Here is a 206811-nt window from a genome sequence, read left to right as displayed (position 1 = left end):
TCCCTTTCTACTCTTTGAAGATTCTTGAAATATAACAAAATCACTCTACATATTGAGTCCCTCTATGACCCCCCCCCAAAAAAGCATAAGGTTCAGGGCACAATTATTTTCTCCATTATTAGAATATTAAATTTTCCTTTTTAGATTCTTATGTTACTAATGTTTATTTTTTCTGCCTCTTTTGACTCGTGTGTTCCAAATGGCAACTCAGTTCTGGTCTTTTCATCAGGAATACTTGAAGTTGTTTTTCATCGAAGATTCACTTTTTCCCTGGTACAACTATATTGTTTTCTTGGTGGTTGTTTTTCTGCTCTAAGTCTACACACTAATAAGCTCTCTTAAAATGCCAAATCTAAAGACAATTCTGAAACCAAATCCAAGTGACCTTTCTCAGTCCTCACCTTTTTGTGACATCTTGCTGTCTAATGATGTCAATCACCCTTTTCTGCTTGTGGTTGTTCTCCTACTTATCATACATCTGCAAACAGTGGTTGTCCCACAGGGTTCTGCCCTATGTCCACTTCTCTTCTCCACTAATGATTCTCTCATCTACTATTCAGGCCTAACTTCTCAGTTCACCTAGCCTTGCTTTTCCAGATCCCTACTAGACACCATCTGCTGGAACTGGATGCCCTGTAGACATGTCCAAAATCGAATTATCTTCCCTCCAAATTTCCCTGTAACTATCAAGGCAACATCCTTTCACCAGGACCTCAAGTATCACCCTCAATGCATTCTCTTACTCCATACATATCTCACCTGTTGTCAAGGTCTGCTCATTTTATCTTCATCCCTTGTATACATTCCCTTCTCTAATATTGCAAGCCCTCATCACCTTATATCCAAACCAAACTAAAACTCCACTTTCTACATGAAGACTTTCTAAATTCTTAATTCTAGTGCCTTCCTCTATTTTCAACTTATTTGACACTTTGTATCTGATGAATATACTTTGTACATAATTATTTATATCTAGAGAAACATTGACTATCTTTTACTTTTCCTTATATCATAGTATGTAATATACTGTCTGGTATATAGCAGACAAAATTTCTATAATGTTGTATTTCAAGCTCTCTATTTCTTTCAGGAGTTGATTACTAAATCATTTGTGATCCTGGGGTTCTTCAGCACTTCTTTCTGGATGCCTATTTTTTTCCTTTGACTTGAGGCTCCAAATTTTAGTTATAACGTTCCTAGGAGTTTTAATTTTGTATGTTTTTCTCTTAAGGCAATGACTGCTAATTCTATTTCACTTTGCCATTCATTATTCATAATTTCTTGAAATGGCTATCTAGTCCCCTTTGGAGGTTGGGTGCTGTCATAGCTTTTAAGCAGTCTAATGATCAATATTTATTTACCTTACATTTTTAAGGGGTTTTATCTTTTTTTACTATGAAATAGCTTGTATTACTTTGTATTTTTTTCAGTTCTTTGACTTCTTTTAGAATTTGCTTTCTTACAGAGTCATTAGCTTCTATTGGGTCCATTCTAATTTTCAAGGTGTTTATTGATTGGGTAAGTTTATATCTCATGTGCAAAGCTGGTGAACCCCCTTTCCAATTCTTTCTTTCATAGCTCTCATTTTTTCCAATTTTTCCTATATTGCTCATGTATAAAAATATTTGTTTTTAAAATTTTGCTTTTAAAACCTCGCTGTATTTTTTCTTTGAGAATCTATTAGTTTTTTCAAGGCAATGGGGTTAAGTGACCACACGGCTAGATAATCACTAAATGTTTGCGGTCGGATCTGAACCCACATACTCCTGACTCCAAGGCCGGTGCTCTATTCACTGAGCCACCCAGCCGCCCCGAGACTCTATTAGTGAACAAGCACAAGCATTTATCATTAACTATGCTAGGCAATATGCTAAGTATTGGGAATACAAATAAAAGCAGCAAAAGTCCCTTCCCTTAAGGAGTTCACATTCTAATGAGGAAAGACAACACATAAAAGGAAGATAAAAACTAGGAGAAAAGGGAAGGAGGAGAGAGCATGGGGGACATGGAGTCCTATGGAGATTCAAGCTTGGGACTCTCTTAAAATAAAAGTTTGTAGAAGAACCCATCAATCAGAGGGAAAGGCCAGAGGAGATTTCCAAAGTAAGAAGTATTCCAAGACAGAAATATGATTCCATAATGAAAAGATTTCTAAGACAAGATAAAAAGCCAGTGGAAAAGTCCTAAGAGAAAAACAAAGTGAGATGTTTGGAAGCTATTCTGTCCTTGCTTTGTGTCTTGGCATCTGTCACCCCAATAGCTCTCTCTCTCTTTATGGTCAGATTCTTCTTCTGTTTACTCATTTTTCCAGCCTCCTTCCTGATTTCAGAATTTGTTAGAAGCAGCTTCTGTGCATTGGTAGAAAGGGTGTCTGGCCTGTCACAGGATTGATTTCTCATTATTCCAGGATTTCAGGGACAGCGCAGGCTGGGGACCCAAAAAAGTCTGAGCCAGGACAGAGCCAGCTGCCAGTGCCAGCCTGCGCTCTGCAGGTTCCAGACCCACTTCACTAGGTGGGGCTTCGGCAGATGCTGCATATGATGCCCACTGGCTTCTGAACATGCTAGGATGCAGCCCAACAATAGCACTGGCTCTCGACTCCAGATGCCAGCCCGAGATGTCTGCCTTGTCAGGCTGAACCACCAAGCAGCGGTTCTGTAATCTCTCTCTTGGAGAGGCCTCTTCTGGAGAGGGCCAAACCAGTGTCTCTAGACCGTCCATCTCTCTTTTCCACCCTGGGTGAGAAACATGGCTCACTGTTCTCTTGGATTTCCCAACCAGGATTTAGTTTAGTGCATTGTCTAGATCTGTTTGGAAAGGTGTGGAGGGAGGAAGTGAAGAAGCAGCCATGGGCAGAGACTGAAGTGAGAAAAGGAGGAAGACAGAGGAGCGATTTGCTTAGGATGGTGAAATGAAGTCACTCGTGCATGGAGAAGAGTTTGTGCAGAAAACGGTATGAAATCAGGGATTCACTAGAATCTTCTCATTGTGTTCTGGCTATATGGAAATAATCTTTCAGGAAGTGTTTAAAAGTTTTCAAAAGTAAAATTTTAAAATAAGGAAATACTACTTCAATGTCTACTAAAGATGTTGATTTAAAAACCCTGTAATTTCCTTTATAATAATCTTTTTGTTTATGCTCATTGTGAATGCTAAATTAAATATAATACTCCATTTAAAAATTATTCCTCTTTGCCAAAGGAAGGAAAATAAAATTAGTTTTTGTAAACTATAAACATACATTTTCAGATGCTTACTATATTCTTACTGCTATGGGCTAGAGTTCTACCATGTTCTAGAGGTGCCAACATTAATATATGTAACCATTAGTTATAGATGCATGAGAATCTGCACTGAAATTTGAACAGGTAATAAATAGCAACTAGGTTCAGTATAAGATGATTTAACCTAGTTAATCTAAAATCAATAAATTTCCATACAATAAAATAAAATTTATTGCAATAAAATTTAATGCTAGTATCTTTTTCTTAATTTACAAATAATTTGAGACCCAAGTTCTAAAGTAAAAAGTAATCAGTAAAGTCACAGTGTGAACTAGAATAGTCACAGTGTGAATTAGAATAGAGAGAGAGAAAATTCTACCAAGATGAGATATTAGAAGGAACGTGAAGAAAATAAAAATATATTCTCATAAAATATCTGTAATCTGAAAAGCAAGTTTTTTGGTTTGGGTGAGTCAGAAAGGAGAATATTGATAGTGGTTAATGTAATTTTATGGTAGCATCTGAATATGTTACAAAGCCAACAGATGCTTTTATAAATGAGGCAAATGAGGAAAAAAATGTTTCAAAGATTTACCTCTAGCCTTTTGAAATTTTATCTATTTTATGAACAAAGCCACAAAAGGAAATTAAAAATTAGCTTACAAGTTTAACATAAATACATATATATATATGTGTGTGTGTGTGTGTATGTATGCATATATATGTATATGCCTAGTCTTAATCAAGATACAATATTAAAACTCAAAAATATATTTTCTTGCTTGTTCCAGTCTTTTTGCTTAGATAGCATCAACTCAAGTTATATAACATCATAATTTAAATAATGCAGCATTTTTGAGATTTACCATAAATAAAGCAATTTCAATAAACAATTTCTGAAAAGAGGATTCACTTCTAAAAATTTTTTGGCTAAATATTGAGCAAATAAAGACTGACTGGTTTTTAAAGAATTTACTTCAATTATTCCCTGACTTGTTGCTCCTACTCTCCCATCTACACAGAGAAAACACTATTCAGATAAAAAAGATTTATTTTATAATCTTTAAAATAGCTATAGTGGCCAATTTTTATCTTGTGATTATTTTATAATGCTTTATAACTACAAATTAGAACTATGAATTAGTCAAGTAATGAAAGGGAAAAGATAATACCAATGCAGGCACAACCTGCAAATCTCTGATGGACAGTCAATTGATAAGGCTTTGGCTAGGATATACATGTATAGACTATTTCCTTCACATTTATAGTTCATAATCAAGTTCCTGACAGATTCACTTTGACCTGATGGACCCTGCCAAAAGAGAGTGAACCAATTAGAGTCATTCTGAACCAGCAAGGTCCACAGCTCAAACAAGTTCTCTATTCAGTGCCTTTCAGAGTCATCAAAGCAAATTTCTTCAAGCCCCAGTTCCTCATAATGAGATTATTTTCATTATCTTGCTTAGGTCAAAGAGATTGTAAGACATTTGTAAGATGCTGGTGGTACCATGATGCTATAGTAATGTGGGGGAGCCTTAGGTGGCCGGTACCTCTGAGGAAGGTCCACGGAATTTTAAAGGGAGAAGAGAGCTTATAGATCATTTTCTAGTCCCAACATTATCATTACATTACAAATAGGTAAGATTCTACATACAGCCCAAACATTTAAGGATTGAAATTTCTATAATCCACATGCAAAAATTAGTCTTAATAAATAGTCCTACTAACATTTCATGTTGTTATTATTATTCAGTCATGTCCAACTCTTCATTATGCAATTTGGGGTTTTCTTGACAAAGCTACTGAAGGGGTTTACCATTTCCTTCTCCAGTTCATTTTTCAGATGAGGAAACTGAAGTAAAGAGGGTTAAGTGACTTGCCCAGGATCATATAGCTAATAAGTGTCTGAGGTCACATTTGAACTCAATGCTCTAGCCACTGCATCACTGAGCTGCCCCTAATATTTATGTACCTATATTGATTAGACATAGCAAATTGCTATTAAGTGCTTTTAGGAAACTAACTATATTAAATTTGCTCAAGAATACACACAGACACTGTGTGTGTGTGTGTGTGTGTGTGTGTGTGTGTGTGTATATATATGTATATATATATATATATATATATATATATAAATAAACATACATATGGATAGAGTATACATATACCATATATATTCTTTACCAACTGCTGAACACATCCTCCAAAGGAGGAAATAATGAATTAGAACCACAAAAGAGAAGGAGAAATTCCTATTAAGTGTCATCATCTTGACTTACAGAACTATGGGGTACCCCTTCAATCTTAAAAGACACAGGGACACAGAACCTTATATAATGGATGGCACACTTAGGGAACTCATTGATCTAAGCTGATCCAGATTAGATGTGTGACTAAACTCAAAAAATGTATAGAAAAATTGACAGAAGGTAATCCCCAAAATACTAAGAACAGCTAGGCCTGTTTGGGTCCTTCCCTTACCTCATTCCCTAGTCGTGAGGTCATGGCAGGCACTCATCCTGCTTCTAAACATTTATCAGAGGGGCTGCCAACTAGACTCCTAAACTGAATGGATTGTGAGTTCTAATATCCTGGTTAATGGAGATTTTTCATGTTGAGGTATAAAAGCTCAGAGATTTACAATTTTTGACAATGGGATTTTGCCTGAAATAATAATTTTACCTGACTTCCAAAAATAAATCATTTTGAGCCAATTTACTATTTTGATTTGTTCTGTCCATTAAGGTGATCCTTAAAGGTCTAGTAAGGTCCAGTAAGGTAACTCTCCTTACTCCTCTAGAAGCTCTTAATTAATCTGAACTATAGATTATGAAATCTTTTAGTGTGACTTTGTTTAAGTTAGTTAAACTTAAGCTAGGAGTAACTATGTTGTTAGAAGTGACTGAGATGGGGAAGGGGACAACAGGGTCAGGGAATAGAGCCTGACCTGGAACCAGGAAGATGTATGTTCCTAACTTCAAATCTGAGATGCTGTGTAAGCCTGGGAAAGTCACTTAACCCTGTTTGCCTCAGTTTCTTCATCTGTAAAATAAGTCAGAGAAGGAAATGGCAAACTGCTGCAGTATCTCTGCCAAGAACACCCCAAATGAAGGGTCATGAAGAGTGGGACACAACTGAAAAGACTGGATAACAAGAGACAACTCACCATTATGTAATACAAAGTGAAAATAATTTGTAATAGATTTAAGCTTCTGCTATGGCAGTATTTAAAGATTTTTTGAAAATTTTTCTTTAATACTTTCAAATCAAAATATGAAATGACTTTTTGTAAAACTTTTTAATTTCTAAGACATTTTAAAACAGTCACTCAAAAGTATCTCAGAGGAACAAACATGACCAAAAGAGAAAACATCACAGTACAATCTATAAACAAGAATCATTGACTAGGGAATTCGAAAATTTGTAAAGTAACATCACAACAGTGTGATTTTAGTTTAAAAATTTAAAAAGTCAATACTGTAGATGTACTTACATTTTTCAAACAAAACAAAACAAAAAAAGATCATATTACAAGAGTCCTGCCATTATACATGAAATACTGTGCTAACAACAACAACAAAAAAGCCACATACTATTTTGGTCATAGTTACAGTACACTGACACAGGGTAAAAGAGAAAAATGGCTATTTATGGATCACTCACAACAGCAGGTGTCTACATCCCCAAGATCAGCTCTATAAGCACCTTGAATGCAACTCTAGAATCAAAACAATGAAGGACACATCACTCAAATTCAGCTCAAAGGATGCTTGAAGGAAATCTAGGTGAGTTGCTCTCATACTTTGCTCTGAAGAGTTCTGTATGGAGACAAGATCATGAATACAGAATGTCCACTGAGCAGCTAAGATGTCCGATTTGGAGAATAACATGACAGAGCAGTAGAAATTGGTTCAAATGGCTTGAGAAATTTATTAAAAATTGTGAAGAACCAATTAATAATGATCCAACAGTTCCACTGTCTCCTCTCAGTGCTATTTCAGTATCTCTCTCCCACTTATGGGGGCTGATCCAGGAAACCTTTGAGACTAGAACTTTTAACATTCCATTCAATAGATATGGGGCTGCGGGCAGGCATGAAAAAGGAATCATGAGATTTAGAATGATTTCTTATATCAAAGCCTATCTAAATGGAAAGGAAAAACAGATAGGACTGTTAACATTTCAGCTTCTTTGCTATAGCAATACCTCTCCCCTTCCACTAAAAGACAACTGAGAAAAAAAGAAAAACTGGGAGATTCTCAGTAGTTACAAAAATGCTTTTTTGTTATCCTTCCTTTCATGGATCATCAGTGCAAAAAAAAATTAAAGTATGAGGGAGAAGGAAGAGGTCAAATAGATGAGCTTTAAAAACAATGACTCAGAAGCAACATGAAAAACAAATTATCAGAAATATAGTGGTTGTTTTTAAGGATCTATTTAAATCTATTGTGATCATGTAATAAGCTGTGAATCATTTAATGATTTGTGCTCACCATAATCATTATCATCACTTCTGAGAAGCAGTCAATAAATAAAATTAAAATAAGAAAAAATTTTCTTTGCACACTGTTTATCACTTGTCTCTTGGTCATATCAATTTTGCCAATAAATTCTGAAAGCTTAACAAAACAGAAACATTTTCTGAACAGGACAATTTACTTACCACATTTCTGACAGCTAGCCCATACCTAGAACTCTTCCCTCGGGTGTACAATGCAAATCTCAAATGCTTCTAATGACCATATAACAACATCATCTAGGCTTAGTATATTTCCCTCTTAGAGCCTTCATCTGATCTCATCTGTTAAATCCAGTTCAAAAATCCCTTAGGCAGGGACTGTAATCCAGTCTCCTGTACAATGCACTTCACATAAATTATTACTGACAGTGAAATAAGAAAGCAGTAGCGAGGCAGCTGATCTTTATTAATTATCTTAATATTTGTGGTACTATTTCCATTCAAATGGAACTGTTTCAAGAAATTCACTAGTCCTGGATTCTTATGGTATTTAGATTTTTCAAGGCAATGGGTTTAAATGGCTTGCCCAAGGCCACACGGCTAGGTAATTATGAAGTGTCTGAGGTCGGATTTGAACCCAGGTACTCCTGACTCCAAGGCCGCTGCTCTATTCACTGTGCCACCTAGCCGCCCCCTGATGGTATTTAGAAACACTGAGTGTTGTTCATTAAAAAAAAAAAAAACAGAAATGTATATTGTATCTGTGACAGGCTTTGGATCTCTCTCTGAAGGGAAGGGGAAATAGCAGTAGCAGGCTTCATGGAACAGGAGAGTCTTACAAACTTAAAAAGTCATTTTTTTCATCTTCGAGGTCTAAATAAAAGCAAAGTTTTAAATGCCAAATATACATATTCCAGTTTTATAGAAATATAAACACTCACAGACACACACACACACACACACATATACACATACACGTGCGTGTACACACACACGTACACAGATACAACCACTTGCACTCAAAGACTTCCTTAAGTTCAGCAATGTGAAAAACAAACATTTTAGTAACCTTGTCTGAACGCAGACAATCTATTCCCATACACATAGTGCATGTGTGTTTATATAAATTGCATATATATATGAATTGTGTGCAAATGTGTCCATATGATACATTTTACATGCAGAATTCTGGGCATTTTACCCACATATGGTAATGTTGAGTAAGATTTTCTAACTTTTAGTCAGTGGCATTAGAGTCAGCAAAAGCATCTGACAGAAATAGATAATTCAAAAAATTACTACTTAGATCACACTGCACTGCAAAACTTTTCTTATGTTGAGCCTGGTTCTGCATGGATTGTGGATGCCAGATTTAAATTTTTCAGAAGCCTGACATTTAAGTTATTAGTATATGAAATAGTAACTTAAGGACTGAAAACTTCAGTGATCTAAGTGGCTTATTTCATCAAGGACTTAAGATTTTGATCCATTATCAGGCCACTTAAGAACAGGGAAATTATTTTGCCTTACCTAAAGGTCAAGAAAATCACGGACACTTGAAACCTATAAGGTAAAATCAAAATTACATGTGAGATTTCCACACTGGCCACTGTTATGGGAGGTAATGTTGAATAGAACAGACACAATCTTATAAAGCAAATGTGACTACATAATACTTCTTGACCATAGCTTATTCTAATGCAAAACAAGACATTTCTGTGGCTTTCTAACAAACACACTAGGCTCAGGTTTAAGAAGGAAGTTAGTATTTGTCCCTTGGGCTCATCAGCTGATCCACATGGTCTGTAACAATTACCAGAAGCAAAAGCTTCTATTTTAAAACTAAACCTATAGAAAAATTTTAAAAAAGTCATTTTGAAATATTATTCTGGAATGCTAATCACTAGTTCTAATGTAACTTACTTTACAATAACTGACATCCGCAAGCATTTAAAAACTGCATTTTGGGTGAGATCTTCACTTATTTTCAAAAACACCTTCTATTAATAGTCATAGAACTTTTGGTACAGTTTGTGGTAGACTTTAAATGAATCTGTGAAATATCTCAAAACCTGTTTTTAAAGTACATTTTCATATTAGGCAAAGGCAGAAGTTTCCTACATGTGTATTAAAGATGTCACAACCTATTGATGTAACATACACTGTCTGCAGAAAAGGAATTTCATGTCCTTCTCAGGTTCCAGTCTTCAAGAAATCTGTGTAACATGTAAGGACAGAGGAGATCAAAAAGTCAAGACTAGAAAAAGTAGAATCTGAAGTAACTGGTTCTCACAAGTACAGCATGGAAATGACATTTTTACAAGCTGGAGCTCAAAATAGGAACCAAAAATTAGTACAAAAAAATTCTGATGAAAGTGACAGGAATGTCATGAGGTCGGAATTTTCAGTTCTTCTAACTGTAAAAGATAATTGATTGTCTGTCTCACAGTGATTTCTGATGCCCATTTGCAGAAGGTTTGGTTGTTTCTGAGTTTCTTGCATTGTTTGAGAGTTGAAGTTTGTGAAGACCTGTACAGACATTAAAGATGGTGAGAAGGGAAAAAAAAATAATCAACACAAGTTCCCTCTGACAAAATTTCATGAAAAACTGAACACAAATGATTAAAATCATCTTGGGGTTACAGTTATTTCCTGGACAATATATTTGCCTACTTTTCACATAATTCAGGGCTTGAAATAGAATAGAATGACATAGATTCTCCCATTTTCTTTCACCAGGAGAACAAGGAGGTAAAATCAAAAGAGAATGCTATGCTAACAAAATTCCAAACAGTGTAACAGGTATGTTTTATAAAATGTAGCTTGAAGCTAGTTCTCCCAAAGCCTTAACATCAAAAAATTTAGCTGATAAATTAGCTGGTTAACTTCCCTTCCTGATTTCTCAGTGACATATCATCTACAAAAAAAGTTTGGTATGGATTGAAAAGAGAACTGAATTCAGAGACAAAGGCCCTGAATTTGCACCTGACTCTACTTATTAGTTTGTTATTTAGCTTCTTTTACCCTCAAAAATCTACATCTGCAGAATGACGGTAGTGGATGAATTTCAATCAATAAACTGTCCCTGCTCTTCCCTCCAAATCTCACCATATCACTTTTCTGTTCAAAAACCTTCAGCAGCTCCCTATTAAGAGAAAATATCAAGTTCTTCCCAAATTGCCTCCAGTCTACCTATCCAAATGTATGTCACACAAATGCCTTCAATCCACATTCCAACCTATCTGGCCCAGATGCTGCTGCAAGAACAAGGCACCAACCTCTCTCCCCCACACAGCACCCCACTTTGTAGAAGGCCGTTATCATTTCCCTTTCTCCAGTTCCCTGGCCTGGGGTCACACATTTACAGGCTGAACTGTTATGGAGAATGTACATCTCTAGTGGCGGGGGCAGGCCTTTGTTTTTCTTTTCATCCCTAGGACCTAACACTAGGCCAGGCATGCAGATAGTTGATCAAAGTTTGTTGAATTGAAATAAAAAAAACAACAAACTCCTAAGAGAATATGGCACTGCAAAATGAGCATCATCAGGACCCTCCCCTATAAACAGCAATCCTGAGGAATAAAAGTTCATTAAAAAACCTTTTACAGGAGCCTAAGAGAGAATAAACACTAAGGGGTCAAGGTCTTCCTGACTCCAATCTCAGCTCTACCCACTGCATCACCTGGCATTAAGGAAAGAAGAGAGTTCTTGAAAGGCAACCCCTTCCTCTTTAAATAAGTCCCTCCTCTAAATCTGGATACATCAGGTAGAACAAAGTGTTCTGCTAAACCAAAAATTAGGAGAAAGTTGGTCAAATATTCCAATTCATGGCAGAATCTAAAATTTAAAAGTAGTAAAAACGAGGAGCTCAAAGGTATAATTGTAAATGCGTTATAAAAGAATGATAACTGACCTGAATTCAAATTTGAACTCAAGACACTTAATACTTAGCTTGTGTGACCTTGGGCAAGTCACTTAACCCCACCGCTTTGCAAAAAACAAAAACAAAAACAAAAAGTTTGTTCTCTTTCCTGTTGGTGTCCCCAGAATGGGGGCTTAATAAAGGTTTACACTCTGACTATTAAAGTGCTAGATAAATGTCAGTTACTATTATTATTTTATAATACTTTGGGTGTAAGATGTCTTGAGTTTATTTTAAATAAGAATAATAACCTGAAGCTAATATGGAAATGGATATGATTGCTAGATTTGTGTCTTCCACTAAAGTAGATTTCTTTAAAAATAAATTGACAATATTAATAATTTAGTTGATCTCTACATAGTATTTCCTAAGCCTGGCACTAAGTGGTCTATAATTATGTTCTCACAACTCTGGGAGGTAGGTGCTATTATTATATCCATTTTACAGATGAAGAAACTGAGGTAAATTGAAGGTAAGTGACTAGGTCAGGCTCACACAGCTACAAAGTACAAAGCCAGATTTGAATTCATGTCTTCCTGACTCCAGGTCCTTGACAATTTTAATAGTGATTATAAGTGAAATAAAAGAGAATCATCTTTGACCCTAGTGGTAATGAATGCTTATGTTTATGTAGATAATGGTGGTTTAGCTGCCACCACTTTAGACCTTGCCTGTCCCACATCACCTGGGGGTGGGGGTGGGGGATGACCCTGGGTTCTTTAAGGCTATGCCAACAGAGAACAAGCTCTAGCAGGTCCTAGAAACCTGGAAAAAGACAAGAACCATGGAGAGGAAGGAAAGTAGTCAACTTAAGAAACAGCATACTAAGTCAAAGAAAGTATTTTGATTCAATCCTAAGCTTCACAAAAACTTAAGATTTCATAAAAAATTAAATTTATTTAGTTTATAAATGTCATTTATGATGGTACTTAGATTCTACTAAAAACAAAATCACCACACTATAGCACCTGGTCGGATACCTCAATAAGATTTATAGACTGTAATCTCTAGATTACAAAAGACTTAAAATTAAACTAATAGGTCATGATTTAACATAATAAACTCATGCATCCCTTCCCTTCAAACCCCAAATTACCTAAAGCCTTGAAAAGTTCTTCTCGTACAGCAGAGGTGAATTTTCTGACTAGACACAAAGTTGTCACAATAGCAAACAGCAAATTGTAGGATAATACAATGTAGAAATTCCCCAGCCAGTTAAATCTTCCAAAATCTCCAAGAAGATCAAACCTAGTAATTCCTATTAAATAAACAGAAAAAAAGAAAATGACTTCACTAAAATTCAGTATAAATGTTCGCTAGCAACATTTTAAAATTATGATGTAGGACAATATATTTACATTCTGTTTGGTAGCATTTTTTTTCAGATTTATTACTTCTGATTTTCTATTGGGTCTTTTAAGTGGTTTGATGATCAAATTTGTACAATTAAAAAGAGATCTAAAATAATTTACTCTCCCATTAATTTCAGTTATTTACAAAGCAAAAATGGGAAGCACAGGTGCTTAAATCCCATGTCAATCTTGGGTATGGGAACATGAATCTGCCTGGGTCAGTCATCAGTAAAAACTAGGTTTTACCACAACACAAATTCCCCAGGCAGGAGGATACACGTGGAGGATGGAGGATGAGCAACTCAACTACGGAATGGTCAAGAAGAAAGAGGGGAATGAAAATAAGAGGATTGTAAGGGCATCATGAGGACTAATGGAGAAGAGCCAGAGAAACCTGAAAACAGTGCAACTTAGCCTGAGGAACAAAAAGCAAGGCCAAAATGATGACGTTGACCAACTGAACCTATAGCCAGCAATTCAAGAGCAATTTTCATATAGAGAATAATGTATGGACAACTGATCACAAATGAATTTATTTTTCATTAAATCCACTATCATCCACTCTATGCAGATGATATGATGGTTTACTTAAGAGAATCTGAGAAAATCATCTAAAAAAATCCTTGAAACAACTGAATGGACAGAGCCAGCAGCTGGCCACCTCAGGAATCAAGACGTGAGACAGGAGGAAGCATACACTCGAGCTGGGGCAATGTCAGGGAAGAGAATGGGGCATATTCAGGGGAGTTTGCAAAGGTAAAAACCAACAAGTATCAGTGACAGATTGGATATGGAGGGTGAGAAACAGGGAAGGATCCAGGACGGCTCCATTGTCATAGGACTGGCAGTAAGAGGAAAGACCGAAAGGGAATGAGCTGAGTTTTGGACATAATGAGTTTAAGATTTCTATGGAACATTAAGTTCTAGTTGGAGACACAAGAGTGGAGGTCAGCAGATCCGAGAATCATGGCATAAAGATAACTGAATCCATGGGAGCTGAGGCCATCACCGGTGTAGTACAGAGGTAAAAGAGAAGTGGGGCTTTGGCAGAGCCCCAGAGGAAGTTCACTCTCAGCAGGTGTGACCTGGAGAAAGATCCCGCAAAAGAGACTGAAAAAGATCAGTCAGAGAGTTCTTCAGAAAGAAGAACCAGGAGAGAGAAAAAAACAGAGAGAAGAGATCATAAAGGAAAAAAGAATGATAGTGTCACAAGAAGCTGCAAATAGGTTAAGAAAGTGACAATTGAGAAAAGGCCACTAGACTTGAAAATTAAGAGATCACCGGGAACTTTGGAGAGAACAACTTCAGTTGATGTCAGAAGCCATACAGCAGCAAGTTCAGAAACCTGCTACTCACCTCTCATGAGGTAAGGGACTTAAAAGATGTAAAATGAAACAATTTCAGGCAAGAATAATGTAGAAATTTGCTTTACTTGACTATGTGTATATTGATTACAGAGTTTGGTTTTTTAAAATGTATTTGGGAGAGAGGGGAAAGAAAGAGGTCTAGCAACAAGTTTGCCAAAAGAAAAAAACAGAAAAAGAAAAGGGGAGATTGAAGAATATTTTAGATGCACAGAAGTGATCAGAAATAAAACAGAAAAGCAGAAATTTTGGAAATTACATACTGAATTTATTAGATGCTTTTTTTTTAAAAGAGCAAGTTGTACATGGATTCATATTTTGTTGTTCAGTTTTTTCAGTTGTATCTAACTCTTCATGACCTCATTTGGGATATTTTTGACAAAGATAAGAAGTGATAACCTTAAATAGTGTCTAAAATGATGAAAATCTTCAAGGGCTAAAAAACTAAAAGCTTAATTCAAAATTTTTAAAAAAGTAAAATACACTTAAAATCAGTACTCCAAAACCTATACTGCAATAGAAAATTAACATAAATTATGGCATTGCATTTTAAATGAACTTAAGTTAATAGTATAAAACTACACACTTTCTCTTTACAAAAGTGCATGTCTATAAAAGAACAAGAGAAAACCATGATGAATAACAAATCTGAATCAGGAAATGTCTATTTAGCTGCAGTACTTAACCCTAAAGTCAGAGTGACCTCAGAGGGTCTGGCCAACAATAAGATAAACACTCTTCTACTACAGAAACAACAATCATTTCTTCTCCATCTTGCTCAAATACATTGTACATACAATTCCATGAATGACAATCACTCCTCTATTCTAATCTATAAAGAAAGAATATGTAGAATAATACTTTTCATTTAAATAAGATCTTGTTATTTCATCCACAATACAAGAAGTCAACAGAATTTATGTCTGAAACTCACCTGAGTCAACTTTGACTTTCAACAAGCACATTCATGTTCATAACTAGCAAAGAAGTTCAGATATGATCTGCATAGTCTGATACTATAAAATGCTCATTAAAACATGACTAATAAATCATTTCCAGTGCATTACAATTGCAAATAAACTGGTCATAAATTCATTTCCACAATTTGATAAAAAGTTGCCCTCAAATAACTACTTTTCAGAATTTCTGATTTCTGCAAAGAACATACTCCAACCTTTGACAAACCAATTTATAAATCAAAAATTCTTTGGCAAAACTTAGTCATGGACTTACTTTCCTCTGCAAATTTTAAGAATAGTTTAAATATTTAAGTGTTTATGACCTCAAAATTGTTATATCTACTTGTTCTCAAAAATCATTACTCTTATTTTAGCAAGAATATGTCTTTTTAGGAGACATTTAAGGACTTTGCTATTACTAGATTTCTTGTAAGTTTCCCTGCTAATCATTTCATTAGCTGAAAACAAAAACTGGAAGATTCCTATTTTTTTTTTGTAAGTCAAACGGGGTTAAGTGGCTTGCCCAAGGCCACACAGCTAGGTAGTTAAGTGTCTGAGACCAGATTTGAACCCAGGTACTCCTGACTCCAGGGCCGGTGCTTTATCCACTATGCCACCTAGCCGCCCTGAGATTTCTATTTTTGATGGAGTGGGGGGACATGGTGCTTTTAAAACCTACTTTAAACTTTTACTTAATTTGCAATAGAAGAGATTACAATGAGAAATGCAAAATGTTCTCCTATGTCCTCAAGCCATTAAGAATATGAAGAAATGATAAAATTACAAAAATGGTACTTTATTAGGATCAGAAAAATGCAAAATTTCTTTGGAAAAACTTCAAGAAAAGGGGAAAAACTATGAATGAAAGAGGCATAAAATCACCAGGCAATTTCTAAGCAATTTGTTATTTCTCAGGGAAAAAAAAAAAAGAATAAGTAGATCAATGGAACAGTCTAGCTATACTAAACACATGTATCATCAACAAGAGCAGCCCAGTATTTGGCAAATGCTAATTGTTGGGGGGAAGACTCCCTTTGGAAAGTAATTGGCAGAAATCAAGTTTCTAAGTTCCCTTCCCCTCATATTTTCCTGTAGAGCAAGACAGATTGCTATTCTCATTTGAGTGCAGATGGTATCTTCTTTGAGTCAATTCTAACAGAGTAAGGTAAAAGTGATGCCTGTCATTCCCTTCTTTGCCACATCTTCTCCACTGTAAAAAAATTTTCATTTCATACCTCTTTTATTGACATAATTTGCCCCCATTCTACCTCTCTCTTCCCTCTGGCATCCCTCTTTCTCACTCCTTAATTTATTTTTTTTAAAAAATCATCCCATTACAATCAACTCACATCCATGACTTCTATCTATGTATATTCCTTTAAGCTGGTTCTTAGGAGCTGTGAATATCATCTTCCCATGTAAGAGTGGAAACAGTTAAATCTTATTGAATCCATTATGATTTCTCTTTCATGTTTACCTTTTTTATGCTTTTCTTGGATTTTACCCTTGTATTTGAAAGTCAAATTTTCTATTCAATTCCAGTCTTTTCAGGTCTGCTTTAAAGATCTCTATTTCATTAATTATTTATTTTTTTCCTCCTGAAGGATTATTCTCAGTTTTGGTTATTATTCTTAATTGTAATTCCAGTTCCTTTGTCCTCTATGATGAATATCACATGCCAAGTCCTCTAGACCTTTAAGGTAGAAGCTGCTAAATCTTTTTCTTGTTGTTTGTAATACTTTCTCCTTGATCTAGAAGTCTTGAAATTTATCTAGACTATTCCTAAGAGTTTTCATTTCAGAGGGTGATCGAGTGAGTCTTTCAATTTTTATTTTGCCCTCTGAAAGATATCAGGATAGTTTTCTTTGATAATTTCTTGAAATATAATGCCTAGGTTCTTTTTTTGATGATGCTTTTCGGGTACCATGATAATTTTTAAATTATCTCTCCTTGGGCGGCTGCAGGTGGTGTAGTGGATAAAGCACCGGCCTTGGAGTCAGGAGTATCTGGGTTCAAATCAGGTCTCAGACACTTCCTAATTACCTAGCTATGTGGCCTTGGGCAAGCCACTTAATCCCATATGCCTTGCAAAAACCTGAAAAAAAATAAAAAAAAATTATCTCTCCTTGATCTATTTTCCTGGTCAGTTGTTTTTCTAATATTTCCAATTTTCTTTTTTTTCTTATTCTTTTTTATTTTGTTTTATTGTCTCTTGATATTGCATTGAGTTATTAGTTTCCAATTGCTCAATTATAACATTTAATAAATTATTTTCTTGGGGCGGCTAGGTGGCATAGTGGATAGAGCACTGGCCCTGGAGTCAGGAATACCTGAGTTCAAAATCCAGCCTCAGACACTTAATAATTATCTAGCTGTGTGGCCTTGGACGAGCCATTTAACCCCATTTGCCTTGCAAAAACCTAAAAAAAAATAGATTATTTTCTTCAGTGAAATCTTTTTCCATTTGGTCAATTCTGTTTTTAAGGGATTATTTCTTTCAGTGTTTTTCTTGTTCCTCCTTTACCTTTGCCCTTCTTCTCATGATTTTCTTGCATTACTCTCTTATCACAAATTTGCCTCACTCCTCTTTGAATTTTAAAATCATTTTTAAGCTCTTCTAAGAATTCGTTTTAGGCTTTTGACAAATTCACACTTTTCTTTGAAGCTTTGTATATGGCTGTTTTTTATTTAGTTTCTGTCTTCTGGGTTTGTGTCTTATTTTTCCCTCTCATCAGGAACTTTCTATGGTCAGGTTCTTCTTTTGGTGTTTGTTCATTTTTCCAGCCCATTTTTTGATTCTTCACTTTATGTTAAAGTTAGGTTCAGATGTGAAGGGAGCACTATCCCATGCTTCAGGCCTTTCATGCTGCTGCTTTCACAGCTATGGTTTTCTTACAAGTTTTTTGTGCTTCCAGGATGATGTGATTTAAGGAGAGTTGCGGTCACTGCTCTCCTGGCCTGTAAGCTGATCTGTGAGTGACCAGAAGCATTCTTCTGGAATGCATGAATATGTCCCTTAGACCCCCCGCCACCACAAGCTCCTCTTATCTCTCAGACAGCATTGTGTGTGGATGGTGAAGCCGAGTTCTGTACCCAGGCCCAGCAAAAGATCCTCTGAAATCTACATCTGACCAGTTGCCCCAGCCCCTTCCCCTCTATGGGCTGAATGCTCCTGAGGCTCCTGGTGCTGAACTGCCCATAAGACTAGCTGCTGACACAGTAAGCGTGGGCCTAGTCTAGGTTTATGGGACATACCAACCTCCTCCACTGTCCCAGGATGGAAAAGGGTTTCATTCCACCTTTTTTGATTGGTTCTGCTACACCAGAATTCAATTTGATGTGTTATTTTAAGCTTAGGTGATAGCTCCATGTTTAACTGTATTCTAAAGAAAATTCTGCCCAGAGGATAATGGCAAATGAGACAATGATATAAAGACAAAATGCATCAATAAAACATTTTTAAAAAATATTAGTAAGTGAACATATAAGTTTATGCATAGGCTAAATTAGATTTCACCAAAAAGGCTGCATTAAGGTTTCTTTTTAATCGCCAAATCTCTCAAAAATAAGATTCAGTTAATATATGGTACCAGGATCATTTCTCAATTTGGGCATGTATTTTTTGGCGGGGGATAGGCAGAGAAGAGTTTGAGGATGTCAGAACTTCTTATTTTATCAAGGAGGAGTACTCTCAATATGGGACATTTCCCCCTCCAATGAATACTTTTTCATATGCTGGTGGCTTTTTTCTTCTTCATTGGAATGATGTTATTAATAATCTCCTTAATTGGTCTATGCTTTGCCATGACTCCTGACTCTTTTAGCAACCAGTATTCTTGGAGATGTTTCTATCCTTAGAGCACAACCTGTGATATTTGTTATTTCCATAACAACCAATTTTGGTATGAAATTTAGATTTTTCAAGGTCAATGTGAAAGTATTTCTAACTTCAAAAATACAAACATACAATGTAATAATTACCCTAAAACTTTATTTACTCTGATTACTATTCCTTAGGAAAAGCTACATAATTCTTATGAATTTCTTATTATTAATGTTCTGCTTTTTAAGTATCCAATAATGCTATCCTTATCCCTTTCCAATATTTTACTCCTTCCCACTTGAATTCAGAGACTATTCTCAATATGCTTCATATGGAAAATATAAAACAAACTTCTGTCCCCCATTCTTTATAAAATGATTGCTAAAATGTGATATCAATATCTATAAATGGTAATATTTGGTATTTTTTTAAATATAAAAAATGGAGCGGCTAGGTGGTGCAGTGGATAAAGCACCGGCCCTGGAGTCAGGAGTACCTGGGTTCAAATCCAGTCTCAGACATTTAATAATTACCTAGCTGTGTGGCCTTGGGCAAGCCACTTAACCCTGATTGCCTTGCAAAAAAAAAAAAAAAAAAAAATATATATATATATATATATATATATATATGAAATGCTAGTAGTTGTCTAATAATTACCTTATTATCCCCCCCCAAAAAATGAATAAAAATCAGTCTCTTGAATACCATACATTGTAATGGTCAATACAGCTTGTGAGCCTCACAAGAGAAAATGATCAAAATTCCTTAAGTTAGATATCATAAAATTTACTGTAGTATAGATAGAATACTATCTCTCCGCCTATTTCTAAGCACTATCCTAAGCAGAACCCATTTTTTACTTTCTTGACTTATACTCTTGTTTTTGTTGTTGTTGTTGTTGTGTTGTTTTTAGTTTTTTGCAAGGCAAACAGGGTTAAGTGGCTTGCCCAAGGCCACACAGCTAGGTAATTATTACATGTCTGAGACTGGATTTGAACCCAGGTACTCCTGACTCCAAGGGCCGGTGCTTTATCCACTATGCCACCTAGCAGCCCTGACTTACACTCTTGTTAATACAATCAATCAATTCCAATAGGTGGGACCAGGAGAATATATGTTTTAGTTTAAAAGGATATTCACATATCTAAGCTCTGATATGGGGAAGAGGAGAGAAAGGAACCTCAAATTTTATTCACTCTGTGTTACAGTGATCTGAACAATAGAAAGAAGAGGAAAGGGAAGGGAGAAGCTAAGAACCAAGCACATAATGGCCATCATGCAACTCCTATGAGGACTTGAAAATATAACTGGGAGGCTCAGCTACTTGCACAGACAAAAGGTAAATAACCACACTAAAAGACAAAAAGAAGTTCAAAATAAATAGAAGAAAGGTTCACACTTTCTCCTTGGAGAAGTAAATCAAGGAGCTGGTAATTGCCAATTTCATTATGTTCAAATACAATACAAATTTTATTTTATGGGGTACTTGGACCTCTCACTTTGTAGTATATGAAAAGCATACACAAAAAGACTACTGTAAAAATAACTGCAATCATGTGCCAATATGTGTAGCAGTAATTAAAGAAGGGGTGAAAATTAAGAATTTACAAATACACCAAAATCAAATCAATATATAAACTTGATACTTGCTGGCTTCATTGTGAAAATGAACACCAGAGAGGGCTGTAAAGAATACATTGAAAAGAAGGTTTCAGGTCTAAGAAATTAATGAGCTTAAGTTCTTGAAAACTACAATTAAATGACTCACTTCAGTATATCACAAATACTTTAATTCAAGAAGAAAGTTGGAGGGGCGGCTAAGTGGCACAGTGAATAGAGCAACGGCCCTGAAGTCAGTAGTACCTGAGTTCAAATCCAGTCTCAAACACTTAATAATTACCTAGCTGTGTGGCCTTGGGCAAGCCACTTAACCCCATTTGCCTTGCAAAAAAAAAAAACAAACTAAAAAAAAAGTTGGAAAATATTAAAAATGGCAAGTATTAATTATCATCACAATAAAGAATTAGTGACTCTAGAAACAATTGATTATTGACAAGTTTATCATTTCAGAATCAGATGCTTATGTCTAGTCATAATTAGAGCAGAGTTCAAAATATTTAGAAAAAAGATAAAGAGACAACACTATGTGTAATTATAATAGCTCCAAACCATTACTGGTGAAATAAGGGTAAAGTAATACAGTAAAAACTGTTTCATTTTTACCATTTCTTATGACAGTTTAACTCAAAGCAAACTCAAGATCTGTAATTATTTTTGGCAAAAATATCTTAATTTCCGGTTCTGATCTCTACATTTTTACAGTTTGGGGCCTAACAAAATTACTTCCATAGAGACTTTCCAGAGTAATCCTTCTAGAAATTCTTTTCAAGTGAAAAATGCAAGTTATTTCTAAAACAGTCATGATGCAGACAAATTTAAGGATTGCCTTGCTCTCTCCAATCCCACCTTGCTAACTTCTAAAATTGGTTAATATATTATTACTCCATGAGGATAGCATTATTAAATACTAAACAGCAGAACATTAACATTAGCATTAACTGCTAGCCACCAAATCAGTGGTGACTGATCCACTACAAACTGATGCTATCTCATCTCAAAAGGTTCACTGATATTGAATAACAATGCTTTTATTCCTCTCTTAGGATCAGTTTCCAAAATTACTATTTCAAACTTTTTTCTCTCCTCAAATCCCTATTTCACTTTACTTCTCAGTACATGACTTTGACCAGTATTTTACTAAAAAAAGACTGGATTCACATCATTCAAGATTTTGTGATCTCAATTTCTCAATTCTTCTAAAATGTCTGAAACCATCTATTATCTTTTCCTTTCTCTTCTAGTCTAGAGGAAAAGGTAGCCTTCCTCTTTTGTTAAAGGCTTCTAGTTATACCATGGGAAAGGTCTCTAATCTTTCCCCTCAAATTGAGGCTCCTTTTCCAACCCACAAAAAAAGATCTCCAAACAAAGAAAAAATTCTTTGACTCTACTTCCTACTCACACTATCATCTATATAAGTCTCCCATTATTAAAATTCTTCATTGCCAAATTCTTCTTTAAAACTGTTCTTTGCATTTAACTGTTCATTATCTTAAACAATGAACACTGAACACAAAACAAGTTTATATGTATCAACCATCAAACTCTTATTAAGTACCTACTCTGTGTCACTGTGCCTAGTACAAGGGTTAGAAAAAAGAGACAAAACAAAGTCATGGTCCTCAGAGGGACAGATGCAGGTGCAGGTGCAGAGGACAGAATGACCTGAGGGAAGGTGTAAGTGGAAAGGGCTCAGGAGGAAGGAACAAGCATTTATGCAGCACCCACTGTGTAACACACACACACACACACACACACACACACACACACACACACACACACACACACACTGCGCCAAGTGCTTTATCAACCTCTCATCTGACCTCGCAAGGACCCAGCAAGTGAAGGCCTGTATCACCATTTTTACAGATGAGGAAACTGAGGCCAACAGTGCAGACATGATTTGCCCAGTGCCTCACAGCTAATAAGTGTGCAAGGATGGACTTGAACCCACATCTCCCTGACTCTACCCTCAGTGCCATCTACTGCCACTGGCTCGGGAAGGCATCCAGTAAAAGACATGTAAAAGAAGCCAGGAGGGTCAGCAGTTGGACCAGAGGAGGAAGAGTGTTGCGGATGTGGATGAAGCCAGAGAGAGTGTTGGGGCTGTGTTTGTGGACCGCCAGGAGGCAGCATCACTGGATCAGGGAGGAAGGTAAAAGGAGGAGGCTGGCTAGGGGGACTTTGAACACCCAATAGTGTTTTTTATTTGCTCCAGGTTGTAATGGGGAATCAATGCAAACCTCTATCACATACAGAGTGTTTTAGAAATAGCTAATCAATACCTCAGATTTAATGTTTTCCTGTTTTATCTCAGCCTCTGTACTTTGTCCCTTCTCTTCTGTGCAATTTCAATACTATTTCATTAATGTTCTTATCTTTTTCTTCTCCTTTTCTGTTCTTTTTGGCTTCACCATCACCAGCCCTGAGTGACCCCTCCATTTCTCCTTCCCATCCACAAAGTCCTCCCATGAAGCATGTGGATTAGCCATATTTGAAAACATCTGTTTCTGCAAACCTAGTCTACTGCCTCTTGGCCCAGTGATGGGAAGCCTGGCTTATCACTGGTCTTCTGGAATCATGGTTGGTCACTACACTGATCAGAGTTCTTAAGGCTCTCAGAGCTTTTTCTTTTCAATGTTGTAGTCATAATTTTTTCTCCTTTTGCCCCCTTAACTCTGTATTTGATCTCTTAAGTCTTCCCAGGTTTCTCTGAATCCATCTCTTAGAGCAGAAGTGTCCAACAGTCTACTGACCCCCCCTCCAAGCATAACCCAAACCAGATGAAAACATAATTAAGAAATGTTAAAAATAAAACATAGATAATATTAAATTGTTTTTCTAAGTCAATATGTGATCTAGAGGGATGCATTTTTATTTGAGTTTGACACTACTTATAGCACAATAATAATTGCTACATTCATAAACAATTAATGGCCACTCCCATTATCTCCAGATCTTTTCAATGAGAGACAATGGCTTGGTATTGTGGTATAGTGGATAGAATGAAATGCTTGGAGTCGGGAAGACTCATCTTCTTGAGTCCAAATCTGGTCTCAGATACTTATTAGCAGTGGGACCCTGTTTGCCTCGATTTCCTTCACTGTAAAATGATCTGGAGAAGGCAACGGCAAACCACTCCAGTATATCTGGCTTGGAAAGCCCAAATGGGGTCATGAAGTCAGTCACAAATAAAAACAATAGAATTCTATGAGTTTCTTTGAACATATCAGTCCTTTCTCACTTTAATCTCTACCAACCTTCTAAAAAGAAAAGTTCATCCTCATCACTTTTACTTTCTTACCAACCGTTTCTTCCTTAACTGCCATTTGGTTTGTCCCCCCAACCACTCCATGGATGAGGTTCTTTCCAAAAGTCAATGGGACAACAATCAAATACAGCCACTTCCTTAGGCATGTGAGCCCCAGCAATGGAAGCCGTCCAACTACAATTAATTTGGAATAAAGTGAAGCCACCCTCAAATGACTAGGAATAAAAACACACATCAGAAAAAATAAACACTACAAATTGTGTGTACTGCACAGGAATAAGAGGCTCTTGATTCAAACTTGGTTTTTAGCACCCACTAGCTAGAGAGGGTGCGCCAGAAATACCTCTCTGGGTTTCAGTTCCCCATGTCAATCCTCTAATCTAAATGCTAATTCCAAGATGAAGCACTCCCTGACACTACCCAAACCAGCCTGGGAAGCACCCCCCCCACCCTCCCCTAGCATTCCTACCAGCCCTCTCTCCTTGGCACCTAATTCTACAGTCACTTGTCTCCATTCAGATCTTTGTATACATTCCCTTGTAGAACCTAAGCTCTCAGAGAGCAATGTCTGGGCTGTAGCTATATTTATGTCATAAATAACACATAGTACTTGCTCTATACTTGGTTTTTAATAAGTTTGTTTGAATTGTGACAACCAGCCTTAGTGTGCTGCTGATATTTTCTCAGGCACAATTTTATGTCCTTAAATCTGAATAGTCCAGAATTCTTAAGGCTGTCAATTTTTAAAGACCCAGGGCAATTCCTTCTAATACTTACCTTCAGATTCTACACTCAGGAAATATTTTTTAAAAAGTCTAAACAACCATCCAGATACACTCACACACAGATGCGCACATATGTATATACATATATATATACATATATATTTATATATAATATATATAAACATATACCTACCCAAATATATATGTGTAACATAAAATTGTTTTTAGTCATATACCAAGAACAATAAAAATCAGCAAGTGAGAACCTAGATCATACATTAAATTTGTTTAGTGTTAATGTATGCAAACAAGTCAAATACAACTTTTTATGTTATTAGTAATTTTTCATTATGGATCCAAGTAAAATCTTTCTTATCAGTCAAATGTTAGGTTTTCATTTAGCAATTAAATGTTTGGTCACTTTTATTTTCCATTTTAAAAAGTATTTGTGAAAGTGTTATTTCTTCCAGTGTTAGAAAAAAAGAGCTGGAGAAGGAAAGATTTAGAGATACATTTACGAAAGCCCACATAAAGCCCTTTTCTAAAAAGACTGGTTTTTAAACAGACTCCCCTCATAAAGGAAACAAAGGGGAATAATCCACTTTATCTCCCGTAAGAAGATGACAGATTGTATAGGCATTGGATGAGAAATGTGTGGGGCGGTGATTAAAACAAATTTAAGGAGCATTTGGGAAAGTGACAGAATTGTTGTCTAACAGTATATGTACAATATTTAATTGGGTCTTAAATGCAGGAAAATATATCAGAAAAAAACAACAAAGTAATAATTAAACAATCTAGGTATAATTTTTAAAAATGTATTCACATGAATTTTTTTTTACACAATGGAGATTCCCCAACAAATCTCTATTTGATATGATTTAAATTATATATTTCTATTTCTGGGACTCCTTTTTGCCTTTAGCTAAAGGAGATTTTTGAAATAAAGTCTACAAAGTATCCATCAGTATTAAATATCTCTTCTCCTTAAAGCAAAATATAGGATATGTAAACAACCAAAACATGCTTTTTGGTCAGAATTTATTATACCTCAGAAAACTATACCAAAAAAAATACATACCATATTTTAATTTTAGAAAAACTTGGGCAGATGTAATACACTGACAGGAAATTATATTTCAAATTTACTGCGGTAATTTACCAATCAATTAAACAAACAGCAAATGATATAGTTAAAAAAGGTCTAATGTGTGTTTTGAAAAACTGGAGGACTTTCAAAATCTTCAATCTAAATATGTCAACTTATCCAAATCAGCTAAAAATAGCAGGTTTAAAGAGTTCTGACAGACATTTAAAAATAAAGTTTCTTTGTTTTTTTTAACAGACTATAAAATCACAGTTATAATTCATTAGATCTATAATAATACACATATGGTTAACATTTTCCTCACAACTTAATTCTCAACAATGTATTCAACATACTGAAAATATTCAACCAAGAGTATCAGTGTTCCTGAAACTAATACATGTTTGTATAATTCCAATTTACTTTCATGTGAAAAATCTATCACTGAAACATTTTTTCTTTCTTTAAAAAAAAAGTAAAACAAGCTACATGAGTCACTAAGTAAAATTAGTCAAAACTTGCATCGTATAATTCTTGTAATGTATCATTCATTAGCTACTAATATATTTTTAAAGCAAGTACAGAACACTTTGACTTTTGAAGCAAAACTATACCTGCTTTATATATCATTTATCCCATTAAAATACAACTGACATCCTAGTTCCTTTCAGTATTGTTTATAATTTTAAAAGTTATTGTTTTAAAAGGAAAAAAGAGAAAATTAATGTTATTATTTTCTTCACTAAACCTCATGTTAGGTACTAGTTATATTTTATTCTAAAAAATTAGTCTCGCTAGCTGATTTCACAGGGGCAAGTTACACTACACTGATGACTAGGATTTACTGGGAAGAAGCTCTGAAATAGATAACAATTCCATAGCTTTATATTCAGTTGTTAAATACACACTCTACCCCCTGCTCTGGAAACATCATAGCTAGATGAACAAAAATCCTCAATTAAAGTTAAGTACAATATCCACAACTGTCTACATTTTATCTTCTTAAATTCAAATACTCATTTCTAAAGGGTTAATATGTGAATTACTTGATAACTTTCTCTAGTTTGCCTTTCCCATAATGCTAAAACCCAGGATTTTTTTCTTTGAGCCTAGAACCTTGCTTTTTAATACTGTGAAAAGCCTCTATGAATCTGTTTAACGTATTTATTTCTTTTCATCTATTCAGTGGCAGTGGGCATAACATGTAATGCGATGCATGTTGATATTTTGCAAAGCGCCCCATGACTCACTGTACTCTAATGCGCTCTATTAATCCTGTTTGGACAGCTGGGTCCAGGCACTGCTTTAGCTGCATTTTAATTGTCTATCTTTCTTTCCCTTTCTTCTATTTTCTTCTTTTATTTATCTCTATGGCAAACTCTTCAGGAATGTCATTTGTGGGTCTTCAGAAAGTGAGTTTTGTCATTAATTTGTTTTCTCTGTATTAGCGACGGCCCTCAGCACGCACACTTTTTCCTCCATAGAATCCGCTCATATTATCCCCTACGGTTAATCTTCGATTACAGAGCTGAGAAGAATGACACAAGTGCTAAGATGGCGCGGCGTCCCCGATGCCACAAAAGTTGTTTGTGAGGCATACTAACATGAATACTCAAAGGTGGTTTCGAATCACTACACTGTACCTAGTCCACACTTTAGAGAGAAGCACACCCCAGGCAGATGTCAAAACAATGACCTGCCCTCTGCTTAAGAGCCAAGGTAATAGAAAAAAAAGAAAAAAGAAAACCATATTAGCATTTAGAATAGTTCTTTATCATGTTTATACAGAGTTTTAACTTTTTTTATTAAAAGATGAAATTATGCAGAACAATTGTGAGCAAAACCACAAAGTTGACAAAGTCTGGTCAGTTTACATTTTATTCCTGATAGATGAGTTTTACACAAATAATGGAAATTCTTTAAAAGCTAAAACTAAGGCAACTTAATATTGCTATTGGTTTTAAAGTGATCAATTCATCTTAGTCAACTGATGGCATTTCCATGAATTCTCATAAGCTGAGGTAAAGGTTTTTAGAAATGAATCTATTTTAACCAAAGAAAAATTTTATTTAGAAATAGCATTTTGTGAAAGACCTGGGAAGGAAACATTCCATGTTTTGCTTTGGAAAAGATAAGCTGATAAAAAGAAAACCTGTTCAACTATGTGTGCACAGAGGAAAATTTTTCTTTAATTAAAAAGATCATTGAAAATCTCCGTAAATCCAAAAATTAAGACTACTATTAACATGAAAAATCACTGACTAGAATGGTAAAATATATTTTAAAAATATCTATTTCCCTAAATTTTAATGTTTTTTGGATTTACTTTATGATTTCTGATACATTCTTTTGTCACATACATTAAAAAATTCTATATTTTCTTTCCAATAAGAAATCTTTAAGTCTACAGTTTGTTCAGTAGAGGATTTAAAATGTGATATGATCATGATCATATAATTTGATGAGGCAACGCCACTATGTGAAAAATATTTTACCTTTACAAAGTTACTGGTTCTATACCTACTATTCCCAGATCCCTGCAGGCTAAAATATATCTATATAAGAATTGAGTTTAAAGTAAATAAAATAAAGATGCATTTCAGAAAGTGATCAAGTCCCTAAGAGAAAACTTAATAAAAGATCACATGTTAAAGTGTGAGCCAAAGTTCTCCAAAGTGGAATGAATTTTCAGTTAAACATACCCAAGGTTCTTGACATCACAGGGAGTGCAGAACTCAAGACCAAGATTGAAACACAATTTCCAATTATCTGTTTTGAGAAAGAAAATAGAATTGATAGTTACATAGGAGTTGGAAGAAAAAAACTCACTAGTTAAAATTCTGGAAAATTTGTAATCTTATGTTTTATATTTTGTTTGCATATTAATGAAATGTTATAATTCTCAAAGCCAATGAGAAACCCTTTTTTTGGAGCATACATTTAACATTACATCCTGAGTTCCTAAAAAAATAATTCAAAATACTATGTTAAATGCCATCACTTAAGATATAACAGAATATAATTTATGGAACTGACAGTAAACTTTAGGTGTTAATTTGAAAAAAATTTATATATTCACTTGCATGTAATCCATAACAAAAAAATCCAAATAACGCCAAACTTTCTAAATTAATTTCTATTAACTTTCTCATTTCTTTACTAGTGATAAGACATAACAAATATTCAAATATTCACAGGCACAAATCTATCTACATTATAAGAATTGTCCATTTATAACAAGTTTATTATTATTATCATTATCATCTTATCTTTTAAAATAATATATACTTTTAAAATAAATTTTTATATTAGAAAATGTTATTTTTGTCAGTTAAGTCAGCTATTACGCATCTCTTAATAAAGCTCTAACTTGTCTTCCAAAAAGTTCTAGCAAAATAAAAGCATTAATTTTAATCTTTCTCAAAACCCTTTCCAATAATCAAATGAAAACAATGTTATATGACACAGGAAAAAAAATGTGAGTTATAATGTTAATTTTTCTTCTCAATTTGTAGTACTACTTTAATAAAATGTCTGGCCATTTTGTTTGAATCACCATATAAGATTTTGCTTGTTTGAAACCACTGTCAAATTGTAGAAAGTCAAATTAACTTGAGGTTGCAAAAAGTAAATGAACAGAACCCTTTAGTCTTATTTTAATTATTCAAATTTGAAATGCTTTGTCTCTACTACTTGTAGCAACTAAGTTCTTCAGATTTCAAACAAGCTCCTGAAGTACAGTTAGCACAATCAAAGTTACTCATTAGCAATACGTTTTCATTGGGGGGGAAAAAGTCCTTTCACTGGCTTTTCTATAGCTGGTTAACAAGCTCTGCTATTTCAGGCGTTTTACAAGTGAATGGATGCCATCCAAACTAAACAGAGCACATCCTTTTTCCCACTCATTCAGCATTTTGAAAATCTTCCAGTTTGTGTTTGCGCAGCTTACAAACAAATACTGATCACAGTAAATGAGCCATTCAGGGCAATTACTAAATAAAACAGTCAGTATGTCTTGGGTGGCAAAAGGGCGGCTGTGGCCACCTGGGCCTTTACCTTACCTTTGTCATGGTTGTGTCATCCTTCCTGGGAGTGAAGCTCCCAAAAAAGCGGAGGCTGTAGAAGCCGACGACGGAGGACACCATAAGGTAACTGTGAGAATCAAGGAGAAAAACTCTGCAAAGGAATGCAAGTTTCACTTTGGTTCTCAGCAGTCTCCCAAAAGCCTTCAGAACCAAAGGAAAAACAAAACAAAACAAAACAAAACAAAAAACACTTCGAGTGCTTGAGAAGGACTGACCTGGTCTTTTCTCCCCCTTCCCGGGAAAGGGTCTTAATAAACTACCAGGGTCCCGGAATACTTGTTAACATCAGAATTCCTACTTTTAGAAAGGATACAAAATCAAAATTATTTCAAGTGCTGCTCCCACAAAACCAAAAGTAGAAAGGGAAGCATTTCCAATGCCAGGCCCCTAGAGAAAAACAGAAAATAAAAAAAAAGCTTTCAAAATTTCAGTAGTACAGACATTCGGTTTTCTTAAATTTAATAACTTTGATACATATCAGACTATTAAAAATGACAACTACTAATTTTGGAATAGCTAGACTTTCAAGGGCAAAGAAAAGATGACATTTAGAATGTGGCTTCTTTATTTGACTCCTTAAGATTTTGAATTACTTCTAACACAGCATATGTTAACTTATCATGTAAGCTATTCTCACTATTAACATACTTGTAAGAGAGGAAACTGGTTATATTGCTATTCTAGAGGAAACTGGGGTTGGGAAGAGAAATCCCTGAGGGGAAAAGATTATAAAAACTAGAATAATCTCACAAAAATGGAATATATGATCACCCGATGCTGAAATGTGTCTGATTAATGATGCAATTTAAAATGTGAAGCATCATGTACATTTCTTTGTGACAAGAAGAAAAACTCCAAAAGTGAATTGGTATGTCCAATCCCTGTTCTCATACTTTAAAGACAGAAACAACTTGCTATTCCCCAAAGCTTTCTTGGGACACAGATCAAAAGCTAATAAAAAAAAGGATATATCTGACTGCCCTAATTATTTAGAAAATACACTATGAATACCTCAAAGATCTGATGAATTCTTCAATCTTAATCTAGAATTTAAAAGGGGAGGGGCGCTTAGGTCCTTGACAAGAAAAACCCCCCAAAACAAGACCAATATTATAAATAATTTAGAGCAGTCTATCAAAAAGAATTCAACTCAAAAAATGGGGAAAACTACAGAATCAATTCATTCTGCAAACGAGAATTATTTTTTGTGACTAACAAAAAGGACTGATTGTACAAGAAAATTTCTATACCAAGAAATTAACTTATTTGTGAGCTATCAAAAATAGCTCATGGTCTGTTTTTTATTATTATAAGGTGTTTTTTAAAGCACCTAGAAATGAAATTTGAAAGTATAACAATTCTGGGTAATGAATAAAAGAGGGACCATATGAAATTTTAATGCAACAATCATATGGGAGGAGAAAGGAATAAAAGTGTTTGAAACATACGTTTCAATTTAAGATAATAACAGTGTAAAACATTTAAATGTTACATATAGGCAATCAAATATATATCACACTTGTACACAAATACAAAATTCAGATTTAGTTAAGAAGCAAGGAATAATAACCATTGCAAGAACTATGAATAATCCATCAGCTCTCCTCTAATCAATCCAGGGAGGACGAGAAGGAATTTTGGGAAGCTGACTGGGAAAGGAACATTTCATAATTCCCACAGCACAAGTCAATGTCCCTCTCCTGATCAAGCAGCGTCAGTAGCTTCTTCTTGCCTCTAAAACAAAATACAAACCTAATTTTGGCACAGAAAGCTCTTTACACTCTGACTGATGTGTTCCTAGGACCTCTCCCTCATACAGCAGTCCACATCCCACCTTTGGACTGTCCTGCCCTCTCCATCTGAACATGACCTCCTTTTTCTCCACTGCCAATTCCTTTCACAGTGCAGCCTCCTACATGAGGCCCTTCCAGATTTCACCGACTCTACCCCTCTGTATTTACCATTTAGACATTTTCATCTGACTTGCCTCTTTACATATTCCTCTTTCTAATTCTCCCCACCTACAAGGACATAAGGTCCTTAAAGACAGGAGGCATGCTGGGTCATCAGAATCCAGCTTAGGGCCAGGCCCACAGTAGGAACACAATGACTTCTTACTGAGCTGAACTGAATTATGACCAAGTCAAGGAAAAGGCCTGAAGAGGAGTGAGTTTGTTCTTATGACCATTTTTCTTCAGTGATTCACTGGACCCATGACCTTTATGCTGAGGGGACTTTCTCAAATGTTCCTGACCGCTAAGCATCTGTCACTCTCATTAGACAGATGCCTGCCTTCTAGCCCAAAGGTGATGTATCTAGCCCAAATCATGGGGCCATCCTCTGGGCCTCTTAATGTTCGGTAGGGTATCAGTGCAGTCTACAGACTGTCCCCACCTGCAATCCTTCAGGATTTTACTTCTCTCTTTGGTATTCTTTTGGCACTGTTTGCACACATCACTGGTAATGTGCTGAAGATTACATTCTCCATTACATTACATTCTCCACTAACCTACAATTTTAGCTCTTTGTAGATTGATATTCTCTGATTTGCAGGCTAGGAAAAATGGCAGAAAAAAACATATTTATAAAATGGGCCTTTTGTTTTATAGAGAATTCTTAAGTTGTTTAAAAAAAAATTGAGGTATAAATTTCCCAAATGCAACCTAGCTCTCTTCCTCCTACTTAATTCTAGATCCAACTCAATACTTGCTTATAACTTCCATCTAAAACAGCTACTGATGTGTCAACTCAGTCCCTCCATTCAGCAAGCATTCCTTGAGCACATGCTGTGTGTGACATTCACTGGGTACTGTGTTGCTGCCTCTCTCTAAGTGAAGCCTGAGAGAACCAACAGCAAAAAGGTGTTATAATACAAAGAAGACAACACTTACAGGGATGGAGAACTTTTAACAACTAAATTTGTTTTAAAAAAATATTTATTGGGAACCTACTATACTTGAAACATTATGATAAATACTAGGAAATAACAACAAATAGTGTCTGTCCTCAAGAAACTCACATCTTCAATTTGGAACTACTACGCCCAAAGGGCAACAAAAATGTGCATACCCTTTGATTCAGCAATACCACTACTGGGTCTATACCCTGAAAAGATGATGAAAAAGGGTAAAAACATCACTTGTATACAAAAATATTTATAGCAGCCCTGCTTGTGGTGGCAAAGAATTGGAAATCAAGTAAATGTCCTTCAACTGGGGAATGGCTTAGCAAACTGTGGTATATGTATGCCATGGAACACTATTGTTCTATTAGAAAACAGGAGGGACAGGATTTCAGGAAAGCCTGGAAGGATTTGCATGAACTGATGCTGAGTGAGATGAACAGAACCAGAAAAACACTGTACACCCTAACAGCAACATGGGGGTGATGATCAACCTTGAAGGACTCACTCATTCCATCAGCGCAACAATCAGGGATAATTTTGGGCTGTCTGCAAAGGAGAGTGCCATCTGTATCCAGATAAAAGAACCATGGACTTTGAACAAAGACCAAGGGCTATTTCCTTTAATTTAGAAAAAAAAACCTGATTATCTTATTGTCTGATCTTGCTATCTGTTATACTTTATGTTTCTTCCTTAAGGATATGATTTCTCTCTCATCACACTCAATTTGGATCAATGTACAACATGGAAACAATGTAAGGACTGACAAATTGCTTTCTGTGGGGGGGGTGGGGGAGGGAAGTAAGATTAGAGGAAAAACTGAAACTCAAAATAAATAAAATCTTTAATTAAAAAAAGAAAAAAAGAAACTTACATCTTCAAGAAAGGGAACTCATCAATAATGGATATTTTTTAAAAGTTAATGGAAGGTGGCACGTTGCAGTTCCTAGCCGAGGTAAATAAGGAAACTGGCAGAATTAATTTCATCATGTACCCATCATTTCATGGGATATTTAGTCAACTTTACAGCAGTGCTCATAATAAATATTTGTGAAAAGGTCAGCATGAAAACAATAGCAGCTTATATAACAACATATGTTGCAGAAGATGAAGAGGTAGATAAATTATACCAAGAACTAAATAAGACTTTTCAAATTAAATCAACATGTTTTATTCCTTGATGAATTCATTGCAAAGGTTGAAATAGATGACAACTGCGCGCGCACGCGCGTGTGTGTGTGTGTGTGTGTGTGTGTGTGTGTGTGTGTGTGTGTGTGAGAGAGAGAGAGAGAGAGAGAGAGAGAGAGAGAGAGTGAATTTTGGAAAAAAGAATGAGACTTGTAAACTACCCAGTACCTCAAGCTTACAGAAGCAATTGGATGGAGCAGTGAGTAAGGTGCTGGACCTGGAGTCAGAAAGACCAAAGTCCAAGTCTGGTTTCAGACACTTCTCTAGTTCTGGGATCCTGGGTAGGTCACATGCCCTCTCTAAGTTTCCTCATTTGTAAAATGGAGGTGATAATATCACCTACTTCCCAAGTTTGTTGTTAGCATAAGAATAAAATAATATTTATAAAACACTTTTCAAACCTTAAAACACCATATACATGCCTTCTAGTGCATTATTATTATCATTCTTGCTATTATATACTATGAATAAAAAAATCAAGAAATATTGGCTATAGTACAAAATAATATTTAAAATTGAAACAAATTATATATTAGTGGAAAGGAAATGATTCATTATATGTGGACTTCATTCCCAAATCAACTAACTATGTAGTCAGAATTCAATTAGCTATATCCAAGATCAAAATAAATGTAAAATTAGAAAAATAAAAATGAGGAAGATATATGGCCTGCCATTAAACAACTATTTAAAACAACTATTGAAAGTTACCAAAAATGAAAATTGGTCAAATATAGGAAGGACATTTTGGGGGTTCTTTTGGTCTTTTTTATAATGGTTACTGATTTTTTTTTATTAATTAAATCTGTATAATTTATTATTGTCCATGTCCAAAATGTCAGCAAATACCGGACACATTTGCCAAGCAAAGGTATATGCTAAAGCAAAACTTTAGACACTGATTTGTAAAATCTTATAGAGACTGATAATTAAAGATTAATTTATTGCAGAGTTGTAAGCCTGAAACATTTTGGTCTCTAAGAAATTAAAATATCACACAGAGCAATAGAGGGATACATTTTGCATGGGAGCAAGCAGCAATATATAACAATTAAGAAATGAGGAAGAACTAGAAAGTCATCAAGGAAATGAAAGATGGATGATGGGATGATCTCACAGAAAAGTCAAAGGATAACAATTAGACAGTCGACTTGTTCTCACATTAGGAGAAAGTAAGGAAGCCTTCCCCCCCCCACCCCCCACCCCCAGTACACTAGGTAGAATTTACAGGAGGACATGGATAGAGCAGCACAAGATGGGCAGGAATGGATTATAATCTAGATCCTTAGAGAGAATATTGAAATCATTGAGATCATAGGTCCTTCTAAAAGGAGATCTTCAAATAAGCTAAATGTATGAATATATTTAAACTCTCACAGAAAAAAAGTTACTCCCTAAAAAAAGGTACATTCATTTCCCTGAAATAAGTGTGTTTTCCTATTCAGTTTAATAAAAAACAGGAGACTAAACTTTTCCTAAGCATGTCTCCCTTTAAGCTAAATATTTGGATCTTATGAAAATTTAATTTATTTCAACATTTTGAAAGACTGGTATTTTCTTTAAAAAATTAAGTTTTTTAAAATGTTAAGGTAACTTCTAGATTTTATATCTAAATTTAAGCTATATATGTGAGTAAAAATTTTACCTACCATTCTAATAAAAACTAAATTGAAAAAGGAGATGATAATCATCAACACAGTCTTTGAAAGGTTTGGGGGTTTTTGCACAAAGAAAAATATATCAGATTCTTAATAAATTATGTAAAATGTTAAATAAATGAAAACTTTTAGATTTACTATTTGAAATATTCCACGGACAAACACAGGAACATTTGAAAAAGGAAGGGGTAGTGAAGTTTTACTTTACCCTCGATCCCTTTGGCATTGCAGTTTCATCAACCAAGAGGCAAAGAATGTTGCAGGCAACCAGCAGGACTGAAATGGACTGGAAAGAACAAGGAGGATGCTAAATGTGGGTATCACTCTTTAAGAAAGCTCATTTTTATTTTAAGGCAAGACAGTTGATTCTACTGAACTTTCTAACCCACATATAATAATAAATAAAACTTTAGTTAAGCAATATATTAAGCAGAATTCTTTGAGATAGCTGGCAGATATATAGTATATGCATTACAAATGAAGAAACCTGAAGCTCCAAAAGATCTGCTTGTTAAGGAAAACCTCAGCTTCTTTTTCTGGTAACCAAAGGAGGAAAAGGGTCATCTTGTAGATTACATGAGGCTATACCTACACTGTGGGTTTGTGGGATCTTGCTATCAAAGGCTAGTTTGGGGGGGGGGGGTAAGCTGAATAAGCTTAGATACATTCAGACTCAAAGGTGGGAAGACCTTTGGATTGACAAGATTTCTAGACAGTTATACTTTTACTTAAAAGCTAGTTACTACACTTCATTTTAGAGTCAATCTGAAAATAAATAATATTGTGCTTTTCCCAAAATTCTTACCGTTTCAATAAGAAGAAGGACCATGACAGCAGGATATACTAAATTCCGTTCCCATGCTGAAGCCTTTTTTCGTCTCTCTTTTCAAGAAAAGAAAGAAAAAGAAATTTAACAATTCAATTTCATTGTTCTCCTATAATTAATCTTTGAAGTTTAAAATTTTCATGACCATAGGTAAAGAAATTGCTTCAGTTTTCTTCCAGCAAAGTCAGGGACTTAAAAACCAGAGACTTTTTTTCCCCTTTCAACAGAAGACATGTTGGAAGGTTCTTTTAAAACTTATTTTTGAATACAACTATAGTTATTTCCTTTAAAACCACAATTCTATTTTTTTTTCAAAGGCAATGGGGTTAAGTGACTGGCCCCAAGTCATACAGATAGGCTGTCTGTGTCTGAGACCAAATTTGAACCCAGGTCCTCCTGACTCTAGGTCCAGTGCTTCATCCACTGAGCCACCTGGCTGCCTCAAAAACTACGATTCTAAAAGAAGTATACTCTAATGCATGAGTAGATGACCCAAAATTTGCTAGTCATCTGCAACTTTTCCCCTCTCAACTCACATAAACTGACTCTGAGCTATTCTGCTTCTTCTTGACTAAAGAAACTCATTCCTTTTCATGAAGTCTGGCAAGTCAGTTTTTAACCAACTGTAAAAGATGAGCTAACCCATATTACACCTGAAAATATCATTCTTTCACCAAAAACAACTTAGGACAAACCAAACACAATAGCTTTTCAGTTGAATAAATTTTAATCTTACCTTAACAAATTAATAGAAGAGCAATAATTAAGAAAATAGTCCATTCTCATCCCCAAAATATTTTATATCATAATTTCCCTAAAATAGACCCATGAATACAGAGCTTTAATGAAAATCCTTTATTAAAAAACACTTATGGAAAGAAAAGTACTATGTTTCATATAGACGGAGACAGAATTTCAAAGTTACTGGCAAATTATTGGGATATAACTGTGGTTTTTGGATGAATAGTCTCCCCTTTCTACTCCTCCCCACCAAGGAAAACCCCTCAACTAGGGTATTCTAGCAGAGAAAAGGACAATTACAACCTAAGACTTAAGCAAGAATTAAGGAAAAGTGATTTCCTTTATCTGTCTCCTCTGGCCAAAGAAAGGACTTCAGTTCAGTCTAGTCAATAAACATTATGTGCCATATGCTGGGCTAAGTGCTTGGGGATATTAAAAAAACAAAACAAAAAAAAAAGCAAAATATAGTCTCAGCCCTCAAAGTGCTCATAATCCCTTGTGGAAGACAAGAAAATGGAGATGATTTCATCACACCCAATTTGGATCAAAGTAAAGACTGACAGATTGCTTTCCATGGGGGGGGGGGGGGGGGAGTAAGATGGGGGGGAATTGTAAAACTCAAATAATATCTTTAATAAAAATAAATTAAAAAAAAAGAAAATGGAGATGGAGATGGATAAGTAAGTTCCGTGCAGGATAAAGATGAGAATTTTGGGAGGTCAGGAAAGGCTTTTCCTAGGTGGCCTTTTAACTGAGGACATCTGGAGGTGACAGGCAGTCCCCTGGAAATGAGGAAAGTCCCTTTGTACCTGAAGGGAATGGGGAGGGAAGGAATCTGAGGCAGGCTGACCCACCAGTAGGAAGTGATGAGGAATTACAGGATTGTAGGGTATATATTTGAGAGATTTGTGAAAATAAAATCTCCAGGCTTTGGCAACAGGTTAGAATAGAGAGGAGGCTTGTACAAAAATATTTATAGCAGCCCTGTTTCTGGTGGCAAAGAATTGGAAATCAAGTCACTGCCCTTCAATTGGTGAATGGCTTAGCAAACTGTGGTATATGTATGTCATGGAATACTATTGTTCTATTAGAAACCAGAAGGGATGGGATTTCAGGGAAGCCTGGAGGGATTTGCATGAACTGATGCTGAGTGAAATGAGCAGAACCAGAAAAACACTGTACACCCTAACAGCAACATGGGGGTGATGATCAACCTTGAAGGACTCACTCATTCCATCAGTCCAACAATCAGGAACAATTTTGGGCTGTCTGCAAAGGAGAGTGCCATCTGCATCCAGATAAGGAGCTGTGGAGTTTGAACAAAGTGCAAGGACTATTCCCTTTAATTTAGAAAAAAACAGACATGTTATTGTCTGATCTTGTTACCTCTTAGACTTCTTGTCTCTTCTTTAAGGATATGATTTCTCTCTCATCACACCCAATTTGGATCAAGGTACAACATGGAAACAAAGTAAAGACTGACAGAGTGCTTTCCGTGGGGGGGGGGAGGGAAGTAAGAAGTAAGATTGGGGGGAAAATTGTAAAACTCAAATAATATCTTTAATAAAAATAAATTTAAAAAAAGAATGAAGAGGAGGGTTAACAGTAGGGAATTGAATGATTAATATGGATCTATGTTTACCATAGTTATACATATAGCCTATATTAAATTACTTTGTTAGGGGGAGGGGAAGGAGGAGGGAAGGGAGAAAAATGTTCAACCTTATTGAAAATTACCATTACATGCAGTTGAAAAAAATAAATAAGATATTAAAAAAAAAAACAGGGAGTCAAGGATGCCTCCCAGATTACCTGCCTGAGAGACTGAGGGGATAAGGAAGATAGAGGTGGAGAGGAAGGCAAAGGGGAGAAAGGGAGAAAAATCAGTTTTAGTCATACCGAGCTTAAAATGTCTACTGGACATTCAGTTCAAAAAATCTGAAAGGTAGTTGGAGATGTAAGATTGGAGATTAGCTGAGAGATTGGGAGAAGAAAGGTTGATTTGAAAATCAGCAAATAGATCAGTAATTAAATCCATGGGAGCTGAAGAGACCACCAAATTGAGTAGAACACAGAAAAAAAAAGGCCTAGGACAAGACCCTAGACGACACTTGTGGTTAGAAGTTATCTGAAAGAAAATGTAGCAAAGGGAGCAGTCAAATAAATAGGTAGGAAGAGAATGAGCAGAAAATGGTATCCAGAAACAAACCCTTAAGAGAGAAGAAAGGAGGAAGGAGGTGACCAACTGTGTCAAAGGCCACAATAGAGAATTACAAAAAAGAGAACTGAGAAAAGGCCACTGGATTTAGCAACTAATAGATCCTTAGCAACTTTAGAGAGAGCAGTTTTGATGGTATGATGAGGCTGGAGCTCTGGTTGCAAGGAGTCAGGAAGAGAAAGACAGGTGATAAAGTAGAGGCATCTATAAGAGATAGCCCATTCCCAAAAGGTAGAAAAGATACAGATTAGTAAGTAAGGATGGAAGAATCAAGAGAGGGTTTTGAGGATGAGGAAGACATAGAAATGTTTGTTTAGAGCAATGAAATAACTAGTAGTTGGTGAGAGACTGAAAATAAGTAAGAGTAGGGATTACAGAAAGGACAGATTTCTTGTGCAAGTAACATGGTTTGTTCTTGGTAAAGAATAGGACCACCTCTTTGTGTGAGAACAGTGAAAGAGGAGATGAAGGCAGAAGACATCTGAGTGATATATGAGATCATGAAGAATGGAGATGGAGTTCTCAGAGAAAGACTCCAGTTTCTTCAATATCATATAAGTCAAGGTTCTCAACTGAGATTGGAGGGGAAGGGGAACCATGGAAAATCTGAAGACAGATGAAAAAGTTTTGGAAGAGCCACTATGGAGAGCAGAACAGTGACTTAACAAGGGAGGTGTAGAAGGTGAGTGATGAAGCCTTAGTTGAGGTTTCATAACATAAATTTGTAGTGGACCAAGTGAGAAAAGTTGCATGATTTTCTCCATCTTTGTTCATTAAAATATGTATAGGAACAAAGGTAACAAATGGTGGGAGTGATCCAAAGATAAGGCTTGGCAGGGTTCAACCAGTGATATGATAAAGCAACCAGAGATTCAAAAGAGGAGTGTAGAGTTGAAATGGTTCACAAAGGGGGCTAGATGAGAAGAGAGTAACTAGACTAAGGGCAATGACCTGGGGGGAATGGAAATATCAAGAGATTAGAGAATCAGAATAGAGCTTTGAATGAGAAGGCAGGAGAATGGAAAGTCAATAGAAAAGGTCAAATAAAGGGATTACAGAGTTTTTGAGCCTAAAAAATTGAGGTATTTATGGGTGATGACAAGATCAGGGGAATAACCATCTTTTCTATATGGGCAAGGTGGGACTTAAGTAGGTTGAGGTACTGAGCAGTAAAGGTGTTGAACGCATTTCAGTATTAGAGAGCAGGAGTTGAAAAGAAAAAGACTGAGCTACAGGTACATTGAAGTAAACGAGAAAGGAGACAACTATTAGGGATTTGGTCATGTAGAAAATGTGGATTATGGAGCTCAAAAAGGTTCCTGAGTGATAATGGCAGCAGGAAAATCCAGAAGTGGCAATGGGGAGAAAGGAGTCTCAACCTAGGAGTCTAGGGGAATGGGTTAAAGTGCAATCAATACTGGAAAGGGTAGTCAAGGAAGTTGTGTCACTAAGGAGAGTCAGGTCTCAGTAACTGTTAAAAGACAGAAAGAATGAAAGAGGAAAAGATTTAAAATGAAGGTAAGTTGGTTGCATGCAGTACAGGTAATCCAAAGGAAATAGTAAAAAAGGATAAGTAGTGCTTGGTTGAGATTTTGGGGGTGAGAGGGTTAAGGAAAATAGGAATAAGGTACCTGTAATGGGAAAATGGCATCTGGATGGGTTCAGAATTACTGTGATATGTAGGGTTTGACCAAGTATGAATCTTGTGCAATCATTTTTCAGTTATGTACACCTCTTTATGACCCCATTTGGAGTTTTCTTGGCAAAGATATTAAAGTAGTTTGCCATTTCCTCATTCATCTCATTTTACAGAAGAGGAAACCAAGGAAAATGGGAGTAAGTAACTTGCCTCTTAAGGTCACACAGCTAGTAAGTGTCTGAGACCAATTTGAACTCAGGAAGATGAGGCCAGGCCCAGTTCTATCCTTAAAATCACCAAGCTGACCCCAGGGATAAATATGTTAATCATCAAGTAGAAGAGACTGGAGATCAGCCATGAGACTGTGCAGCAAGAAACAGATGGTCAGATAGAAGTCCCCTATTTCTCTTCTCCTATTCCCTCTAAATGGAGATAGGAAACCACAGCTGGAGATGGAATTCCTACTTCCAGACACCTTTCCTCTTCTTCTTTCTCCAGGGTACATACACAGTAGGAAATAGAAGCAGGTGGCATTTTACCTAAGCTTTTCTCAGGGGAGGCAGGGGATCAAGTGAGCTAAGAAGGAGGCAGAAGTCTTGCTGCTCAAAGGGAGAAGTCACCAGTCATGCCTAGCTCCATGAAGCCTTTCCTCTTCCCTCAAGTAAAGCTACCCACAAAAGGAGGTTAAAACCTTGGTGTACATGGTGAAAGAAAAGGTACAAGACAAAAGAAAGAAAAGACCCTAATTAATTCTGACCCTCTAAGAGAAAGGGATTCAAGACTAAAGACCACCCCCTAAGGAAAGAGAAGGTCTTCAATCTGATCCACTCCCAAGCATATGGGAAATTGAGAATTCACCTTTCAAGGCCTCAGAAACTGTTGAAATACTTTTCTAACTTGTCTACATTTAATTAAATATTTCAGACCCCTTTGACTATCTGGAAAAGCTAACCATTTTGGAAAGCAATTTGAAATTATAAGCAAAAAGTTAATAAACTGTGCATGTCCTTTAATCTAGTTATACTCAAAAGAAATCAGAGAAAAAGGAAATGGTTCTATAGGGATATTCATATTTATAGAATCTATTTTATAGTAACAAATAAACAGCTAGATAAAAAAGAGAAGTTCCAAATTAAGGGGATATCTGTGAATCAGGGAAGAGCTGAACAAATTATAGTACTTAATGTAATGGAACACTGGTGTTCAGTAAGAGATGAGGCAATACGTGATTTCAAAGAAGACATAAAAAAGACTTGTATGCTCACTGGTTCTCAATTTCCTCATCTACAGCTAGAGCTTAGATTAGATAAAATCTTAGGAACCTAAATCCTTGCTTTTTTGCTTGTTTTTTTTTAAGCTCAAATAAGTAAAGAATGGATAACTATTCAATAGTTAAAGGCATAAAATCATTAAGAAAATATTTTACTGTTTACCATACCAATTATATAGTCTAACCTGCACACAACTTTAGTGCAGTCATAGAAAATGCAAAAGCCCATAAAGAAATTCCTGCCACCATAATAAAAGTTAAAATAGATGCAAATATAGATCTTTTTCAGAGATTCAGTTCAGCTCCTCAGAACGAAACCATAAAGCCTTGTTCACAGAACCGGTTCCAAAGATAAACAGGGCTCACTGCTTTACTTCAGTTGTTATCTCAGTTGATCCTCACAACAAACCAGTTCTAGACTCTTGGGCTCTAATTTGTAAATTTAAGAGCTAAAGCTACTTTGTTCTCCTGAAAACACTTAATATAGGGAGGGACATGGAGATAAGTTTAGAAGTACAAAGGACATCTTTTCATCTACCTAGATCTTTGAAAACATTCTGATGAATAAAACCAAAGCAAACAAGATTAGAAGAAAAAAAAGCCAATGCAATCAAGATTAGAAGAAATGCAAAAAGTTAAGAAATAATTTTCACAGCTAATGTTTCTGATAAAGGCCTCATTTCAAAAATATATAGAGAACTGAGACAAATTTATAAGAATACATGTCATTCCCTAATTGATAAATGGTCAAAGGATACGAACAGGCAGTTTTCAGATGATGAAGAAATTAAAACTATGGTCACATGAAAAAATGCTTTAAGATACTATTAATTAAAAAATGCAAATTAAAATAACTCTGAGATACACTTCACCTTATCAGATTGGTTAAAATGACAAAAAAAAGAAAGTGATCAATGTTGGGAGCACTCTTGGTGAAGCTGTGAACTGATCCAACCATTCTGGAGAGCAATTTGGAAGTATGCCCAAAAGACAATAAAACCATTACTAGGTCTGTATCCCAAAGAGATCATAAAAGGGGGGGGGGGGGAGACCCACATGTATAAAAACATTTCTAGAAGCTCTTTTTGTGGTGACAAAGAATTGGAAATTGGCAGATACCCATCAATTGGAAAATGATTGAACAAAATATGAATGTGATGAAATACTATTGTTCTTTAAGAAATCACAAGTTGGTGGACTTTAGAAAAGGCAGGAAAGATCTGCATGAAATAAAGTTGAATGAAGTGAGCAGAACCAGGAAAACATTAAAAACATTAAACTGTGCGATGATCATCTATGATGAATTTAACTCTCTTCAACAATACAATGATCAAGGACAATAGAGAAAAAATTATGGAGTCTGAATGTAGACCAAAGCATACTATTTTTACATTTCCAAACTTGTTTTGTATTTTTTTCTTCCTCATGGGTTTTCTTTCCTTTGGTTCTGATTCTTCTTTTACTGATATGGAGACATGTTAAACATGATTGTGTATATATAACCTATATCAGATTGCTCTATATCATGGGAAGGGGGGAGAGAAAGGAGGTAGAAAAAAGTAGAACTTGAAAGCTTAGAAAGTGATGAATGTTGAAAATTATCTTTGCATGTAATTGGAAAAAATAAAATGAAATAACATTCAATAAAAAATAAAAATAATTCTGATGAATACATATACCATTTCTTCTACTATTTCATTTAAAAATGTCAAATATAACTATTTTAATCTTCTAATTTTACCTGAAAGATTAAATGCTTCAGTAATGTTGGTCAAGAAGCAATGCTACAGCACTGAAAATTCACACACAACTTTAACTCAGTGACCTTGAGGACAGGAGCAATTTCATTTTTGTCTTTGCATCCTACAAATCTAGCATGATTCTAAAGTACATGTTTCTTGACTGTCTAAGTTCTGGCTTTGCTCTTGTGACCGTAAGCCATTTTTGTAACCTCTAGGCTTTGACTCCATTATCTGTGAGATGGGCTGAGAGAGGGATTCATGATCCCCCAAAGGAATGATACTAGGGTTCACAGGAAGTCATATAAGGAGGCACTGTTTACTAGTGCTGTCCAAAGGAGATACTACCTACAAGCAACTCCATTAGGATTTGGCCTCAGTGTTTCTTAAACTGAAAGGATCATCAGATTTTGAGAGCATTTCCAAGTCTACAGATAAGGACTTCCAACAAGTGATGATGGAAAAATGATTTCTTTTCCCTACCCACCCTCTCTAATGTTTTCTTACTGTCTTAAGCCCCTTTATCTTGTTTTTTTTTAAGGTTTTTGCAAGGCAGTGGGGTTAAATGGCTTGCCCAAGGCCACACAACTAGGTAATTATTAAGTGTCTGAGGTCTGATTTGAACTCAGGTACTCCTGATTCCAGGGCCAGTGCTCTATCCACTGCACCACCTAGCTGCCCCTAAGCCCCTCTATCTTAATCATACCTTTCATTTATGTGTCTTGTGACATCTGATATTTCTTTTCTTGTCTATTAGAAAATATCTTCTGTGTCAAAGGCATACAAACATATAACATGTGTGTGTGTACAAGTGTGTGCATACAGACTAAAAATCCTTTCCCCAAAAGAGGGCTAATTTGCCCATAAATCCAGAGAGAGTCAAGGGATAAGAATTGGGAAATGTTATCCCACTCTTCTTTGCCAATCAACTGAATAGCATATAACTACCAAGCATGAGAAAGACAAGATGCACATGAAGGCCAAGTCTAATAAAATGAAATCAAGGTAGTTTGGAGAGGGGACACTGGAGCTGGTAGGATCAAGATGATACTAGGGATGAATTTTCAAGAAAACCAGGGCTTGAGATCTAGAGGTAAGGAAAGAATGACCTCTAGTCATGGAGAATAGCCCACATAAAAGACACAGGAGCAGGAGAAGGGATGGCTTGTTTGCAGAGGCCAGGACCTCGAGATTGCAGGGTGAGGAAGACAGGAAAAGTAGGAAGGGACCATGTTGTGAAGAGTTTAAAGCCTAAAAGACATTATAATTAATCCTAGAGGTAACAGAAAACAAATGATCCTAGAAATGGAGGACTTCTGGTGTGAGGTAGAGAGGATAAAGAGATTATTGTACTTGGGAAGACTAAAGAACTGGGAAGAAGAGCTTTTGAGGGGAATATCAATCTCTGTTCCATCCCTTCTAGTCTAAGAGGCAGTGTGGCATATTAGAAAAAGAGCTGGATGCAGAGTAAGACCTGGATTTAAGTCTCTCAGTTTTCCCAGTTGAATGTTAGGACAACTCCTTTACTCTCTCAGTTTCATCAACTGGAAAACAGTAATAATGATTTTACTTATACTTCACAGGGACTGTGTAGTAAATTTAATCTAAAGTAACAAAACATTTTTTACCTCATAACATTTCCCCAGAATATCCTTCTGGGTAATTGACGTCAATACACTTGATCCACATAAATTTTTTGAGAATATTTGTCCTTTTTTATAGTAAATTAAAGAGCACTATGGTTAGCTCCAGATTTCTTGCAAATGAATTATCAAGGCAATTCAAAGACTGTCTTCCCCAAATGTTACCCAGGAAGATTAACACTAGAAGGACAAACTGGGAAGGAGTTGGGTTCAAAATATAAGACAATGAGTACCTAACCATATGTGTAGACAGATATGGGATATTGTACCAACCATTAATTTTTTAAATTCCCTACTTTTCTCTTCAAATTGTTCCCCAACTAAAATCCCATCTTTTACAAAAAGTCTTTCCCAATCCCACCTAATCCCAGTGTCTTTCCTGTTAATTATTTTCCATATATACTATACATAACATGCTTTGCATGTATTTTGGAATTCCCATGCTTGGCACATAGTAAGAGCAAAATAAATACTGACTGATTGGTTAGTTCAATATTCTAAAATAAATTTAAGTCAAACTTTAAGCATTTCCTCTGAGTAGAGGAAACAAATTCCACATTAGGAAAACCACAAGACATACAAAAAGCCTATTTGCTGTGATTTCTACATCTGGTAGTCAATTAACTTTCACACACACATATCATATATCTAAGAGCACATTTGGTTTCATGACCATGTTAATGGTCATATTAACAATTAGAAATATTTCCAGGATGTAATACACAAGTATTAGAGTGGACCTTTTCCTTCCCTCTTCCCAGCCAGCCATTTGGTTGATCTATGCTTAGATAATAAAGCCTGGAGTTCTATGACAATCTCATCTTATTTACAGTCATCTTGGATCTAAAATCCATGATGATAGAGACAAAAATGATCCATCTTGGAGGGTCTGAGAGAAAACAGAAATATTCAAACATTGTTGAGGAAGCTGCAAATTGGTCTAAGCATTCTGGATAACGATTGCAAACTAAGTGACAAATCATTAACTGTTGAGAATCTTTAACCCTATAATGTATGCATATATATTTAACACTACAAAATATGCATAAACGCCATAGAGGTCAAAGACAGAAACAAAGGACACATTTACACCAAAATATTTATAACAAAAACTATAAATAAAGTGGTGACCATCAGTTTAAAAATGACTAAATGAACTGAGTACAGATCAGGAACAAATGTGAAGTATTCAAAAAAATATGGGAAAACATGTATGAACTTTGGCAAAGTGAAGTAAACTGAACCACAAGAACAATATACTAAAAAATTTCTCTAAATGAACACAACACTAAAAGGAATTCAATCTCAAATCACATGAATCAGTCTTGGCCTTTGGAGAAGATGTGTGAAAATACATTTTCGTCTTATCAGGTCAAGAGATTACAAGAAGAGAATGTTACAAACAATACTAATTCAGTTCTCTTACTTAGTTTTGTTTAACTACTTTTCTTCTGTTATATATGAAAGTCCTAGGGTAGGGGTAAGATATTGGGAAATGACTGTTTTGGAAAAAAAAAATCAATAATAAGTTTCAAAAAATAAATAAATATGTCCCATCTCACCTCACCACCCCCAAAGAAAAACCATCTGACATCTTTGGTCAGTGACTGCTTTTAATATTTAATAAAAATTAAAACTTTTTTATATTTTATCAAATATAATATTCTTCAGTAAGATGCATTAACAAGTCAATTTAGTGAAAAAGTTCAATACCTAATTTAGACTTCATTGCCTTCACATTATCAAGTTCTTTTTCCAGTTCCATAGTATTATACTCCACCGATGAAGACAACCCTGTCCAAAGAAATGATATTTTAGAAAAATAGCAAATAAAACAAATAAAAAACTACAATCATACTGTGAAACACTACAAGGCAGGTAGTATTTATATTCTATTAGAATCAATTAAAATATTCCAAATGTTGATAGGTTCTTCCATATTTCGGTTTATAAATATAATTGACACAAATTATTTAAAGTAAAATATACTGATTTTCCTTGAGCACTTTAACATAACTTTTACATACATTATTCTTATTGAGTTGGTATATGTCCAAGAAAATAACTACCTACTAGAGTCTATTTCTATGTACCATTTTTAAAATTCCTTATTTTTATTGTAAGAATATTAAAACTACATACAGTACTTCAGAAAACTTGTAACTAACTCATTAATGAAAAATGACTATTTGTCAATGTTGTTCATAATTATTAAGCAAAATTTTATATGAAACAGAAAACTAGTACACGCAAATGTACTATTTTTAATTAAGAAGTTAATCATACTACTATAAAACTGGATATTTTATCTTTATATGAAAATGTTAATATAGTTACTTCATTACAATATGCCATCACCTGGAACTTTCATAAAGCTCTAATATAACAAATTTTTCGTGGGAAGGCTAAAAGATGAAATCTGAAATTAACTGAAGATCATATGATCTGTATTATTTTAATAATAAAATTATTTTCTTGCATTGTAGTTATTTTCTCTTCTCTCTCTCTCTCTTTTTTTTTTTGCAAGGCAAATGGGGTTAAGTGGCTTGCCCAAGACCACACAGCTAGGTAATTATTAAGTGTCTGAGGCTGGATTTGAACTCCTGATTCCATGGCCGGTGCTCTATCCACTGCCCCACCTAGCCAACCCGCATTGTAGTTGTTTCAAACTTCATTGTAACTCCTTGTCAAGGGAAGAAGTATGCATGGAACTGTAAGAGTTCTAGATTTGAAGTTATAGGAAATAAAGTCAAATTCTATCTCTCCCACTTGTTATTTGTAACACTAGGCAAGTCATTTCACTTTTTTAGGACTCAGTTTCCTCAAGGGTGAAATGAGCAACTAAATAACTTCTAGGGTTATACTCAGCTATGAATTCTATGAATTTGGATTTCTATTATGCTATGTATTTGAGATTAACTAGAAAAATCAGTTACCCAATCATAATGGAAGTGATGATGACCATGAAATTGAAATATAGATTTCATTCCCTATATTTTACAAAGAAAGTCTCCAATTATGATCAAGGAAAACCTAGGGAACATATGTGGCTTTTGAAAGGAATTTGCATTGACCTTATGAATGAATGAATCAATCAAAATACATTTATTTGAAATATATTGCTTTCAAGAAATTATATGAAAACATGCAAATTATTGCTTCACATTTAACTTCACATGTGACTCAAGAGCACATGTCCAGAGTACAGGTATTTGGAAAGGCAAACACAATTTTTTTTCCCTTAGGATAAAAGAGATTATTTTTGAAGCACTAATTTTGTTGGGTATACATGTGCCAGAAACAAAAGAGGCAGTTTGTACATGAAATTAATATAAAAATTTCATGTAACATACTTCTATATTCTCAAGCAAACTATCTTTTTATAAAACAGTCAATTTCTCACAACATGATACCTAACCCTAAAAGCAATATCTTTTTAGTTTTACTTTACTTCCTTTTTTAGAAAAATGATTTTGTTTAGCAGAACTTTGATTAAAAATTGCCAATAGAAATAAATATGGAAAAATGGCAAAATGAATATAAAAAAGAGGCAAATTAGATTTATGCATCATAATTACATTATTTCAAAATACACCTAAAAGTTCAATGTCAGCATTGTCTAGCCAATAAGTCAAATCGGTAGACAAAACCTGTTTGGACTAGTCATGAAAAATTAGAAGGGATTCTCCAAGAAAACCACAAAGCAGCTCATTTAAGGTCAATTTAACGGTATTATTCTGTTTTTCATCCAGCCCCGACATAAGATTTCACTACCTCAAAGGAAACTGTAAGAGTATCTATTTGCATTCCCCCTAGGTGATTGGCAGTTCAACACCAATTAGTTCAAAATTACACTGTTACTAGCGTGCAATAAAAACAACACCTTTCATCTTTCTTACATAGGTAAGAATACCTTCAGAGCCAATAACTTTGATCAAGTAAGTATTTTTGATCCTGCCCCACCCGTCTCTTTGGATTCAGGAAAACTAATAGCTAACAGCAACTTTTCCCAGCTTTATTCTTCAGCTGAAAGACTGATGTGGGTATTGAAAATATTTCTGCTTCCAAGATATTATAATTTCCCAAAGTCCAATATTTCTTCAGTAATGAAAGTATGGTCAACTAATGTTGTTCAGTCATCATACTGTCTATAGAGTAATGTAACTTTTAATTTTACATTATGATTTCCTATTTCAGTTAGTATTTTAAATAACAGGAATCAGTTGGGCACTTGACCATATATAATATAATACTAGTCTAAACAAACAAAAACCAGGGAGAAATGTGTGAGCAACTTTAAACAACCAAATAAGGAGTTCTTAACCTTTAATGTTTTCATGGAACCCTGTGACAGCTATGGTGAATCCAATGAACCCCTTCTCAACATAATATTTTAAAGAAGAAAATACTAATTTTCAATTAACAGTTTGAGAAAATAAAGATGTGGATTTTTTCCCATCCAAGCTCATGTACCCCTTGAAATCTATATGTAGACCCCCATCACAAATCCAAGGAGCACAAGTTAAGAACCCCTGAACAAGATCTGCCTAACAAGGAGCAAACCCTTTAAAACAGAAAAAAGTCTTTTTAACATAACACATTTGGTGTTGCTGAGGTTTTTTGGGGGAAGAGGAACAATTCTAGAAAAGAAAAATAGAACAGAGCATTTATTATTAAAGTAAATGCATACAAGTACTTTATTTTTCATTGCATAAGTTTATTTTTTTAAAAAATCAGTTTTTAAAAGAAATCTTTATGAGTGATCATGAGGTCAATTCAAAAACTTTCAAATGCTTAAAATCATTTTGGTTTATCATTTTCCTCATAATACCTATAATCTAAAAATGCAATGAACCACATTCAGAAACCACATTCAGGGCAAATGTTCCAGTGCAATTTACAAATATTGCAGATTAGGCGTTAGAAATGGAAACCTAGAAGCCACCTGAGGGCAGAAAGTGTCACTTTCTGTCTATATCCCTATTATCTAGCACAGAACCAATATTAGGTTCATAAATATCTGTTGATGTTATATGAGATATCTATCACAGCTACATACCAGACACTAGTAGGGAAGAAAATCAGGAACTGCCTTCTCTACTTCTATTTTAGCATTTTATTTATGTAATATTTTCTGTCTAAATTAAAGATGATTAAAGGTACTGTGTGAAATGCAAATAAATTTGAATTGCTAATGATTTTAATCAAGGAAAAGAGCATTAAACCTCAGCAGTTTTGGAATGCTTCCATAAAGACAAAGAGTTCATAAATTTGCTTAATGTTCTTTTTTACTTAAGACATTAGCTAGTCCTAGGCCTTTGGCAAACAGACATCCAAGTACATGAAGGTATAAAAACATATATGTTGCACTTCATGGTTCATGGCTACATATGATTTGACTGAAAAGACCTGTCTTGAAGGATCAGCAAGTAAATATGCATGAAACACCATAGTTTCTGATAGCCTGTGAGTCATTATGAAACATCCACTAGGTGCCAGAGCATTGAGGAGGGTTATGCACACAAAAGGCAACAAGGAAATGCAGGCCCATTCACACAGCTGGGGCTCCTACAGAATACCCAGAGAGCTTATGGGAGTAGCCTCCAGACCAGGTGAGCCTCCTGTAGAAGCAGGATTTGAGAGGGGTCTTAGATGCCTTCGTGGCCCAGCACCTCAGAGGTGAGGGCAAAGGCACAGGTGGAACAGTGGATCTGGCTCAAAGATTGGGGGAGATGGGATTAACAACACTTACTTCTATTTAGACCCAACTGCCATCTGAACCTCCTTGGTACACTCCAGATTTTAAATCGCTTTTACTAAAAATATCAATACAATTCCCTTGACATAACAGTAGGGCCTATTAACTAATAAACATATAACAAATGCCTACTGTGTGCAAGGCACTGGGAGAAAACATGCACATTTTGTGTATGTAGACTGAATTTTTGATTGATGGCAAGGTGTACTGAAAAATGAGGGGTAGTATTGAAAGAAGGAGCAGTGGGTCTGGTCAGAGGAGCACAAGGAGACAGAAATATTGTGAAAAGTGAACAGGAAAGAATGTCCACAAGAAGAATCAGAAGTTTCAGAAGAGGCAAATGGAAGGAGAACTGAGAACAAGAGATTGTATTCAATGTTAAGAGATGATCTTTGGAGAGAGCTGCTTCAGATAAGTATTAAAGAGTAAAATCAGGTTGCAGAGGGCTGAGAAATGAGGATAATAACTTCTGGAAAACTACAGCAATTTAGCAGAAATTAGGGGTTTTGCATAAGACTATCCAAAACATTTAAAATTATAAGGAAAATAGGTAAGGAAAAATATTTATAACAAGTTTCAACAAGTACCTCGTTTCTTTTTTTATATTTATTTAGGTAATGGGGTAAAGGGACTTGCCTAAGGTCACACAGGCAATTATTAAGTGTCTGAGGCCAGATTTGAGCTCAGGTCTTCCTGACTCCAGGGCTGGTACTCTATCCACTGTGCCACCTAGCTGCCCCAAGTATCTCACTTCTATAATTAACTCATTCAAACTTAGAAGAGTAAGTTATCCTCTAATGGTCAAATGATATGAACAAAGAGTTTTCAAAAAAAGAAATGCAAGCTATCAATAACCAAATGAAATATGCTCTAAGTCACTAATACTTACAGAAATGCAAATCAAAATACTGAGATTCTACTTTATATCCATCAAACTTTCAGAAATGTCCAAAAAAAAAAGTAAAATGGCAAACAGTGGTAGGACTAGGGGAAACAGGTGCATTAATGCTATGAATTAGACCAATCAATCTGGAAAGCAAATTGGAAATGCCTCTCAAGGACACTAAACTGCTCTATAACCCAGAGATAACACTAATAAACCTACATGGACAAAAATATTTATAGTACTTCTTTTACTTGTGGCAAAGCATTGGAAACTAAGAGGATGTCCATTTATTGAGGGATGGCTAAACAAATATTGATATATGAATACAGCATATAAGAAATAATGGGACAGATTTATTGAAATTCAGGAAAACTTGTATGATCTGATGAAGAGCAAAGTAAACAGAACCAGAACAATTTATATAGTAACAAGCTTGCAAAGATCACCAACTTTTTTTTTTTTTTGCAAGGCAAATGGATTTCAGTGGCTTGCCCAAGGCCACACAGCTAGGTGACTATTAGGTGTCTGAGGCCAGATTTGAACTCAGGTACTCCTGACTCCAGGGCCAGTGCGCTATTCACTGTGCCACCTAGCTGCCCCAAAACTTAAGAATTCTTAATAATAATTCTAACCAACCAAGGTTCCTGAGGTCCCCTGATAAAAATTTCATGTCAGAAAGGTGATGGATTCAAGATTCAGAATGAGACCTATATTTTTTTTTAATATGGTCAAGTTAGAAATTTGTTTTGCTTGGCTTTGCATATTTGTTATAAAAATGTTGCTTTCTTTCTTTTTTTCTTAATGGGAGAGGTAGGAAAAGAAAAAGGACTTAGGGACAAGTCCTTTGAACCCTTCAAAATAAAAATGAGAGAAGGAAGGGAAAAAGGAATTATAGAAGAGCCTTCAAGGTTGTATTTTGAATTATTATGTAGTTAAAAAAGAAAAGCAAGATCTATGCAATAAAGATTCATAGTTTCATTATCATTCTTTTATGATACAATCATTGTCGAAATGCTCCTTTTATTTGGTACTTGTTAAGAAAATTTTTTTCAAAAGCACAATATACTGCCATCAAGGATTTATTTCTATTTGAGATTAACACTACAATCGGGCTCTAACCTACCTTTCCAGTCCTATTTATTCATTCCCTTTCAAAACAATTTGCTATTCCTCAATCTCATCCTGTACTTTTCTAGTAGTTTGTAAAATGTCTCCAGTGTTTCAGGAAGTCTGCTCCATATCTCTCCATCTACTAACATAATTCCGTTCCTTTTAGATAAACTATAAATGACATCTCTTTCAAGAAATATTATGTTATCGCTCCTTTATCCCACACTGCATAAATCTATGTAGATTTTTTTCTGCAGTAGTCCAGGTGAAGGGGTTTGTTAAAGACCTGGGATAAAAAGATTGTATGAGTAAACAATAGGCAATGGAAATGAGAGAAGCTGAGGAGATAGAATTGACAAAATATGTTAACTGGCTACGTATGGGAAGGTGGAGAGAAGGCAGGGATAAGAAAAAATAATTGGGATAGAAATAGAGAAAACAGAAAAATAAAAGTTTATCATTGCTGTTCAGTCATTGGAGTCATTTTTAACTCCTCATCACTGTATTTGAAGTGTTCCAGATGAGAAAACTGAGGCAAATAGAATTAAGTGATTTGCCCAGATTCATAGATTTATATAGATATTAACTCTCTTAGGCCACATTTGAACTCAAAGTCTCCTGAGTCCTGGCACTATACCATCCAGTTTCCCCAAAGGTAAAGAGGAAAAGATAAAAATTTCTGGTTTGGACATTTTGAATTTGACATGGCTATGGGATATCCTGGTTGAAATTTAGAACTGTAGAGATAAGAGAAATGAGGGTTAGATAAAAGAGTTTTGGGAATCATCTGTATAGAAATGATAATCTAATCCTATGAAATTAAGCTCTTTTTGAAAAATTTTTAAAAATTCTATTTATTTAAGACAATGGGACTAAGTGACTTATTAAATGTCTGAGGCCAGATTTGAACTGAAGTCCTCCTGACTCCAGGTTCAGTGCTCTATCCACTGAGCCATCTAAATGCCCCCGAGATAGGGTTCGAAAGTACGATAGTATCTTATATATGGAATACAATATAAATGATTTTGCTCAAGAGATTGAAATGGAAAAGAATTAAAGTGTCACAAAATTCAAGGAACTCAGTTCTAATGAGGGAGCCAACATGCACAGTGAATCCATATTGTGACTTTCACAGATTCAATATATCTCAGACCATCATAAGAAAGTAAGTGGGAATTTTTAGGTGGTTTTTGTGGGCACAAAAGGCCAGCAGACAACAGTTTGTTAACAAATACTTAACCCAAATTGTACAACAAAGTACTATAAACACCTCATAAAAGAAAGAGAAAAAATTCAGACTACTTTTCTGGTACAAAGGGAGGTCAAAAATTTTTACGTGAATTTCCCAGATCATGGGGGGCACTAAGCCCCTGACCCCCATGCTATAGAAGTGATAATTGTAAACAACTAAGTAAAATGTAAAGTAATCTCAGAGAAAAAAGGCAGGACAAGAAAAGGTCTTGTACAAGAGGCTGAATTTGGGCCAATTTACAAGATATAGGTAAGGAGGAAAAACATTCCAGGAATGGCAGACATAATAGAGCAAAGGCACAAAGACAGAAGACAGAGCATCATGTGAGAGGAACAGTCTAAGTAGAGAACTAAAATTGAAGTTATAGAAGTAAGAAAGTTAAGTGTAAGAGGGTTCATATTATGAGGAGCTTAAATCCCCAAAAGAAACGTTTATATTTGATTTCTATGCATCAGAAAATCTGGGGCAGCCTAGTGGTACAGTGGACAGAACACCACCTCTGGAGTCAAGAGGCCAGGTTTTAGACACTTATTAATAATTGTGTGACTTTGGACAAGTCATTTAACCCTGAATGCCTCACATCCAGGGCCATTTCTAGTCCATCTGATCCAAATCTGCCTGGCCACTAGACCCAGATGACTCTGGACAAGAAAGTGAGGCTGGTGACCTAGCACAGCTCTTCCTCACTCAAATACAATTCAAGGGCTTGTCATGGCATCACCTCCCTGATGTAGTGGTCTTCTTCAAGAATGAAGAGCAACAACAATTAGAAAATCACTTTGGTAGCTGAGTCAAGGTGTGGACTGAAGTTGGAAAAGACTTTAAGCAGGGAGACAAGTTTTTGCAATAGTCCAAAAGATGTAGAGAGTCTGAGCTAGGTAGAGAGAAGGGAATATATAAGAGATGTTAAAGTAGAAATGGTAAGATTTGGCAAAGAATCACACATGAGGGATTAAAATGTAGAGTTGAAGATGACTTCTAATTACTAGAATGATCGTAATACCATCAATAGTAAGTTGAACTAAGACAACCAGAAAAGGAGAAAAGTTGGGGAGAAAGCTAGATAATACTTAGCTTGGAAATGCTGAGTTTGAGACATTTAGGAGATACGAAGTATAAGACATCCAAAAGAGTGACTAGAGCTAGATGTACTCATCTGGAAATCATCTGAATGAAGATGATAAGTATCTAGCAGCTGATGAGATGACCAAATGAGACAATACAGAGAGAAAAGAGTAGAGGCCTAGGACAGAACTTGAGGGTCACCCATAAATAGTGGAGATGACATGGATGAAGAGCCAACAAAAGAGGCTAAGAAGAACTTCTTCTGGAAGAGAGACAAAAGAAAATTAGGAGAGGACAGATTCAAAAAAAATTGAGAAGAGAATATGAAGAAGGAAAAGGTAATCAATAATGTTAAATACTGCAGAGAAGTCAAGTATGATGAGTATTGGAGAAAAAATATTACAACTTTCACAGCACTTACTCTATCCCTCATTTGGCACATTTTTTATTGCCTGGTATTATTAGTAATTATTCAGAAGATGGCATGTTAGTTCTTTAAAAGCAAAGGCTGAGCCTTCAGCCTCACTGTATCCTCTGCAGGACTAGCACTAGGCCTTCAGGTGCACAATTGTGCTTGGGTGTATAGCTGGAAGGGAGCACTTGAGAAAGTCTGGAAGGAACTGGAAACAGACTATTTAAGGAAGCATCTAAATGTAAATTAAAGTTTTCCAGAAAGAAACCAGGAATCCAGGAGGAAAGAAAGACTATTAAGCCAGAAACCTAATTCACTGAGAAAGAAGAATGTCATAGGATTTAGATTAGCTGATAAAACTGTAAAGTATGAACATCAAAGGAGGAATAGATACTTAAATAGTAACAGGAGAATGGAGAAGTAACAATGTGGAGCAAGATATACTTCAATTCCTCCACAGCTATCAGAGAGCTGGGGAAGGGGAGAGAAACAAAAGAAGGTACAACCAGACCTGGAAAGACAAAAGTAAGGTCATCAAAAGGGAGTTGAATCTCACTGAGTATCAGTGTTGGAAGGAATGAAAAAAGAAAAGGTTCAAGGTGGGAAAAAAAAACAACTTAATTATAATGGAGGCATTCCAAAGGACACAGTGGAAGAGACGGACAGATCATTGGTAAGAGGAAAGGATAAAGGAGGGAACTGGCATGAGAAGGGGTAAATGGAAGGGAGGAGGTTGATAAGAATGAGAATGAGGGAAGGGACAAATGGAGAAACAGAATAGTCATGACCTTGTAAAAAGCAATTCCAGTAGATCAGTCAGGACAAAAACTGGATTTCAAAGTACTGGTAACAGTTCAAGATAAAAAAAAGTGAGTTAATGGGCACCGACTGCTATTTTTGAGGAGTCTCGCTGTTAAAGGGAAGTAAAATGATCATTTGAAGGGATGGTTGGATCAGGTAAAGAATGGAGAATTTTTTCTTAATAATGGAGAATCTTTAAGGCCTAGGAATATCTGGATTGAAGGCAGCAGAAGAACCATTATATAAAGAGGCTGGAAATTGAGAGAAAAGATAATTAAAGGGGAATGAGGGGGATGCAATTAAAAGGCACAAGTGTAGGCTTTGGTTTTTGATAAGAAAAACCAAATCGCCTTCTGAGCCTGAAGCAAAGGAGGATAAGCTGAGAGGTGGTGCTGACGAAACCTGAAGTGAGAAACAAGCAAGACACATGCTCCCCACTCAACTTGATTGTATGTATCAGAAGTCACAAAACCTAGTATGTGTTAATGGAATGTCAACAATGTAAATGGATGAAAAATAGATTTGTTATAGTTCATACACTAATAAATTAATAATAGCGAAAAGATTTCCTTATGGTTTTCAATCTTGAACATCATATTTAAAAAGTGCCAGACAAAATGGTAAAATCTCACCTATATTGTCAGGCACGCGAACACCACCTGCAGCAGTCAAATAGGCATTATCACATCAACATCTAGCAAATACGGTGTTTTAATAAGTGTCGATAATATGCTACCTTATTGGTCATCAGTTTTTTAAAAAATAATGATAAATTAAAACTATAAATCCTTATAGGTTATTACTTTTTGCAACTAAAATCCCAAAACAGATTAAGAAATTTTGTCCCTTAAGCATTTCATAAACCTCAGGAGAAATAACAGATACAAACACAAAGAGTCAAAGTGACCTCATAGTTATCATAGAAACTTGATAGGATGAAACCCATGCCTAGGTTACTCCCTTCTGAACTTGTGGGAAAGATGAAGAAATTTAGGGAGCCTGTCAGGCATCCTAGATTTTGGGAAAATAGATTTCAAAAGACTCATAGGAAAGACATTGACTAAAACATCATTAGGGAAGATGGCCCAGGTAGATGCTCAAGAATGAAATTCTGAAGAAAAAAGGGAAAAAATTCCAAAAAAGAAGGAAAATGAGATTTTTATGAAGATACTGATGTGGTTGCATAGAAATATTACAAACCAACTTAAATTTTAAGAATAGATGTCCAATAAACATAAAACACAATACTATAAGCAAATTAGAAGATCAAGGACTAGTCTACCTGTCAGATCTATGGAAAAGGGAACAGTTTATGACTAAGGAAGAGTTGGAGAACATCACCAAAAACCAATTAGATGATTTCGATTACATTAAAATAAAAAAAAGCTTTTGCACAGATAAAACCAATGTAATCAAGATCAAAAGAAATGTAGTAAATTGGGAAACAATCTTTACAATGATTCTGACAAAGGACTCATTTCTAAAATATACAGAGAACTGAGTCATATTTTTAAAACAAAAAGTCATTCCCCAATTGGCAAATGTTCAAAGGATATGCAAAGGCAATTTACAGATGAGGAGATCAAAGCAATCCATAGCCATATGAAAAAATGCTCTAAATCATTAATTATTAGAGAAATGCAAATTAAAGCTTCTCTGAGGTACCACCTCACACCTCTCAGATTGGCCAGTATGACCAGGAAGGATAATGATCATTGTTGGAAGGGATGTGGGAAATCTGGGACACTATTACACTGTTGGTGGAGCTGTGAACTCATCCAACCCTTCTGGAGAGCTATTTGGAACTAGGCCCAAAGGGCAACAAAAATGTGCATACCCTTTGACCCAGCAATACCACTACTGGGTCTATACCCTGAAGAGATGAGGAAAAAAGGGTAAAAACATTACTTGTACAAAAATATTTATAGCAGCCCTGTTTGTGGCAGCAAAGAATTGGAAATCCAGTAAATGTCCTTCAATTGGGGAATGGCTTAGCAAACTGTGGTAATATGCATGTCATGGAACACTATTGTTCTATTAGAAACCAGGAGGGACGGGATTTCAGGGAAACCTGGAGGGATTTGCATGAACTGATGCTGAGTGAGATGAGCAGAACCAGAAAAACATTGTACACCCTAACAGCAACATGGGAGTGATGTTCAACCTTGAAGGACTTGCTCATTCCATCAGTGCAACAATCAGGAACAATTTTGGGCTGTCTGCAGAGGAGAGTGCCATCTGTATCCAGATAAGGAGCTGTGGAGTTTGAACAAAGTACAAGGACTATTCCCTTTAATTTAGAAAAAAAACATATCTTATTGTCTGATCTTGTTACCTCTGAGAATTCTGTTCTCTTTAAGGATATGATTTCTCTCTCATCACACCCAATTTGGATCAAGGTACAACATGGAAACAAAGTAAAGACTGACAGAGTGTTATCTGTGGGGTGGGGGTGGGGAGGAGGGAAGCAAGATTGGGGGAAAATTGTAAAACTCAAATAATATCTTTAATAAAAATAAATTTAAAAAAAATTAAAAAAAGAATAAATGTCCAGAAGATGGAAGCAAGGCTGGGTAAAAGAGGATGGACATATGTGGCACAGTCCTGAAAGAATACTGTTATGAGTAAGAAAGCTAAAGTAATAATGGGAGAAAAGGAGGCTCAATGAAGGAAGAGGACTTTTGCAGGAAATGAGATCATATTTGAGGCTCCCTCCATTCTTATTTTGCTTCTGTCTTTTCTGACAAGGAGAATGACCACTGCAGCAGAAATTCCGAATAAAAATAGCTTAACAGGGAATTGATGTCTAAAATAAGGAAACAGGGAGAGCACTTACATGCCCTTGAAGAACTCAAGTCACTGAGCTAGGATTAACCAGATGCATCTCCAGTCTTGAAAGAGCTGATTGCTAAATCACTCAAAGACATCTAGAAGACCATAGAAAATAACACAAGACTAAAAAAAGGGGTACATGTTGCCCCTTTTCAAAAATAAGGAAAAGACTGTAAACAATCCGGTGAGATTGCCTTTGATTGCAGGGTCAATTTTAGACAGATTAATGAAGAAGATAGTTGACAAATATCTAGACAAATTTTTAAAAAGTGATTTTAAAAAGCCAACATAGGGGGCGGCTAGGTGGTACAGTGGATAAAGCACCAGCCCTGGAGTCAGGAGTACTTGGGTTCAAATCCGGTCTCAGACACTTAATAATTACCTAGCTGTGTGGCCTTGGCAAGTGACTTAACCCCATTGCCTTGCAAAAAAAAAAATGGATTCAGAACTTATTCTACCTGTTTGATTGAACATCTAGACTCAAAGAGGACTTGTTTATGGCTCAGATGTCAAGGTAGAAAGAAATTTCCATTGTAAATGGAATATGAAAGTTTTCATTATGAGTCCTTTTTATCATTATATTTCTGAGAATAGTTAAGTCATTCATAGTTGATCATCACACAAATTGTTGTTAGCTTTGTACAATGCTCTTTTGGTTCTCCTCTCTTCACTTTGCATCAGTTTGAATAAGTTTTTGCAGGTTTTTCTGAAATCATCCTGCTTGTCATTTCTTATAGCACAGTAAGAAGAATCAGTGCCTGGCCCTAAGTCATTTAACATTATATGTTTATGAATAATATATAAAAGTATAGATGGCATGCTCATCAAATTTTCAGACAAACCACCAGTCTAGGGGCAGAGCTAACACATAGGATGACAAATTCAAGATCTAAAAGGACCTTGACAGTATAGAGCATTGAAATGAATACAGTAAACTGGAATTCAAAAGAAACATATCATATTTTGGTGTAAGAATAACAACAAAAACCCCACAAGATAGAAAGCATAGTAGAATAGCTCGTTCTGGAAAAAAAAAAAGATTTTAGGATTTGACTGGATGGCAAGTACAATATGAATCAATAATATGATATGGTAACTAAAAAATTCCCCAAACTAATGCGATCTTGAGATACATTAAGAGAGGAATAATTTCCAGGAATGGGGAGGTAATTGTCCCAATGTACTCTGCCCTCCTTGTTACAGACTTCACCTGGAGTTCAATTCTAGGTGTCACAGGTTTAAAAGAAAATAAATGAGCTGGAGAATGTCCAGAGAAAGCAATCAGCTTATTGAAAGGCCCTGTGACAAGGTCATTTTAGGACTAGTTGAAGAAAGTGAGCATGTTTATTCTGGAGAAGAGAAGACTCTGGGGCCACTGATATCCATCTTCAAGGACTTAAAAGGCTGTCATATTGAGGAGGGATTTGAATTGTTCCCTTGCCCACAGGGCAAATTTAGGCTTGATTTCAGACAAAATGCCCTAACAATTAAAAATGACTCAAAGTGAACAGGTAGTGTTAAGGGGGTTGGGGGAGGGGCAGTTTCTCTTCCTGGTCTGGATGGTCACTTGGTGAGTGCTTTATTGTGGGGGTTCCTTTTAGGTACAGGTTGAACCAAACAGTCACTGAGTTCTTCATTTCTCAAATTTTGTGATTGTGTATTTTTTTTACTGATATTTCCACTAATTTTCATGAAAAGGTTGCTTCAAAATATACAAAATGAATCTTTTCTCTCCATTACTTAATTTTTAACATTTTCCTACATAAAATCTCACATTTTTGTAACTGATTCCCTGCTACTTTAACAATTTTTAAGAATAAAAAGGATTGGGAGCAGCTAGCTAGGTGGCGCAGGGGAAGCAACGACCCCTGGAGTCAGGAGTACCTGAGTTCAAATCCGGTCTCAGACACTTAATAATTACCTAGCTGTATAGCCTTGGGCAAGCCACTTAACCCCATTGCCTTGCAAAAACCTAAAAAAAGAATAAAAAGGACCTATATGTCCAAAAATATTTATAGCAGTTCTTGTGGAGATGCCACAGGAAAATTGAGGGACTATCCATCAACTGGGGAATGGCTAAACAAGTTGTGTTATATGATTGCAATGGAATATTTCTGTGCTATAAGAAATGACAAGCAGGATGATTTCAGGAAAACCTGCAAAAACTTATACAAACTGATGCAAAGTGAAGAGAGCAGAACCAAAAGAGCATGGTATACAGCTAACAATAACACTGTATGATGATCAGCTATGAATGACTTAACTATTCTCAGCAATATAATGATAGAAAGGACTCACAATGAAAACTTTCAAATGCATACAGAGAAAAAACTGATGAAGTGAAGGCAGATCAAAGCATAAAATCTTTATTTTTCTCATTTTTTTGGTATATGTCTTCTTTCACAATAAGATTAATATAGAAAAGTTTTTGCATGACTCCATATGTATAACCTATATCAAACTGCTTACCGTTTCAGAGAAGGAAGTGGGGAAGGAGAGAGAATTTGAAACTCAAAAACTCAAAATTTTTTTTAAATGAAGGTTACATGTAATTGGGAAAAAATAAAAATATTATTAAAACAAAAAAAATACAAGAATAACTTGGTATTGTTGTATATTTGGGAATGAATCTTCATTAAATAAAAATTCACAGTCTTCCAGTAATCCTCCAAAATGTAACCAAAGAAATGACTGCTCAATCACATAATAAGAACACACGAATAACCAAAATAAAATTAATTCATAAAACTAGAATTCTATTCTCTATACTGCCCTAGATTAACAGTAACAGATTTTTATGAATTTTAGTGTTGTTTAACTTTTGGGATGGACTAATGAAAACATTCGACTCAAACACAAATTATTTACCTGACTTTTCTATCACAGAAGCATTAATGCCGCTAATAACAGGTCTATATTTTCCACTTTAATTATTTTACAGTAGATAACTGATAGCAAACAGTAGCCATATTAATCACTCTATGATGTCTTCAAAGAGCCTCACTGAAGAGATTTTTGTGGGTGTATATTATAAAGAGACAATTTATATTAATAATGGAGTCACAAGAAGACTACCAAAGCCTACCAAAATGATACAAAACAAAAATGTGCTGTCAAATCCATTTTAATGACTTAAAAATGTAAAATCTATTAATTTCCTTGCTCCACTTCATTTATAGATGCATTTGGCCTTCTAATCAATATTTGTTTTTCCTTACTACCAAGTGACACTTTGAAACTTTGAAGTTTGCTTAAGACTTAAATTTTAAAGTAATTAGGAGGGTATTGGGGGAGGGGGGAAGGCATTCCAGAAAAGATGAGAGGCAGAGGAATAAGGTTAATAAAAGAAGGACTCATTTCAATTACTATTCCTAGTACCTCTACCATCCATGATACCACATGTCCAAGCTCTTTAAATTTCAGTACTGATTTGTAAAATAGAAATAAATAACCTCCCAAGACTACTAGTGGGAGAGGAGAGGAAGGAAATTAAATCCTATGTGATAGGATTAAATACTTCCTACACTGCTGAAAGTATATTCATCTTAAATCTTGGCAGCTTGTTTATATTTACCACATATCACCATGACTATCTACACCAAGTAAATTCTACAAATATTTATAAATTTAGTGTAACAGTATAAAGCTGTTAACACTGTTTTTGTTTTTTGCAAGGCAGTATAGGGTTAAATGACTTGCCTAAGGTCACACAGCTAGGTAATTATTAAGTGTCTGAGGCCACATTTGAACTCAGGTCCTCCTGACTCCAGGGCAGTGCTCTATCCACTGTGCCACCTAGCTGTCCCAATAAAATTGCCAAATTCATTTATTTTCAGTTACTACTTACTAAATACAGTGGTACATAAAAGTGGTGTTACTAGTTTAATGAAGCTAAGGGATCAAAGATCTAAGAGTTTACACTGCAGTATGTGGTGTTTATTTTAACTTCTGAACAATAATTCCAACTCTATCCTTCACAAAAAAAATACCTTTCAAAATAGATTTAATTTTTTTATCTACATTTTTTGTGTAGATTTATTTACTTCAAAATTATATACTTTATTGAAAACAATAATTCCCTATAATATGGTATTTGATCTTGAATTAAAATAGAAATATAATTTATTGCTAGTTATTTTAATTTTGAAAAAAAATACTTATTTTTAAAAATACATTGAGGGGTGGCTAGGTGGCGCAGTGGGGGCGGCTAGGTGGCGCAGTGGATAGAGCACTGGCCTTGGGAGTCAGGAGTACCTGAGTTCAAATCCGACCTCAGACACTTAACGATTACCTAGCCATGTAGCCTTGGGCAAGCCACTTAACCCCCTTGCCTTGCAAAAAAAAAAAAAAAATACATTGAGAAATCAGCTCAGGCCAAAAAAATCACTAAAATAAAAACAAATAAAAAATGTTATGTCTTCACTCCTATAATAATTTCCTTTTTTTCTACTAGAGATCAATTTAAAAACAAAAATTATTAGGGGACTCTAAAAAATAAACTTTTTTAATCCTCTAAGATTTAAGCTCCAAATGATCTTTAAACCATTAAACCAAAAAATAACTTACTTTAAAGAAATAATTTATAAATAAACAAGATTTTGGCATCTGAAGGATGCAGTGTGATGGTGATAAGGGTATTTGACCTTAGAATCATGAGAGATACATCTATGACACTATCAAACAATGTTTCCTATCAAACCTCAGTTTCTTAAAATGTAAAAAGAGGAAACTACCTATAGTATCTATATCAAATGGCAAATGTAAGGGTCAAATGAGATGTGTGTGAAGTTTTTTGCAAACCTTAAAGAAACATCATATAAATATTTATCATGATTACAAATTGTTTTGTAACTTGCCCAAATCCATGATTAAAGAAAATAAGGAAATGGAAGAGAATAACCCAAACTATCAACAAAATTACAATGAGATGCATAAAACTTCAAAATGCAAGTAACTGAGAGTTTATCTTTCAATAAAACATCTTATTTGATAGTGAGATGCATCTGCTCCATGGTCGATACTCTCACAAATTTGAATACCTCCCTCTGAAAGGAAAGAATTAATGCCTCAGTCACATGTCTACACTGCTTAGCTGTGGCCCATACATCTCTCCAGTTCTGATTCCAAATTAGCAGACACAGTCTATCTTGTTCATATTCCGCACAACTGATTTACATGGTAACTTTTAATCTAAATATTTAACTTTAAATACCATTTAGTCTTCTCTGAAGTGCTTCTTCTTCAAGTGTAATAATATAAATTTGTTCATCCAGGTCTTCAAGAATCTAAATGTAAAAATAAACTATTCACTGATACAAGTAATGTAAAATAAATGACAGTTATGTTTCAATTTATATACAAAAGAAAATGATTTATAAATGTTAGTTAATAGGAAATAATTCAGTTAAAACACCTGTAAGGAATATGTATATATATTACTAAATAAATTCAAAAATTGCTCCAAATGTTCACTTAACTGATTTGCATTCTCAAGAAGTCAAAATTTGTTTCTTTATCATAGAATCTACATTTATTTTATTAGCCAAAAACATGAAACTAAAGAAAACTATTTCTTCATAATTAACAAAATGTAAGAATTTCTAAATCCACATAAATTTAGTATGTTTTATATATGCTCTAAAAGTCATAATTTAAAACTAAAAAGAATCTAAAAAGTTTAGCTCAATGTTCATTTTCATTCTTCTGTATATCAACCTATTGAAACACATTAAGTTAGGTATGAATGACTTATAAAATAACTCAGTGGTATGTAATGTTTTGCTTCTTCCTCTAAAACCATAATGAAATTTAACTGTCCTTTATCAAAGTCAACTTATAATGAGGTCAATTAAGGAAATGGAGGAATTTAAATTTTAACATCATTTAATATCATTAATATTAATACATTTCCATCGTGTCATATTCCCCTCTACATTAAATGAAAATAATACTCGTCTACTCAATTATATATATATATATATATATATATATATATATATATATATATATATATATATACTCTCCTCCCATTGGCAGCACAGTACCCGCCACAGAATAGGCACCTGACCTGATTTCTGCTTTTGACAGTGAGAAATCAGCAGTATGTTCTTTAAATGCTTGCTCTATTTACATCACATTACATCTGCTAAATCCCGGGGGTTGGGACAGTGCAGCACTCCACCTCTTTCCAGCTGTGTGACTTGGGAGTTCATCACTAAACGACCCTAAACCTGAGCAGTAAAATGAGGATAGTTACATTGCCCTAACTACCTCCCAATGAGGATCAAATGAAATAATGTACATGAAGTCTACTGCAAACTATATGTATGTCACCAGATAACAATTATTATTATTCAGCTCTTGTTCTAGCAGAAAAATACTTTAAAAACCACAAGTTTAACTACATCTCTCACTCCAAGAACGTTTTGAGAGAGAACAGATTGCTTGAGATTAGTATTTTGTATTAGTCTGAGACAAATTGTTTATTTCCAAAATGGAAGCATTTAGCAGTTAGAATAAGAGAGTAAAATTGCTTATTTTTTAGTTTATCTAAAACCAAGTCTTCACTGTGTAGCTTAATTGTTTTAAATAAATAGGTTTCTAAATAATATAATTCAAATCAAATACAAATGCCAAAACACATAAAGCCAAAAATTACTGATTTTTATAACAGTTATGCCCCTCATCTCCTCCATTGTTGTAAATAATCAAGGCCTTACTCCTCAAGATCTAACTATATAAATAATAAACCTAATACAATATATCATTATGTGAACGAGATTGGCTTGATGAATATATTTCTTGAAATTGTTAAAATGAGTGCATCCTTCTATAACACTTTGTGCTTCTGTTTATGCTCCTATATGAAAATTCAATTTTATGAAACTGATAAATTTGATAAAATTAATTCATACTACAAATGGATTCTTCCATTTATAAAAAAAATTTACTATAGGGAAAAGTAGCAAATTCCATTAATATATCTAAGCCTATCAAGTAACTGATCTGCAAAGAAAGATTAACAGGGAAATCATTTAAAATCACTATCAAATGAAGATTAATAATAAGTCTATAAAGTTAAAATGAAAAATTCATTTTACAAAAGATAAATTATATATAATAAATGTATATAAATATGATGTATACAATTTTAAGAATACCACTACTAGGCAAAAAAAAATGCATATTTCCATGGTAAATCTTGGAATAATCTAAAATTTTGGTTTATGAGAAAAACTTCAGAAATTGAGAAATTCATTTTTTGTTTGTTTTGTTTTGTTTTTTTTTAGATTTTGGCAAGGCAAATGGGGTTAAGTGGCTTGCCCAAGGCCACACAGCTAGGTAATTATTAAGTGCCTGAGACTGGATTTGAACCCAGGTACTCCTGACTCCAGGGCTGGTGCTTTATCCACTGCTCCATCTAGCCGCCCCCAAGAAATTCATTTTACCTTGTGGGGCCTCTGTTCCCTCTTCTGTTAAATAAGGAGCATAGACACATAATTTTTAAGGTTCCTTCCAACACTTAGTTCCTATGATTCATCTAAGAAAGTAGCCTTTAAGGATTAAGAAACTGATTTTTAAAGGCACTAAGGGAATTTTTACAATAAGACCTATAATCACACAATCAAAGATTCCTATTATACTTTGTAAGTTTGCTTAATAGCAAACTAAAATAGAATACAAAGATTCTCAAATGCAATTACATTTATTTTAGTAGAAAAAAATGACTGCAAAATACTTACTGTTGGTTTCACCAACAGCTGACCCATGACTGTAAACATTCTTGAAAGTCCAACTGGTGTGCATACTGTAGAAAATAAATTGCTTACTAAGAGATTTTTAGATTTCAAAGTTGAGATAAATACATTCCTAATATATGCAGACTATAACACACCCAAATTAGGATGGTCCTTTTTCAGCATTCTCATGGAATATTTAGATTGTCACTTTAATTTAATGTGTGTCAAATATTCTTACAGGATATTTTGTGTGTGATATATTAACTTTCGCCTGGTGCAAAACAAAATGACAGATTCTATGTTATCAAACTGGAACCATTTTAATATCAATGAATACCAACTACTCATTTAAACTAAATAGTGCCCATCCCTTTGAAACCTTCTCTAAGTTTAAAATATTTACTATAGCACAGAAGTATATCCATGGAATAATCTTAGACTCTCAATAGAAGGCTCATCATTGAAGATTTTTAAACAAATTAAAATTTAATGTGAGTAGAATAATAAGTATGATAAGGAGTCTAAAGTATCATCCATGTAACTAATATTTTGATTTTCATTTTAAATAAAATAATAATGCACTAGAATGCCATCCTAAGACATGTTAAGAGACTAATAACTACTACATGGTACTCTATGATACAATCACTAGATCAATATGAACTTCAATAAAATCAAATGAATGGTCACACAATTTAAATTGGTCTCATTAGATTCAACAAACCAAAGAAATGTGGCTTCAACATTTTTCATTATTAGTTTTTTTCCCTAAAGGATTCTCTAAAATCTCCCAAAGGATTTTCCCAAAGGATTCTCTGGATGTATGGACACCAAAACACCAATAAATTAATCCATGTATTTCTCAATTGAAGATTAAATCACAGGGTTTTTTACCTGTTTAGCTTTGTGAGTAATAGAATCAATTGGTCTGATAATTAAAACTGAGATATGCTAAACAGAAATAATAAACCTGCTGTCTGGTGAAATGGCAATCACCTTTAGAGTTTAAGTCATTGCTTCCATAAACTTATAATAACTACTGCAATACAAAAATGTGTTATGGCACAATACAGAAAAATATCAAATTAATGTTTTAGTCGGAGGTCAAGAATAGTGCCTATGCCCTAGGTGCTCCATGTATAAAGATGTGCATTTACTTAACATATGAAAGAAGTCATCATCTGCAACTGAAACATCACAGAATCTACTCATGATACTTCATACATGGATAATCTACAGCAAATTTTAATCCCAATATAACATTACTAGCAAGAACCTACCATAACTCTAGGCTACTTTACCACATTGCAGAAATGGGAATGAAATCTAATTTTTAATGGCTATTAATTTAAAAAATTAAAAAAGGTAAATCTGGAGTAAGATTCCATTCAAAATTAAACAGAAATAATTTCTGAATAAAAAGATATTTTGGGTTATTGGTGGCCTTCCGATAATGCAGAATGTATATTCAAAATTAAGAACACTAAGTTTAGAGGGACAAATCTTAATCCTACTTTGAAATTATTTCAAAATTTTCTTGTTTTGGGGTCATTTAAAAATATTCATTAAAAAATAAAATATTTTTAAAGTATATGTGAAGTTGAAGCATAAAATAAAATGTAATATCTAAAGGATAACTTCTAATCCATTACTATATAATGCTATATTAAATCTTTGCTTCTGTACTCAGACTTTGGCAAGTAGCAATAAGACATTTAATATCTTTAAAATATGAAGTTTTATTTATTCATTCCTTTAATAAAGACTAAGCCATATAAAATTCTGAAATTTATATATGAATATGCAAATAGTAGCATTTTTCATATTATATATATATATATACAAAGAATATATTTATATAGATAACTACATAAAATATGAAGAAATTTGGTAGCCAGTCAAATTTCCTACTAAAGAGTTTTATCTTTACTCCCATTACACTGACCTGAATGGAAAGAACTGGTGGCAATGTTGCAAAATATTTCAAAGAAAAATAAATATTTAGTAAAAATAAAAATAATGCTAGCAAAAGCAGTAAGATAGAATGAAGTAGTTGGGAGTTAATAGATTTAGGGTCAAAAGAAGACAAAGATATTCAACTTAGAAACAATTTAAAACTAACATCAAATTTAGGCTCTACAGAAATAAAGGAAAAAAGAAGGGAGCAAATGTCATGCAGCAAACTGATATTTCAGACCAAAATACTGAGGAACTAGCAGCAACTGGAAATTATATTTTTTAACTCTGACACTATGTGTACATACAATAAGATAGCAAGTTTTCTATTGTCACATTGATATATATATATATATATATGTTTATTATATATGTGTATATAAATCAAAATATTTTAATTTTGGATAGAATATAGTTTATTTTGTATTCTATCTACAGGCATTTAGTTACTGAAATAGCAAAAGGCTTAAGTTATATCAAGGTTCCCAAATATTAACAATTCTTTTTTGTTGTTCATTTTTCAAATGAACACTATTAGATATATAAAAAACACAATATAATGGATTCTTTAAAGAAAATACAATTGATTTTTTTAAAAAAGCTAAAACATAAAAAATAAGATAATTTGATATCAAATGATTCACAAGTTTCTAGAAATCCCTAGTAATAGTCATTTTTCAGATAACAGACTAATGGAATTTGCTAATAAAATCTGATTTCCCCTAATCAGAAGAATACTTACAAAGAAGTAATAAACATCCCATTAATGATATACAGGAATATAAATAAGGTAGGTAGAATTCCCAGAGATCTGTAAAAATATTTTAATATATGCATTAATTATGGCATGTACATGTTAAGATATTGAACATTCAATCTGTTTATTTAAATCTGATTTAACTATTTCAATTCAAATAAAATTTATTAAACTCCTATAAATAAAAGGTACTATATTGATAACTATCATTTATATAGCACTTTAAGATTTACAAAGTTTTTTTAAAATTTATCCTCACTACCACCCTGGGAGAGTAATTATTACCTGGGGGGTAGTGTTATTATCCCTATTTTATAGAAAATGAAGATAGAAGTTAAGTATCTTGCCCAGGGTCACACAGCCAGTAAGTGTCTAAGGCTTGATTTAAATTTTCCAGGAAAGACTTACATGAACTGATGCCGAGTGAAGCCAACTGAACCAAGAGATAATTGTACACTTTAACAGCCACATTGTGCTATGATCAGCTTTTATTGACTTAGTTCTTCTCAACAACACAGTGCATGATTCTAAAAAACTTATGATGGAAAATGCCAACTACAGTTAGAGAAAGGACTATGGAGCCTGAAGGCAAACATAAGCATACTATTTTCACTTTTTAAAATTTGTTGTATAGTTTTTCTTTCTCACAGCTTTTTCCCTTCTGTTTGATTCTTCTTTTACAACATGACTAATATGGAAATATGTACATGTTAGAGACAGGGAGGAAAATGTGGAACTCAAAATCTTACAAAAAATTAATGTTGTACATGTAATTGAAAAAATAAATTAAAAAAAATAAATAAACGAACCTGGTGGGTAAAAATTAATGTATGAATGAATGAATGAATGAATGAATCAAGAGTTTAAGGCTTCTTAACTCTGGGTCTAGTACTCTATCAACTGAACTACTTGTAGGTTTTTTGGCAGGGGCATTCTCCCTGAATCTTCGTTTCTCAAACTGTAAAAGGAGGGAACTTGATTAGCTGGGCCTTCTTGAGGTCTCTTCCAGCCCTAATTCAATGATTACACACAGATATGTAAATCTGAGGAGAAGAGCACATTAATTAGGGACAAGGAGAGAATGGTTAAAGAGCTTGTGCCAATGTTCCAAGGCAGGGCTGGAATGGAAGAGTAACATAACATAGGCTGAAAGAAAGTATGGACCAAATTAAAAACTTTTTCTTACTAACTGCTCCTTTACAGGATAGTGGAATAAACAGATTTAGAAAACAGAAAACTTTTATAAAATTTTACAGAGGAAAAATCTTTGTGGCATCTTAGAAACAAAAAGACAATTACCAAAAATATCTCAGAAGATAGACATATACATAAGCCATGCTAGAAATCATTGCTAATTAAAACATATTAGAAGAATTTTAAATCATCTAAAATTTTGACCTGCCCAGGTCAGAAGATGTTAAAAAAAATTTCTTACCATATAAAGATTCCATACTGGCAGCATCATTGTCAATGAGAGCAGACGCTACCCACACTATTCCAAGAATAAGCAGTGCAAGAAGAATCAGCATAACAACTGTTTCCAAAATTCGTGCTCTGATTCCCTGAAAAGTGTAACCAGAATAAAATTTTAAGTGACTTACTCCATTTACTAAATATCTATAATACAAAATTGCAGAATAATTCATTACAGAGAAAAAAATATTGCTTTACTCTAGGGGGAAAAACATGAAGAGCTTGCCCCCTTAAGTATTTTCTTGTTGATTTTTCCTTTTGAACCCATGGGAAATACTATCACCTTAAACCTGGAAATAAAATACATTACTCATTAATCTCATGAATCCATAAAAATATTCTTTATACCATATAATTCTGCAGAGTCATTTTTAAAGATGGATTACTTTCTTAACACTTTCAGCTAAGAAAAGAGATTAGCAAGTTTTTATCTATGATTTCAATCAAGGGAATGGAAGGACAATTATGGCATATGGCCAAACAACTTAGCCAGCATTAAACACTATTCAGGTACCATGTGCCACTTCACTTAAGAATAGAAGTTCACATCATAACTGGTCTAACTGGCTCTCCACAGTCTGCAGAGCCCTCAAGTGTGCAGCTAAAGAACTGCTCACTTTATTTCTGTGCTGCTGGTACATTAGTCTCATGGATTACATCATTCCCTTCTCTGCACTGGACAGGACATTCACTAATACACACTTATAACATTTTATTATTACATTTTAACAATTATTTTAAATATAGAACTAATTTTGACCCAAAAATCTAGCCACCAAAAGAGGAAGAAATAAAACATTAAGTCTGTTTTTTATTACATTTGCCCTGAAAAATTCTACCAGAATACCGACCAATATAAGCATTTTAAACTCTAGTGCTTCCTCTATTATATAATAAATACTAATGTAAAAGTTATATGTTTTTAAAAGAGGGAACATTTATTACTAACTCTGAGTTGAAAATGAACTCAGGTATATATTTAGTTGACATTTTTTTTTAACTCCAGAGCTTATGAAAGAGTCTTTTTCAGTTTTTGAAGGAGTGAAAACAAAGTGATAAGATAAGCAATTAGAACTATTATTATGTCCCAGGCAACTAAAAAATGGAAATAAAAAAACAGAAATAAAACCACTACTAACAAGACATGTTTTAAGATTTGCAGTGTGTAACAGTGATTTCATTTGACCCTCACCATAAACATGCAAGCTAAGTATATCTTATAATATGTATGCCAATTTTTATATATATAGAAACTGAAGCTATATGACTGGCCAAGGGCTACTTACCTTTTAGCTCTATATTTTGGCTATGATATTCCTGGGAGTTTTCATTTTGGGGTTTCTTTCAGGAAGTAACTAGTGGATTCCTTTCCATTTTTCCAGTATTTAGAATATATATCCTTTCTAATTTTTCAGGAGGTTTCTTGCCTGGGCAAGGTTTTGTACCTCTTGTGCCAAGCTAGAATGACCTTTCCAATTCTTTCTTATTGTTCTCATTTCTTTCCCAATTTTTTCCTCAAGTACTTTCAATCCATTCATAAATTTTTTTAATATTTTTAAATTTTTGATTCATCTTCTTCAGTAATTCTTGAGTCTGCTTCCATGCTGTATTTTTCTCTGAAGCACTGCTTATGGATGCTTTCAAGTCCCTCTATTCTGACTTTGGGTCTTGAGGGTGCTTGCCACTCTAACAGCTCATGACAGTGGTTTTTTTTTGTTTGTGGATTTGTTTGCTCATTCTTCTAGCCTATTTCCTGACTTGAGACTTGATGTTAGGACCAGGTCCTGAACACTTCTGGAGAAAAAAATCTGAATAGATACCTATTGCTTCTTAGGAGTTCCTTCTTACTAAGTTTGTATTATTCCAGGTTCTCAAGAGCACTTTGGGCTGGGAACCTGCAAGCTTTAAGTATTCCCCTAATAGTCTGAACCAGAGTAAGAGTCTCATTTTTGTTCCCTCCTACCCTCCCCAGTCCAAGCTCTACAAGTTCTTGCCCTAGGTTTGGCTGAACAAAAGTAGACATCCCAATCAGCCAGAGGGAAAGTTCTTCTGACTCCAATCGGCAGAAATGTGGGTTCCTCTTTGGTCTGGGATTTCTGTTTTGATTATTCTTATGCAGGCTAGGCCAGATGCTGGAAGTGAAACTCTGCTCAGAACTTGCGGCCTGAGCCATACTGCTGTAGCTGCTGTTCCTCTAAATTTCCTCCTTTGCCCCTACACATACAATCTGGGGTCTCCCTACCCAGGAATGCCATTGAGCTATACAGGGTTCTTTCTCAGTCCATTCTGGACTGGGACTAAAGAGTGGATCATAAAGTACCTTGCAAAAATTGCCCTCTAGATGCTCCATATCAAAGAATCAACTATTATCCTTAGGTTGCTTATCCTATTTGCAGAGTTCTTCAAAGGAATAACCAGACCTTTCTCCAGCTATTACACATTTAGACTGGCAACAGTGACACTAAAAACATATCGAGGAGAATGAGTGACTGTAACCAAGAACCAATACAGTATATTTGGGATTTTCCATTTATTTTTTTAATATCTCTTCTTCCTATTTAGATGTAGGTAATTAAGAAAAAACTTTAAAACAAACAGAAAACAACAAAAAAATAAATAAAAATTCTTTGGGAGGGGTCAAAAAACATTTAAAAGGCAATTTTAAAAGTTCTAGAAATAGCAGCACCAGCAGGAATATAAATTATTTTAACAGCAAGGTCAACAATGAATTAAACAGAAGAAAGGCCAAAAATAGAGAGATGAGATAGGAAGCAAATACACAAGTCACTGATTCTATAATATCAAATGCATTATCTAATATTAAATTCTCTAAAATAACATATATGTAATTTATATAAGTGTCATACAATAAACTTTTTTGCATATCATAAAGAAATTCTGCTAAACAAAAAAAGGAACTGTTTCCTCCAACCTAGGATCCAACTATCTTATTAGATGACACTGATCTTTACAGAAAGCTATCACTACCCTCATTAAATTCTATTTCTTCTCTGATGTTGTGCAATCTAGGTAAAAAAAGTACAACATCCTCTTTCCCAAGAGATATCTAAATCATCAGTTCTCCTAGATATCCCATAGAGTTACAAATAATAAAGAACATTTAACATGTTTCAAATATAGATAATATAATTCTAGTCAGAACTATTATTTGTAAGATTAAGTTTTGACTGCAGAATCTTAATTTTTATTCACAGTATTAAATATTCTAACCTAAAGACATAAATATAAGTATTCAGACAGCTTCTTAAAATTATAAAATACACTCAGGAAAAATAAGAGCTAAATGTTAATGTATATAAAATACATAGAACAAGCTGAAATTCAGGAAACAGTTAAAGAATTTGTTCAAGGATACTGAACTTCACCTCTACTATCTTATTACATCTTTAGATAATATACTATTCCCAAATATAAAATTCCTTTACTTTTATACATTTGTGGCCCAGCTTAAATGAATGAGAGAGAGAGATGGCTAGATAGTGATAAGACACAAATTCAGTAGCTGAGAATGACATAGTTTTCAAAGATGAATTTTTCTTAAAATTTTTGGAACAATTTTCAATGGTCCAGTAATACTCCAAATAAATACTAAAAAATTTACCTTCAGGAAGTATTGATAAAGATGCCTCTTTAAATGACTAGTAAATTTGAGATTTCTGATTAAGAAATAGGAATAATTTGAGATATAATAAAAATCCTTAGTAAATAATTACACTTTTCCTTGGTTTTATTCCATGAAACCGTATCATTGTCTAGAATAAATCCTCTGGCATGGAGTCCCAGGAAGACCAATCTGATAATGAAAATGGCAAGTAATAATCTCCAAAGCTCCAAGAAATCTTAAACAATGTCCCTTGGTACCACTAAAAATAAATTTACTACATTTTCAACACAATAGAGAATCAAATATTTGAAGGCAGCCTGTCCTGCCAAGTTCTCTTTTCTATAGGTTTTAACCTATTTGTTCAATTTCCTTTGGTTGCAAAATCCTCTGGTAGCTTTATTTTTTTTTTCACTCAAGGTGGTCATTGTCTCTAAAACTTGTGCATAACTTAAATAACCCATATAGAATGCAGCTTTACCTTCCATATTCAGGACAACATTATCCCATTAATAAAACCAAAATATAAGTCAATTCAACAAGCATTTATTATATGAAAACTCTGTGCTAAGAGCTAGAGATACAAAGAAAAGTAAAAACAATTGCTACTTACATGGTGGGAAATAGTGGGGAAGGGAGAGACAATATCTAAACAACGATGCACATGCAAGATTTAGACAAGGTAAACTGAAGGTCATCTCAGAAGGAAGGCATTAACATTAAGACAAAAGGGGGAAAGCTTCTTGTAGAAGATGGGATTTTTTCATTCAGAGTTTGAAGGAAGCCAGGAAAGTTAAGAGCCAGAGGTAAGAAGGGGGGACCTTTTAGGCATAGGGGATAGTTAGTAATAAGACAAACTTTTATTAGTAGTTATTTCAATTCAAAGTCACTTATTCTGTGCTTTTTATTCAACTAAAATATTTTCACACTAATTGTTAAATCACGGCTTATCTAATAAACATAACTTTAAAACTTGTAAGATACTATAAATATATATATATACACACATATATATGATATGTTGCATCATATATGTATATTATAAACAAGATACATGTAAGATTTCATATATATACACATTAAATATGTGCGCATATATAATATGTATAGATATTTATTTATTTATTTGTTTGTTTATTTATTTAGCTTACTTGAGCTTCAATAAGCCTAAGGGGTAGACTAAAGGTTTGCTCTACATTTTCCAGACAGAGAAACTGAGGCTTAGAGAGATTAAGTAACTAGCCTACAATCACATGATTAGCAAATATCTGAGGTAGGACTTGAATTCAGGTTTTCCTGATTCCAAGTTCAGCATTTGTCCACTACATCACACTGTTCTAACCTCTATTTGTCCAACTAATGAATCCAAGTGAATATTATTCTTTGATAAAGTGAATTTGAAGAAAACAATGGAAGTTGATTAACTTCTGACTCCACTATAGTCCATACTACAGCCCTCATCTCACCCTCTTTATCTGACTGAACCCAAGAAGGAGAAGTTTTTTACGATGGAAATAACTGTCAAACTTCATTACAACTTAGTCTACTAACACTCAGTAAGCATTTGCCAGATATGGTACTAATCTGAATTTAGGCTACTCTTTTCCTAAAACTGCTTGATATAAACTCAGGGAAGTCAATACTTAGAGTATATGCTGAAAAACTAATAAACTTGCACATACTTTATATATGTGTGTATATATATATATACACACATATATATGTGTGTGTGTGTGTGTGTGTGTGTGTGTGTGTGTGTGTGTCCCTTAAAAAAAGAGTAAATTTCATAGGGTTAAAATAGGAATGGGTGTGTTTATTTGTGTGTCTGTGTATATGTGTGATTTCACTTTAGGAATATGGCCTATATTGGGATGTAGGCAAGATTCAAGATGGTATGTTTGTCTCTTGAGAATCTCTACAGATTGACATTTAATTTGAAACTTTAACTCTTTAAAAGTCTAATGAACAAGGTGCACAAATACATCAAGAAACTAAACAGTGATAACCCCCAAGCTATTGCTGCAATGCTCAGGAGCCATAAAAGGAAGCAATTTCTTAGGTATTTCAGAAGATACTAAATGGTGCAACAATAATTTTTTAAAGTTTTAGCTGTAGAGTTCAAAATTTAAATTTGTTATACTGTTTACAATAAATTAACCAGTGTTAAAATAAATTAAACACTTGCTTGTTCAACGTGGAATTTGAAGATAGAGGTACTGTTTTTATACATCATCATGTGATATCATTCAAAACATCCTAAATTATTACTTAAAATTACATCCAAAACATCATATACTTAAAAAACTCTACACTCATTTCAAAGAGTCAACTGGCAGTGCTTTGCAAGACATCATCACCAACCAAGGTAGCCATAATCTCTACTATAACCATTCTTTACTGATACTAATACAGGCCTGGTTAGATGAAAATATCTCAAAACAGTTAATACAGGTCTTGAAGAAAAACATATACATATGCATTCACTAGACCATATTTTTCAACAAAGAAGTAATGAGGCAAAAACTGATCATGAGAGGCCAATGTTGAAAAGGACAAACTGGAAAAAGAACTGGTTTTGAAGCCTTAGGACCTTAAGACTTGGGTAAATCACTTAAATACTAGCACTTAATTTCTTCATCTATGAAATAAGGATACTTCACAGGATTGTTGCCAGGGTCACATTGAGATAATAAATATAAAATACTTCATGCAAACTCTAAAAGTGCTATATTCAATTAAATATAAGATTTTAAAAATTAAAACATTAATATCTTCCATAATCAGTCCACAAAATTATGAAAACAATCTCAACATTTTAAATCACTGACAATTAACTAGCTAGTTTTTAAAAATCATTTTCCAGACATCTCTAAATTTCAACTTTTAAAAATAAAGCACAACTTAGAAATGCACCCTTGAATTGCAAATAAGCAGTCTCTGAATTCAGGTTCATTAAGTGCTACTAACTACTCAATGGATTTAGAGGGCTCACAATAAAGAATGACAGCCATTCTTAAGTCTATTAGTTAAGGACAATAATTTCAAAGGAATTCTCTATATCAACATTTCACAGAAATTCCAATAGTGTAATAATGCATGATAGCATCATGGGTGTTCTTCAAGGCTCTGTCCTTGGCCCTCTTCTCTCCTTTCTCTATACACTCCCTGTGGCAACCACATTCATTCCTATGGCTCCCACCACAATCTCTAACCATATAACTTAAGTAAATTTGTGTCTCTAGCTCTATCTCAAACCGCCTATATAAAATATTTTAATCCAACATCTGAAATTCTTCATATCACAAACTGAGGTCACTTCTTTCCTCCTACCAAGTGCTTCTCTCTGACTTCACTACTTCAGTCAGTGGCATTTAATCAGTCTCTTATGTTTAAAACCTTAAAGTTATCATCTGTGATTCTTCCCCCACCCCTCACACTGCTAACCAGTTACAAGTTTTGTATCTTCTACCTCACTTATAGTTGTTGTTGTTTGTTTTTTCAGTCATTTCTGACTCTTCATGATCCTATTTGGGGTTTTCTTGACAAAGGTGCTGGAGTGGTTTGCCATTTCCTTCTCCAAGTCATTTTACAGATGAAAAACTGAGGCAAACAGGGTTAAATAAATTACCCAGGGTCATACAGCTAGTAAATGAAGCCAGATCTGAACTCAGGAAGATTCTTCCTGACTACAGGCCTGGCACTCTTATCAACTATGAGACCTAGCTGCCCACCTCATTGATACCTGATCCATTCTCTCAATTCTACTAGCATCTTTCTAGTACAGGTCCCCATCTAGAATAAAACAGATCTTCCAGTCTCTACTGTCTCCTGGTTCCAATTTATCCTTCAAATTATTGCCAAACCAATCTTGCTTAAGCATTGGATTAAACATTCCAGGCATGTCTTAATCCAAAAGTCTTCAGCAGTTCCCTGTTTAAGGCCCTCCATAATCTGGTACCATTCTACCTTTTATAGCCTCAGATATTACTATCCTTAACATCTCCTTTCATGTTCTCTGTATTACAACTAACCTGGACCATTATTAGGTCAAATGAAAACATTTCTATTCCTTCACCTGTGTTATTTCCTACATTAAGGAGTTGAGAAGAGGTGAGGTCAGAGGGAGGGTGGTTGGATTACTCTATTAGGGATTGGAGGCTGGGAGAGCAGAATTAAGTCCATACCCTATGCCATTTGCACAAAATTCAACAATTAGTATGTTACCAAAGTATGCCCATGATACAACCTCAGTTCAGTTCCATCTATACTTCATGGGATAACACCCATGGGGTAGACCTCCAATCCAATCCCAATCATATTTGTGCTTTGCATTCCTCCAATGAAATGACATATTATCTTGTGTTACACTTCTGTAAATAAGTATCATATCCCTCTACAATTCTACTGCCTCCAAGAGAACAATGACCTTGTATCATCTCCCCCCCACCAGAAGCTAAGATACTGAGCCCCCAAGCCTGAAAAGTAGTCTCTTCTTACCTCCAGCTCAGAGCCCCTGCACCATCTTATACATGAAGACTTTTCTAATCATGGCAATTGCTAAAGCCCTTCTTCCTAAATCACTTTATAGTTAAATATTTTTACACACACACACACACATTCATTTTACTGTTTGTGCTGTATATATTTTTATATGTCCTTTTATCTCTCCCAATAAAATATAAGTGTCTTTTGAGTCAGGATAATTTCATTCTTTGTTCTTAGGTCCCTGGGATCTAGCACATTGCCAGGTGGACAGTAGGTACTTAATATCTGTTGACTGGCTAACCAATTTGCATACAGTAATCATTAAAATGTTTGCTGAATTGGATTTTGTATTTAGGGAGATACAAGTAATTCTTATACACAGTCTGAAATTAACCTTGGGTCCTAGGCCATCTCTTAAATCAATATTCTTTCATAAAACAGTTAATCTTAGGACTCTGAAAGCTAAGAACCCTTAGAGAGCCCAACATGACCAACCTGAGAAACTCAACGAGTCATACAGTAGCCAGGAAGGTCATTCTTACCATTCCTGACAGCAAAAAATTCATTATTTTTGCAACAGCTTATATAACTTCTCCAGTTTGGAGAACAGAGGAAGCAGGGCTTCAGCAAGATGGGAAGCAGGCCAGTAGGTTCCTTGTCAAATAAGCCAGGGACAACTAGGAGCTATGGGTCTCTGCAGGCTCCAGAGGCCAGAAAAGTCATGAACTAAAGATGGAGAAGCAAATGAAGGCTTGTGTTTGAGCAGAGTCAGGTCCAGAGAATGAGGAAACTAAGAAATAAAGAGTTAGGAGCATTAGCAAAGGTCCAATGTGCTGAGGAACAGGAAACAAGACCAGGCTGCCTATTCAAGCCATAAATAAGAGGGACAGGGCTTGATGGTGGGCCAAGAGCCAGCACTCGCTTCCATTCCTGCTCCCCGGAGGCAGAGCTGGTTTCTACATAGGTGACCTAGGGCTGAAGGTACAAGAGGGTAAGTGTACTGTTAGACTGAGTTTAAGCAGATACTCCTCTTCACAACTCTCCATGGCTAGATCAGTATCTATTCCAATAAATTAATATTTTATATATATATATATGTAAAATAAAAATAATATTCCAATAAAACTATTCTCATTTTCCTGTTTTTTTCCCTACAATACCTTATAATAGGATATCCTAATCTCATTTTAATCTTTGAGAAAGTAAATTTATGGGGCGGCTAGGTGGCACAGTGGATAAAGCACCGGCCTTGGAGTCAGGAGTACCTGGGTTCAAATCCAGTCTCAGACACTTAATAATTACCTAGCTGTGTGGCCTTGGGCAAGCCACTTAACCCCATTTGGCTTGCAAAAACCTAAAAAAAAAAGTAAATTTACGCTTAAATTTTTTACCCCATATATCTCTAACAACCTAGTCTAAAACATTATTTAAAACCTAATTTAAAGTTCCCCTCTAAGTTACCAAGGGTTATCTATTAGGGTATAAATCAACAAATTCTTCTTTTCACTCTGTTAAATAACACAATACCTATTTCAAAATTCTTTAACTTAGAATTTCTGCCTCATCACTTTATTCTTTAAAATCAAATATTATATTTAAATAAGGTACAACTAGCTACTATCAGTAAGGAAATAAACTTTCAGCTGTTTCTCCAACAGTGGTAGGGGCTGTATAGAGCATGTATCCACACACTCTTTCCTGTTTTGTGATTAACTATAAGACTGTTGTCAGTTGTAGTCTGAAATTGCCTGGACCCTTATCAAGGGTGCAATCTACAACCTTGGTCTCATTAGCACAATGTTCTAATTAAATGAGTAAGGACCCATGATAAAGCCATGAAATGGTTTACTCTTTTCTCACTCAAAATTAGTGACTGACCATAGGAATAAGAAATAAAAGAAGATCAAGTTATTCTGCCATTAACAATTTATAACAAAAAATTCCTATCTTGAATCACATCTTAATTAAATTCCCTATATGAATATAATAAACAAAAGAGTATTAAAAACACATTATATAGTCACTTCATAAAACTCTCTACAAAAATATAAGACAAATTAGAGGTGATATATTAGTTTGCCATAACATAGCTCAGCCTTAACTTTCTAGAAAGTTTTTACAAAAAGTATACATTTTGTTTATTTTTACTAAATAAAAACAACAAAGATAAATTACAAATAGAGGTAGAATTCCAAATGTAACAAATCTATGAAATAAATAACTATCATATTTATCTGTAAGACTTTCCAAAATATTTAATAGAAACAGATGCTATATTCTAAGAAAGTTGGCTTTTTTTTAACCCATGGCCAAATAAATATAAATTAAAGAACTTTTATATTTCCAAAAAAAATTATATAATCTAAAGTGAAACTCCATTCTATTTTTAACACTGATATCACAAAAAGATTTCTGAAATCATTAACAGAAAATCGATTAATAAATAAGCCAATTAAGAAGTATTTATTAAGATAGACTATAGCTACATGAAATGAATCTTAATGCAAAAAACTCCAATAATACAACAGTTTGTTTCACATCTTAACAATACTCCCAAGGAATAGTGAAACTAAAAGAAACATAAGAAACTTTTCAACTGTAAAACCAAATAAAAGTAACTGTTAATATCTATCGTTACACAGAACACTATAAAACCCATAAAAAGTAATTAACTATCTTTCTACTTGTCTTACAAATTACTTAAGATTGTTCTATCAATTGAAACACTCTAAAAATATTTGGTAATTGACTAAAATGCAAAGGTAAAAGGGATATTTCTTTTCATGTCAGTTATATTTTTCAAGTAACAAAGATTCTTTCTGTAGTTATCATAAAGTAAACTAAATGTTATATGTATGAGTCTTTTTGTAGTTAGTCATAATAAAGTCAACTAAATGTTATATGTATGGAGTTCAGTTCATGGGAAAAGATTATTTGGCTTTTTGTAACAAGCAGAATTTTTTCTTTAGAAAATTTAGGAAAGCATGATTAAAAATAATCAAGATAATTTGTTAAATTACTGCGTTCACCTCTATTTGATTCATTTAAGTGCTGAAAGTCAAAGAATTCAATGACTTCCTTCTTGATATCATTAAGATATTCAGTACCCAAGAACTACATGTTTTTTATAATATGTTGCTTATGATTTATAAACTTTAACTTCTAGTACTGTCTGGAAATTAATAAAAAGCATAGCAAAAGCTTTTATCATGACCATTAATCACCAGCCGATCAGCACCAAGACAAAAAAATCTGCCTCCTGCTCATCTTTCCATTACGAGTCAGAAGCTGTAGCTGGAAAGCCCCAAGGGGAAGCTACCGATCAACTCCATTCTTGCATACACTGAGCTAAAAGATGGACCAGATGTCAGGATAACTCACTGAAATACCCTTCAAACAACAGTTGAAGTAGCAAAACATCATATCAGAGAAAGAAGGTCTCTATTGTTCATCTTAAAAAGTGAGGAAAAGTCTCTATTAGAAAGAAGCTTATGACCTATTACCAGCAATTTTAATCCTGACACATAAGTTAAATAAAAACATGGAATCTTAAAATTAGTTCAGAAATTTCTGATTTTTAAAGTTTTCTACCTATATCTTCTATAGAAAATGAAAAGTATATATTTCAATGTGGACTTTTTGCCAAAAAATCTTAAAGATGATAACTCAATGAACATTAATGGAGAAAGAGAGAACTGTTACATAGCTAGAGAAAAAAACAATAAAAGAAAGTTTTCATTAATAGTCTAATTTTAGGGCATAGAAAAAAAAAGCAAAACTCTTTACTTTAGAAGTCTAATCTTTCTATGAAACTACCATTAACTGCACATGATATAAGTAGAACACAAAGAGATGTAAAGAGTGGTGTGGCTGAATCACACAGATTTCTATGATTAAAATTCAAATACCTGAAATGAATATGACTGTAACAGTTGATGTTTTAATGCTATCCAACTTCATGTTTAGCTGTTCTATACTATGCATCAATGAAGTAAAAATTACAATGTACTACAAAAGTTCTAACAATAAGCTGATATGTTTCTATGGTGATGAACATTTAAACACAATCCAGCCTGGACATCTTGACCTCTTGCAAGGTATGTAAACAGTACTTTATACACTATGCCTCCACCCTTTAGGAAAGCCTGGGAAAAATTTCTACATTCATGGCACATTTAAAATAAATATCAAGTCCATTGTTCTCATTTAACAAAAAGGGTCTCTTAGTAACATTAAGATAAGATTTGCTCAGTATGACATTTGGAATTACAACAAACATAAATGCTGTCATCCAGAGAAGATCGATAGAAACACTAATAAAGAACTAAAAATAAAAGCAGGTATTAGATTTTTAAAGCATGAAATAACTACAAACATGCATTTTTAGCACCTGTCAATTCTTTCCCCCTTTGTTCCCAAGTAATCATTGAGAGTATGGACAAAAACAGCTTTATTCTTAGATGTAGCTTGAAGAATCTTTGTTCTGAAAGTTGTTTGTATTAAAATTGCTTTACTTCATGCTATAGGCTCTACATTTATACACATACATACTTCTTTAAATTGGATATTATAATAGATTAAAAAAATGAATAAATCTTCCCCGAAGTCCTTTCTTAGCTTGAAATTTAGAGATTCTACAATTCTAGGGAAAAAAAAATGCCAAAAAAACCTTAAGATTCCTAGCCATCAAGAGTTAAGAAGAAAATACTTTCACACATTTAAAAATTGAAATACTAATAATATTCTAAATGTATATGTATAAAAATAGGTTGCTTAGATACAAGCATGTGATCTTTATGTGTAGAAGAGTTTTTTCTCGTATATGCCTTGCAATTAAAAATGGAAAAAATTTTCTAGATTGCAAACAAATATATTCATACACTCTTAAAAATTTATCACCTTTTAAAGCAAGTTTCAAAACTGAAGTTAATAGCAGTGAAATCTGGAGAGGACTACTGGGACATCAGACTAAATTCTTTATAATTATTCTAGGAATGTAAAAAATTCTTTAGTTTACGCTGACACAAAGCTTTCTACAATACACCATAACAATTAACTGTTTGGTCAGTAAAGCTCTTGCCTTCACTTTCAAGATTACTTATAAACTTCAGGAAGGTTTCCATAGTAAAACCTGTTAAGACAGGCTGAAAAAAAATAAGTAAGTAAATTACTAACACCATTCCAAGAGACTAACAAAGTGCATATAGAGCTAATGTAGCTCAAGCTGTAATTTTGAATTCATTAAGATCACATTCTCATCTGAAAGGTCTAAATATTCAACCCAGTAAAATGATTTAAACATAAATGGAATAAACCATAAGCCAATAACATACTATTCATTCTATAAATTGTTCAAGAACAAACATGAACCAGACAGATAGCAGATGTAGAGGTCAAAATTTATGATGGCACCCTGGAAAATATCTTAGAGCTCAAATTCCATAAACTTCTTCAATTTGAAAATATTTGTCTTCATGATCAATCCTAAAATGATGGGAAAAAACTAAGATCTAATGAAGCTGGGCATCTTAAATACTGGTAACTACTCTGGGCTGGGTCTAAGTTAAACCAGTCCAGTAATCCAGGTTCCAGGGAACATTGCATATTCATGCATGCAATAAAAACAATTTTACTGACATGAAATTAGCAGAATCAATTTAAAAGGATACTAACTCTAAACAAAACATGACTCCTTCCTCCCTCCAATCACCAAGCACAACCACCAACTAAGTCAGAAAGGTGCTCCCTATAGAGTGGCAGGGCAGAAATTCAGGTACAAGTTCCGATACTAGCCATACCTTCAGTCAACAAGGGAACTAAGTAGATTCCCCCTTCCCTTTTCAAGGACCACTCCAGCATGCTCTGCCAAAGTGGCTACCCACTGTGCAAGGCAAGGCCCAGCTTCCAAGGAGAAAGGCTCAGTCTTTAGGGTGGAGAACTCAAACTCATAAAGTCCCAAGTAGGGCTGAAGCACATTAAAACATAATTGGGAAATGTTTAACAAATTAAAGCTACAATAAAACATAAAGGATGTCAATTTGTGCTTTTCTAAGTCAATACACAAGCTGCTGAGATCTACTGCCATTTGACTTTGACATGGCTGTAGAGAATACTGATACAGCCCTCTGGAGGCTAGGGGAGCCAAGTTCCACTCATACTTAATGCCTGGTGACAAAAAGTCTTTTAATTGACTGCTGAGCAGGAATTATACACACAAAAGGTTTGAGTATGAACTCTCTATTTCCTTTAGAGGGAAGGGAGAACTACTTGCTGTAAATGACCTTTCCAATATTAAATGGTTGGCAGAGGTATAGTCCTGATAACTACCCCAGGACAGAAGGCATACAAAAGGTCCATGCTCACAGTCAGACAGCAGATCTGTGATGGGGACCAGTGAAGACAACAGGCATTATTATTTATGCTGAGAACCTGATATTCCCTGACCTGTTCCTGTTTGGTCAAAGTGAAGAACTAAGGAGACTGAGGATCTCAGAGGTCAAGATGCTTGAATATCATCAGCATAGAGATTCAATTCCTTATTAAGTGCCAGGACAGGAAAGACAACTATGCAGTATAATATTAAAATCATTTGACTGAATGCCTCTACCATAAAATCTATTAAACATTTTCCCATATATGCATACTAGATCTCTCTCTCTCTCTCTACTACTGTTGCATGCCAACACTACACACCTACAGAGGTATCTTGTATTCTCATACTCACTTAGTCTTAATTATTCTCATCAACGGACTAGACCTATAATTGAATTTGTATAAAATTTCTTCTAACAGGTGTGTCAGTAGCTTCTCTAAAATGTGAAGAAAGTTGCCTTATGCACTAAAAGTTTAAGGGACTTGCCCAGAGAAACAAAGGAAGTATAAGTTTTATTTCAGTCCAGGATTTTCTGATTCTGAAATCAGCTTGCCACTTCATTATTTTATTCAAAATAAAAGCATTAACCTTTCTGTCTGTACCATGAATGTTATATTATTTTCTTTCTTTTTGTTTTTGCTCTGAACACACACACTCCTTTTGTCCTTGGTAATCTTCATAAGCCTCAGTGTATTCTGAATTTTCCTTAGCGATCCTATGCTACTGATACCATTGGTATTAGTATGGGTCCTGTTCTTTCATTTCCTACTTGATTAGGTACTCATATCACTCTTTCAGAGGAAGAGAAGCTTCCTGTTAGCCAATTTTTTAAAATTCTTTCCTCATTTTCCTCTAATCAAGATCTTTGCTTTTCTTCATTTATCCTAGAAAGTTTTTAATATCTCCTATAAATATGTGGACCAAGAGTTACCCAAAGAACAGGCTGAGTTTCATAAAGGCAGAAGAAAAATTGTCAATGTTTTCTGGATTATGGAAAAAAGCAAGGGAATTCCAGAGAAACATCTATTTCCGTTTCATTTACTACAGTAAAGCCTTGGACCATTTGGATGACAATCAATGTGGCAAGTCCTCAAAAAGAGGGGAGTACCAGATTACCTTAATTGACTCCTGAAGGACTTGTATGTGGGCCAAGAAACAATAGACCCAAACATGGACAACTGATAGATTTAAGATTGGAAAAGAAGAATGACAGGGTCACATATTGTCACACTATTTAATTTATATGCAGAGAACATCATGTGAAATGACAGGCTAGATGCTTTTATATTCTTGGGCTCAAAGACCTTTGGAGATAGTTACTGTAGTCATGAAATTAAAAAGCATTCACTCCTTGGAAGCAAAGTATTGGCAAATTTGGACAGTATATTAAAACACAGAAACATCACCTTGCAACAAAGGTTCATACTGGCTACAGAAATTAAAAGAAAAGAGGAATACTCTCTGAACTGTGGTGCTAAAGAAGACTTCCGAGAGTCCCTTGGACTCTCAAAAGAAGAACAAGTCAGTCAATCCTGAAATTAATCCAGGTTATTCACTGGAAGGTCCAATACTAAAGCTGAGGCTTAAATATTCAGGCCACATAATGAGAAGAAGAGAGTCACTGAAAAAAGACCCAGATATTGTGGGAAAGACTGAAGGCAAAAAGGAAAAGGGCACAGCAGAGGATAAGACAGAAGTATCATACCAACAACAAACACAGACTCAGACTTTGGGAGTTAGAAGAGGCTAGTCTGGGATGCTGTGAGCCAGGGTAAACAACTGAACAACAGCAACAAATCATCAAACATATCCAGCATAGGATAACTTGTTTCAGTGTCCACAGTTTCAACATTTGTGGATTCCAACACTGAGGATCTGGTCTTATCATTTGTTTTAAAACATGGCAAAATGGTGACCCAATTGAACTTTCCCCCTTAAACTCATCCAGACTTGGCTCTCAGTTATTCAGTTTGTCTTTCATGTTCAACCCATCCTTCTCCAGTGGCTTATCATCATAACTTTTCAAACTGAAAAGAAAGGATGTTATCAATCCAACCTGTCCATTTTACAGATGAAGAAATGAAGGTCCAGAGAGGTTAAGTAATTTTCTCAAGATTCATTGCTTATTAAAGGCCAAGAGTTCTCCAACACCTGGCACCTTACACTTAACAGGTAGGTACTCAATTAAGGTGCCTTCTTATGATTGATGTATCCCAACATCCCAACCAGTATAGTCAGGCTCTGTCTCTAGTGGGGGGCTGCAGAGGGCATTTCTACATTGGATACTCTGTTCATGCCCCTCCTGTCATAGTAGAGTCCAACAGCTAATAGGAAAATAGTGGTGTAGCTCAGTTCCCTCCCACCACTCTGACTCTCTCTCCTAGGCTCCAAAGTCCTCCTGACTCACTCTGAAAGTCCATTATGTTGACTTGGGCTAAAACAAGGAGACAATGGAGATGGCTCTTTGTAGACTGTGACTATTTTGATGTTTGTTCTTGTGCCATGCACATCACAGAGTCTTGATGAACAGAGATTTACAGATGAAGAAATGAGGCCCAGAAAGGTCAGGTGACTTGTCTAAGAGAAACAACAGAACTGAGACAGACTCATTTCCTCTGACTTCTGATCCAGTAATAGTTTCATTATAGCACTCAGGTGGATGAATCAACTTGCAGGTGAGTACAAGGTACTAATGTTAGCAAGCTCTCAGAAAATATAAAAAAGAAGCACTCTTTGACCAGATTGAGCAGGCAAAAATCTCATAATTTTTTACACACACACACACACACACACACACACACACACACACACACACAAAGCACAAACACTTAGATATGCATATATACATACTGCTTTACTGCTTTTGTCCTTAATAATCATCTTAAGTCTCAAGAGATTCTGGATCCTTACTTAGCTTTCCTATGCTACTGGTACTCACTGATGGTTCCTCTTCTTTCATTTTCTACCTTATTATGCAGACATATCTCTCTTGAAATTTAAGAGGAGGAAAGGTTTCCTGTATAGCCACTTTTATTTATTTTTATTCTTTATTTTCCACTAATTGGAATCTTTTGAAATTACCTATTTTTATTTTAGAGTCATCTTCCTTTTTAGAGTCTCGGACCACAGGCTCAAACTTTTTCCTGATTTCTGTGAGCTCTCCTTTCCTAAATTCTAGGGTAAATATTTAACTACATTGGAACATTCCATTCCTTAGCTATTATGAGTTTTTTAAATTATAGTCAACTTTTTCCCATGTTTCCTCTTGCTTTCACTTAATGAACTAGTTCCATCCCATCAATCAGAGTTGAATACAGTTCAATCATCACAAATATCAAGCTATCATCAGGGCAAGATAAAAACTTATCTGCTTTTTAGCAAAATGAGGCTTATATTGCAATTATCTGTATAGTAAGGCTACCCATCTAGTATGTTTTTCCTCTGTGCCAGTTTTGGGGTCTTTTAGAAAGAACTTATTTCTTCCTTGTGGCTGGGCAGTCTGTCTGTTACACACACTCATACATACACACACACAAACACACTTACTTATATACTTCTGTTTCCTCTTATTCTTATTCAAATATTCTCATTCTCCATCATCCTTACCATCTCAGGTTTACACAACTTCTTACTTATATATCTTACTATATTTATATATCTCTTGTTTTTCAGTCATGCTCAACTCTTTGTGAATCCATTTGAGATTTTCTTGACAAAGACACTGGAGTGGTCTGCCATTTCCTTCTCCAGCTTATTTACAGATGAAGAAACTGAGGCGAAGAGTTAAGTGCTTTGTCCAAGATCACTAACTAGTATGTGTCTGAAGCCAGATTTGAATTCATGAAGATGAGTCATTCTGACTCTAGGCCTGTGGCTCTATCCACTATGTCACCAAGCTGCACCTCTTCTGAACAAAAGTTCAATATCAACTGCAGATATAAAAAATTCAACAATATATTAAGTAAGGGATTGGTCTCAATGACTAAGGTCTCTTCTAGCTCTAAAGTTCTGATCCTAAGATACTATGCATGATTTCATTAGGTATCAATGAAATGTATTAAAATATTAATGCAATTTAATGTGATTAAAATTTTAAGCTCACCCACATTTTGTGGATGGGCATTTAGACATATTAGGTTAAAAATGACAATAAGAATGTTGGCCCTCAAATCTTCAATTTCCTGTGCAGTACTTCAAAATTCACTCTTTGCTTTCTTCCATCAAAATCACTGGTTATCATATGACGCAACAGAAATGAGTAGTTATGGGTTTGATTAACTCTTGGAAAGTGCTCTGTACATTTTATAAAATATGCAAGAAGTGGAAAGAAAGTACACATCTTAATTAGCCATATCAAATCTACAAATGGCCACCTCTAAAATCATCTGAAGGGAATTACCAAAAAGCAGTAAACATCTCTTCTTCTGAAGGCTAAAGACATACTTCCTTTCATTACTATAACCCAAGAATACTCATTATTTCCAGGAAAATTAGATGCTGCTGCATTTTTAAAAGTTGAGAATTCACTTGCCAGCAATTTGTAGTCTTATACTGGTGACTCAGTTTCTTCTCTCTCTCTTCAATCACATTCTACCACTTAATATATTCTTGATACTGGTTTCAATTCTCATCTACCTGCTACAAACCTCTTACTTACTATTTTGTTTCTTAAGATTTTTCTTTTCTTTTTTCCCCCCTTTAGCTGTCCTATCTTAAGAATACTCCATCCTCTCAAAAAAGTTTTGTTCCTCAGAACTTTCACCTTCATAACAAAGATATATGGTATTAACAAATGCTTTGGATAAGATAAGATAAGCATGGCAAAAATCCTAGAAACTAGTCCCTTGGTTTCAATATCATACTGTGACAACAAAGTTGATAGACAAATTATCTATTTATCCTCAGGACTTCTGTAAATCTATTAAGCCTGCCTGGCTGCTCCCTATTTAACTACACTAACGTGTTCAGGTGTTGCTAATTAGCACCAGTTTTAGCAGCCTATCTCCTTAAAGAATCAGTAAATATAATCACAGAACACAGAAGTAGTTGAGATCTTTAAAATATCTCTCACCTTTTCCATCCTTCTTTTACCCCCATTTATTTGTCTGTTAGTCACCAGGCTCTTAGAGATTGTTAGTTGAATTAAGAAATGAACAAAAAGAGGAATGTCTCAGGAACTTAAAGAGAATGTTTGTGGGGTTTTAAGTTTCAACATTATATTGATTATATGCTAACATCAGTTGGCAAAACTTTAATATAATACTACATCTTTTACTATTCTCAAAAAACAAATGAGCTAAAATTTTAACCTGTTTTTATTTCCCTTCCCAATAAGTCACAATGCAGAGAGAGCTGAGAGGTGGCCTTTACATCTGGAAAACTTGTGTTCAAGTTCAAACTTAAAGTTATGTGTTCCTGGGAAAAATCACTTAATGCTTCAGTGTGTCAGATAACTGTCTTTAACTACTGATGTGAATTGCTAGAGGTAGCTTCCTCACTAGGAGTTCCTTAAAAAACTCATAGACCAGGGTTAATACAACAAAGACTCGCTCTTAAAAAATAAAATTAATTTTATTTTCTCAAAGATCCACATTGTCCCTCCCACCTTAGTATACATTATTAAGCATAAAATAATAATTTCAAACTCAAAAATAAGTTTTATTTTATTTAGAAATATAAAACTGCCCACAGATCTTATGAAAATATGAGGCTTGGTCCAATTTGGCTCTTGGACAGTAGACTTTTGACCTTTGAATTAAGAGCATTTCTAGCTTAGATTTCTTCCTCTGAAAATGGTCTCTCCATATTTTTTAACTATTTAATAATTAGGGAATGATTCTTATTCTTATAAATTTGAATCAGTTCCCTATATACCTTAGAAACGAGAGTTTTCAGAGAAATTTACTAATCAAGATTTTTTCCTATTCACTTGCTTTTCTTCTAATTTGAGTTAAATCAGTTTTGTCTTTGTGAAAACTTAATTTTAATGTAATCAAAATTGCCCATTTTTATATCTTGTTTGATGATAATCTCTTTATCTTAGATGTGACAGATTTCTTTCTTGCTCTTTGATTTATATCACCATTTATATCTAAATCATATATCTATAGAGTTTTTCTTGGTATGTGGGGTAAAATGTTGTCCTGTCTAGTTAAGCCAAACTGCTTTCCAATTTTCCCAATACTTTTTGTCAAATATTAAGTTCTTGCCCCATTAGTTTCAGTCTCAGACATTTAATATATAGCCCTGGGTAAGTCACTTAATTTCTCTCAGTTCGATTTCTCATCTATAAAATGGGATTAATATCTCCTACCTCTCAGGGAAGTTGTAAAGTTCAAATGAGATAATATTTATAAAATGCTTAATATTGGGCTTGGTACATAGCAGATGCTATATAAATGTTAGCTATTAGGTATTTATCAAACACTAGATTTGTGATTACTTGCTTCTTTCCATTGATACCTAATCTGTTCCAATGATCAGCCCATTTCTTAACCATTCAAAAGAAGGCAAGTCATCAGTAATCATAAGACAAAAATACTCTAAAACATTAATAAAAAAAGAAATGCACATTCAAAAAAAGATGACAAAAAAAGGGAAAATCATAATTGTTAGAGGTACCATGCAAGAGGACAGTTACACTAATACAATGTTATTAGAGCTAAGAATTGGCTATCCTGGAAAACAATTTGAAAAATCAGCTAACAGTGGATAGTCAGCAATATAACTATTAATCTTACGTTGCAAAAGAGTCAAGAGAAAAGCAGTTCATTTGACCAAAATTACTAGAGGAGTATTCTGTTGTTATTGTAATACTTGTATCCTCAATACTTTGTACAAGTAGGGGTAGATAAATAAACTTGATTCATTGATTGTAAACAAAATGTTTAACCATCAACTGGGGAATGCCCAAACAAATGATAGTATTTTAATATAATGGAATATTACTATGATGAATGACAAATAGGACAGATCCACAGACACCTGGAAAGGTTCTGAACAGAGTGATGCAGAATTATGTCAGAACTAGGAGAATTACTTAAGCAATGATTATAATATTGTAAAGGAAAACAACTATGAAATACTATGATCAGTGTCTTGACCAATCATGATTCCAGAAGCTTGAGGATGAAATCATCTTTCCACCTCTTTAAAAATAGGTGATGAACTAGGTACAGAATAAGATATATGTTTTTTAGATATCATCAATATGTAGATTTTATTTTGCAAGACCTTGCTTCTTAAAAGGAAAGGGAAAAGACAAGTATTGATATTAGAGGAATGAAACAGTGATAATAAAGAAAAAAAGAAAACTGTTGATAAGTTATTTATAAAAAAAGGAAGAGAAGTTCAGAAGACTCAAACATGCAAGAGAACAATGGAACTACCATATTAAATCTGAAATATGTAAAAATGTATATGTCAGAGATGTCCTTCATATGTGGTCATCTTTTTCTGACCTTTGTAATTTTGAGTGTTTTACAAACAATTTTCATATTAATATTTTTAAAAGGAAATATGGAACACCAACTCCCACACATCAGACTAAGTGAATTCCCTTTCAACTAAGTGAGGTCCCTTTCAACTGTTTCTATCATCTAAGCCACAAAAGTAACATTCTTCTTCTCACTGAACTAAGTTGATCTTATTTCTCATATTATTTTTACAATATTGGTTTGATGTTATTTTTTACACTCTCAGACTTAGCTTGGACTGCTCACTTAAGACAATGCTTCCCCAAGTCCCGAAATTGTTAAAAGTCCCGAATCGCTGCAATTCTGCCATTCCTTACTACATTCTCTATGAAGAACCTAACAAGAGCTAGATTGTGTTTTGTCCCATTAACCGTTATAATAGGAATTTGGAAAAGTTTATAAACAGATATGATTGTCTTCTATGATGATCTAAGAAAAACATTAATTTTATCCTACTTGGACCCATTATTCATAATTTACCAAAATACTTTTTAAACTTCTTTACATTTTCTGAATATCATAAAAACCTCAAATATTAACAAATTTCATTAACTTTAAAGTGGCCCTTTCTTTTACTTATTCTCTTCAGTCTTCAAAGGATATCCCCTAATTCTAAGGCTTTGTGAATTAGGGAAAAGCTTACATTTTCTTCACATCCAAATCTAACTATCTCCTATTATAATACTATTATACTTTTCCTGAGGTATGATAATGGAAGCATATTTCTTTTCAAGTGTAGATACAAAAAAAATTTTATGGTAAAACAGCATGTTTTTGTTTCCAATATTTTTTCTTATACATCCCAGAATTTTGAGGGCTTTATAAAGTTGTCTTCCATGAATAATCTATAATGATTACAAAAAATAAAATTACAAATGATAAAGGGGATCTACAACTAACAGTTTAAAATCCATCACTCATATATGGGAATCCAGGATTTCAGAAACATGAATGTTTCTCACCTGTACTTCAAAAGACAGTCCTTAAGAAATGTTATGGCTAAAAAAGAATTCCTCACCTATTGGTTAATCTTTTTATTATGAACTACACATATTTCAATTATTCTTAAGTGTAAACTTTACACTTGCCCATACTTGATTTCCTATCACAAAAATACCCACTAGGAGAGCCTCCATTGGTAGCATCTAATATCCAAAAAGATATTATTGTTATGAATAAATATGAGATTTCACTTTTTATCTATAGCTTCATATCATTTATAAACATTTAAATCCCAGACACTAATCACTGAGGTATTCTACCATTTTTATACTAATTAAAAAAAACAAAACAAAGCTCTTTTTAACATTATCTCTTCCTAAAAACACCAGAGGGTTTTTGTTTATCCAAAATTACCTAACATCTCTCAACTACCAAATCTAATGACCTTTAAGTCATTGATCTCCATAGCATTTGACCTTGTTGGTCACACCCTACATATGCTTCCACCCTAGGCTACCCTAACAAGGCTCTCTTTATTTGAATATCCATCTGTTACTTCTCAGGCTCCTCCCCCAGCTCTTTATCCCTGTCCTACTCAATAATCTTAGGTGAGCAAGCTCCCCAAGGCTCCAGGCTGGGCCCTCTTCTCCTCTCCTTTCCTACTATCTCATTTGGTGACCTCTTCAAATTCAGAGGTTCAATGATCATCTGTATACCTGACCTTTCAGATTTTCTTCACCAACACCCAGCAGCTTTCTCACACTTGACATTTGCTCTGACCCTGGACTCTTCACCTGGAAGTTCCCTCTGCCCCGTGATTCCCTTATAATCAGTTGATTATTTTCAGAACTTCATTTATAATAAAGTGTACAGGTCAATCATGTCTTCCTTCCTCTCTAGACTCCCCTCCAGACTGACTCTGCAGTCTTCTCTTCCATGCACCTAACATGATTATCTTCCCCTCAACTGTGTACAGTTTTTTCATATCCCTTTTATTTATTGTCTTCTCCCACTAGAATGTAAACTCCCAAAGAGCAACAAAAATGTGCATAACTTTTGATCCAGCAATACCCTATTGGATCTATACCCAGAAGAGATCATGAAAAAGGGAAAAACATCACTTGTACAAAAATATTCATAGCAGCCCTGTTTGTGGTGGCAAAGAAATGGAAATTGAGTGAATGCCCATCAATTGGGGAATGGCTGAACAAACTGTGGTTATATGTACATTATGGAACACTATTGTTCTATCAAAAACCAAGAGGGATGGGAATTCAAAGAAGCCTGGAAGTATGCATGAACTGATGCTGAGCGAGATGAGCAGAATGAGAACACTACAACTTAACAGCAATATGAGGCTGATGATCAATCTTAATGACTTGCTCATTTCATTAGAGCAACAATCAGACACAATTTTAGGGTATCTGAAAAGGAGAATACCATCTGTATCCAAAGAAAGAACTGTGGAGTTTAAACAAAGACTAAAAACTATTACCTTTAATTTTTTTTTTTTTAGAAAAGGTATCTTACTATGTAATTTTGCTATCTCTTACATTTTATTTTTTCTTTAAGGATATGATTTATCTCTCAACACATTCAATTTTAATCAGTGTATAGCATGGAAACAATGTAGACTGCCTTCTATGGGGGAATGGGGGGAGGGAAGTGAGATTGGGGGGAAAAATTGTAAAATTCAAAAAACAATAAAAAAAAAGAATATAAGCTCCTTGAGCACAAGAATGTATTCCTGTTTGTATTTGCATTCCCAGACCTTCATTCCAGTGCCCTCATTCTCAAAAAGGACCAATGACATCAGGAGGGGAAGGTCTTGGACTGCAAGTGAAATGGATTTAAGTGAGGCTGATCTGAGCCAAGTTATAGAGGTCCAGGAGCAAAACACAGGTTAAGGTGCCTGGAAATGGCCCCAGATGCAGTGGAAACCTTGGCCTTTTTAATTTAAGGCACCAAGTAAGCTCAAAACTGCTTATGGACTTGACTCTATTGAAATGATGGTCAGATATACTTACTCATCTGTTTCCTTACCTACAGTCCCCCGTCACCTACATGCCTATTAGATATCTTAAAATGAGTCTTATAAATATTATAAAATCAATGGGCCCAAAACAGAACTCATTGTTTTCCCCCTAAACTTAAGGGCCCCATATTATGTTGGCACATCCTGAGGCAAATATTTTGACTAACCCTTCCTCCTACCCTCCAAGTAATCCCATGTTCATGATTTTTTTATCTTGTCTTTCAAGGAATCTTACCTAATTTTGACACATGACTTCTTGTTGGAAGACAGTCCTTAAGGCAACATTTTGAATGAATGATGCATTTATTAATGCTTACTCTGTGGAAAATACTGTGCCAAGCACTGCAAATTCAAATAAAAAAGTAAAAAGTAAAAGAATACCCCTAACTCAAAGAGCTCAAATACTAATAGGAGAAACAATACACATGGAAGGTTTTAGGCACAAGTCAGATGGAAAGACACTCAGATTTCCTTAAATCATGGCAAAACAGATGGAAATGCTTTTTTTTTTTTTTTTTTTTTTTAGTTTTTGCAAGGCAGTGGGGTTAAGTGGCTTGCCCAAGGCCACAAAGCTAGGTAATTATTATGTGTCTGAGGCCAGATTTGAACTCAGGTCCTCCTGACTCCAGGGCCAGTGCTCTATCCACTGCACCACCTAGCTGCCCCTAATGCCTCTTCTTTATTGTCATTTCATAATAAAATGATATATTTCTCACTTTGAATTATCTGACAAGGACTTTTGTGGAAAGAAAGTTCTTTATGGAGTATGGAGTCTTCAGGAGCAATAACCAAGAATCTTCCCAGGATGATGGCTGTAGACAATGAGGAGAAGCATTGCTATACCAAAGGTTTTTGGGTTTTGGGTCCTGGCCTTTCTCCTGCCAAATTCCTATTTAATTTATGCTGGTTTGTTTGCTATATGGGTAATAATGATTAACTTTTTTGAGCATAGTTGGTTCCCTCTCCATAAAATTTTGCTTCCTTTGATGATGGCTGTAAGAACTGGGAGCAGAAGGAGCTCTTGAGTTATTTTTACTGTTGGTCACAGTTGATCAGCAGATGATTGAAGTAATGAGGAAGGTGGTCCCCTTTCCACAATAATATCTCTCCATTATAATGGCAGTGTGGAGGTTTAGCTAGGAAGAGGCCTAGGTTGGGGAGGCACTATTTTTGGGTGCTGGCCCTGGCCTGTCTCCATCAGGATCCAAGAGGAGATGGTGGCCAAGATGGTGATGGTGGTGCTAGAGTGGTTCAACATGCCTAACTTATGATCTTCTTGTCAGTTCCTTAGTGTTCACCTGCCCAGCAAGGCTGGGGGGGATGACAGTTGATTAGTGGTTGGTGGGAATGACTGGATCCTTTCCCACAGGAATTGCTTCCCTCCTAGTTTGATGGATAGAAGGGTTGTACTTGAATTAAAGATGGTTCAATGGGTCCCGCCACTCCCAGGATTCCTATTTCTACTGCATTTTACTCTGCAGAATTAATACCTTTCTAAATAAAAAAACTAGTAGAACAGTGGGATCCTGTATTTTCTACATCAGGGGGTCTTTTTTGTGTCTTAGGACTCTGGCTGAGTCTATGCACAGTGAAGTCTATAAACTTTATCAGAATTATGTTTTGGAATTCATAGAAATATAAACAATTGCAAAGGAGATCAGTTATATTAAAATAGCTATCAAAATATTTTAAGTACACAAAACTCAAATTAAGAACTGCTATTTTATATTTTTCAATTTGAAAGTTCTAGATTTTGATATTCCTTCAGTTTTCATGTAATGTATGTTTGAATATATAAATAAGTTCTGCTTTTTTTCTATACTACTATCTTTTCCAATTTCTAAAATCAATTCCAGCACATACTTTTGTATACATATCATCTAATCCAGCTACTTTTCAAATCTTTGTTCTTTTCAATGGCAAGTTTAACTCTTCTATTAGTATATCCATAAATATGTTAATTAAAATCCATATGAGGTATCCTTGAAGATAGAAAAAGTTGTTATAAAATTTTTGTTTATATATTTATCTTCATTCCAATTTACTTCTAAATGCCCTCAGAATAACTTTGCCTATATGGGTCTCTCACAAAACTTTCTTTAAATTGGTTTTCCCCTTCACTGTTTCTCACTATCTTAACAGGCAAAGTTGCTCATAAAATTCCACCATCTTTCTTATAAGAATAAATAAGTCTACTTTTTCTTTTCTGAACTAATGCCCCCATATCACATTGCCAGGCAAGTCAGTCAAATGTTTGCTAACTAAGGTACATTTAAGGCTCTTTTAGTCATGTTAAGTCTTATCAAGATGGAAAGACTTTTGCTTTTGCTCAGCAGCATAGTATTGTTAGAGTAGCTGTCCACATTTACAGAAGCTTATCTCCAAATCAGTTGCTGAGTTATGAACTTTCAGCCACAGATGACTTTTGAGTAGAAGACTACTAACTAATAAAAAGTCAATCTGCTTCAGTAAAGGGAATATTCCCATTAATGAAAATACAGATCTTATGAAAATATAAACCTAATACACAAGGGTCAATCAAGAAGGTAAACAATAAACATAATTTTAAAATACTTTTAGAAACATTAACAACTTTACAATACAGAAACTAAGTATCAAAAATTTAGAGTAGGGGTATACAGCAATTTGAATGCTATAAATTATGTATATTTTCCTTTTTTCAAAGACCTTATTTTTCATTGACTTCCCCTCATATATCAATTGTCATATTACAACTTTTTTTTATCTCTACCCCCTACCCCTTGGATTAATAAGAATTTGTCCTTCTTGTAAATAAATTCTCTTTTCTAAAAGAAAGTGTGTAAACTAATAAATTTTTAAGTAGTTGAATTTTTAATGGTCTGAGTTTTGAAAAAGAGTCTCATACCTCAAACTAAAATGTTAGCTCATGTCAAAACTACCAAACAACCCTGTCGCCTTTGATGTCTCTGATTAAACAACCTTTGTCTCTGGTTACTAATGGAATGAGTAAATGGGTTGTAATATAATGTAGTATGTCTCTGTTATATACTGGTAAACATTTCATGGAGATCAGAGCATTAAAGTTGAAGTTCATGATGAATGAATGATTTTATAGGCAAATAAATATGAGCTTAAATGCCAAATAAACTTAAGATTTTAACAATCCAAACTCTAGCCTATTTGGTAAGTCTTATTCACATAGGCCCGTGGGCATCCTAATTTGAACAGAAGTTCTCAAGTCACCATTAAATGTGACATTCAATTTCAGTTTCAAATAAAATTCACCCCCAACCAATTTTTTTTCCCAATTTAGGGAATTAGGATCTCAAAGTAGTACACTGGTCTATTGTAGTCAGTGAGTTTAATTAATAACAAAATTGTTTTTTTGCTCACACCCCACAAAATTGATACCTTTCTTCTTTTAATATAGATATCTAAATAATGGCATCATTATTCTAATCACATAAAATAAATGTTAAGGCTTAGCTACCTACTTAATGTAAATACCTATATTAAAATGTCACAAATTTATATAAATAAATTCTCTTTTCTTAAACGTTGTCTCAATTTCACAATAATAAGTCACAATGATGTTTCAATACCATAAACAAGAGATTATATGTCTATTTTTCTGGTGTCTACTATATGACATTAACCTAATAAGTAAAAAACAAGTAAATGAAAGAATACATTCTTAACTTTTAAAGTCTTTTTTTAATTAAGGGAGAACAAGTCGTGATAAAACATGTATATGAAGTAATAGCTTAATCTGATTGATATTCCTTAACATGCTTGCTAAATTTTTCAAAATAGTACAAAAATTATGTTGAAAATGCTTTAATAATAATCACAAGCACCATTCAAGTTTTTTTAAAAGAAATTTTGAGTATCTTAACATTGTTTCCAAAAGGATACTTTAGGTTTCATTAACAATTAACAATGGTGGCAGAAAAAATATGCAGAATAAGAACAGTGTATTAAATTATTATCAAAATCCCACTTAAAAAATTTAAGCTTGCTAATAAATTAAATTAACTAAACACTCTTCTTTGCAAATGTTTCTAGGTTACTTTAATAAAAAAACAAGATTCTAAAGTTTCAATCCTTTAAAGGTCTATTTACAAACAGTTTCTCATTACAGTAGAATGGGAATACCAATAGAAAACTCAGCAAAGCAGCACTAACAGATTCTCATCCTTCTTTAATCTGGGGGAATTGGGGGGAGAGGAAACTGGTTTGTGATTTTTGGGTTTTGCTTTGTTTTTGCTTTTCACATTCTATTACAGCAAATTCCTGAATAACATCTTTCATGAAGGTGAAGGGAAGACACATAACAATAGCTGGTGAAATATTACTCTATTTTCTGTAATAAACACCATGATCAAAACATTATGTAAGTTAAATTTCCTTGAAAGGTTCCCAGCAGGAGTTTTCCTTTTTGTATGTGATTTCCTCTCACCCACCAAAACCATACCAAGTATGTGTATGTGCAACTAACACTAAGCAGCACTTCCTTAATCACTCATTTCCAACAATTTATGGATGATCAGTGGCAAAAACGAGCAAAAATAATGAAAGAATGCAATGAAAACTCAATGAGACAAACAGGCTTGGACTTCCTACTCATTTCTGTGTCTCTTTAAGATGGAGGCCTGATACAAATTAGCCACTGGAAAAAAAAAAGTCATCTGGTCATAAAATACAGTACAGGGTCACTTTTATGTAAGTTTGCCAAAAGGGACATAAACCAGGACAATTTCAAACTGTGACACAGGATAGAAACATATTAAAACAATCTTTGTTCCTCCTCTATTGTGCTGTCATGTTGCTCAGCTTTATAGACATTCTAAGCACCAGCACAGGCCTCTTCGCTTCCACCTGGTTCACCTAATTAATTAAGCAAGGAAGTTACCTCAAATTTTTGTACTATTTGCTTTTATTATCAAGCACTTCTTTTGAAGTTATTGGAGTTAACCTCTTAATCCTAAAGACTCTGTGTTGTGCTCTGAACATTTTGGGATGTCTGGATAATTTGGATAATTGGTCAGGATGTTGCTGTCGCTTATGTTAAATTTTATGCTGTTACTTCAAATACAAAGATAAGCATAGAGGTAAAGGTACTATGAAAATACTCCTGGAAAATATTTTGATTTATCAATCTCTTCTTAGACTTATGTTGCCATCAAGTGGTTAAAAACAGCTAACATTCAATAAAATTATTTAGTTTTTTCTTCTAGATAGTTTAAATTTAAAATAAGGGACTGAAAAATAATATTTAAAACAAATACAACAAGCAACAATCACATTTCCACTTTCCATTATAAAAAACAGCTAATCTGTGTTTAAAACCCTCAATTTCAGAACTCATTCTGATTAAGAAAATACATTTCAGTATGACTATAGGTAGTAAGTAGCAAAGGAAAGGAGAATTAAACAGCTGATCTGAACTGCAATTCTGCTAGCAAATGTTGCCTAACCTTTGGGCTCAGGGAATTTGCAGGATTATAATCAATATCAAAGACTAAAGGAAAGTACCAGAACCAAAAGCAACAATCATAACAACTACTCCAAAAACAACAAAACAGGGACCCTTTTAAAATAAATTAATAAAGATAGGAACAAGATGCAAATTGGAACTCAGATGCAGAATTTAATATGATAAATATAAATCAAGAGATACAATAAGTACATTAATCTCTTTCACGATCTTAAATTGAATTCTGCCTATTTACTAAAAATCTATATGCTTTTATCAATATTCCTTATATTTCCTTAATTCTTAGGATTATAAAAAAACGTGAAAGAGATGGTAGTAATAAAATGGAAACATACACAGTAGTAAGAAGAGGGAAGAAAGGCCATTTAATTTAGCCTTTTAAAAAAAGACATAGTTAACCCCCCAGGCCTAAAATGTCCTGTTTGAATTAACATAGTCGTTTAATTAAAAACTAAGCAGAGAATTGTGCTTAGTTTGATTTTCAATTCAAGCACTGCATCCTCCCATGGTGAGTAGCCAATTTCCGCATCAGCGCAATATTCAAGGAGCTGTTTTTAAAACGGTTGCCCAGGGGAATCAATAGGAGTATGGTGGGGCCATATGCCATTTAGAGAATACACCAGAAACTCAAGAACAGTAAAATAGTACTAGGAGGGTGGTCAAAAGGGGGGAAAAAAGGAAATCTGACTTAGCCCTATTATAGGTTTGGCATTAATCAAATAATTGTATCTAAACCCACCGATTTATAGTTTCCTAACAACATAACTAACCACCTCTTTTCAATGCAACTATGGAAATTGAACATTTCAAAATATGTCCAATACATTTTTAGATTTAAGAAAAAGAAGGGGAGGAGTTTCAGTCTGATATGCTAAGCCACCTATACTAACACTTTAAATGATAAAATGCCTATTAACTAAAGATGATAATCAAATGGGAATGAGATGTATTAGGAATAGTCATTCAAATTATAAGCACAAAAAAGAATAACATCTCCAGGAAAACAACAGCTTCAGGTAAAGTACAATTTATATCTCATATAAATTAAGTCCCTAAGAGCTCTCACCTTGAAAGATGTCTTGAAAAGAGTGAAGTATGATTCAAGACAGAGTACTACTTTTATCCATAAACTTTACCTATATAGCTTTAAATATAAAATGCTAGTGATTCTTTCAATTGTCATTGGGAAATTTTAAAACTGAGTAATGTGAATAATTTAAATTCACTATGCCTTCATGTATATACTTCCTAAGTCATAATTCATACGTAATTCAAGAAACCATATACCTAGTCAATTGATTCTTCTATGCTAAGATTATAATTCTTTCAACTCTTCAATATTTATTTCCTATATAATTATTATAGACTCATGCTTCTCTTTCACTAAACAAAATAATTTTGAAATTGCCATTTCAAGAAAAATAATTTAATAACTGAATAATTCTTTTTATTTTTTTAGAATTGAATAATTCTAAATAGAAGTCTATTTGTTCATGTTAAAAACTATTGGCAAGTTATTATAGATATGCAGATATTTTGTTGTATTGCCCATATAATCTATTTTGTAGATACATAAAATATTATGTATTATGCCCATGGTTGTTCCTTTTCTATATATAACAATCTGCAAATTAAAAATACATTATCTTTGAAATACTTGTATCTAAATTCAATATCATAAAGCTTTCCAATACACATAAAACTAGTGTTAGAAAGGAAATTCATTAATAGCTCATATTATATGAAATATAACAGAATTCAAGCTTAGTTCCTAACTTCACATACCTCATTATTGGATGGGATAACATAACAATATCACTTTTAATATTACTAGCAACTAATTATACTTCATTTATTTACTTCCTGGATATGTGTGTGTGCATGTATTGAAATTAACCATAGGATAAAATAGCACCAAAATTATTATCTCAATTTTGTTTAAAGAAAACTCCCTTCATTTCTTTATACTTCTTCTATGCAATGATTTTTTTCTCTTATATTCATTTGTCAAAGTATCTGCCAAAATATAAGTAGCCTTGCAAATATCCATTTATCAAATGTAATGAAAACTAAAGAGAACCATTATGAAAACAATAAAGAGAACCATTGTGAAAACAATAAAAAGACAATTGATCTTTTATAAAATGTCACTTAATTGATGATTATAGTTCATACAGATGCTAATCTTCACAACAGTGGAACAACAACAATCTTCACAATAGTGGGGGGATGTAATACAATAAAGAAACTACACTTCCACGAAAAGTTTTTGCACAGTAAATAAAGTACCAGCCTTGGAATCAGGACAATCTGAGTTCAAATCCTGCCTCAGTCACTTTAATAATTTTCTAGCCATGTAAACTCAGGAAAGTCATTTAACCCCATTGCCTTGCCCCCCCAAAAAAAAAACAATAAAAAAGAAAGACTACATACTTTTTAATCTATACATTCAATTCACATTTAAAACTAAAGTGAAAAGATATAAAATTTTTTTCAGAAGTAGATGTTAATTTTAAGTTTCTGTAGTACAAGATTCTGATGAGATAAACCATTTTTATACTGGAATTTAAAATTATTCATCACAAAATAAAATTTACATAAAAACTAAATGACAATGTATCAAACTTTAATACAAATACTGTTAACACTCAGTGTTTTATTAATACTACCAGTCTTAGAAATAGCTAATCATAGCATTAAACTCAATGAAGCAAAGCTAACAAAATGGAGAATAAAATGTATGAGTGATAGTTATTTATCTTCTGGACTGAGATTTTAATTCAATCTATAATAGAAAGCAAAAAGACTCATCATCTAGAAAGAAGAATCCTTTCAAAGAACTGTGTTGTTACCAGAAACATTCAAAACATATTTCCCTATAGTTTGCTTAGACTGGTTTAAGTATAGAATTCTTATAATAAATTTATAGTGCTTAGCAGGTATAAACAAATGAATGAATTTTAGGTAGTGCAAAAGACAAAAAAGTTTTACAGCCTGGTTAACTTTCCCAACTACAAAGTTACATGTCTAAATCTTATTGCGAAAAATTGCAATTTATAAATCTACTAAACTTGAGTCAAAGATAGACTCTCATTTCATTTCTATGTGCCATGATCATGATGGGCAAGTCCTCAAAAAAATGTCAGTTCAATACAACAAGGAGGAACATTGTGGTCCAGTAGAAAGATCAATAAGAAGTAAAAGGTACTGGCTACCCTTCATAAGAATGCAACATAACTGCTTACCTTCTCTGAACCTCAATATCCTCCATCAATCAACAATATGTACAAAGAGCCAGAGATACAAATACTATAAATTTAGCAATCTCTACCTGAGGGGACCTTCTATTCTAACAGGAGACACAAAGATAAACATATGACTACATGTGATGATGGAAGAGAAAGTATCCTAAATATAACATATTGGGACAATGATCTGGAATGCAATAAAAAGTATACCAAGACTTGGAGCTAGAAACCTGCATCTGAATCTAGGCTCTGCTCTACCTAATCTAAGCTTTACCAGTCTACTGGCAAAATCTTTACAATGAGCACCAGTTTCCTGTTCCGTACAAATGGAAAGAATCTGACTACCTACCTCATATTTTTCTTGCAAGAATCAAATAGAACAGAATACGTGAAAACAATTTGTATAGTTAATTTACTACATAAATATTCCGGTAGTATCATTAATATAATAACAACTAGCATTTATCTGAGTGCTTTAAGGCTTACAAAGTGCTTTCTGTGTTTTTATCTCATTTGATCCTCACAACTCTGAGGTGGGTTCTATTATTATTCACGTTTCATAATTAATGAATTTAGTAACCACAAGGTATAGATAATGTGGGGTTCATCATAATCATGGTGTTTATAAACATATATATATATATATATATATATATATGATTTGCTACATATATGCATTTTGGTATATAAAACTCATCCTGCAGTCAGTTTCTCATTACTTCTAATTCTAAAAGAAGTCATTCAAATCTATACCATTTTAGCCATTTCGAGGTTTTGTAGTTACTAGACATTATCAAAAGAGTTTCAGAAAACTGGTAAAGCATCAGACTGAGTACAAGAACTGAATCTGAATAATCAAAAGTGATGTCTAAGAAAGTCAGAACTTAAAGACTTGAGAACTACCTTGATCAACAATTAGTCCAGAGAACTTAGGATAAAGTATGCTACCCATCTCCTGACATCAAGGAGGTGGATTGAAGATGCAGGATGAGACTTACATTTTTGGAATTTGTTTTGTTTAACAAGGACTATTTGTTATAAAAGTTTGGGATTTTTTTAAATTGAGGTGGGAAAGGGAAAGAAAATAAATGCTTGTCAGTTGAAAAATAAAAATAAAATAAACTCAATTCATTAATGTCTAATGCTAGAGGCTCCATATTACCAAAAATATCTTCATGCTAGTGATACAAAACATGTTGTAATCATCTCAGAAGAATAATTTTTTATCACATAAATATTAAATTTCTAATCACTCAAAACTACTGATATCTAGCTCCCATGAGAAACTAATTTTTTTAGTATTAGATTCAGTTTCATTTATTAATGTCATGTATGACCCATTTCCCTTTTATTTCAAACTAAAACTTAAGTACTTCCAGTTCCTTTGCTCCCACAGTCAAGTCCTCATTCCCATGTCAGCCTGAAGACCTTACAGAATCTTCCCCTTCACTATAAGCTTGGAAGCCAGACAGACCTCTGACCTAGACAAGGTGAGAGAGATTCACAAGCAGGATAGCCTCAAAGCATCTGAAATTCTTCCATGACATCAAGCCTCAAACAACATCCATTCAATTCCTGAAGTCTTGCAAACAGGACCAGTGGAGAAAAACAACGAAAGCACAAATCCTTCTAAGTAGTGAGGGGCAGTTAGGCAGCAGTAGCCAAGAGAGAGGGTAATGAAAGGGAAGATCTATATCAGGAGATATTGAGATCTTTACGCCCTACCCCCAAAAAGCCATTAACGTATTCTATAGAAAAAGCAAAGAATTTTTGTCAACTTATTCCACCTCTCCAGACAAGATCACTAAAGCAATTCTAAATTTCAAATTCTTTAATGATTACAGTGATGGCCAAAGCAAATTAACTAAAACAAATAACTCAAAAGTAAAATAGTTGTTAACTTAAAAACGATAACTCAAACCTAGTCATATAACTACAAAGAATGACAGGAAAACTCCAAAATTAACTGAAATAATCATATAAACCAACCTTAAATTTTCAGTGATAAAATTAAAGTATGTAACAGTGAACTAAATAAAACTACCACCACCAAAAAAAAAAATCAAAACTGAAGACAGTAACCTAGGATGACCATAAAACCCATGACTACTTTAAAAAGAAGAGTTAGATGTATTCGTAAAGCAGAAACAACAATGATACCTATTTCCTATTGAGTCACAAGTATGTAAGAGCTCAAAAAAGACAAAAGAAGTAACTTGTCTATGATCACAAGGTATTATTACATGAGAAAACTAGAATTTTAATCTGTCATTTTTATCACTAAATATGACAGAAATCATTGTGCCAACTTACTTCTGTACTTAATCATTCATCTAAAGAATCTTTAGTGTCAATTTACTCCTATACTAATTCATCTAAAATAAATCACAAGCTATCTACTTTTTGATATATTCAATACATTAGATGATTGTAGTGGTTGTAAATACAAGCTATTTTTCTTATAAGATTTGATATGAGATGAAAATTAAATTCCTGAATTTGTGAATATTTGTGAATTCTTAATAATTTTTAAGAGAGGAATGGGGGGAATCTATTTCCTCATTCACTCACTTCTAATTCTCCCACTTAACCTCAAACATCAGTAAAAAATCTCCAACTTTATAAGAATTATAAGATTTTATCACTCTTTATTTGACTTTACAGGCTAACTCTCAAAGATATATTAATGTATTTATTAAGACTCTTTAAGATATACTAATGTATATATTTTCACTTGATTTGGACACATATGTAATCTTCAAAACAAAAATTTAATTTATAATAGACATTTTTAAATAATTATAAAAATGTTGAGTTGGGAATCAAAATAGATTAACAGATGTTTTTTTTCACATTAAAAAAAAGAAATGACAAATTTTCAGACACATTAAAATATTAATGATATCAAATCCTAAAAGATACATTTTGTCTATGAACATAAAACAAAATGAAGTTGTTAAAAAAATCTTTCTAATATAACTTGAGATTTATTTTCTTAACTAAGATATTCTAAAAATATAAGGAATATTTACCTTCTTCAGCCCAGCAAAACCCTCTGATTCCAGAAAGAAAAAGGCAAAAGGCATCAACACAAACAAACAAAGGTTGGAAAAGAGAGAAGCAAGATTCCACAGACCTGAAAAAGAATGAAGGGGGGAAGACAAAAAAAAACATTATTGTAAAGACTTATTACAGAAATGTTAAAAAGAAAAATAATAGCTTCAATTGTCCAATTTGGCAACAAAGTATCCTTGAAGTGACATTATTACATAAATATTAAAAATATAAAACTTTCATTTTTTTCTGAGCACATGGATATTGATCCTTAAAAGTGAAAGTAGATTCACTACACAACAAATATAAGTAGATATTCAAAGACGTTACTGAAAACAAAATAATCAAACCAAAAAAAAAAATCACAACTGCACATTTAAATTCTTTCAAATGCATTCAAAAACAATTCTAAGATAATTCCTGTAGTGACATTGGTGAAAAATAATCATGTTTTTGTTTTGAAGGGGGTTGTTTGTTTTATTTTTGCAAGACAACTGTGCTAGGCAATTACTAAGTGTCTGAGGTCAAATTTGAACTCAGGTCCTCCCGACTCCAGGACCGGTGCTCATCCATTGCACCACCTAGCTGCCCCTCAAAAAAATAATATCTGAAATACATTTACCAATATGAACAACAAAATCCATTCAATTTTAAAGCACACAGTATTTTTAGGTCCTATAAAGTAACTGCCTACAAGAGAATGATGACAACAAACACCAAAATCAAGTATTACAAAAACACCATATTGCATACAAAGCATTTAAGAAACACCAAAAATGATTATGTTTAAGGGATATCAATCTAGTTCAAATTCTTTAATACTAAACCTAATGAATTTTCATTAAGCAAAAGAAATTTATGATGGCAAAAAGAACAAATCTCTATTCATCTACAGTACAAAAACCTTTTTAATAAAGAAATTTTAATGAATACTTGAGAAAAGTGATAAATGACAAATCTGTTAATACTTTATTGAATGTGTTACAATTGCATCGGAAGGAGTATCTATATATCAATAAGCTTTTAGATCTGTGCTAGTATCAAAGTAAAATTTTAATATTCAGTGGATTTTACTAAACTTTGGTGACCCAAATATGAAAAAATTTCAGGTAACCAAAATATCTGGCTTATTAAATCAAACCATTCTACAACAATTTTAAATAAATGCTTAAATAGAAAATGATAAAGTAAAATGATATTAACAATTTAGTACAATTCCCTAAGATTCATTTTGTTTATTAACAAGATGATATGACTAATAAAAATCAATCTACTTATATCTCTAGAAAAATCTAAACATTTAATCATCAGGTAAGGACAAATCATTTATCCATTATCTTCAAGAAATAAAATTTCACTTAAGTTTCTAAATAATGACATTCACATTTTAGAAGCACTCACAAATCTATAAAGTGATAAAAGTATTATTTTTTTTAAACAGGTGAGGAAACTGAAAGAATTTAAGTAACTTGTCCAAGATCATACTACAAGTGATACAGAGATAATACATGAAATCAGGTCTCAACTTAGTGTTCTTTCCACAACAATGCACAGCTGCATAGATCAATGAAATATTCTTTAAGGAGTTAAATAAATCCTCCTTTAAGGAGTTAAACCTTTTATTTTGATCATTTTAAAGGACATTTTTGAAAACGTGTATATATTTGCCCCTGATAAAAAAAAAGGGGGGAAGCTGTCAAATATTCAAATTTTTTTTGTAAGTTTTGATATTCAAGATATTTAAGCAATTAAATAAATCTAACAGCCATTCCCCAAGTGACCAAAGGATGTAAAGTGTTCTTCAAGGAATTTTTGCAAAGTATTAACTACATATGAAATATGCCCTTAATCACGAATAATAGAAATGCAAATCAAAATAACCCTTAAGTTTCCCTCATATCTGCAAATTGGTAAAGATGACCAAAAAAATGATGAAAGTCAATATCAGATGGATAATGGAATGACAGACACACTTGAATATGGGTGGAGTTGTAAAATGGTATAACTGTTTTGGAAAGCAATTTGAAACATCCATACATTTCACATATTTGACCATTCCATAATTACACCTCTACCCCAAGGAGCTACTGATAAGAAATTCTCATGTATACCAAAGTATACAAAAAAACAGTACTTTTTGTGATAACAAAGATTTAGAAACAAAGTAAAAAAAAGTCCCCTCATTGAAGAATGGTTAAACAAATGGCAGTACAAAAATGTAATGGGATATTAATGTGCTGTAAGAAATAATGCAATGAATAGAGAAAGAAGAGCTACATGAACTGATGGCAAAGTAAAGTAAGCAGCATCAAAAAAAAATATCCATCAAGTAAACAGAAAGAACAATCACATCAAAAAACCAAAAGTGAATTATAAATTATAAAATTATACATGGAAAGAAATGGAACACATAAATGGAAAGATATCTAAGACACTCCTAGGCCACTTCTATAGGTGCTGCACACTGCATGCATGCTTTCAGACTTTGTCAATGTATTAATCAATACTATTGAATTTTTTCTTTCTTTTGTCTTAAAAAAATACTATTTATTATATAGGATGGCTCTCTGGAGCAGCAAGGGGAAAAAACCTTACTTTTAAAAATGCTATTTTTTGCTTTCTTATATATAATTTAACCTTTTTGTAAAAGTATAATAATACAGATTTGAACAGTCATTATTATTCTGTGCTATCCTCAGGGTCCATTAAATTGTTTAGGGCTCAAAACAATGATGTCACAGGTGATGTCTTTACTTGCCCATGAAATGGATATAAATGAAGCTCCTCTCTACCAGAGTCATCAAATCCAGCGGTAAAGTAAAAATCAGAATGACTGGATGGCTCCAGATGCAGAAAATGACCTCGACATCTTTAATGTCTGACCAAGCTCTAAGTATTCTCACAGCAGCAGCTTCAGCCTATCCAGATGTTGTAACAAATTGTTCTCATACATCCATTCCTCTTGGAGAAGTCTTCACAACCTTAAGAGTAGAAGCCCCCCCCCACATTCATCAACAGATTTGAGGCCCATCAGTTGCCCTCAAACTGGCTGAAGCCATTTGCCAAGACAGTTTCACCAGGGTCTGGATGCTACACATGCTACATACTCTTGAAGCTTAGACAAGAGTTGGATGATAGGTGTACATTAAAAGTGAATGAGCGAACCAGAAAAACATTGTACACGCTAACAGCAACATGGGGGTGATGACCAACCTTGATGGATTTGCTCATTCCATCAGTGCAACAATCAGGGACAATGTAGGACTATCTGCAATGGAGAATACCATCTGTATCCAGAGAAAGAACTGTGGAGTTTGAACAAAGACCAAGGCCTATTACCTTTAATTTAGGGAAAAAACTGGTATCTTATTGTCTGATCTTACTATCATTTATACTTTATGTTTCTTCCTTAAGGATATGATTTCTCTCTCATCATATTCACTTTGGATCAATGCATACCATGAAAACAATGTAAAGACTGTCAATTTGCCTTCTTGGCAGGGGGAAGGTGGGGGAGGGAAGTAAGATTAAGGGGAAAATTGTAAAACTCAAAATAAATAAAATCTTAAAAAATAAAATTGAATGGTGATGCAGTGGACTGAGTACCAGTCCTGGAGTCAGGAGGACCTGAGTTCAAATCCATCCTCAGACACATAATAATTACCTAGCTGTGTGACCTTGGGCAAAACACTTAACCCCACTGCCTTGTAAAAACTTTTAAAAAAGTGAATGAGCAGCCCTGAAAAGGACTCACGCAAGAGGTACTGGTCCTCCCTGAACACCCCATACACCCCTCCTACACTAAATATAATCCTTACTAAATAACTTTGAAAAGTAATTTTTTTATGACTTCTCTGTTCTTTCTTCACTGTAAAACTATTACCTTTTAGCAACACATTCCTTTTCTTCACAAAATTTCTGTAATAATCAAATAAGGTAATATTTGCAAAGTTCTTTTTTTTTGTCCTTTGTTCTTGAAGACCATGACATTAGGAAGGTGACGCCATGATAAGCACATGAATTGAATTTGAGTGAGGGGGGCTGTGCAGTCACCAGCCTCACTTTCTCCTCCAGAGTGAATTGGGTCCAGTGACCAGATATGAAGCAGGACAACTGGAGATAGCCCTGGTTACAGGCAATTGGGGTTAAGTAACTTACCCAAGATCACACAGTTAGTTAGAGGTCAAGTATCTAAGACTGGATTTGAACTCCTGTTCTCCTGACCTTAAAGGCACTGCACCACCTCATTGCCATGTGCAAAGTTCTTAGTTCATGTCTAAAATATATTTGTGCTTGATAAAATGGTTATTTCCTTCTCTACTTACCACCCTGCTGCTTCCAGCAAACAGTATGATCTAGACAACCTAATAATTAAGTTCATTAAAAGTTTGTAGAGTGGGTGGCTAGGTGGCGTAGTGGATAAAGCACCAGCCTTGGAGTCAGGAGTACCTGGGTTCAAATCCGAACTCAGACACTTAATTACCTAGCTGTGTGGCCTTGGGCAAGCCACTAAACCCCACTGCCTTGAAAAAATAAAAAATAAAGAGTACAAAGTCTAAAACCAAAATTTAAAAAAAGAAGTTTGTACAGTCAGAATTATCTCAAAGCAGGAGCCTCTTCTATGAATAAAGTTTCTAAACTTTGGGTTTACAGGCTTTAAGTGACTTCAACAATCAGGGACCTTCTTTGGTTCTCAGCTCTGTTCAAGTTAGTTGTGGTTGATGAAATTATATGAGGTAGCAAAATAAATTGCAGATGGCAGTAAACTGAATTTTTGATATGCCTGGAAACAAGTTTTTTACTTCTTCAACTTGGTGAGTGGCAAATTCTCTCTCTGTTTAACTCTATTCATTTCCAGAAAACAGGATTTTTTGAAAACATAGTAGCAGGATGAACAGGTATGAATGAACTACAATTTTCTTATCATATTCACATTTATAAGATCCATTTGAAAATCTGAGTAAGGGAAAAACCATGTTGGAGGAGAATCATTAAGGCAAAGGCAAAATTTAAATGCCTTAAACTGAAATTATAAGTCTATGACCAATTTAGACAAATCCATTTGAATTACAAAACTGATTTTTAAAAAGTGGAGAACTGAATAAAAAAATTAGCCATAGAGGAAATTATGGGGGGAAAGATCCTCTCCAGACCAAAAAAAAAAAACCCCTAGGTAAATGAAAGAGGACACTAATTCTGAAGTCAAAAGGACTTTGGAGTCAAACTTCTCCTCAGACATTTACTATTACTATGGCCTGGAGCAAATCACTTAACTTCCTTGGGTCTCAATTTTATCATCTGTAAAATGAGGGAGCTAGTCTAGATAGTCTAAAGCCTACAACCATAAAGCTAAGGGTGGTTGTTATCTATCCTTCACAATTGAAGAAGATCAATGGGATCACAGGTGATCTTGACTAGTGCATGAATTAATTCAGTTTTATGTAAAGCAGAATTACATATAGTCAGTAACCTCACTCTCTTTTTCAGTGTAATCAAAGTCTAGTGGCAAGAAAAAAGTCAAAGCAACTGACAATGGCTCCAGATGTAGTGAATGACCTCAGTCCTCAAGCTCCAAGCCCTCCACAGCACTTGTTTCAATGCCTTCATGGCCATTGGAATAAATTGTTCTCATCCACCCATTCCACCAAGGTTAAGTCTTCACATGTTTGGAGCTGACAACTCCCTACTTTAACAAAAGATATGAGACCTGTTGGTTATTTTCAACCTGGTTTAACCCATCTTTCAAGACGATTTTACTGCAGCATGACTGCTGTACCTGCTACGGCTTCTTGGAGTCACACACACACACATAAGGTAAAACCATCAGAAACCAATGGTATCAAATGATCTTAGGGTACAGAATGATTATATGCCCATCTGTACAAACTTAAAGGCCAAAAATTTCATAATCCTTTCACAAATAAAAATAAAATATATTATCTCTTGGTTGCCAAAAAAAAAGACTATATTTACCATTTCCCCCATTATATAATGTTTCTTTCTGCAGTCATGTATATCCCGGAAAATTGCCAAGTGATATCTTACAAGTTAGATTATCCAATAATTAAATCTGAGTAGGAAAAGTTACAAGGAAATCTGAATCCTCTGTGCCAACAGAAGGCATTTATGACATAGGTAAACTAAAATTATATTTGGCTCTGTAAATTACTGGTTATAACTAAAGTTGAATGTCTATTTGATTACCACTTTCCCCTTCATATACCTTAGTTTAAAGTCCAGTTCTAAGAAGATTTAATAGGGTCATATCTTATGCAGAGGTTAAGCTCCTAAATCAGCAAATATAGCAAAAATTGCAGACTGATGAAATTATCATTGAAAAATCTCTTCATAGTACCCACAAGCAGATGGGCCTATGGGAGTATAGGCAAGAGATCAAAGCTGGAGATGGAGATTTATGATGCCCCAAACCCACCCTAGCCACACTGGTATTTGTTTTATCTCCCAATACTAGAATTCCCCCTTCTTGAAGGTTTTGCTTTGTATTTGTAGACCTAAAATTTCGCAACTTTGCACAGCTCTTGGCTCAGAATAAGTGCTGAATAAATGTTCATACATTCACTGCAAAAAAAATTTCTTAAACCACCTATAGGACAGTATATTATCTCTAAGTAGTTGTCATTAGAAAGAACTGAGGATCTCTGAAAAGACAGCAGTCTGTGTAAGAACATAAAGATGAATCTGAGATGATTAGCATGCAAACAAGTACATCATACTATTTTTTATTTTTGAACCTATATAAAACATCAAATCCTTTCATCATTTGTTTTTTAAAAGTAAGTAATAAATTCCATACTTTTAAAACTGTCCTATGTTTGTTTCCTTAGAAATTTCTTTTATTCTCTTCTGGGCATTTTAAAAAAATGTTTTGACAGCTTTCCCTTTTTTGCATTAATATTGATACCCCCATTTTAAAAAGGGAAAGGAAAAAAATCCCTGCAACAAACATAGTCCAAAAAAAGTCAATAAAACCTAGAGGCCATGCCTAAGAACAAATAAATAAATAAACATATCTCTCTGCACCTTGAACTGATCCATGCAGTGATCAGAGTTCTTAAGTTTTTCAAAGTTATTTTTCTTTACAACATTATTGCCTTTGTATAAATTGTCCTCCTGGTTCATCTCACTTCACTCAGCATTAGTTCATACCAACTAAAATTCTCATCGTTTTCATCATTTCTTAAGGCACAATAAATATTCCCTACTACAATTTGTTCAGCCATTCCCTAAAGGATAGGCGCCCTTCAATGAAATTCTAGTTGGTTTTCCTTCCTTTTAATTCAGAAGGTAGAGGAAGATTTTTTGCTCATAGTTCCTGATCCTCCTCCTCCTCCCATCCCCACTTATTTCTGTTAAATTTGATGTATTTCTATATAACAAACTCTATATATGTGTAAGGTTCATTTTTAATTTCTTCTAATCTATTTAATTCTCCTTCATATTCTTTCCTCTAGAACTTTTACTTCACTTATCTTTTTTCATTTCTTCTAGATATTCATGAAATTCTTGGGGAAAATTCACTTTTTCCTCTGAGTCTCTGTTTACAATTATTACAAATACTCTCTGGGGTGATCACTAGATCTACAATACTTTTTATAGGGTTAGTGTCTTCTTTTGTTTCCTTATCTCTCCTGCTTTGGGGCTTTATGGTAGAGCAGAGTGGAGTGGTTAATTCTGTTTGGTCTTTCCCTAGCCCCTTTGCAAAGACCTCCCCGCACCTCCCACAGGTTTTCTGGCTCATTGATCTTCAGACTGGTTCTATGTGGAAAGTTTATAAGTTATCAAAGGTACTTTTGGTAAATCAAGGCACTAATTTTAAACAAAGATAGTTATCAACAGACTAAAACAAAAATTACACTAGACTAAATTTTAAGATAAAGTACAGATTCCACTAAAGTGCTAGTTATAAGATGTATCCACCTAATACACAGCCCAGAATTTGAATGTACCTTAACATCAAGTATGATTCACACTAAAACTATCTGGAGCAGTAAGTAATCTTTTAAGTGCTGAATTAAAATTAATATTTTTCAAAGTTTGGGTAATAAAATACAAATTACAAGTTGTAGATTTATCAAAAAGGTTGTTATAAACATAAATACTTTAAGCTTTGTTTGTGGTAGGCTTTTAAATGATTAACTTATTAACAAAATATCTTCTGTATCTCCTTTCCTTCAGGAAAGGAAAAGTAAAGCTGTTTATTTATACCTCCAACATTTAAACATTTCTTCATGTATGAGTAGATTTTCAACTTTTCAAATTAAATTTTAAGCATGTAATATGTGACTAAATAACTTATAATAGTATAATGCTTTTAGAACTATGTTATTAATAATTTACACTTTTGATAAAGAATTCACTAACATATGGGGCGGCTAGGTGGCGTAGTGGCTAAAGCACCGGCCCTGGAGTCAGGAGTACCTGGGTTCAAATCCAGTCTCAGAAACTTAATAATTACTTAGCCGTGTGGCCTTGGGCAGGCCACTTAACCCCATTTGCCTTGCAAAAAAACCTAAAAAAAAAATCACTAACATAAAAACTCTTCTAGGTACGTGTTTGTCCTAACCATTTAGGAATTGGGATTTGAAAATAAGACCAAATACAGTTCAAAATTAGTCACAATCATCAGATTCTCTGTTTTAAAAATCTCCTAAGAAGAAGAAGATGAACCACAGTATGGTGAGCAAAAATCTGGCCTGGAAACCAGGAATACCTAGGTTCAAGTCATATAAAAAATTCATTGTCTGATACTGAGTAAGTAACCTGTCTTAGTTCTAAACAACTTTCTCAAAAAGTGCCAAGCTAAATTAATAGAACTTTTGAAATGAAATAAGAGGTCCAACGAAGGAAAATGCATATGCCCCAAACACATTGGCAGAACAGAGAAATCATGGTCCTCCCAATCAAGGAGTCGAAAAAGGCCTTAAAAAAAATCATTAAATCCTCCTGCCTTTCATTTTAGAAATGAAGACGCTAAGATTCAGGATGGTAAGTAAGCAGAGTTCATAAGAACTAAGACTAGAACCGAGGCCTTCAGACTCAAAAGCCCCTCAATTCTTTCTACTACACCAAATCATTAAACCAATAAAAATAGTTGTCCTTTTGAAAGAAGTTTAATCCAGAAAAAGTCTTAAAAGCAAATGGGATTTATTCAGAAATGAATATGGTATAAAAACAAAGAGGATTAATTTTTAAAATTTTTAAAGATTCAAATGGCCATTTAATAATCTCCCCAAAGGCTTTAAAGATTATCATCATTTCTTCAGGAGATATATTCTACACATTCTCATCCTGTGAAACCCTGTCTACCTAAATGAGAAACAAGATCAAATACTGACAGTTTTCCATAGCATATATTAACATCTAGCTCCACCTGCTGGATGTATATAAAATATTTTATTTTTCAAATATAAGTACCAAAAACCAAAAAGCAATTTCTACTGGTTAATTTTACAAAGAAAAATGAATACTATCATAAAAAAAATGGATAAAGTAAATTTGCAGGTCTATGTCATGCTCAGAAGCCAATCACAAAATGACCAACAAGTGTTCACTCTAAATGGTATAACAACAACCAAAAAAAAAAAAAAAAGCACCAAACTTTGAATTTAGGAGCTCTGGGGCTAAATCATAGCTATAGCCCTTTCTGGTGATCCTGGGCAAGTCATAACATCTATAATCCAGTTTCTTGTAACTGTAAAATTGGAATCTGTAATCTGTAAAATGGGAATAATACTTACACTACTTAATTCACAATGCTATGAAGGAGAAAAATTTTGTAACCTTAAATATATGAATGTTATTTCAAATGGCATAAATTCAAACAAAGTTCTAAAAATACTGTCTTCTCAAACAAATGCTTCACAAGATAAATTGAATTTTGATATCATAGTTTAAGGTTCATTTGCTTAATTAATAGACTCTATAATAAGATCAAAGGATCATAACATTATCCATTCAAAAGCTTCTTTGTCATTCTGCTCCTGAGGGGTATATCATGCAGTCATTTGTAAAATGTGGGTCTCAATCACAAAAGTATACACAATTTAATGTATATTTGCCACTGTAAGAGGAAAAAAGCAGCATGAAGTACATATAGAGGGATTACCTGGAAATGGAGAAGACCAGGATTCAAAAAATCCATCTTTGAATCAGACTAGGTTTATAACTTTCAGTGCTTTAATAAATTGTCTACATCTATAGATTATACAAATTACTAATCTGCATTGGTTCTTCACATCAATGTGATCACACACACACACCCCAACAACAAACCCAACCTTCAAAGCTGAGAGATCACTTCCTGATTCTACTAAAGGGGCTAAAAATCATCACTGCACTAACTTACAAATGAAGAAGCTAAGACTCAGAACACTTAAAGGACTTGACAAATTCAGGATGATCTGAGTTTATTTTTCAAAGAATTTTAACAATCTATTTTCTTCTGAAGTTTAAAATCATTTGAAAAGTACAAAAAAAGTGATTAAACGTTTCAATTATTTTAGCCCATTTATTGCTTTGTATTAACTACTGTTCAATGTGTTCAACTCCTGAATTCTTCTCACTGAGCTTCAGTCCCAACCACAACATGAACAGGGAATAATAGTCTAACACATTAATTATCTCATTTAAATGTAGGGCCCCCTCTAGACTAAATGGTTCTTTCTTCTTTATTTTAGTAACTTTTTATTGATGTCTCCTTTTTACATTGCCAAAATTTCCCCCAGTCTTCTTTCACTTTCACTTTCCCCTCTCAGAATCAAAGAAAAGAAAATTCAGATTAGTCAATCAGTACATTACAAAAGTCTGATAATATAACCCATATATAACACCTGTGGACCTTCTAATGCTACCGAGAGATGAGAGTACTTTCTTTAGAACCATGTTTGTTCTTTGTTATTTTTTGCAACATTCACTTTCAAATTTTTGCATTGCTGTAGTCATTGTATACCTATATTGTTTCCTGTTTTGTGGAGAGGACTAAGATTCTGTGATTTCATTGGTGTAGAGGATTCCTATTGTAAAAACTCCCTTCACCATGAAAACTGTAATTTATAGATGTGAAGAATTTCTTGGAGCACTGAAAGGTTAAGTAAACTTACTCAGTCACATAGCCAGTCTGGGTCAAAGAGCACAGATAAGTATCTAAAGTAACTAAAGTTAGTCTCTTTTTAAAAATAATTCCAAAGTATTTTCCCAAATGGTTGTATTGATTCATAGCTTTACCAATAATGCACTAGTTTGTGTACACCTGTCTTCCTACTTCTAGTCCAATACTGACCATTCCTCTCTTTTGTAATCTGTGCCAAAATGCAAGTATGAGATAAAATCTCAGTTGTTCTAAGCATTCTTTCATATGGTATTTAAGGCTAGAGGAACAATGGATAAAGCACCAGGCCTGCAGTCAGGAGGATCTGAGTTCAAATCCAGCTTCAGCCATTTACTAGCTGTGTGAACTTGAACACATCACTTAACCCTGACAGAATCCAGGGCAATCTCTAGATAGCTCTGAAGGAAAAATTGAGGCTGGTAACTTAAAATAGCACTCCCTCATCCAAATTCAATTCATGTGAATATAACAATATCACCTCTATGATGTCATGGTCTTCTTCAAAAATGAAGGAAAAACATCAATAATTTGTAATTGGGTTTTTTTGTGGGGTTTTTTTTTAGGTTTTTTTGCAAGGCAATGGGGGGATTAAGTGGCTTGCCCAAGGCCAGACAGCTAGGTAATTAAATGTCTGAGGCCAGATTTGAACTCAGGTACTCCTGACTCCAGGGCTGGTGCTCTCTCTACTGCGCCACCTAGCCTGTAAATGATTTCCTTAAAGATTGTTCATATTCTTTCACTATTTATCTACTGGGGAATGACTTTTGGTCTTTCAATATTAATTGCTTCTAAACCTTGGTTATCAAATCCTTATCAGAAAATCTGATTTTTTTTCTCTTGTAACTACTTCCCTTCTTATCTTAGGTAAGCTGATTTTATTTGTGCATAAGTTTTTCAATTTCATGTAATGAAAGTTAGGTTTTATTTTCTATAATATATTCCATTCCTTTTATCCTTAAGTTATTTTAGATTAAAATCTGTAAGTTTAATCATAATTACCCTAAGCCCTCCATGAGAAAAATTCTTAATATTTAGATACTGAACTCTTTATCTAATTTTACATTTATAGTGACTGGCAAGCTCTAGTTAACTCCTGACTTCTTTATGATGAGGCAAAATTCAGTTTCCTGAAGCTGAAAACATGGGCAACAATAAAAATAGATTCTATTATAGTATTTATGGATAAAAATGGAAGCAAGAAAGAAAACCAACATTTACAGAAAGTTTATAAAGAGTCAATCTATTCCTGGTGTTTTCTTCAGCTCAAGTCTTCTTTGTTCCTCAGGGATTTGCTAGAAAGTCATGATTGCTTCAACCTCTCAAATGAAACTGGTTCTAACCAAATTGACATTTTATAAATGACTTCTGGAGCACAGCCAACTTTCCCTGTCATATCAGATGAAGATTTGTGAAATATCACTACAGTTCTGAGTTTTCACAGTCTAAGCTCTATAAGGTTGGTTGATTGTGAATCTTATCACTATGAGTGGGTTGGGGTTGAGTAATCCTACCTTATATTAGCAAATCACATTGACTTAAACTGAGCTACAGGATTGAAAATCTCAAGTTTCATTAACAGATTCCTGGCAAAAAGAGATGTCAAATTTCACAGGGATAACATTCCTAGAAAACTAACAGAGAAGTCAGAAACACTAATGTGGATATATGGAATCAATGGGAGAAAGGGAGTTAAGGTCCCATGATCACCAAATCTGTAATCTTCCACTAGAAATTGTGGAAAATACACTTTACTGCATATAATTCTTTATAAATAAAATATGAATTCTGATAATATGCATTTTTCCTAACATAGAAATCACAAAATAATCCATAAAATGTAATACATGAAATAAAATCAGTAACATGCAAAACATTTTTTCTCATGAATAATTCTCCAGAATTCTGTGACCTTTTGTGCTGATGTATCAATAAAAAAACATTGATTTCAGACAAAATTCACCGTTTATAACACATGGAATATACAGTTACATAAATATGGCAAATAAAATTCTTATAATGAAAACATTTTTTCACCTGAATCTTGCCTTCCATGTGTTAGCAGCATGAAGACAACATACTTGCTGCTGTGAACTGCTCTACCCTGGTCACCCTTTGAAAACCAAGGAAAGGGTAGGATTTGAGTCCCTGCTATCCGAAGATATTGAAACAGGTGAGGTCTCAATACAACCTCAGAGCCCAAAGGACCTACATGACACTTTGAAGCATAATTTCAATATAAAACTTGAGTTTTGTTAACTTTTAATTTATTTAAATCAATGGGGTTAAGAGTGACTTGCCCAAGGTCACACAGCTAGGCAATTATTATTAAGTGTCTAAACGTCAGTTTTGAACTCAGGTCCTCCTGACTCCTGGGCTGGTGCTCTATGCACTACGCCACCTAGCTGCCCAAAACTTGAGCTTTAAAGGCAAAATATGTATTAAAAAAAAAAAAAGCTAGGGAGTTCTTCACAATATCTACTAGGATATCAGCAGCTCCATAGACTTGTGCCCATCATGCCTCTCATCTTTTTCCCTATTGCATATAGCCATGAATGTGTGGGGATGCCAATGAAAAAGTGAAAATGAAGTTATTTCAAGCAGAAGCTTTAAGTCACAAAAGTTAAACATGCAGATGTTGAGGATTGACAGTATATCTATCTGTTCCTTGTACAAAACCTTCACAATTGTGGGACGCAGATTTACCCTCATAGGAATGTTTTAAAAGGGTATGAATTCAGGGGCAGATAGATGGTACAGTGGATAGAGCACCAGCCCTGGAGTCAGGAGGATCTGAGTTCAAATCCAGTCTCAGACACTTAATAATTACCTAGCTGTGTGACCTTGGGCAAGTCACTTAATCCCTTTGCCACAAATAAAAATTTTTTTTGAAAAAGGGTATGAATTCTTTCTTAGCATACACTTCTTGTTTCAAAAAATAACAAAATCTCAGAAAAGATATCACAGCCCAACTAGTCCAACAAAAAATCTGCCAAACCGCATACCTAACAAGGTACACTTTGAATGCCCTTACTTGAAAAGTTGTAGAACTCTAGAGAAGGGAAATCCATTCCTTGTAAAGTAGATGACTTCGTTTTTGGATCACTCTAATTGTTCTTCCTAAGTTCTTCCTAAGATTGTGCTTAAATTTACTTCTTTGCAACTTCTAACTACTTCTTCTATTCCTACTACTGTGTTCTGGGAACAAACCGAATAAATATAATTCTTCTTCTACCATACCAGCTTCCAAATGAAGGGTTAACAATGGGACTATCATCGCCTTATTCCTGGAAGCAGTATCTCTCTTAATGCAGGCTAAGATTGCCACAGGTTTTGCGGCTGACATTGCACACTATTAGCTTACACTGAGCTCACAATCCACTAAAACCCCAGATCTTCTTCAGAACTGTGGTCTAACCATACTTCCATACCAATGAAGGTGATTTTTTTGGCACTCAAATGAACTTTATTTACCATTCTTGAATTTCATCTTTTAGATTCAGTTCAATGTTTTTGCAAGTCAAGATTGTTTTGATGGCCATGATTCTACTCCTGTAGCCTTTAATAAAAGTCATTAATAAAAATATTAAATAGCACATGCCCAACCACAGATTCTTGCAATACTCAATTAGAAATCATAAATAACTCTTTATGGTCATTCAAACAGTTTTGAATTCATCTAACTCTATTATCAGTCTAGGCTTTCCTTGATCATCCTCTTTCTCCCACAATAGTTAAAAAGTTGTTTTATTTTGTTTCATCCTTAATTTCCCCAGCCAGTCTCAGCTCATTCTGAGCTTCAGCATTCTTAACACTTTTGATGAACTGTCCTACACTATTACAATCCTCCCTGTTATCAGGTCTTATTTCTATTTTCTGTTCCTTTCTTTTTAAAATCAGTTTCCAGAAAAATTGTATTTTCCCTCCTTATTGGAATAATTTTCCTTTGAATGTGAAACTTAGGGGGTGGTCACTTCATTTCTAAGATTCTTACTTGCTACTGAGAAGCAGGTGAAGATTAGAATTTCCCTTTGCTGGTTCTTTCTGATGCCAAGTCAAGAAATTTTTAGATGTTCTGCTCTTTGCAGAAAGACAACTCCAAGAGAGGCCTGAAGAGCTGATGTTCCATAGCAACACTACATTATAGCTCTATATTACTCTAGCAATCTTTTCCCTAAACTTATTATCTCTTGCTCTTCTGTTCATACAAATAGTACTACAATGAAAAAAAAATGTTTTTCCTCACTGATTTTCATCCAAATGCTCTCTACAGTATTTGGAACTCTTCTGGTTCCTGATATTCCTCATATGAAAATAGCTTCTTAAAAATAATATTGTGCTCCTCTTTTAGGTTTCCTTTTTCTTTTAAACCAGGCATATACATTCTAAGGCATATTCCAACCTTAAGTTTCTCCTTCCAATCAGTCTAAATGGTATCTGTGAGATCAAATTTATCTTCCTTTTAAAAGTCTATAAAAAAGGCTATTTTCTAAACTGTGAGAAGACAGACAGACAGACAGACAGACAGACAGACAGATAGACAGATATTTTGATGCTAGGAGGTTTTATTATTGGTTTCTCTCGGGTTTTGTCTCCTCTGAGGTATCTTAAGTGCTCTTCTTCATTATAGCTATTCTTTACAATAAACCATCATTATCCACACGATCTCCATTTTTTCACTGTCCTTTCTAATTCAAAGACCATTTCTTTGGCAAATAAAGCAAGAGCAAAATAAGAAGGCAATTCTTTCCTCTTTATCACATATTATCTTCTACCTCCAACAACAGTCCTATAACTCTAATCTTTTAGTCTTGGAGAAGAGAAAAAAGGAGGGGAACCTTTTTTGCTATTAGTAGCTTTCTTGGTCAAATTCAAATTAGTCTGATTTTAGTTCACCATTCTTACAGGACTCTAACATACTTTCATATTCATCTTCTGATACATGATCAATCAAGCTTTCATTTTTCTATACATATTTGTCTTTTTAGTAATTATGCTGGTAGTTTTCAGAAGAAATGTCATCTCAACATATCAACAATCATATTTTTGAATGCTCTAAAAACAACTTATAAGAGAAATGTAATTAATGTAACTCTTTAATATCATTTATCATTCATTTATTCAATGAGTATTTATGAAGTATGAGACACTAGGCTAAGCACTAGGGATGATAAAACACAAATGAAACAGAAGCTACACTCAAGGAAGTTACACTGTAGTAAAGCGAAACAACATTAACCCAGAAAATAAATAGATATAAAATAGACAAAAAAGAATTTGAGAAAGAGTCCTGGCAACTAGAATGAGGGGGATCAGGAGCAGATTCTTGTAGGAGATCGCATTAAGGAGAGAGTACAAGAAGGATGAAGGAATGTTTGTCCTAAGGAATGATGGTGGGAAGGAGAATGTTGTATACGGGAACCACAAGTAGGTCAGTGTGAAAGAAAAGAATGAGCAATCTAGGAGCAGGAAAGATTGGGAAGGGCTTCTTCAGAAGCCAAACACAGAAATGTAGATCTTCTCTTAGAGGCAAGAGTCAGTCAGTCAAATAGTCATTAAGCAGATAGGACATGCTGGGCATTCTGCTAGGCACTGGGAGTCAATGGAATTCTTTAGTAAGGAAATGATGGGGTCAGAACTATTCTTTAGGAATATGAATTCGGCAATTGTGGAGAGGATGGAACCATTCACACACTGTGAACTGGTCTGACAATTTTAGAAAACAATCTGGAGTAATGTGAGAAAAGTAATGAAACTCTCCATTCTAGTTTCTCACTGGGGATCTTTCCTCCAGAAGTGCTGAAAGTGCATGGATAGCAGATATTTGTGAAGTGTGTAGCACAGTGCCTGAAATATAGTAAGAGATTAATAAATGCAATTCTGGAGAAAGTATCTGCCCTAAACCAACTACACCTCCAATTTTATTGTGCTGTGGATTTCTGAACAGGATCATCTGAAGGATGTGGCCAAATCAGAGGTAATATGACTACTACTTGGACTCTAACTGAAGATGAAAAAAGAGAATATTTACTTCTTAGTTTACTGAATATCAAAATGAGAAAAATCAAAGTTATTTATTTGGACTTTATTTATACTTTCATATATGGGGGGGACGACAAACTATACTCTTCATTTCAAGCCAAAGACAATTTATTAATACATAAGTATTTTTACTTGGAGAGAGTTTTAATGAAAATTCCCAGGGGCAGCTAGGTGGCGCATAGGGGCAGCACTGGATGGAGCACCAGCCCTGGAGTTAGGAGGACCTGAGTCAGGATGAAAACTCTCTCTTATCTAAGAAAATTTCAATTTATATTTATAGTAATCATGGAATAAGACAAAATTCCACAGTACAGTAAAATGAAGGTATGTAGTTGAAATTCAGAGGATTTTATTTAACGAAGAAAATAATAATGTAAAACTCAGGTACACCTCTGGAGAGAATGTGCCCCAAACCAATTTATTCTTCCTTAACTACTATTTTCCCCCTCTAATAATTCCTCTTTTCAATATAAACAAGTTACCTCTTAAAATTGTCATATGTAAAAAGTACTCTTACTCAATTCTTACTTTTGTCAAAACAATTAAAGAAAGCTTCTTAAAAGACCTTAAGTCTTAGCATATAGAGATAATTCCCTACAAATGATTTAAGTTTTCTACTGAAGGAAGACTAATTAGATTTTTGATTCAAGTGAGACCAAGATCGTTAGACCAAGTCACTGTCATATTTTATCTTTAAGTTTTACAATACATCTGAGACCTTAGCACCATGTGCTTTCATATAAGCAATCTTCTATGAATAAAACTGAGAAGATAAAATATCCAATTAAAAACTCCAATTTTATCTATTTAAATAAGTTATTGATATTGAAATTTGGAAGATAAATGGAAGATAAGTTGATATCTACAACAATTTCATTACAAAATTTATGTGTTATAAATATATTAGGAGAGAGAGCTTGTTGAGAGAGAGTCTCAAAAATCAGCATTTTTCTTTACTGGAGATTAATGGTTTTAATAAGTCAACAATCCACAAACACACTAGGATCTTGTATTCTAATAATCTCACAGAAAACTTTGGAATAGCAAAGATATGTTCGAACAAGGAATACAGTTGTTAAAAATCTGCTTGGCCCCTTAGTGATATAGCTATTCAATCAATAAATATGTTTTGGAAGCCCTCAATACATATGTATGTGATTCTCAGAGGGAAAAGGATGGATAAACAAGCAAATGGATTAGTAGTTATTTCTCTTATGACTGCCTTATTTGAGTAATAATAAGATTTGCAAGTTTTTAACCATGCTTTGGTATATTCCCATGCTTCAGTATCTTAAGAACCAATTTCTCAAATGCCCTCACTAATCTGTCTTATCTAGCTTAGGCCTTCTTCATATATATTTGTACTGGTCCAGTTCCTTTTCTAATCTTTTGTTTTGTGTTTTTTCAGGACCATGTTTACCATCCTCTATATAAGCACACCTGGGTCTGTGATATTGATGTGGTAACTTATCTGTGATGAAAAAAAAGAGTTTATTCTAAATATCTTTGCTAAACTGTTCCATTTTTCTCATTGTTCTTAGAATTTGAGCTCTAAATGTTCTTAGCATGGTTCTGTTTCAATGATTCTCTTGCCTTCTTTAAATTGATTTCTCTCCATTTCTTCTCACTGTTTTTGGAGGCAAATCTGGTTATAATTCTTCACTCTTTTTTCAAAACACTCTCTTCTACAGATAACTTTATAACTGAAACTATGTAAAGACCTTAAATGCCATCTCTCTCCACTTAAAAAGCAAGTCAAATATTTACTGAAGAAGTTCTTTTGGTCTTAACAGATTTATAACACTTAAATTTTGGAATGAAATTGTTGTAAGAGATGTCAATGCCTTCTCTTCCATTTATCTTCCAATTTTCAGTGTCAATAACATTTAAATAGGTTATACTGGAGTTTTTAATTAAATATTTTATCTTTTTTCTCATTTTTATTCATTTCTCTATCTTTGTATTAGTTTTAATATAATTTTTACAATATTTCTTTTTCATTCTCTATAACAGAATTTGGCACAAATTTTTTTCATGGGGTCTTTTGGCAAATTCTTAATATAAGTACTTAAATACATAGTGGCTAAATTCTCCATGAAATGACATTTCTTGTTTCATTTGTCTTCCTGACAAAACCAATTCCAAATCTATGTGCTATCCTTTCGTTTAGCTGAAATTGTTTTTCTAATTTTGTTTATAATGAGAATTTCAAGATTAATATGATTCAGTTCCTTCAATAGTATGTCAATTCATGCATTTTCATATACATTTTCTCATTTGATACTTACCCCGGTGGGAGATAATGCATGTCTTCACACACCTATTAAGATAAGGAAACCTATTCTGAGTGGGAGAGGTTAATGCTTTATACATATTGCTAGTGAGTGACAAAGACTCAAAAACCAGTCTTCTCCTCAAATTAGTACATTTACCATTAGATCCCACAGTCAACAAGAGTAGAAAACGGAGGCAGAAAAGAGAAGATGGATATGTATAAAAACCCTTTAGTCATAAATGTAATTCATAGAGCTAAGCATTCTATAGGAAATCATTGCCCTACATAAAGAAAAGATAGCTTGGCATAGAACAGGATTAAGAGAACTTGATGCATCTTTTCTGAAGTTTGTGTAGACAGACAAGTGAACGAAAGAACACTAGCCTCTATATCTTCTTGGGAGGCAGAAGATTTATGGGAAAACATGGAGATGAAAAGCAAAAGGAATAATCACACCAAGGAAAGAGAAAGAAAACAAGGGAGCAAGCATGTAAGGCCTCATTTGATCCTCACAACCCTGTGAGACAGTGGCTGTTATGATCCTCACTTTACAGAAGAGGAAACCAAGGATGACAAAGGTGAAATGAGGTATCCAGATAATAAATACCTGAAGGTAAATTTGAACTCAAGTCTTCCTGATTCCAGATCTAGCACTCTATCTACCGTACCTGCACAGATATTTACAGATATTTAAGAGTTCAAATCATATCACATATCACTAATGATACCTTTTTTTTTTTAGGTTTTTTGAAGGGCAAATAGGGTTAAGTGGCTTGCCCAAGGCCACACAGCTAGGTAAATATTAAGTGTCTGAGACTGGATTTGAACCCAGGTACTCCTGACTCCAGGGCCGGTGCTTTATCCACTGTGCCACCTAGCCGCCCGATACTTTTTTTTTTTTAGATTTTTCAAGGCAATGGGGTTAAGTGGCTTGCCCAAGGACACACGGATAGGTAATTATTAAGTGTCTGAGGTTGGATTTGAACCCAGGTACTCCTGACTCAAAGGCTGGTGCTCTATTCACTGAGCCACCTAGCCGCCCCGTAATGATACTTTCTTAAGGTGAAAGCATCCAAACTTTCTGATTTTTATCCAACTGCACCCAACCAATGATGACATAGTTCTATATATTTCTAAATCTACAAAAGCATTAGAAGTATGTTCTATAAAAATTAAATGGGGGGGCGGCTAGGTGGCTCAGTGAATAGAGCACCGGCCTTGGAGTCAGGAGTACCTGGGTTCAAATCCAACCTCAGACACTTAATAATTACCTATCCGTGTGGCCTTGGGCAAGCCACTTAACCCCATTTGCCTTGCAAAAACCTAAAAAAAAAATTAAATGGACACACAATCTCCAATTTATAAATGATTCCACTTTTAAGTCAGATTCCTTAAATTCTGAATTTCTTTTTTATTGACATGTACAAATATTCAAAAAATGAGAGCATAAAAAAAAGAAAGACCAATAAGCATAACATAGTCAATTTAAATATTGGGGATATGAGGAATATAAAAAGTCGCTGAGTCCAATGGCATTATTTTACAGGTATGGAAACTAAGGTTTCTATAAAAATATAGAGAACAGGTAAGCTAAAATAAAAACATCCTGAGAATATAATTGTGTGTGTGCCTATCTCACTCCTAAAAATGTGGACATTGATTTTAATGTAGTAATATCATTCTTTATACTGACCTTCTTTATATATATATATATATATATATATATATATGATTCTCCTTTATTCTTTCTCCATGGTATCATAGGCACTCCCATATAATTTCTTATTTATGGGCAATTAGATGGTCCAATGGATATAACACTAGGCCTGAAGTCAGGAATACCTGAATTCAAATCTGACCTCAAATATTTATTAATTGTGTGATCCTGGGCAAGTCATTTAACCTCTCTCTCTGCCTCAATTTCTTCAACTGTAAAATAGGGATAATAAGAGCACCTATCTCCACAGGTGTTATAAGGATCAAATGAGATAATATTTACAAAATGCATATCATAGTATCTAACACATAGAAACTTCTATTTAAATAAGAGATGTTATTATTATTATTTACATCATTTCCTAAGGCACAAAATACACTTTTACAACAAAAAGGCCTGTCCAAATAAGACTATTTAACCATACCACAGTTAAGCTATTGAATGAAACCAATTTCACTAAAGAATGTAACCAACCAACCCTTCTACAAGGGGTCATCCAGGAAATATTATTATAAATTGAAAGGCCAGGAATATATCTCCTCTATTGTAATGGGCTCAGAAATATCAACAATTCTTATTCATTTAGGGTAGGTCTTGCAAGGTAGGGCATAAAGTCAAGAACTACAGCAGAGTTAGGAGTTATCAGAATAATGGAGAAGCAAAGAAATCTCCTTCCAGAGTGATGTCCAAGAAGAACTCCAAGTAATCTTTTCTGTTTTTAAATGGACCTTAAGTCATTGGCCAGCATGCTTCCCTTTCCACAACCCACTTTTCTTCTGATCCAGCACAGAAGAGAAAATAATCTTAGTTTCTCTCCTATCTTTCTATTCTTTCAACAAGCACATTGTTCCATATGAGGTTTCTCTAAGGCTTTTAGTTAAGTTTAAAAAAAAAAAAAAGGAAAATGGGACAGGAAAAAAAAGATTCCCCCAGATTCCCCCATAGATCTTCATTAAAAGTCTAAGTCCTCACTATAGTGTGGAAGCACCCTAGATTCTCAAAATCTATGCCAATAAGACACAAATTCTCAAAGGACCTAAAACATAGAAAGACTTTGAATATAGTACTATACACACAGCAGGTATGCCATGTTTACTAAATTAAATAGAATATGGGTTCTTGGCCTATTGTCTAAAGGTCAGTATAGCTACATTCATCCCTAAGGTAAGGAATATTTTTTAAGAAACTCTTATACCTACTTAGTTATAGAAGAGTTTTTATCAGCAGTGATGTGACAGCAAGTTTAGATTAGTTATGCATATTTGTTGCAAAAAATTGAGGGGGATTTTTTCTTTTCTTTTTTCCAAAGGTATGGAAGATGGGAGAGAAAAAAACAGATTACTGTTCATAAAAAAAAAAAAATGGGGGCGGCTAGGTGGCCCAGTGGATAAAGCACTGGCCCTGGAGTCAGGAGTACCTGGGTTCAAATCCGGTCTCAGACACTTAATAATTACCTAGCTGTGTGGCCTTGGGCAAGCCACTTAACTCCATTTGCCTTGCAAAAACCTTAAAAAAATGGAAAAGAGCGATACAAATGTGAAATAAATAATGCATGTACTTTCAGATGATATAACTGTATTATTAGTTTCCTTAACTATTGTTATCTTGTTGCAACAGACCTCTCTTGAAACAAGAAGCAATATGTAAATATATATATATATATATATATATATATATATATATATATACACACATATAAAAATAAAACACAGAAATAAAACCAAAAGTAACAAAATGAAAAGAAAAAAATGTGAGAGAGATGTGGTAAACTTAAAAAAACAAATTCTGGCAACTAGCTGGTTATAAAGGGTGAGGAAGACTGAGGAGTTGTATGAAAATAAGGTCATGAACCTGGCCTGACAGAAGATGTGTGCTTGTGTTCTTGTCATAAATAGGGAAATAGGGAAATGTGGAAGAAGGCTGAAGAAGGCTAGGTTTAGGGAAACAGAGAAGCTCTGTTCTATACACCTAGAGATTGAAATATTAGAAAGGAAAGAAAACAGGAAGATAAGGAAGAAAAGAGGGCAGGAGAGGAAAGAGGAAAAGCACCTACTCTGACCTGGGCATCGTCCCAAGAGCCTACAAACATGACTCATTTGTTCCCAAAATAACCCTGAAAGGGAGGTGCTGTGTGAGGAAACAGGCCCAGCATTAAGGGTCTACCTGACCCTGGCAGGATGCCCTGTCCTCTGCACCATCGATCCACAGGGTCCAGGAGGACTCATGAGATGTTGTCCTAAGCCGGGGCACCCCTGCTTTCCAGGAGCACAAAGTACAGCTAGGACCCTTCAGATGCAAGCCAGATACAGAAAGCCCAAGAGCCTAAGGAGATGATCCAAAGCAGCAGCTCCCACCTATTCCTCCTCCTCCTCCTCTCAGGACAGTTTCTATGCTGCGTCATCTCCAAGGACCGCAGGGATAGGAAATTCCTTTTTTAGAGCTTCAATCGCTGTGGCTGCTGCAGGCTGTCCCAGGATGATGCCTTGGCCATTCCCCAGGCTCTTGGGCCCAGAGTCCTGGGCTGTCTGAAGGGAATGGTGCCAGTAGTGCCAGTGCAGCTGGTGAGATAATATGGCCCTTTTATGAAGGGTAGCTATGATGTATATTTATCTTTATCTTTACTTATTACCTGGTATAGTTTTTTTGCATATAGAAGGTTCTAAATAAATCAATCTACCTATTTATTTAAGGAACTCTTAATTTTTAAAAATGTAATGACTGTAAACATTTGACTACTAACTGAAATAAAAGTTTTTCACAAATATCATTTAGAGTAGTGATGAAATAATAATACTGAAATATAAAATCAGATTTTTTAGTTCCATTAAAGTCTCATCAAAGCTTTTTGGCATTTTTTAATCTTGAAAATGAAATAGTTGCTAAAATAAATTTATTTCCTCAATTTCTACCAGAAACAATTTTAAAAAGACAGAAAGGAATAAAAAAACTTACAACAATATCTATTTTAAATCACATTTGTGAATATATATATATTTATATACTAACCATGAATCAAGGAACCATTTAACCACTGAATATAGTAGTTTTGTGGGAAAGAAAGGAGGATTTCATTGCTGATTATTGAGAAAGGAAGAAGCAAAACAGCACCAGCTGAAACTGCTAACGTGAAGGTGCTCAAAAACAGCCTGAAAAGAAAAAAAAAAGTTAATCACTACAAAGATTGAAAGAAGCAAAGACTTTATAATGCAAATTCTTTTCAAATATGCTTTAAAATATGCTTTAAAAATATTCTTTAAAAACTGCATGAACTTGAAAATATCCTTCTTCAAAAGATAGGAATAAAAGTTAGATTTGTGATTTCTTTGATAAAGGGATGAGAAAACTCTATATTAACACACCTTCTCACAATCTTAGAAAATTGTTTTGGCCACTGAGAGCTTAACAGACTTTTCCAGACTGACTTAGCTAGCTACAAGTGTCAGAAGCAGGACCTGAACCCAAATCTTAGCTCTGAGGCCAGTTTTATTGATGACACCCACAGTTCCTCTCCAATCTTTACAATCTTCACCAAATTCATTTATTTGGATAGGTTAGTGTCAAACACCTTAGGTAGAATTGAAATCTAGGGCAGATAGAGACATGGAATAAATAATTTCAATATTCCTTTAAGCACTGGAACTCTATACCTCTGCAAAAATATTGTGGAATGTAAAAATGGAAGCCAAAAGAACATAGGCATATACTGAAATATCATTTGATCATTGAAGACAAAGGAAACGTGACTTTGCAAACATGAAATCTAATCTTAGAATAAGCATAAATACTTAATTCATGATTCTGTTTTAACTGTCTGGTAACAGTTATACAACAACATGACAACTGTTTCAAGTACAGTCAACAAGAAGTACTAATAAGGGGAAAGGTCAATTCAGGAAAAATGCGCTTTGCCAACAGGAACTATACTCAGCATCTATCCAATAATGAACGTATGCATATTTACAAACCACAGATGCAGAATGGACAAATAACCAACATGAAAACTAATTTTATTAAATAAAATAAATCTTCCATTAAATCCTTCTAGAAGAGGAATTTAAAAATAAATACAATATATTAAAAGTAAAAGCAATGAAAAATCCATGCCATCCCCTAAAATACCTACTTTAAAAGGTGACTTTGAAATCAATGCCACCTTGTGGCAAATAACAGAACTATCTTTTCATAAGCAACAAGTGATGAGTTATGTGGTCTTCTGAATCTTTCATATTGTATGAAAATTATAAAAATAAATACAGAAAATCTATAATTGATCATCTGTACTGAAAAGGTATATGGGGTGGCTAGGTGGCATAGCGGATAAAGCACCAGCCTTGGAGTCAGGAGTACCTGGGTTCAAATCCGGTCTCAGACACTTAATAATTACCTAGCTGTGTGGCCTTGGGCAAGCCAATTAACCCCATTTGCCTTCCAAAAACCTTAAAAAAAAAAAGGTATATGATATAGCCAAAAAAAGCATAGAACACTCAATAACACAATTTCTAGCACTGGTTTTTTTCCCCTCAGTTTTGCCTCCTTATTTTTTTTAATATTTTTTGATTGTTACTTTATATTATTACAATCACCTTGTTATGAGAGTAAACATAACCCCCCCCACCCCCAAAAGATGAGAAACCTCAAGAATAACGAGAGAAAAAAATGTACTTCAGTCTGTGTTCGGATTCCAATGACTCTGTCTCTGGGATGAGTTGCCTTCTTTATAAGTCCACCAGAGAAGTTGCTTCATTGTTTTCCCCACAGTTGCTATTACTAGCTGTATTTCCCTACGCTTTATTCCTCCCCACTGTCATTTATTCTATTCTCTCTCTCTCTCCTTTCATCCTAGCCCCATCCAAAAGTGTGTCGTATCTGAGTACCCTCTCCCACAATCTTCCCTCGCTTCTATCACCTACTTTCCCCTCCCCTCCCCACCATTTCCCCTTATCCCATCCCTTTCTTCTTATTTTTCTCTATGGTAAAATAGATTTCTATACCCTATTAAGTGTGTGTGTGTGTGTGTGTGTGTGTGTGTGTGTGTGTGTGTATGTTTTTTTTTCCTCTCTGAGCCATTTCTGATGAGATTGAAGGCTCACTCATTCCCCCTTACCTTCCCCTGTTCCACTCCATTGAAAAAGCTTTTTCTTGACTCATATGAAATTTCTTAGCTTCTTTTTCATCTCTTTTCCCTTCCTCCCAGTAATTTCCTTTATCACCCATTAACTCCATCTTTTTACTATAGTATATCATTATATTCTTCTCCTTCCTATGTCCTGTCTGTATATGCCCCTTCTAACAGCTCTTATAAATGAGAAAATTCATATGAGTTATCAATATCTTCTTCCCGTGCAGGAATACAAACAGTTCAATATCATTAAGTTCCTCATAGTTAGTCCTTCTCATCCACTCCCTCTATGGTTCACCAGAGTCTTGTACTTGAGAGAACAGGATTTCTGTTCAGCTCTGGTTGTTTCAATAGGAAAGTTTGAAAGTTGCCTGTTTCATTGAAAGTCCATTTTTTAATCCTGAAAAACAATATTCAGTTTTGCTAGACAGCTGATTCTCGATTGTAATCCAAGATCTTTTGCCTTCCAGAACATCATATTCCAAGTCCTACAAGCCCTTAATATAGATGCTGCCAGATCCTGTATAATCCTGACTGTAGAGCCACAAAAGTTTAATTGCTTGTTTCTGGCAGTTTTTAGTATTTTCTCTTTAACTTCAGAGTTTTGGAATTTGGCTACAATATTTCTGGAAGTTTTTCTTTTGGGATCTCTTTCAGGAGGTGACCAGTGAATTCCCTCAATTTCTATGTTATCCTCTGCTTCTAGGATCTCAGGGCAATTTTGCTATATTATTTCTTGAAAAATGAAGTTTAGGCTCTTTTCTTGGTCATGAATTTCAGGTAACCCAATAATTTTTAAATTATCTCTCCTGGATCTGTTTTTGAAATTGGTTTTGTTTCCAGTAAAGTATTTCATATTTTCTTGTAATTTTTGGCTGTTTTGAAATAGTTTTATTTCTTCTGATTTCTTGCAAAGTCATCAGTTTCCTTTATTCCATTCAGGACTTGAAAGAGTTATTTTCTTCAGAGAGCTTTTTTATCTCCTTTTCCAGCGGGCCAATTCTGCTTTTTAAGGCATTCTTTTCCTCATTTGCCTTTTTGTATTGCTTTTTCCATTTGGTCTAAACTGGTTTTTAACATATCATTTTCTTCAGTATTTTTTTGTATTTCTTTCATCAAGTTGCTGATTTTCTTTTCATGATTTAACTGCATTGCTCTCATTTCTCCTCCAAACTTTTCCTCCACCTCCCTTAATTGCTTTGCAAAGTCTTTTCTGAGCTCATTCATAGTCTGAGCCCATTTTCTATTTCTATTGGAGGTTTTGGACACAGATTCTGTCATCTGAGAATGTATGTTAATCCTCCATGAGATCAAAATAATTTTCTATGGTCAGATTCTTCTTTTTTCTTTTGTTTGCTCATTTCTTCAACCTATGACTGATTTACCACACTTCCGGGGGGTGGGGGTGGGGGGTGGGGACAACCCACAAGGATCTTAAATCCTCCAAGGTCTTGAGAGGCTCTGACTGCTCTTTTGTCTGTGCTCTGGTATGTGAATGACCATATAGGCCCTCCCCTCTGCCATGGAGATGTGAGAAGGGTCCCTGCTAGGCATCATAGTATGGAAGCCCAAAATGCAACCTGGATCTGAGTGTGGGCAGATGGCAGAGTCCTGCCCCAGGGAGAGCAGAGAGATTTCTGCAGGCTCCCCTGACCCCCTTACCATCTGTGGGGTGCGCTCTAGATGTGCAGGCTGGCTTCCCCAATTCCCACTGTAGGCAGGTTCTCACTGCAGGGCTGCTCTGAGGCTGGCACCAGCTCCGTACTCCCCTGGTGCAGCATAGTTCTCTTACTACCCCTTCAAGTTATTCCTGGTGATCCCTGGGTTGTGCTGCGCTGCAGCTGCAGCTTTTTCCCAACCCCTGGTCCTGTGAAACAGACCTTTCCCATGGAACTTCTAAGTTGTCTTGGACTGGGAAATTGTATCATTCAGTCTTTCTGTGGATTCTTCCCCTCTAAATTTTGGCTAGAGTCATAATTTGACAGCTTTTGGAGTTTTGTGGGGGAATGAGTTTCTGGGAATTCCTTCCTTCACACCGCTATCTTGGCTCCACCCCCTCTAGCACTATTGAAAAAGCTTTTTCTAGTACTGGCTTTGACCCACAATAGAACTGAAAGCAAGATATAACCCTTCTGGTTCTGACTCCTCATGGAGATGGGACTAGAATTGAATGGTGTCAAAATTAAACAGAAATAGATCCCTGGAGGCAAATTTTGACTCAGAAAATCACAAATTATTATTACTTATGTTCTACTGTGGGACAGCGAGAAGGTATAGTGGATAATGCACTGGGTCTGGAGTTACGAAGACTTATCTACCTGGGTTCAAATCTGGTCTCAGATACTAGACCCTGGGGGCAAATCATTTAACTCTTATTTTGCCTCATCTATAAAATAAGGTGTAGAAAGGACTAGCAAACCACTCTAATATCTCTGCCAGGAAAACCCAAAAGGGGGCCATGAAGAGTGGGACACAACTGAACAGCAAGAATAGGTGCCTAGGTGGTGCAGTGGATAAAGCACCTGCCCTGGAGTCAGGAGTACCTGGGTTCAAATCCAGTCTCAGACACTGGATAATTACCTAGCTGTGTGGCCTTGGGCAAGTCACTTAACCCCATTTGCCTTGCAAAAACCTTAAAAAAAAGAATAAACAATCTGTTCTATTGTATTTTTATTGATTTTATTCAATATTTACTCCTTACAATTTCATCCTGACTGCTTCCACTCACTGGTGTAGAGTTTGATGTCTTTGGATGAAGATCTACAAGACTTCTTCCAAGTCACACATGCTATGACTCTTATGAGATGAAATGTCACCCACAGAAGCAGAACTAGTAAGAAGTATAACTTTTAAAAATGTTTTTAATTTAGTTTTCATTGCTCAATTAACTTAATCCAGTTAATATGTCATTAACATCATAATAACATAGCAAATAATAAAATGTTAGCATACTAAGGGTGCTTAGACTTTTATTTTACAAATGAAATTGAAACCCAAATGGCTCAAATTCACAAAGTAAATGGTTGAACCAGGACTAAATAAAAGGCCCCAGGGGTTCCAGTCTTCACTGTGACTTGAGGACACATCTTAAGCAATAGTCATCCTGGGCATATTAACAACTTTAGGACATTGTTCTGCTCTGAGACGGAAGCAAAGCTTATGGGAAAACACTGAAGAAGGGGATGGAGATAACAGAAGAAAAATAGAATGGGACAAAGGACAAAAGTAAAAAATCAAGTCATTAATTCCACATTGAAGGTAGACACATGTCCCTTAGTTTTCTGCCTCTCAACATATCTAGACTACGTCATCTAGTCCAATATCCTATGATTATCTCAACTTATTCTCAACTTATTCCTCAGCACTAAAGACAAGCACAGAGAAAGGCTTCATGTGACACCCTCTAACAAGCAATAGGTTCACAAAGTAAATTTAAAATATTTTCCGTCAGTATAATGCAATCACAATAGCATCTCTCCTCAATGGTATAAAAATAACATGTTAACATCAACAAACCAGGGACAAAAAAAAATGTAGAAATAGTAAGCCTGATGTACATTTACTAAACTAAAATACAGTTGCATTTTAGTTGAGAAATTAAACAAAAACTAAGATATATGTGGGAACTGAGTGAGTAATTTTATTCCTAGGCAAGCCAGTTCTGGGATATAAAGAAAAATATCACACATTGACAGGATCTTCTATATCTTAAAAATACATAAATATGATCCCCCAAAAGTACTACCTTTGGGCAAAACTTAGCCAAAAGTTCTTAAGCCTTAGTGGAGGCAGCAGAGTATTATGGAAACATTACTAGACTTGGAGTCAAGCTGTGATTTCACACCTTGGTCTTAATATTTACTAGTTGGATTCCTTGGTCCTAATATTTACTAGTTGGATTCCTTCACTTCTTTGAACTTCAACTCTCTAATTTGCAAAGTTGGGGAAATAATCTTTGGACAAACTATGTCAGAAAGTTGTGAGGAAAGTACTTTTGTTAACCTTAAAGTGATAAGGAAATTAACAATTACTGTGCAATTTTCTAAGCTTGATGTTTCTACCTTTTTCTTCAGAATTACTAAATAAAATAGGACTCAGCATTCAGTGTTCAAGAGAATGTTGCTACAGAAAATCTCTTAATGTAATAGTGATTGAATAATTCTCCAAAACCCAGATTTCCTTTCTTGTTTTTTTCACATCTAACAATATTATCTAAAAATTGAAAAAATTCAAAATTCATTAAACAATAAAATTAAATTATAATTCATCTTAATTTTTTTAAATAAAATATTCTCTATAACAGAAGTAAAAGAAGAGAGTCATGGAATCATAAGGTTAGAAGGGCCCTGGAAATCATATAGTCTAAACCTGCTCACTTTAAAGATGATAACAGTCCACTATTAGAGAGAGTACTTTAAAATTTACAAAGTCCTTTCTTCATAACCCTGTGAAATAGATAGTAGAAATATTATCCTCATCTTCCAGAGGGTGAAATAAAATTGAAAGGCTAAAAGAATTCAAAAATAACCCAGTTAAATAAAAGAAATTGGAATATGCCATCATAGTGCCAAAAGAGGTTTTTAAAAAGAATTATGAAGTACATGGGACAGCTAAGTGGTGCAGTGGATACAGCACCAGCCCTGGAGTCAGGAGTACCTGAGTTCAAATCCAGCCTCAGACATTTAATAATTACCTAGCTGTGTGGCCTTGGGCAAGCCACTTAACCCCATTTCCTTGCAAAAAAGAAAAACACCTAAAAAAAAAGAATTATGAAGTACTAAATTATGAAATGTTCATTATTTAGAAAAATTTTTCATGAATAGTTTATTCCTAGGGCGGCTAGGTGGTGCAGTGGATAAAGCACCAGCCCTGGAGTCAGGAGTACCTGGGTTCAAATCCGGTCTCAGACACTTAATAATTACCTAGCTGTGTGGCCTTGGGCAAGCCACTTAACCCCATTTGCCTTCCAAAAACCTTAAAAAAAATAGTTTATTCCCATTTAAACCACTCAAATACTTGCTAACTAATGACTAAAATAAGTCTGTACACTCATAAATAAAAGTAATAAAAGGCTTTATAAAATATATTCCTCAAAATTCTTTAAGATAAATTACATTTAAACGGGGCAGCTAGGTGGCGTAGTGGATAAAGCACTGGCCTTGGAGTCAGGAGTACCTGGGTTCAAATCCGGTCTCAGACACTTAATAATTACCTAGCTGTGTGGCCTTGGGCAAGCCACTTAACCCCATTTGCCTTGCAAAAAAAAAAAACCTAAAAAAAAAGATAAATTACATTTAAATGTACCAAGAAACCTGACAATTTAAGGCACACAGTTGGCGCCACCTCCTGGAAATTCAGTAATATCATTAAGGTTAGAAATGGGATACTGAAATGCTTCAAAAATAATACCAAGAATATTGTTTCAGTTTAGATACTATAAAGTTTCAAGTTATGGTTATAGTTATAGTTCTATCAATGACATCTGTGAGAAATCTGAAGTGAATAATGAATCTTCTAGGTACTATTTTCCCCCTTATAGTAAAGGAATAATTTCTATTTACCTCAATAAGCTACCATGAACTTTGTATTATAGAGTATATATAATGTTTTCAGGTGAAATTCTCCAACTAAAATTATTACATACCAACTAAAATTATTACATACACACTAAGGAAGGGGATGAAGGAAAGGGTCCAAATGTGAAATTTCATTAGTAAGGAGAGAGAGCCCAGTTTGAAAACTACCTCCATTAATGCAGGCCAGCAACTTCACTGAAACAAGTCTTGAGAGTTATCTGAGGTAATGAGAGGTTAAGTGACTTGCCCACGATCAGAAGGACTTGAACTCAGGTGTTCCTCAATCCACATCTCATCAATCTGCATCCGAACATAATTTCCACTATAAATACCTGGTATCTAGCGGCCTTCAGTGAGGGAAAACTCTCTGTACCCTTTTTTAAAGATCAACTCTAATTGTAAGGAAATTTTTTTTTCTGTAAATCCTAAATCCTAAATTTGCTTCCACCTTTCTATTCAAGAGGCCCAGTTCTGGCCTCTGAGGCTAAAGAGAATAAATATAAGCCATTTCCCATATGTTAACTTTTTCAAATACTTAAAGACAACTATCATGTAGCCCCCAAGTCTTTTGTTCTCCAACTTAAATTCAGTTCCTACAACTGATCCTCAAATGGAACTAACTCAAGGTACTTCCCCATCTGGTTTATCAATATCTTATCAATCAAAGTAGCACCTAGTATTCAACACAATACTTCCAAGAAATGGCTCATAATGAAGATTATAGTCCCATTCCATATATCCTATCATTCTATATGGACATTAGTTTTCTTAGCTGCCACATTACACAGGTGCCAAATACTAAGCCTGCCATCAATTAAATTTCCTAGATTTTTTTCTGATGAACTGCTATCTTGATTTTGGGAAAGGTATTGTTGGAGTTCAAGGATATGATTTTACCCTTCTAAATTTCATTTTGCTATAGTTAACCCAATATTCTGGCCTATAAAAATTTTTTGACTATTGCTCCTTCCAGCTTTGTGTCTTCTAAATATTTGATATCCATGCAATCTATGACTTCTTCAAATCATGAAGAATACTACAAAGGGGCACTCCACTGAAGACCTCTTTCCAAGCTAATGCCTATATTTAATAACCATTCTGGTCTATTTATTCAACTAGTTCTGATCTTACCCAACTAAACTCATGTCTCTCCACTCCTTCCCTACAAATGCCATGAGAGATTTCATTAAATATTTTGCTAAAATCTAGACAAAATCTATCTACAGACATAGCATAGTAACTCTATCCAGAAAAAAAAAAGTTAGGCATTAACTGTTCTTACTAAAACCACCTTGGTTCTTCATCATCAATACTTCACCTTCTAGCTGGTTCACTAAGCATTTCTAAATAATATATTCTAAAATGAGCTATGACAACAAGACCTCAATAAAAACAATAAGGAAAACCAGCATTAGATATAACAAGTGGTTGAGAAAAGTTTAAGTTTGATGTGAGAAAGTATGTGACTATACTCTATTTGAGTGTCTGTATTCCTCAACTATTATGGGGTGGGAGAAGAGAAGAGATTCCAAGAATCTGAAAAGCGGAAGACTTCCTATATAAATCTTATTTTATGAAATTTAATGATTCTAATTAAACAAAATCTTATCCAAGGTATGTCAGACACCTAAGCCCCATTTGATATCTTCAAAATAATGAAGGATATTTTATAATGCATTAATATTATATACCAACACAGGAGAATCATCTGATCCAGTCACCTACAATAAAACAAGTGAATAAAATCACCCAGAATAAACTCTCCTTCAAGTTCACCACAGCCTCTCTTAGGAATTCATTATGTATCATGTCATCTTTTCTTAGAATCAAAAAAATTTTTCTTTCAGACCACTTCCTTCCTTGATCCTATGTAGATAAGAGGTTTCCAATCCTAAGATCAAAGGCTTTGAAGACCATGCAATCCACTCTCAATAATACATGTACATTTAAATTAGGACACTATTATATTTTTCTATAATAACCTTTGTAGGTTGGGATAAAGACTGTTAAGGCCAATTTACATCTGCGATTTGTTTTTCTGTAAAGTCTGTACTACAAAGTATAATTTTAAATTTGACTTATTTCTCATTCTGTAATATAGTCAAAAAAATCATGAAATTTGAATATATACATACGAAATTCTGTTGACTATGGCATCTTCATCTTCTTGTTCATCTGCAAAAAATAGTTTAAAAAATATTTTAATCTTTCATTTACCCTAACAAAATATTACATTTGTAAATTTGCAATTTATAAACAAAACATTATATAACAAAAAATATTATATTTGTAATATAAGAAAGTGTGATCAGGAAGAATTATTACTCAAAAATTGATTTCCAAATAAGTAGTGCTTATTTGTGCTCAACTGAGCACAGACTTAACTTCAGACTGTAAGGCACATGCTACCAGGTATAGCCAAAAATGAACTCTCCTGTGGACAAGGTTGTGGGAGAGTGAGAGGGCAGGTAAAGGGAAAGGGAAGCCAACAAGCACTTATGAAATAGCTATTACATGTCGGGCATTTTGCTAAGCATTTAACAAATATCACAACAATCCTATCAGGTAGACTCTATGGTCATCTCCAATTAACAGTTGAGGACACTGAGGAAAACATAGCTTGAATGACTTGCCAGGGAAATAGGGAGGTGACTAAGGTTGGATTTGGACTCAAGCCCTTCTGACTCAGGGTATGAACCTTACCTGTGTGTATATCTAAGGTAGATGAAAAGGAGTAAGTCATAGAATTTAAAAAAAGAACTGGAAAATAAAGGAGACCTCACCATGGGTTGAAGCCCACTAGTACAAAGACAGGAAGGAAAGGAAAGCTATTTGTTGAATACTGAACTCCTCGAAAAAGGATGAGATGGGGGCAGGTATCAAAATCATCACCGTGATGTGAGGCTGGAAGCATCAAAAGAGGTATATTTGTCAAGAGATGGCAGTGACAAGAGAAAAGTAATGCAGAGGAAGAACACAACAACTTGCCATCTAGGGCTGGTTGGTGTAGTGTGAGTACAGGAATAACTAATACTGCAGAGCAGGGTCAGTGAGAAAAAGGTATGGCACTGGCCCTGGGGTCAGGAAGACCCAAGTTCAAATCCTACTTCAGACTTACTTAAAACCCACTTAGCTGTATGACCTTGAGCAAGTCACTTAACCCCATAACCTTGCAAAACAAAAAAAAAACAACAGATTAACATTAGTCAAGGCTATTTACTTAATCAATAAATATCTATAAGGTACTCACAAGCCCAAGATCATACTAGGTATTAGATATCTATAGTGGGAAGAATGCTCAAAATGAAGTCAGGAAGACCTGGGTTCAAACCTTAGTAGTGGCTCTTACTAGGCAGATGATCTCATTCAAATTACTTAACTTTGCTGAATGTCAGCTTCATCACCTGAAAAATGGGGCTATTACTGATTGTATCCATGCAGCCTGATGTTGTAGGGATCCAAATGAAAAAGACTTGGGCTCAGGTCCCACTTAAGACGAATCCTGGCTTTGTGATCCCAAGCAAGTCACTTAACCTCTCAAGGTCCCAGCAATTCTCTAAAATCATAAGGTTTTTTTTTTAGGGTTTTTTTTTGCAAGGCAATGGGGTTAAAGTGACTTGCCCAAGGCCACACAGCTAGGTAATTATCAAGTGTCTGAAGCCGGATTTGAACCCAGGTACTCCTGGCTCCAGGACTTATATAAGCCTGTTGTGATGATGATGATGATGATGATGATGATATATATATAAATATATTATATATAAATACATATGGGGGAAAAGGAAAAATATTCATAATCATGTAATAAAGTATATAATCAAGCTAAATTTTGTGATATAAAACAGCAGTTCCCATCTTTTGAGTAGCACAATTATTCATTGGTAAATCAAAAAGAAGCAAAATAGTTTCTATAGACAATATTCAACTAATAAAGGTTATTATTTTTCAAATGTATATAGAAGCTATAATAATGAATAAAATACAAGTTCACTTAAAAGTATTACTTCTTGTCATTATCTGCTTTCTCAATCTGCATCCATTATTACATAATTACTATCAGGTAGGTTCCACAAAACGTTTTATACTAAACTAGGTCCTCATATTTTAAAAGTTTGGGAACTATGACTGTTAGTGCTTTGGAGTTTCAGAGGAAAAAATGTTATTCCTACAAGTAGTTGTAGTCAGAAAGATACTTCACAAAAGAAATAGACTATCTAACCTCAGCCTTAAATGATACCAACAATTTAGACTTGCAAATAGAAGAATAGTTGAACCCAGACACAGACAGTCACAGAGAGCCCAATACTGACTAAATTGTAGATGTCAGGTTATCTATTGGTACCATAGGGTACAGGAGAAACAAGCAGAGGTTAAACCATCTCGTTTCACAGATGGGTTATAGTTAACAATCTAGTAATGGATTCCAAATATAAATCTGCTTAATATATCAGAACACTTAAGTGTAACAACATATTTAATATGCCATGCTCACACCAGAGTGAAAAATTTAAGTTTCTACTTGCCTGATTTCCTCTTGTACCTTGTGATGATGAAGTATGAAACAATGTAGAGAACAGCAAAAAGAAGAAAACATATCTGAAAAAAAAAGTTTAACAGATCATTAGTCTAGTAAAAACTTTTCTAAAATAATTCATACAATAAGTTGTTTTAAAACAACTTCAAATGATTAAAAGTAAGTAGAAGATAAGGTAAATTCTTGAAACTCATTTTTTTTCAAATGAAGCAAGTTTTGTGATAAAAATTAAAAGCAAAGTGGGGAATTGTTTGAACAAGGGAATGCAATATCATTAAAATAATAACTATTAAGAATTGAAAAATACATGAAAAATTTACAAATGGATAAAAAGCTGAAATAGAATACACATAACAACAATATGTAAATAATATAATGTAAATAATGTAAATAAGAACATGGAATTTACAACAACAATAATGTAAATAAGAACACAGAAAAGAAGTTAAACTTAATGATCATTAATGATCAATATCCCAGAGAACATTTTTGTAGATAAGGGGAGACTAGAAGCACAGAATTTTGCATACACTATCAAACCTGTTATCTATTAATTTTATTTTTCTTTATTAAAAGGATATCTGGGAACGGCTAGGTGGAGCAGTGGATAAAGCATCTGCCCTGGAGCCAGGAATACCTGGGTTCAAATCCGGTCTCAGACACTTGATAATTACCTAGCTGTGTGGCCTTGGGCAAGCCACTTAACCCCTTTTGCCTTGCAAAAACAAAACAAAACAAAAAAAACCTTAAAAAAAAAGTATATCTGGGGCAGCTAGGTGGCGCAGTAGATAAAGTACCAGCCCTGGAGTCAGGAGTACCTGGGTTCAAATCCGTCTCAGACACTTGATAATTACCTAGATGTGTGGCCTTGGGCAAGCCACTTAACCCCGTTTGCCTTGCAAAAAAAAAAAAAAAAAAGGATATCTGGAGATGATTGTGATTTTAAAACTAAAGGTATCTCAAAAATTTATTTTTCAAAAAAAAAAAAAACCCTTATTTTTCTATTTATATAATGTTGATGTGAGCTATTGCTATCCTGGTTTCATTCATATGACATTTTGCTGTTCTTTAAAATTTCTAATTAAAATTCCAAAAAAATAATACTAAGAACCCACATTTCTATAGTCCTTTTCTAACTTGCATGGAAATTAGGTAGGTATTGAATTGTTTTTCTACATTAAACTATTTATGTCAAAGTTTAGTAACTTACCCAGAGTCTTGCAAATTAATAATGCTAGGCCAGAATTAAAATCCAGATTTTCTGTAGCTTATCTCCCATTTAGTCTGTATAAATCTTGTTGGTCCATAGTTGTTTTCATGTTGTCTAATCTATTTGACTCTAAATTCTGGAGCAGAGACTGTCTTTCGCTTTTCTTCTCTAGGGCCTGACATATAACAGAGGCTTAATAAATGTTTCTTGACTGACTTTTCACATATGAGGCTTTTTTCCACTATTCTATGCTTCCCACCTGTTTGTACTTGTTCAAATTGTCAAATTAATGATACTCAAGATAAAACTTCATATCCCTCAACAGATACTTATTATTATATAATTTCATCAGTCTCCACTGAATTATTATTGGTAAGATAATGAAGTTAGGAATAAAGTTTTCTAGGGACTGCCTTCTTTGGGAAATAGACATGATTTAGAGAAATCAGCAAAATCAGCAACCTAGGAAAGGTGGTTTGACTCCCAACTGCTTTGTGAGAGTTTACATAGAACAGTTGCCAACCCCATTTTTCCACATACACTTCCTCTCCTAAAAGAGTGTCCTTTTGGATAAAGTCACATATCAAAGTAAATTTTGTAGCAATAAAGTATGCTAGCTAATCTGATTGCCATTAGTCTCAGAGAGTGAACTTCTGAGCTGCTGGTTCATATAACAAAAATACAACTTGAGCTTATTCTTGATAAGACTAATTTAATGTATCTGAGCACCACATAACACCTAAAATTTGCATATTTACAAGCATTTTAGTCTTTTGAGCATAATGTTTTAAACATGACATCAGATACCATGACAAGCACATGAATTGTATTGGGGGGGGGGGGGCTATGCTAAATCACCAGCCTCACTTTCTCCTCCATAGTCATTTGGGTCCAGTGGCCAAATATGAATCAGGATGACTGGAGATGGCCCTAGATGTGAGGCAATCAGGGTTAAGTGACTTGCTCAAGATCACGTAGGTAGTAAATATCTGAGACTGGATTAGAACTCTGGTCCTCATAACTCCAAGGCCAGTACTCAATCTACCCATCAATGGGCATAATAATTCTGAAATCACTTAACAGGAATGACAACAGTTCTCCCCAATGATGCACGCGCCTCTCTCTCTCTCTCTCTCAAAATCTTTAAATCTCTTAAAATCAAAAAGCATAAACTACTAAACTCATTCACAACTACATAATGTTAAATAGCAGTTTCTACTATAAGTCTAAACAAGATGACAGATATCTTATCCACCAAGGTCCCAGATTACTATTTAATAATCACTCTCATTATTCATCTTCATCCTAGAAATAGGTATCTTATATGCTATTAAAGGTTGTCAATGCTATTGGCAAAGATAATAAAACAAGGGAATAGCTGAAGTTACCATAGAAATGTGTGGGATAAAAATCCACTTAAAAAAATATAGAGACTTAGGCGCAGCTAGGTGGCACAGTGAATAGAGCACCGGCCTTGGAGTCAGAAGTACCTGGGTTCAAATCTGACCTCAGACACTTAAGAATTACCTAGCCGTGTGGCCTTTGGCAAGCCACTTAACCCCATTGCCTTGAAAAATCTAAAAAAAAAAAAATAGAGACTCCTCTGAGCAAAAAAAAAAAAAAAAAAAAAGTTTATTTTGGCTTGTCTCACAAAGGTAGTGAAGATCAGGGAGCTGCCCCAAATCGACAGTCAAGCAAGATTATATGGCCTAACGTGATCCCCTCCTCCTCCCTATCTCCCTCTCTCTCTAAACTCATTGGTTAGTCTTCAGAGTTATATTCTACTTGTGAAAATCTACCCCAGCAACAAAGAAAAGAATGAAAAGTTTTCATAAAACATTACCTCACCATCCAGATGGTGAGAATAACCTTCAGGATTATAACTATCTTATTGAAGTAATGTAACTTGTCTTGAAACGCAAAGTCTAAAAGCAGTCTACTTATCAAACAAGAGGAGTCTTATGAGCTTTGTCGGAATGCAAGGTTTTTTTCATGGGAACAGTCTTCTGTTCTCCCAGTTAAGATAGTCTTATCATCAAATAGGTGACTAACCAAAAATATAAGGTCTCTTTGGAAACAGTCCACAGAATCAGGAGGGTGCCTGGCTTGGAATGCAAGGTCTCTCTCCCTCTTTCTTCTAAGACTAGTATAAGAGTAATAGCTTGTCATTATTTTAATAATTTTTAACCCTGAGAGGACTTCACTAGGAATTAACTCTTAAGAGGGAATATTCCACTCAGAAAGATGATCATACAAGGTTGAATTGTGAATTGGTCCAATAATTCCAAAAAGTAATACGGAATTAAAATGTCTAAAATGGCCATGCCCTTTGATCCAAAGATCACCAGAAAGATGAAACAAAAAGCTTTCATATACATCAAAAGAATCACAGTCACACTTTTGGAAGTAATAGAGCATTAAAAACAAGAAGATACCCATTGGAAATGTTGCACATTTTTAATCTATATCAAATGGTTTGCCTTCTCAAAGAGGGGGAAAGAAAAGTCAGGATAAAGAAAATTTGGAATTCAACCTTTAAAAAACAAAAAAGAATATTAAAATATGTTTAAATGTAATTCAGAAGAGTCAGATGGGTGGTGCTGTGGATAAGGAACCAGTCCTGAAGTCAGGAGAACTTGAGTTCAAATATGAATTCACACATTTGACACTTACTAGTTATGTCTTGGCTATGTCACTTTACCCATTTGATCCTAACCAAAAAAAAAAAAGTTGTGTTAAATACAATCAAGAAAATAATATATAGAGAGGGCGGCTAGGTGGCGTAGTGGATAAAGCACTGAACCCTGGAGTCAGGAGTACCTGGGTTCAAGTCCGGTCTCAGACACTTAATAATTACCTAGCTGTGTGGCCTTGGGCAAGCCACTTTTAATCCCCATTTGCCTTGCAAAAACCTAAAAAGAAAAACAAAAAAACAAAGAAATAATATATATAAAAAAGAATTTTTAAAAAAGATATCCATTAAACAGGGAATAAGTGAACAAATTCTGGGATAGGAAATGATGGCCATAAAAAAGTAAAGAAAAGCTTAAGATGACATACATGAATAGTTACAAAAATAAGCAGGAAAACAATGTATACAATGGCAACAATGTAAATGGGAAAAATGATAAAACTCTAAATGTCATTTAACTCTAATAAACATGTTTAGTCCTAAAAAAGAGGAAAATATATGCTTCTCTCCCATATTCGTAGAGGTTAGGAATTATGAGTGCAGAACACTCTATATACCCTCAAACTTGCTTGATGTATTGAATAGTTTTGATAAATTACCTTTCCCCCCCAACTTTTAAATTTTTTTTGAAAAAATGGCTCTTTTACATCATGGGATATACTTGGAAATGAAGGTAATATGAAAAAACAAAAAAATCAATATTTTTTAAGTTTTAAAGTGATTATTTTCCTCTTCAAATTTATTTGATTATCATTATTACTAACTTTCAATCTGAACATATAATTAGACAAATAAGTCAGAATGAGAACCAAATCCCTTTTTAATTTTTGATGTATAAGAATATGATAACTGCTCATGTTATCTTCTGCAAGATGCTTTTCATTTAGCTATGTACCATCAGATTTTGTAGATAGGCTTTAAAGTAGCTGTAGGAAAGTAAAACAGAGTGAAAGTATTCCTCCAAATAGATAGATACTCATTTTTTTCAGATGACTTTGTATTGATTGCACCAATCATTCAACAAGTTTTAATATGTATATATTTAACTTTTGTCTCATGACAAATGTCTGTCTAGAATCTAGAATATCTGATTATTTAATCCTAACTTAAGAAGGTACAAAGAATTCCTATTACTTAACTTAAAAAATCACCCTCCACCCAAAACCTTAAGACTAAAATTCAGTCATCAAGACTTGGAGATAGAAACTAAAGGATCTGAGAAAAATCAGTACTGCATTCAATGCCTAGAAAAGGGGAGTGGGCCACCAAACTGATTCAACAAATTATTCCTTCATTAACTTCTTTGGCATATGACAGCATGAGCCATATGCACATTTTCTAAAATGATAATAAGTAATGTACTGTTTATAAATGGTAATCGCTTAATAAAGATATAAGCAAAATTTTCTTTTCTAAAAAAGAGCTAGGCAATGTATTTGGTAATGCTAAGTGGAACTGTTGACCAATTGAACACTATTTTAAATTACTGATTATGCTTAGAGAAAGCACATTGTATTTGTAATGTCTTCATTATCAAAAGTATTACAATATATACATTCTATGAGTTACTAACTTGTATTAGTTTTTTGACAAGATTTCTGTATTTCTAATCACTAACCTCAATAAGAGTCAATCAAATTCTCAGATCAAAAGAGCTGTATTAACAAACCAACAATCCAAAAAGAAATACTAAGTTCCATATCTCAGCAACAAAATAAATTCAATTTTTCAAAAATTTGCAGTAAAGAAAATTTTGATATACAGAAAATCCCTAGTCTGGAGTTTCTATATGTGACACAACATAACCTGGACAGTTTGGGGTTTTGTTTTAGTTTTTTAAAGAACCTTTTTCTCATTGGTCTTTATAGTCAGAAAGACTTACTCTAAGTGAGAAGCTAGCAGTTAACTTATTTGCCACAAGGTGGCAATTTTGAGTTGGCATCTAGGTGAAGTCAGTTCAATTTTCTCAGACCTACCCAAATTTTAAGCATAAAGGCAATTATTGCCCATAAAAAGCAAAATATGGGCCTTTGTGAGGTCCAACTGTTGAGTGGATCAAACAAAAATCCAGTGAAAAGAGGGATCTACCAAAATAAAACCCTATTTTCTCTTCAATTTACACTTTAAAATACTTTAGAAGATAAATTTCTCAGAAGGATTTAGAATTAGAAAGGATCTTAGAGATAACTTGACTTAAACACCTCATTTTGCAAATGAACATGAGGCCAAGAAAAGGAAGATGGCTTACCAGCACTTTGCTAGTAAATGGGAGAACCAAGATTCAAATTCAGTTCCTGACTCCAAGTTCAGCATTCTTTCCTCTGCCTAGGGAACCAAGTCTCACATATATGCCACTTTAATCTATGATTAAATTTAAAAGATTCCTCCAAGTTTATGGAAATATAAATCAAAGAAAGATCACCAGTAACAGTTCATGTTTCTATAACACTTTATTTATGAAGCCCAGTCCTCACAACTCAGGGAAATAGAGCTTCAAAGTTTTTAAAAACTTCCTTTTAGAGATGAGAAGACTGAAGTTCAGAGCTATTAAAAGAATTTGTCCAGGATCATACAGAAAATTAAATGCATGTCAGATAAACTTCAATGGCAGCACTGATATTTCATAGACTCTACATAGCTACAAAGACTATACGAAAGAAAAAGAAATTCCAAACCTAAAATGGAACTTCCAAATATATTAACAAAACATTTAAAACAATCTGGTAGAAAGCGTAATGAAAAATGCCCATATGCATGTCCCCATAAGCAGTTATATTTTGTAATTTATTACTTGAGTCAGAAAATATCAACAAATATTCTATAACCACTAGGACCAACCTATACTAATAAAAACAGAAATGAGTCATTGTTCCAGTACAAATAGAGCTGTCAAGAGTCAAGTTCAAAGATTCTGTTTCATCTCAAAAAATTGCTAGGAAAAATCTTTATGAAAGGAACTTCATTTTATTTTTAAAATTACCTTTAGCCTCAATCACGGAAACAATAAAACAGGGTTTTATTTCTGTCGAAAGTAATTCTTTAGAAATTTATTAAACCAATTACTGTAAGCTGAAGAACTCAAAGTAGTCCTAAATTCTTTAACTTTTAAAATATTTATGTATCAGATAATAAAAGAAAATTCTTCCACACAAGAAGAATTTGAAAGACAATAAAACATATTTCTTGGTAATTACCAAGAAAGCAAGAAATATATATATATATATATATATATATATATATATATATATATAATGAGTTGCCTCTAATCCTTTAAAAACCTGGTATAGATTCAGATTTTCAGTTAAATATGAAATATAAGAGAAATATGTTAATACTAATTTAACTGGTATTTCACAGTAAAAAAAACTGCTTTCCCCCCTTAAAAATCAGTCTAAGAATTAATAATTTGGTCTCAGCAATAGAAACTCATCATCTTTAGGATCACATTGTGTCAAAGTACTCAATGTCTTATACCTCAAGGCATCCAAGATAATATAAGTCAGATAACCAAATTATATTATGCAATAATCATCAAACAGTTTGGTATCGATTAAAATAAGTCTGTCAGTGGAACAGATTACATACTCAACATACAGAAGTAATATGATAACCTAGTATTTGATAAACCCAAAGATCCTAGCTACTGGTATAAAGACTCATTTAACAAAAAACTGCTGGAGGGGAAATGGAAAACAGTCTGGAAGAAATTAAGTACAGATATATCTCAGATCTTATATGAGGATAAATTAATGCATACCTGAATTTGATATAAAGGGTGACATAAACAAATTAGAAAACTTTGCTTTTAATGAAGTGAGGGAGAGGAAGAAATATTATTAATTGAAGAAAAATAAAATTTCATTTAAAAATCATAAATTTCAGCAGACTAGAATGATCACATATGGCTTCATGAAGATGAAATTCAAACTGAGTCTAAAAGGATGGATATGTTTGATTAAAAAGGAGATTAGAAAAGTTTGGTACAGGATCATAGTAGAGAAGAAGGATCTTTGATAAAGAAAAAAGATCAATATAATAAATCAATGAGATATATCTACAACAAGCAAAAAACTTTCAGTTACATATAACTCCATAGGAACATATATTTCTTTAGGAGGGGTACCTTAAATGCCATTAGATTTTACAGATGAGGAAAGTGAGGTAAGAGATATTAAAGGATTTGTCCAGGGTCACATAGCTAATAAGTATCTGAACCTGGATTCAAACGTAGGTTTTCCTGACTCTAGGTCAGGATCTATGTAATATGGTTTTTGCCTTTCTTTGTATCCCAAGAACTTGCCATGGTGTCTGACATACAGTAGGCATTTAATAAAAGCTAGTAGGCTGACAATATGCCACTATAGTTAAAGTTAAGGGGGGAAAGAGAATATGAAAGAAACAGGCATACAGTGTTGAAAGAGATAGGGCACTAAAAATAGACAGTTCCAAAGACTGTGACACCTTTGGCAGAAAGCAAACTGTACTTCCTATTTCCTTTCATCTTTTCAACTAGATTGGTCACCAGATTAAGCTATCACTTCTTTTCACTGGGCTTTCAATGTTTTTTTTTTTAAATTCTGTTGAGCTTTCTAGGAAATTGGTATAATCTTCTAAGAAAATAGATGATCTGTTCTTATTTTCAATTTTTTAAAAAGGTAAAGTTGAAGAACTGATTTTATAATTAAAATAATTTATTAAATAGGACTTAAAGGGTTACAAAACATTTCTTCCATATCCTGGAGGAAGTCCTATCCATTCTAATGTGTTCAAGAGGAAACTAAGGCTGAGAGATTATCTTGCACCTGAGCAGAAGTCACTTCACATTCTGTCCCCTGTACCCCATGGTATGGCCCCTGGAGTCACAGCTGGGTTCAAATCCTGCCTCAGCCAGTTACTGGACACATGAACCTGGACAAGTCACTTAAATTCAGGGTTTCCATTTTCTCACTTGTAAAATGACCTGAGAGTCTTTCACACTCCAGTAACACTATGACTTCCAAGAAAGAAGCACTGAGAAACCCCTAAGAATCACAGGCTCAAGAGATCATCAACGTAGACCTGGAGAAAAGCCATGGAGTCCAAGACTTCACTTCCTCAGAGTCACATAGGCAGAATTTGAACTCAAGTCCTCCAACTCCAGAGTTATCTCTGTTCTCAGGCCCATGCAGAGATGGTCACTCAGAGCTTCATATTCATTACACCACAGGCTTAGAGGAAATAGAGAACTCACCTTCATTTTTTTTTTTAATTTTGGATATTCTGATTCTGAGAAATTAAAACCAACTACAAAGCAGCCCTCCCCTAAATGGAAAGCCCCAAAGTTCCCTGCTTCCTGCTGACTATCATTGTGCCATCCTTTCTTCATTCCTAATCAATTCCCAATCCCATTCAATACAGCAGCTATTCCAAACCTGCTCTCCTCCTCTCCTCCTCTGCCACTCTCCTCTCCCCTACACTCTGAACTAGGGTCTTCATCTATTATCTCTCAATTAAAATAGACAGACCCAAGGTCCTCACTTTTTCCCTTCTCACACTTTACTCTGACATCAAAAATCTCCTCCACTCCAGTCTCATTAAGAGATGGTCCTTCTGCTTGCCAAAGCCAAGCCCTCTACATGCACCCTTGATTCCATCCTGGCCCATGCCCTCCCATCTCCTCCAAAAGATTGCCTCCCACCTTCTTCTTTCAAATCTCACTCTCTTCTTATCTACTGATTCCTTCACTACTACCTACAAAAAAACCACCCAAGTCTCCTCAATCTTTAAAAAAAAAACATCATTGGATGCAACATCGGACATGGTTAATCACTACTCTCCTAGGTGCCTTCCTCTCTAAGGATTTTAATAACTCTACTATCTTTAATAACTACTACTATAACTCTCCAACCTCTCTGAATGTTCTCTCTTTTTCTATACCATCATTCATGTCTTCACTATGTTTGGATATCCCCTAAGATGTGTAGGACCATTTTCTCCTTTTGATCTAAATCTCCCACTTGATCATCTCTTCAGCTTATACAAGTTCAATTATCATCTTTATGCAAATAATCTTCAGATTACTTATTATTATTATTATTATTATCACCTAGCTTTAGTCTCTCGGTTGAGTTACTGTCACCAACTGCCTGTGGACATTTCAAACTGAATATCTCATAGGCATCTCAAGTTCAACATGACCAAAATAGAATTTGTTCTTTCCCATAAAACCTTCTCCCTCTCCTGGAGGGTACTACCATCCCTCCAGTCATACAAGTTTCTAACCTCAATGTCATCCACAACTACTCTCTTGCACTCAGCATATATATCCAATATTTGCCAAATGTTCTCACCTAAATCCTCTTGTCTTATCATCACCTGCTTGGACTACTACAACAGACTTCTCACTGGATCTCCTGACTCAAGTCCAGCACCTAGCATAGTGGCTGACACATAGTAGGCATTTAAGAAATGCTCGTTGACTTGACCAAAGTCTCTCCCCCACAGTTACCAAAATGATCTTCCTAAACGTGTCAATCAAATCATATCAATCCTATCCCCAATTCAAAGACCTCCAAATAGTTTAAAAGATCATAAAATTGTTGAGCCCTGGAAGAAACCTCAGAGGCAATCTTTTGTTTGGGATTCAAAGCTCTTCATAATCTGGTCCCTTCCTACTTTTCCAATCTCTCATATTCTATTCCTCTTCCCTATCAAATTTGGCTACAATTACTAAAAGGTAAACAAGTAAATTTTATATTTCCGTTTGAGGCAACTAAAATTGACTATTGTCTTAGAGGCTCTTCTCCAGGAGAGCATCTTATACTCAATTGGATATGTAATTTCATCCACACAAATGTTCCCTCCAATGACAGTATATATGAGTTGAAGATTAAAAGCCAAGATTTCAGGTAGACTGATTTTCATCATATCTTGAGGTATATAAATTTCCCTTCCTTCAAGTTGGTTTATTTGCATAGTTATTTGCTTCTTACCAATTTCAGAGAGTTTTGCTTTAGTAAAAATTAACAAGACAATACTCTAAGCTATGTAGAATAACAGTTATCACATAAGTACAGAAAATTTTTAATAGTACATGAAAAGTGAACTCGAAGTAATTAATCTACATAAATTTTAAAAGTTTCAAAAACTTTTTTCTATGCCATAATTATGAAGTCATTGCTCACCCACCAGGTCAAAGTAAGTTAGAATATTTTACATTGGTTCCATTTTATTTGCTAACACAAACTAAAAGCTATACTGGATAGGATACTTGGAGAGGATAAAGTGGTTTCACAAAAAACTCAAGCAGCAACACACATTATGCCTACAAAACTTAGAGACAAAAGATTGATAAAAGTGCACATTCTTTATTCACCAACCATAATCACATAGAATAGGAGCCAGAAGATTACAAACTTACCTAGAAATTGATGGACAGTAAAGTCCAGGGCAGGAATATCCAGCTGTTGCCTACATGAATCTAAGAGCTGAAATGTGGCCGATACTGAAAACCAGGGCATAACAACAAATGGTTTTTTCCTACCTGCATTATCAAATGACATATGAAGAGTTCCACTAAAACAAAAGAAAAGTAAAAAAAGTAAAAGCAGTTTATCCACAAAGAAATCACGAACAATAGAATCTTTAACTAATTTAAAGACTAGAACCCAACCTAGAGGCCTCAAACTTGACAGGGAATTGATCTCATGTTCCTTTAATAAGAAATTTAACTACCTACCAAGCTCAAGATAGTTAGTTCTGACATTAAGTGGATGTTTCTGCTCATTCCATTGAGTAAAAATGTAGTTGTCTACATTTAAACTATTTTCTAAATTATTCCACTCTTTGGATAACATGCTTCTACTGCATGGGCCATAGAAGTTCTCACAAGGTTGTTAGAGGTTAACTACAATATTATATAAAAATATAATTTACCATATGTATATGTTATTGGTTTTTCATGAAAACTGTTGGCATCCTAATGGAATAAAACAAATTCTGCTTAGGTACCTTTGGTAAAGAACATCTTTAGGCAAGATAAAAGTTTCTCTTAGCCAGTTAAAATAAATATAAATATTAATAATATATATGTAAAATAAATATAAATGAAATATTCCCCAAAATAATTTTAAATTAAAATTACACATTATCCTAAAGTTATACTATTTAATGGTCAAAACTGTAGAATATTTCACTTCAAAACTGAGTTAAAAATAACATATCTAACCAAGTACAATTTTTTATGTGCCTTTACACATTTGATCAAACCATATACTATGGAAAAAGTATTTGTTGAAAGGCTATTTCTAGGGGGCGGCTAGAGTGGATAGAGCACCGGCCCTGGAGTCAGGACTACCTGAGTTCAAATCCGGCCTCAGACAATAATTACCTGGCTGTGTGGCCTTGGGCAAACCACTTAACCCCACTGCCTTGCAAAAACCTTTTAAAAAAAGGCTATTTCTAATCTAATAATTCTTAAAACTCATGTTTTCAATGAAAGACTTCTAAAACTATCAAGAAGGCCAAAATAAGCCCAAACAAAATAGTTTTCAAATTATCTTAGAATTGGGGCAACTAGGTGGTGCAATGGATAGAGCACTAGCCCTGGAGTCAGGAGTACCTGATTTCAAATCCGGTCACAGACACTTACTAATAATTACCTAGCTGTATGGCCTTGGACAAGTCATTTAACCCCATTGCCTTGAAAAAAAATTCTCTTAGAATTAATCAAAAAAGATCAATATGAGGTTATTGCCAGATGTTTTTACTTGTTTTTTTATTTCATTTTAAACACGAACTTGACAAAGATCAAACATTTTCTTATCCAAATTAGAAAAAAAAGAGCTGTGATACAATCTCAACTATATATTTAGACAATGTAAATATATCACCAAATATATTTATTTATAACAGGAAAGCAAAGATTTTGTTTGAAATGGTGGGAAAAGAAAAACACAATTGGTTAGAATTCCTCAGTTTAATCTTCACCCTCCACTTAATCTATATCTACTTCCTCAAAAACTTTCTCCAGAGTAGCCAAGTCAAATTCTCCCAAGCCTCAGATAATTCTCTCTCTTATGTCTTCACTCATATATTAAATATACAAATATGGTATTCATTAGACCAAACTTGTGGCCTAGGAGGATTCAGGTTTCAACAATGGCCACTGTATTAATACTAAGCACACATATTGTTTGCTCATTTTGGGCATTCCAAACTAAGGACCACAATTTGGGAACTGGTAGTTGATGACAACCTGAAGGCAGTGGGACATAAGTCTATAAACTAAATAGCTCACTTGAAGCTGATGATGATGGCAATGGCAACACTGACATCACATCAGCATACTAGGCAGCAGGCCAAGATGTGAGTCAAACCTCCCCACCTGGCTAGATAAGGCATTAGAAATCCCAGTGACCAAGAGCTGTTTGAGGTTGCCATTCTCACCAGAGATAGACAGTAAAGTAAGTAGGTAACCAAAGGTAGTAAATTTGAACATAATGTATCAGATTGGTTTGGAACTCTTAAGAATATAGAGAGATCCATCTAACTTCAGGGAGGCAATGATGGAAGAAACAAACTTTGACCAATAAGCATACAGTTGCTGTAAGTGCATTATTTTCAGGTCCAAGTTCAGAGGGTAGATATAATAAGTGGCCTCATTTTCTACCACAAATGCACAATCCAAGTGTTCCTGTATGATAAGTGGTCAGGATTGAGTTACAGGGTTCTACAACAGTTGTGGATACTTTTGAGACTGGGTAGATGGTAAATTCCAGCTTAGACTTGTGTAATCAACAGAGAACATCAGCAGGAAGGGTGAAGTCTGAGCTTATACTGACTCCAAGGCTATGAAACTATGAACAATTCCTTTTCACTGGTTCAACAATTTTTGGATGTGCTCCAAACAGGAGCAGTATCCCTCTTCCCAACAATATAATGACCCCAAGTATAATTATTGTCAGTATCCTTCTTGCCTAGGAAAAATTAACAAGACAAGCTATGTACAATAAACAGTTGTCACATAAATACATTTTTAATAAAACATGAAAAAGTGAAATTGAAGTAATTCATCTTCATAAATTAAAAAAGGATAGAACAGCTGTTTACAGATGATAGTAGTAACTTCATCTACTAGAAGAGTCTTCAAATCTACAAAGCTTGCTCTGTATATATGCTTCCCAGACACTGTCCCACAAAAGAAGATATTTAAATTGTCATCACCACCCAAGGTCCTGTAACTAATCATGGTACTACGGGGATGGCTAGCATGCTCTAAGCCAGGGCTGTCCAACCTTCCTTTTAAAAATTTTTATTGAAACAACAGACAATATATTTTGATTTGACATTTTAGTGAGAGGGTTGTATAAAATCAGCCTGCAGGTCGTATTTTGGACACCACTGCTCGAAGCAACAGAGGCTCTACTCAGCTTACACTCTGGCCTGGCTAACATGGATACAGATACACTCATACATAGTTGCTCTGACATGTAAAAATATAGGAGGATATTATTTACTGAGGATGTGTTACAAATCTCTGTCAACACTACAAATGCCTATTAAATTTAATATGGCAGCACCAAAAATGCCCTACTTATCTATATCCTATTCTGAACTTCTTTCTATTTTCTTCTATGTATTTTCCCTCTAATATTTTATTTATTTTTCCAACTACAAGCAAAGATAATTTTCAGCAATCATTTTTGGGCAAGATTTGGAATTTCACATTTTTCTCCCTCTCTTTCTTCTCTCCCCACTCCCCCTGACAGAAAGCAATCTAATATGCTTCTATGTCATTTTATTATTTTATTAATGTTCTTCTCTTTTGGTTTTGTGGGGGGGGTTTGTTTCCCTAATATTGCACCTCTATTCTGCTTTTAACTTTTTCCCACACCCCACAAAAGTCCTCCCTTATAACAAAAAAGCATAGTCAAACAAACAAATACACACTGGTCGTATATGAAAATATGTATCTTTTTTTGTACCTCTAGTTCATCACTTCTCCACCAAGAGATAGAAGCATGATTTATCATCAGTCTCCTTGAGTTGTGATTGGTCATTGCACTGATCATATTTCTTAAGATTTTCAGTTGTTTTATAGTGTTGTAATCATAGCATAAACTGTTCACTTGATTTACCCTATAATAGGTTCATATAAGCCCTTCTCGGTTTCCTTTAATTCTCCCCTTTCATCATTTCATAACATCATAATAATACTGTATTATATCAATAAGTCATAATTTGTTCAACCATTCCCCAATTTATGTGTTCAATTAGAAAGAAAATAATTGTTTGTGGTTAGGCAATGCCAGTAATAACAAACAGCAATACTGTCTAAACTAATTTACTTATTCATTTTTATACCATCATAACAGCAAAGAATCACCATGTAGAAGTAAAAAAAATATCTAGAGAAACAAAAATTCAAGAATCTCAAGGAAATGATGAAAATATATATATATATATATTCATATATAATATGAGAAAGAATGGGGTCTAAAATAACCAAATGTCAAACTTTATTACAAAGCAATAGTCACCAAAACTCTCAGATTATCAGTTGAACAGATTAGTGCTGCTATTTAAACACTATGGGTTCTTAAATCTTTCTTACTTTAAAGCACAGTTCTTAATCTATTTTTCCTGTCAGAGATTTCTTTAGTAATCTGAAGTCTATGGAATCCTCAGAAAAAAAAAGTTTTTAAATACACAAAATAAAACACATAGAATTACAAACAAAACCAAGAGTATACCTTTTTCTCATCCCAATTAATGCTGCCCTTGAAATCTATGAACCCCTGGCATGGAACAAATTACAGGAACTGATGTTGAACGAAGGGAGCAGAACCAAGAAAGAACATTGTACACATTAACAAAAACATTATGAATTGATCAACCTTGATGGATGCAGCTGCTTTTAGCAATTCAGAGAACTAGGACAACCCTAAAAGACCTGCTTATGGACAGTGCTATCTACATCCAGAGGAAGAAAAACAAAACAAAACAAAAAAAATCTATAGAATCTGAATAAACAATACATTCAACTTTTTAAAAATTTCTCTTATGTATTTCTTTCCTATCTCATGGTTTCCCCTTAATGTGAAGTCCTCATACCAAAAATGACAAATCTGAAAACATGTCAAACACAAATGTATATGTACAATATTCACCATACAATTCACCACTAAGGGAAGGGGGGTGGGAAGGAAGGATGGAAGGAAATTATGTAGCTTAAAAATATGCAGATGCATGTGGATTAATTTTTTAAAAAGCTTTCATAAACATGTAATTGGAAAAATAAAATATCAATTGAAAAAAAAAAAGAAATCCCCTATGAGGATCTCAGGTTAAGAATATTATAGGGGGCAGCTAGGTGGCGTAGTGGATAAAGCACTGGCCTTGGGAGTCAGGAGTACCTGAGTTCAAATTCGGTCTCAGACACTTAATAATTACCTAGGGGTGTGGCCTTGGGCAAGCCACTTAACCCCATTTGCTTTGCAAAAAAAAAAAAAAAACTAAGAATATTGTAGAGGTATGCCCACCTTCAAACTGAAAATTCTCATGGAAGTTAGTTTGAAGATGGGCTTGCATCTGAAGCACACACAAATGCAAAAAATTGTTATGTAAAAAAGGAAAACAAAGTATGTGATACGATTGTACAAAAGTTTTCATATGTGTGTGAGTACATGTGTACATATATAAATATATATCTTTTACAGAGACTATTTTAATCTCTAGTATATGACAATTAAAGGAAGGAAAACAGTTTGGGAAATACTGTTTTCCTACCAGGTTACTGTAAACTTTGGGGAGAAAAATAATCCCAGAGCCTTGCTGCATGATGAAACCTGAATGAAAACCACAACTGATTTAAAGTATTGATTAGAATATCACTCTCCCTAATTTTGGAATACATATCAGAGGGTCAAATGGAAAGGACAACATTTTAGTAAATGAGCTAGTGCGGGCTGAGCAGTTAGCACCACAAAAGGATGAATTTATTCTGTTCAGAAATGGCATTTTTTTGATAGAAGTTATTTTATATCTGTCTCTAATTCTGGAATCCATCTTAAAATCAACTTTGTACCTGTGAACACTGCATTTTATAAAAAAAAAAAATTGGTCAATAGTTTATGCCTTTTACCTAGTTGTGACTACCAGAGAGCTACCCCTGCCTTTCACTGTAATCAGAAGTGTCCAAATCCATCTTTGACAAGTGGATCCTTGAGTAAGAGGGCTGTTTGGCTGGTCTCCAAGTTCACTCTAAATAAAACAAGTCTAGTGTAATAGATCAGTATCTTATGATTTCAATATGAATTTTTTTAATTATATAAAGGTTGTCTTGGATGGTATTGATACCTGTGGATGATTTTTCAATATTTTTAGTTTTGTTAATATAGGCGACACAGAGGATAGAGGACCAGGTCTGGAGTGAGGAAGACCAGAGTTCAAATCAAGCCTCAGATACTTAGTCACTTAACCTGACTTTCCTCAATTTCTTCATCTGAGAATGAGCAGGAGATGTAAACAGAAGACCACTCCAGTCTATCTGACAAGAAAAACCCAAATAGGGTTGTTAAAGAATTGAATAAAACTGAAACAGTTGAATAACACAAAATTTAAGCTTAATTATTTAAAAATTAGGAAAGACTCAAGGGTGGAAGACAAAATACACCCAGAACTGACTCGGGATACACCCAATATAAAAACAAAAGGCACTAATGAAACTTTTTTTTAGATGATAAAGGGAAGTAACAAATGGATAGGAAATGAAAGAGAGACACCATATTTCTATTGTGAATTAGTCTCCTCAATAGTAATTCTATCACATTTTGGTCCCACAATATAAGGAAATAACAATGGCACTTAAGAAGATCATAAACTCATACGGGCAGAGCTGGAAGGGCCCTCAGAGAACAACTAGTCCAACTGTTTCATTTATACTTCCAAGCTGCTTCCTCTCATACTGCTTGTATTCAAGCATCAGCCTTGAGACCCTGGGTTCAGACTGATCCAAACCTACCCACTCCCTTCTGGGCAACTCTTTGCTGTGCTGCCTGGTCACCTACTTCTATCTCACCAGAACTCAAGCTCCCCAGCCCTAGGATCCAAGCTGTGGTTATGGAGAATCCACCTTCTCTGCCCAGACCCAGAGCCAGTACTCCACTTCCTGCCATTTCCATACCACTTTACCACCTCCCTATCGCTCTCTACCCCCCTTTCCAATTACAGCTCTGAGAACAGTAATCAAATCAGCATTACCATTCTTGATGTCTTTATACCATCAGTAACCATTCCCTTTGACTCCCCTGTCCAAACCTTCCACCCTCAGCACTACTACTCGGGATATGCAGTTAAACTCCTTGAGGACAAGAACTGTCTTGCTGGCATTTGTATCCCTGGCACAAAGGCTCTTCCAAACCTTTCCATCCCTCTTCAAACCTCCCCTTGGATCTCCTCCCTCTACCCATCCTCTCAGTTGAGCATCTGGCCTCATTTTATAGAAAAAAAGATGAGGCCATTTGCTTCAACCTACCTCTTTCTCCCCCTCTTCCTCACCCCTTAACACTCAAGTGCCATCACACATGATGAGGTGAACTTACTCCTTACCAAGACTCTACCCTCTTCTTGCTCCCATTCCATCCTGGGTCCTACAGAGGATCCCCATTCTTTCACTACTTTACAATCTCTGTCTCTCTGTCTCTCTCTGTCTCTCTCTCTCTCTCTCTGCTCTTTTCTTACTGCCTCCAAACATGCCCGTGTCTTCTCTAATGGGGGAAAAAAAAAACCCCTCTCATTTGATCCTTCCACTCTGCTAATTATCATCCTCTCTCTCTCTCTTGGGCCCTGTTAGCCCCTACCTCGGCCCTCTCACTCTCACTGCCTTACCATCTGACTTCTGACCTCTCCAGCGTTAACAGTGATCTCTTGACTGCCAGAGCCAACTGCTTTTCTCATTCCTCATTCTCCTTAACATCTCTGCAGCCCCTGATCATTCACTCTCTCCTCTCAGATACTAGTTCCTCTCTTCAGGTTTTCCTCCACCCTAGCCGAGCACACCTCTGACTCTGTGCTGGACCCTGCCTCCTCCAGATGACACCCTCTAATTGGAGTGTCCCCTGGGACTCTGTCCTGGACCCCACTCTCCTCTCCTTCTATACTACATTACTTGATGATCTCATCAACTCCCCTGGGTTTAATAACTATCTTTGTGGTTAGGATTCTCAAGTCTACCTTTCCTACCCCAATTTCTCTGCTGACTTTCAATCCCATATTGTGGTTTTGATCTCCCCAGCACTTAGACTGCCTGGCACAAAGCAGGTGCTTAATAAATGTTTACTGAGGAGCAGCTAGGTGGCACAGGCTGACCCTAGAGTCAGGAGGACCTGAGTTCATATCAAATCTCAGACCTAGCTGTGTGACCTTAGGCAAGTCACTCAACTCCATTGCCTTGCAAAACAATAAATAAGTAAAAATAAAATGCATGTTTACTGAATTGAACTGTATCATCCAAATCTACTTCCTTTTTAATCTGTTCAATAATACTTTAAATCTGTCCTATGTAAAGATAAAATTCTTCATTTTTTTTTCATATTTATTTGCTGCAGAATGCAAATGGAAGGAGGGAAATTCAAATTGAATCCTGACAATCAAACATTTCAAGCATTAGAGCTCATCAAGCTACGATGGTTTTTTAATAAATAATCTATTTCTTAAAATCCTCAAAAGCCTTTATTAAAACCTGATTCTTTTTTTCCTTTTTCTTTGGGCTAAAAGCCAGTTGATTGTTACAATAAGGTGTGGCTGCTCAGATTCCGGAACCACCAGCCAGACCCCGGCCTCTGGGGGATGCAGCAGAGCAGAGGTGTGGCTGGGGAAAGAAAGCAAGGGAGATCAAAGAGGAATCAACCCTCCGCAGATCAGAAAGAAAACAGAAAAGTTCTCAGTCAAACTTCTCTCACCAGCAGCACCAGTAAATGGCGACTAGGGGGCCCAGGAGCTAGAGTCTGAAAGACCAGAGTTTAAATCCAGGCTCAGACACCAACTATAACCGTGTATAACCTGTGAAAAGAGGGATAATAATAACCCAACTTCACAGGGTTGATGTAATGATCAGATTTTAAAAAGAAATATGTAAAGCATTTTGCCACCCTCAAAGTACTATATAAAGACTAGCTATTATTATTATTATTATTTACAACAAAGTAAATGGAAAGAACTGATTGTAGCTCCAAACATCCTTCAAAATTATAAAAGACCAAGTTCAGCTTTAAAGTTTAGCTCATAGGGTTAAGATGCTCTAACACAGTCTTAATGAAGGATGTGAACAAGAATCACAGAGAATAAGAATATAAGGATGAACTGCAGAGAACTTCAGGAGCTAAAGGAGAACTGACACTGAGCGAAAGAGGGCAACCTTAGATGAAATAGCAGCAGCAAGGCTGAAGAAGCAAGCTGGAGGTTGGAAAGAAGAAAAGAAAAAGAGCAATAACAGCAAAGTCTTTTTGGACTACCTCAAGATATTTGAAAAATGAAATTAGAACTCCAGGAAGTCTACAAACTTAATTTCTATCAATCCAGCCTAGAATGTTCAAGTTAGTCCACTGAAGTTAAATGTCATTCATTCAACCTCTAAGCCAATCCCAGGGAAAAGATGAAAAAACAACCAAGATATGTCTAGGGTAGCAACTACAAATATTAATGTATAGCCTATATACAAATCACATGAAGACACATTTACATGTGTTTATATTTAAACATATAAATATATATATTTCTATAGTTGATACATATGATTATATGTACACAATTGGGTATATATATATATATACACATGCTTATTATATTTATGAATATATATTATTAACATCACCTAAAAACAAATATAAATTCTGGTTTTTTTCACTCTAATAATAAATATGAATCTCTCCATTATATCAGTGGTCACTGGATAGCACTATTGTCCTAGAGGGGAAGTTTCACGTGCTTTGTGGAGGGCTTTAGCAGAACTGGTAAGGTACAAAGGTCACAAGATTGGGAAGAGGCATTCCTCCTAACCTAAAGGAATGGCTAAAACAAGCTCCATTAGGAGTTAAAGGTCACCTCCTTGATGGACAATCCAAAAGCGGGTTTTTTTTTAACATTTTGATAGAGGAATTGTATAAGAATCCTTTTTTTCAAAATTCCATTTTGGGGTTTGGTTTTCTAGCTGGGGTCCTATTCACATATGCGAACTTTAAGAAATTTAATAAACATATATGTTAACCTAATTCTGAATGGTTTTTTTTCTGAAGACCAAACTCTAGAAGCTAGCCTTTGTCCATTATTAGGACAAATTCTGGAAAGTAACGCTTTAATGCTTTAATTCACACGAGCACATGCACACACACACAAACACACCCATTCCTCCTAGGCAGCTCTTTGGCACAGTGGATAGAATACTAGGCCTGAAGTCAGCAAGGTCTGAATTCGAATCCAGACTCAGAAACTTATTAGCTGTGAGAGACTTTGCTCAAGTCACTTTATCTCGTTTGCCTCTATTTTACATAAATGAGGATAATAACAGCACCTACCTCACAGTGTTGTTGAAAGGATCAAATGACACTGGATTTGTAAGTCATATACCACATGTGTCTGGTACCACATAAATGCTTATTTCCTAAAGTGATATCAGAATCAAAGAAAGATTAAAGCTCAGTATACTGCAAATTCTGTTCTTTTTTGGAGGATGTTATCCTTCTAAATATACCAAAATAGGTAAATCTCTTGGAATTTCCCATTCTGAACCAAAGGAAATGACGAATGCTGGAGATGAGTGAAAATAGTTCATTAGTACATTGTTGGTGGAATGAACGGTTCAAGCATTCTGCAGAACAAGCTGGAACTGAATCCAAAGGGTTATAAAAATACCACTAACAGATATGTATCCTAAAGCACCTAAATGTACAAAAATATAGCACTTTGTTTGCAGTGACAAAAAACTGTAAATCAAGGGGATGCCCATTAATTGGATAAAGACTGAACAAGTTGTCGTTTATGATTCTGATGGAATACTAAACTCTGCTACAAGAAATGGGGAGCACAATGCTTTCAGAAAAACCTGGAGAGACTTGAACTGATGCAAAAGGAAGTAATTTAATATTCAAGATTCCAAAGAATTTATGATGAAAAACACTATACCTCTCCAGAGAATGAACTGATGCAGTCCGAATGCAGATAGAAACATACTTTTTTAACTTTAGTTTGCTTGGGCTATTTTTTTGGTCTGTGTTTTTTTCACAACATTATTAATATAGAAATGTTTTGTATGTATATATGTATATGTATATATATATATATATATACCCATAGCAAACTGCTTGCCTTAACTAATGAGGGATAAATGGAGAAAAGGAAAAAAAATTTGGAATTCAGACTTCAAAAAATGAATGCTAAAATTTTTTTTACAGGTAACTGAAAAAAATAAAATATTTAAACTACAAAGGAAATACACATAGAAAAAGTATATCTAAATGCTGGTTTCTAAGTGCCATAATATAACAAGTAAAAAAGACAGAACTTGACAGTCATAGAGATAGTCATGCCCACAGAAAACAAATAAATGAACATAATGTGGAAAGTCTAGCATTGGTGTGAGATTGATAACTATATCACAAGGTAATGTGCAATTTTTTACTTTATATTCCCAATTGTGTAATATTTGCTGTATATGGGGGCAGCTAGGTGACGAAGTAGACAGAGCACAGGTCCTGGAGTCAGGAGGATCTAAGTTCAAATCAGACCTCAGACACTTAATTACCTAGTTGTGTGACCTTGGACAAGTCACTTAACCCCATTGCCTTGAAAAAAAATTGATGTATATGCTAGGAGGTAGCCTTTAGCTGGCAGACAAACCAACAGTATTAAAAAGAAATGAATCCCTATAGGCAGCACAATGACCCAGAAAACAATAAATTAACATTTTCTATGTTCTGCTGTAATTTTCTTTATTTTGCTAAATATTTCCCAATTTACATTTTAATCTGGTTCCTGCTGCACTTTGGAATTTTGAGAGAAGCTACTTGCAACCAGTAGGCCAAGAGTTTAATATTTCTGCTGCAGATGACACAACCTATGGGACTAGTCATTTAAACCTCTCAGAGCCTGAAGCAATTCTCTAAGATTTTAAGTTAGAATTGAAAACTGCATCACTGAAGAAACCTAAAGTTCTTTATTCCACTGAAATCATGGGACAGGCCAAACACACACACACACACACACACACACACACACCCCAATAAACAAATACAAGAGCTATGACAAGGCAGTATAATTAAATGCATTATGAATATTATAGTCAATAAATACTAAAGGAATTGGGAAGGACATATCACTTTAGGCTATATACAGAATACTTTATAGATTTTATTTAAACTAAATCTTAAAAGATGAGCAAGGAAGAAGAGTGATTTAGGGCTGGCAAGGAAGGTAGAAACTAAGGTATGAAGTACTATCAATATCAAACTAAGGGGTTTGGATTTGATCCTCTAAATAACAGGTTTAAAGAGAAGAAGAAGAAAATGTTCTTTCGGGATGAGTACATCAGCACCAGTGCAGGAACCAAGATTATTTTCCATAATTACTAGGTATAAACTGTAAGCTAAATGATAATTCTCAAAGATTCCTTCTCTGCAGAATTTATTAAAAGTAAGGGTATGGGGCGGCTAGGTGGTGCAGTGGAGAGAGCACCAGCCCTGGAGTCAGGAGTACCTGGGTTCAAATCTGCTCTCAGACACTAATAATTACCTAGCTGTGTGGCCTTGGGCAAGCCACTTAACCCCACTGCCTTGCCAAAAACAAATAAAAAAAAAAAAAAGACAAAAAATTAAAAGGGTATATTGTTTGCATTTTCCTTGCCAAGAAGGAATCATAAATTGCATCAACCAAGGTGCTGTCCCCCAAGACCAATTAGCCTCCCTATTGAACTAGAGCTTTTCCCTAAGAAATTAAATCTCTCTAGGCAAAATATATCCTAGCACTCATCAGCCATACTGAGCACTTCCCTTTTTTTATTCCCCTCCATGCCCCCATTCTTTTAACTTTGTTATCTTTTTAAACTTTTTTAACCTCTGCAGCCTTCTTAAGACAATAGATTTCAGGGAACAGAAATCACATAAGGAGTTATTGCTAAGGGCAGGTAGGCAAATAGAGAATCGTCCCTCAAGTCAGAAGGACCTGAATTCAAATCTAATCTCAGACATTAGTGTGGTCCTAGGCAAATTATTTAACAGAGAAGAGGAAGGGAATAAAGAAGAGAAAGAGGGAGAGGGAAACAGAGAGATGGAGGAGGAGGAGAGGGAGAAGGAAGAAATTATTGCTATACTACAAAAGGACTCCCATTGCTTACTGAAAAAAGCCAAACTTCCAGCCTGATAGGAGGCATGATGGAACAGTGTCACAGGGACCCAGGTAACCAGCTAAGTAACTCTCACAAAATCAAGGGGTTGTACTACATGACCTCTGAGGTCTTTCAGTTCAAATCCTATGATTTCCAAACCTTTGCAGCCTGTCCAAGTTGCTGATACTCTGGCATAACCCACCCAAGTTCACTTTCAAACCATGAGACCCTGCACTCAATAGGGGACATAAACATTTAAAACTTGCAACAACTGCTAAACAAATTCAGATATCATTTATCAGGAACAGCCTTGTATTATAGTGGAAAGAATAGTGGACTCAGAATCAGTGTAGACTCAGACCAAGTCACTTAAGTCACAGAAACCAGAGTTCCTAAAATTGAACAGATTATCCCCTTTGGGACATCCCAACAAAGGGTCATCCAATCTTTCCTTGAAAGCCTCCAGGGAAGACCAGCTCACTGTACCGTAAAAATAATCCATTCCACTTTTGTCAGCCTTTCTAAAGGAATCATTTCATTTCTCCAGGCCTCAGTTTTATAAAATGTAAAGCTCCCATCCCCCAGAGTTGTGAAGCTCCAACAAGGATTGTAGTGTTATAGAAATAACTAACCTAGGGGCGGCTAGATGGTGCAGTGGACAGAGCACCGGCCCTGGAGTCAGGAGGACCTGAGTTCAAGTTTGACCTCAGACACACTTAATAATGACATAGCGGGGCGGCCCTGGAGTCAGGAGTACCTGGGTTCAAATCCAACCTCAGACACTTAATAATGACCTAGCTGTGTGGCCTTGGGCAAGCCACTTAACCCCGTTTGCCTTGCAAAAAAACCTAAAAAAATAAAAATAAAAAAAAATGACATAGCTGTGTGGCCTTGAGCAAGCCACTTTACCCACACTGCCTTAAAAAAAAACACACACACAAAAAAATTACTAACATGAAAATCAGAAAATATCATGGCCTTAAAAAAAACTTAAAGGGGAATAAAACTAACAGAAATCTGGTGTATTATTTTCAAGTCTACTATTCAAAAACATAAGTTCACCAAAGAACTATGGAAAATCCATGCAAATTATTTTAAGTTTTGTGTAAGGATCTATAACACTACAATTTATGGACCAAAACTGATCTTTGCTTATTTGGACCAAAAAAACGAGACGTAGAGCTGTTAAGTCCTAGAATTCCTTTTTTTCTCTTCCATTTACAATCTTCCTTCGAGGGTATTTTTTTAAGAAAATATTGTGACCGCTGCATTTCGACCCACACGATTCCCTCAGGAAACAGGTGTCCCTTCTTTGTGCTTTTCGGGGCTCCGGGGGCCCCGGACAGCGGCAGTTCTGAAGGCCTGGGGGGCGCCCCGCCAGGGCCGCGGCCGATGTTTGCGGGGGGCCGGGGAGACCCTGGGCGCCGGGCGCACACGGGCAGGTGGGCCGGCAAGCAGCCCCGGCGGCCAGGCCCCGGGTGCCAGGGCTGCGGGGAGGCCCGCGGGCGCGGCGGAGGCCGAGCCGAGCAGGTGGCAGCGCCCGCACTCACCGTGGACTCCCGCACTTGGCTGTGGAAGTGCTGCTCCCGGAGGGACACCTCGTCCTCCCCTTCCATCCTCCTTCATGCCCTCCGCTCCGCCGCCCGGATCCGCCGGCACCGCGGCAGCATCGCCCGCCCGGGGGCCGGGGCTGGAGGCCGAGGAGCGGGCGCTGCGGGCGCGGGCGCGACGACAACAACCGCCGCCGCCGCCGCCGCGGAAGCCGCTCGTGCTCGGGGGAGGGGGGCGGGGGGAGAGCGGCGCCACTTGGCTCCTCCCCTTCGGGGCGGGGCCCGCGCGTGCGCGTCACCCACACGCGCCGCCTCCTTCCGGGGAAAGCGCGGAACCGAGGGGGAAGATCAAAGGGCCGGGGGCGGGGCCGGCGGGGGCGGGGCGGGGGGCGTGGTCGAGCCTCGCTGGAGGGGGTTGCGCCCCGCCTCTGACTCATGGAAGGTCAAGGGTGAGAGCCGTAGCGCGCACCCCCTCCCCTAGGCTGGAAGGCGCCCCCAGCACGGATCCCGCCTCCGAGGCCGCCGCCCGCACCCCCGCACCCCCATCGCCGCCTTTGTCTGGGCCCCGAGGCCTTGTGGGTGGGTCCCCGGGACAAAGTGGGTGAGAGGTCGAGACCCGCATCCCCAGAGCCCCCGCCAGCCCGCGCGTCCGGGGGGCTGGGGGGCCGATAAAGACGGGGTGCATTTCTGGACCCCGGAGGTGTGAGAATTTTAACCAAATAAGTCCAAAATTAAATCATCGTATCCCAGGCGAAGATGGACAAGGTGGAGAGCCGCAAGCATACTCCACCCTGACCATCTTGTCCAAGGTCACCCACCGCCTCCTTTCACCAAATCTAACTGTCAAATTTATTTATTATTATAAATTTATTATTATAAATTTTATAAATTATTATTATAAATTTATTATTATAAATTTTATAAATTATTATTATAAATTTATTATTATAAATTTTATAAATTATTATTATAAATTTATTATTATAAATTTTATAAATTATTATTATAAATTTATTATAAATTTTATAAATTATTATGAATTTATTGTAAATTTTATAAATTATTATTATAAATTTATTTATTATTATAAATTTTATAATTTATTATTATAAATTTATTATTATAAATTTTATAAATTTGTCAAATCAGCTGTCACTCCCTTTGCCCCTCTCTTCTTGTTTTCTGTAAAAATGAGGCCTTGCACGGACCAAAATAGAGCCCCGTTTTATGTGGTAACAGAACCAGAAATAAAGCTGGTGAATGAATCAACAAACTGTGAAATGTGGATGCGCTGGAATATTTCCGTGCAGGAAAAAAAAAATGAATGAGAGATTCAGGAAAACATGGAAGATTTGTAGGAAAGGATGCCAAATAAAAAAAAGCAGAATTCGGAGTACAGTATGCACAATGGCTGCAGGAATGTAAATGAAAAGGCTATTTAACTTATTGCTTCCACTTTTTCACCTCCTACTCGACTCTTGTGCAATCTGGATTCAATCCTGAAGGCTGAAATAAAACTGATGGCTCCATAATCATCAGTAATTTAGTATTCAAACCAGTGGCCTTTTTTTTCAAAATTCATGCCTTTTCTGCAGCATATGACACTTGACAGTCCCCTCCTAAATCTAGATACTCTCTCCTCCTTGAGTTTCAGGACACTGCTGGGTCATGGTTCTCTTCCTACCTGTATGACCTGTATATCCTGTATGAAATCCTTTGTCTTCTTTACAGATCATCATTCCTGTCTTGTCCCCTATGCGTGGGAGTAATCCAGGGTTTGGCCCTAGGCCTTTCTATTACTCTCTTCTACCTAGTTTCTCTCTTGAGCTCAACTGTCATTTCCATGCAAACATATATATATATATATATTAAAACTTGATCTTATTCCTCAACTCTAGTCCCTGAATACTGGTATTTGAAACTTAAGACACCTGAAACAAACTTCATTTTCTCTCCTACATCCACCCCTCTTCTTAATTTTCCCATTTCTTTGGAAGGTACTGCCACTGTTTTAATCGCCAGGATTCATAATCTCCATTTCACTCTCCCTTTTCATCCTTTTGTCATCAGAAGAAGAAAATAGAGCTGCCATTGTGGCCTTCCTGACCCAAATCCTGGAAGGGCTGCCAGCAAACTGCAACTAGGCTAAAGCTGGGAATTTTAAGTCACATAATAAAATTCCAAAATGGGAAGTGAAGCATGACCTGGTGGCTACAAGATCAATCAATCAGACGGTTAGAAGGTGGGACTGTGTTCTCACCTTTTCCTGGGACAGAGGTTTGGCTCCAACATAACTCCCATATTTCCCCATGCATAAGCCATACCTTAATTTGGGGGCCCGAGATTTGAATATACATATATATATTTCATAAAGTTATTCATCATGAAATTCAAGGACCACCTGCTCATAACTTTTAGGCATATTTTGGGGGTGTGGATGCATGCTTAGTCCATTCCATTTCATGAACCTGAAGCACCAATTGTGTCCTTCTTTGAAATTAGTCTTTTCATCAGCAATTCTAATTGCCTCCTGCTGAACCATCTTTGCAGATGGCCCCTTACTCTTCCATCCATGTCTTCCATTCCCTCTCTAACTCAAAGCCATTTGGTTGCCTTGCCTCTCATGGCCTTCTGCTGTGGCATTTTTCAGTTGGGCTTTTTCTTCTGGTAGCCAGTCTTGGATTGTATTTCTCATTTGGAGGAGGACCAAACTGGAGTTCAGCAGCACAATTTCCATTCACTTTTGGAAACTGAATCAATTTGAACTGGAATTCAGCACTGGACAAAATTATTTTCTGAGCCATTTCTGGGCAGAACGTGGCAAAATGTAACCTAATGTACAGGTAACATGTGAAACAAAGACAAGCTCAAAAAATCAGGAAATGCAAGTTAAAAAAAATCTACAAGCACTGTATAAGATGCTCCCAATTTTTCAAAAAAGGGTGTGTCTCAAACATGGGAAAATATCATATATCAGTTCTTCACCCATTACAACTCCACATTTCCATTTAGTCTCCCTTGGGTCCCTCACACTTTTGCCTAGGTGTCATGAAGACATTCCCCATCTCTTACCTACATACCCAACAAGGAGAGACAAATCATTTACTGAAAAGGATCATGACTAAAAATGTTTGGAAACAATTAGTGTTCTAAAGACTTAACTCACATGGTTTGGGGGTTCTGCTTTCATCACCTTTTGGTTTCTGTTGCTTAGCTTTGTGCTAAATATTCTCTGCACTTTAGCTCTACTCCTGCAGATGGTGAATGTCTGCTGAACTACTTAGCAGTTCAATTGTTCTGCAACACAGTGGTCCTCAAATTAGTTTTATCAGTCATGACTGTCAAAATAATTCTACATACTCACTTTTAATATATGTAATTATTTATCCACAATTGTTATTATTTATCCATTTACTTCTATGTTTATACTACAAAAAGGATATTTAAAAGAGAAAATAAAGATGAAATAGTTGAACCTAGAGTCAAAGAAAGTCACTAGAGTCTATTAAGAAATAAAGTAGGTGCAGCTCGATGGCAGTGGATAGAGCACTGGCCCAGGAGTCAGGAGGTTCTGAGTTCAACTATGCAACCTTGGGCAAGTCACTTGACCCAATTGCCTTGCAAAAATCAAAAAAAAAAAAAAAGGAAAGTAACACGGTGTGATTTTTTGCTTTAAAAAATAAATTTGAGGGGCGGCTAGGTGGCGCAGTGGATAAAGCACCGGCCCTGGAGTCAGGACTACCTGGGTTCAAATCCGGTCTCAGACACTTAATAATTACCTAGCTGTGTGGCCTTGGGCAAGCCACTTAACCCCATTTGCCTTGCAAAAAAAAAAAAAAAAAAACCTAAAATAAATAAATAAATAAGTTTGGGAGCTATATGGAGAGAGACCAGAAGTAGAGAGAACAGTGAGCAAACTATAACAATAATTCAAGCAAAGTGGTAAAGAGGTTCTGAACTAGAGTGGAGGCTGTATCTGATGGAAAATGAATTGCGAAATTCTTATCAGTAACAACAATATGGTAAAGACAACTTTGAACTCTTGAAGAACTCTAATCAATACGATCAAATTTCCAGAGGACTCACTCATGATGAAACATGGTATCCTCCTCCAGATAGAGAAATGATAGATGCAAGAGTTCATAATGAAACTTTATTTTTGGATGTGACTAAGTATAAATTTACCTTGCATATTTGTACTGGGTTTTATTTCTCTTGCAGGGGAAAGGGAAAGAGGAAGAAGGATGAAACTATGGACCTGAAAATAAAATTGAATTTTTAAAAAAGAATCAGTGATTAAAATGAAAATATGGATGACTTGAAGAATGTTGAGTGCTCCCCAGAAACTAGGAAACTTTAAGAGGGTTGCATTTGGGGGAAAAGCTTTTGAGTTCTAATTTAGGTGTATTCAGTTTGAAGTAACTAAGAGACATAAAGTTTGAAATGTACAATAGGTAGTGTATTATATAGGATTAGAGTTCAGGAGAAAGAGGAGCATTATATATGTATAGGACTTTGAGGAGTCACCTCAGACCCATCAAATTGGCAAAGGTGACAACAAAGGAAAATGACAATTGTGGAAAGGCCTTTTGGAAGACAGGAACACTAATGCAGTCTTGGTGGAGCTGTGAATTGGTCTAGACTTTCTTGAAAATAATTTGAAGCTATACCTCAAAAGTTACTCAATAATGCATTCCTTTTGATCTAGCAATAGGATTAAAAAAAAGAGGAAAAGACTCATATATGCAAACATATTCATAGCAAGATTTGTAGCAAGAACTGAAAACTAAGAGAGTATATTCAGCAACGGGGGAAAGGCTAAACAAATTATGATATATAAATATAATAGATTATTATTACACTGTAAAAAATTACAAAGGGGCCAGTTTTAGAGAAACATGAGAAAACTTATGAAAATTGATTTAGAGTGAAGTCAGCAGTCCAAAGAACTATTTTATACTATAACAAATGTAAAAAAAATTTTTTGAAAGACTTTAAAATGTAATCAATGAAATAAGCAGCAAAAACTAAGGATGAATAATGAAACATTCTACATAGTTAAGACAAAGGTAATAGTCTTAAGATACAGAATGGGACATTTTCAGATATGGCTAATGTATAGATTTGTTTTGCTTAATTGTGCATATTTTTTACAAGTCTATTTTCATTAATGGAGGAATTAATGATGAGGGCTAGCAATAATATTGCAAAAAAATAAAAATTAGAAAATTTTTAAGTATTTTTAGATGCACAAGAGTAGGCAGAAGTTCAGAAAGAAACATGAATCAGGATAGCTTTGAACATAACTGAATTTGTTATATACTTTAAAACAAAAGAAAGCTATACATAATAGTCACAGTTTCCCATGCAATCCTCATTAGCTATTCTACATTGTAAATGAAAATGTTTATTTTATTTCATGTTTGTTTAGAATAATTTTTTTCTTAAAAATGACCATCAAAATTGTCAATTAAAAGATCAACAGTTACCTGAAGACAGTAATTTCAACTAAGGGAGGAGTCAAGGATGAAGATGGAGATTGAAACTCAAAAGAAGAGTAGGTTGAGAGGGGAAAAGAATGTAATTTTTCTCTATTATGCCTGTTCGTCATATTTTACTCATTTTCATGGAAAAATTTTAAAGGGAGAGGTTTTTTTTTCACCTGCTCCATTTCCAGAGCACAGAGTTAGCCACTGTGGTTATGGAAGAAGAGGTTTGGGGAAATTAGAGACCAGATTAAAGCTATTTCAATCCTTCCCAGAAGGGCCCTGCTATAGTCACTGAAGGTCAGATGTGGGGAAGGCAGGGGCAAGTGGCGGCAGGGAGTGTCGAAATATATTTTGTATAATTGTTTGGGAGATAAACTCTTAGTTGGCTAAGGGGAAGAAAAAGTGTAACCCAGCTTCCCTCTCTTTGATTAGTCAATCCCTCACCCCTTTGGGGTCAATCAATAATTCCCACTTTAGAAACCTCTGCTCCAGCAGATAATGATCATCACCCCTTTTCCTAGAAGATCAAATTTCTAAACTGATCCATGTTGAGACAAGTCTTCCATAAAATTTCTATTATCCTTCAGCCTTCATTTGTACTCGACTATAATCCCACATCTTGGCAGGAGGGGAGGAGAGTATTAATGGGAACCCCACTTTCTACCAACCAAGGAAGTCTGTCTCCAGTCACATATAGGCTTGTGAAAAATCTGTTATCTGCCCTCTTTTCCCCCCAACATATTATCCCCTTCTCACATCTATACCTGCCATTGAGTCTTAAGATTTTGGAGAGCACCCCACCCCCTTATTATTCATTCATCATCCATCTTCCCACAGGGCAAAGCTATTTCCCAGAACATCTAGAAGAACTGGGTAATCCTACCAGCTCTAGAGACACTTTTAGTCTCTGCTACACATAGCAAAGCAAAGTGAGTTATCACATAGCAACTGTCATTCCCTCTCCCTTTTCTCCTTCTTTATGAGTGACTAAAGACTTAATAATCTTAATACAACCAACTCATCTTCAGGTTCATGGAAAATTGAGCATCTAATATTTTTCCCTAACAACCATTGTTTTGGATAGCTAATACCTGCTCATCATCACATACTACATTGTATTTTGCTTTCTAAGCAATTAAACAAGATACTGTTTGGTCTTAAGTGAACTAAGAGACAATTTAGCACTATTTCTGGAGGCAATATCATAAGTAGACATTAAATTTACTGCAGGTTGATCTCTATCAGTTTTTTATTGTCTGCTAGTAATTCAGCCATATATCAAATTCTAGGCTATAACTTTCCACTTTATATTCCCCACTATCACAACATAAATTGGGGGATGGGGGAGTAAAAGCATAAAAAGGAATACTCATTCTGATTCACCTATTCTAGTTCCACAGAGGTGGGGAAGGAATGGCAGGAAGATAAATAGGAAGGAAAGGAGTAAGGAAGGAAAGCAGAGAGAGAAGGAGGAAAGGGAAGGGCAAAGAAGGAAAGGGAGGAAGGAAAGGAGAGAAGGGAGGGAGGGAAGAAACATAACATGCAGCTAGAGTAATCATGGAATTTTAGAACCAGAAATAACCTTAAAGATTCCTGATCTCATTTTACAGATGACAAAACTGAGTCCCAAAGAGACATAATTATATGTCTAAGTCCATGCTACTCCAAAGTGACAGAACTGGAAGTAAAAGACAAATTACCTATCTTTCGAGGAAATGCTCTTTTTGTTCCAACACAGTGTCCTCCTTGAAAAAGTCCTCCCTCTGAAACTAAGCTCCTTCCAGGTTTATCTTAAAGTTCAAAACCTTCATTACCTTCCAGATCACTAACAATCGCTAGGTTTTCTCATTCTTTCAAATGTCAACATTTCTATACCTAAAGAACAGTGAGAAATTATAACTTTAGCCTTCCTCAAAACCCCTAGTGAATGAATAAATGATGAATGAACCTCCCCATGTCCAAAGGGACAGAGCTGAAAGCAGTGCTTCCCTAAGACATGTGTATATACTTTAAACTCATTCAACCTTACTCAGCAATGCTTTTTTGACCTGTACTAATCATCTATTTTTTTAATTTTCTTTTTTTGTTTTTGGTTTTTTTTTTGAGGCAATTGGTATTATTTGCCCAGATCACATAGCTAGACTCTGAGGTCAGATTTGAATTCAGGCCCTCCTTATTCTAAGGGTCAGTGCTGTATCCACTACTTTACCTAGTTGTCCCTTAACCTACTTTTTCTAGTTAAGGACAATTGAATTAATACTTTAATATCTTGGATTATTCCACAATATAGGACAGTTTCTATACACCAGATTCATCTGCTTTTATCTGCATATCACTTCTTTTTCATGGAAAGTAGAAAAGTCAGAAGAGAAACTTGTCAGCTTAATGATTATAATAGTCATAACAGATCTGCTTTGCAAGAAACAGTTTCACAAAACTGGACAGATGAAAGAATAATCATATCCAGAAAATTTCAATTTCCTAGAGGAAAGAGGTTGGTCAACTAGTCAGAGAGAACAGAGACATATTGACAGGAAAAAGAACTGACTGATATTATTTCATGAAATGGGAGTAAAAGCCCCCCCAAAAGTTGTACCAACTCAGGTGTGCATTCTTGTCTGCCTTACCTATTACTTGGTAATTATTATTCTCCATATACAAAATTCCATCTTCCATTGTACCTTATGCTTGGAATGATTTTGCCTCTAACTCTTGGAATATTTATCTTTTTTCCAAGGCATAGTTCCTCTTTTTTTTTCTAGGAGACTTTTCCATGGCCTCTTAGTTGTTAAGGCTCTCCCCCACCTAACTTATTTCCCATTTACTTTGTATATATTTAACCACCAGGTGTCACTGCCAGCCATATAAATGATCCTGTTCAATAGGAAAGCCCCAGTCTCAATTAGACCCACACTCACATTAAAAGTTTTACATTGCTCTTATTCCAGGAGGAGTTAAGAGTGTTGGGGGCATGTAAAAATTGCTACCATCTCAGAGAATATGCCACCCTCTATCACTCAGTTTCACACACCTCTTGCCATACTAGAGACTCTATTAGTGCGGATTTGCCCAATTCTAATTGGTTTAAGAACATTGACAAAATGGTGTGTTTGTCAAGGAGTGAAACCAGGCTAATGAGAATATTAGGAACCTTGGCATACAAGGATTAATAGAAGAAACTGGGACCTAGAAAGATGAGATAGGGTCTAAGAGGTTGAGACAGGGGGAGCAGAGTATATAATATCTGCTTTATTAAACTGTTTTACAGAGAACTGAACAAGATAGAGTAGATGTCTTTTTTTTCTGATTATTAGTGTGTTTTTTAATTTTATTTTCTTTTTCCCCAGTTACATGTAAAAACAAGTTTTTTTAATAAAGGTTTTATTTTGAGTTTCACAGTTTTTCCCCCAATCATGCTTCCCTTCCCCCACCCCCACAGAAGGCAGTTTGTTAGTCTTTACATCATTCCCATAGTATTCATTGATCTAAGCTGAATGTGATGAGAGAGAAATCATATTTTTTTTAGGTTTTTTTTTTTTTAGTTTTTGCAAGGCAATGGGATTAAGTGGCTTGCCCAAGGCCACACAGCTAGGTCATCATTAAGTGTCTGAGACCGGATATGAACCCAGGTACTCCTGACTCCAGGGCCGTTGCTTTATCCATTATCCATTTATCCATTATGCCACCTAGCTGCCTGAGAAATCATATTCTTAAGGAAGAAACATATAATATGAGATACAGCAGAATTATACAATAAGACAACTTTTTTTAAAATTAAAGATAATAGTCTTTGGTCTTTGTTCAAACTCCACAATTCTTTCTCAGGATACAGATGGCATTCTCCATCGCAGATACCCTACAATTGTGCCTGATTGTTGCCCTGTTGGTATGAGCAAGTCCATTAAGGTTGATCATCACTCCCATGTTGCTGTTGGGGTGTACAATGTTCTTCTGGTTCTGCTCATCTTGCTCAGCATCAGTTCATGCAAATCCTTTCATGCTTCCCTGAATTCCCATCCCTTCTTGTTTCTAATAGAACAAGAGTGTTCCATCATATATGTGTGTGTGTGTGTGTGTATATATATGTATATATATACATATATGTATGTATATATATGTATATATATATATATATATATATATATATATATATATATATATATATATATATATGTCACAGGTGGCTCAGTGGATAGAGCACCCATCCTGGAGTCAGGAGTACCTGAGTTCAAATCCGGCCTCAGACACTTAATGATGACCTAGCTGTGTGGCCTTGGGCAAGCCACTTAACCCCATTGTCTTGCAAAAACTAAAAAAAAAACAGAAAACAATCACATTCTGGACATTACTCTTCCATTAATGTAGGTTAAGACAACATTAGCTTTTTTGGTTGCTATATTATACTAAATTCTTATTGAGAAACCCTATTTTTTTCTATTTCTTCAATAATCATTTGTCATATTATACTGTATTTATGTTGAGAAACTCTATTGTCTCCATTTCTTCAGTAATGTTGGTTGTGGCTGTTACTTATCAAATTCTGTAATTTCGTTTCACTCTTCAATCTACTAGTGATTAAATTATACCAGATCATTTAGCCTAGGAAGAGATCCCTCCTGAGGAAAGGGGTGGGTGGCATGGGGAAATGAGAAGGGGAAGATTGGTCCCAAATCACAAAACCAGAGCTGGGGTAGGAACCAAAGATCCTTAGGGATTCAGATAGAGTCAGGAGTTGAAAGGAATAAAGACAATCTAGACAGTCAAGGATAGACAGGATTTTAAAAACAAGGATGAAGAGGACCAGAGGATGAGAGATTTGGAGATGGAAGGAACCTTAGGAGTTATCTAGTTCAACCTCTTCATTTTATAATGGAGGACACCAATGCTAAGAAAAGTCGAATGACATGCTTGAGGTCACCCAGGTAGGAAGTGGCAAAACAAGGATTTGAACACAGGTCTTCTGACCCCAAATCCCGCTGTACCATGCTGTCTCCCAAAGAAGATATTTCTAGCAAAGGGAATGATATAACCTAAAGAATTGAAGCAGAAATGTGATATGTATAAGAGATGATGAATAATTCAATTTGACTGGTGCTTAAAAAATAGTGAAAGGGGCGGCTAGGTGGCACAGAGGATAAAGTACCTGAGTTCAAATCCAGCCTCAGACACTTAATAATTACCTGGCTGTGTGGCCTTGAGCAAGTCACTTAACCCCATTTCCTTACAAAAAACCCCTAATAATAATAATAATAATAATAATAATAATAATAACAATAATAATAATAATAATAATAGAAAATATGGTGAAGCCTAGAGTCAGTTAAGGGCAAAAAGATAAGGTGGTTCCAGATGTGGAGTGTTTTAAATACAAAGCTAAAAAATTAAGACTTTGTTCAGTATGTAATAGGAATGCCTTAAAGTGTTTTGAGCAGAAAGAAAAGGAAGGAAGGAAGGAAGGAGGGAAGGAAGGAAGGAAGGAAGGAAGGAAGGAAGGAAGGAAGGAAGGAAGGAAGGAAGGAAGGAAGGGAGGGAGGGAGGGAGGGAGGGAGGGAGGAAAACTAGGGAGGTTAATTTGTCAAAAATTGGTAAGTAGACACATGGCTAATGTGGGATTTCATTTTGCCTGACCATATGTACTCCTTACCAAGGTTTTGTTTTCATTTTATCCAGTAGGGGTTAGGGAGGGAGAAGGAAGAAAAAAATAGATTTCTGTCTTTAAAAAAATTGAATTAAATTTTTAAAAAATCATTCTTCTAGGTTTTTTACTATTTTAGTAAAATTTGTTGCATAAATGATATACAATAAAAATATCCATTCCACTTCTCTCTACCTTATCCATATCCTATGCATCCTTCAAAACCTAACTAAGTATCTCTAAAGATCTGATAATACAAGATACCTAAGGAACCAATTTAAATATGATATAATAAGAGTCATTTCCCAATAGATTAAAGATCAAAGGAAAGGAACCAGTTTCTCAAAGAGAAGAATACAAGTTATCAACAGTCATATGAAAAATTAGAAAAATGCAAGTTAAAAAAACTGAGATTCTATCACACACCCATTTGTCAAAAATGACTGAAAAAAGGATAGTTACAATTGTCAGATGGAGCCATGGGAAAACAAGCATACTAATGCATTATTTAGAGATGTAAGTTAATCAATAATTCTGGAAAGGGTGACTATAAATTAGGAATGACTAAACAAACTATGCTTTATAGTTATAATGAAAAATTATTGCATCATAAAAAATAACAAAAGGGTATTCTTTTTTATTTTTTCTTAAAGATTTTATTTATTTTGAGTTTTACAATTTTTCTCCTATTCTTGCTTCCCTCCCACCCCCCAAAGAAGGCAGTCTGTTATTCTTTACATTTTTTCCATGGTATATATTGATCTAAGTTGAATGTGATGAGAGAGAAATCATATCCTTAAGGAAGAAACATACAGTATGAGATATAGCAAAATTACATAGTAAGATAACATTTTCCCTAAATTGAAGGTCTTTGGTCTTTGTTCAAACTCCACAATTCTTTCTCTGGATACAGATGGCATTCTCCATCACAGGTATCCCAAAATTGTGCCTGATCGTTGCCCTGTTGGTATAAGCAGGTCCATCAAGGTTGATCATCACCCATCATGTTGCTGTTGGGGTATGCGATGTTTTTCTGGTTCTCCTCATCTTGCTCAGCATCAGTTCATGCAAATCCTTCCATGGTTCCCTGAATTCCCATCCCAACAAAAGGGTATTCTTTTTTTTTTTTTAGATTTTTTGCAAGGCAATGGGGTTAAGTGGCTTGCCCAAGGCCACACAGCTAGGTAATTATTAAGTGTCTGAGGCCAGATTGAACTCGGGTAGTCCTGACTCCAGGGCCGGTGCTCTATCCACTGTGCCACCTAGCTGCCCCCCAAAAGGGTATTCTTGAGAAACATGGAAAGATTTGTATAAACTGATGCTTAATAAAAAGAATCTGAAAATTTTATAGAATAACAATACTGAAAAGATAAACACCTCTGGAGGACTTAGTATCTCAGATCAATGCAATGACCAACCCCAATTCCAAGAAACATGATGGATGGAGCATGCCATCCACATACTTAAGGTTCGGCATAAGATGTATAGTTTTGGGGGGCGCCTAGGTGGCGTAGTGGATAAAGCACCGGCCTTGGAGTCAGGAGTACCCGGGTTCAAATCCGGTCTCAGACACTTGATAATTACCTAGCTGTGTGGCCTTGGGCAAGCCACTTAACCCCATTTGCCTTGCAAAAAAACCTAAAAAAAAAAAAAGATGTATAGTTTTGGATACCACAACCATGAAGATTTGTTTTGCTTCACTGTGCATATTTATTGCAAAAGTTTGAAGTTTTTCTCAATTTGTAAAACTTAAAACTTTGTATAATGTAAATTATATGCCCCAGGGAATGGCAGTGTTCCGAGAGCACTACTCAAACCCGGATAATTCAGGTCTGAGTAAGCTAGAGGGTACTAAAGACCAAGTGCTCCAATACTCAAAGACTCAATGGGACCTAACCTTGGGAGGTAAAGGTCAGGGCAGCAATTTAGACAATCCAGACTGAGATAATGCAGGGGCAACCAGCCTATCCAAAAAGCACAGAGAGGGACAGAGTCTAGCCTGGAGACAAAGACCCAATTTAGAAAATAAAACTGGAGTGATGAGAAAACCAAAAACACCATCAACCAGAGAGCAAAGTGAAGACAAAAAGAATCTACTAATGACTTTCTGAAAGGAATTCCAAAAGGAAAAGTCCTGGAAATGTCATAGCCAAAATCCTGAGCTCTCATGTTAAATCTGAAATACTTCAACTGACCAAACAGAATCAGTTTAAATACCAAGGAATTATAATCAGCATCTCACAAGACCTGATAGCTTCCTACTTAAAGTGAGAGAAGGTCTTGGAACACAGGATTCCAAATAATAAAAAAGATAGGTTTACAATAAATACAACTTATGCTGCAAAGCTAAATACAATTCTGCAGGGAGAAAAATAGGTCTTTTATGGAATAGATGACTTTCAAGTATTTCAGATTAAAAAAAAGCTGAGTTGTACCTTTGAAATGTAAACAGAAGAGGAAAGATTAACCCAGAAAGGTAATTTTTTTTAAATTGTTCATTGAAAGGGACAATACAATGATGCAGTCTTAGCATTCTAATGAGGAGAAAGGAGCAAGTCCCTTTTCAGAACACTTATCCTTAATAAGAGAATAAATATTTAAATATATATTTGATATGATATATCAAAAACTGTTTTTATAAATATTATCTCATTTTATCCTCAAAAGAACCCTTTAAGATAGGTATTATTATTCTTAGTTTATAGTAGAAGAAATTAAAGCAGATAGAAGTTAATTGAAGCAGACAGAAGTTACCCAGGGTCATTCAGCTGAGACTGAAACTGAACTCAGAATTGCTTGTCTCCAGACCCAGTATCCTATCCATTGTTCTACTCCGCTATCTCTCCCTTCAAAGGAAGTTAGATAAGAAAACTTATTTTAGGGATTAATTGGTTCTGTTTGCTCTATAGGATTTAAAAATCAATCAATCAATAATTTATTAAGCATATACTATGTGCAAAGCTCTATGAGAAGTACTGGGGATACAAAAAGAAGCAAGAGGGGAAGGATTAAGGATGAGTAAAAAGAATATACGTAGACAAAAGAAGAAGGTAGTGGAACCTCCAATTTGCCATAACTAAAGTATATGAGAAGAAATGTAACAAAGAAACAAAAGGGTCAGATGAATAAATATCAAATGAACCTAACTCTTATCTGAACTGGGCAAAGGATTGTTGAACATATATACATACATACATACATATATATATATATATATATATATATATATATATATACATACATACACATTCACAAAGAGTTTGGGATAAAAACCATGTCAAATTCAGAAGGGAAACAAGATGGTAGAGGGAGGTTAAGAGAGGGAATAACACTAATAAGGAAATAATCCTAAGAAAAATAAACTTCCTGGTCCTGAAAAGATCAAAAAAGAGTCGGTAGGGAGGGAATAAAAAAAAAAAATCTGAAGCCAAGAGTTTGCAAATCATTTGAGTATTAGCTTAGCAAATTGTGATATATAGAATGTAATATTACTAGACCTTAAAAATTGACAAAAGAGACAATTACAGAAAATCTCAGGTAATATCAACCAATACAGAGTGAGGCGAATAGAGTTAGAATAATTTATACCAGGACAACTAAAGAAAATCAGTCTGTGAAAGGTAATGGACAGATTCTATCTCCAGAAGACCTATGTCTCCACCTTCTCACAATAAAGTGATAGACACAAAGTGCAAAAAGTGTAGTATGTATGTATGTATATGTATGTTTATATATATATATATATATATATATATACACACATAAACACACACATATGTACCTATGTGTGATTTGGACATATTCATTGGGTGAATTCATTTTGATTAATTATCATTATTTGTTAAAAGTTTTTTGTTTTTATTTTCCTCCTTCTTAAGGTCTTTTAATTGGAGGGCTTGGGTAGGGGAGACAAAGTTAGCTTATAAGGTTTTTTCAAAAAGCAAGCCATTAAAACATTTTTTTAAATGTACAGAAGAAAGTTCACAAAGGAACAAAGACAGTTTTAAATGGAATTTATCATGTGTTATTTAAAAGGAAGGGTTCACAGAAGAAAATAAAGACACAGTCACACGTTTTGAATTTCTATAAAGTGTTCTTAGATTACTTTAATAATTATGGGTTCTTTCATCCAACCTTTCTGGAGAGAAATTTGGAACTTCACCCAAAGGGCAACAAAAATGTGCATACCCTTTGATCCAGCAATACCACTACTGGTTCTATACCCTGAAGAGATGATGAAAAAAGGGTAAAAACATCACTTGTACCAAAATATTCATAGCAGCCCTGTTTGTGGTGGCAAAGAATTGGAAATCAAGTAAATGTCCTTCAGTTGGGGAATGGCTTAGCAAACTGTGGTATATGTATGTCATGGAACACTATTGTTCTATTAGAAACCAGGAGGGATGGGATTTCAGGGAAACCTGGAGGGATTTGCATGAACTGATGCTGAGTGAGATGAGCAGAACCAGAAAAACACTGTACACCCCAACAACAACATGGGGGTGATGTTCAACCTTGATGGACTCGCTCATTCCATCAGTGCAACAATCAGGGACAATTTGGGGCTGTCTGCAATGGAGAATACCATCTGTATCCAGATAAAGAACTGCAGAGTTTGAACAAAGACCAAGGCCTGTTACCTTTAATTTAGGAAAAAAACTGATATCTTATTGTCTGATCTTGCTATCATTTACATTTTATGTTTATTCCTTAAGGATGTGATTTCTCTCTCATCACATTCAATTTGGATCAATGTACAACATGGAAACAATGTAAGGACTGACAAACTGCTTTCTGTGGGGGGGGGGGTGAGGGGAGGGAAGTAAGATTGGGGGAAAAATTGTAAAACTCAAAATAAATAAAATCTTTAATTAAATAATTATGGTTTCTTATAACATTTTTGCTCCATAACAAATCATAGCTGCTGGTAATCTTCTACTCAAATCCTAAGAAAAGAAGATTTTATAAACCTCTTCCCAAGAAAATACCAATCTAGATCTTTGAAAGAGATTTGGATAGGAACAATTTTTTCTTCAGCTAAAGTTAGTATTTGCTCTGTTGTACAAATGTAATTAATTTAAATGTGTTGTTAATTAATCCCAGGTTTTTCTGGGTCCTTTTAGTTGAGGATAACAAAAGATTTTTAAAATGAATGCTAAGCTGCCATCAATTTATCAACACCTCTTGCTCACAGATTCATCACCAAGGCCAAACCACATGCCATAAATAAAGCACCTAAGTATTAAGTCAAGTTTGTCTGCTTTGTAGACATCTCGCCTATAAAGTAAATCCTGAGCTGCCAGCTTGTTTGAACTAGTAGGTATTTGTCTGATTTTTGAAATGACTTCCTTTTGCTACTTTTCCCTAGGACTCTAATTTAGGATTAGAAAGTCTCCTGCAACTTTAATAAATTATGGTCAACCTACAGCCCCCCCCAACCCTTTCAGGGGGGGCTGCATTCCAACAAACTATAACATGCAATGTAGTCTGAGAAACAGCTATTCCCTTAGGCTTGAAGATGTTTTGGGTTGACCATGCAAATAAGTGGTAGCGAGAAAGCCAGAACAGAAAGAGAGGCTGGTAAAGCCACAGTGAAGCTATCTGCTATTCTGCAACAACATTCTTGGACTAAATTCTGACTTTTCAGATACCCAAACATGTGGCCTGACACAAGACACTCCATCTCTCAGTCCCAAGCATTTTCTCTGGTTGTTTCTAAAGTCTGAAATGCTCTCCTCCTCATGTCCATCTTACAGCTTTCCCTTGCTTCCCATAAATCCCAACCAAGGGTAAAGTGACTTGCTCAGAGTCACACAGCTGAAGCATCTGAGGTTGCATTTGAACTCAACTCTTCCTGACTCTAAGTCCAGTGTTCTATCCACAATGCCACCTAGCTGCCTATCTTCTATCTTACTCCAATCCTCTTAATACCAGTACCTTCCCTCTCTTAATAATTTCTATTTATCCGATGTATAGCATGTTTGTATCTATGTGTTGACTCCCCCATCACATATTATGAGTTCCTTGAAATAGAGGATGTCCGCCTGCCTCTTTTTTGTATCTCTGTCCCTTAAGAGTGGCTGACATAGTGTTTAATTGATGCTTACTGATTGAATGACAAACAATAAGGTGCTCATCTATATCTCATAAGCTATACGTCTATAGGAAAAGTCAAATTGTCATCATCATCAAAGTAATCATCGATTAGAATCTCAGAGTCACAGAATGTCAGTGCTGAAAGAGATAATTCAATGCAACCATTTTACAAAGGAGAAAGCTGAGGCTCAATGTAGAAAAAATAACTCTGTAAGGGGTTAGTTTAATAAAAAAAAATATATTTTTACATGCTCTGGGGCAGCTGAATGGCACAGTGGATAGAATGCTAGACTTGGGCTCAGGAAGACCCATCTCTCTGATTTTAAATCTGGTCTCAGCTATATACCAGCTGTGTGATCTGGGCAAGTCACTTAACCCCATTTGCCTTAGTTTCCTCATCCATAAAAATGAACTGGAGAAGGAAATGGCAAATCCCTCTCATACATTTGCCAAGAAAAACGCCAAAATAGGATCACAGATCCTATTTGAAACAAACTCAAAAATAACAATAGAAGGTTTCCATTTTTAATTCTAATGAGGGGAGGGTCTAAAGCACTCCTGGGAAATCCCCATCTGAAAAGGTGGTATGGAATGGAAGTGACTTCTGGTATATAATTCTATACTTGGTTCTGGTCTGCTAATCATATTTCGGAGATCTGTTGACTGACACATGACTGGAACTGGGATTCATTCAAAATGCACTGTCAGTCATGACCTGCTCAATCTCTTTCCTACCTGCTGGGCTACATTCCAATGAGAGGCAACAGCTCTTGGGAAGAGGCCTCTCCATCAAGGGCTGACATTTGGTCCTCTGTTCTTTACTTCTCACTTTTTCTATCCTGTTTTGGGTGAAGGATATTGAAGAAGTCTATGGTCCTTTGAAAGGTCATGGGAGAGAGCCAACAGAATCTGGGAGCTGGAATTCATGTCAGAATTTGATAGAAGTAAGACAGAGAGGAGCAAGTCCCAAGGAACCTATAGATATATAGATAGCAATAGATATATAGGCTCTTTCATTCATCAATCATATCAACTTTCAAAGTGAACTTCGTGGGGCAGAAACTTTGTAAGAATCACAGAAAAAGTCTATGCCTACTCACTCTAGAGTGAATAGACAACCTGTTCCCAAGTTTAGGGGAAAATGTTTTAAACTGCTATTTTTGTTATATCTCTAATAAATATCCCTTTGTAAAAGCTGTGAATTGGTTGGATGAAAGTAGAATACTAATTATTGGTGGCTAACAGTGGTAAGAACACATTGGGATGAGAGACCCCCCAACCCCTCAGGAGTACTCCTTAGAGTGGTAGAGGGGAGAGATGTAGTCAGTTTTTCTCTCTGGTATTGGTCTTCTTCAGGTTAACTAGGTTAGAAGTCAAACTCATACATAACCCAAAGTAAAAATCCTCCAGAAAGGAAGAAGAGGTAGAAAGAATCATAATGATCCCCAAGTTAGATGTCTCTTTTCTCTACACTTTTATACATCCCTAGAATGCATTCCTTCTTCCTATCTGCCTTTTAAAAGGGGCTAGCTTCATTTAAAGCTCAACCCAGCTTCCACTTCTCCCCAAAGGCTTTTCTTGATCTTCTCTGGTTCTTAAGAATCCTCTTTTCTCCTAAAATGACTTTGTATATACAGTTTATTTGTGTGTTATATTTCTCCCACTCCCAGTAGAATGCAGATTTTAATCTTTGTATAAATGAGGTTAAGAGATTTTTTTCATTGAATACCCAACTCTTCCCATAGTGCCAGAGCATTTTCCTGATAAATTTTTGTTGAATTGAATTGGATTGCATCTCTATTTCCTTTGACAGAAGGCAGACTCAGGCTACCCTAGCACCTTTTAATTTTATGCAGCTTTGTATATTTATAGCAAGCAGGTTTACTATGACATCAGTAAGCCTCAAGTCACAGAAGCTGTTCCCATCTGTTGCCTGTAAACCTAACAGGCATGAACTGAGTCCCACTGCCAAGAACTGCTTAGGAAATTGGAAGGGCTCACTTCAGTAACTAATAAAAACCATTATATGGGCACGTTTTACCTGACCTTGGACTGAGGTGGCCCCAAGTATCCTGCTGCTAATTCTTCTCTTTCACAGCATTTTTAAAGCCAATCTTCAAGTGAGTTTCATAAAATCACTCAGATACAGAAAATCAGAAACCCAGTAAGCTCTACACCCAAGAGCTTAAAAGAGAGATTCAAGGGGGTGGAGGGGATATTCTAATTCTGTTTGACTTTGTGCTACATTGAAAAGTTTGAGAGATCAACAGGGAGTTCAAGTTGGGACAGAGACCTGGAAGGAAATGGTGTTAAACCACTAGAGCTGGAGCTTATCTTTGGGATTTTGTTCCATCTGTTACAATTAATCCTGGGAAGCAAAGGTTTCAATCCATGAGGGGCTCACTAGCTTATTAACCAACCAAACCAACCAGTTAATAAGCATTTATTAAGCAGCTACAATATGCCAGGAGATACAAAAGCAACAAAAAGATAGCCCATTTTTTTCTATAGAGCTTATATTCTATCGGGGCAAACATATAAATATGTGTAAAACAGATAAAAGACATGACAGAGAGCTGGCAAAAAGTTTATCTTCTCGAAAGGGTTCTCCTGCCTAGACAAAATTATCTATTGCTGAGAATTTAGTGGTGGCCTGGGCTTTCTAAGTCATTTATACTTACAGAAAGCTCAATTTAGAGGAAGTTTCTAGCTTCCTTAGTTAAAAGAAGTAAAAGTCAATATCTTTTTTTTCATTCCTGGGACCCCAAAATAAATATGTCAAAATTTTTTTGATAGATATATATCCCATCTCCTTGATTGGAAGTCTGGCTCCTTGAAGGGAGCCTTTTACCCTGCAGTGGCAGGCTTAGTGTGGATGAAGACAGGATGTTTGCCTTAAAAAACTTCAGAAAGGATAAACTGTCTCTTTAAGTAAACAATAAGTGGGAGCAAGGCACAGCAGATAGAGGAACTGGCAATGCAGTCAGGAAGACAATTCAAGTTCTGTGTCTGATATATATTGGGCCTTACCCAACTGTCTAAGTTACAAAAGAATCTCTGGTCTGCACCAAACAAATCATATAGCCAGTCGGAAAAACAAACAACTTAAAATACTGACATAACTCCATTATCCTTCACACAGTTTCCAGGAAATTGTAGCTAATGAAAAATGCTTTGATGATTTCATCCAATAAGTGTTGGAGAACACCAGTGTGCATGTTAAGAAATGTTTCATAGAAAACTAAGGGTTTTTTAAATTGTTATTGAAGCCCACATCAATACAAAGTCCAGCATCACTGCTGATGTCTCAATTTCCCCAGTGTCTTTGTCCTCTCAATTCAGTATATCTAAATTCAGTAGCCTCCACTTCTAATTGGCAAAGAGATTAAGCAAAATTTTTTTGTTTATTTATTTCTAGCAATCAAAGGAAGGAATTGTGAGCCCTGGCCAGGACTAGAGGGCAGCAGTGCTACATCTAGAGTCAAAAGCACAATTTTCTTTTAATCATTCCTACCCTTTAGACCAGACCAGATCAGTGTGTGTGTGTGTGTGTGTGTGTGTGTGTGTGTGTGTGTGTGTGTGTGTGTGCTCTAATGTTAGAGTTCCAACTTACCTCATGTTTGTTTTTAAATTTTCCCTAGAATCACAAAATTTTGGAATTAGAAGAAAATGTATAGGTAGATTACCTAGTTCAGGTATTCTTAATCTTTTGCATTTTTTTTTGTTTTTGCAAGGCAAACGGGGTTAAGTGGCTTGCCCAAGGCCACAGAGCTAGATAATTATTAAGTGTCTGAGACTGGATTTGAACCCAGGTACTCCTGACTCCAGGGCCAGTGCTTTATCCACTGCGCCACCTAGCAGCCCCCAATCTACCAGTTTTTAAACACAAAAAACTTTTGTTTAGAACTAATATTGCCTTTTGTAGATTTTATGTAGAAACAAACTTTAAAGGGCATATTAACAAGATGTAATTAAGACTGGGGCTGGACTGAGACAGACCCAAAGAAAGTGGGATGGGAAGTGTGTTGGAAGAAGTCAGAGATGCTGAGCCAGAGGAATAGAACCAGAAGAACATTGAACACCCTAACAGCAATATGGGAATGATGATCAACCTTAATGGACTTGGACTTGCTCATTCCAGCAGGGCAACAATCAGGCATAATTTGGGGCTATCTGTGATGGAGAATGCCATCTGTATCCTGAGAAAGAATTGTGGAGTTTGAAGAAAGACTATTACCCTTAATTTTTTTTAAAAATGTTGTCTTATTATGTAATTCTGCTATATCTCATACTATATGTTTCTTCCTTAAGAATATGATTTCTCTCTTCATCACATTCAACTTAGATCAATACATACTATGGGAATGATGTGAGGACTAAAAAACTGCCTTCTGTGGGGGGAAGGAAGCAAGATTTTGGGGAAAATTGTAAAATTCAAAATAAAATCTTTCTAAAATTCAAAAAGAAAGAAAGAAAGAAGGGGAGAAAGAAAGAAAGAAAGAAAGAAAGAAAGAAAGAAAGAAAGAAAGAAAGAAAGAAAGAAAGAAAGAAAGAAAGAAAGAAGAAAGAAAGAGAAGGTATAGAAGGCAAGAAAGAAGGAAGGAAGGAAGGAAGGAAGGAAGGAAGGAAGGAAGGAAGGAAGGAAGGAAGGAAGGAAGGAAGGAAGGAAGGAAGGAAGAAGTCAGAGAAACTAAAAGGCAGCAGTGAAGAGGAAGAGAGGATTATTCCAGGTCTGCGGGCCGGCCAGGACAAAGGCAGTCAGGAGATGGAGGGTTGTGTGCAAGGAAGAGGAGAGTGAAGACTAGGACTGGAAAGGTAGAACAAGGCCATGTTGTAAAAGCCTTAAATGCCGAATTTTATATTTGATCCTAGAGGCAATAGGTAGCCGCTGGAGTTTATTAAGTGAAAGGCTTCAACAAAGAATGGCAATGGAAGTTATGAATGATGGATAGATTTAATAAGGGAAGAAACCGAGGGGGTGGGGAGTGGCATCCCAGGCACTGAAAATAGCCTGAACAAAGGTCCAAGCTGGGATTGTAAAGGGCAGGCTTCTGGGCATGCTGCAGTCCGTGGTCGGGGGCCAGATGCTCGGAGCCGCCCTCTGCAGCAGGTTGGCACCTCCAGGCCCTTTACCTGAATAACGCGGCCCGCGTGGACGGGCTCGGAGGAAGGATGCTTTGGGGCCCCGCCCCGCCCCGCCCCGCCCCGCCCCAGGTGTGTGGTCCAGGGGGTTGAGCTGGGGCTGCTGCGGGCGCCTCCCTTCTGGGGCGCCCGGGCTGCACCACCTCCTCCACCCCCATTACCCACCCCCCCACTGCCACCCCCACCTCTCCCCTGTACCAGCCCAGGGGCAGGAAAAGATATACAATTCCCCCCATTCCCCAGCTTCACTGGAAAAACTTTAATTGGTTCTGGTTCTATAGGTTTTAACGCCTTTATCCTTTCTCTAAATGATAACGTAGTTGGGGGGGGGGCTTTGGGGCGCGGGTATTATTAGGACACTTTCCGGGGATCCTTTGGATACCCCCATTTGTTTCTAGAGGCAATCGAATGGACAGATAACCCCGCTGATAGGGAGAAAGAAGTTCAACAGCAACAACCCCCAAACATCTGAAGATTGCCACTTTTTTGCCTATTTTTATAAGAAAGGAAGTTGAACATGTGTAACTTTTGTCAACTAGGAGCTATTCATATGTGTGCTGGGGTTTTTTTGTGGGGGGTGGGGTGTTGTTGTCTTACCTACACCATTCCTAGAATAGAGGACCATAGGGAACAGCAAAAAAAAAGTCAATTTGGGGTTTCCTTTGACATGCCCATTGTTGACTTCTAGACAAAATTGCCTTCCCATTCACAAGGAGCTACTAAAATCTAGGAAGGGCAAAAAGGAAATAGATGCTCTAGAAACAACTCTACTGGGAAGAGTTGCATCTACATCAGTGACTTCTGAGTTCGACCCAGAAATTATTATTGGGGATCAGAAGTACTTGGCTGCCAGAGACGGAAGAAAGTTGATAGTAACTGATTTAGAAGAGCCTAACATATTTGATGTTACTTGATACTTGATGAATTGCCTACAGCTAGAAGAGGTATGTGCTCAAAGACCTGGGTCTTGAAAGCTCAGCCTTGATTCCCATCTTGTAAATGGCTATGAGTTCATGACCAAGGGTGCACTGTGGGAAGTTCCATACCCAGGTTCAGCAAATAGAGGTCAAACATTTCACCATGGAAGCTTCATCATGAGTCTCAGCTATGGCAGAACCCAATACAAAGTACATTGAAGGGGTAGTGTTGAAATTGCTAGATAGTGTTGTGATGGGAATTTAGTACAGAGATAAAGAAACTGGGGAAAGCAAGTAACTTGGTGTATAGTTGTTGCAGGTGGGTTTTTTCCAAGTTCAGGAAAAAAAAATCTGGTTTCCAATAAAGTGTCTGTCACATCCATTTTGTTGCTTTCCTTATGAAGGATGTGCCACAATTTAAAGCAAATCATACTCAACTCATTTTAGCAGATCCGAGTCTAATTCTCATCTACCAGATTGTAATCCAATGAAATCTGGGTTCTTGTTGATATTCATGGAAAAGTATCAAGATCTTTAAGAGATTAGATGACTGCGAAAATAAAACCACATTTACTTGATCACAGAAAAGAATCATTTCTACAGAGAATTCAGAATGATCCTTTAGAGACCTATGCTCACAAGTTTCTTTACTCCTTCACTAGTAAACAAAGAGGCTGACTTCATTTCTGAGATGCCTATAATATTTGACACTCTCTTATTAGGTAGGGGAATGAATATTGTTTTCAATGCTACAAAAGTTTGCTGGAGCCTGCTAGAGAACATCCCCAATCTTTATTATGAGAGAGTGGTTCTCTAGCCAAAAATTCATTCTCTTGGTCAAGAAGAAAGCCCCATAGGGCAGCTAGGCGGCACAGTGGATAGAGCACTGGCCCTGGAGTCAAGAGTACCTGAGTTCAAATCTGGTCTCAGACACTTAATAATTACCTAGCTGTGTGGCCTTGGGCAAGCCACTTAACCCCATTTGCCTTGCAAAAAAAAAAAAACTAAAAAAAAAAAAGAAGAAAGCCCCACTCATTTGTTGTGAATGTTCTTACTCAGACTCTTTACAAATTATTTTCTGGAACAGATGAGTCCCTGTATCAATTAAGAAAACCATGTTTTCTTTATTTCAAGCTTAGTGGGAAATGTATTGCTGGTCCTCTTAGTATTGTTACCTAATCCTAAAACTCTAGTTAGTCATTTCCTTACTGTATATGCTATTTACTTTTAAGTCAAACCCTGGATCACAAACCCAGAAGTGGTGCAGAGCTTGCTATGTCATATTTCCTGTAATTTATTCAGAAATTAAATACTACTTATATTAAACTTAAGAGAAGCACTTTGGAGAAGAAATATATGAAATTCACCAAGCCTTAAGAGATTTGGGGTGGATATGCACTACTGCATGCTAAAATGTTTTACTGAAACACAAACTCATGCATAAAATGGAGATTAATTTTTTTTATTTTGTGTATAAACAGTTATAAATTTTTTACTTTGCAATAAAAAAGAAGATTGTAAGCAGCTCAATTTGGCTGCAAATGAGAGTATGTGTGGGGGAATAGTGAGATGAAGCTGTAAATTATGGAGAGAGACTAGATTGGACTGAGTTCTTTGGTTTATATTAAGTGGGATGAGGAAAGCCATTGAAGGTTTTGGAGCAAAGTAACAGCAGGATCAGAATGGCTCATTAGGGTACTATATCAAGATGGTTTTTTGGTCAGTGACTTATAAATTCCATTAGAAGGAGGGAGGGAATAAGCATTTACATAGAGCCTAGTATTTGCCAGGCTAAGTCCTTCATGAATATTATCTCATTTGATCCTCAAAATAATCTTGGGAGGTAGGTGTTAATATTACCCCCATTTTACAGTTGAGGAAATTGAGGCAAACAGAGGCTAAGTGACTTGTCCAAGATCACATAGCTACTAAGGTTCTGGAGCTGGATTTGAACCAAGATCTTCCTGACTCCAGTCCCTTCTATCCAATATACCACCTAACTGACACTAAAACATTGAGTGTGGAGACTGAAAATGTGAAGACTGACAAGGAGACTATGGACAACAATCCAGGTGTGAAGGCCTGACCAAGAAAGTGAGAATAGATTTATTAGGACAAGGAAAAGGGATATTCCCAATGTAAAATCAACAGGATTTGATGAATGACTGGAAATGACAAAGGAGTGAAAGATAACACCAAAGTTTATGAGTAACATCAATAAAATCAGCTGAATCAAAAAGAGGAGCAAGCTGTTAAGATTAATTCAGACTTGGATGTGTGGCTTTTGACAGTCAGCTATCCAAATGGAGCTATCCAGTAAGTTGGTTGTTGTCCTTCATTCTTGAAGAACAAAATGACATGCCTATGTTGTAGTCAAGATACACTGCAATTCTGTTTGCTCCTGGAGGAACACCATCTTTGATTGGGGTGCCCCATGCTGGGCGATCCTGTGCCAGTGTCTCCAGTGTCTCACAACTGATTCCAAAGTTCTTCAGAGAGACCTTGAGAGAATACTTGTATCAATTCTTCTGAACTCTCTGTGTGAATATTTGCCTTGTGTGAATTCTCCAGAAAATAGTCTTTTAGGAAAACTATGTTTAGCATTCAAACAATGGGCCAGCCCATGGGAGTTGCACTGTCTGCTGTAGAATTTGAAGGCTTGGCAATTTAGTTCCAGAAAGGACCTCAGTGTATGGTACCCTATCTTTCCAAGTGATCTTCTGAACCTTCCAAAATCAATTCAAATGGAACCAACTGGTATGGCATTGTTCTACTGTCCAGATTTTGCATGCATAAAACAATAAGGTCAGTAAAAGGGCTCTGAAAACCTTCAGTTTGGTAGGCAGTTTTATATGTCTTGGATATTACTTTACTTTAGAACTTCCCAAACACTAAGATAGCTCTTGCAATGCACACATCAACCTCATTATCTGTGTACCTTCCTGAAAATATACTGCCAAGGTAAGTGGACTTATGCACAATATTCAAAATTTCTCTGTTATAACTGAGGGTTCCATGTTTGGGTGATACGGTACTAGTTGTTGGATAACCTCTGTTTTCTTGGTGCTAATTGTTGGGCCAAAATTAGCACAAAGGAACTAAGTTGCATCTCAGCCTTAGAAGCTATATTGAGTGCACAATCATCTGAGAACAGAAAGCCACACATCAACTCTCCCTACACATTTGTCTTGGCTTGTAGTCTTTTCAAATTAGATAATTTACCCTCAGTGCAGTAATTGACCATGATGTCATTTTTGTCTTCATTGAAGGCATCTGACAACACTGTAGAAAACATCATGCCAAAAATCAGGGGGAGCAAGCACACATTCCTGCTTCACTCCAATGGTGACTGGCAAAGTGCAAGAGCATCGTCCATTATCCAGAACCTATGCAAGCAAAGCATCATGGAATTCTTCCCCAGGCAACCAAAATTTTGACATAATTTTCCACAAGCTCTCATGAATAACAGGATCAAAGACCTTGGTCATATTGTTGAACGTTGTGTACGCAACTTTGCTCTGCTCTTGGCATTTCTACTGGAGTTGCTGGGTAAGAAACACCATATAACAAACATTCCTTGTCCTTTCTGAAACCAAACTGACTCTTAAGTAGATGACCATCTTCCAGGTGAAAATTCAGCCTGGAAAGTACTCTAGAAAGAATTTTGTCAATAATGGGTAAGAGAGAGATGTACCTTGTGACTGTCACAGGATAATCTATTTCCTTTACCTTTATAGAGATGGACAATGAAAAAATCATTAAACTCAATGTAGCTTCTAAGGCTGATATACAACAAAGTATGGATCATTCTTTGTTCCTTTGTGCTAATTTTGGTCTAACAATTAGCACCAAGAAAACAGAGGTTATCCAACAGCTAACACCATATCATCCATATATGGAACCATCAATTATAACAATCAGTTATAACAATCAGAATCAGGCGCTTTGTCACATAAAAAGAGTCTAATGGCATTCAAAACCTCTACTTCACTTGAAAATTTGGCTAGAGAGATTGACTTCAATGGCTTCAGCATTAATTAATGATGATCTGTTGAGAACCCAATGGAAATGAGTAACCCATTTCTCCAGGATCATGTTCTTATCCCTAATCAAGGTGGCTCCATCAAGCAATGAGTAGTCGAGATGTACCATAGGTCTTGTTTCCATCACTGTAAAACTGAATTATATCTACTGAGCCAAGAATCCTGAATCTCTCTAAGTTTTACATGTACTTTATTTTTGATGGAGTTAAAAACTATCTTAAACACTATTTGATGGAGTTAAACACTATTTCTGATTTAACCCTCTAGAGTTCTGAATTTTTTCCTTAGTACTTATCATTTTTAGCAAATCAATCTTGATTTTTGTGAGTGTTCTGGCCTAGATGAGTAAATGTAATACTGCATACCAAATCTTGGAAAGATTTGCCCACTCCTTTTCTGCTCCACTGTTTCCAAATGTGTATTGGCTCAGTTTTTCCCTCCAAGTTAGCAAAGTGCTGTTCCTTTTCAGAAAAATACTCTACACTATTAACTATAAGTCTTCTTTAAAAGGTCATCTTGCCTTAGGGTCACTGCTTTTGTTGAGTATGAATATTTAGCTTGGAAAGGTTAAGTCTATGATCAGTCCAGCACTCTATACCACATATTGCCTTCTCCACTCTCACATTCTGTTTGTCTCTTCTTACAATGATGTAGTCTATTAAATGCCAATGTTTGCTGCAAGGGTACATCCATTAAATTTTATTGCATTTAGGTAAATAGAAGACAGTGTTGGTGAAGAGAAGGTCATGAGATGTTCAAGTCTACATAAATAAGTGACCATTGCTGTTTCCAACTCCATTTCTCCCAAGGATTCTTTGCCATGCCTGACTCTATGAATAATCTTGCATTATAGTCACCCAGTATTATAAGCTTGTCTTCTTTCAGCACTTTGATGACCATGGGTCTCTAGGTCTCATAAAATTTTTCTTTGACCTCATCAGGGTTCATCATGGTAGAAGCATACACACTTATACTGATATCAAGTTGGTGCTTTCATGCAAGTGGTGGGCTTGTTGACTAGATTAGTTTTGATTGCGAAACCTACACCAACTTCATAGCACTCCCCTTTGACCACTCCAGAAAAACATGAACACAACTCCAACTTTGCTAAGCTAGTCTTCATTTGCCAGTCTTGTTTCACTCAGAGATGTTATTAGGTGTGATACCTGCTGAGTTTTCTTGCAGCAAGAGCTGTTCATCTTTTAGGTCTACTGGATTTCATGTGGGCTCTCTATCTGCCATGGTGAAGAGGTCAGGATTATATAAAAACAATTTTAAGGCACCTTTTATCATACAAGAAGATGAGCTGCTCACACCCAGGTGGCTACCAAATACCACTACTACTTTAGTCCAAGGAGAAGATGACCCTATAGCCTGGACCACCTGTATTCAGGGTTATGACTATAGCTCCCAGTGTATCCACACTTAATGCTTCAACACTTGGTCATTGCCATAGGATTTTGGAAAATGGTATGATGATATCTTTTGATTCATATATAAATTGGATTAGCAAGGTGGAGTTGTTCAAAGTCATTGGCCTCATTCTATCTTCCAGAGTCATCAGAAAAAGGCAAGATAACTGGTTATGGTGATCCTGGTTTCTTCAATATCTAATCAAGCTTTAAGTCCTTCACAATGCCTATTTCAGCCACCTTCATCACTACTGGAACAAACTGTTCTCATTCACTCATTCTGCTGGGGGAAGTCTTCACATATTTGAGTAAACATTGTTAATTCATCAATGACTTTGAGATACCTTGGTTACTCTCAACCTGGCTTAGCTCATCTGCCAAAATGGTTTACTGGGGTATTGACTACTATGCATGGTAACTTCTTGGAGCCACAGGTGAGAGTAAAGTGAATCAGGTGGACACAAAAGGTGAAAAGCAGCCCTCATACAAGAGGTACTAGTCTTCCTTGGATATATCCTACACTCCATCCAGTGCAAGTAGTATCCACTATTTACCTATTCTATTTCCTACTCCAACACACCCACAATTGAAAAAGTTGGTCAAGAGTTGAGAAGAGATGTAAGAACTGAAAAAATAGATTTGGGAATCATCCATGTAAAGATGCTCTTTAAAGTTAGGAGACTGAATGAGATGACCAAGAAGAGAATATATAGAAAGAATAGAAAAATGTTCAAGATACAGTTTTCAAGGGTGGCTAGGTGGCATAGTGGATAAAGCACAAGCCCTGGAGTCAGGAGTACCTGGGTTCAAATCCGGTCTCAAACATTTAATAATTACCTAGCTGTGTGGCCCTGGGCAAGCCACTTAACCCCATTTGCCTTGCAAAAACCTAAAAAGAGATATAGTTTTCAAAGTGTCTAAGTTTAAAAAAGAGAAGCCAGCATAAGAAAAATAGAATAAATAATTAAAGAAGTTGTAGGAGAACCAATAAAGTATATACTCTGAACAGAGCTCAGCTGAACAGAGTTAGAGGCAATTATAAACCTACTAACTGAGTCTACAATAAAAGAACTCTACTCATTGGTTCTTTCATATGGGGAATTGTACTAGACTACCTCACATTCTTTGAGAAAGAGGCTTTCAGTGTTCCTTTCATGTTATACCTTCATGTTACATCTACAGCCATTAGAATGTAAACTCTTTGAGGGCAGATTGTTTTTGCCTTTCTTTGTCTAGCCGGTGCATAGCACAATTCTTGACCCATAGTAAGCTTGTTGATAGAAGAATAGAACTCAGGAGAGAAATTAGGACAGAATATAGAGATTTAAATAAAGCAAATTGTCACCTTAAAGGTTATTTTCCAATAAAGTGTCCCCAATTTCTATATCAAAAATAATCAAGATTCATTGAAAGACAAAACAACAGAAATAACTCTGATTTATGACCTTCTGATGATAAATATAAGGCAAGGCAAAAAATGGGGAGAATGTATGTTTGTCAAAGATGTTTGACACTGTAATGGAAGAGATCCTGCAGAAAGTCAGTCAATCAATGAACACTGATTAGGAGTCTGCTATGTGCCAGATGCTATGCCTATGGCAGGTTCAAACTGAAGCCATGATAAGATGCAGCTGTTTATGGAAGACATTGTGCTGATTATCTGAACATTGCAGAGCTTCATGGAAGAGATCTATAGCCATTCAAAAGAATTGAACCTGAGACAAAAACCAAGTGGATGAAAAATGTCTGAATAGAACATGCATTTGAGTAGATGCTCTATATAGTTTGTAAGTCATTATAGATGAACAACTAGTCAGACCAGACTTGAAGAGGAGAATAGAAGTTTAAATTGCAAAGATCCTTTAAAATCCCCATGCTTCCCATGGAAACAAAGGTCCATATTTTTAATATCAACATTCTACCATTGTTACTGCTTGATAAGACATAATAATCTCTGAAAAATTCTCTCCTGAGTTCTATTCTATTGATTAAAACACAAAGGGAAATAAAGAAATAGGCACGACCAGGTGCTACCTACAGCCAATGAGAAGTATAAAGAAGAACAAGAGTAAAAGATGTCTTTAAGGGAATATATGACAGGAAGAAAAGATGGAATGGTTGTGATGAGGAAAGACAAATTGGCAAGCCAGAATGCTTCCCTGGAATTCCCTAAAGAGGTTATGAGAAAGGAAGACTTCCAAGATACTGGGAGGATTTCTTTTTTTTGCATGGGACGACATGAACAATGAGTCACAAATGGATAACATATTTTTATTGTTGGAGGATGAGATCATAGGTACACTTGAGTATTTGACTATTTAGATTTGAGAGTCATGCAATGAGAATTTAATTGAAACCATAGGAGCTAATGAGATCACTGTGAGAGACTATTCAGATGTTACAGTTGCATTTAATAAGTTCACCACTTCCAAATCCACCACCAGGCTGCTTGCTAACTAACCTAGATTGACATCCCTCAGCCTTCCCTCTCCTCTAATTGGATGATTATGGGGCAGAGTACCAAAGTCCTCCCAATGCCTTCCTTTACAGAGGGCAGAAAATGGACTTAGGTCACTCCACTTTACATCTACTGTCTTACCTGATGTCAATTCCACATGTGATGTCCTACCCCCAGTCCTCTGACTCTTTTTGTGTGCTGTCTTCCTTTTTAGATTATAAGCTGCTTGAGGGCAAGGACTCTCTTTTTTTTTTTAATAATTGTATCCCCCTGGAATCTAGTGGACACTTAATGTTTCTTGGTTTGGAGAAGGTCCATGATAGAGCCCTCTCAGGAGGTGGAACCTATCTGACAAAGATAACTGAAAAGCAATTGAGAAGAGAAGCAAGAGAGAACAGTGCCATGAAAGCCAAGATAGGTGAAACCGGAAGAAAGAAGTGATCAACAGGGCCAAAAAGCTGAAGAGAAGCCAAGAAGGATAAAACTTGAGAAACCAATAGATTTTACAAATGATCTGAGATGATTGTTAACTTGGAAAAGTCTTGGAGAACTGTCCATACCAATGACACATCAGTTTCATCTAGTGATAGGTAGAAGCCTGTGAATGAGAGATGTAAGGAAATGAAGACAAATGGAGGATTTTTCTAGGAATTTGACTCTGAAAGAGAAAAAAGAAAATAGATGAATGTGAAAAGTTCATTGAGAATTTATATTATTGTAATAAATAATAATTATATTTATGGAACTGAAAATACTTAGAGTCATCATATGAGTCAATAGGCAAGGAGAGACTGAAAATGATAGAAAAGCAAGGGATGGACAAAGAAATGGGTAAACTTCTGGAAGGAAGAGGAAGGCATAGGATCAAGGACAAAAGGAGATGAGTTAGCCTCGGCAATAAGAAGAGATTCCCGCTCCTCAGAGACTACAGCAAAGGAGAAGAGAATGTGGATGAAGTGGGGGATCAGAGAGAACTGGGGTAGGAAGAACTAGGGTAGGAAGAGGGGGGAATCAGTTAAAGCTTTCTTAATTGTAAGAAGTACTTGTCCTGAGTTCTTGAAGAAATCTAAGGATTCTATGATTCTAAGTGTAAGCACAGGATAATTTGGAACTAAGACAATATTAGTTAAAGCATAAATATACATATATATATATATATACATATACATATGTGTGTGTCACTAAATGGCATCATATCCTGTACAGTGAAATTCACAATAACATATTCAAGACAATTTTTAAGAGATATATTTTTCTAAAAAATAACTGCTTTTTTCCAGCATTGAGCATACTTTTAAAATTCAACATTCATTTTTCATAGTGGTTGTCCCAAGGTAATTATTTGTCTCTTCTCTTCAGTAATATACTTACTATCAACATATTGCATAAAAGAATTTCATATGAATTCAAGGTTGTTTTTTAGATTTATAGCCCTTTCAAGTGAAAAAGTGTTTTTCAGAGGTGCTTCCGATTTCCAGTGTCTGGGGAATCTTCTCTTCATCATCAATAATGCCACCTGCAGAAATCTAGCTTCATATAAATTCAGCATGACATTTTCTATAATGTACAGTGCAAAAGAGTGCTCTTAGGGCAAGGAATAATATCTATGTGAATTATATTAGGCCAGTATGTAGAAAAACATCTGTCTCATAATTTATAGATTCAGGACATTTCCAGGACATGTTTCAGTGCACTAAATAAATTTTGGTGTTTTTATATTAGTTGGCTATTTAGATGAGTGTTCACTGCAAATGATGCTGACATCTAGATAATCTTTTCTACAATTCTCCTTTTAAAACTATGTTCAATGTTTATTACTCATGGGACTATATTTTCATAGTCTACTTACAAAAGTCTCCCAATTTAGCTTTCTTTATTTAATTCAGCAGTTCTCAAAGTGTGATTTGCATACCCCTGGAGATCACTGAGACTCTTTCATGGAGTCCATGAGATCAAAATTATTATAATAATAATAAGACCAAGGTTATTTGCCTATTAAAATACTCTTCCCTTTCCTATCTACTTATCTATGTAAAGCTAGGTTTTCTTCAAATGCTCCAACCAAAACCAAAATCAAATAATATATTAAAAGCAGAGCAGATATAAGAATTCAGCTAGATAGGAAAGACATTTGCAAAAAATATGTAAAACAATGCCACTGTTATAGTTTTTGTTTTGGAAATTTGTATGTTTCTTTTTTCCCTCTGGAAGTTTGTATTTTATTTTTTCAAATTACAATTCATTGCACAAACAATTTTTAACTTTGGTTTTTAAAAATTTTGCATCCCAAATTCTCTTCCTTCTTCCTTTCTGTCCCTCTCCCTGAGACAGCAATTAGATACTGATTGTATCTATAATCATACAGAACAGTCAAACAAAACAGAAAAACTATTTTCCACAAAAATATGTTAACATATAATGCATTTATTATTGTTATTTTAAATGAATAAGTACACTTTTAGTGTATCATTTTACATATCTAATATGATAAACCATGAGAGATATAATCTACATATTGAGGGTCTTCAAAAAATTTTAAGAGTATTAAGGGGTTGGAGCAGCTATGTGGCAAAGTGGATGGAGCACTGGGCCTGGAGTCAGGAGTACCTGAGTTCAAATTTGACTTCAAACACTTAATAATTACCTAGCTGTGTGGACATGGGCAAGCCACTTAACCCCATTGCCTTGCAAAAACTTTAAAAAAAGAGTATTAAGGGGTCCTGAGACCAAAATGTTTGAGAACTACAGATTTAATAAAATTCAATTTAGTTTAATTCAACAATAAGAACCTTCTATGCACTTAGCACTGTATTAGCACTGGGAATACAAAAATAAAATAGTACCTACCCTCAAGAAATTCACCTTCCATTTTGGGAAAACAACATATACAGAGAAGTACCAGAGGGGAAATCAGTTAAAGCTTTCTTAATCATAAGAAGCACTTGTGTTGTTTCCTTGAAGAAAACTAGGGATTCTATGAGGCAGAGATAGGCATATGTTTATAAATATATATATATATATATATATTTAAAAATATTTTTTGGAAAGGGGCAGTCAGTCTAAGACACTTAAAAGTTTTATCTGCATTATTAACATTTCCTCATCATTTTCTTAATTCTATACAATCAACAAAGCAATAAAGATCTCATGTGATATGTTTACTGATTTCTAAGGTTTAAATACACTGAAAATTAACATTGGAGCACAACTCTGACAGAGTGAGGTAGCAATGTATTCCAGACACAGATGACAAACATTTATTAATTGCCTACTATGTGTCAGACACTGGTATATGATAATTCATATTTAACTTGTTCCTGTTAATGGTGCTATCATTCTTATAGTCATAATGTCCAGTAAATCAAAGCAAAGAAGGGAACTAGTCATGAAATCCATAGTATGTACAGATGAGAGATCCCAACACAAGGAGACAAACTCTTTAGGATAGTGTTGCCAAGTGGATAGAGACCTGGCTTTGGCATCAGAAGGACACTCCTGGCTACATCACCCTGAATTTCTCCATGCTCCCAAGCAATTTTCCAAGACTATCATTTGCCTAACAGATATACATCAGCATTAGTAGAAGAAATTACTTGCCAGATATTCCTGAAACCAATGAAATCACAGATCCAGTAAAAACAATGCAGTATCCCTCCTACTTAGGATGCATGACTATGGAAGGGGTATTTCTTATTTAAACAAACCATTAGCACAGGAGTGTCTTATAGTCTCTATTACTCTGAGTCATTTATCATCCCTGAAAGTTATTCCCTTCTTTTATTTTTGTCAACATTACTCTCAATGGGTGCATAGACCATTCTCATATAGATTTTATCTATGGGAAAAATAGACACATGGGTGACAGTTGCTCATGTACAAATCATATCCTATTTGACTTATTTGTATATTTAGAATGAGATAATATTTGAAAAGTGCTTAGCATAGACTGGCACATTAGCAGGCACTTAAATGCTTGTTCCCCTCCCTTTCCCCCCATCTTTTCTCTCATATGAGATGGTGAGCTCCTATTATTTCATCTTTGTATACCCAGTGATTAGCAGAGTAGCATGCATACAGTAGGTAGTTTTGCTATTATCGTAATATTCCTTGGGATTCTTAGAACAATATCTTGTTCATAGCGCTAAACAAATAATTTGAAATATAATTCCTTTTATTAGAGGCTCAGCAAACATCTAGGCTAACCCATTACTTCATTGAGCCTTTGGGAGCTGTGCTGGTTTTGTGTGGGCAGTGAGTGGGAAGCTAGGGACTAGCTGAAGGCTGGGTCTTGTTGGGGGAGTGGGAAGCCAAAGTCTTCATTTCTTCTTTTCCTCTTTGCTGATAACTCTCCTTTATTCCTTTGTGGGGGTGGGGGTGGAGGAAAGGAGTACTGCCTATTAAAATATAAAAGAATGAGGGGTAGGGGCTCTCCTTTATTCCTTTTGGGGGTGGAAAGGTTATAACCTATTGAAATATAAAAGGACAAGAGGCAGGGAAGAGTGCAGAATTGTGGTTTAGGTTATTCCTAAATTGGAGCTGCCTGCAGGTCACCTTCCAGAGGTCCTGACTTGGAGACTATGGAGGATAAGTGAGTAGCCTTTTAGATCCTTCTAATTTCCTAGGTATCTTCTTTTAATCCCTTCTTAGGAAAGCCTGTTTATTCACTACTGCTCATGAACACCAGATTTTTCAACTTGGAGTCTAAATCACTGGTCTGGTCTAAGATAGGCCTAACTTGGGCATTTGGCAAGGCCAGAGTAGCTCTTTTGTTATGGTCTTATGATTCAACTGCTTTTTTAAATGAGGAGAAGATATTAATAGAAGAGAGCACTGGCTAGGTGGAGGGTCAAATCCTGGACCCTGGTTTCCAGTAGATAAAATTGTTCAGAGGTTGATTGAAAGGACTGTCCTTGGGGATAAGAGGAAAGTTCCCATTCACCCTGTAGAATTAATGGG

At 35.2% G+C, this 206811-nt stretch overlaps 1 protein-coding gene and 1 pseudogene across 3 annotated transcripts; one reads left to right on the top strand and one right to left on the bottom strand.

Moving 5' to 3' along the window:
- Nucleotides 1-9744: 9744 nt before the first annotated feature.
- On the bottom strand, nucleotides 9745-170879 carry LMBR1 (limb development membrane protein 1). 3 transcript variants are annotated; one of them, XM_074193271.1, is made up of 17 exons: nucleotides 170664-170879; nucleotides 144845-144917; nucleotides 142457-142496; nucleotides 132633-132772; nucleotides 108446-108549; nucleotides 71717-71843; nucleotides 70267-70335; nucleotides 67572-67636; nucleotides 65042-65114; nucleotides 47427-47507; nucleotides 36443-36519; nucleotides 35846-35923; nucleotides 30202-30275; nucleotides 29865-29955; nucleotides 28506-28572; nucleotides 12702-12863; nucleotides 9745-10212 (listed from the first exon to the last, which is right to left on the bottom strand). In XM_074193271.1, the coding sequence occupies exons 1-17, from the start codon at nucleotides 170727-170729 to the stop codon at nucleotides 10127-10129; spliced, it is 1473 nt and encodes a 490-aa protein (XP_074049372.1). In that variant the 5' UTR covers nucleotides 170730-170879; the 3' UTR covers nucleotides 9745-10126. The 3 variants fall into 3 exon arrangements, with proteins under 3 accessions (XP_074049372.1, XP_074049374.1, XP_074049373.1); XM_074193273.1 differs by lacking the exons at nucleotides 132633-132772; nucleotides 144845-144917; nucleotides 170664-170879 and having other exon boundaries at nucleotides 142457-142479; XM_074193272.1 differs by lacking the exons at nucleotides 132633-132772; nucleotides 142457-142496; nucleotides 144845-144917; nucleotides 170664-170879 and adding an exon at nucleotides 127923-128666.
- A 22061-nt stretch (nucleotides 170880-192940) lies between these two features.
- On the top strand, nucleotides 192941-194620 carry LOC141494069 (squalene monooxygenase pseudogene; annotated as a pseudogene).
- The last annotated feature ends 12191 nt before the right edge of the window (nucleotides 194621-206811 follow it).

The sequence above is a fragment of the Macrotis lagotis genome, chromosome 7 (assembly GCF_037893015.1).
Source record: "Macrotis lagotis isolate mMagLag1 chromosome 7, bilby.v1.9.chrom.fasta, whole genome shotgun sequence".
NCBI lineage: Eukaryota > Metazoa > Chordata > Mammalia > Peramelemorphia > Peramelidae > Macrotis > Macrotis lagotis.
Note: the sequence above shows the minus strand (reverse complement) of the source record. Positions and strands in the feature narration are given on the sequence as shown.

Coding starts and splice junctions, on each gene's coding strand:
- LMBR1 (XM_074193271.1), bottom strand. CDS start 170,729: ATGGAAGGGGAGGACGAGGTGTCCCTCCGGGAGCAGCACTTCCACAGC. Junction 30,276..35,845: donor CAATGCCAAAGGGATCGAGG/GTAAAGTAAAAC, acceptor GTTTTTCTCTAG/GGGCCTGGCATTGGAAATGC. Junction 10,213..12,701: donor AGAACTTTTCAAGGCTTTAG/GTAATTTGGGGT, acceptor ATGTCTGTACAG/GTCTTCACAAACTTCAACTC.